The following is a 203,491-nucleotide window of genomic DNA, read 5'->3' on the forward strand; positions in this document are numbered from 1 at the left end:
GAGATACCTCATAAACCTAATTTCCTGAAACGAGACGTTTGCAATAAAAAAGCATTTTAGAGTCTGAGTCACGCAAAAAATACATTCGCAACACTGTGCACCTCCCTTTACATTCACCCCACGGTTGGGCACCCCTGCCCTGTAGCTACAATTACTCATCGCTCGCGCTCTTAATCAAAAGCTTAAACTCTGCCAGTTCTAAACAAAGCGAGATATCTCGCGACGTGTCCTTGCTGTGTACACCGCGCGGACCGCCTCAGTTCTTTCCCTTCACACCGCTAGCCGTGCGAGATTCCCCCCGCCCCGCTGTCCTCTGCCTACCAACCTCTTATATACTGCTCTTTACAAAAAAAAAAATACCAATTTCCCAAATTCCCGAACGCGCGCTCTCGCTCGCAAACTAAGATGGCCGACCGCTTCCATTTTGATTGCAGATTACAGTCGCGCGTCCCTCCGCCGCTCAAAGCCTAAGCTGTACCGCGACCCGCGGCCACGGAACGTTTTATAATCGTATTGCACACGTATTTAGGCTAATTTTTCCCGTTCTGTACGACGGTTCGGCCATCAGACGTCTCTCGGCGCTCGTTTAGGATTTTAACGCGGTTTGAAATGGTGGTTGTCATTCAGACCGGTTATTGTATTGATTTGAAGAAAGTCCACGGTGTTATAGTATGCTTTGTCTCACTCTGCTTACCTGGACACGCCAGCCTCGGCCGTTGCGTTAACATTGACGTCTATCAAATAATACGGTTTGGTAGGACTTTACTATTCATACGTAACAATATCCGATCCTGTTTTAGCGACAAAACGGGTTCGGACTGGACTTAAAGGCGTTGAATAGTCTCTACCAAGCAACCTGTTAGATTATTAGCATAATAATAACAAGATTGGTCAAGTGTAGTGTATGTTTGTAAAGAAGTCCAGCTTTTAAGAATGTAGAGCGCTTTATAAGATTTGTTACCAGCGATTTAATGTCCAATTTTTGATGGCACTGTAACCTACTGTAACCGGCAACGCCGCCATTGTCTTTTCATTAATTCATGATTGGTGGGGGTCGCCTCTTGTGTCATAATCATTATGACGGTTATCTCTACATTCCATTTCAATGAGTGATAATCAAAGCTATATGGTAGGTATTAGGTAATATGGATTTTATTGGTTTGCAGCTTATCACAGAGGTTTTGGCTCTACAGTTTTAGGATTTACAGCTTTTCACGGTTCTGGGTTCAATAAAACTTATTTAACTCTGAAATAGAGCAGTTTTTCAGTCATTGATGACTTTTTCAGGTCTTATTAATTTACAGTGAAAACTTCCAAGTTCCATCGAATATCCACCAAAGTCTAAATAACTTTGTTTGACAATACATATTCACGAAAACACTAAAATATGATAACCAATTGCAGGAACTTTACAAAGAAGAGACCGTAACAAAAAGAGGTATGAAAATATAGAGTCAGTAACCTATTGTATAATTTGTGTGCCTTTCTACCATAAAAAGGGCAAAAGATAAAGTAGAGTCAATAAATGTTTGTTTTGGAATGGTACAAATAAAGTACAAAATAAATACGTCGTCAGAAGCACGTGATTATAAATTTTATTATATTATATAGTCCATGCAACCTTTTAAATATTACTTTAATCACAAAAATAAGAGTTGATGAAAATGTAGAGCCTGGAAGCTAAGCTATTTTGCGCCTTTATATTCTAGAGTAAAAAGCCCAAAGAAAAAGTAGAGGCACCATACCTCTTTTGGGATGCTATTTAAATACAAATGACATACGTCATCAGTCACGTGATTTATCTAAGGTCAATAACCTTTACCTGTTATTATTAAATACTTAACAAGTTTTATAGTTAACGATAATAATCGTTAATTGTCTGCGTTTGCTTAGACAACTAATTATTATATTTACCAAACATGATTACGGGCAATCTTTAATTAATTTGTCTTTACAAAATACATTTTAGTTGAATGATGTCAATTAAGAATGTCATGGATTCGAATTTCCTTGCCCCAGATATTATGGTTGCAAACACGATAATGAGTCATAGAGCAAAAATAGATTATTTGACTTGACTCTATCTACCACTTAGGTAGTTCTTTCAGTAATGTTAGTGAACTATGAGATTTATCTATACATTTGTACGTATTTAAATCGCTATAGATTTCTAATCGAAAGCAAAAATACTTACTTCATTGTTCGTAATTTGGGGGCGTAGCAAAGAAATTACAATCTTAAATGGACATATTTTAAAGTGTGTGGTATTTAGCCTTTACAAAAAATAAAAGGTGTTTAACTGCTTATTTGTTTTGTGGTTTAACGTAGGTCAAAGTTTACGCGTTGTTCTGAAACAGTTATATTTTATTCCAATCTTTTTTGGAAAACATTTTGGCAAGTGCTAAGAATCAGTCAGACATAGCATTATTTAAAAAGGAAAATACTGGAAAAGAGTTCACAATCGCTAAACGAAAAGAGCGTTTAATTCGAATCAGTAAAATATGTCATTTGACCTGTCACTTTATTCGATTCTTGCTGGCTGAAAATAACTTCTGCTGACAGTTTGATCTGTGGTTTGATATTATTAACAAATAGTTTGATAGCATGGCATCCAAAAATTACAATTTAATTAAACAACTTGAAAAAATCGAACAGCCTAAGGCGGGACGTTTTTTCAAGTTGTTTATTTAAAATTTAGTTTGAGAAGCGACTCTATTCGCTAAGAAATTTTAATACATTAAATAACTGAAAATCTGCATTTTGTGGAAGAAGGTAGGCTACCTATTTACCTAACAATCTAAGATAATATTAACATCAATAAATGAAGGTAGGGTCTAGGGTTCCGCATGTTTAGTACTTAATAACAGAGACACAAGGCATCGTATAAGCCTGAAGAAAGTTTGACTCTCTTAAGGAAAGGAAAGCTCTAGCGAGAAAGCTCTAGCAGGAAGGGTCTAGTCAAAGAAATCAATTCTACAAAGACATAACATAGTTTTCTTCATGTATTCTTTGTTCTAAACCAAAGTGTGGCTTAATTTATTTGATATTATTCGATATTATCGCTAAGAAGCGAACTCTTCCATGTTCCAGACGTTCCGGGATGTAAACAATAGTTTAAAATAAGTAGGAATTATGTAGATTGATAGAATATTTAATTAAATTATATACAGTCATGGACTTGCTCCATTTTGCATTGTCACTATTTCATTCACTCCAATACACTCCAGATATTATTGAAAAACTCACTCCAGATCAAGTATAAAGAGATAATATGCTCATCCTTCAAGTGTAGTTCAAACATGACTCCTCAATGGTACCTTGAGGTCGTTGCACCGAGCAAGGTGACTTGACCAGTCTTGCTGAACCCTACCCCCCCTTTCGGAGTACTGACAACGGGTCTCAACGGGGAGAACTGGTAGGTGGTGGGGGCTCTGACTTGGCTGGTCAGCTGGAAATTGACAGTTTGACATAATATGTGAGGATGGTCGGCGTTTTTGAGTTTTAATGAAGAGGATGTAATGGGTGACTGTTGTTTGTAAAATGAAGATTTTTTTAGCTATGATAGGTATATTATTGGTAGCTATTTATTTATTTTATACTCGTGATAATAGGTAGGTAGTTAACCAAAAGAGTGATATAATACTTACAACATAGTCAATTGTAAGGTTAGTTAAGGTGTAAATGTTAATTAATTATTTATCAGTAAATCATTTGTAATTACCTATAATTATTATGTTTTTTCCTCTGTGTACATAACATTTGTGAAAACTGGCAAAATGTAAGTTTAATTGTTTAATATTTCCTAATAAATAAAATAAAAATGTTTAGTACTTAATAACAGTGGACTTAATAGCAGTGGACGTCTTTCGGCTGAAACGAACGAACGAACGAAAATAAAAAAAACAATACTCGTTAAGATATCAAAAAAAGAGAAATAAAAATAGCTAAGGACTCGTACACTAAATAAAATAATTTTAATTCAATTAAAGGCACAAAACAAAAAGGCAGGAAGAATTTTCTTACATAGGATTGCGGACTTCCAAGTCTTGAAATCTCTTCTAAACTTTCTCTAAACAAAACCTTAGTAGCCAACCCGAAATGCTTAATCTTTGCCGTGTTTTTTGCATGTTATGTGACAATAACTCATTATTGAGGAAGGCATTAGGCTTTATAACATCACCCTACAGCCAATAGGGGCGGAGCAGTAACGGAAAATATTGAAAAAAATGGGAAATACTTATGTCTAGTCGCGCGCGGGCGCAGCTAGTCCTACTAATATTATAAATGCGAAAGTTTGTATGGATGTTAACAAAATATAAATCATACAAGGAAATACTTTTGTATTTGCAATGTAGACTGCTTAGGATTGAAATTACTTCTATAACTTTACAAAACGCTTAGAAACCAAAGTAGGTAGCACCCGAAATGCATTCGAACCGTGCAAATGCAATATGCAGTCACAACGTGCTTTTTGCATGTAACAAGATATAAATCTTGCAGCTGTCGTGTCGGGTGCCGCATCGGAGGCTAGGGCGGCCATGGTTTGTGAGAAAGTGGGACATTTTGAGGAATTTTTGGGAATATATTTTTTATGGCCGATGGAGAGTCAGGAATGAAGACACAACTCAGCTTAAGCTGTTAAAAGTTAACAGAATGTAGATGTGCTTTTTGCATGTAACAAGATATAATAAAGTACACAACTCAGTCATTAAGCTGGTAAAAATTAATAGAATGTAGATGTGCTTTTTGTATACAAGATATAAATGCCACCAGTCCACCACGGGGGCTAGGTGAGGTAGAAATTGACGAAAGAGTGAGACTTTTTAAGGGTTTTTTTGAGAATATATCCTCAATTCATTAAGTTGTGTTACTTGTGTAAGACCGGTCGTTGTGGAAACCCTTAGGGGGAGCCTTTGTCAAGCAGTGGACGTCATTTGGACGACATCAAAATTAAGAAAGAACCATTTCAGCAAGGAATTTTTGGTATAAAGTTCAATGAAAATGTAGATTATATTTTATACCTAGGTAAAACCACACTTGGATTAGGTTAAACCCAAACTAGAATTGAGCAAATATGTGGATTTATTTCCTTGTACGTTGTGTGCTAATAGATAATAAGTAATACCTAGTAGATTACATAATTTGAATGTTGCAAATCGTCATTCATTTATTATTAAATAATTTTTAAATCCGTTCTCTGTTTCATTTTAATTTAATTTGAATCATCTCACATAGGGGATTATTATCCTACATAAACGTAACTGATTGTCCCCCTATCTGTTGACACAAGCCAAACGGGAATTCGTACGTTGTGATTTGGCGATCGAAAAAATGTTATTAACCGACGGGAACGTGCACATTAAGGTAAACATTGTGGCGTTTTATGCAGTGGTAATAGGTATTATATTGCCACAAAATGTGTAGTCTGATGTGCTGTCAGCTGTACAACACAAAGGTAATGAAATCAGGGCCGGACCGTGAATTAAGGGGGCCCTGGGCTAATTTAGGGGCCCACCTACTATACCCTCGTAAGCCCGGATGTGCCTCAGAAGGAACTGAAACTTTGTAGTCAGTAACGCCGAGACATTTTCGGAGGTGATTTCGAAATATCGCCGGATGTGCCATCAGAGGAACTAAAACTTTAGCGATAAATTTAAGTTCAAAAATTCGCGCCTATCGAAAGAAAAGAGTGATAGTCTATGGCTTAAAGTATTCAAAATCAGGTATCCGAACTTATTAATATAAAAAAACAAAATGTCACTGTCAAATTATCATTTTTCTTTGACAAGGTGGTTCGTCCAAGAAGACATGATGTGCGATTAATTTTTTTTCTTCACGTAAACGTAGTTTAATTGCAAAACTGACCAGTATAATTTAAGTTAAAATACTGCTAAACAAGCAAAAAAATTATTTTTCCCAATTTGAAGTAGTTTTGTAAGATTTTTTTTCGTTTGAAAATAAAAGTTCTTTGCAAGGAACATTCGGTCTTGATGGTGAAAGTTTTATTTTTGTATATTTTTTCTATTGAGATGGGATTGAGTATTGGACTTTTAAAATTATGTTATGATTGAGAAAATTTACCATGAGAACGTTCTGATTTTTAGTTTAGTAAATATTATAATTAACATGAATATTCACTTTACTTCTTGTACATTTTAACCTATCATTAGTGTATGTTATAAAACCGATAGTACTTTTAAAAGTACTAATTATGAAACATTAAATAAAATTAAAACCGTTGTTCCTTTTCAGTTACATTTATTAATATCGTTATTGTATCTTTATGTAGTATTAATTTATTAAGAAGGTTACATTTATGTTTTACTTTAAAGTATAAAATACAATTTATTTACTTTTCCTTTTTAAAGTCTGTAATACCGAATGTTCTTTTAAGAGAAAACATTTTTTTATTATTTTTCACCTAAAATAAGCTCTATGCACTATTATATAGGGCCCCTGAAAATATGAATGCAAAAGAAAATCTCTAACATAGAATTTTTTTTACTCGAAGTGCTCGGCGTTTACTACTTCAAATTATTCGTTCTTCTGAAAGCACATTCGGCGATACTTAGAAGTCGACACAATTTACTCTTCGGTCTTACGAGGATACTCTTTCGCATTATCTTCTATTTTATTAGTGTATTCCGGAATCCCACAGTTCCTTCCCACTTAAGGCGAATGACTGAGCACCGAGGTCTTTTTAGTGGGTATGCCTTGTCCTTCTGACTGTGTGAACCCCACATAATAATATGTTAATTATATGTATGTGTTTTGGACCTGTCTGTAAACATACATTTTCTGATAATAAATCAATAAATAACCTTAGATTAATAAAACCTAGATGGATAGTCTTCATACAAACGCTTCGTCAAGAGTGAGGCAAAAATCTTATGTCATTAGTGTCAATTTTGTTGGGGAGTGTAGTAGACAGTGAAGGCGATTTTCCCGAAAGTAGGGAAATTTTTAATACGTTTTAAATTATTTTATAATTAACAAAAACAAAACGCATCATGTACCTACTTACTTATTTATTGAATTCAAAGTACCTACCTAACAAGTCGATAAATCGACTTAAAAGTCTCAATTTCATAAAAAGGAAGTGTATTTGTACGGCGAACAATTGGGAAAAAAAATTCTTGTAACTGGTATCATTCCCGTATTTAATTTTTGAAAGCCAAATTTAAGCAAAATACGCGTTGAATTGTAGAACTTCCTTATATGAAATGTAACACTGGTCACTTTCTTTCGTTTTTCTGATGTATTTAAAACACCCTTTCACAGCACAAACCGTTTTAATTAATTAAAATTCGTCGGACGTGTTTACCAATTTTTCACTTTGACAGTTCATGTGACGTTTACGGGTGAGCCGTGCCGGCTCCCTAAAAACTGCCTCACCTTTCGTGCACTGACTATCTATCTAGGTTTTATTAATCTAAGTAAATAACCTACCCTGTCCCCGTAGGGTAGGTATGCAGTTCAATGCATTTTTTCCCCGATAAAAAAAGGTGGGGGCCCTTTTAATCCACGGGGCCCTGGGCTGAAGCCCAAAAAGCCATATGGTAGATCCGGCCCTGGATGGAATACGATGGAGACGATGTACTTTGCTATACATTTCGATATTGGCTTGAATCTATTTCTTACTAGCGGCCATCCCGCGACTTCGAACGCGTGGATCCCGTTTTACCCCCTTAGGGGTTGAGTTTTGCAAAATCCCGTCTTAGTGAGCACCTACGTTCTAAAAGGAACTCCCATGCAAAATTTGAGACTCCTAGCATTTGTAGTTTCTGAGATTTCGTGATGAGTGAGTGATGATTTAATCACAGTCAGAGATAGGGATTTTAGAAATTTTTGCAAAAAAACATAATCCTCCTTCTGGCGCAGTCGGGTAAAAAAGGGCGCGTGTTGAACGCTTTGAAAGACAAAGGGTTATTTTTCGACTTGTTAGAAGTCCCTGATATTCTATTAGGAACTCCCTAGATAGGATGGCTTAACAATGGAGTGCAGGTGCGGTTTTGTTCCCCAGTCGATGAAGCACCTGATGTCATGCCCTGAGTGCCCAAGCAACTGCACTCAGGATTTGATAAGTGCTACTGACAACGCCACTCTCGTGGCGGAGTTTTGGGCTGACACTGTGTAGGTTTGTTGTCGACACGAAAAGAAGAAGAAGTAGGAACTCTTTAATAGAATATCTGTTTCTAAACTTTTGTGGAACTTGTATGGATCCGGTTATTTTTGTGTTAAGATATCCGAGTAAACAAATAGACCTTCTATTGTTTCCGGATTCAAGATGTTATGTAAAGTTTTAATAGTGAATAGTTTTCGTCAAGCTCTATTATTACACAAGCTTTTCAAAATAAGCTGTTTTTTACTAAAATCTGGTAAAACCTGTTAGATAAAGATAGTAGGTAACTTTTTTACATTTTCACTGAAGATATTTTTAAGAATTTTGGTAGAGACAATGTCATAACCTCATAAGAAAACTTTAAAGTGGTGCAAAAGAAGAAAATTGTGCTATTTTATTACAAGTCAATTCACGCTTATTTTTATGCTCGAAAAAAATACGCTCGTTTAATTTTATTTTGACTCTACATTTACCTCGAGGCGTTTTTATTAAAAGTCAATCCACCAGTCCATTTAACACTCTTATATCTATTAAATAACAACAAAACTAAAGATTAAGCACACCTACTTACTACACTGCCTGAAACACCTAGTTTTTTACCTCTTTTCTGTCATGTTTTCGTTTGTTTTAACGGAGGTTATCCTCCAACAGTAAAACATAACCAAACTCCTTCGCGTTGTTAACAGCATTAAGAGCAGGTGATCGATATCTGGGAGACAGAGGCAGAGGTGAAATATATCGGGCTCTATAAATATTGATTTTATGCGAGCGAGTCGGCCGGACGGCAGGGTTGCCCCCTTGAGTCGGCTGTCCACAGAATAAAAAGTAAAATACGTTTTTTTAATAAATGAACTGTACAATTATTTTAATCAACTTATGGTAGAAGGAAGGCGCTGGATGCAAGCCGCTACCAACCGTGCGATGTGGAAGTCATTGGGGAAGGCCATTATATGTTCAGCAGTGGACGTCCTGTGGCTGAAATGATGATGAATGATAAAAAATACTCAAATTAACTCGTGGAACTTTGTGGTCGCGTGAGACCGCGGTATCAATTTGATTTCTATCGCTGGCGCTTGAATGGTTAGAAGTCATCATCATCATCCGGCATCGATGGGCGTACCCAGAGGAGGGGCAGGAGAGGGCGAGCAGCTGCCCCCCCTGGAAAGGCGTTAAAGGAGCTAAGTCAAACGATCTGACCTAAAAAAATCTGACTAGCCTGCCCCTAGATCAGAAGCTGTGTACACCCATATCAGGTCATAAATCAACTTCACTGCAGGATCAAGACTTTCTCCAATTTGTCAGAGGCAAATGGAGGACTAGTCCTACACTCTAAAAAGTGAGGCACAAAATATATTTAAGAAATATCTGACTCTACAACTACAAAAGGGTTTCATACCTTTACAGTTTTGCAACGGAGGGAAGTCGATATTTCGAACTCCTTTTTTTATCCACAACGAGGAAGCTCTTGGCCTAGGCCGCGCGGCCGTATCTCACCTGATGGTAAGTGATAATCAGACCCATGGTGGAAGCGAGCTTCACCCGGAATCCTCAACCACAGAGGGACTGGAAAAATGCTGACAGACTTAGGTAAGATGGTGGTATACATAATTATTCTTTAGATTAAATTCGTTGTGGGTTCCAAGACCTAGGTTACCCATCCCCCGGGACTACTCAATCTTCACTAGTTGGGTTTCATTGCAGGCCAAGCTGTAGATCCTGGCTATACAAGAGTTGCAATGGTGAGAAAGTGTGCTAGTTAAAGAGCCATTTACGAAATTATTTTACAAACATTTTCTTACCCGACTGCAAAGATGGAGTTAATGTTTTCAATCATAAATATCCTCAAACTCTTTAGCACAACCCTAAACCACAGAGTTAAGCCTGCGGGGATGTCACACGTCTGAGGGGCAGTGAGATGTGAGAAAGAGACGGCAACAGCCCGCCGTACGAGCGACAGAGACGAGCGTATATCGTCTGTTTACCCTACCGTACTTAGATCTTTTTTATTTATTCGTTTGGTTACATTTTGTTCCCTTTGTGTAAATTTGGATGGTTTTTAATTATAATGCTGTTCTGTATTGAGTTACGGGCTCCGGCGTTGTTGCAAAGATAACGTGTGTTTGAGGTATGATAAGAATTTGGCGCATTATTTATTGTAGGAGCAATAGGGTTAGGAGTTTGCCCGATTGGGAATGGTCATTCTCAGACTTTAGTAGAAAATGAGCACGCTCTAACTAAAAATATCAATTAAGAAACCGGGGGGTAAGTAATCTATTTATGTCATTTGAACTAGATTTAAGTAAATATTGTTCGAATTATTGACGAAAAATATCACAGAAACAACTGGGTGACTCATACCCGTTTTAGCCACCAATCCCTAATTTTTAAGTGACCCATATGAAACCAAGATTTATAATAAGACTACCAATAGGGGTCACTTAAAAATTAGGGATAGATGGTGAAAACGGGCGTCAGTCTTCCAGCGACTTGGCGCACTTGTAGCTTGGTCCACGAGCCAGTTCGCCGGATTGTATTGTACAAATATTTTTTCTTCCGGCAACTAGACCTTTAATATTTTTATTAATAGGTAAACACCAAAATCAACAAATATGTACTCTAGAATCTTAATGGGCCCAGTTGTCGCTACAAGTCGCTGGAAGGCTCGTTCGTTCGTTTCAGCCGAAAGACGTCCACTGCTGGACAAAGGCCTCCCCCAAGGATTTCCACAAAGACCGGTCCTGCGCCGCTCGCATCCAGGCACCTCCCGCGACCTTCACCAGATCGTCGGTCCACCTAGTGGGAGGCCTGCCCACGCTACGTCTTCCGGCTGGAAGGCTCGCTCGACTCAAATACACTACTCGCTTCGACGTCGACGGTCTTCGAGGAAGCCAAAGAAAACGCGGTTAAAATTTACACATTTATTAAAAATAATCAACAAGAATATTTATTCTAATTAGTCAGTAATCAGTGGCAAAAAGGCCTCCCCAAGCGTCCCGCGACCTTTCTCCTATCGTCGGTCACCATAGCACCATTGATCCTACAATATTTCTTCCGATTCCTGGACCACAACAACGTGGTCTTGGTCCATAGACCGATCGTAATGTGATCTTCGGAATAAGGCGTGGATATCACACATCAAATCCTCTCTCTCATGCTCAGGCAACTTTCTCAGTTTTTTGGCAATAAATTTCCCGAAAACGTCGTACTCGTCTTCAGTCGTCGCAGGGTCAGTTTTTCCTTGTGTACTTTTTATGATTTTATTCAGATTGTTAAACGCTTCAGTCATTTGTCTGCTAGCGATTTGGAAATCGGGGTTAGGTGTAGATGATACAGATGCAGATGGTTTAAGATGGATAATTGGACGCTTGATGATTTTCCTAATTCGTAATGGATCGGTTCTCGGAGGTGGACTGTTTTCTCTTTCTTCTGCTATTTCTTCTATACTTTTTTCGGTTTCATCACGTTGATCCTGAAATAAAAATCAAATAAAATGTGAATATTTTTGTTTTTAGATACATGTTGCTGGGCAAATAACAGCAGTGGTTAGAAGTTGAAAACGGATTCGAGTATTTATTTAAAACTTTAATGCACATAAACTAAGGCACATAAGGCGAACTTAATAATGTCGTTCGGCATTCTCTTCCAGTTAACCTTATGGCCAAACAGAGAATGTAGGTACAAAATTATTGATAAAAAATTTATTATAGTTAAAATTATATTTTCTTTTATCCTCAAAAAAGTCATTAATTCATCTCTGCATCCTTTTTGATATACCTTATGTATTTTTAAATATTTTTTATTGATTTCTGTCTTTTATACAGTTGTCATGTCAATTTTCTCTCAATGCTTTTATGTTCCCTGAATTCCCGGGATAGTTACCCGATAAAAACTCAGGTATCCTGTAGTATTAATTTGCATATTTATGCCTCCCAGAACTATCTTATTATGATGGCCGCGAAACTTTACTTCATCAGAGAACTTGGCGGCAAAACATGGACATTAACCCTGCTTTGAGTAAAGCAGTTAAAAATACTAAAATACCACACACTAGTATTAATCTAATACCACGCAGATAAAAGCCATACTGTACTGAAGTAGGTACTGTAGGTAATAACACAAGCAATAAATAATAGTCAGGTTTTATAATTATCATAACCTAAAAATATGACAATAATTTTGCATTATTATTTTTAATAGAAATCCTACCTAATTCGTTTTTAATGTTACGTCATACCTACCTAGTTATTTACGATTTGCCGCCGTTACACTATGTGCGAAATTAATCGAAATTAGTAGTGTAAATCAGAGATCTCTGGTGTACACACGAAGGGAAGCATGGCAACGAAACGGCGAAACGAAATGAAGTTGTGTGTTTACCAAGCGACAGAAAAAACAGTGCTTACACTATCTGTTGATTAATTTCGCGTGTTGTGTAACGACGGTATTTATTTAGTACTAGCTGACCCGGCGAACTTCGTACCGCCTTAGCGATTAACGATCCTTAGAGATTTTCTTAATATTTTTTTCCGTAAGAACCATCCTTGGACTTCCACAAACATTTAAAAAAAAAGAATTATCGAAATCGGTTCAGCCGTTCACACGTGATGCCGTGACAACGCGAAACGGGTTTCATTTTTATATATATAGATAGTAACCACATCAAGCTGCTTCTGCAATCTATTTATTATCATGTACAGCATACTACATCAGACTTTACAGTTTTGTTGCAAAACAGCCCGTATTGCAACGAAATAAGAGGTCAATGTGTTTTTGGCTTGGTGTGCTGTCGTTCGAACAACAAAACGGCGCGTGACTTGATGAGTCGCTTAGTAAGTTAGCGATTGAATGTTGATAATTTTAAAATAAACTTACCGTTTTGATTTGCTTATTGTACACCTGCCCCAAAAAGCTGTCCATATACTCGTAAGCGAACCATGTTGGACGGTAAACAAAGTCGTCGTTGTCACCAGATTTCATTGATGATTCCACCTTCCTGCGGTAGGCCCGGTAAGTCGCATTGAGCGACTCCTTCTTTCTCTTTAACAAAGGTACCGAAACTCCAAAAGTGTCTGAAATGCGCGCCCAAGCATCATTCAATGACTTTCTATCCTTATGTCCCCTGTTGCTTGGGTCCCAGATAACCGGCTCTGACTGTAGTGTTTCTAGGAACAGAAGTATTTGGTCCTGTGACCATTGTAAACCAAGAGACATAGTTTAAAACTGCGCAAGGCCAAGCACACACACACTACCACGTAAAATGACTCGCCGCGGCGAACTGGCTGAAGTGAGCCGAGTAGTGCAGCGAGACATCGTGTTCATACTTCGGAACGCTTCAATCGGGTACAATCGACAACGATCGGCAACCATCGCGGCGAGGCGCGCGGCGAGGTTGCACCGAGCAAAGTTTAACCCGGGTTAAACCTCGATCAACTTACTTACTTAGTTTTTACGTTTCACCTGCTTTCATTTTCTAAGGCAAAAGATATGTTATCATGAGGTAAAAATAGTAACTTACGGTCTACTCATGCAATTTGAATCGTTTTGATTGAGATCTTATTCAATCTGGGGTCAAAAATGTTTGGGTAAGAAAAGGTAAAATTAATCCAGAATGACGTTTATTTTGTTATCATCCATATCTTAGGAAATTGACTGACCGAGTCAACCTCAAAAGAATTGCGCTAAATTCAATGCATAAGTTTTCGTTCGGAACATAATTTTTTTTTTTTACCTAATATGCATAAGTAGGTAATGTCTTAATTAACAACTTGAACAGTTATTTAAGCGATAGCCTATTGGCAATTAGACAAATAGGATGCTAGCTAGGTTGCATAAAAATATCTAATTGCTGTCTGTCTGACATGTATTCGCACTTGCGAATTTTAAATGAGACCGGTTTTGTTTACACGTTTAAGTAGGTATTTATGTATAACCCTAATAACCTACCTATCATAATTACCTAATAATGACTGATATTATAAGTTTTATTTAAACTTCTGAACTGCCCAACTTATTTATTAACAACATTGTATTTCTTTTCTAACGAGAACACAACGTACTTTTGTTTATGTAGGATTTAACAACATCTATTCGTATATTTCATGAAAAAGAACATGATAAAACTTACCTTTTCCGGTCCACAGGAACTTATTTGAAGATAATAACAATAACAAACACGAAAACACAGGTTTAATTCAGTTTATTTTACTTCATTTGTGAACAAAAACAAAACTGACACAAAATGATGTGATGAAAGACCTTGTAAAGTCACCATCCATGAATCGTGAATACATTTAAATACAGCTAACGCCATCTAGTTGAGTTGCAGTGACAATATGATGGATGTGTCCATCTGCTTTTTTGACAGAGTAAAATTATATTTTTAGTTCTACTACTCCCCGCTAGATGTCGTTACTTACTACTTATCGACTTTCATTAAAATATACTTACAAGGTTCAATGTTTATAAAAAAAATAATGTTCAATTTTTAAAAACAAGAAAAACAAAAAAATGTCTGCAAAATGATTTAAGTATTAACAATTCGTTGTTGCCTGCCACCTATGGACGAATAGCGTAAGCTACTGTGACTAGAGATGGGTTTCCACCCGGGTAAAAACCCACATGAGGGTAAAAACCCAATAAAAACCCGTTTCATTCCACCCGTGGGTGTTTACACCGGGTGAAAACAAATAATTTTATAATTATTTCAATTGGTATCTTTTCTTTATTTTTATTAAATTTTTCTCATTTAAGTTTATTGATTAATAAGTAATAAGTCAAATTTAACACTAATGCATTTATATCGTGGCCAAATCGTAAAATTGATCACGTTATGATGTTGTGACCAATTATTTTATAAAATGGTGTTATTTCAAGAATCGTTGAACCGATTTAAAAGAAATATAGTAGGAACACAATAATTTGTGATCATGGCAAGGACATGGAGGGGGGGATGCCAAAGATGCCAAACTCTCTCTTTGATGACATTACGGTATAACGTTACAAATAACAACACCAACTACAAAATACTTCTGCTTGAAAACTTGAAATCGACCGCCCTTCCGCCACTGTAACGCATTGTAACGTTTTTCAAGACCTCCTCTCCCCCCAGATTGCATTACGTAACACTAGAGGGTATTTCGCCAAAAATGGTCAATTTTGCCTAATTTCCTTGGTACGAAATATATTTTTGTTTTTAACTATTTTTAGTTTCCCATTGTATTAAGTAACAAAAACTGAGCTAATGTATCTAAAAGGGGTGTCATAATTCGTTTTAGAAACAAAGTTATAAGGTCATGAATTTTTGGTAGCCAAGGAAATTATTATGAATATTTTTTTCTCTAAGTTTTCTTCTGTGGTTTGCTTTTTTTTTGTTCGACCCATTTTTGTGTGCCTTCGCAAGCAAACATACAAATAAATTTGTATCATTACGACCTTTTTACACAACTAAAGAAGATAAATTCAGTAAATTGAGTTAAGAGTTAAAAACAAGTTGTTCTGTATCTATTCTGATACCCATTTCTTAAAATGTAAATTTTAAACTTATTCCAATAAAGAAATACTCAAAATTTGACTTTACGCCGAATTAAAAATGGTATTTTATAATTTCCTAGGCCTTTTTATGCCACGGAAAACAAGGAAATTAGAGCCAAAGAAATTAAATTTATGCCTAAAAGACACCACAGACAAAAACCTATTTACCCTATGCATTTACTATTTAAATCATGGGTTTACCCCTACAGACACAACATCTGTGTAAATAAACAATAAAATTAATCCATTGTTTAGCTGCAAAAAACCGTCCAAAGAAATTGACTTTTTAGTAAACAAAAACCCAAGGAGGGACTTACTTATGCGATTTGTCGCGAAACTGTTCAACGAAGTACTGTCTTGCCTCGACGGCCTCTTGGGACGAAATGGCCGAGTGTAACGGTGCAGTGCATTACATTCTAAGTTATTTCGTTTCGTTACTACAATGGTCGAAAAGAAGACCCAGGGAAATTATACTTTTGACTCGGACAAGAACTTAACTTCACTTTATTTCCTTCCTTTAAGTATTTGACATTAAAAGTTTTTATTTTCCGATAGCCAAACGTTTCTCAAATGTAAAGAGAGTGCTATTAGAATGAAATTACGCTTAAATTTGTTATAATGTGCCTTCATTTTGGCAAACAACAGTAATGGACATAACAAGGAAATTAGAAAAACGACTTTTGATTAAGTTTTTCTACGGTATAATTTGTAGTTTCTGCTATTGTAATAGCAAAAACAAATAAAACTTTTGATTAACTTTCCCATAAAAATAGTTTTATACGTGAACCACTTTTCTTTCACGACTATAAAAATATTTTAGCAATTTAATTCACAAAATCAATTGCACACATTTAAAATAAAGTTTGTTTACACTTTGACAACAATAGACTGACATGCAAGGTGACATGTCAATGAAGTTTTCAGTTACTGTTGCCATTAAAAGAAATTAGTACCATTAGTTTTCCGCAACATGGCGAGGGTTTTTATGTTCCTGGTCAGGCTATACATATAAATATAAAAAAACATGTGTTCGCCTGCCCGGACACAGAAAATTTACTGTTTCGGCGAAATACCCTAGAACGCCCCCTTAGCAACAAATACCACTTCTCACTTTAAAAAAACGCTATTTTTGTTTTCACCCACCAGAATGGGTGATAATGGGTAAAAACCCGGTTTTTACCCATTATCACCCAGTTTAAACCCAATCGGGTGAAATGGGTTTTTACCCACTACCCATCTCTAACTGTGACGTCACAACAACGTTGTCTGACTGGTTTGGTCAAGTTACCCGGAGTACCGTTGAGTTCAATGACCCGCTGTGTGTTTTGTTTACGCGGCAATTCGACAGGCGGAAGGTTCAAAATTCGAATTTGTGTGATCCATTCCGTTTCACACGAACTTTAAAGTTGTGAAAATAAAAAATAGCGGATTATAGTTATAAAATGATCTTAGTTAGCGTGTTGTAGGTACGTAGGTGACTAATAAATTCAATGATGCCCATTGTGGAAGCTGTAAACCGCATAACGGTTGATACACAGATTATAATGAATTATAGCTGTTTAGTTTGGGCACCACATGAATTTTGTATGAGAAATTGCATTTTATAATTGGGCGTTTCTGCCTCAGGGTATAAACTCAATTCAGAAATGTTTGAAATATTATATTTTCTGAAATAGGTATTTTTTGCCTGATTTTTTTTTTTCCTTAATTTTTGCCTTTGGCGAAATTTTTTGCTGTAAGTGTAGTATATAAACATAAAAACAACTTATCTAAATATTAAAAGAAACCAAAAAATCTAGGCTTAATCATTTTAAAATATTGTTAACTTATGTATAAACTATTTATTTAATATTTATTATGGACTCAAAGAAATTATTGCAATTAAAAAAAAATGGTTTAAAAATTCATGATAGTCTTAATGAGTCTATGATCTAAGCTATTATCAGTGAACGTGTTCCTATTGTGTTGTGACACAGATGCAATGTCCGCAAAAGTCAAAAACCCTGTCGTGGCTAAATGCAATCCGCGAGAGCCTCAAAGAAGAAAAAAAATTACAGATTAAAATACTGTGTTTTCAGAAGATACTGCTACTTTGATTTTACGCGAGCGAGTAACGTCTTAGGATTTACTTTAGGCCATTTTCTGTTGCAATCAATGCATCAAACTACTTCTTGTTTTCTTTCCTTTAATGAATAAATTGTATTTTCTTATCATCTGCCATATATCCATACTTTTGTCAATCTGCAAGTATTTCGACATCTCATCCGCAACAACAGGGTTGCAGGACTTTCAGGATACTTGTTGTTTATATGCTTGGAAAAGTTTACAGCTTATTTGGCAATACGTGTTGCAATGAGGATCAGTACTGTTGTAGAAAATTCAATAAAACTAGTATCTACGTTAATCTTTAAGACATAAGAAAGATATATCTTTTTGAATTATCCAAATCGGACCATTACTTACGAAGATATTAAGTAATAAACATAGGCCGTTTTTGCCGCTAAAAGTCAACGTACGCAAGGCCGCGTGACGTCATTATATCCGAATCGAGCGCAGCCGGCGTACTATTGGGATGGAAAATATTTTTTTCCGGCTAAACTATCAGTTTTAGAAAAAAACTTTTAATAACATTTATTCTTCAAAATAAAGTAACCTATCGACCAGTAATTTTTAAAAATAAAAATTGTGAAAAATAAGTATTGCTATGTCCAAAAACCACATTTTCATAGGATTCGATGCAATGCGGAGACGCGGTTGGGGTGAGTGTAACTTAATGATTGTTTGTATTGAACATAATAATACATAATATGATGCTAATACCCAGTTTCTGGCCTTTTATTTGAATAAATCGCCAAATATACCACCGCGGAGACCCCAATCGCGTCTCTGCGTGCCATTGAATCGTATGAGCGTATGGATTTTTTGCGTTATTTTTCACAATTTCCATTTTTAAAAATTACCTATCGATAGCTTACTTTATTCTGATGAATAAATGTCATTACAAGTTTTTCTCTAAAACTGATAATTTGGCTAGAAAAAAATATTTTCTATCCACGCAGTACGCCGGCAGCGTTCGGATCGGATATAATGACGTCATCGTCCCCGCGCCGGGCGGTCAGTGAACTTTTTTAGTAATTTGGCCATAACTTCGTCAATTTTTGTCGTAGAACAAAAATTTTTGCACTGTGTATTAAGGATTTCTTAGCCCTATAAATCTGCATTCACAGCTAAAAATCGAAATGATCCTCATTGTTCATGGTCTCATGGATAACGACTACAATTTTACACTTTTGCAGGAGGATCATTCGTTCCTTTGCCTTTTTCAAAAATGATGCTTTTTGTATAAGCTTGAAAAAGTTGACAGCTTATTTGGCAATAAGTACGTACTGCAAATGTTTTGTTTTGCAGGTTGATCATTAGCTCCTTTGCCTTTTTCAAATGATGCTTTTTTGTGTGATAAGACTTTTTCCCATAAACAGGATCTTGATTTACAAAACCAGGGTAGAGTGGCTGAGTTGTAATAATAATATGATCTTACAGTAACGTCTCATGATGAGGCGTGTAAATGCTTTCTGAAAACTAACCTAAAACCAATCGAAACAATCAATCGCCACCGACCGTAAACTTATTAGACGTTCATCGGCTCCACCGATGCTGTGGAAGATCCACCATTGGAACCGGCCGCGGCCTCACCGTTACCACTCTGTTCGCATCACGAAAAAAAATACAGTTACTTGCAGCCGCGGTCGCGCGCGCCGGCGAAAAAAGCACAAGCCTCCGCCACAGCACGTCACTAGCACGCATCCAGCGGCGCGGGAACGCGGGAAAATTGACATTGACAGTTCTGTTGGCGCCAAAAGTTTTTCTTTTAATTTTGTGTGGTGCCAGTGGTGTTAATTGTGTTTCTCATGTGAACATGTCTGAGGTTGGATAATACTTGTGTGTTGACAGTGACATTCATGGATTGTTGTTTATATTGCGCTTGTTAAGGATTTTGACAAAATGCCCAGTACTATAAGAGGTGAGTTGACAAAATAAAAGATTTTTAAAATTTTAACTCAATATTTTATAGTTTTCTTAGCTGTATATTCGTGTTTAATAAGACTTGAAGGGATTAGATAGCATGCTCGCAATAAAGTTCGTTACCACTGTTTATCCAAGTGTAAGAAGTTTTGATTTTAATTGAATATGTTTGAGATCAAATTAAATCTTCTAGTGAAGTGTGTTAAGTATATCGATAGAAAATGCAGCTGTAATTGCGTGCACGTGAATGGTAGTAGCCTAAAGTGATTAAAACGGTATATTTGGATGCATTTGTATTAATTTTTTGGCTTTTCGACTTAAGATAAATAATATGCTACACTAAACAGTTTATCATAGATTATAGTTGTAAGTATCTTTTATTACGTTATGTAACTTAAATTATAATTGCCAAGGGTTGACTTGATCATAGCAGAAGCATCGGAAAACTTTAACCACTCCATTTAAACTCTATCATCAGATCCATACGTGCACTGGCTTTAATATTGGAGCTTTATTTAGGATAAAAAAATCACAACTAAGATAAATAAAAAAGTTTGTATAAATATACAAACTGCAAATACTGGAAATCCAGAAAACTCCTTTGGTATCAAAGGTGATCGCACTTCTCAGTGTTGACGGAAACGTGAGACTTACAAAAGCAACATTTAAATTTCATAGCCCAGCTGAACATTTACAATTTCAAATTTAGTTTCTGTCACTTTCAACATTGTTTACATCAGTCGATGCGTTTCATTTGAATATCTCTTTTTTCTTTTGCTTATTTTTTAATGTTTAAAAAAAAGGAAGCCAGCCTCATCTCAAGTTTGTAAATTACGTCATATTATTGGATTGTAACTCAAGATATATCTCTTGATGCAACTGCTCTGGCATTCTCATTAACGCACGTGGGTATGCATGCATGTAGACTAGAAATTACAGACTGTAACAGGTGCGTAATATGAAAATGAGGCTGTCAACTTCTGTAAATTTTACTTTTTGAAATCAAAAATATGTTTTACGTACCGCAAAAAATCAATTTTATCTTTAAAAAAATTTAATTATTTCAATAGACCAAAATAATATAGTAATTTAAACTTTCAGTACGTAATACTAGCATTAAATAAAGCTCAAATTCGTCCGATGAGTCAGTCAATTCATGGGAGATTACTACCTCGCATAAAAAAAGTAAACCGATAGGCCAACGACCGGAGATGAAGTTGCATACTTAGTTGTTTGACCTCATCGTTTTACTACGTCATTTTGGTTTGGTATGATGCTGCAATGGCTAGGCAGAACATTTATTTAGATACCATTTTTTTTGGCAATACAGCGTGGAAAATCAGCCAATTTTTAGTCTGTTGCGATATTTGACAGTGATTTGGGACACCATTATATTTTTTTGTAATAATGCTTTATGATTTTCTTGAATAATTTTTGGTGGGCGGGAAAAAGCTTTAAAATTATAAGGGCAATGTATTAAAAAAACAGTCGTCTATTTATGTTGAGCCTTAACTATGGAAGATATTAAATTACATAAAATATCTGGCTAATAGCAAAATTTTCAGTATATTACTGAAAAGCAATGAAAAACAATTTATTACGCAATGTTATAGCAGTCTTGTCATTGACATTGTAAAAGAATTTTAGGCGGTTAAGACCTAATTTTAGGCACATGAGTATCTTACTCGTTTAAGCATTTACTTAACTGAAAGTATCCTCTGTAAGTTTTCTTCTTTATAGTTCTCTGAAAGGCTCCACTGCATGTTTTCTTTTTCGTAATTTGTACCTTTTAACTGTACCTACTCAGAAATAGGTTCATTCACCGACTTAGTATAATGACACCTAATTCAGTCCCCTTGTCGTAGTAGCCTTGACATTTTCCTGTTATATTTATAGCATTGAAATATACTTATTCTTAGCACATAGCACATTTCTTTTTACTACCGGTTACATAAGTCTGAATAACCAAAGTTTTCATTTTTCTTTTTGACTCTAAAAGCTTCAAACATTTTTTTTATTATCTGTACATATTTTCGTCAGCGTTTTTTTGGTACAAAAGTGTATATTATTATTATTTTGTTTCCTTTTTTGTGTTAGAAAATCTAAAAACTATTTTAGTGTTATCTTTCTCATTTAGATTTTCGTGAGCTGTTGTACCAAAGTCCAAATTTTTCTTATTTGGGTTCGAAAGGCTCAAAACATTTTTGATTATGTATTTTTCAATAGATTTTCGTCACCACCTCACCAGCCCTTTTCAAAGAGCGATAAGTCGAAACTCCGCATGACTCGAGGAATGCCTGTAAAAAGATACGTTATCCCGTTGCGTCGGATAACGACGGAAAAGCGACAGTTCCGCGGCGATACGACAAGGCCCTCAGAGTACAGTTACCGCGATCCCTTTCTTCGCTCGTGACGTAGCGTACGGTACTCTTGGCTAGTGATGTTGTACGATTTGAAGTTTGAACATGCCTTGACGATTCTGACCCCAATGGTAGCTTTGGTTCTGTGGGAGGTTGCAAGCTTATTGACGTTGAAAAGTCTTTTATCAAAAAGAAATTAACTGGATATGATTTTCAGTTTACTGGTGTTAATTGACACCTCTTTGAGAAATACCTGTGCCAAAGAAAAAGGAGCCTTTATTTTGATATCAAGCAGGCAATATAACGTTATGTAGGTCAGTTACAGTTGAGGCCACGCAGTTCAATGGATACCTCAATCATTAGATAACGTCAACCATTTTGCGTATCTCAGAAATGTAATCTGTTTGTTGTCAACTTGTCAGTATCAAAGCTCAGGGTCGAAATATTGCTTGCGCAATTATCACGCCAATTTAAAAATCTGATTGATACATCGATATCGATATCATCACCTCACTACACTAGTGACGTGACGTTGCTAACGGTGCCGGCAGTTAGCCCCGGCTCACCCACATACTGGGTAACTGTACGCTCCGTCCGTTACATGCTCGCGATCCGTGCGCGCGCGTGGGACCGGCTCCGAGGCTGTACCTGTTTGATGCCTTTGCTTGGAAATTTTGAATAAAAAAGCATAGGTTGCAGCTGTCAAGAAGGCTGCATGAGGTGGTTGCAAGCGCGATTCTCAGAAATCGCGTTGAAAAATTAAGACTTTTCGCGGTAGACTTAAAAATGTTGTAGAGGAGACCAAACTTAATATGGGTAGACTACGTAAACTTTTTGTAAATTTCTGAATGCAGTATGAGTATCTACACGTGTGATTCCCTTTACATTAAAATAATATTTTGCTAGGATTTATGAGTTTCGCAAAGTCAGCTAAGCTATAGCTTAAACACAAATGTTTTTATCCCTGTATCTAACATGCAAATCTAGCAATCCGAACAACACAACCAGAAAAAGGTAAATTCGATTCTCAAAGAAGAAACTTCAAGGATATCAAATATAACATTTATCACAATAAAAAAACCGCTGCACATTCTCATCGCATGATGCAAAATGCAAACGGATGTGCCGAAATTACAAAAGCTTTTATTACAATACAAAAAAAACAATGCTTGCTCAGTTACGGGAATTTGAAGAACATCTTTTAAAAAGTACTTAATGGATCATAAACATAATGTTTGGCCACTTGCAACTTGCGATATTGAGCGGTGCGTAAGTGACAGGTTTTTGTTCCAAAATTACGAAAAATTTAGTCATTTTGATTGCTTTTAAAGCTCTTCGAGGTGGCAAGAACGTCGATATTTTACTTGACATTATTTTTTACATCTTTGTGTGTGAGATTTTTTTTTATATTTGAATGTTCTAAGTTTTTATTTCTTTCTGCTATTCCATGAGTATCAGCTGAAAAAACAAACATGTTTTACCAAAATTCTGGAAAATCTACGGCAATAAAAATAAATAGACGATAATCCTGATAAGGCTGATGTTGTTTAATTAAAATTACATATTAATTCTGGCAGGTGTCGTGCACGGTTATCAGCTGCTTAAGTTACCAAAAATATCTTTATTTTCATCGGCCAGCCTTTATAACCTGTCTAGACGGAATCTTAGATCTACTTGACCACCTGGATTTTTGGCTAAAAGTTCAATGCACTTTTAAGTTCACATAGGATTTTAATTCAGCTTTAAGTTGAAAAGATATGCAAATTTTATTGCGTTGCTATATAAAAATCATTGAAATCAAACCCATTATCCGTTTAATTGCACTTGTTAGGTGGTAAAGAAATAGATTTATTGATTGTCTGTTTCTTATCTGATTGAAAAAGGATGGGTATCTTTTTAAAGCTCTGACTAAAATTAACTTTTCTGGCTACAATAATAATTTATAAATAAAGCAAATGCCAAAAAAATAAACGATTCTCTGCTTTTGAGGGATTCATGTCTCAGATGCCAAAAGTAGTTCCTAATAAGGTAAGTAATTAATTATGTAAACCCTGATAAAAAGGTTGTTAGGTTCACAAAAATTAAAATAACAATATTTAGCTGAGATTATTTCTCATACTATTAAATAAATTACTTAAGACAATACTAGCAATGAAAGAATTCCAATATGACATTTGACCCCATTCTCCTCTTGTTTTATACCGAATTACGGATACTGACTCTACTATGGGAAATATTGGGAGTTTTGAGCTGACACCATAGGTTTGTTGTCGACACGACAGGAAGAGAAAAAGATGGGAATCATTTATCAAAAACAAAACAAATTCTGAAAACTTTTAGAAAAAATCTTCGTTCTTCAACGTATTCAATCAAATAGCTTCTATATTTTGATAGAAACAACTATGTACTACTTGTGTTGTGAAACAGAATGTAATGCTTGATAAATCTGTATCAGCTTTTTTTACAACAGTTAATCAATAAAAGCTATCTTAACTTATGCTAAGCCCAATTTGGAATGTCATTAGCGCAGTTAAAATACAATTTACGACAAAATTCTGAGAGATTGTTTTAAATATGTCAGTATTAATTAACAATATTAAATAATTTATTCCAATCTTCGTGATTTGCATAGATAGGGCAATTATTCTTGAAACACCTATCTATAATAAAATACAACTATCTAAAAATATTCTGTCGTTACCCAATATGTTTTTTTATGAATGCGCCATACAATTCGGCCTAAAGTTTGTTGACTCCTACCGGTTTAAGTTTACTAGGTGTACAGTTAAAAAACTCGTATAAAAGTACTATGGGCGATGGTATAATAAATTATGGGGCTTGTACTCACGAAGAAGGGAATTTGTCAAACATATTTACTAACACTTTTATGGGCTATGCCTGAAATAAATACCTTTTATTTTATTTTTTATTTTTTTATTTATATTTCAACAATTTATTTTATGGTAGAAACGAATTCTTCTCATTTTAGGTGACGTAAAAAAATGCAGAATGGACCTGACACAATTTTTGATGAAGATGCCAAAAAAATAAACAAAAAAAAAAGACTGTTTTTATTTTTATGTAATTTAATTTTTATTTATTTTTTTAATATGTAGAAATATGAACTTTAAATCAATTTTATAATTACACAACGCACTTGCATAGTAATATACAACGGAAATAAAACAAAATATGTATCTTAGATGTAAGTAAGCATTTAACACACGTCCTTGCGAGGTGACTAAACTGTTTAGGCATTACGAAAAAACCTCTCGTTCACAATGCCTTCGTCCATTTTAATCGCGACCTATATTAATAACTAGCTTTCCGCCCGCGGCTTCGCGCGCGTGGACTACATTATCTACATATTTTACGGAACCCTGTTTTTTTCTAAAATAAAATTAGCCTATGTTACTCGTGGATAATGTAGCTCTCGAATGGTGAAAGAATTTTTAAAAACGGTCTAGTAGTTTTTGAGCCTATTTATTACAACCAAACAAACAAACAAAGTTTTCCTCTTTATAATATTAGTGTAGAAAACACCGTTCCATTTTCAAAATTCGCGCCACACTCGCCGTACGTGACAGCAAAGCACCGTAAGAACTTGAAAGTTGCGCAACGGAACGTCGAGGTATTATCTGTGGTCGCGGGTTCAATGAACGCAGTTCGGCGGTTTCCCGTTAGGGGCGCACGTGAGAGCAGGTGCTTTTACTTTTACATCTGCAATGTAGTACCGCTACCAAGCAATAGATTGCGCTAGGCACGTCCATGACCGCAGCTCGCGAAGTTTGAATTTTCATGAAAATTTCATAAAAAATGTTTTAAAAAAATTCAAGACTACAACAAGCCTTTAGGATGCGTTATTTAGGGACAATCTTTTGTTCCTATTTGTCATTAAGTACAGATAGTTCAGTAGCACAAAATGTGACAGACTTTGAGGTTCTGGGATTCGATTCTCAGATTGATCATGAAAAAAAAGTTTGTTTTTGTTCTCAGTTCAGGATTAGCTAGCCAGCAGGACAGATAATTCAGTAAGCTTGAATCGACCTGTTATTAAATAATTAACTGGCTGGTCCAAAAAACTAACTTAAAATCAAATTGTTGTTGCTGCCAGTCAACCTTTGACAATATTTTAAGACCAGAGGATAAATAAGATAAGTTTTTCTTAACTTCATAATATACTTTTCATAAAACAAACAATTTTTCCGTATTTCAACAATGATACTGTATTTTGTATGTTGTACAACTTAGCCACCCATGTTATAGGTACGTAATCTATAGAATAGTAAAGTGAATCTTTAGTGAAGTGACTGCACGAGTTTTCAGGAGCTACTTTCATCCATTAAAAGGTAGGACTGTAAATAACCATTGCCTGAATTAAAAGAACTGGAACATGACTGTCTATTCTATTTTTCGCTAAGAAAAACTTTTTCAGGGTTCGTAGAGCTCCTTTCACCAAGTATCTACATTCTAAAACCTTCGCGTGCGTGGTCAATATTGACAGGACCTATTCTTAAGCATAGCTTGTCTTTTAGAAATAGAATTTAAGTAAGTATGTTCTTAGTTGTTGGCTAACTGAAGCGTCCGTTTGCTGACATAAAGGTTTTTTCCTCTATAATGGCATAAACGACTGCCATTAAAAGAAAGAAGACAGTTTTTTTCTATCTTACTTTGTACACTTCTTCCTTTCATACATATTCAAGTTTTCACATTGTCGATTTAGCTCTTTTAAACACTGACGAGCTAGCTCACCGCTAACTCGCGAGCTTTCAGCACATCCCTAGCAACAGGAGTGTGGGTATTACGCTATGCGGATACTGCCAAGGACGCGCGGATTGGGAGGGGGTGTCCCTCCATCTACCCTCCCACTAAGCCCTGAGTCTGTTTTAAATCTAAAAATGGCGATGTAACGGGATATTTTAAGCATGATACTATGAGCTTTCATAGGCTTTGGGGGTTTGCTTTTTGAATATTTTTATGAGGTAAAAATGATAGCATTTTTGTCGTAACGAGCAGATTTTATTCGTTTAAATGAAGCTTGTGCTCATGGCTTTACTACGGCTTATTATTAAACCACGATAGCGTTAATATGCTGATATTCTTATGTATTCGTTGTGCTATAATAAACATTGAAAGTTTCTCAAAATCGGTTCAGTAGTATTAGCTAACAAACATTAAAAAAAAAAGTATTAGTAACAAATTTCCATCCATTCATCAATAAAAACTTTCACGCTTCTGTTACTAGCTTTTTCTCGAAGCTTTAGCCGCGTGAGCTTTGGTAATTGGTACCTAATCGTATGTCACTGAAAGACTATTAACCAAACTATTTGGCTAATTTACTTATTTGGCTTTTCAACAACGAGTTTTCGAACGAAGACGAACGAAATTAATCTAAAAAAAAATCTTTAAGTGACACATCACATAAAGAAAGGTACTGCATGTGCTTATCATGGCTCTATGGTGACTATAATCCATAAGCTTCGTCTCGTTCAAACTCAAACAATAACGATACAAAATACCACAGTTTTTGCTTGATGCACTGTCTTCTTTACCTAAATATAAAAATATTATACATAAGATTTAAAAGATTTTCAAGTTGTTTATTTAAAATATTATAATATAAGTACTTTAATAAAAACCAAAACATTAATAAAATAAAATACAAATGCTGCTGCTTCTTCTCAGCACTGGCCCATTTATTGTCCCGAAGCAGTGGTAGGGTTTTTACTGGGACGTGTAAAAGTGCTTTTTAAAAGCCTACTTGCACAAATAAATGAGTTTTTTAAATCAATACATACAGGTCAAAAATACGCAGTGCTCATGTCCTTCGTATGACACCTATTCGTATCTTCAAGATATTCGGGTTCGAGGTATGCATGCGAACAAGCCTTCGAAGAAATTTCCTCTCCACTGGAATTGTTATGAAAGATATCTCAGATATCTTGAGAGAGACATTTTCAATGAAATTTTCCATGATTCTAGAATCTTTCTAGTTAAGAGTACAATTTAGCCTTAAAAATTCACACAAGAATAGAATAGAATATTCTTTAATTGGTACACAAAAAAAAACAAAAGCACAAGCAATGAGTTACAAAAGATTTAAGATAAAAATCAACTGTATTTCACGGTTAATTTTATCATGGATTTTGACGTAATATTGTTCTAAGAAATTATTTAAATTGTACAAATTATATTAAATGGTTTACAGAAAAAATATTCGAAGTAACTAGCCAATCTGAATAAAGGTTTATTAAAACTTTCAATCACTTTTTAGACTCCTGAAAGTTAAATTTTGAATTCTAATCAAGTGTTTTCAATTTCGTTCATTCATTCGCTTTGCGTTCATTTCGTTAACTCTCAAACAATCTATATTTGTTGCATCTGGCTTAGATTAATATAGCCTAGATCTATAGTCTTCATACAAAAGCTTCGTTTAATATGTCATTACCATTACTGTCAAAATGTTGTGAAAATTGTAACATTACCGGCGATTTTTTCAAAAGTGGGAGAGTTTTATCGTCAGAAAGCTTTGTTATTTGAGATTATTAAAGACCTTTAATTAAAATTAAATGAGTTTGTTGCGACGCTTCTTCTTAGCACTTGCCAAATGTTGGTCTCGAAGCGCTGGTAGGGTAAAAAGATTATGAGACATGTAGAGGCTCCTTAAGTGCAAAATTTTTGACGATTTGTAAGAACTATTTAATAGTCTATACAAATAAAGAAATTTTGACTTTGACAAAACAATAAAAGTCGAATTTTTTACTTGTGACTTTTCAAGTGGACCAGAATGGTACTTACACTAAAAGATGCGTCACTTTTCTTGCGCTTACTCTATCAAGGCTTTATTTAAAGTTTAGACATGAGATCTACTGTTTACTAACGAAACTCTGGGCGACCTAACACTTACATACTTCTTGAAATGTAAAATGGAACAGCATAGTTTAGTACACAATCATGTAAAGTATTATTTGCCTTGCCACGATCGACTGGACTAATACTTATTCGCGATCGACCGGTTGGCCACCCCTGATCTATGGTATCTAGCATTTGTGTCTAGTTGTATGTTACAGAATTAACTGATACACGAAAGTCTAGCTAAAATATTTGTTTACATGGGTGGTGTTTTCGGCTGTCGTCACAAGTTATATAACGACGGCGGAGAGTGTAGCGACAGAAGAAAAATATTTTTTGTAAACAGCACTTTTACCGCACATTTACACGGAAAAATGTTTCGTCACTGGATCGGGAATTACGGGAAATTAATCTATTTTTGTCACTGGAAATGCGGAGAGTAGGTAGTACCTAATTAATTATTGGTTCACAACGTATTTCGTATTATTTTAGAACATGCAAAATGTTATTTATTTATTAATTTTTTAGGAATTACAAACAAATGTGTTACAAAAATTAATTTATCTACTAGACTTATGTATTATACACGGCTTGCTACTGTTCGTTTTCAAAAGTTTTCATAAACATTACATGACATTACACTTTCGTTATGTGCATCGCACAAACCCCTGAAATCGCATTTCCAATCCAAGATGGCGGCGTGGCCATTTTGTTTTTCATGTGGTAACACATCCCACTACGTATCTTTCGTTGTATTTCTTGAATACTGAATCTTAGCATACTTTATCATAAACTCTAGGTCAATTTCCTTCATGCTTTTAATAAGAAAATGGGTGGAGAAAATTTTAACTGAACAATTTCACTTGAATATTGAGCAAAGTATTATTAACAAAAAACACGGTAAAGTTTTGTAAGAGAGATTGTTCAAAATCCTATTTTTGTACAAGGAAGGAAAAATGCTTCATTCGTTAATTCTAATTTGCTAATCTTCAAAGACATTTGAGTGTAATCCGTAAAAACGTTTTAAGTCAATGCTATTTAATTATTACAGAATTCCAGGCTTAGTTGAATTTTTAGAGACCAAAGTTAAACTTGTATTTACTCTGTGGTGAAGCCTCAATGTTGTCAGACACTTTCGTTAGTTCCGGTTCCCACCACGCCGAGTCCTGAGCGCTAGCATTGCATTTTTAATCTACAATACTCTCATAAGTATGTATACAGGGCGTATCCCATCAAGTTAAAGTCAAATGCATTTGATTTCAATAGTTCAAAGTACCCAAAAGGCCGAACTGGCACATTATATGGAAAATAGCTCAAGGCCGCGTTGGACCCAATTCCGCTGCAGACCGTACTACCCCGGTACACCGACATAAATTCGATTATAATGCTTTTCGTCATTCTACGACGATCGAAGGGGGGTGAGAGGGATGGACGTAGCGGGGGAGAGCGAGATAGGTGATAGAATCGCAGCTACGCATGCGCGGGCACGTGTCGCCAAAAGTGAGCCGGGACACACGAGGGGTCGGTCTGAAGATAAGCCGTGAGATAGGTTGTGCGGTAACTTTAAAGGGAAGAACGTAGAAGGCAATATTTTGTGATTTGTGAGTGAAAATTGTAAATGTTTCGTGTTAGGGCTAAATAATAAAGTGTCTTTATAAATACAGCTGCAGGATAATCGTGTGCTATGTAAAATTATACCGTGTATTAAGCAATACATAAAATTGATTTGTAATAAAAGAAAATAAGCATTTAATCTCACTATAGTAACAGTCAGCCTTTTTTTTAGGAGCTTGTAACATCGTTGATCTTACAAAAATTAAAAACAAATGAAATTCTAAAACAGTTTACCTCACAATTTAGTAGAAATCAGTGGATTACAATTTCAATCTCAATAAAACCTTGAAAAACACTACAATAAATAAATAAATACGCGATATCTCGGGACAGATCCGGGGATACCAATCACGGAAGCGTTCGATCGGACTACGGAACGCGCCGTAGCGCTACGCCGTAGGCCGCAGTGCTACGGAGCTGGCGGGCAATCGGCCCGCGCCATCACCATGCCCCGGTGATCACCTGACCAAACAATCACTGCCAAAACGCACAATGACATCACCCAAGTTTGTTCACCTCTAAATCCTGCAGCTGAGTTGCATACCGTGTGATACATGTGTTCATTAGTCTAAAATACGCAATAATTTTTCGACTGACTTTAGAGTCTGGTTAGTATAAGTGAAAATGGCTGGGAACAGGGAGAGCGAGCAGTTGACGAATGTCATCCATCATATGGCGCCGGCAGAGGCGCAGGTCAGCGTGCATCAGGTGCAGAACGCTTCGGGGACGAAGCGTCATCAGATCATCATCGATATAAAGCAGGACATCGATATCGACGAGATGTCGACCAGGTCTCTAGCAGAGAGCGTGATGGAGACGCTCGGAGCGCGTTCCGCTGCTGTGTACATCGACAACTCCCAGATATCAGGAGAGAACTCGGATCTGGAATCGTTGACGACTGTGAACGTGATAGTGGCGAACGACCTCAGTCAGACGGGTACACAGATGGAGGAGGACCCTCCCGAGCCTGCTGAGAGCTCAGGACTGTCCAATAGGGCTGTGGACAAACCTGTCGATATAACATCCGCGAGCACCGAGACGACGACGTCTACAACGATATCGATCTCGACTGCCGCCACCACTACCGCGTCAGGTAAGTGACAAATGCAGTGATAAATCGATAATCTTTTACCATCTTCAAAAAGCACCTCCGTTTCGATGTATATTTAAAGAGGAGCCCAGTGTCAATATTTAATACGCAGCCCGTGTTTCCTATCTCTTTCTGTCATACGCAATTCCGCGCTCGGTAGAAGAAAACAAAACACAATTTAGCTTCAATTGTACTAAAATAAAACCTAACAGAAAAGGTCGGACTAATAAAAATAAATAAACGAAAATAGAAATGGGTTAACCTAAATGAATATTTAGAATTCGGAAAAGCATTTTTTGCTTCCAATTCAATAAGTTCATTTCACTGCAATGGCGGAATGCCATTGAAGCTTCCTTTGTTCTTCAGCTAAACATTATAACGTAAAACAGTATGTACTAATGTTTGTATATGTTCTAATACAAGCAAAACATAATAAAAGTGTCGTTTGACTATTAAAAGATAGTTTACAGAATCAAGTTGAAGTGGGTTTCAGCATCGAACGGGAGCGAAAGAGCCAACACGAGTTAATATTTAAAGCCTTCCTATTGATTTTATGTAACTTTCACACGATTGGGAAATAAAAAAAATCATTTAGATTTTAGATTACAAAAGATTTCTGTGAATACATGTCGCTAAATTGTGAAATGGCAGTAAAATTCTTCCTGAAACATGTTTTTTTGACCAAATCATAATTACTTGCATTTTTTATGTTATTTTGTTATTTTGACACAAAGACTTTTCGTGTCAAAAAAGTTTTTTTAATAGTAATGCTAAAAATAACCGTCCCAAAAACAAAAATAAATAACAATATCCAAAGTCATTCGGTCACTCGTAATCATTCGTTCAAAGGCGGCGAGTGAATGAGGAAATAGGTCTTTAGGTCGGTGGGGCGCGGGGTATTTGACCGGCACGTTACATCACAGACTTGGAATAAGTTTGGAACAATTATTAGGGAAATGGAGGTAGATTTAGTTTATTTAGGTGTTTTGGGGGTTGGTGGTTACTTGGGACGGACGTTATTTTTGAAGAAGTGACTAATTTTCAGGAATAAACTAACTTTTACATGCGGCTTCGCTCACGGACAGTTCTTGGCTGCAAAAACCGATTAAGGGCTTATTCCCACTGAGATATCCCGTTTTCAGGAACAGTTTTTTGCAGGATCTCCTTTAGTAGTATACGTGTTTTAATAATAACGTACAAACTAACATCCCTTTTGCAGTGTCCCGTAAAAAGCCGATCCGTTCAAATTTGCAATTCAATTTCGAATTTATGTTATGTGTCTTGACACGACAGTCCAGTTTTACGGGATTCTGCATACTGGCTCCTGCAAAATGAATGAGTCCTTAGTCCTTACTTGACACTTATCATTGAAACTAGCGGCCGCCCGCGACTTCGTACGCGTGGATCCAGTTTTACCCCCTTAGGGGTAGAGTTTCGTAAAATCCTTTTCAGCGGATACTACGTCATAACATCTACCTGCTTGCCAAATTTCAGCCCGATCCGTCCAGTGGTTTGGGCTGTGCGTTGATAGATCACTATCAGTCAATCAGTCAACTTTGAGTTACCTATATTATATTTAGATGTTATTCTGAAGTATATTCAAATGTAAACGTTATTAGTATTTCGGCCTTTTTCAGGGCCCTTATCTATAGTACACAATAAACAATCATAAAAGTTCAGTAGGTTTCGTAAACTCACAAGTAAGTCAATAAAGTTGTTTATGAAAGGTATTACTTAATATTCAGGCATAAAACCTTCCCAGATGTTTAGGGTGGCTTCACTACCTAATAGTAAGGTGGGATATCTTTCCACCCCCAAAACCACCCATTTACCCCACAGTGGGGTGAGTTACCGTTAGACTTACACTTAATATTAATGTTGTACCGAAGGTCGTAAATGATTTGTGTGAATCGATAGATATTAAGGAAAATTTTAGCAATAAAGCTGTTAAAGACTAGCCAGTGCCCGTGGCTTCGTCTGCGTATTCACAAACATTACTATGAGGTCTCACAGTGTGTGGGCGCACAGGGTGACACACGAACCAATCACAAAGCTCTATTCAACGCTGTGCGTTTGATTTGCTGCTTCATTAAAGCAATATCGTTTGTGAATACGGGCGATTATGTCTTAAATTATTTATCAATACTCTATTGATTCCAGTAAAAACTAGAAAATAATGTACCATACTCGTATATTACCATTTTGAATTTGCAGAAAGACTGTAGTGGCTTTTCCTTCTTTCCTTTCTGCATATTACACAAATTTTCATAAAAATCTATTCAGCTTTGTAGAAGAAGAAATGTGTGAAATACAGTGACAGTAAAATGATACTCTATCGTACCACTTTCAGTAACTATTACAGTATGGTTAAAAAAGAGTTATCACCAAAAGTTTATTTATAACTTTGAATTTCAGTATCCCTTATTAGAAAAATGTTGGTTACTCCAAAAAACCTTCTATTTCACAAGTTTGAAATTCTCTTTTGTGAAAGGTAATTTTCTGAAACCCATTTTCTCTAACAAAAATAATTCATCCATTAGATATAAAAATAAAAACTAACCTCAAATGAACATAAATAAGTAACCTACAGATTATTTGCTTGAAGACGCCATCCTCCAAGCAAATTGTACAAGTATGATCATCATTTGCAACTCCACCTTTTTTAATTTTAAAGCTAAATAACATTGGAAATAATTGTTTACAAAGGTATCTCTTATTATTTTCAAACGTTCTTCTCTAATAAGAAGTTTATTTTGCAATTGAAATAAAGCACTTGAAAGTAACTTGTACGTAACGTAACTTGAAGTAACACCCAGCACCTACAAATATATGGCCCTCCAAAACATGTTTATGTTGCTGATTCTCTGTCCCCAAAACTGAAACGACTGTTTTATCTGACACGTGAATTCGCTAAGGCAAATGACTTTAAATTCTGTTGGACATCTAGTGGAAGCATTTTTTCTTCGCAAGAAGGAAGGGTCATCTCATATTCGCGTATCTACGGAAGCAGACCTGGAGAAACTCAAAGAAAAAATATGACTAGAGCATTCACTCATATCACTTACTTTTTCTAGCATACTATTATTTTCATTACTTCTACTAATTATTATACAAATTACTGCAACTTGCTGTATTATCAGCTTCACACAAATACTACACACTCATATAACACTACTGTCATACACAACAACACACATACATACCGGCTTAAATGGAAAGAACCCTCTATACCACTCTAATACTGCATCTCGTACTATGTATCGTATCGTACAACATTATCAAATGAATGTAACTGTACTATCAATTGGACTCTCGCCATTCCTGTCTTAGGTAATATTTGTCACTTTCTGTAAAAAAAAATATAAATTAATTATACACTATTTATTTTATTTGTATTGTATTCTTTTTATTTATTTTTTTTTCTTTTTTTTTCTATTTGCAATGAATAATAATTGTACCTTCGCTGATGATATTGACAATTTCAATGTCTCTAAATCGTTCAACTGTTCACCAGAACAATGTGAAACATTCCTAAGAAACATTAGCAAGTCACTTAAAATTTTTCATGTAAATATTAGAAGCATAGGCAACACCCCCAACTTCAACAATCTTCTTGTCTTATTGGACAGAGTCAAAGTTCAACTAGACATAATAGTTTTGTCCGAGTGCTGGCTAAGTAAGTGTCCTTTCATCCCAAATATACCGGACTTCGAATATTTTAAATCAGATTTTTCCAATCAAAATGATGGTGTAGTGGTCTATATTCGACGCAACTTAAATTGTACTGTGGAGTCTCCGGTTATGGTGGATGCCAATTGTCTTTTGCTTAAAATCCACAACGAACTTGCACTACTAGCAATATATCGCTCCCCGTCGCAACGTAAAATTGATAACTTTGTGAACGCACTAGACAGTACGTTAAGCTCACTTAAATCATTTAAAACTATCATCATAACCGGTGATATTAATATCGACATTTCGCATGGCAGCACGGACCTGAACTCTGATACATACCTCACCACAGTTGCGTCCCACGCAATGCTACCAGGTCACCTCTTGCCAACACGTGGTAATAGTTGTTTGGATCACGCTATCATCAAATCCAATAAACCGGCTGTTACACTTATCCTTGACTCATTTATAACTGACCACGCTCCAATGCTCATGGCTTGTAATATTGAATCAGTAACCTCAAGGACCCAAAGAGTTGCTACGCGTACTGACATCCCTGCATGTGTAACAGACCTCGAAACAACTGATTTCTCACCAGTCCTAGCCACCAACACTGCAACTGAAGCAGCTACTCTTTTGGTTGGTATTTTATCCGAAGTGGTCAGAAATAACACTCGTACACATAGGACTTCAAGTAGAAACCTTATCATCAAACCCTGGATTACGCCGGGACTGTTACGTTGTATACGAAATCGAGATAGACTTCACCATCAATCTAAGAGGGACCCCTATAACGACAACCTGAAAATCACCTACAGACGATATAGAAACTTTTGCAACAATTTACTTAAAAAAATTAAACGAGAGTTTGAAAGTGCAGAATTCAAGAAATACAGCAAAAATCCCAAAGCCACTTGGAATCTAATTAAATCAATCGCCAATTTGAAACAGACATCGTCAACTGCCACTAAACTGTTATCCGTAAACGAAAGTCCATCTCGCTCGGTAGATTTTGTAAACTCCTTTTTCGCTAATGTGGGAAAAAACCTGGCGTCCAGAATCGTGGCCACCAGACGTTGCCCTACTGTACCTGAACCGTCTTCACTAGCCTCACCCTCTGACTCCATGGCTGTTTTCACAACGGATAATAACGAAATTGAGTGTTTGATTCTTGGACTTAACCTAGATTGTGCTACGGGGTGGGACGGGATCCCTTCTAAACTCATCAGGGCCGCTAGACACATCCTGGTGCCTGTTATATGCCATGTTTTTAATCTTTGCCTCTTGACCGGTACTTTTCCTTCAGTTTTTAAAAAAGCACTTGTACATCCGATACACAAAAGTGGAGATGCGTCATGTGTTAATAATTACAGACCCATATCTGTGCTTACTATTTTGTCTAAACTTTTAGAGAAAATCATCAACAAAAGACTCGTTGCTTTTCTAACTTCACATAATATCCTAGCAGATAATCAATTTGGTTTCAGGTCCGGCAAAAGTACTGAAGACGCAGTACTGGCGTTAGTTGACGATGTGGCATCAAATTTAAATAAAAAATTAAAGACTATTGCTATCTTCCTTGACCTGTCAAAAGCTTTTGACACTGTTTCGGTCCCGATTTTGATTCAAAAGCTGGAGAGGATAGGTGTTAGAGGTTTGGCTCTTGACATCTTCGTGAGTTATCTAAGTGAACGCTCTCAGGTAGTAAAAATTGATAACTTTACCAGTCAAGATGTATGTATCACTTATGGTGTTCCTCAGGGTAGTGTTCTTGGCCCTACTCTGTTTTTAATTTACATTAACGACCTTTGTATGATGTCACTGGATCACTCCAGAATCATTACGTATGCTGACGATACTGCGATTTTGGTTCAGGGATCTAATTGGTCAGAAACGCGTACTCGTGCGGAATCTGCTTTGAAGACAGTCATGGAATGGTTATCAGTAAATTTGCTTACCCTCAATACTGACAAAACCAAATTTATAACCTTTGCTCCTAGACTTGCTTCCCAACCTGATTCTTTGTTTGATATAACTGCACACAAGTGTGGAATATCTGCTGTAAATGCGAGCTGCAACTGTGTAAGTATCTCCAGAACTAATAGCATTAAATACCTAGGCGTAATGATAGATAGTACGTTGTCCTGGAACTGTCAGATCACATCACTAGTTGCAAGGGTTCGAAAGCTGATTTTTGTTTTTAGAAACTTACGAACCTCAGCCAACTTCACCACCCTCAGGACTGTTTACTATGCTCTTGCCCACTCAGTACTGACCTACTGTATCACAGCATGGGGTAACGCTTGTAAGACCTCTTTCCTACGTCTGGAAAGGGCACAAAGAGCTGTCTTAAAAGTCATGACTCACAACCCCATTCGTTTTCCAACCGACGAACTATATGCTTTGTGTAGGTTACCAAGAGTAAGACACTCTTTTATCATGCAAACTGTACTCCGCAAACACGCTGGTCTGGTATTCGAACCTAACCGGGAAGAAAAGACCCGAAGACATGACAAAGTGTGCAGATTGGAGTCCTGCGTACTTGGAGTGGCTAGTCGACAATATCGGTTCCTGAGTCCTAAATTATATAATAAAATTAATAGACTTCTCAACATCTACAAACTTACCTTGCGTGAATGTAAAATTGTGATTGATAAATGGCTTCATACGCTCACTTATCAGGAGATTGAAAATTTCTTAAACGGGTAACTTGGGTTCCTTCTATTCTATATTATTAAAGCCAACACACTCTTACAACACACAAATACACACACCACACACATACACACACCACACACATACACACACCACACACATACACACATCACACACATACATACAGCACGCCTAAAGTAGTATGTTTATGGAATATTTTTTACGGAAGTGGGCGTTAGTAGTCGCACCACAGTTCTCTGAAACTATTGCGGCTATTATCGTACACGCTTTTTCATGTACAAATTTTCTTGTTTCCAATAAATAAATTTTGAAATTTTTTGAAAAAAAAAAAAGGCTTAGCATCTCGAGAGCTTTTGAACCAACAAAGTACAATAACTGGAGCTTATAGAAAGTCCTTATTTTTATAAATAGAAGAAGGTTGTTTTTGCTTCAATGATAAAATTATTACAAAGAGATATTTTAGTCCACTCTCTATCTAATTATTCTTATAACTTTCTGTGAAAAAAAAAACTTATTGGATCGTAAACGTAGCGTGGGCAGGCCTCCCACTAGGTGGACCGACGATCTGGTGAAGGCTGCGGGAAGAGAGATCCTTGGGGGAGGCCTTTGTCCAGCAGTGGACGTCATTTGGCTGAAACGAACGAATGTACTTATTGGATCACTGTTGTCACCTCAGATCATAGTATAATCTGAGGTTGTCCCCGTCTAGAAAGTATACTTCACTGCAATATAGCAATAAGTTTAATCACGCCCGTGTTCACTAACATTACTATGAGGTCTCACAGTGCGCGTGGACGCTCAGGGTGACACACGAACCAATCACAGAGCTCTATTCAACGCTGTACGTTCGATTTGCTGCTTCACTTAAGCAAGCATCGTTTCTGAATTCGGGCGTCAGTACCATTTTGTTTCAGCCGAAAGACGTCCACTGCTGGACAAAGGCCTCCCCCAAAGATTTCCACAAAGACCGGTCCTGCGCCGCTCGCATCAAGGCACCTCCCGCGACCCTCACCAGATCGTCGGTCCACCTAGTGGGAGGCCTGCCCACGCTACGTCTTCCGGAAACTAGGGTGTAACTTATATTAATAAGGCCCCTAGAGCTACGAGATGTTTGTTGAATGTCCAATTTTAAATTTCACTCTGAATCAACTCCGTAAATCTAAAGAGAATGTTAACCATGATAAATTTTCCATTAACATGTAAGATTTTCTTCGCAAAATGTTTTAAGTGTATACTGAAGATAACGTCAAACCCATGTCAAGTAGTTGAATTGGCCCCTCAGTTAAACTTAGTGGTATTTATAGTAACCGAAGGGTGATAGGAGTAATTGAATTGGTTGATAATGGTGATAAATGTTGAACGTTTGGTTGAAATAACCAAAAAGATGCTTTCATGAGTTCCATGATTTCAGATTCGTGCATGTGGGTGTGGGCATACAAATGTATTTTGATTTCGTAAATGAATATTGACAATTTCAGTATTTTTTTAAAGCTACAACTATTTATGTGTTTATATCCTATCCATAGAGTAAGTAAGTTCTCGAATGGAGACCACATCTGGGTATGTGTGCCTACCATGAGTTTACGTTAGGTGTGCTCGCTAGCGACTAGGTAAAAAAATGACATTTAAATGTATGACATATTGTGCAGCGCCCCTAGCGGCTACTTTCAAGAAATAAAATCTTCATAGAATTTTTTGACGTATTCGCTAGCGAGCTCACCTAACGTAAACTCATGGTAGCTGGTCTGGTCAAACTTAGGCTGGGTTGCACCATCTTACTTTAACTTTGACAAACGTCAAAAATCTATCAAATTCCATACAAAAAGCACCGGTTATCGTCATAGTTACCGTTAAAGATAGGTGGTGCAACCCACCCCTAGTGTAGGACTGACGATGGAGATAACTCGATGTAGTTAAATGGTTTAAGACATTTATTTCTCTAAAAGAATTACATTCACTTACAAGGGAAATACAAAATTAACCTTAAAACTATAGATTATTTAAAGTTTATACAATTTTAATTGTTTACATTTTTTTTTTATTTGATGTAGCTGGATGAAAAATTGCCCGAAATGATGATAATGATGATCTTTGAATTAAAAGATGTCTGCGTAATATACTGCTAAAGCAAAAGCTAGCATGCGACATGCAAATCATATTATTTAGAACCTGTTATACAAACATGTTTTGGGAAAAAAAACCTGAAAAAAAAGCAGAAAAACCTGAAAAAACACAAACAAATGAACAGTTTTGAGATTATTAAATTATAATACGAATATTATTCTTAATATTTATCAAAGACAGAAATGAGATTTGAGAAACAAAATTATGTATCTACTTTCTCATGAGCTATTTAAATTCCATTTTCAGACACTTCAGTATAAGGCACTTCGGCCTTCTGTCGTTCTAATCCATAAGCCATCTTCTTAATCTTGTTATCGTATAGGCAGTATTTAACAGTTTGGTTACTTTTTGAGCCGGCATTGGTCTCTAAGATGACTCAGTCAAGTTCATTGGACATTTAATAAATTTTGTAAGGTCTCGGTTTTCAGTGTTTTCTTTCAATCCCCACGCTGCGCGCTGGCCAGACCATTGGCGTATCATCTTCAAATTAGTAGCCCAACATCCTTTGGGCATCTCGGGCTATCCTATCTTTAACTGTTGGAACAACAGTGCTGTTATGGCGACAGACTTAGGTAATTAGTTTTTTTTTATACTTGACAGAATTAGGTTATGATGCATGTAGAGAAACAGAAATAATTTAATATAAAAAACCAAATACTTAGGTACCTACATAATTGAATCTTATTTCACCCTACAGTTATCAAACCTGTCAAAAGCAGATATTACGTTGTTCGAAGATACAGCTGGGAAAGCTAGAATACAAATACACAGGATGTATATTTTTATACGTACCTATCTACTTCTCTTCTCAACTGTATCATAAAAGTATTTTTTACAAAAGACACCACATCCCAATACCACTACTGCTTCAGGACAATAATGTGAGCTAGTGTTAAAAAAAGTAGAGTAAGAAACTTGAAAATAACATTAACCTATTACCAATAGAAACTTGTTAGTTTTCAAACAAACAGCCGAAAACCTTTAGCACCTAACCTAATACTCAATTGATTTTTCATTCAATCAATTAACATTCTATCTGATTCTAATTTAATTAGGCAGTGAACTGAAAACAATAGGTTTAAGGACTTCGTTGGAAGTGCCATTTCAGAGAATGTGTTTCGATTTCTATGTTCATTTTTGTGTAAACAAACTCAAAGTCAAGTCAAACTCAAAATTCCTTTATTTGCATAGATTAAAAATAATTCTTACAAATCGTCAAATAATAAAATAAAAGAGTAATTAAAAAATACTTTCAAAGCTTTGCCCTTATGGAGCCTTCACATGTCCCATAATCTTTTTGCCCTACCAGCCAGGGATGTTATGGATATGAAGTTTCGGTTATGGTTAAACTTTTAAACAATGTAGTAGTGATGATGTCATAATTATCTGGTGTTACAACTCATCTCGGTCTCCCTTACACCCTGTATAGCAGTCAATACAAGTAGTAGTACCTATACCAAGCTGTAGTTATGTGTAAAACGAATTGTCCGTACCGCCCGTATCGATCCGCAGTTAACTGTGTGCGGATGCTTATGTAGTTAAGGCCTTCGGGGGTTTGTTGCTCTGTGGCGAGGTCGGGTATTCGGTTCGGTTCCTGGGGTAGGCAGGATAATTAGTTGCACGTAGCTTTAATACGTTATAACGAAACTATGTAGAAGAAAATTCTAGTAATTTTTCCAATCTGTTTTTCTCAAATTAAGCGTCTGATGCCCATTTTCACCATCAATCCCTTTTTAAGTGACATCTATGAAAACAAAATTCCTGTTATGTTACCATAAGTATGGGTCACTTAAAAATTAGGGATTGATGGTGAAAACGTGTAAAAACCTGCATTTTAAGTAACCAGAACTGGCTGTACATACATTCTATATTTTGATAGCTATATTTGAATGTGACTTTTATACTGTTTGTTTATATCTGTCACTTCACTTCTCTCTCTAAAAATAAACGGTATATCTCTCATCACTCTCTTCTTTTTCTTTAAATCTTAATTCTATCAGCACTGCACTTCTACTAGTGATTCTAGTTCCTTAGAGTTCCTAGAAAACGAGTATGAATAGTTTCAGTATTTCTTTGATTCGCAATTCGTGTCATAGGAACAGACAACAGCTTAACACTATGGCATGTAAGTTATCGTAAGTTCTTTTGATATCATGTTTAGAAATGTATTCGACCAAACTCCAAAGAATCCCAGAAATATGTAACCTGAAAGAATCATAGAGTCAACTAAAGCTGTCACCTAATGGCCGAATAATTATCCATATTAAATTGTGATAGGCATATAAAAGCAGTCTAATGATAAAAGGTCTACTTTTTAGCGATGAAAAGACCTCTAGGTCTAGATCTAAACGTAATTACCTAGTTGGTTGTTTATTATAAGACATGCCTATTTATCTGCAAACACTGCGAAACAAACATCTATCTAGTTATCTAAAATCGATTACCTACCTGTTTATGTGTAAAGCCAATCCAATTAATCAAGTCTTATTAACTTAATAAATTGTTTTCAATGAAACCGTTACTTCCCGCCATCTATCGGGGAGAAGCAGTACCGTCTGACACATTTAAGAACCTGCTTTAACGGTACGCACGTCTGTAAGAACCTTTCTCAGCAGCCATAATATGATAATAGGTGCAAGGTATTTTAATTATTTGTACAGTCTTTAGTAATTAAGTACGTCTAAGCTACTTGACATCTTACGGTAAAATTTTTGCCTCACCCAGTATTGGATACAGGTAGGTTTCGAACTTAAGTGGATACTTGGTAGGTAGGTACTCAACTACTTACTTACTCAAGGCGATTTGTAAGTGGCTAGGTTAGTTAATGTGTGAGTCATCTGCCTAGAGAAGTACCTAGATGTAGCTAGTGGGGCATCGACCTTGGTTTGTCTGTTTACCTACACTTTGAGCCCTAATAATGATTAGCATTTTAAATGCACTAGTCAACCTTCATGTAATTCTATCGGTTAAATGTACGTGCGTTCGCTAAAAGTTTTGCCAAGTTATTTCTCAAATACTTACTGTAATTTAACTACCTAATAACTTAAAAGGATTATTATAAGATTGATCATTAATAATGAGAATAATCATACACCTGTCTTATTATCAACTGTTTAATTGCACAGATTTCTGATTTATAAAACCAATAATTATTGTATTATAAATAAAAATAAACAGCCACTTATTTTTCATTAATAACTTATTTTAAAAAACGTATAACATGACGTATTTTTTACGTCATTGGTCATACATTTTAGTTCTCCAAAATATCGCAACTTAAAGATTCAGTCATATTTTGGAACTCTACTTAGTGGTATTTATTCCGTACCTATGTATAATATCTGTTTATAACATAATAATAATAATAATATCATTCTCTAAACTAGTCTTACAAACTCAAATTCACCCTATAAAATATCTATTTGTCATCAATCCAAAAGAAAACTCCCAAAAAAGTGCACACCACGCAATGTTTATAACAGCGAACGCCATCTATCGCCGAGCGGCTGAACCGAGCAACGGGACTACTGACACAGTTTCGCCAGCTGACTCCAAGTCCGGGATGCGCCGTTAGACGCGAAACCTGTCGGCGGCCATTTGTTGCCTTTTGTTAGGTCTTTGACTGTTAACGGTTGGCTTTTTAGTTTCACTTGTTTGGATTACGAATCTCATTAATTTAGTTTTTATTTACGTAGTTATTTTAATGGTATTTTTTTAAGGTTATTGTCACTGAAAAACTTTTGACTGAAAATGTTACTAAAGCAATCTTTTTTCCATTTTGTTTACTAACTATCAAGTAGAAAGTTCTGTTGTGTACATTAAGTAGGTATTTCTGATGGTTTGGCATTTAACACATCGAAAATTAAGAAAGTTTTCGGCGAAGTTTTTATCCGACTATTAAAAATGAGGTTTAAATATACTATTCTTAAAGATATTCTAAATGCAAGCTAAAGAAATAAATGGAAAGGCTGAAATCCATGCTTAAGTAAGTCATTACTGTTGGATGCAAAAGGTTGACTGGAAGAGAATACCATACGGCATTAAGTCAGCTTTTTATACCACAAAAATTCTGTTTGACCCAAAACTGGAAGAGACTGTCATGTCTTTAGCATTAAATTCGCCTTTTGTACCCTAAATAGCGTGTTTAGACTAAAGTTTTAAATAAATACTTTTATGTTCTGGGTACCTACTACCCTAGAGTGCTGTGACAAGTGAACCAAATTGGCAACGTTTTGGTTCGAAAAAACTAATTCAAAGTGTGCTTTTTATAAACAATTTTTCTTTCAAATGATGAAAAAAAAGTAGTATTGATTCTGACCTCATGTAAAGCTTTAAAAAACTTTAAATACTTGAAAGCTCACTTAGTAACTGAACTTTAAAACACAATAAAATTAAGCTCCAATTAGGCACATTGTAAGAACCGATCCATTCAGCTGAGCTTTCCAATTTGGGGGCTTTGAAAGTTCTGGCGACGTCATATCAAGCTGCACAGTATGGCTTCTTATTTGGTTGGATTAAGGTTGAATTTTGAAGGGAAATGTACAGTTTGAAGTGGTCGAACTTTCACGCATTGCTCATGCCAGTGATAGTGAGCTTAAAGCTTTTACATATGGGCTGAGGTGCAAATAATGTGATTTAAATTGGTTACTTTATTAGCAACTAGCGACCCGCCCTTGCTTCGCACGGGTATGTATCTAAATTGTGTATAACTCAAAGGTGACTGACTGACTGACTGACTGACATAGTGATCTATCAACGCACAGCCCAAACCACTAGACGGATCGGGCTGAAATTTGGCATGCAGGTAAATGTTATGACGTAGGCATCCGCTAAGAAAGGATTTTACGAAACTTAAGGGGGTAAAACAGGATCCACGCGTAAAAAGTCTCGGGCGGCTCTATCTATTAAAAAGTCGCATCAAAATCCGTTGCGTAGTTTTAATGATCTAAGCATACATAGGGACAGACAGGAAAACGACTTTGTTTTATAAGTAGTGATAGTGATTAGTATACTTCTTTGCTTTTACAGGACAAAATCGAAAAACTTCAACTGTTTACTAACTATACTAGCTTTTTCCCCTTTTCCGGCGAGGAACTTGCATTTTTGCATAGGTACTATATTAAGTGTGCATGGATTACCTATGTTTAAAAATATAATTAACGATATCTTTTTATTTTTTCAGGTAAGCAACGAAATACTCGCGGAAGGTAAATAACGTATAAAACCTTTAATGAAATTAATAAGAAAAAAATACAGACGACATCAAAAAAGACGATCATTCTGCTTTTTCATAGCACAGGTAAATAATTTTTATTGCCTTACATCGGAACTGTGTAATTATGATTTATTTATGAAATAAACATTAGATAAAACATTTTATTTAAGTTACAATGATTGGGCAACTAACAGGCGTTACTTGTAAGTAGTTGTAAGTAAACAATACAAGACCAATTACAAGTTTAATTTTATTAAACAAACAGAAGAACTATTCTTTTATTGTCTTTGGTCTTAATATTTCATTTTAATTGATTTATCAATCGCTCTATTGATACTATTTGAAATAAATCCAGTGTAAGGTTGTATTAGATTCAACAAAACTGTTCCCACTGGAAAAACATTTTAATAAATTAAATACAAACTAAATTATTTTTAACCTCATTTATTTGACGAAAAACTCAGTGAATTATTTTTTAGATTTTTTTCGATGGTCGAAATCGATGGCCAGTTCCATTTTGGAGTATTTTTTTAATCTTTGAAGAAAAAAGATATGAAGTAGGTGTTTCTATATCCAATTTCATCTAAATCCGTTCAGAGTTCAAACTTGAAAATGTAACAAATAAACTGAGTAACTTTCGCATTTATAATAGTGAGATTAGCGTAGATTTCAATGTTAAATTATTTCAACTTATAATCATTTTCGTTAAATTTTCTTGGTAATAATACACCTGAATAGGGCAATGTTGAACACTATACTTCCGGACGAAGAATTCGGGGTTTTAATTACATACAATACCTACATCCTTTATAATAATATTAATAATACCTATTGCTCATATTACCGAGTTCATAATCTTGGATGCGTTGTAAGCATTTGATTTGTAGTCTAGCTGTGCCCGCAACTTTGTACCTAAGCGTGAAAATCTATATAATATTGGCTGTAGGGTGATGTTATAATATGGCCTAACTAAGCCTTCCTTGATGAAGGGGCTATCCAACACAAAAATATATTTATAAATAACCAGTAGTTTCTGAGATTAGTTTGAATAATATTTTCCGTTTTTGCAACATTTTTCTTTACGGGTGAAGCTCGCTTCCACCTTCGGCCAGCATCACTTTGGTCACACTCAGGTGAGATGCAGGCCAAGAGCTTCCTCGTTGTGAATAAAAAAAAAAGAAACAAATTGATGAATGAAAAATCATAGGCCCTTAATTTTAATAAATTTAGTTTTTGCAATATTGCACTTGCATTCGCCACGTGCATAAAACTGTGTACTATGCATTTTTTCAATGGCATTAATAAATGATTTTGTATCAAATTACTCGTCTACTTCAATTTGTTAACTCTCCTTTTGAAAGAAATAATATTAAATTTCTTCAAAGGTATAAAGTTTAACTAAACTAAACGAAGTACCTACGTAAATGAAAATTTGGTCATTAATATGCTGAATCATAATTAAAAGCTAACTAAGTAATGTCAATTTAAACTCCCTTTTGAGGCTCTATTCATTACAAAGTATTGGGAAAAGTCAAAAAGTCCGTCAAAGGTCCGTAAGAATCTTTTCTTATAAATTACTAAACCTTTGTTTGTCACCTGTCATCCATTTTGCACCGGAGGGAAGTCGAACCTTAACATCGAACTCCTTCTATGTTCTTCTGATTAATTTCGTTGCGGGTCCAATGACAGTTTAACTTTTCCCCGGGACAAACTTGGCCTTCACTGGTTGGGTTGTAGGCGGTCAAGCTGTAGATCCTGGCTACACAGGAGTTGCAGCGGTGGGAACGAGTGGTGGGAATAGTCTTGTTGACCCTACGGGAACCGAACCTGTGTCCTGCAATACGTCATGAACTAATTTTACCAATACGTCATCGGACCGAGTACATTCAATGTTTTCGAGCTAGTTTATTACACCACTTCCCCCCTAAAAATGGCCGCATATTAAGCTTCACTTTGTAGCTCTTATGCAATTGCAATAAGTCTTATTTTGGTATAAAACTTTACAGCTTGATACCTCGCCGTCTGTATACGACCGTCAGTCATACTGTCAATTCAACAAAGTATTCTATTACGTTGAAAATTGAACCTTATTCCCTGTCAATAGAGTTTAAAGTTAAATAAACTCGCGCGCACTGAACACCAGTACACAGTAACCTAATTTCGTTGATAGTACCTGATAAGGATAGCATATCTCGGTCAACGACCGATAACAGGAATCTGACGACTTGACTCTATCAATCTGGGTACTATTGTCTTGTGTCCCAGTGCTGGGCAAGCGTTTTTGGGCTCCGGACCCAAAGGGTAAAAACGGGACCCTACTACTTATGCTGGACAAAAGTTTTTAGGGTCCCGTATTAGCAACTACTACTGAAAACAGAATAAAATGAATAATATTTAATACAATCAACATCATCATTTTTGAACACTGTTCTATTTAGTTAAAAACGGCTCAACCAATTTTCATCAAACAAAGCTAAGAACAAACTTAAAAGAAGTGTTTAAAATTGAAAAATAGACCTGATTTTTAAATCGTCAGATATCTTTCAACTGAACTATACTTAACTATTTCCCATAGTGAAACTGTTAGACTGACTTTAACAAACGTCAAACATCTGTCAAACTCCATACAAAAAGCACCGGTTATTGTCAAAGTATGTTGGTGCAATTCAGCTTTAATGTGCCAAACTAATTCTTCAGTTAAAAGTTTTATGACGATTGAAAAATCAGCCCCATACAGACATGTTGAATTTATAACAGCCCTCTTTCGGGGGTCAAAAATTCGAACATATTATGTTCTGCTATTAACTAAATTCATTTATTTATTTAAATAATGAGCATTATGTTCTACTTATGTATAAGCTGTCCCTTTTTTAATTTTCGTAGCTCAACCCTCTCGCATCGGTTGGCCGATGGCTTTTACGTGTTCCGCGCGTTTGACATGTTTGGTCCTCTGGGGTGACCACGGGGGTGAAGTGTGGAAGATTGGGATGTAGGTATATTACACTATACTATACATTGCCTTTGTAATATAGAAAATACTTACAGGGCAGATATGTACCATCCTAGACTGCATCTCACTTAACACCAGGTGCGATTGCGGTCAAATATCTGCCTTGTCTAGCATAAAAAGAAAAAAAAAGCTTTTGCCCGCGGCTTCACCCGCGTGAAATGCCACAGATCGTCATAAATTGTTATTTTGGATTATAAACTCTAATACTGCAAAGTTTCACCAAAATCCGTTCAGTAGTTTTTGCGTGAAAGAGTAACAAACATGTTAACATCCAGACATCCATACAAACTTTCACATTTACAATATTAGTAGGATATACATAAGCATATATAGCAACATGCTATAGTATTTAAGTCGATGTGCTTTCAGTGCCTTTTTAAAACCTCAAGTATGGTTAGAAACCAGAATTAGTTTTAGGTTAAAATCCAAACGTTATTGGATGGTCAATATTCAGTCTGAAATAATCCATATTGTATACTGATGTTTAAGCAATAACTTTGTTAAGTTTCATCAAAATCTGTTCAGCAGTTTTAGCGTGAAGGAGTAACAAACAAAATTCTTTACTCTACTCTGTATGAAGTTTGCTCTCGTAGATAAAAGTCTATGAAATCTCATAGTTTTAAGTAAACTTAAATGTTTCATAACCATTGATCATGAAAGTTTATGAACCCTGAGTCCTCCTAACAAAGTAAATAAATAATCTAAACATTAAGCTGTAAAATTAACTTAGTTTTAAGCTACATGTAAATAAGGCTGGTTCTTTCTTTAATAAAGATAAATATAAAAAAAAATATGGCATTAAACATGGCGTTTCAAAATGACAAAAACAAATTCAAATGTTCTTTCACAACATCCCATGGGATAACTCGTCAACCTACACCATAAAGGGTTAAATTCGACCCCCTCGAAGGGCTGATTATGAAAGACACGCCGATTTTACAAAAGTAGGTCAAAAATATCGATTTAAAAAACCCGTTAGAAAATGATGTGCGTATTTTTGCAACTCGGACTTCTATTGTTAGATGTGCTTGGACAATATTCAAAATTCAATTTAACACTGGCCAGTTATTACAATTGTTTTTTGAGGTCTTGTCAATTTTGAATACTTTTTTTGCAGTTTAGGTTGTTCGTTTTGGATACTGGCCAGTTAGATAAATTAAAAACCTGCTGAAAAAAATATAAAATATTTGCTTTTTTTTAATGTGCCAGTGTCTTGTTTAATTATTTCTAGCTTATGTTATTCTAGCTTAGGTTTTTAATTAGGCTTTATTAAATAAATCAATAATTGTTTGAACGCAGTATTTACAAATATTAAAATTATTGCGTATTATTTTAGATTTTGGTTATCGTTCTTAATTTAAGTTACAGTTTTCCGTAAACTACTAACAAATGATATTATAAATCAAAAGTTAGGATAAAATGTATGACACGAAGTACATTATTATTCTGTGGTGTGACTGAAAAGTGATCTACTAACTAAACTTTACCTTATTTCTAACCAGAGCATTGTGTTGTTTACTTATTTATCAATTTATTTAGAGCTGCCCACTTTCCTTGACAGTCTGTGTATGTGTGACTCATTTAAATGAGTATGACAATAGATTAGAAGAAAAACATTATGAGGAAAATGCTTTTTTAACAGTGATTGATTAGCCCTTATTATTTAAAAAAAGAACCAGTATTTTTCTAAATTAACGGTTTTCGTTGTGACATAATTGAATGTGCCTAGTTCGTTTTGTGTTTAATTTTAAATTTTATTTACTAAGTTTTTACGATAATTTTGTATGAGGTAGTGAGTATCATTAATTTTATTTTACATGTATTTACTTACAAAATAATAAAACAAATATTTATCTTAGTCTTTTGCATGTTACCATGTTACCTCATTTGAGTAATGTTTTTTTTTTGTATTTTTTTTAACCAAAAAATTTTTTTTTATCTTTTATAACTTAAAATAATTGTCGACTTGTCGTCCATATGGAATTCAAAAGTTCGCCAATCAAAACGTGTCGATTCGGCTAGAACAACTCTTCGGCCGAGCGGTACCTTCACAGTCCTTGCGGCCAAACCGCGGATTGCGCCTACAAAATTCAGTTTGTGTCGTAGAACGCAGGCGCGCGGCCGCTGCGTCGAAACTTTCGAATTTGGAAGCTTCGCACACGCGAAATTTGAATTAAGAACTCCGTTTTGACTGTTGCCGCCAATTCTTTTTTGAGACTGTTTTTTTTTTAACAAACTGCCAGTGTTTTTTTTTCGGTGATTCCATTTTGTGAATGTTTGGATTGTAACAAATGCATTGCGGTGGACGTGAGTAGTTTTATATATAAGTTTTAAGATTGTTCGCTCGTCGTACTTTGGTCGCAGATGTTGCAAAACATTTTGGGTATTTTTTGACGAAACTTTTTGACATCATTTCATTATATTTTTTTAACATAAACATCATTTATTATCTATTAAAAATGACTCTTTCAGCGCATGACATACTTTTGCAATTAAAAAATAAATTAAACAACTTTTTTTCATGCGAAATGTCATTAACGAAAAAATGTTGTTTTTTATTATTTCATACTTGAAAACGCCCGTATAATAGTGACCCGTATACCAATTATCTATCACGAAACTCGCATTTTATCAAGGTCTCAGTTGCATGAGATTTAACGTTGCATACCGTGCGAGAAGGACGGCGAACGCGGCTTTTGCGAAAGAACGAGACAGAGGATGTTGGGAAACCATTTGGAAATATAATTTTTCTCTTTCGGGTGTCGAAGGGCAGTTTTTTATATGCTTGTTTTTGTGACTTGTTATCTGTTTTAAAGTTTATTTGCTCCGTTACTAGGTCGATGTTAAAGGGATTACAAGATGTTTGCCTTTGATTGTGGGTAGTCATTTATTTATTCAATTTTCTGTAGACAAAAAAGGGAAATCTATGAGTTACGCTCATTTACGCATAGCTCTTCAAAAATTTTAAAAATCTTTTTATGAAAAGTTTTGTTTCGAATTTCAAAAAAGGCGTTCCAATTTTAAATTGCTCATTTCACATGATCGCAAACTTTGTTATAACTTCTACTCAACTTCTCTTCATCCCACAGAATTCGATTGGCTTCTGTTTTTAATTGAGATGAAGAACAAAAGACTCGAATTCGCTATATTAATGAACAATTAACACGAGGGCCTGTCTGTCCTTGCATCACGCGATCCTGCAAAACTTCATACGAATTATGCGATTTATAAATTGCATTATCATAGGTAAAGACAATATTAGTCTTGAAGAAGCAATTACTTAGGGAGAAAAAAGATTGTAAGTGACGTTGGCTACTTGACATAGCTTATAGAGTAGGCTTTATGTTACTACTAGCTTTCCGCCCGCGGCTTCGTCCGCGTGGAATTTTGTCTGTCACAGAAAAATTTATCGCGCGCGTCCCTGTTTCAAAAACCGAGATAAAACTATCCTATGTCCTTTCCCGGGACTCTATCTCTATGCCAAATTTCATCGAAATCGGTTCAGTGGTTTAGGCGTGAAAGCAAGACAGACAGAGTTACTTTCGCATTTATATTAATAGTATAGATACTTATCAAAAGTATATAGGTACTTCGTGAATGTTGTTTGTTAAAGAAATAGTTACATTAAGTTGCTTAATGAAACACATAGTGATTCAATAGCATGTAATCTAAACAATTACATTTTTATAGTTCTGAAAATAGATTTAAGAAAACAAAAGGGAATTCAAAAATAGAATACAAATCTCATTACAAGAAAAGACAATTTGAATGAGAACTTTCGAACACGATTTCAAAAAAGGAACGCCTTTCTTCTGCATCCTGCAAAAAGGCCCACCTCATTTTTTCAACAAAAGAGGTCCTGCATCGCAAAAATAAACGGACAATATCCAAAATGGCCCCTCCACCGATAACATCCGGGTCTGCTTTTAGCGTATCTCTTATAATGGTTAATAATAATTATGGAGTCGATCAGCTCTCGCCACTTTCTCGAGAGAATTCGGCAGTTCTTACTTTCACTTAAAAACTGCGGTCCAAGTCATAAGCTTACCTTTCTCTTATGATATGTAACTTGCAACATTGTTCAACTGAACGACATTGTATGCGTTTTGTTTGAATAATTTTTAAATAGTGCTGTTCCAAATCAGTGTATTTTACAGTTCACTGATATAAAATATATAGATTGTTTTTTAAACTTTTGCGTTTAATTAGTTTAATAAAATATGGGAATTATTTTAAAAGACTTATGAGTAATTATTTAAATATGAGAGTTTAATGCAATCTTTGATAATTATTACGTATACTTATCGTGTTACAGTTATACAGTTGAAATTATAATTAGTTCTAGACTTCTTTTAAAACTCTTAAATATTAAAATTCTTGAGATGACCTTTTATTACATATTTTAGGAAAAAAATCCTTACCAAGAGTAATATTTCATTAAATTTTTTATGTATTTTAGGCAACAATTAATATTTTAAATTCTAAAGCATCTTTTTTTGACACCCCGCACACCATAGACTTTTATTCGGCCGATAGTTAGGTCGGGCTGTTAATCAGAACATTAAGCACGCACATTATACCAATTTGGTTTCGGCCGATTTCGATATAAGTCTGTAGTCTAAGGGTATCTAAGATAACACGATATTCAATCTCAGATAAGACTCCCTTTAGTTGAAGCCCTTCCGACCTACAGAGGGTCCAGAATCATCATCATCAATAGTCATAGTCGTTGGTAGACTAAATAGTTGTCAAGTTTTTTGATATTTGAGACTTTTATATAAGAATGTTTTAATATATTTGAATAATTCACGATTAGGAATTATGGTGTTAAAGGTTGAAATGAGGGCCTTTTAATATCATTAAATTGATTTCGTATAAAATAAGTTTTAGACTGCGACCTTTGCACAAAAGTAAGATCTATCTTTCGTCAGTGTTTCAATTAGTTTTCTTTTATAGTTGCCAACACATCAGTCTATATTATTACAAATTCGTACTTAAATTACCTCTACATACTTTTAAAATACTCGACACATACTGTGTTCATCTTTGTGTCATCCATATACCTACATAATCTTTTGATAGCATTGAAAATACATTCCTTCCTCATCGCACGCCTTAAAAGCATCCATTTCACAAAAAAAACCACCATTTTATTTTTAAATCAAATTTATCTTTTGCTTAAAAAATGGTTATACCGCGATTCGAATCCGCTACCGCTCGTGCCTCGATCGCACCCGCTACGTGCGCGTAACATTGCGTAACTCAGCGACGCGAGCGCAGCGTTTCGGCCCCGTCGCGCTTTTTGTTCGCATGCGAGTTGTCTGTGGACATGGGAGTTATGTATTGCGTTTACTGCTGTTCTTTTTTCGAATGAATGTTCTTTTTTAATTGATTCTATTTTTCAATTATGGCCTGTAGTAATAGCCTATGTATTGCATTATTGACTGATGTTCGTATTTCTCTGATTCCTTTTTTAAATTTTCCTCGAACCCTATTTTTAAAATTTTATTGATGTTCTTTTTTCTTCGATTCTATTTTTAAATTAAGGTTTTGTAACCGTGTTCCGTCAGAGTAGAATAGAACCACTTAACTTTTATCGTAGATGTGGTAAGAGGCTACTAAGGGATAAACTGCATCTACAGTTACACTCAAAGAAAACTTGTAGGTAGAGTCAGTAATCAAGCATCAAAAGCTGCATTTCTTAACCAGAACGGGGAAGCTCTTGGTCTGCATCTCACCTGATGGAAAGTGATGATCAGGCCGAGGGTTAAAGGCACCTTCAGCCGGAATTCTCAACCACAGAGGAACTGGCTATCTTCCATCCAAATGCTAAAACACAACTCTATGCTGTTAAACATTATTGTTATGGTGACAGATTTAAGTGGGTAGAGTATCAGCAAAAGCTTCAGAAATTCATGTATGTAAACTTATTTTATATCAAAGAAAAATTTATTAATGTCCAATGCAATTTAATTTAACAAATCTTTAGTGTTAACTAACTATCGTAACAAACACATTAACGTTTCTAAAAGTTAATTTAAATTCAACATTACATAGTTGTTTATTTGTATTTGGAATTGGCTGATGGAAATCGCTTATTGAACGAATGATTGAATGACGAAACACAAAACGTGTTGTAATTTATGACTAATCGTAGAAATTAGCTGTTTGTGTGTAAAGAAAGAAGGTTCACGTTGCTTTAAAAAACTTTCCATTTTAATATGAAACTGGCTATAAATAAGCGCAAGCCGTAAAAAAATAAGCAATTCCAAATTTAAAAAATATGTTTTCTGTGATTTCGGAATTTTAAATTCGAATTTCAAAACTTAAAATTATGTAATTTTTAATTTTATTTGAATAATTCTGTTTATTACACTTTTTTGTCCTTTGATCTCTCTATTTCTATTTATTATTCCTATTTATTGTCGAACATTTCAATATATCTTCAGTGAAATGCTCATCAGTTAGATTATGTAAAATAGATGCAAAAATCGTCCTTTGTACGCAAATACAAAATACGTTCAAAGAATACCTTAAAGCTCAATCTTTCCTAGTTATTTTAATATAAATTCTATTCATTTATTAGTGCAATAAATACCTACTTTGGACTAGCAGAATGGATTTTGGTTTTTAATTTTTAAACAAACTTTCAATTATTTCAATATACCTACTTAATATACGTTTTTTCACTTTGAAAACTTAACAAAACCATTTAACTAACCGTATGTAGAGAAACCGGGACAAACTTGACCTTCATTGGTTGGGTTTTTATGGCGGTCAAGCTGTAGATCCTGGCTACACAGGAGTTGCAGTGGTGGGAACGAGAGGTGGGAATAGTCCCGTAACCGTATTTAGAGGCCATTTTTTATGGATGTCAAAAATTAGGTTGATTTAATAATTTACAATAAAGACAAATTATACAAACCGCACGACGACGCCCTATCCAAAAGAAAAAAAATGTGACAGCACTAGAAACACTTTTTTAATGGCTTGAGACCTCTTGCCTGCCAGTGTCAACTCAATTAAAAATAACTTTACAAACTGCAACAAATAACAATATCAATACACTGTGACACTGGCTATGTACAGTCACGGAATGAAAAGGTTCGTCAGTTTTCAAATTGATTCCTTCATCGAATCGCGAGCACATTTACCTTTTGAAACTATGTTACAGAATAATCTCGAGTTAGAGAAAATAACCTTTAACTGTTCGTCGGTAAAGTTCAAAATTATTCAGATCAAAGTTGTTTGACGATTTATCTTGTCAAGAAGATTATTATGATTGAGAAACTAAAACCTTCTTGTTGGTTCAACCTGCCATTATTATTTCTATTAAATAAAAAAATCTATTGTCAATTGGTCAATGTCATCATTGCATTGCACTGTGATGGGATAGAAAAATAAACAAGCAAAACCTTATTCGTTAACAAACGTCATATTTATTTAAATGTTAGCAGCACTGTTTCTTGCACTGTTATGTTGGCAGGTTTGACTCTTACAGTACCTAGTGCAAGCGAAAACCGACACTAAGGTGACGAACCTTTTCATTCTGCGACTGTACATAAATATCATGAAGCCATAACAAGCAAAAAATAAATGAAACAATAAAAATACTTTTTCAAAAACTTTTCAGTACTTGCCTGCCAGTTACTCAATTAAAAATAGCTTTTCAACCTGCAACAAATAACAATACCGTTACAACGATAACGTTATTCTCGGTAACGAAACGTTATTTCGCTTTCGCTCTCACCACCCAAGGTCGCCGTTTAAACTTTCATACTGAAAGAATGAGAGAAGTAAAGAAGTTACTGAGCTGACGTTATACAAGTTTCTTGGAACTGAAATAGGTTTTTTAGCTGAAGTTTTAAATGAATGTAAAGAAAATGTGTTTTCTTTGCTAATTAATTTGTTTTTCGTCTCCCTTAGCCCGGCAAGCGAAGGTCGTGGATTCGGTTCCCAAGTTCCCAACACACTTAGGCAATTCGATTTTTTCAAGTTGTTAGAAATTCTCATAATGCTAAAAAAACCTAACTACTTATTTATAATCATGATCCTGATCATGATCATATCATGACACTACATCTGATCCCAGCGGGAATCGAACCCGCAACCACACTCTTGAATTTTAGTACGTCATAAAATTCTAAAAGAAAGCAAAATAAACTTATATCAATATGCAGAACGTTCTTATCAAAACGAAATTAGAGTCACTCCTATCGTACATAGACCTATTTTCTGCTATCACTAATATTATCTAAAAAGAGTTCTTAACACGGTCTAAGTATTGGTACTTAATATACAGGGTTAGTATGAAATCTTATAAATCAGAGTAGACAAAGCTTACACAGTAAACTTTTTTTCATTAAATTTTAATGCGAGTAGGTACGACAAAGGTTGTGTATTTAAGTAAAAACAGCTTTGTAACCACGATGTACACACGACGACACGTTAGAGCCTTCCAGTGACTTGACCCACTTTTAGCTTGGTCCACGGGCCAAGTCACTGGATTGTATTTTTAAATAGTTTTCCTTCCAGCAACGAGGCGCACTCTAATATTCTAGAGTAGATTTTTGTTGATTTGGTCTTTAATTTATTATGAAAACATTGAAGGTGGGCCCAGTTACTTGACCCGTGGACCAAACTAAAAGTGGGCCAAGTCACTGGAAGACTACGTTTAGCTGAACATTGTAGGATCGTATGTATAGTTGTAATATGAATGAATTCGTAATAAAAATGTATATTCTGGTTATATTGTCCACTGTACATAGACAAACGCATTTCAAACTTAAGCTTAACTAACACTGTGGTGTCTGAAATCATTGTCATAGGAACTATATTACAAACAGGCTGTGGAAACAAAATCCTGTTAACTAAGACCACTAAAGATCAATATGTAGACTGGCGTTCATTGGAAGATTCTAGCAGTATCGTAAGTCGCCAGATATTAATAACCATCCTGTATATCCAAAGTTTGAGTACTTTGACCCTCTACTTTCAATAAGCTAAAAATATCGACTGTATCTAAAAACCAATTTACTCGAAATTAAACCGAGCGAAATAAGTCTCACATTACAACACTGGTCAACAATGGCGGCGAACAGCTATACCAGCTATACTACAACATCAAAGTGAATGACATAATAGAAGCGACGACATACGTATACAGCATACACAACAAGAAAAGTAGTGTTGAGACACAGTTGGCCATGCGAGATCGATGTCGGGCATGCGCAGTCCACGCTGCCACTTCCTCCCCCCCTCTAAACCCCCCACCTCTCACCGCTGCAACTGCATTTCAGTGCATGCTAGAACGCCACCACCATAAAAACGAAAAACGCGTTCCAAATCCAAAAAGAAACATGGTTACCGCGAGTGTGTTCCAAAATCAAATCTGAACCTGGCCACTCAAGAACAAAAAAAACGTTAACGAACTATGAAGAAGAAAAAAAGACTGTATGGATCGTTCAAACCGAAAAAACTTCAGGTTCCACACCAAATATTTTGTATGAAGACACAGTGACAATATCTCTAAGTTTTCCGAAAATTTAATCACGGTTTATCAATTTACACGGCAATATTTAATCGCAAAACAAATAGTTTTTATTAAATACAATAATTAAATAAGATTCACAAATTACTTGTAGCCACGGTAATCTTCCCGAGCAACTACCCAACCTTACGAACGAAATTTTAGACTGATATTTAAAATCCGAATAATCTAGTTGAATTACAAATTATAGCGTATTTACATTAGTTGAGAATTTGAGAAAGTTTATATGATATTGTAGTATGAAATATTTATAATTGATGGCAATATATAAAATACAAATTTAATTGGGGATCAGTGAGTAGCCTTAAGAATTTTGTACGACGTTCGAACAATCTTGAGACATGAAGTATCTCGTATTTTTAGTGCGGAACTAAGATGCGTTATTCGTGGTGAGTTGTGTTATGGATGCGTAGTCCGTGGGCCTTCGGGCCAAGATGTTGAACATGTTTGATATGTGGAACTCTGTGACGACGAAGCTGGAGTCGCAGAGCAACGTCCAACAGAGTCAACAGCCACACACTTCAGGTGGGAGCATTAAAGGTAATTTCCACTTTCGGTGCTGACCTTATACCCGGTGGTTTCAAGTATCAAGATTTTTCAAAACTTCTAGAAATCTAGACCCCACACTGATACTCGTAGTTTTGAAATCAATCGATTAGTATCTTCTTCTTCTAAATAGTAAGCTCTCAATTCTAGTGTTAAGACTTTAAAGCTGCCATATGCGTTTGACACGGCCATGTCCATCTATGTCACATGGTTCAATTGACCTGACGGCTTAACATGCCTTCCGAAATTCAATTAACACAAAAGTTTTGAACCGAAATAGCTATGCAATTTGTAAAGCCACTGTCAATTACTAAAGTCGGACATTTTATCAGTCAATCTCAGTTGCAAGTTACTTAGAAACCAAGGGTATAAAATAGGTCTAGATATAGGAAAAACCGTATAGAAAACTCCCATGTAAATGATATTAGTGTAGCACTGTAGTTTATAGCTCCTTTACATCCTTTTGGGTTTCTTTTAATGAAAAGTTAGATAAACTTATCACTCTATTTTTTGCCAAATAACCTAAAACTAGCACAATAAACTCCCATAATCTGCACCTTTTGTAGTATATCCCATTTGCTTAGTACTTCTTTAAGAATCCTGAACATTGTTAATACACACATGTTCCAAAAATCTAATAAATTGTTCACAGAATTGAAGTAAGTCTTGAGATGAAATTTCAGGGAATGCTTTACAATTTAATTCGGAATATTATTATTTCTTTGTTTGTCGTACATTTTACAGGACATTTTAAAGGAAAGTACCTAATCCACCACATCTGTGTATATTAACTTAAGTACTTGAGTCAAAAACATTATTCGGAGAAAATCTTTATTAATACAATCACTAGCTTCTGCTCATGTCTTTGCCTGAATCAGTATATCACTGAAAACTTTATTGCACTGGAATTTTCAGTTCCCTGGCTTGAAAAATGATTGGTTTCTCAACCCTCATTTAATGTTTAAAAAAATATCTGCCCTTCTTCCTTACAGGCTTCGTCAAAATCATTACATAGGTACTTCAGCTAATTGACATTATTTTATTAGCATGTAGGCCCTTTCCAGGGCACTTATACACGTCCCAAATATAGCTTCCCCTACCATCACTTCGGAACAACATTTATGGGCAGGTGCTGAGAAGAAGTGGCGGAAGAAACTCTTTGCCATCTTCTCTATACCGAATTTTTTCAAAGATTCTACTTTTTTGTTCTGAAAACATAAAAGATAGAGTCGCTTTATTTTATACTAGATTTCCGCCCGCGGCTTCGCCCTCGTAGAATTTTGTCTGTCACAGAAAAACTTTATCGCGCGCGTCCCTGTTTCAAAAACCGGGATAAAAACTATCCTATGTCCTTTCCCGGGACTCAAACTATCTCTATTTCAAATTTCATCAAAATCGGTTCAGTGGTTTAGGCGTGAAAGCAAGACAGACAGACAGAGTTACTTTCGCATTTATAATATTAGTATAGATGTACTAAAATTTTAGATTGGCACTGTTCATGACTGCCTGCTACTAACCCAAAGACTGAAAATTATGTCTATAGTTTAGCAGGATCAGTTCAGTGGGTTAAACGAGCAGTGGGTGGAAAAATCGTTAGAATGCGACAACTATAAAAGCTAGACTTTATGTCTGCGATTGTCTGCGACAAAACGATCAAATCTTGTAGAATACCATATAATAATAAACTCTTCAAGGAATTAACAAAATATTCGCAAAATGGCAATGCCAGATTTTGTATGGAAGGTGGCGTCTTTTTTTTTCGCGCGGCCATCGACCAGACCTTGGTTTTTGATTACAAAATCCCAACTAATATTATAAATGCGAAAGTAACTCTGTCTGTCTGTCTGTCTGTCTGTCTGTCTGTCTGTCTGTTACGCTTTCCCGCTTAAACCTCGCAACCGATTTTGATGAAATTTGGCATAGTGATAGTTTGAGTCCCGGGAAAGAACATAGGATAGTTTTTATCCCGGTTTTTGAAACAGGAACGCGCGCGATAAAGTTTTTCTGTGACAGACAAAATTCCACGCGGGCGAAGCCGCGGGCGGAAAGCTAGTAGTGTAATAAACCAAACTTACTATGACATGTATACCTCTAAACTCAGTCTGAAATGAGTTACGAGCATCAGAAGTTTGATGATTTTCATACTAGATTTGCTGTTTGCGCGCGTAACAAAAAAAAAAGACGCCAATTTCCGGCATTGTCTTTTTGGAGCTTAAGCGTGGGGAGTGTAGGCCAAATCCTCCATTTGCCTCTGGTAAATTAGAGGGTCGTGCTCCTGGAGTGGAGACTAAATGACCTGGTGATGATGAAGAGCAAATCTCAAGATCGGCTGGACCAATAACGTATCAAATAAAAGACCAAGGAAGATTCTTGTGAGGAGAAAAATTTGAAAAGAATATCGAAAAATCGGGAAAAACTGAACGATCTTTTTTTTGATGGGATTTTTATGGGGTATTAAAAATCCTTCTTTCTACATTATCTATATATATAAAAGAAAGTCGTGTTAGTTACTTCGCTTATAACTCAAGAAGGGCTGAACCGATTTAGCTGAAAATTGTCAGGGAGGTAGTTTAGAGCCAGGAGAAGGACATAGGATACTTTTTATCCCGTTCGAAATTAAAAAAAAGTCTGCTTATTTATTGCCATTACGGCAGAACAAAGTTCGCCGGGTCAGCTAGTTTTCAATAAATTATCGTACACACAAACTGAGAGATTAAATCCTAAATTCTGCACATGGGCAATGGATACCAATTTAAAAATGTATAAAGCCTTGAATTTTTAAAAGGAAAGACTTGCTGTTTTTAGAGGCGTGTTGCGTAAGTTAAAAATTATATTGTCTAAAACGTTATATTTCTTAATTATTTAAAGCCATGGATACTGCAGCTTCAGGGTTCGTTCTTAGAGCAATCCAGTTTCGCCGGATCCAGTAATGCAGGATCCTGCAAACTGGACTGTCGTGTGAACACAGTAATTATATTGTATGTTACAAATTCTAACGGATCGGTTTTTTGCGAGACACTCCAAACGGAATTTTCATGTGAACGTTAATATAAAAATAAGTATATTGCTAAACGGGATCCTGCAAAAAACGGGATTTCTCCGTAGGAACAAGCCCTTAGATTTAACACAATTTATCAGAATCGTCAGTCCACCAATCGAAGATTGTATTTATCTTCCAAATACTGTTCAAATACTGCTCTAGCCACGAGACAGTCTGTTAAAATAACATTGTGATCAAGATTTCAAGTTAGCTAAGATCTTATCAACTAGAATTGGTATAACTAGTGTATATTTAGCATCCAATAAACAGTTGTGTAACCGTTCTTTCGAATTATGTAACAGTTGGTATCCTTCTGTTCCTGTTACATTTGCGAGTGTTACAACTTTCATTGTAACACAACTGGCTGTGTTTGCAATATTTTTTGGTTAGATTCTTTCCTTTTGCAGGATTAGGCAAAGACATACGCTATACAGCCGACGCTTCACGCTTCAGTTTCAACAGCTTTCGTTTTGAAAATAGAAAAAAAAGTGCAAGGACTCATGTAATGTTTCTTTTTTTTCTTGATTTTGTTCTTTTCTTTTGCAGGAAAAGGCAAAAGCATACGATATTGAAGCCAAGTCTTCGATTTTTTAAAAGTCAAAAAAACCCACAATCTTTTTGGGTGCTGCGATTGTGAAAATATTTTTTTTCATTACTTTTTTTACATTAAAAGGTGAAAACATACTTCTTTTTTTACACATAGACATTAACGAAGCAGCAAATCGAACGCACAGCGTTGAAGAGCTCAGTGATTGGTTCGTCGTGTGTAATCCTGTGCGTCCACGCGCACTGCGAGACCTCATAGTCATGTTTGTGAATACGGACGTAACTTTTTGCACAGTGTGACTAGATGCGTGAGATATCACGCTTAAAAACCGTGATAGGCCCAAAAATGGCGTGAATTGAAACTAGAAAGTCCAAAAATCTTTTCCGGTGTATTAATATACATAATTGTTTCTTATTTCGTTGCGCAACAGAAAGCGTTAAGAAAGTGGCCAATTAAAATTCGGTAAATGTTGCTGTCTTTGTCGTGTAGCACTGTCTTTTTCCATGACATAACGTCTTTTGAATGTTTAAATTTGGAATCACGATGCATGTTTTGTTTTATTTTTTTTTATCCACAACGAGGAAGCTCTTGGACTGTATCTCACCTGACGGTAAGTGATGATCAGGCCGAAGGTGGAAGCGAGCTTCACCCGGAATCCTCAACCACGGAGGAACTGGCTATCTTACCTCTAACTGCTGGAACACAACAATGCTGTTAACATTGTTGTTATGGCGACAGACTTAGGCAAGATGGTGGTAGCTAGCCAGGCGGACTTAAAACAAGCCCTACCACCAACCACACCGAACAGAAAAATCTGCCCCCACTGGGAATCGAACCCGGGACCTCTGCGTCTGAAGCAGGTGGTCTTACCACTAGACCACAGAGGCGGTTACTAGACCACAGAGGCGGTTACTAGACCACAGAGGCGGTATCAAGGAGTGTTGAGCTAAGTTTCATAATCGTTGTTCTAGAGATATTATCATCATCATTTCATCATTTTCCACATCCAGTATGTGTTACCAGTGATGATATACGGCTCGGAAACGTGGCCTCTCAATATAGGCCTTATAAATAAGCTCAAAATTGCACAACGTGCTATGGAGAGGGCTATGATCGGTGTTTCTTTACGAGATCGAATCAGAAATGAGGAGATCCGTAAACGAACTAAAGTCGCTGTTCTAGAGTAGGGTAGGCACAATTTCTTCAAACTCGTAACTATGGATCCAATAGAATTGAAAACTAAAACTATGACAAATAAGGACAATCTCATCATCATTTCAGCCACAGGATGTCCACTGCTGAAAATAGGCCTCCCCCAATCACTTCCACATCGCCCGGTTGGTAGCGGCCTGCATCCAGCGCCAGCCTGCTACCTCTATGAGGTCGTCGGTTCACCTTGTGGGTGGACGTCCCGTTACGTTTTCCGATACAACCGTGTGTAACATCATAAAATACTGTAATAGATTTTGTTTTGTTAAAAATGTATAGTTTAATGTGCTGGCGACTTAAAGATAGAATAGATAGACCTCCATTAAATGTCATTACATTTGCGGTATTCGACTCTATGTCTGTTAGCTTTACGCCCGTATTCACAAACATGACTATGAGGTCTCACAGTGCGCGTGGACGCACAGAGTGACACACAAACCAATCACAGAGCTCTATTCAACGCTGTGCGTTCGATTTGCTGCTTAACTCAAGCAAGCATCGTTTGTGAATACTGGCGTTATTATCAAAGTGCCTTGCACTTACTTATGTAGGTAAGTATTTTTTTCGGATTATCAGATTTCAATTAAACCCGAAAGACTGTTCTGAAGATATTAATAAGTACGGGAATAAATGTATTTTATTCCGTGCCTTCGAACGGCAATTAAAAAAAGCCGAATTTGGAAAATCGGAATATCAAATGACCGAGCCCCGAGCCCTCCATTTTAATCATAATTGACATTTCGTACTTTCACGCGACATTAAAAACGCGTTCGAAATTTAAAATAATAAAGGACATGTAACTGGCCACAAGAAAGCACCGCTACAAAATCGGGTTTCTTTTTTAATTCGCGTTCGTTGCGTAACGTTGCCAAGAACGGGTTCCATAGCTATTTATTATCTGTTTTATTGTGCCTGTGTGAATGGAACTGGACCGCTCCCTTTTTGAATTTAAAAAGATATTCGCGGTATGCGAACTTTTTCGAATTTGAATTTGGAACTTGCGAAACGGGTATGGTCAGCATCCCCTATTTTTGTGGACAATGAGCGAAATCGCGAAACATCTTTGCATTTAGAATAAATGAAGTTTTAATACGAACGAATAGATATTTTTAAAGCAAGACAACGGCTATTTCGATGTGGTAGAAGCGATAAGGGTCTAAAAGGGCCACGTTAAGCAATATTTAAAAAGTAGCAATTCATCTTGTCATTGAATCTCTATAGAAATGCGTAGATCGAGAGCAAATTAATTTGCAGCTGCGGAGAATTGATTTGAATTCAAAATAATATTGATATTCAATTAGAATTCAGAACATTAGGGTCTCATCTAGTCAAATACCAAGTGTATTTAGTAACAAAAAAATTACGTTAATTTTAGAATAAAAAATTACTGTATTCCTAAGGCCCTTTCCCACGGTAATCCAGTAATGCAGGATCCCGCAAAACTGGACTATCGCGACTATGAACTCGCAGGACTTTGAAATCCGAATTCCAAATTCAAACGGATCGGTTTTTTGTGGGACACTGCAAACGGTTTGATTTTTATGATGTGACTGGTACTTAGGTAGGTTTACTACTAAACGGGATCCTGAAAAAAACGGGATGACTCCGTTACAAGGAGCCTTTACTTCCAACATCATTTCTCTTCTTGTTAAATACAATTTAGATCTCAATATTTAGTTTTGATTTTAAACAACTTAATGACAAACATCCGTAACATTATTTGTTCTTTTGCATGAAATCAACTAATAAATTACAATTACAAGCCGCGGCTCTAATAATAACCGATAGCGAAATACATTTACAGACTTGAGTACATTATGTAAGCTAGATTTATTATGTGGTCCATTGTGTAGACTACCCTTAACAATGTAAAAAACAAAACAAACTATCGCAATCTATCACGTCATTGTCATTGAATCAAAAATGGAATGCAATTTATAAACAATTTCAAAATAATTTAGAATAAAGAAAACCCGCCCATGTCTGGCACTTTCACGTTTCAGCGACTAAAGAGAATTTAATAGAGTTTTTTTTAGAAAGTAAATAGTTTTTTTTTCAAGAAACACGTCTTGTATTTCTAGTTTGGTTTGCCAATCACATCTTTGGTATACACGTGGTTACGGTTGGCAAGTTTAAAAGTTGAAGAACGACTTCAAAATTAAAATGTTTCACGCGAACCGTTATTTTTTCAATCATTTTGAAATAAAGCAAAGCAATAAACACTAAAATGCTTCAAACATTGATGCATTCTAAAATTGAAAAAGGATCAAAAATATTTTTTTTGCCTATTTTCTTCGAGCTATTAGAGCTGGCCAGTGGTTTGTCACCTCTTTTCTTAGTTACAAAAGTTTGATTCTGCTTTTAATTCAAAATTTGAATTCGTTATGCTTTTTCAGGCAAACAATGTCGTGATATTGTTTTCGCTCAAAACTATTTTACCGATACATCCAAAATTACCTAAAACGCAATATGCAATACTATTTCACTGATTTAGATTGCTAAATCAGTGAAATAGTATTGCATATTGCGTTTTAGGTAATTTATTGAAGTTTAGTGTGTACACAATGTGCGTTGTTTGGAATATAAGTGGTAACAATAGTAAAATACTTTCTTGTGTCTGTATCAAATAATTGTAAAACCGATAAAATAAAACACTTACTGTAAGATACCTACGTAATTAGAGCTTTTTGAGGTAATTGTATAATTGCCATGTAAATTCTTTCGTACCTATTTAAGTTGATTGAATTTCGATTAGTTAGGCATAAAAAAATGTATGCATGTGACTAATAAATTGAAATTGATAAAGAATTTTAAACTACCTCTCTATTAGTAGCACTAATACTTATGACATTTGGAAAGGTTATTGTTATAAAGACTGTAAGTACCTACATATTTTGTACAAGTAAACACGCAGAACTAAGCTAGTTAACATCTCGCATTCCGAGTTTAAAGTACGCAGTAGGTGTCGCATTACAATTGTTACGAACGTCCCTAATATTCTGTCTATTCACTTGTTTCAGTTTTGCGCACAAAATCAGCAATATTTTTGAATTTCGAATCGAACGTCGCTAAAATTCGTCCGTCATTTGTTTTTTGAATTCAAACTGCATTCGATAACACTTTTAATCGTCTCTACATTAAGGCCGGGTTGCACCGGCTTACTTTAAACGTAACTTTAAACCATAATCTGTTTTTTTTTTGTATAGATTTTGACTGACTTTTGACGATTGTCATAGTAAATCTAAGATGGTGCAACCCAGCCTTAATATCTTAGGTCATCTGCTGCCTTGTCACGCAACTTTCGCCCTTATTATTTTTGCGCATTGCATATTTCTACGCATATTTTTGCCCTACCAAAAGGTGAAGGTTAGTTTCGGACATTCGGGGTGATTTAAGCTCTCAATTTGTAACCGAAATGGTACATTTACGCAAAATGTTCTTTTAACGTGTTTGTTTACATCTCTCATAGTTGAGATTCGATTCTCAATCGAGAGAGTTCAAATACAGACTAGGTATAGTTGTTGCAATTCACGAAGGCGAGTGAGCTTTACATGTGTGGTGGCTCGCTACTGTTCGTTTTTCAAAAGTTTTGACCTCAGATCATAGAAAGAGAATAGATATGAAGTCGCGCGTAACTACAACGAGAACCAGTGTCCCCACATTTCCCCCACCACAGCTCCCACACACACATTCAACTGTGTAAAAACAAAGCGACTGAGAGTCTACGACAACATGTGCAACCGGCTTAAAAGTGCTGTGATTGGCCAGAAGGCGTGCCTTATGGCCAATCAATGGCCGCGTGACGTGACGCACACTTTGAAAAAAGCAATTAGAGAGAAGAAAGATAAAATGGAGTCGATAAGATATCGATACTTTAAATCCTGGGGGCAAGGCTCGAAATTGGTTTAAAAAATGCTTGTATGAAAACCTTTTTATTATTATACGTTATTATGGCGAAATTCGTACCGCCTATGTTTATCAAAAATAATGCCTATATTAGGCTTTCAACTAGCTCTTATAGTAATTACATAGTTGACAGTTACTAATCCCTTCTACTATTGTTATTGTTTTTGTAAAAACTTAAAAATCGCAAGCAACTCATGATTTTTTCATTCAAAATTAGAAAATAGAAAATAATAATTTACTTCTATTTATCGATAATAGGAAACCGTATTAGAACACGAGCCCTGCACTATGTTACGACCGGCACATGCGGCCGTACTGTGTATTTTCACGCGTCAGTGGATATCGGAAGAAATAAAATACATTGCGCAGTAGTTACGCATGACATAAAGTGGTTGCTAACTAAATCGTCAATGTACAACGTGTTTGAATTTTTATCACCACTAATTTCGATATCGCAGTAAATGTCACGGCACTGAATTCGTTCGTAAAAATGTTTAGTTTTTTTTATTTATAAGCAAAATACCAATGGATTTGCAATACCTACATGTGGTAAATGACTTCATTGTTCCTGTAGTTCTTCGTTTCACTTATGTTATTGCACGTTACGACGCATTATCCAACAATATCGGAGAACATTTCCTCAGTACGACTGAATCGCGACTAACCTGGCGTCGCGGCCGATGTTCGTTTCTGGGCATATCGCGGAGACACGCGCCACGCCCCCGTTTCACATCTATTCCCTTCTATGATCTGAGGTTTTGACAGACATTACGCTATCGTTATGTGCATGTACGTACACACACAAGTAAAGCTCACTCGCCTTCGTGAGTTGCAAGAACTATACATAATAGGGATCAAAACCGCGCCCTCTAGCGATGTTAACATCTCTGTCACCAAACCAAAGGTACCAATTAAACCATAAAACTATCATTAAATCCGCATCAACACCTGTGGTGACATCACTCCGACCTTAAGGTCCACATTACAGGCCCCAACTAAGGGCTCGGTCCCACTGCCATCCAATTTTACGGGATACAGTAATGTAGGATCGCGAAAAACTGTGTCAACAAATAAGGACTCGATTCCACAAAGACATTTCGTTTTTTTGCAGGATTCCGTTTAGTAGTATAGGTACTTGTTTTAATATTAACGTTCACACGAATGAACATTTCGTTTGCATTGTCAAATGTTAATCATTTTTAATTAAATTATACAGGGTGTTAGGTAAATGGGTATATGAGCCGACACTAGCCCATGTTAACATGGTCATATAAATGGTATGGTGAAGTCAGAAAATTGATATCTTCATTTTCATTATTTTAATTTTCATACAAATCGGATGTAATAAAATTTATTTTGTATGAAAATTAAAAAAATTAAAATGATGATATCAAATTTCTGACTTCACCATACCATTTTTATGACCATGTTAACATGGGCTAGTGTCGGCTCATATACCCATTTACCTAACACCCTGTATAGCAAAGGAATAAATGCTGAATCATCAATGTCTGCTTTTAACTGCATTCGAAAATGGAAAATTTAGGTAATATTTTTTTCTTTTTCGTCCATTTGTTTGTGCTATTAGTACTGGCCAGTCACACTTTTCTTTGGTTTCTTAAAACGTTTATTCAAATTCAAAATTCGAATTCCCTTACATGCTTAGGCTGGGTTGCACGATCTTACTTTAACTGTAACAAACTTCAAAAGTCTGTCAAACTCTATATTGTTGACATTCCACCAGCTCGCACTAAGCGTTCCGATGACTCTTTTATAATGCGAACAGCTAGGGACTGGAATTCGTTGCCTGCTGCTGTCTTTCCCGAAAACTATAATCCGGGCCTCTTCAAGGCGAGAGTGAATAAGCACTTACAGGGCAGATATGTACCATCCTAGACTGCATCCCACTTAACATCAGGTGCGATTGTGGTCAAATACCTGCCTTGTTATGCATAAAAAATAATAATACAAAAAACACCGGTTATCGTCAAAGTTACAGTCAATGGTAGGTGGTGCAATAAGGCTTAACAACTCGATACAAAGACAAAAGTATATAGTTACGGTTAAATTAAGGCAATTAACTCGTGCTTAACCTATCAACACCTGTGCTGACATCACACCGACCTTATGGTCCACATGGAAACCCAGGAGACACGACAGGCTTAGCTCAAGAAAAAGTTGCTCGGCCAAGACCCATATAGCGCGTTTAGCGCGCGATGTAACAGTTTTGATACTTGCATGTGTGCCTTTAGACGGTAAAATATTCGTTAATTTAATAGGACGGTAAAATATGAATTTTATTTTTTGGCAGTTTCAAAAAAGAATGCAGATGGAATAAGCTCTTGGCTGTATAGGATTATGCCTTTGCCTTTTTCTAAAAGAAAAAAAAAAGTAATATGCAGCTAAATTGATACAAATTAATGTACGAAGCGTGAATCTACTTTTAAATCCCTTTTTTTAATAAAACTAAAATCTGTATCTGTATCTTTTTTCAATATTTCAAGCAATCAGTTTCAAATTAAATTAAATTCAAGACTATCATTTTTAATCCACTCAAAAAAATGGAGGAGTTTCTTAATTCGACTGTATTTTTAACCGACTTCAACAAAAGGAGGAGGTTCTCATTAGAATCGAGTTTTGACCAACGTTCATGATGTAAACTTAGGATAACACACATTGAATTAAGTTAACCTTTACTTTAACTACACGATTGAATACTCAGTTTAGTGTTTATTATTCCATATTTTGCGGTGATTAAGGATAAATTCGTAATATTTATGGTAATTTATTTAAATTAAACTCATAATCATTTTTGTTTGTTAGAACTACACATACACAGGTGTAAATGTATTTTATTTATTCTTTAATGCCACATTAATCGGTACATAGGCAAATTTAAAGCCATAGGGCATTATGTGCCAAGCAACCTTTGTGCTAAACAGGTAATTTTTATTAAGAAAATTTAAGTTTTAAAGACAATGACTAATAAAAAGACTAATCCTTTGTCTGCTACTCATAATTACAATAATGGTAGTTAGTCAAATAGTTTCCGACATCCAAAGTAGCCAAAAAGTTCGCAACACGTCTTTGTTATTGGTAAAAAGTTGTGGTGTCAAATTGGCCACTTTGGTACTTTTTAAGCATGCATTACGCACAAGATGTGGCAGTGTAAGATCAAGGATATTAATTTTCCGAAGGGGTATTTTTAAATGAGCAGATACCTGACGATTGAAAAAATCAGCTCAAAACTACGTGATCTATAAAATATTCCACCGATCGAATGCATCAAGTATCAATTGCATACGTCGCGGTACATACGCGTGCTCATGTGTGTTATGTTAATGTTCTATACACTGTGCTACGTTGTAAAGCCTGCACGTGCAAGCTTCTAGAAGTCTATCGAAGCATTTTGGTTGGTTATTACCATAATAATTACTTATTAACTGGAAGAGAATGCTCAATGGCATTAAATTCGCCTTATGCACCAACATTGTGGCATTTTTTTTCTTTTTTCTGCAAATAGGCTTTCAAAAAGCACTTTTACACGTCCCAGTATTAACCCTACCACTGCTTCAGGACAATAAACGGGCCAGTGCTGAGAAGAAGCAGCGCAAGAAACTCAGTCACTATTGTCAGCCATTAAAGTATGAAGAAATGAATATTACTAGCGGCCCGCCCGGTTTCGCATCGCACGTGTATAGGTATTTAACAAAAAGCAAATATAAAAATCATGCCTATGTTCATCAGAAAAAAAAATTCTAATGGTGAAAGAATTTTTCAAATCGGTCCAGTAGTTTTTGAGTTTATTCGTTCCAAACATACAAAAAAAAATCTTTTCTCTTTACAATATTAAGTAAATAAGTAAGAGATTTTTTTTTTATCCACAACGAGGAAGCTCTTGGAAATTTATATCCGCGCGGTTTTGGTAGAGAAGAATAGAAGTTCCCCCAGCTCTTCCCGTGGATGTCGTAAGAGGCGACTAAGGGACAAATATGCGAACATCAGGCCTCCGCAACCCGTCTGGCCAGCGTGGGGGGTGTAGGCCAAATCCTCCATTTGCCTCTGGTAAATGGGAGAGTCGTGCTCCTGTAGTGGGAACTAAATGATTAAATGACATAGAGAAGCCATCTTGAATTCAAATAACACAATGTCAGAGTAATTTATAGAAAAATATAAATAAATACAATAAAATAAGTTCTAATAAGAAGATGGCTACGATTCCTCTACGACCTTACTACGACGCTACGACGCGGCTACGACTCTGCTACGATTTTGTACAAAATTCCGTAACACAAAAATAATTCGAGACTTTTCTGTTTTGACTATGAATAGTTTTTTAAACAGTAGGTACCTACTTTGTCTGTTTTTGTATCACTTTAAGTTTTAACTAGAGGTCAATGGAATGGAAAATCTATAATATACTAGTAATATTATAAAGCTGAAGAGTTTGTTTGTTTGGTTGAACACGCCAATCTCATTAACTACTACTGGTCCGATTTGAAAAAATATTTTTGTGTTGGATAGCCCATTTATCAAGGAAGGCTTTGGCTATAACATCACCCTACAGCCAATAGGGGCGGAACAGTAAAGAAAAATGTTGGAAAAACGGGAAATATTATTCAAACTATTTTCACACGTACGAAGTCGCGGGCACAGCTGGTAAATAAATAAAATCTAGAGGTCAATGGAATGGAAAATAACTAAAATAAGTTGTCAAGTAACTTGAACGGTGCACCGTTTTAGCTATGTCGTGCGTGCTGTATGAGCTATGACGTCACGAGTTGTACTAAAATTCACGTTGATATGTTACGGTCATTAGCGTAGGGCAGTGCAGTCAAATTATACTAACAATTTATAAGGGCTCGTTCACACGAAAATCCAGTTTGCGGGATCCAGTATTGCAGGATTTCCCAAAACTAGACTGTCGTATGAACACATAATATTTTGTGTGTTTAGAATACGAATTAGAACGGATTGGTTTTTTTTTTTAATGTATCACTTATTCTTAACTCCCGTGTAGCCAGGATCTACAGCTTGACCGCCAACAAAAACCCAACCAGTGAACGTCAAGTTTGTCACGGGGGAAAGTTAAACTGTCGTTGGACTCGCAACGAAATTAACCAGAAGAACATAGGAGGAGTACGAAATTAAGAATTGACAATCGACATGCCTTCAGTGCAAAGCGGATGACAGATCATTTAACACTAACCGAAGCCTAACTTGTGTATGCGAGTTGCCACATTAAACATCAGCTCGCAACTGGCTGGCAACAATAAAAAATGGCAACATAATAGACAATACTAATGCCACAATAGTAGACAATTACTTTGGCTAAAAGTGAAAATCAGCCTCCGACTTGCGACACCCGCTTTTTAGTTTTGCAAGACTTTATTGGCATTGATTAAGTTTTTGTGGCTGATAGCCGAAACCGTGTCAGCTGGTCCTTGTGGGAAGAAAATGTGAAAAGCTTACCAAGGTTTAGTTTATTTAATTAAGTATTGCTACGGTAATATTAAGTTTTGTAAGAGAAGTAAGGCCAAAGGGCTATATACTTTACGTGGTAATCAGAAATGAGGAGATCCGTAAACGAATTCAAGTCGCTGACATAGCCCGGCGGATTAGCAAGCTGAAGTGGCAATGGGCAGCGCACATAGTACGAACTGACGGCCGATGTGGCAGCAAGGTTCTGGAGTGGAGGCCGCGTACCGGAAAACACAGCGTGGGACGTCCACCCATAAGGTGGACCGTCGGCTTTATAAAGATAGCAGGAAGGCGCTGGAAGCAGGCCGCTACCAACCGGGCGATGTGGAAATCATTGGGGGAGGCCTATGTTCAGCAGTGGACGTCCTGTGGCTGAATTGATGATGATGATGAAGAGAAGGGAAAATAAGGGACGGGAGCTGAACGGTGAAGGTTTTGGTGCCGACTCGAGATCCGAGGAACGCTGGTTAGTGGCTAGAGCAGGACTATACAGGGTGGAAACGTTAAGTGATCTCACTTGATTATTTCTAAACTATACAACATATTGAAAAACTGGTTACTGATCCTGAAAGTGCTTCATGAGCTCTTTCAAACGGTACTAATAATAGGTTACAGAATAAACTGGATCTATCTGAAAATTCAATGTTTCCAGCTTCCATACTAAATGTATGCCAGACCACAGCCAGACACACAATATTAGAAGTGTAATTTTTTTCATTTAATAATAAACTCTTAAAATAAACTCGTAAATTGTATTCTTATTTAAAATTATTCATGGAAAACATTGGTTTTAGGCTTTACTTGCTATAATATTGTCAAGAGATGTGTGTCATGACTGTGGTAGTACTAAATGTATCGAAGAAGGAAACATTGAATTTTTTGATAGATCCAGTTTATTCTGTAACCTATTATGATACTATTGGATAGAGCTTGTGAAGCACTTTTAGAATCAGTAATCAGTTTTACGATATCATGTGTACTTTTTAAAATAATGTGACTTTACCAAATGTATGGAAGCTGGAAACATTGAATTTTCGGATAGGTCCAGTATATTCTGTAACCTATTATTAATACCGTTTGATAGAGCTCATAAAGCACTTTCAGGATCAGTAACTAATTTTTTGATATCTTGTGTAGTTTAGAAATAATCGAGTGAGATCACTTATCGTTTCCACCCTGTATATTGTGGTGAACCCGTAACACAAGTTTGGCGTACCAGGAGGGGTTAAATACTTCTTTTCTTTAGAAAAAAGCGAATTTCAGGCCTCCCCAACCCGTCTGGCCAGCGTGGGGAGTGTAGGTCAAATCCTCCATTTGCCTCTGGTAAATTAGAGGGTCGTGCTCCTGCAGTGGAGACTAAATGACCTGATGATGCTATAATAAAAGATTACGGGACTATTCCGACCTATCGTTCCCACTTCTGCAACTCCTGTGTAGCCAGGATCTACAGCTTGACCGCCACCGCTTCTTGGCCTTTTGGCTAAGATCAAAGTGTAGTAGGTATCTGTTCTTTTCAGCTAATAAAAGATAAGTCAATAAGTAAAAGCTTGGATTGTAGGTTAGTATAGTACGTATTTTTACTACGCATTTACTGCATCATAATTTAGAACACAAAATAGATAGAAATTGATTTAATAGCTCAAATAGAACAATGAGGAATATTATTACTGACCTATTTCAAATCAAAGTCCATATTTAGTTATTAAATCATCCATTATCAAAGTTAGCTGTTATCAAGAAATGTTTGAGCAATTTAGTGCCTAACTACATTATAGATAGATGCTATATTTGGCTGTTATTTTTAGAAACAAATGACGTTCGCAAATAAAAACAAAAATAGGCCTTTACTTATTTAGGCTGAGTTTCACCACCTTCATTTAAACATAACCGGTGATTTTTGTATGAAGTTTGACAGACTTCTGACGTTTGTTATAGTTAAGATGGTGCAACCCAGCTTTAAAAATAGGCGATTCCAATTTCAAAATTACAGGCAAAGGCAATAACGAGCGTCGAGCCTATGCACAACGCATAATCGTTTGAAAACCGCGAAATTCGAATTTTAAATTTCGACATTTCGCGATAGGACGCGCGTTGTCTCAATTAAAACTTCACCTGCGCCCTTCATTTAAAATTCGTCCTTATTTTTATTCCGTACAAAGTTGTCATTTGTTTGAAATCTGTCACATCGTTTCAATTTATAGCAAAATAATCGTTGTTTGTATCGAAATAAGGTGCGTTTTCGTTTGCAACTAAATGCGGCGTGCAGCCAATCCAAAAGTGTGTCAGAAGTTGAACACGCTAACACAAGGTCGGTCTATCTATGAATGCGCGTGCAAAAGCGCGGATGTGCGTTGTATGATAGCTTGTACTATGACGGTAATGCATTGTCTAGCCATACAAATATTGTATGGATTCCGCGATTCATGACTCCAGTTGGATGACTATCGTCTGGGAGTGTTAATGTTTTTATTGGTACCAAAATACAAGGAATGCGAGGCCTACATAAATTTTTGTGACTCTACTAACGAGAAGTCCTATCTAAAAGCAGATTTAGACTCGTTCCAGTCCAGTTTTGCGGGATCCTGCATTACTGAATCCTGTCCTGATTTATCCGTGGAAACGAGAATTATAATAGCACTTTGTGTGTCCCCTCTGGGAATCAAACCAAGGAACTCTGTCTGAGCCTCAATCTCTATCAGCACAAAACTCGTTGAAGCAAAACCATTAAAATTATTTGTATGTTAAAGGCAAATTAATTTAGGTAACTTAATTCTTACTCATATTGAAGTAAACTAAAACATCACTAACTTTGTACCATCTGAGATTTGAACCCAGGAGCCATATGCCCGTTTTCCACCATCAATCCCTAATTTTTTAAGTAAGTACCCTAACACATTACGGGCATTTTTTTTCATAGGGGTCACTTAAAAATTAGGGATTGATGGTGAAAACGGGCATTAATCTGTCACAACTACTCGTTGAAGGTAAAAAGCTAAAGGCGTAGTGATAAGCAAGCGCGCCGAACGCAAACAACGCATGCGCTACTCTTGCGCAACGAACGTTCGCGAGGCGTCAGCAGAACAGTTTGGAATAATTTTAAAGTGTGCGTAACCAGAAGTCAAATTCCAAAATTAGTATTGTTAAAGTCTAATTTCATAAACAAAACACTGGATACTTACGAGTAACTTGCACTAATTTGCTTAATTTTAAACTCAAATTAATCACATAATATCAAGTGATCCGTTTGCTTATTTACCTCCTGTCACATAAAAAAAAGTATAAAAAAATACCTGCCTTGACCTGCATAAAAAAAATCGGGCGTCCCGCTAATCTGACGGTTGCCATGTAATTAAAATAAAAAAAAGCTCAAACTCATCAATCCAGCCAGTCTGCCCAGGGTGGAGAGTGTAGGCCGGACGGATGTAACTACGGATTTTACGAAACTCCACCCCAAAGGGGGTAAAACGGGGGTTGGAAGAAGTATGTAGTAAATATTTATGTACTAGCTTTCCGCCCGCGGCTTCGCCCGCGTGGAATTTTGTCTGTCACAGAAAAACTTTATCGCGCGCGTCCCTGTTTCAAAAACCGGGATAAAAACTATCCTATGTTCTTTCCCGGGACTCAAACTATCTCTATGCCAAATTTCATCAAAATCGGTTGCGAGGTTTAAGCGGGAAAGCGTAACAGACAGACAGACAGACAGACAGACAGACAGACAGACAGACAGACAGAGTTACTTTCGCATTTATAATATTAGTTGGGATTTATGTATAGTTGTTGCAATTCATGAAGGCGAGTGAGCTTTACATTGTGTGGTGGCTCGCTACTGTTCGTTTTTCAAAAGTTTTGACAGACATTACATTATCGTTATGTGCATGTACACGTACAAACACAAGTAGAGCTCACTCGCCTTCGTGAGTTGCAAGAACTATAGTTGCAAAAATAGTTTTTGTGAATAAATAAGTACAAACCATCTTTGGCCCTTAGCATCAGTCTAACAAAACCTGCATAATACCACTACGCAGCCATAACTAAGTCTGTGATAACCGTGACGTAAGCAAGTGTAAGCAAACAAACACTGCGTTTGCGCAACACCGTCAGCAGACAACTCGATGGCCCGATGACTTTCTATTCCACTGTTTTGATGGACAGACAGGTATTTATTTAAATTTTGATGAATGGACACGGATACCGGATTTGGTGATTAATAGGTGTTTAATTTTGTTGTTTTGAAGATATTTTGGTGTCTTTTAAAAACTTATACAAATGTCCCAGGATTTTTCTATTAATATTTTTAGGGGTAGGTCAGAGGTCAAGCTATTTTCTATAGCAGTTTGATTCACCCATTCTGGGACATCCTAAATATGCTTATTTTAAATACATAATAAAAAGGCAACCTCTTGGAATCGCAGACCAAATTGAAAAATTTCAAACAGAGGGCGGTTGCTGCTCTTTCTTATTCTGAATTCGATTCCTAGTGAGACAGAGAGCGTAAAATAATGTTTCTTTACCAGTTTAGCTGACTGAAAAGGAATTTTCTTTTCCTTGACAACATTTAAACATTAGAAATTGACTGAGAAAAGTATTTTAATATACGGCAAAATGTTGACTGACGACTTCACTAAACTCTACTATGCGGAGGCACAGAGGGCTCTGTGACCTACAGAGGCAATACATATATGCAATTAGCATTCTACTAAAAATTAGTTGTACCTACTTACTGCCTACCTCGAAAAACAAGTGCCCATTTACCAGATTTACTTATTTATTTATTTATGTAAATGTTCTGGCCTGGGCCATAATTCAGCTCTAATGTCATGTCAGTTATAATATAACATGTGTTATTCGGTATTCTTACATAGTTTAAGGACGAATGTTCTACTCGAAGTGACATCACGCACGATCGTAGTACCTAATTGAACTTCGTTGTTAAGACTTTAGTATTAAATATTAAACAGCTAGGGACTGGAATTCGCTGCCTGCTGCTGTCTTTCCCGAAGACTATAATCCGGGCCTTTTCAAGGCGAGAGTGAATAGGCACTTACAGGGCAGATTTATGTACCATCCTAGACAGCATCCCACTTAACATCAGGTGCGATTGTGGTCAAATACCTGCCTTGTTATGCATAAAAAAAAATATTATAAGCAGATTATGAACTGACTAATAAGGTATTTGACATAACCAATCAAATAATACGTACTTTTATGAATTGTCAAAACGTGACTCTACCATAGATTTTGTAGGGACAAACCTATGACGTCACTATTTCGCCAACTCAATTGACTTACTTTTATCAATTACAAAGCAACCAAAAATCTTAATGTACAGTTGATTTAAAATTAACTGAGTTTTTATGAACAGAATGAAGTGCGTTTTTAAAAAGCTGCGCTTTAGTTAATTTTGAATTGTTTATGTGTGAACAATTGTTTATCATTAAATATTATTGTTTTAAATAAAGAACTGTTAATGTTCTATTTACGAAAATTGGAGGTAGGATAGCCAATTTCTCTGTGGTTGAGGATTACGGGTGAAGCTCGCTTATCATCACTTTCCATCAGGCCAGATGAAGGGCAAGAGCTTCTTCGTTGTGGATAAAAAAATGTTCTGTTCAAAGATAGGAAGGCGAACATTTTTCACACATCTGCGTCATGCATCATCTTAATAGTGATTCTCTCAAAAAAGAAATCTGAGAAAAAACATTCCAAAAATTTTTTTTTGTTTTACATTAAAAATCACAAAATTAACGATAACTTCTAACCAACGAAAATTCGAAGAACATACATGGGGGTGAAATGGATAGGTCTAGTCCTCTCCTACCACCTGCCTTCGGCTTGACACCTTACACGAAACATCCTGTATAATATTTGTAATATGACAAAGTGCTATTAAAAGCTTTTGAACGTGTGTATACTTTACCTTTTACCTTTATAGCATGCGTTTCGTTATTTGCTGACGGTACCGCTAACGGTTTTCCTCGTTGCGACACCGTATGGCCATTTTTCAAGGGAAAGTAGTGACGAACGCGTGCGCCCATTTTGCGATCCTTTGGAATGCGTTTGTTTGACGTTTGCAAAAAAGTTTTAAACACCAAATGAAATTATTAAAATTTTCCAGCGAATAAGTCACCTCTCGATTAAATTTTTTCAATAACTTGCAATATTGCAATAGGTAGCTGCCTTGTCTTACATTAAAAAAAATCGAATTGCCTAAGGTGGGAATCGAACCCACGACTTTTCGCTTTTTGGGCCACTGCACTCACCATCTTTTCAAGTTATTTACAAAAACCAAAACCAATTTTTTTAACTCTGCTTATTTTTGGAAAGAGTAGGTATAATAAAAGAGCGTAACTTTATTTTTTGGTGTACCATAAATGGTTTGAAAATTGCTGAATTACATTCCATTTATAACAGTAATTACCAACTACACAAAATTAAAATTAAATACCAATCGTACAAAATGGAAAAACATAGAGACAACATTCGAACAAAATCCAAACGTTTTATCTAAAACAGGCAAAGGAATTAGAAGTACACAGCCTTGACTAGCAAATGTGTAAATTCAAATTCAGAAGCCCTACGCGTGACGTCACCTAGGTTCGCGTGCACAGCCAACCTTGGCGGCATAATGAGGCTGCATGAAGCTGGTATCATTGACACATTACGATGTTTTAAGAAAAAAATTGAGAGGCAACATTCCCATGATTATTTTGTTAGGATTTGAATTTAGAAGCGCAGAATTCTATTTTTAAACTTATGAATTGTGCAATGTTTTTAAGTTTTTCTTTTTTTGATCACGTTCCATGTGGCCTGTAAAATTCTAAAAGTGTTCGGATTTGGTAAACTGTCAAATGCAAAATATTCATTCTAAAAGAATGTATAAATTTTTATGATTTTCTCTTACTTTTGATAGGTTTTCATGAAATATTTGAGCAACTAATAAAAGGACCTGTTTGTCAAAACCCCGATATACATCATATCAAGCGATCAATATTTGGAAGGGAAAGTGAAACGCTGTCGTGACCGGCCACGTTTGTTTTTTACACTGCCTACTCACGACTTGGGTTTCTATAATATACAATGCTACAATCACAATTTACTTTTGACAGACGTATTTTTCTTGACTACAATAAGGGTAATCATGTTTATGTCAAAGTTATCGAATATTCTCTAAGGGATTGTAGACGTACGTCGTAGGTATATCATACCACGTAGACATTCCGTTTTTTGCAGGAACTGTTTATTGCAGGATTCCGTTTAGTAGTCCTACTAATTCCTATTCCTACTAATATTATAAATGCGAAAGTCTGGATGTCTGGATGTTTGTTACTCTTTCACGCAAAAACTAGTGAACGGATTTTTTTTGAAACTTTATTATTGTTTGTAACCCAGATTAACATAATAGGCTATAATTTATGCCGATCTGTGACACTAAATTTCACGCGGGTAAAGTCGCGGGAAAAAGCTAGTCTAGTACATTATACATGTTTTAATACTAAAGTTCACACGAACATCTTGTTTGCAGTGTCCCGCAAAAAACCGATCCGTTCGAATTTGGATTTCGAATTTCAAACACAAAACTTGTGAGTTCACAGTCACACGACAGTCCAGTTTTCTGGGTCCTGCATTACTGGATCCAGCAAAACTGGATTGCCTTAGGAAAAGGCTAATCAATAAGCAATCTTTATTTGTTAATTACGCCCGTATTCACAAACGATGCTTGTTTAAGTGAAGCAGCAAATCGAACACACAGCGTTGAATAGAGCTCTGTGATTGGTTCGTGTGTCACCCTGTGCATCCACGCGCACTGTGAGACCTCATAGAAATGTTTGTGAATACATTAAACTCTTTTTTATGCAGAAATTCCATTACATAATTATTACGAGACATTTCACAAATTTTAAGCATTTTCCGAACAAAATGACGCCAACTTAGTATTCTAGACCATTCTAGGGCAGATCTAGAATAAGAAATAGTATTCTAGTATTACGTAAATCAATTTCTAGGCACGTTTCTCTCCACGTAGTTTCAGTCTAGCTGGATTCATACATAAAACATAGAATGTAAATTGGAATATGCCATTTTATTATGTCATATGAAATGGACTATGAGAATACCGTGACTTTTTTCTTTAATAGTTTCAAACTGATGAAGTTAAAGATCAGAGGTTAAACGCGCGTTGAACACTTGTTTAAATTGACGCTTAGATTGGGTTGCACCATCTCATTTTAACATTTTAATTCCATACAAAAAGCATCGGTTATCGTCATAATAATAGTTGTTGCAATTCACGAAGGCGAGTAAGCTTTACAGTGTGTCAATGTGTGGTGGCTCGCTACTGTTCGTTTTTCAAAAGTTTTGACAGACATTACACTATCGTTATGTGCATGTACACGTACACACACAAGTGAAGCTCACTCGCCTTCGTGAGTTGCAAGAAAATTTATTCTCAACTTCAGGAGCACATCCTGTTAAAAGCAGAGGAATATAAAAAAGTTGTTGTTTTGGAATGAATATACTGTATTCATTTTTGTTCCTACAGATTTTCTTACTTCAGTCATCATCACGTTTATTCTAACATTGCTAATAAGAAGAAGCGCAAGAAGCTCCGCTCCACTTTTGACTGCATTAACGAGATTCATTAATTAATTTATTAATTTTGGGATCAGTCTTTATTTTTCGGGCCGTACCTACAGTTTTTTTCCTTTTACGTAGCTTATTCATTCCAGTCATCATCACGTTTATTCTAACATTACGAGGCGCTATGCCCCAGGTCGCGTGCGCGCACGGCCTCGTATAAATGTATGCGCGCGGGCAACAAACGTGAGCTGTCGGGAGACTATTCACTAGCTCGTACTGTACCTTAACTTCGAACTCCTATGTTCTTCTGATTAATTTCGTTGCCGGTCCAATGACAGTATAACTTTCCCCTGGGACTAACTTGACCTTTACTAGCTCGTACTGACTGCGGCTAAATTTGTATGAGATTTTGCTAGAATTTTTAAAAATCCGACTTGCCTTATGTCCCCTACATGGGGCAGAGGGCATCCACAACAGTCCTCCATCGCGTTAGGTCTTGAGCTTCGCGTTTGATCTCGCTCCAAGTCTTGCCGATCTTCTTCGCCTCATCTGCTACAGTTTGCTTGGGGCGACCACGTTTGCGTTTTCCTTGGGGGTTCCAATCTAGAGCCTGCTTGGGGGTGTAATAGGGGTTTCTTAAGAGAGTGTGGCCGATCCAGTTCCACTTGCGGCGCCTGATCTGTAGTTGAGAGTAGAGATAATCTGGGTTAAGATTGACCTACCTACATATACGACTCTAGGGGAACAATTTTTCGCACAAGAAATGTACAGAGAATGGCACATTAAGTGTTAAGGTGTTGAGATGCAGTCTAGAATGGTCATATCTGCCCTGTAAATGTATTCACTCTCGCCTTGAAAAGGCCGGGATCATTCGTATTCGTGTTCGCATTCCTACCCTAGCTGTTCAATTCCGAAATCTTCTCGCTCTGGCTTTTTTTAAATGTAGTTACTTCGCTCCGTCAAGCGATTTCGATATTGAAACCATCGCGGTGTTAATTTTCTGGCAGTATTAACCAGTGCTTATACATAACGTGATATTCCTAATAACCTGTTCAACACTAATAATTATTTTCTTCTTTCCAGGTAAGAAATGGACGTGTTTAAATTCAGCACTCTATTATCACCACCAGTCTCGCCTATTTCCAAGTCTGGTAAGTATACGGGACATTTGACGTCCCGATCAAGGGTAAATCGGGACGTCCCAGCTGAAATCGGGACTGCAGACAATGCTATCCATACTGCCGCGCCGTGCTAACGATATCAGCAGTTGATAACTCTAATATTTTGCTTTTCATAAACTCCTGTCAGCCCATCTGAAATAGAGCTCATTTCAGCCATTTTTTTGCCAAAGTTACTGCGGATATCGCTAGTACGGCAGCATACCAGTTGACATATTTGGTATCCCAATCAAGGGTACCCAGCTAAAATCGGACATCAGGCAGTCCTTCGCGCTCCCAAGTCCCATCCATTTAGTTCGCAGAACTGCTGTACCATCACTGGTTGGGTTTTATTGGAGACCAGACTGTAGATCCTGGCTATACAGGAGTTGCAGTGGTGGCAACGAGAGGTAGAATCAGTCCCGAATCCAATGAAAATCCCCAAGTAGTTCCAAATTTAAAATTAAAAAAACCATTTTAAGTTTAAATTAGGAACTTTTAAAAAAAATGTATTACATCTATTTCTACATCTCTGGTAAGCTAAAAAGACAAAACCAAAAAACAATTGGTTTGAATTACGAATGCTTTTTAAAAAAAGAACGATCAGAATAGGTTTGAATTAAGAACATTTAAAAAAGACTTATGCCCGTTTTCACCATCATTCCCTCATTTTTAAGTGACCCCTATGGTAACACATAACAGGAATTTTGTTTTCATAGGAGGCACTTAAAGTTAGGGATTGATGGTGAAAACGGGCATTATTATTATCTATTTATAGTTTCTACAACTTTTGCTGACCGAAAAAAAAATTGAATTAAGAATGTTTTTTGGAAAAAAAAAGAACATGCATTTAAAAAAAAGAATGATAGATAGATGATTAATACATCTGCGTATAAACATTAGATAAGACTTTTAACGCGCCTCAGACTTTAGAGAGTGCCGAAAATAACTTTCTCCTTAGATAACCGACCGGTTAGTTTAACCGTTTGTGTAACTGTCATGACTGTGTGACGGGGAATGGCTGTAACGGTGTTTGAGTTTAGAGGCTCTGTTACTATGCGTTTGTTCCTGGTTTATTTATTTATTTACTAGCTTTCCGCCCGCGGCTTCGCCTGGAATTTTGTCTGTCTCAGAAAGACTATATCGCGCGCGTCCCTGTTTCAAAAACCGGGATAAAAACAATCCTTTGTCCTTTTCCGGGACTCAAACTATCTCTGTGCCTTTCATCAAAATCGGTTCAGTAGTTTAGGCGTGAAATCAAGACAGACAGACAGACATACAGACAGAGTTACTTTCGCATTTATAATATTAGTATAGATTTATTTTTTGGTAAACATACAGTTACAATATAATTTAACTTAGGTACGGTCCGCTTTGCACGATGAAGTCGAACTTTAACTTCGAACTCCTATGTTCTTCTGATTAATTTCGTTGCGGGTCCAATGACAGTTTTACTTTCCTCGGGACAAACTTGACCGTCACTGGTTGGGTTATTGGCGGTCAAGCTGTAGATCCTGGCTACACAGGAGTTGCGGCGGTGGGAACGAGGAGGGAATAGTCTTGTTAGTTTGAGGTATGGAAGCGGCACGGTATTTTTGAAACGTCAAACGTCAGACTTCAGTGTGCCTACCATGAGTTTACGTTAGGTGAGCTCGCTAGCGAATACGTCAAAAAATTCTATGAAGATTTTATTTCTTGAAAGTAGCCACTAGGGGCGCTGCACAATATGTCATACATTTAAATGTCATTTTTTTACGCAGTCGCTAGCGAGCACACCTAACGTAAACTCATGGTAGGCACACAGATTTGTATGGTCTGGCACGTCATAATTATGTCAATGTCACCCATCCCCTGCCGCTCCCATACCTCAAGCGCTGACTGGTTAAGCACTAGCAATAAAGTATTTAGTATTGACTTGTAGATCAGGGTTTCCCAATTTTTTTTTGCCAAGGAACCCTAATTGATTATACTTTTTCTAGCGGAACCCCCGTACTACTCCGCCCGCACGCCCTGCCCCTCCCTTGTGCGTAAACAAGTCGGTGCGAGCGAACAACGTCGGTCACGAAACGTGGGATAATATTTTTACGGAACCCTTGCGGCCTTTCCACGGAACCCCAGGGTTCCACGGACCACCATTCGGGAACCGCTGTTGTAGATGATTAACAAAAAAAAACAATTTATGATACTGTGCCCTGTTACTGGAAGAAAAAATATTTAAAAATTCAATCCAGCGTCTTGGCCCGTGGACCAAGCTAAAAGTGGGCCAAGTCACTGGAAGAATCACGGGTCCCAGATTCGAGTTCCGATTGTGTCAATTTACGAAAATAATCTTATTTCCCTGCTTCGTTGGGAGAAGACAAGGATTCATTGCGTGACACTTTGCACGTAATACAGAAATGTAGAGTCTGCAATGAACCCACTTCAAAAATTAGCAATTGACATTAAACCCATTGGAGAAAATCCATAATTATGTGCTACCTAATTATAGCTTTATTGTGACATAAATGATTTATGTTGTTTGACAGTTCTTTACATTTATTTATAAACTTACTGACTTGATAAACACCTTATTCATAACATTTTTATCTAAAGATCCGAATAAAATAACTGTTAAAATACATTAAGATACAAGAATACTTAATTAAATGGGAGTGTTACATTAAATAACTTTAGTTATATCACACTATGAGAAATGAAAGTAAAATTGCTCGCAAGAGTTACGAAATGTCTATTTAATGTTTTAATTAGTTATTATTTAGATAATAACATCGTCTCAAGAAATAAGTTCCAATTGTAACGTTTTTAAAATGTTAATCATCATCATCATCTCAGCCATCCACTGCTGAACATAGGCCTCCCCCAATGCTTTCCATGTTGCCCGGTTGGTAGCGGCCTGCATCCAGCGCCTTCCTGCTACCTTTATGATGTCGTCGGTCCGAAAGTTCAATTCAAATCGATTCAGCAATTTGTAAAAATGGCAACAAATTATCTCTATGTCATAATTTTGAAATTGTCGATTGGGAGTACTTTTGATTATTGATCCAGCGCCTATAATAATCGAATTAAATCCTATTATTTGACTACATACTAGCTGACCCGGCGAATTTCGTACCGTCTATGTTCATCAGAAATAATGTGGGATTCTAAGGTGAAAGAATTTGTCAAATCTGTCAAGTGATTAAAATCAAATAAACAATGAAATCGATAAAATATAGGTATAGCCTGACCAGGAACATAAAAACCCTCGCCATGTTGCGGAAAATTAATGGTACTAATTTCTTTTAATGGCAACAGTAACTGAAAACTTCATTGACATGTCACCTTGCATGTCAGTCTATTGCTGTCAAAGTGTAAACAAACTTTATTTTAAATGTGCGCAATTGATTTTGTGAATTAAATTGCTAAAATCTTTATATAGTCGTGAAAGAAAAGTGGTTCACAATGTGTTAAAGTATCTGTCGAAGAGAAATACTAAGGGTTCGGACAATATTTTCATTGAATAATGTTTCCGACAAAGGTTGTCAAATTGACTGACATGTTTATCGTATAGTACAGTCAACTATGGAAATTAGCTGTGGTTTGTTTCAACTACCTATTTTAAAGTTTTTTGTCACTTTGTAAGTATTGAATTTTATGGAATTGGGAAAGAAGTACCGAGCTTGAAGCGTTCATGAGCAGACATTGTAGTTGAATATTCAAGTTCAGAATTTGATTATTGATGAATAATAATAAAATCCTACTTGCTCGATTGATGGTTTCATTTAATTTATTTAAACCAGTTTACCTATAATATAATACGTTTTTGTTAATTTATGAAAATATTAAATAAGCCTATAATCCTGAATCCTGATACATAAAGTTAGCCTATTAATTTAATACAGGTACGACTGTACTCAGTGTTGCACTATCAAATGCAATTGAAGCGCCTCTATGCTAGGGTTTTTATGTTCCTGGTCAGGCTATACAATAAAAACTTCCAATGGAGATAATAAACCCCGCGAAAATCAAATTTGGAATGTCACCAACTTTCCTTGTCATCAAATCAAACTTTTTATTCCTTATTCAAAATTTAAAATAGCAGAAATTACGAAATACCGCGTTACAAAACGTTATAAAACCTCTTAGAAGCATGGGAACTGGCCGAAAACATCTAAGAATCAACTTTCGTTTTTTTTCTACACGGTGAAAGTCGCCAGTATTATAACAATTTTGCGTATGTGTGTGTATGAGACGAAAAATTGAAATTCGAATGCGGAAGTCCGTAAGTGTTATGTTATATTATGCTTTTTTATTAGCTGTCGTAATAATTTCTTTATTATTTAGAAGATGAAGAGAAGATAAAATATGACGGACATTTTGGACGACCACATTCTTGAATTTGAATATGGAAGTGATTAATTACTATACATAAATATGATTTGATTTGATTGGATGCAGTAAATAATATTAATAAATAGATACATACATTGATAGTGATACTTTACAGAAAAAAAATATAATAAAAGTATTGTTGAATCAAAAGAACTGACAGATTATTTACTATGTACCTATTCGTAAACGGCCCAGTTAGGGTAAGAGACCCCGTTTGCATCCTTATGAGTATAAAAAAAAATACTGTAATATTAAAAATAATATTCATTAATAGTCTCTATGTCTCTCTCTACCTACATAGAGAAAAATATTAAAATATGCCCTGGATGTATTTGAAATGAACTAATACCAACTTTCGTGGTTTTAGTTTAAAACCAGTGCTACACATTTTTTTAAAAGGAACGTAGAGTCCACAATTTAAGCCAACATAGTTTAATGCGATTTAGTAAGGAAGTTGTGATAAAAATCTATTGTAACACAAATTTACTGACTCAGTTATCTTGGAATTAAATAAATCATATAAAATGTTTGTGCTATAATGCCTTTGCTTGGTTTAGACAAAAAAAAAAGTTTTATGTCTTTGCTTTTGACGTAAGCAGTATGAAAAGGTTTGCCTTCGCTTTTAAAACTCTTTAAAAAAATTCAAACTTTAAACCTTTGCTTTCGACATAAGCAGTATGAAAAGTATGCCTTCGCTTAAACCTTTAAAAATAAATTCAAAAAGTTACACATCACCGAGTCTGGCATCAATTTCATAACACTTAATTATTGTCAGCTGACTCATTCAAGGAAAAAATGTAAGGATGAGAGTTGATTCATTAAACTCTTTATCGGAATTAGTATTTAAACAGACTTAACAGTTAACCTTTATTTATAAAGACAAAAACATCGGTTTACTCAAAAGTTAAAAGACTGACTGATAGATTTTATATTGCTTAATACCTAACCTAAAATTCATTGAGCTATCACTTACTAAAATAACTTTCAATCAACTAAGTAACTACTACGTTAGGAAGTATTATCAACACTGATACGCGCATTTTACGTAATAAACACCGCCCAAAACACATTGAGCCGCGTTGCATTTCTTCGTCACACAATTTATTTTGACGTTCCCCTAGAGAGGGGTCAACGTTTTCTGGTCGGCGAGTCATAAGGAAAGATGGTTGCCACCAGACACACGCCGAGTGCGCCCGATGTTGGCCGAACGCGCTCGTAAGTAGGTCACACGGATGCACTCACACATTTATAAGCTCGACACGAGACGTACGCACTCGTGATTATCAATGTTGTGGATTTTTTGTTTCGTTTTTTTTACGCGTTTACACCGCGCGTTTTTTCGCAGGTTAGGCTTAGGTTAGGTTTCGCGCCAATTTTCTGTGTTTACGTTTTGACAGTTGCATCAATTGGGTATTTTACACTGTTGACAACATAAAACTCTTTATTTTGGCCCTGAAAACTGGTTATATTTAAGTCACCCGTTCTGAAATCAGTTACATAATAATCAATTGGGTAGTTAGTTGACACTTGACACCATTAATAATAATTTTTAATTTGACTTTATTGATAGAAAATCCATGACAAAACTTCTTTAAAAACCCAAGCCCTAGCAGAGCCTTGAAAAACGGGTAACTTTTCAGTTTTCTGTAAAATTACATTTTTAGTAGCTTTTAAATAAATTATTGTCAATCGAATTCGCAAACTACAGTGACGTCATAATACTCCTTGCCATACAAAATCTATGAGTCGCCTTTGACACTCAATAAAAAGTATGTCAATTGACTACTGGTGTTAATATCCTATTGAGTTGACAAGTAAGTGACTAGGCTATAATAAAATATACATGATAATAAATAAGATAAAAAATAAGTGGCGTCATAATATTGCTATTTTTAGAAAAAATACAGGGAAATCGACATTTTGACAGCTCATTAAAGGCAATAGATCTGTGGTATTACAATCCAATTTTATTTTCAGTCTAAACTACACATCATTTATCAACTGGGCCTATATTACTTTCTCATTATTATCAAGGAAATCCCAACATACGATGCTCGATCCCGGATTTGACCCAACGACCTAAAACCGGTCTAAACCGCTAAGCCTTCGATGAGTTTAATTATTTTTACTTCTGCATAAATTAACGACTTCAAAAAATTGTAGGAAGACCTCCTACAATTTGAGTAACTTTGCCCAAAAGTGTAACATTAGCTTTTTGGCTTCGATTTTTTATATTTCAAACAAGCTTTTTGAACGAGTCAAAGATTACAAAATAAATGAAAAAAGAACTACCAAAATCCACAATATTTTGAACTAATGTTTATTACTGACTTTTTTATGTATAACAAGTCAATGTTACCTAAATGCTGCACCTTTACCTTATGATACTTTCAAAAAACGAAAAAGTTAAGAAGAAAAAGAAAGTTTTCGAATTTCGAATGACTCATAAGCAAAGGCATTTCTCCATGAAGGATATTATCTTTCACTGGTTTGTCCTGACAGTTGAGAGTGACATTTAAATGAAAGATTGGCCATTTATGTATCTTTTTCTTTGTAACTTTGATTTTTATTAGGTTTTTATTATAATCTAGCAGTGGTTTATTTAAAATAGCAGAAATCTTTTGGCGATTATAAGATGGTTAAACATAAGCACTTAATAGACTTTTTATTTATTTTAAGGCTGAGTTACATCACCTAACTTTAACCGTAACTAACTAACTACTTATACGACAGTAAACAAATACCGGTTGATGTTGTTTATTCAGAGTTTGACAGATTTTTGACGTTTGTTAAGTAATATGGTGCAATTATTTTACCTTCTTTCAGGCAGGGAGTGTCTCACATAACCCATTGGCTACCCCGCGGTTTTATTTTTATTATGTATTTTATTTATTTAAAACTTATATGCACATAAAACATTACATAAGGCGAACTTTGAACCTCGGACTTTGTAGACTTTTCTTCTCTCTCTTTCTGCTACTTATCCTTCAAATAATTAAAATTTGATTATGCGAAATTTGATTACGAAAATGTGCAATTTGCATCCAATTACTGCAAAAACAGGTATTCAAATACATTATGATATAACTGGAAAATTATATAACGCACTATGTATCAATTAACGTTAATGTAAGGGCATAAATTTAATCACATTATATACTAAAAATAAACCTTGACCGGTATTATAGTTAACAACTTTTAGTTAAGAATCAATTAATTTAAAACGTTATTATTATTGTTTTTAAACAATATTTCTGACGAATTTCAAGGGGATACATTTGTAGACTTTAATTATAGTTTTTTAATTATTTATTCAATATTCAATTGTATTTATTGCTTCCATATAAGAAAAAGCGAAACATTTTTTATAAATAAGGTAAATTACACCACTAGTCAATAAAATTTTTAGAAACTGTCAAAACATGGTTTTTCCATAGATTTTTGACATATCTGTGAGAGCACGGCTTTTCTATAGATTTTTTGACATAGTGGGATACACATATACATAGGACCTATGACGTCACAGTTCGAGTAATTAAATGTCATTGGTAGAAAAGCAAATTTTACAGCAAATTGAAAACCGACTTTTTCAGGGCTAACGGGACTATTCCCACCTCTCGTTCCCACCGCTGCAACTCCTGTGTAGCCAGGATCTACAGCTTGACCGCCAATAAAATCCGAAGCAATCATTTAGGGATAGAACGATTTTTTTGTTATTGTGACTTGGTTTGTAATTGTAAAAGGTGTGTACCAAATTCACCTTAAAAATAAAAAGGTGGAACCATTTAGCGGACTAAAACATTATTAAATCACCAAGATTAGTAATCGAATGATACCAGTTCGGCTGGTTTGCCGTCATGGACGCCAAGGGCCGCTGCTATGTTGTATTTGTCACTAACCGAGCATATGTGCTCTAAGGACGAATGTACTTTCAAAAGATATAGCAACTTATATGTATACTATCGTAGCTTATGTCGCGGCTTCACCCACAAAGACTCTATCTCGCGCACAAAACGGGCAAAATGATCCCATGTTTTTACAATTAACAGCACTATTCCCACCTCTCGTTCCCACCGCTGCAACTCCTGTGTAGCCAGGATCTACAGCTTGACCGCCAACAACCCAACCAGTGCAGGTCAAGTTTGTCCCGGGGGAAAGTTAAACTATCATTGGACCCGCAACGAAATTTATCAGAAGAACATAGGAGGAGTTCGAAAATAAGGTTCGACTGCCCTCCAGTGCAAAGCGGATGACAGGTGACAAAACAAAGGTTTTAGTAACCTTTAAGAAAAGATACGGTTAGTACTGGGTGGCGCAAAAGTACTGGCACTAAAGAAAATACTTTTTTTTTTTATATGACATTTTCTGTCATTTTGTTGTTGAAAATTGTGTAGTGAACAAATGTAAAATACACTGAAAATAAACATGGACCGTTTTACTCCCCAAGAACGTGGAATAATTGTGTCAATGTTCTTACGGAATAATTCATCAGTGATAAGAACACAACGTGAATTTCGTCGACGATTTCCCCACCGTCCGGCAAGATCACCCGATCTGACCAGTCCAGACTTCTTTCTTTGGGGTTTTTTGAAATCTCGGGTGTATGTGAACAAGCCACAGACTCTCGCAGTTCTAAAAGAAAACATTCGTCAAGAAATAACGAACATATCGCAGGAATTGTTACGGCAAGTTATGCAAAATGTCATAAATAGGGCTCAAATGTGTATCAACTCTGGAGGTCACCATTTAAAAGACATCATCTTTAAATCCTAATGGTACGAAATTTAATGGCACAAATATACATTTAAAAAAACCTAAATCTAGTTTTCTAATTTAGAAAAAATGTTATAGCTGAACCAAATAGGGTCTTTACTTTTGCGCCACCCAGTAGTTATGGCATAACTTCAATGTAGTATAATTAGTATAATTTCGTCATGACTGTCATCAATCACTCCGTCAAAGTGTCTCAAAAGTCTTCAGTTTTGTTGATATTCTTAAAACTGTCATTATTCTGTTCACATTTACTAAACTATAGTTTTATTTCAAGGACGGTTTGTTTGTATTTTTGTCTATTTTATACCACACCAACTGCACCGTGTAAAGTAGGGGTGGCCAACTTGATTAGACATAAGATCTGCTGTTTACTAACGAAACCCTGGGCGATCTACCACTTACATACTTCTTGAAATCTTAAATGAAACATCATGGCCACCCCTGGTGTAGAGCATTATAAAAATTCATCATCAGGTCATTCAGTCTCTATTGCAGGAGCACGACCCTCTAATTTACCAGAGGCAAATGGAGGATTTGTCCTACACTCCCCACGCTGGCCAGACGGGTTGGGGCGGCCTGATGTTCGCATGTTTGTCCCTTAGTCGCCTCTTATGACATCCGAGGGAAGAACATTTTGTAATTCAGTTTAAAAATATTTTAATAAAGGTAGGTACCTATCATACTAATATTAAAAAGGCGAAAGTTTGTTACTTCTTCACGTATGTTACGGCTGGAGCGATTTTAATAAAATTTGATATGGAGTTAGCTGACACCCTGGACACATAGGCTGCGTTTTAACACGGCCGCGCGGGTAGCACCACGGGGCACAGCTAGTATTTCCAAAGTGATCTTTATCATTAGACATGTAATGACAGCATCAGAATATACATTTTTGATTGCAAAAACTCCCCTATTACCTACAAAATAATATTCCACTGTTTAACTTGACATGCTTGTCTCTACATAGAATTCCACGTAAGTGACATTGTGGTATGTTAATGCAGTGTTATTGTAGTGTCCTTTTGTCGTTTTCCTTTTAATGATTTGCAGATAAACTAACTATGGTATGGGAAATTCAAGTATCTTCTACATAGTCGTCAGATAGAGTTATTGAAGAGAAATAAAAAACGGGACTATTCCCACCTCTCGTTCCCACCGCTGCAACTCCTGTGTAGCCAGGATCTACAGCTTGACCGCCAATAAAAACCGAACCACAAAAGCCGGACTTTGTGCTTCATTTGGCCGGACATTTTACCCTAAATGAAAGCGCCTAAGCGAAATTAGTGTCAGCTCATGAGTGAGTACTATCATCATCGGTTGCTAACATCTTGATGCGTGCGCTTCATATGATTCTGTGGCTCGACTTTTGCCTGGCGCGGCAACCAAATAAAAAGCCTAACAAAAGCCGGACAGGCCGGACAAGGCAATATTTGGCCGAACAAGTCCCTAAACAGCCAAACATGTCCGACTAAAGCCGGACGCCTGGCAACCCTATCCCGGGGGAAAGTTAAACTGTCATTGGACCCGCAACGAAACTAATCAGAAGAACATAGGAGGAGTTTGACTTTGAAGTTAAGGTTCGAAGAGAAATAAAGCCATTGGTCATCAATATTCGCTCGCGAGCCGAACGTTGCCGCAGAAATTCGCCGCTCGCTTCTCCCGTGCGTATCATAATCCTCTTCAACATCGATAAAACGTTAACCGAGTCGACTAATCGATTAATCAAATCGAGTGACTACAATTTGTTACAATAAGAAAACTGAAAACTTTATAATTTTAAAGTAAACATATTTAATATTTACGAGTGATTCCTTATCGAATAAGTGAGTAAATGCTCTTAAAATGGTTAATAACCTTAAAATAATTACATCCAAACAAAGAAACTAAGTAGAAATATCAGTATTTATATTTTTTTGTAATTATATTTGATGTTAACACGCGATTGATACAATTTATGTGTCGTTTCTTAAAGAGACAGTATTTAGCCGCCATTTAAATTCAATTGATTTGATTTGTTTTTAAAATGGGTCCGATTCTAGCTGCAATAATGTCAATGTTACTAAAATAAATACTTTAGTCCAGTTGGCCTATTGATCGCTTTAAAATAGCCAGTGGTCAGTGTTACAGAACAAATCTAACGCCCGTATTCACAAACATTACTATGAGGTCTCACAGTGCGCGTGGACGCACAGGGTCACACACGAACCAATCACAGAGCTTTATTCAACGCTGTGCGTTCGATTTGCTGCTTCTCTTATGCAAGCATCGTTAGTGAATACGGGCGTAAAACTCGTTTCAGTCTCAAAGATTTTGTCTGTTGATCTAAATACTGATATTTATCTAGGATTTTCCATTTGTAATGTTATATTTCACAATCTCTTATACTAAGTAATTTTATAAAGTTATAGAGTATTTTTTGTGTTAGATAGGCCATTAATTTATTGAGAAAGGCTATATCAAGCTACGACCAATAGGAGCGGAGCATCAATGAAAAAATCTGCGAAAAAGTTATTATAGTTCTTGCAACTCACGAAGGCGAGTGAGCTTTACTTGTGTGTGTACGTGTACATGCACATAACGATAGTGTAATGTCTGTCAAAACTTTGAAAAACGAACAGTAGCGAGCCACCACACATGTAAAGCTCACTCGCCTTCGTGAATTGCTACAACTATAACTATTTTCACGCATACGAAGTCACGGGCACAGTCAAGCCTTAATAAAACATGAAAAAAATCTTAGCAACGGGAAGGCGATAAAGAGAATCTTGCTAAATTAATTTTAAAAAATTACAGAATTGGGTCCTATTAAAATTCAATAGATTTGACGCCAAATTACCAGTGTAATATCTAAACAAACTGAGTTATATTACATCAAAATAAATAATTTTCCACAAACATTTTTCCTGAAAAAGAAGATTTAGTGATATTGCATTACATTTTCTGCCTATTAAGCTGTCGCATAAATTGGAGACAAAATAAAGATTTTGTTAAGATAAACATAAATAATTTTCCAATGCTTGTCTTTTGGGAATTATGTATCATTCAAAAAATGTATTTTTTTTTTCTTTGCCAGTTACTTATTCTGTGCCAGTGCTTCAATTCTGCCAACTGTAAAAAAAACGTTACCATTAATTGAAGTGATCACAGATCACAGTCGAAACAATTCAGTTCCTTATTCCAAATTCAAATCTTCGAAAACAGAACGCCGAAATAAAGATTCAAACTTTTGTTTCTTTTTTTATTACAGGACATGATTCATAAAATGCGCTTGCACGTGACTCAGTTTTAATTTTGGCACAATAAAAATGATCGTGGAATCAGTGTAATTGAATATCGAACGCTTTTGTTTTTAAATGTTTACGAAGGAGTTTAACATGCTGGCTGGTTGGAACTTTTTCTTCCTCTTGTTCCCGCCGCTACAACTCCTGTGTAGCCAGGATCTACAGATTGACCGCTAAAACCCAAGCACCATACAGGCTGGTTATAATTTTTTATTAAATATTCAAATTGGTCCAGCACTTTCGGAGCCTATTCAATACAAACAATCAAATCTTTCCCCTTTGTAATATTAGTAAAATAAAAGTCATAAGTAATTTTATTTTTGCTAATAGGCTTTTAAAAAGCAGCTTTTACACGTCTCTCTATTAACCCTACTACTGCTTCGGGACAATGAATGGGTCAGTGCTGAGAAGAAGCAGCGCAAGAAACTCAGTCACTACAAAAAAAACATACTATGGTACATAGAACCTCTTTTTTGAAGTTGGTTAAAAAGATACGCTCGATTCGCGTATACAATCGCGAATAGTATTGCACTAGGTCAGTTTTAGCTCACTACATAAATCATACATACATACAGATAGTAATATACTATGTTCTCAGTAATGGACACTCGTTGCTAGGGTATTATTAGATGGGAAGTGTCGTGTTCACATATCTAAGTTCGTTTACAATGTGTTTGACTGCAATTTTATTTATAGGAGTCCGTCTAAAATTATATTTTTGTGGATTATTACATTATAATATTTTTATTTATAATGGTTTCTTTTTTATGAGCTGTCAAAGTGCTAATAAAGAGGATTTAAGACACTATTTAGTCAATGATTTAACGGTAAAACGGTATTAAACAAAAAATAGCTTTTACCAACTCATAATATTGCTCTGTTATATGTTTTCACACATTTTTATGTAAATATCTTTATGATTATTTTTAGATAGAAATAGGAACTAAGTACACAAAATATATTGGCAAAACTTTACAGTCAAAAATGAAAATTTAGTTTACAGGGTTTAAAACTTTAAAGCTGAAATGTTTTAAGATATTTAAAGGTTTTGCCTTGAACTTGTTGGTTAATGGTGTCAAATACTCAGTTATTCCCATGTTTAGTGATTTCCAAAGTAGGTAGATACTTAATACTAGTAATTAATAAAGACAATTAACATTCAAATTCATAGAGTTGCAGTTATCGCGACTAAATTATATGACTTTAATAAATTAATGTATTTACGCTGTATTTTATTAATAACATTGACTGTATTTGAATTTACAAAATTACTGTTTATTATTACTTAAATATAAATAAAATTGTGTATTTATTAAATCGAAAATGCATACGTTCTAAGAGTTTAACGATTGCTGCAATATTAACAGTAAAACTTAAAAAAAACTCATTTATAAAAAATCTTTTTTCTTTACTGAAATTTAAGCAGAAAGCTACTAACTCTAGAAGCTGAAATTGCGTATTTTTAATTCGCTAAAAACCATTAAATTTTTGGTAATTTTTTGAATTTGGTAATTTAGAAAGGGGGCAACGGAGCAAAAATAAAGTAAAATCAATATCTCTGTTTTGCTCAAGGTCAGCTGGTAGAGAATGACTTATGGCATTAAGCTCGCCTTTTTGTACTGAACATTGATGTGTGTGCAATAAAGTCTTTAAATAAATAAATAAAACGGGCAGCAAACTTTAAATAAACAGTTTTTACTTTTATTTGAAAGCCAGTGTAGAGTTGCAATTTTATTCTTTTTTCGAAAGAGTTTTAAAGTGTGTAGTCCACATACACAAATATAAAAACAAACGAAGCGTAGTTTTACTTTTTATTTAGAAGTAGCCAGTGTAGAGTTGCAAATTTTATTCTTTTTTCGAAAGAGTTTTAAAGTACTTGTGTAGCCTTCAAAAGTTTTAAAGTATGTAGTCCAAATACACAAGCAAAAAACAAAAGACTCAAAGGCACACGCCTATTCACAGAAACCGACTTCACTACCCAGAACTTCAAATGTAGAGTGCATTTAATAACTCTAATTGACCTACAGCTCGAATAATTTACACCTCACGATCCAAACTAAACTTAGCTTCAAAACAAGCGAATAATTAAGAAAAAACCCGCCACGGAGAAAAACCTTTGCGCTTCAAAAGCTAGAATTTCCCTTTTCAGCGCTTTTAAAAGGTACCTACTCATTAAGGTAGTGTGGCGCATTCCGCTAAAGATTAGGCCTGTGCATGTGTGAGTGGCTACGAGTGTGTGACGTTTGCGTCAACGTGTGGGTGTGCCGCACACATGCGCAAGTTGTGATGTAATACGCGTTGACGCCGTGCAGACATTTTTTATGGGCTCTGACGCAACTTTTTTATAGCCGTAGCGGTGTAAGGTTCCGTTCATATTACATCTTGTTACGTACTGTGAAAAGTGGCCACTTTTCGTTAATTAAATTTATTTTAGAAATAAAAATAGCCTATTTTATTTAAAAAAAATACCGCCTTCTTTGAGACCAATCAGATATTTCATTTACAAGGTTTTTTTGTTCTTTTATTAAATAAAAAAATGTTGACTGCTGTGTAAATCAAACTAGGTTTAAGTTTTTTCTAATATTTTTAAATAGGTATTTATTTATGTAATCTAAAAAATGTCTTTCATTTTTTACAGGTAAGGAGACAGCTGAGTTTTTAAACAATGCTGCAGCTGTTGTTAATGATATTAATTATCATTCAGTATCATCGAAAGGTTTGTAATGACAATTATTGATAATTACTAAAATGACCAAATCGACAAATTACACTTCAAAATCAAAACTTTCAAGCGAAACCGTAAATATTACAATAGGTCTAATTTATTGACACAAAAACTCATAAAACGCATTTATTTTTTGCAATTAGGCTTTTAAAAAGCGCTTTTACATGTTTTACACAGATTTATTCAAATATTTTCATCCTGACACTTTTAGAAACAAACCAACAAACTGTTTGGTTGTAACTGCGATATTTGATTGAATAACTCAGGGTAGAGTCTAGCAATTAACAGAAAAACTTAACGAGGAAAAACTACGCCCAGTGATAATAGTAGTTCTCGGAAAACACACAAATTCATTCATGATATTCCGTGCTAACGATCGGCCTTCGTTTGTGTTCGACCGAGCCTTTACAATAGGCTAGTGTCCTAAAAAATCTTTTAGTCCGTCAATTACATTATCAAAAATATTGGACACGTATTTTTTTATTTGTCATTCAAACAAGTCATTACGAAGTCATGACGTCACAAAGTGCTACACTTTTAAGCACGCCTTTCCGTCACGGGCTTCTTCTATTGAACTTTAACGCACTATTTCTTTCAATTTTCATTACATAGTTTGAAAAAGTAAAAAATATGTGTCGGATATTTTTTGATAAGTTAACCGACGGACTAATTCAAACTCTTGCTTTTTTACCCAGGAAACATCCCTATTTACTAAGACTCTTTTAAATACAGCATATTACATCAGTGAACTTAGTAATTAATTTTTTTTATTAGTATTTTTGGTTTTATTTTCAAGCTTATTCTAAAAAGGCAGAACAGAATAAACCACCACTCAGAAGAATAGACTGTTTGTAAACATTTAGGTGGCAAATAAAATACTTTACTTTTTACTTTTTTACTCTTCCCGTGGATGTTGTAAGGGGCGACTAAAAAATATGCGAACATCAAGCCTCCCCAACCCGTCTGGCCAGCGTGGGGAGTGTAGGCCAAATCCTTTTTTTTGCCTCTGGTTACTTTGAGAGAGAGACACTACTAAAAAGAGACAAAGGTTTTTTCGTAGCTCCCGCTGATCTCTGAAAATTGCCTCATTATTTATTATATTTTTATTTATTTCTAGAATCACAATTCATAATGAACCTAACTGAAAACAACAATCTCCCGACAACTAAAATTACTTAACAAAATTACGTATAATTACGCGATTATTAAATCAAGCTATTATCATGCAAGCTTAATTGAATATAAATTTAAGTATTCAATAATTTCAACACTGTTATTAGAATATAAATTTGATTTATTTCTTTTTAATAATTTTTATTTAAATTGCCGCCAATCCGTCCTACATTCTACATTGCAATTTCAACTTCATTGAACAAAAAATGTTTATAGTAATTAAAAGAAAAACCATGCCGTGTGTAAAGACCCTAATGATGCACGATCAGTACACGCATACAAACATAACAGTAAAGCAAGGCTGCACACATATAAAACAAGGACAGGTCAACGCACTGCGTTACCTTGCATGAGCGAGAGAGACACATACCAACCGTTACTGACAGAAACGAGATAAATATACGTCCCGCGTTTCCGCTTCAGCTATAAGCGAACTAACGAGTGCGACGGGGATGACGCGCTACCGGTAGAAAGAGATGGCTGTATAAATATTATGACTGTTATTTCATTTCCTTCGCGCTGTGATGCAATGGCGATTCACTGTAATATATCTATTCTAAGACAAAGATACCTTAATTTCGAGTGGTTTATTAATTAAAACGTAGTTATGTCACAGAAATACAATTCATGATCAGCTGTTCACTTAATTTCATGACTGGGTGAAACGCCGCTGGCTGTTTGCTTAAAATGCGATACAAAATGTATTTTTAGTTTTTGGCGTCCATTATTAAAATTGATATTCTGTTTTATTAATTAATAAAGGATGTCCGCAATAAATCTTATGAAATTAATTAAATAAATTCAATAAAAAAAACATTTTCTACGCAATATCCATCACTGTCGCAAATATGTAGTTAACGCCATCTGTCGCCGAGTAGCGGTACCGCATTGCTGATTTATAGCCTATCATGTTTGTCCCCATTTTCGGCGTCTCATTACTCGACAAACAACGATACATTAGGTACAAAAAAGCAACTCCGAGAAAACACTGGCGTCAAATAGGGTTTTGTCCTCGTGTTTCAAGGAAAATCGATTAAAAACTCCGGCTACGCATGCCCTAGTTTTACTTCTGCGAAAATACCATCTTTTGTGGACATTTTCAGCGTGGCCCATAAAATGTCGGAAAAAATCGGTAGGCAGTGCGCGCCAAACCACGTGTCATTGAACCCTGTCAAAAAGCAGCCCAGCTGCCAACGGCTCTCGGAAAAATAAACTTTAACGCCAGCCATTAACGTCCAAGTTTCGCCCTAGCAATCTTTCAAAAGAGTCCTATTTCGAAAACCACTCCTGCACACTTACGATCTTTCGTTCGTAATTCAAAAAATGTAAAGACGCGCACACATGAACACCTCGACTCAAAGAAGTGGTGGCTATGTACAAAGAAAGTACGGGCTTTCCCTGTGTTGCGTTACACAATCTTAGTTACCGTTCGCTCGTCCCTTTCCAACGCATACAACATACTATCCCCCTCTCCCTCCCCTAGACTGTTATGTAATAACGGTTGTTGTGATTTAGCCGCGTAACATTTTTCTCTTGGAACCGCTACATAGCCCACGAGATTTTTAATCTGCAATTTTAGATCGTCAGAGTTCTGATTAAAAATTTTAATTGTCAGTCCGTTGGCTTTTGCGGTACTGAATTCTTGGTAGTTTTTCTTTTTTTTTGGAAAATTCGAAAAAAGAATAAAATGCACACAGTCACGTGTGTTGGAGTCAGTGTATGCCTATAAATAAACACAGCATGTGTCTGTCAAAGCGTATGCACCTCAACGCCGACATACGTGCATGAACAGGCGGCGGGGATGTGTGCGTAGGCTCGCTGGTGTGCCTGAGCCTGCTCATTTCCTAGTTGCTCCCCCGATGGCCCGCTTGCAACATCACGATGTGAGCGGGTCCTTACGTTTCGGCGCGCATTTTCAAAATTAGAATTACGTTTAAAAATTCTGTGTTGTGCTGTGTTGAGTGTCGATTGTTTTGTGTTCTATATGTATTTAAACATGGATTTATTTTTGGAATGCCAGGTTTGATGTTTAATAAACTACTTTTTTAAATGGGCTTGGCACTACTCGGCTATTGCGTTAAGTTACGCGTGTGACGTAACGTTATAACATTACCGTTATTTAACAAGAGCGATACTTTCTTCGGGTTGAAAACTTTACGTATAATTTTTATAGTGTTTCTTAATTGCTCAATTAGTGATGCGGAGTCGTTTCGCATGTGAAATTCGCCTCATTTGCATCGTTAACTGTGAATGTAGCTGTATTCGGATGTGAGCGGCGAGAATTACCGGTAATTCCAACTAGATATGTCATAATTGATGCTGCTTTTTTATAACCGCAGTAAAGTTTATGATTTTCGCAATTAGCTGTGTGCAAATATTAATTTACGTGACTTTCAGCGCGTTAAACTCCTGTGCTTATTTAATCTGAAATAATTGGGATACTTAGTATTTTTGAAATTGTACTACATACCTTTAAATTAGGTAAAGAGGTTTTAATTAGGATAGTTTACAGTAGTTAATACACTTACTTGATTGGTGAATAGAATATTAAAATCTTTAAATAATAAACAATACCAATGAATGTGTATTTTTTCATTATTGAAGTTAAAAACCTTATAGTAACAACGAATTCCGGTATTTATTGTTTAAATAGTAAATCATCAACTGCACATGACACGCCCATTCCAACGAAGGCATTTTGAAATGCATTAATGCAAGAGCTTTTACGAAAATTTCCTTTTAAAGTAATACTTTGAATTCTCTGTTACAAGACTATTTCTTACTATTTATTAGAAAATACTCTATTAGTCTTAAAAGTTAGATAACGTGGCTTATTGATTAATAAACTATACTAGGTTCCGACTCCTAGTTCATAATAATAAATACTTTCCTGATGATATCGACTGTTGCCACCTATTTTTTTTTGACAAAGTCATAAATAATGCTTTCTACAATTTTCAAATAGCCTTATCAATATTATGGAGTTTCTGATAGAGTTATTATTAAACAAACAAGACTGGCGTCACCTAACCGCATACCTTTTAAGTTTTACCACATTTTATTGAACGAAATAGATAAAAACTGACACAACAAAATAGGATTTCTTTTGAAAAGATATCGGTGCAGGAAGATATCGGTATTTGGCGAGAAGTCCATAAAAGCAATGTGTTTGCTCATGAAAAATGGAATTATTTGACTTTAAATTTGTCATAGATAAGTATCGATGTGGTCACTAGTATGTTCAATTGGTGTGTCCTGATTCCCCGTATTTTCTGAATATAACCAAGGATGTCTAGTGCAGAGAAAATAAATAAATATCTAGTCTTTTTCGTTACATTTTACATTGACTGCTAAATTACTGGCAACTCAGAATAAAAGCTAGTGAAAACCAGCAGACCAAAGCATAAAATTTCAATATCATTAAACATACACTCCCCTTTTCTTGCTTGAAGCTTTAGAGCAAGTTTTCAATGCGTTCACAGCCCCTTCAAAACCCAACAATGCCATAGAGAAAATACATGTTTCCAGCCACGTGGCTCATGAAAAATAGGTCAGCCTTTTGTGACAGGACAATTCAAATAACGCCGTCCCTCTCCCACTGTACGTTTTCAGCGATGGGGTGAGGGGGATGGGTAACAGATAGGGATGTCCCCCTAGTGTAGATAATGAACGTTTTCAAATTGGTCATTCTGATTAGACGGTTTTGGGCGTGAAAATAATAGTGGAAAATGCATAGAACCACAATTTATACGAATTGGTGTCAGTAATTACAGCAATAGTCTTAAAAAAGAGACAATTTATCACTGCATTCTAGCATTATTTGTGATTCCTAAATTGAAGGATTCACAAAAGCCCGAGACTTAAAAATGATACAATTTATCACTGTATCCTAGCATAATTTTGTGAATTTCTAATTTTTTTTATGCAAAACAAGGCAGGTATTTGACCACAATCGCACCTGATGTTAAATGGGATGCAGTCTAGGATGGTATATTGTAGGAGAACATCTTGAACTTTTGCTCGAAGCAAACGACTCATCAATCAGTCTTTATTATTTGGAAATACAAGAACAAGAGGTACTTCTACCTACCATTTCTAGAATCCAACGAACACTTATAGGGCTTTCCCAGATACCTAGATAGTTTGCGATGACCCACGCTGGCACAGTCGCCAGCATCGGTTGGCGGGACGCCAAACCTCTTGTCATAGTTGTTTGAATCGTATGACATGGTTTAACGACCTCCAACGATCTAATATCATAGAAACATGCTTGCTGAGACCTGATTTTTATTAGACTCTATAATAATTATAATACTCCCAAGCCGCTTTCGGCTACGGTAACCACGACAAAATTCCTTTAGTCCGCAATAAGAGGGCTACGCTGGGCTGCCCTATCATATATGTTATAGACTCTAATAACCGATAGCTAAAAACACTTCACAACACCAAAAAAGGCTTCAATGTACTGATGATAGCACATCTAGCTATGCACTGTGATATAGTTATGTCGTTGTAATACAGGCTATTTTGCAAACTGTACCAAATTTTTAGAAAATACACGATTTTTATTAGATTAGAAATTGCTCGAAAATCATTTGTTGGGTAGCTTACTTTCAGTCTAGATTGTCATTGTTTCATCTGTATTTCATGGCTCAACCATGCATCCATGTTCTGAATCGATTTGAATTTGGCAACAGTTTGAGACTTTTTTCTTCCCACATCTATTTTTTTCTTACTACAGGTACAGAATGACATGAATGTAACACTTGAACTAAAATTCTCAAAGTTTTCTCTGACTCTCTCAGACCTCAGGTAAAGTTAAGATTACTTTACAAATAGATTCAACTGCTGAATCTGAAAGAAGCGGTTGCAAATTGAACTATGTAAATCCGTCTTAGAGCATCTTCGGGGTCAGACCTATTCACCGGCGTTGAAATCGCGCGTGCTGCCTCCAAAATATGTAATTGGTCCAAAACCGAATTGACCCCAAACTTGAACGCAATGTAGGTGACCCAGCTAGGTGGCTGGGGTCTCGTCTGACCTCTGCGACCTTGCTCTTTCGAGGCCAGAGTTGATAATTTTGTTTCTGGAGGTCCCTTCTGTTTACTGACTTGTCATGTTACTCCTGAGAAGTTTTCAACTTTTGTGGCATTAACCTTAATTTTTGAGTTCCCAACACTAATAACGCTGCTTTATAGAAAAACTTTGGGTTGGACATCTTAATTTTATCACAGAAACGTCAAGTTTTGTTCATCAAACTTCAAGATCTTTTTAAAACAGCGAATTCAACTAATTTATTGTGGTGCACAAAATCAGAGACAGATAGAATATTCCATTATGTGCACTACACGTCACAAAACTTTGCTAAAGAAGGGCACAATGTAATATAATATTATGAAAATATTCATCACTTTTAATCTGAAATGTCTTCGATGTATTCGTCCAAATAAGCATCGTAGCTGTAGGTAGACAATTTCAACCCATTTCAATACTATAAAGGTACGTCTAAAGATTATTTTGCAAGGCGAATGCTTAAGCTTAAGCCCCCTCAAACTGAGGGTCCGGTGACCTTGGGGCTTTTAAGGGGTTCTGCAAACAACAGATGTACTCTCAGAGATAATATTTCGAGCTCTCAACGGCGTTTAGGGAGTCTTGAAAATTCTCAAAAATGTAAAAATCATGTTGTTAAGCCGAAAGAAAAGGAAGCTTACGTTACTTTCCGAAATATACCTTTTATTACATCCTACTTGAAAGTAGGTAGGTAGGTACCTAGTTTTTTACATAAATCGGTGGTGTATTTGTGTATGCAAACTACAAAATTTGTACCAATATTATTATCAAAATACAAAAACTTAATAATTTTCATTAGTTTAAAATCTTATTTAAAAGTTAAAAAAATAATTCAAAGACAATCACAATCCTTTTATGCAAGCTTTACAATTTCTGCCGCACAAACAAAGCGCCACCTAGTAGCTGGTAGCCGAACTAGCGAGCGGCGACAACCTTCCCGCGTTTTGTAACAAGCAGCTATTTCGTAACATGTCAATGTTATTTTATGTAAACTACAAACTGGTATGTTTATGTAAGTTAAGTAACTAACATTTAGCAGGTTTTGAAGCACTTTACTTGGCGATCATTAGATATTATTCTAAGCAGCTAGTATTATTCAATATTAGATAATAATCTGTGCACACAAGCTTGGTAAAGATATTAAACTTGATTTATACATGTTTATAAATCCATTAATAGCTTCTGTGACCTTTAAATTTTAGTTAATGTTAATTAAAACCAAAAGAACCCGAAAAATCAAGCACTTGTTTTCACTGGGTTGTTAGTGTAAAAACTCGTCAAGAGATGGCGCTAAACGCTATCCACCGACTGGGCCACTGACCGGAGTTATTATGTCATACATTTTTATCACTATTTTATTTATGTGGAACTAATCGTTCAACGACCGATTGCATTATTTTTCCTGCGTTACTTATTACACTGTTTGTTTCAATACTTACGATATAAAACACCGTAATCATGTTTACAAATCAAAAGAGTTGTTTTTTCTATAAAAACTTTTATTTTTCTTAGCCACTCATTGAGCAGTAGGTATTGCGTCATTTTGCTGATATTTTAAAAGAACTCATAACATTGTAGAGAGTTCAACTCATATGATCAGGAAGTCCTGGATTGGATTTCCTGATAGACCCGAATTGAAATAACTGTAACTTTGGGCGATTGCTCTGAGTTTAGGTAGTTGACATTGCAGGCTTGAAATAATTAATTTTATTTAACTGTCGGTTTATTTAAGCCATGTCAGTGGTGCCCGGGGTGACTTATAAAGTCTAATACAAATTCTGAACTCAGATATTTCAGGTGTAATAGAAATTAGTAACAGTTAGGATGATAGCAATTTTAACAAATCCAAATCTATTATATTTTGACGTGTCATAAATTTCACAAAGGTAGCAGGAAGGCGCTGGATGCATGCCGCTACCACCCGGGCGATGTGGAAATCATTGGGGGAGGCCTATGTTCAGCAGTGGACGTCCTGTGGCTGAAATGATGATGATGATTGTATTTGAAAGCTGCTAGAATCTAAAGAAATTGTTCTTCTTTGAAGTAAAAGATCAAGCTCCTTTTACTTAAAAGACACAATATAGGAGTTCTTTATATTTGTATTATGCAAAATATGAAACAAAAGCCTGGCTGTCTGTTACTTGTCTGGCCGTTATCTGGACTAGGCGTGACGTCATTGACAAAAACAACCGATAAAGATTCGGCTTTGTGACCGATTGTTAGGTATAGGCACACCAAGCTATGCAGTATGTAGGCAGGCACACAGGTGTAAACTGCTTGGCACTAAGTAGTCTTTATCCAGTACTGTATAAGGAGATAATATAATACAACAAAAATGTCTGTCAACTGTACACAGTCTGATGACGTTATCAAATAAATGAATCATCATCATCATCATTTCAGCCACAGGACGTCCACTGCTGAACATAGGCCTCCCCAATGATTTCCATATTGCGCGGTTGGTAGCGGCCATCATCCAGCGCCTTCCTGATACCTTTATGAGGTCGTCGGTCCACCTTAAGGGTGGACCTTGTTTGTCGCCTGTACAGTCTGATGATTTTATGAAATTAATGAAGATACGTTAGATGGTTGTGGTCTGAAAGTGGTCAATACGTCCTTTATAATTTAAATACACTCTGGCTTTTCGAGGGTTTTAAGAAGCCTTTAAACCCAGAAATCAATAGGAATCTGTTGAACTTGGGAACTTCTGAGTTTTAGGCAATTCATTAATTAACTGACTGACTTTTGGATTAATTAAAAAGGTTATAATATTCTATACTGAAACTGAAAACTGAACAGTGCAGTGGATGCAGGCCGGAAAAACACAGGTTCTTTCTATATCATTAAATTATCTCCAATACTATTACTAAGCCTATGTGGTCTCACAGTGCGCGTGGACGCACAGGGTGACACAGGAACCAATCACGATCTCTATTCAACGCTATGCGTTCGATTTTCTGCTTCACTTAAGCAAGCATCGTTTGTGAATACGGGCGTAAGTGCTTACTCATTATAAACATGTCACAACATGAAATAAGAATTCTTTCATCATAACCGCAAATTCTAGAAGTAAAAAAAAAGTATGACATAGCAAAACATCAATGCGTCACGCGTTTATAGTAAGTAAGATAAGGTCGCGCGGGTCGTTCAACCCGATTTGGGAGCTGCTTGAACTTTAGTTCCTCTACTCCACAACAGATGGCGGTAAAAAGAAATTTAATTCGCAATTTGCTATTTTTCGTTACTTTTTTTTAGAAAAAAAGTAAAAAGAACAGGCATTTGATAACATTCAAAGTTATTATAAGTTATTAATATAAACTAAGCAGAAACTTGAAAATTTAGGATGGTTACAATAAAGTTACAAATAATTATTTGTGTTAAGGTCTTAATGTTAAGGCTAAATAAATAAGTAACAATAAAATTCACTAAAATAAAGTATTTTACCACTTATAAATGTTAATGTAAAGTCACTAACCTTATTTTATTTAGGCAACAATGAAATTACTCAACTTAAAATTAAATTACTGTTAAAAAACTTTGCCAAAATTTAGTAATTCTACTCGCCAACAGATGGCGTTGTTCTTGTAAAGTTTCTAGGTGTCACCGGAGGACGTTCACCTTTCTGACTGAGTATCAAAATGCTACAGAAAGAGTCATTTCATGACTTATTACATTTCAGACGTGTTTGCATTTTTTGTTATAATAATAAAATATTTCGTAATCTCATTTTGCATGGAGGCAGAATTTAAAAATTTAATATTACATTTTTGGAGCAGTTGGCAACAAGTAATAATTGTAGTTACTTCAAGTACCTACCTACCTATGTAAATTACTCTATAAACTTTTGTATAGTTTGTTTTGGTGGATTGTTTTGTAGTAGGTATTACAATACAATACAAGTTTTAGTACCTACAATGAAAGAATAAAGCAAAAGCTAAAGTTTCTAAAAAATAGCGTTCAGACAAGCTTATTGCTAAATGCATTCTCTACCAGTCACCTTTGGTCAATTTTTCATAGCTGTAAATAGTGCAACAATAATGTATAGTCTGAAGGCAAACTAATTAGTTTTGGGTTTCATTGTTATAATGATAGAAATAAATTAATTCATTATCTCTCATCATTTTTCAGCCACAGGACGTCCACTGCTGAACATAGGCCTCCCCCAATGACTTCCACATCGCCCGGTTGGTAGCGGCCTCCATCCTACCTTTATAAATTAATTATTGTAAATATGCTATTAATTATTTAGGCATAATAAAGCAGGACTTTGACCTAGAAAGATTCCAGTATTTCTCTGAAACCAAACACTAAATACCAGGAAGTAAATACAGGAAAATATGAGATTCTCAACCAATGTTTCAGTTTGTTAAATATTTAAACGTCGGGAGGGAAAACCACAGCTTTTTAAAAACATTTTTAAGGCAAAAGTAAGTAATTTATTAAATATTGATTTGGATTCTTTACAGACAATGTAGCTAGGTTAACTTAGAGAATGCCAAGCGGCAATAAGTTCGCCTTTTGTGCTTCATTTCTTAAATTAATAAAGTAGGTATGTAAGTAAATAAATAAATATCATTCATATCATTTTCTATAAAAAGTTATACTAATAAACGGGATCCTGCAAGAAATAGTTCCTGCAGAAAACGTGATATCTCCATGTGAAAAAACCCTTACATATAGTAACTTTGTTTGTGTCTCATCTGAGAATCGAACCCTTGACCTGCGTATCATGAAATACGAAATATCTAACCACAAGCCCATGAACTAACTCTATTATTTCGATTTAAATTAAAATTTATTACAATTACAAGGAAACAACAACATTTATCGAATTCTCTGTTTATTCAATTACACTAGATAGTCTATTATCGTCCAGACATTGTCAATATTAATCGATTAATTAACTAAAATCACAACAAATGTGCCTAATCAGCAGATATCACGAATGCAAGTGCGTGTATCTGTCATTTATTACAATTGACAAATTACATCGTGTTATTTTATTATTTTACCTGTAAAATTAATTAAAAAGCAAATATTTGTACATTTTCAGTTCTGCGTACTATGTGCCCTGCCCATTGCCACTTCAGCTTGCTAATCCGTCGGGCTATGTCAGCGACTTTAGTTCGTTTACGGATCTCCTCATTTCTGATTCGATCTCGTAAAGAACCACCGAGCATAGCCCTCTCCATAGCATATCAAGTCTTAGGAACTCTATTATATGGATTTTTGCGGTAAAAGCATACTAAATCATATCAAATAAATTTTTTTAGAACACTAGCTGAACCGGCGAACGTCGTATCGCCTATGTTCATCAGAAATAATGTAGGATTCAAATGGTGAAAGATTTTATTAATCAGTTCAGTAGTTTCGGAGCCTATTTGTTACAAACAAACAATCAAATCTTTCCTCTTTGTAATTGGAGCGTGGAATTTTGTCTGTCACAGAAAAACTTTATCGCGCGCGTCCCTGTTTCTAAAAACCGGGACAAAAACTATTCTATGTCCTTTCCCGGGACTCAAACTATCTCTATGCCAAATTTCATCAAAATTGGTTCATTGGTTTAGGCGTGAAAGCAAGACAGACAGACAGAGTTACTTTCGCATTTATAATATTAGTTAGATAGGTTTACCGCTTAACTCAGTGCCTGAGGTATGGTCTCGAAGCGCTGAATGTTGGTCTCGATGCGCTGGTAGGGTAAAAGATTATGAGACATGTAGAGGCTCCTTAAGAGCAAAATGACGATTTGTAAGAACTATTTATTAGTCTAAACAAATAAAGAAATTTTGACTTTGACTTTGACTTTGACTATGGGAGCGGTGATTTTGACATATTATGACATGACAGAGCACACAAATCTGCAGTCTCGCTGACATTTTTGACGTAACAAATCCACCCTTCCGCTTCCATACCTTAGGATGAATTAAGCACAACAAGACCTATAGTGTAGATACAATGATACCATTTGCACACAAAGCTACGTGCTATGAAACTGATACTCTTAATAGGTACGAATCAGATTAAAAATATATTATTAAGTCATACATCTTATATTCGTGTGTATGACTCACAGATCTCGGAGATAAACTACAAGTATGAAAGTTCATTATAACCACAGATCTTTACATAAAAAATGCTATTGGTAAGTCATAGACGAAAATTCACATTATCTGTGTCTGCAAAATATCACGCGTATGTCCCCCTCTCGCTCACAATATGCCCCCGTCTCGCTCTAACGCAACAAAAATACCGGCCGCCGACCCGGGCGTTGACCCCGAGAATTTCGGCAGGTCAACGAACGACCGCGCGGAGTTGAACGGACGCCCCGATGTTACGTTATGTTCTGCCGAAAACCGCTCGCGCACTCTTTTTTCGCCATTTTCCGCAATCGGCCGCCACTTTCCGTTCTTTTTTCGAATTCCAAACGATGGCGTTTTGTTTTTATCGACCGATAATCCGCGATTCGATCGTCATTTGTCGATTTATGTCATTTTAATCGAATCCAACAGCGATTTATCAATGTTTTTGTCAGAAATTAGTACATTTTTATAAAAACAACAGCAAAATTAAACTAACAATTAAATTAGACACATGTTACTAGTTTTATGAGTCGGCTGTCACAATCAATCGAGAAAATCGTCAACTAATAGTTTGCAATGCGTAAAATTTCAGATGTAGCAACAGAAATACATTGTTTTCATACACCGAGGTTGTTCACCGACATATTTTTAACACGTGAACCATCACATACACAAATGCGAAAATTTCGTAACCAAGACCAATTGAGAGAAAAAAACAGCTGTACAAAATTTGCTGTAACTTCTTAATTATTCATCCGATTTTATTGAAATTTATATTTTCAGAAAGTCCGTTTAATGGACAACACGCATAAGTTGTAATATTAAGTTAAATTATGACTTAATTTAAAGTTTAGATCACACACATTACACTAGTTTTTATTTCACCTCAATCCATCCAGTATTACCGAAGATAGAGCCTCGAGAAGTTTACGGACTTTTTAAAATTTTCAAAAATTTCCAATATTCGCGCGTGACGTCACAACATGATTTTGCAGCCCCCGCACGTTAACCCATTTACCACTTTTTGTCTTTTTCCAACTAAAATAAAATTTTACCTAACTGACAACTGTTGTTAGTTGTCATCGTTCAATCACATTTCAAACTAAAATTAGTTACATAAAGTAATATACGATTTACTTATTTTTCAAGACATTTTCCTATTATATTACTGACGGGATTGCTACCATGTACCTTAGTTTTGAGTTTCCAATATTTCGGCACTGTTGCAAGCGCCATGGTCACGGAGTAACTGAAGAAATTAAAACCAGACATCGTTCAGATGAGCGTTCAAAAGACCTGAGATTCAAAAAATCCCACGTTTTGTTTAAACAGTAAGCGAAAAAAAGTGACTTGAAAATGGAATACAAAATGATAAGGTATGGTAAATGTTAAGTCTTTATGAATGAAGAAGCAGAAGTTCAATTTCATGTGACCTCCATCTAGGCTAGTTTCCATCGTCACTCAAAGTTTGGCTGCGGTCTCAAATTTGGGCTTAATTGAGGTATTTTTTGGGTGAGAGGCATAAGAACTAATGCCGTTTTATATCAAAAATTCATACTTAGAGGTAATCAACCAGGTACAAAGTATTTCCTTGTATGTTAGTCTGCCACTCTTTAGTAAGTCCCGAAATCCCCGCTTCGGCTCCCCTACTAACCATTCTAACCATTGTACACAGATAATATCTTGCATGCTGCTTTTCATGTTACTACGTCACATTTTCAAAATCCGCGCGGAAAATCGCTCCGAGCGGAAGAGCGCACTTTGAGCTTGAATATTTCAGTCATTTTTAAAGATATCAAAAAAATAAAAATACAGTATTCATTCTAATTTTTTGTAGTTTTTTTTGGCATCTTCAACAAAAATTGTGCGCCATGTCCATTGGCTTTCGATGTATGTATAATTATTTAAATTATATTATACAGAAGATAAGTTATACAGCAATGTATAAACATGAGCAAGCGAATCCGTGGGGTCATTTACTCCTTACGAAGTTTGCCTCGGATCGACGACCCCCAATATTTGGGTGAAACAGTTCAATAACTCCACTAGACTCCATTGGCGTAATGCAAACGATTCATTTTATAATAGCAATGTACGGAAGTTTTAGAAAGATCCTGAAAATATCTAAAAATAGGCCATTTTTCGGTTTAAGGGAGAAAAAAATCAGATTTTTGTGTAAATTGAAAGAAAATGGATTTCCATTTAGAAATATTGCATTTTCGTATTACAAAAATGTCTTTAATATTGTATTATTGGTTAGAAAAGTTTATTTTCCATAATATCTTACATAATTTCTCAGTTATTAACGAAAATATTGACTAAAACCTTTTTCTTAATGACATAACAATGTTTTGACATAAAAAGGCATTTTTCAGTCCGTATTACTAATCTACTCTACATTCAAAGTGACAGTTATGTCAAAATTTAGGTGAAACGCAACGTCAAACGTCACTTGCCTAACCGGGTTGTGAACTGGCCTAGAAGCAACCAACAATCTATACCGGGTCAAGGTCTAGGGCGTGCATGACCTAATTTTCATTTCGAAACGGGTCAAAATTGAACCAAAAACTTACTTTTTAGTTACAGATTATGGTGAAATGGTGACGTCATTGCTTTTAGGTTAATAACCTGTCATGTACACTATTAAGGCTGAGTTGCACCACCTTATTTTAACCTTAACCGGTGTATTTTGTATGGAGTTTGACATATTTTTGGCGTTTGTTAAAGCTAAAGTGAAGGTGCAATCCAGAAGTATTATAAAAAGGAAAGATTTGATTGTTTATATTGAATAGGCTTGAAACTGCTGGACCGATTGAGAAAATTCTTTCACCATTAGAATACTGATGAACATTGATAACTTTTTATTGGTGGTACGAAATTCGCGGGTCAGCTAGTTTAGTTAAGGCTTAAGGATTTTTGCTTTTATTTAATCACTTTCCATAGACAATTTGGTCGTTTTAACTAAACACAAAAAAACCTTTAGGCGTGACAAGCACACATACTTTCGCATTAAAATAACAATAATATCCTTATTATGATAATGCAAGGGCCTATCACAGCTATCATGTCGAATCATATCAAGAGAGTTCGATGGCCTTTCAAAGGTGAATGTGCCAAAATATACCCCGACCAGTGTATCTTGAGCCGTGCGTACTTCCTTAACATGTTGTCATAGGTTATTCTAGTAGAGAACTTGCTAGAACAATTTTCTTTTACGTATAGTATTTTTTGTTTACATAATTTATACCTACGTACATCGTACTTTAGTCTTTAGTAGGAGATTTTGTTGTGGAGTTATTTTTGTAACGATTTGTACATTAATGATCGAAGAGGAAAGAAAACAAAAATATACAGTCGAATAAGAAAGATTACGTCATAGTCGAACATAGAACCTCTTCGTTTTTTAAATCGGTTAAATAGATTTGGTTTTTGTTAGTGAGTGGGTTTGAGAAGGTATATTAGGTATCAAGGAAGATATTATAAATATCGACAGAAATGTATTTTAATTTTTCATTCAACAAAATTTGGAAAGAACATGAAAATACACAGATTTCAATCTTTAAATTACGTTTGAATTGAAATATTACGTTCTCCTTGTCATTAATTACAGTTAAAATATTAATAAGAAAAGAAACTTAACCATTTTCGTCACAATAATTATTGCTATTAACAATCGAAATTATGTCCAGATTCTATTTTTCCAGGAAAATCACTCCTGAAAAATTTCCTTTTCCACAAATTTCAGTTAACACCTGTATCTGCGCATACGCACGTAATTAGAAACGTCACTAATATACTTAGTGATTCATCAAAATAATCGGGAAACCATTTTCACAACGTTATGAAATCTTCAAACTAGTTAAAATGACAATATTTTTTGTAGGAAATCGACCAAAATAGGCTTGAAAATCTTTCAGGTCCATTTTTTCAAAAAATTTTGGAGGTTTTAATACAGGTAACGCTATTGTCCTTTAAAATACTTTTTAATGACGTCACACATAGGCTCTCAATGTTTTGGGTGTCAACGCTCCCCGCGGGGTGAATGACCGCCTTCGTCGAGCCTTATCTATGAAATTTCGCATAGAAAAGGTACAAAATATAAAATAACTTGTGAAAAATATTCTACCCTTATCAGTAAATAAAATATCAAATTTTTATGACACTTTTTAAAGAGTTTTTATGCAAGTTCGAAAATTTTACACAGATACTGGCACAACTTTTATTTTTTGTTTTTAACGAAAATAAGGAACTCTTGGCCTGCATCTTAACATGAAAAGTGATGATCAGGCCGAAGGTGGAAGCGAGCTTCACCCGGAACCCTAAACCAAAGAGGAACTGGCTATCTTACCTCCAACTGCCAAAACAACCGCACACACCTAAATTTGGCGGGTCAGAATAACTTTAATCGTTTTTCTAGTCAAAATCGCAGTTCTCAAATGGGTCAAATTAATAGAAAACTGTTTCTACTTAAAATCGAAGTTAAAATACAGGTCAAAATCCTGACTTGACACATTGGCCTCGCCCCAACGTTGGGCCAAATGTTGGTGCGTTGGCCCGGTCATCCAACTTAAGGGCATCCACCCTTGTAGGGGGTGAGGACCCATACACCTGTATCGCAAATTACGCATATTTTTCATTTGGATCCCCTTGTTTTTGCGTAAACAAGTATTTCTCGCGAAATTATATTTTATTGCTTTGTTTGTTGCTCAAAATTAATCTAGGTTTGATTTAAACACAATTACATAAGTGTTCCTTAAAAAGTGATATCTTAGCTCTAGGCTGACAAAGGTGATTGAGTTTCTTCCGCCACTACTCAGCATCAGCCCATATGTTGTCCCGAAGTGGTGTTAGGGCCAGCTATACAGTGTGAGTCACGTTAAAGTGTACATATGAAAAAAGATAAAACTAGACCTATTTTTATCGACAAAAAAGAGGTCAAAATTTTTTTGTGATTTTTTTAAAAAAAATTATAGATATTTTTTTCGTCCAATTACTTATTGTAAAGAAAACGTAATAACTTTTAAACTAAGCGGTATATCCTGATAAAATAAAAACAGTAATAATGCTAAATAACAGCCGATACTAAAAAAATACATAAAATACACAAAAAAGGCCAACAAATAATTAATAATGATACTTTTTGAAAAAAGAAACTGTTTTTTAATTCGTGTTTTTTTGGTTATTTGATAAATTTCTCCAAAAAATGCCCCTATAACCGGTGGTTTTTATTACTTTGTATTATTCTCTATCGTATTACCTTCGTAAAACCAAAAATCGCATGTCTCTATCCCTATCACAACGTTTGCAATGATCGTTTGAACTAAGCCTCTCCGGGCGCGCCAATCAACGCTTTGTTAACTTTATTAAAATGGCTCTAGATTTGTAATTTTGATAAGGACAAGTTAGATTTCAAATAAAAACAAAAGATTTCGAAGTAAAATAAGCATTTTAGTTAAAATTAAAATTGTCTCTACCTGTAGCGGAGAATAATGTTGGGGCAGGCCTTTGTTCAAACGATCATAGCATATGTTGTGATAGGGATAGAGACATGCGATTTTTGGTTTTACAAAGATAATACGATAGAGAATAATACAAAGTAGTAAAAACCACCTATTATAGGGGCATTTTTTGGAGAAATTAATCAAATAACCAAAAAAAAACACGAATTTAAAAGCAGATTTTTTTAAAAAAGTATATTTTTTTATTATTTGTTGGCATTTTTTGTGTATTTAATGTACTTTTTTAGTATCGCATGTTATTAAGCATTATTACTGTTTTTATTTTATCAGGATATACCGCTTAGTTTAAAAGTTATTACGTTTTCTTTACAATAAGTAATTGGAAGAAAAAAAATTCTATAAAAAAAATAAAAAAAAATCTTAAAAAAATTTTGACCTCTTTTTTGTCGATAAAAATAGGTCTAGTTTCATCTATTTTCATATGCACACTTTAACGTGACTCACACTGTATTTGGGACGTGTATAAGCGCCCTGGAAAGGGCCTAAGTACTGAATAAAAAAAATTATTTGATTTGACTGGCATAAGACTTCATGGGCCACCATATAGGTGACTGACAGCTCAATCGAACCAATAGATTATACCATGTCCTCTATCCCGTTTTACCCCCTTCATCTATCTTACGCGGTTTAGATTTTTTCATACAAATGTTTTTTCGCGCTAATTCCCGTTCCCATGGGAATTTTGCAATGTCCTGTTGTAATTAAGCTTTAAGTTCACTAAGGTACCTGCATGCCAAATTTCAAGCGTCTAACTTAAGTGGTTTAGATTTTTCATACAATAGGATTTTCGCGCTAATTCCCGTTCCCGTGAGAATTTCGTGAATTCCTTTCTTAGTACACATCTACGGTACCTTTAAGCTACGTCCCTTTCAAATGGCAATGCCAGATTTTGTATGGAAGGTGGCGTCTTTTTTTTTTCGCGCGGTCATCGACCAAACTTTGTTTTTTGATTACAAAATAGTGTAATAAACCAAACTTACTATGGCATGTATACCTCTAATCTCAGTCTGAACTGAGTTACGAGCATTAGAAGTTTAATGATTTTCATACTAGATTTGCTTTTTGCGCGCAAGTTTTGTAAGAAATTGCAACAAAATATTGCGCTATTTTTTTATTGCGCTGATTCTGCTGCATACTGATGTCTGGAGCCTTTTATGGATGGTATTGTTTGTTTACACATACAATGTCATTATTTTGTTGCAATTTCTTACAAAACTTGCGCGCTAAACAGCAAATCTAGTATGAAAATCATCAAACTTCTGATGCTCGTAACTCAGTTCAGACTGAGTTTAGAGGTATACATGCCATAGTAAGTTTGGTTTATTACACTATTTTGTAATCAAAAAACAAGGTTTGGTCGATGGCCGCGCGAAAAAAAAAGACGCCAATTTCCGGCATTGTCTTTTCAAGTGCCTACGTTTAGCCGTTTAGGCTGTGCGTTGATATGTCACTAAGTCAGTCAGTTTCTCCTTTTATATTATATTTATAGATTTAATTTCATCACAAAAAGTACTACAAAAAGGTACGGTAATATTATTGCAAATACATTTGGCAAAGTAAACTGGTATTAACGAAAATGTAAGGGCTAGGTGTCACAGGGTGGAATGGCCTGTAGGTCGATGTTCGACCCCTACCGGGATGAATGGGAATTTGAAACACGTTGGGGTTACGTTTGAAATAATTTGATTAAGAAGGTCTTTGTGATGATTCACGAGAATTCCTTTTCAAATCAAATCAAATTAAGTTTGTATTTAACAAGTGTCATTATTTTAAGTTGTTTTGTGAACGCTATAATGTAACCTTGTTGGTGATCAAATAAATAAATAAATAAATGTTCTTGGTGGTACAAGAGTTCTTTGGAAGACTTTTGTATGAGCCTTGTAAGAAAATGGGCTACTATAGGATCTGTTTTAGCTTGATAAGTGGCTGAAATGATGGTAAAGGGCTCTAATAAAGGGATCATGGCTAGTACTTACCTGGAAGTCTTTAAATAGACTTTGGACGCAGGTCGGCCGTAGTAAGGACAATCTGTTCAAGTGGGGAGTCTTGGATGGCTCAAACTTGGAGTGCAAGTGTGGTTTTGTTCCCCAGTCGACGAAGCACATGATGTGCCCTGTGTGCCCAAACAACTGCCCGCAGGAAGATTTAATGAAGGCCACTTACGCACGTATTCACAAATATTACTATGAGGTCTCACAGTGTGACACACGAACCAATCGCAGAGCTCTATCCAACGCTGTGCGTAAGATTTGCTGCTTCACTTAAGCAAGCATCGTTTGTGAATACGGGTGATAGTTTACCACAAGGGCTATTAGTAGTTCTTTACAAATTAGTAAATTCTGTGGAAAAAGAGTTGGCAAGTTTCGCTGGTAGGGCCCAAAAGATAAAGAGACATGTAAAGTGCCCCATAAGGGCTACCTTTTCTTTTTTTATTATTTAATATATTTTGACGTTCAAGTGCCACTTGTGGTCTAAACTGATTTTTTTTTTATTTTGGTTTGATTTGATTTTCTCTTGGCGTAGATTTTACTATTAGTATACTTTGTGAAATTAGACCACTCCCAGTCTTCCCGTGGATGTCGTAAGAGGCGACTAAGGGACAAATACGCGAACATCAGGCCTCCCCAACCCGTCTGGCCAGCGTGGGGAGTGTAGGCCAAATCCTCCATTTGCCTCTGGTAAATTAAAGAGTCGTGCTCCTGCATTGGAGACTGGATGACCTGATGATGAAGTTATATTAAGCTGTAGTGTATTAATATCGGAATATTAAAGGTGAATGCCCTCTCAAGCAGACTGCCTTACAATTTATTACTCATTATTGTCTCAAATGCAAAAAGGACGCAATTTTATGACACTTGTGTCAATAAATGATACTTTACATATTTTGGTTACTACGAAACACCTTGTGGTATATTCTTGATTTATGTTATATCTATTTACTTCAATACTCAATAATTTATTTCTTCCATAATGTTAAAAAGGTGGTATTGGTAAGGTTATGGACCCTGTCGGGCACTGCACTTCGTACGCGTGGATCCCGTTGTACTCCCGTTGTATTTTGCAAAATCCCGTCTTAGTGATCACCTACGTTCTAAAAGGAACCCCCATGCAAAATTTGAGACTCCTAGCACTTGTAGTTTCTGAGAGTGATGAGCGAGTCAGTCAGTGACGTTTCGCTTTTATATGTATAGATTTATACTATTATCATTCATTTGATGAGAGTATTTTAACACGCTTACTAACACCTATTTTGTAGACAAACCACCGTGTTCCAAATGTTGAATACTTAAACACAGTAAAATTTCAACAAAATCCGTCCAGTTTTTGCACTATAGAGCACAAAATGGACTCCAAGCTGACCAAGGTGATCAAAGTGGCCTTCTTATCCATGGGTGATTAAAGGACACCAAAGTGTTGCCTGGAGTCCACTTTGATCACCTGGGTGATCAAATCCAGGTGATCAAAGTGGAATAGATCAATATTGTCTCATCTCCGCTTTAACGGAAACTGGCCCTAACACCCGTATTCACAAACGATGCTTGCTTAAGTGAAGCAGCAAATCGAACGCACAGCGTTGAATAGAGCTCTGCGATTGGTTCGTGTGTCACCCTGTGCGTCCACGCGCACTGTGAGACCTCATAGTAATGTTTGTGAATACGGGCGTAATAGTGTAGGCTGCTTATAAGGAGGGCATATCAAGCTTCCCATTGTACCTTCTTATGTAGTCGTAACAAGTACTATTTTCCAACAAAAAACTGTACTGAACTTTGTACTCTAATATGTATTAGATATACGAGTTAGTGAATTGATCCATCATCATTATTTTGTCATTAAATGACTCGGACATTAATGATGTCATGACAAAAAAGTTTTGAATGTTTTTTTTTTTTGTAAATTGTCTCTGCCTTATCGTCCTTATACGAGTACATTAGGATCTATAGAAAAAAAGTTTTGAATGTTTTTTTTTTGTAAATTGTCTCTGCCTTATCGTCCTTATACGAGTACATTAGGATCTATAGAACGTCAAGTCTGAGTGGTCGTGTATTTGATGCCAAGCTGGTTCACTGAGCTTTTTCCACTTTTACGAGTAATTAATTTAATAAGTAATTTTTGTGATGAATCTAGCATGAAAATTACATTTTCCGTTATTCATCACCATAATAATCAGCCCAATGCGTATTCTGTTAAAGCTTCTTAATTTATGATTAGTAGTTTTAATAAAAAGAGAGGTTTTCTTTTAAAACAATGATTTTTACATTTTATACCTTTTCACGATTACAGTAAAAACAAAACAAGGTTTGTAGACTTTTCGTTGCTTGATCCTCTTTGACGAGTCAAAAACTTTAGAACCTGGCCACATGTTTTGTAAAGTTCTATTAAAAATAGTCATTCGTTCTTTTTTTAACAAAACCAGGCAGTTCGAAATTCAAAAATAATATCCGTAGAGTTGCGATTCAAACTTTCAAATTAAAAAAAGTTCCAACCGAATTCGAAATTCAAAAAATTCCAAACATAAATTAACACATTATGACATGACATCACTAAGCCATACATTTTCAAGCCGCTCAACAAAAAAGGCATGAAAAAAGAACACAACCATACAATTACTCACCTGTGCGGTACGCCCCTGCCCATACGTGATCATACAAATAACACATACAAAATGTATGTGTGAGTATAGCAGTTTAATAATATCTTGCGAATTACAAGTATTTTTGTCTTTTTATTTTTGGGATTTTCTTTTGTTTTAGTGTAAGTTTAAGGAAGAATTTTTTTTTCGCTGAAAATTTTCCTCCTTTAAAGAAAGTTATTTTTTTATTACTCATTTTGTAAGAATGCTATCGAATTCATCTTAAAATCAATTAAAACGTACCAATTTATGCTGGGTTGCTATAAAAAACGTCAAAAATCTATCAAACTCCATACAAAATACACCGGTTAAGGTTATGTTTATGGTTTAAGTCTTAGATAAGTCAAGTCTGTAAAACAAAACGTCTCACACTGGCCATTTAACGCACTTGTCTACTCATTAAAAATAAAAGACGTTCCATTTTCGAATTCAAACGCCATGAGGAACAGGCTACGCAAGTACCGGCATTACACAGCGGTGTGTGCGTGCCGGCCGCTGTGTGCGTGGTTCGCTGAACCCAGCGTTCGCAGTGGGGCAGACGTTGACCCACCACGTGGGCTGGGCTGGAACCGGCCGCTTATCGGCTTCCCGATTCCATTTTTGAAATTTCAAACCTTCGATCGCGGAATTCCTATTTTTGAATTTTCGAATTTCGATTCGCCAATGTTTTCTTTTTAATTTTTAAATCAAAAAGTTTGTAATTTAAATTATTTTGCATTGAAAATGGAATGTGTTCTGAAACTAAAAATAGGTGAGGATCATTACAAAATTAGCCAACTGCTATTTTAAACTTTAGTGTAGCGACTCTAACAACCGGTTCGATGCGTCTACTAGGAATGCTCTAACAAGATATTTCTACATCTACAGAAGATATAAATACACCATCCATAGCGGTAGAATCAGGAAGACGGATAGCCGTATAAAATTATACAACAACAATTTAAACGTGCTATTTTCGTCTCTCAATTAAGAGGCATAGAGTTTATAAAATATAAAGTTTTTGGGGTTTTCACCAAAATGGCTAACATCGAACGAAAGGAAAACGTTGCCTAAACCGTGCGAGTAGACTGCGAGACCTAGATCCAAAACCAGGCTATGTTTACTTTCAGACTAAAGTGAGAAATGCCGTCGTGTGACCGCATAAAGTTTTATTTAACCCAATACTGGTTTTGTGGTAACAATCGACTTTTTTAACAAGAAAATACAAAAAAGTTGAAGAACTTAGGAAAATCAAAAATTTATGAATAAATCATACATCTATGTACTGTATTAAAAAAGAAGTTTTATTGACTCTACCATAGTTGTCTGAAAAGAGGGATACCCTCTGAAAATAAGGCAATTCTCTCAGTATTCCCTCAATGCGAACGAAATGCGGTTTGACTTCGAATAATTCTCAATTTGAAAATTCGAATTGAACCTTATAATGGCTAGTAATTTCAAAATTTCAAACTAAGAACACCAAAGGAGAGGCACGTGTATTCTTAATTTGAAAAATAATAATGGCCAGTTATGTATATTTCTAAAAACCAAAAAAGGAACACCCAAAGAAAGTATTCCTAATTTGAAAATAATTTCAAAAGTTCAAAAAAGGAACACCCACAGAAAAGACCTAAAGCGAAAATAACCGATTTTAGGCGTGTTCCCGCGACTCATCTACGTTGCGATAGATCTTTGAACCCGCGGTTCGGGGTTCGATGCCCGCGTGGTATCGATTGCCATTTGATGGATGTTTGCGGAAGCAGAGTTGAGGGAGGAAAAACTGTCTCTTTTTAATTAGATAGCTTGAGAGAGATGGGATGATACGGGTTTCGCTGAAAGAAAAAACATGAACCGTATTTCCTTAGGTAACTCACCTTAGTAGCCCTTAGGCTCTATGTCTAAAAAAAAGGATTTGATTTTCACCTCTTCATAGCAATGTCGCTAAACGACATAGTTCGAGGGCAATGTTGCGTATATATTTTTGGTTGGTTGCAAGATAGTTTGCTCAATTTCAATACTTTTTTGTAGAGTCAAAGTTGCTTCCTTACGGCTAAAGTTACCCTCAACTGAATTCGTTTTTTACACAGAATAAGGCATAAAAAAACTCATTAAACTAATTTATTTTTGCAAATAGGCTTTTAAAAAGCAATATTAGGCAGATATTTGACCTCTGATGTTAATTAAGTGAGATGCAGTATAGTGAATTCTATTTTATTATACTTTAAATTGTATTTGTTTGAATTGCATGAGGCGTGAAGTAAACGAACAATTAAATTATAATTGCAACAAATTGAAAATGATTTTTACAATCATAAAAGTCTCAATTAAATAAACACAACAATAATTCCTAGATTTATTGAAAGAGTAAATAAATAAAAACAAAGTTTTAATAAAAAAAATGCGGTTAGAAAAGAAAAGAAATATATAAAGATTTTTAAGATGATTGTGAAATAAAACACATTCTTGATTAAATCTGAATGACTTAAAATTAACCCAATTAGAAGTTCACACAAAAATAATGTCAACAATTGATAATAAAAGTGAATAAAACCCGGAAATAAAAACCAAACCGTTGTTTTAATCTGTACAGTTGACAGCACAGACTGTACAATTTCGTTGCAAAATAACACCTATTACAAATACAACACGGCTCAATGTTTAATTTGACGATTTGACAGCGCAAAGGGTCACGAAGTTCACGCTGACAGTTCATAGTTCGACGGACTCGATTGGCGCCAAATTTGAAATTCGAATTCGCTTTTAAATTTCGAATGTTGAACGCTTCCCGGTCGATTTGCATGTGGAATAGGGTTGACAGTTATTTAAGCGGTTGGGCAGTTCTTTAGAATAAGAGGTCGGATTTGAGGAAAACCACAGAATATTTTAACTGGCCAGCTTTATAAACACCTCTATTTACCATCTTTCAGCCAGTACACTATCTATGTATAATAACATAATTATAAAAGTATTTTTATACTGTGAATTCTTCACTATTGTTTGTAAATTTTGCAACCTACGTACAAAATACCATATTTGTAGAAGTATTTTTAAACTGTGAACTCTTCACCAGTTGTTATTTGCCAATATTTTGCTAGAACTGAAAATGCTTTTGTAATTTAAAACCCAATAGGAAAAATACATCTAAAATGACATTAAACAGTGTAGTTGAAGATAACAGTTTTGTAAGCACACTATTTACGAATTTCGTTAAAACAAAGGCACAAATCACAATGCACCGTTGAAAAATGACACGTCATTCTTTTCGTTTTAAAAATACAATTGTGCAATGCAATAATGTACATATTACTAACGAGGGTCAATGACACTCGATAAGTCGTTGTCATCGGTCTGTCATTTTACGCGGGAAAATGACGTTGACAGTTCGGTACAGATTACGTTCGTCGCGTGATTGTTCTATTATTGTCTCTGGTTCATGAAATTCGGGTACAAGTCGTTATAACCCCTGGGATCTGTAATTTTACTATAATGTAGCCTGTTCTAGGTCATGATCTCTCTGTCTTATCAGAGGGAAGGGCATAGTGGTTTGGTTGGCCAGCTGCGGTCGTGGGTTCGATTCTTGCGGGTAACAAATGAAAAATAACCAGTTCTAGAGTGGAAATTGCGACGCGTAGTTTTAACTTCTTAAGTTCTCTTAAATCGGGAATAATCGTTTTATGAATATTTTGAAAAAATCAAACAATTTACTTAGTTAGTTATTTTTACAACTGGTGTCTCCCTTGGTTGTCTGGAAGAGATTGTTCCATAGCGAAAGACTGCCTGAATCGTCACTTTTGTGTATTTCTTTATTTTTTTTGTGTCGTTTACATTAAAGTCTTTAAAATATCTATCTAATTTAAGTAATACACAAATACATAAAATTGCTTATTATTTATTTATTTTTCGTAGAACATTGTATTTCGGCTGTAATATTGGTGGAAAACTAATAAATTATTATACGAAAATGTACGATGAATTTCTTGTGAACTCATTTATTGCAAATAACACGTTATATTAATAATAAACCTGTCATTGTTTGTTAAATCTATAATTTGAAAATAATAATAATGTAATACTTCTACTTTAGAATACATACTTTACTTTATCGAATACTTTAAAATAATAAGGCTTTTTGATATCAATACTTATCAAAAATATTATTGTGTGAGCTTTAAAGAATTTTATTTACGTTACTGTTCATTTAGTAAATTGTGTATTTTTTTATTTATTTACACTTATTGCACATAACACAGTACAGTGGCGCACTTAATGCCAGGTGGCATTCTCTGCCAGTCAATCACAGGTCAAGAAAACACAAATTATTAAATTTCATCTTTTTACATTAAAATATAGTTTCCGGAATAATAATGTCTATTTTTAGGCAGCCCTAAAGACATGAATGAAAGATACAAAATAAAAGAACAAAAATCTGAATAACTTTGATTCTACCTAAACTAATATACTTAAATGCATAATGCTTCATATTAAATTACCAATTTCTGTATCATTTCGGTCCTTTAAATGTCAATGACCATCAATGATTCAGTGATAAAAATCATGTAAATTATAATCTACTAGGTACTTGTAAAAATATTTTGATAACAGGGCGCGGTAGGCTGACTATAAATTTTTGTGCGTGCCAGTTTAACATTCGAAAAAGTCCAATTTTAATTCAAGTGAGTACTTACGTATTAAAAAAACAGAAAGAAAGCGCAAAATAAGTGAATAAAATTATTGTGACATTAATACTGGCCATCAATAAAAAAAAGCATCAGAATTTGAAATTCAAAATTCGAATTTTCGAATCCTGCCAGGATTCTCGTGTTGTAGATTGTAGAGTTTAAAAACCTTCTTATCAGTTATCAGTGAATCTTGTTCCGTAGCAACAAGGAGGTGGGTGTGGCTTCTTGGAAAATACAAATAACATTTGCAATAATCTTAGGTCAGTGACTTTGCTCATATCTTGGGAGCTAAGCTACTGAAAGTACGGTCAGATTTTGGATGGGTGACCGTTTTTTTTTCAGTTTACAAACGATAAGGCCAGTAACCTAAACAGTTTGTGGCCTTCAGAGTTCATTTTGGCAAAGTACGGAGGGCAGTGCCCTAGCTATGAGGTCATAATACAAAATTATAGAAGTATTCATGTCTCAAAAGTACTTATAACGTTAATATTTAACGGGAAAAACTATGTATTTGCAAAGGAAGACGGTTGAATATGAACTCGCCTCATTGTCATGACCTCTCGCCCCGTATTCACGACTCATCAAATGACAAGCATGACGAAAGTACGCCTTTGCCTCCGGAATCCTCCGAAAAAAAAAACAAAAGTAAATAACCTACGGAGCCGGCGACCTTGCACGGTGACGTCACACGGTCATCCCTCTCTCTCTAACGTCGACGACCTATCGATTCGGTACCACGTGTGTATCATTCAATGGGATCTGTTAATGATGCAGTAATGACGGTGGAATGTCATTTTAATGACCAAATTGGACGAATGCCGGAAGGTTCGAAAATTTGAATTTGGATTCAAACTTTTTGCAGCCATTCAAAATTCGAACGCATTTTGAAATTGGAATGCGCTTGGTTTAGATTTCAAAATCGTATTCTTTATTCAAAATCAATAAGAACGCATTGCAGAAAATGGTGACATAAGCTATAGAAGGTCCAGTGACCTTGTGGCGTAGCGTTCTTGAGTAGAATAGAATAGGGATTACTAGAGTTTGAACAGCTTAGATAATAAGTTCAAACGGGTTCAGATACCCCAATTTTACTGAAGGTTTTGCTTCTTAAAATATAATAATACGTCAAAGTAAGAACTATGAATAGGCTCCAAGAATGGTTATGTGTATGACCCTCGTCGGATAGTAAGAAAAAACTTACAAGTAAATGAACTATGGGTAGAGTTCAATAACTTATTTACCTCGTTCCTTTGCATTTCTGTCTATAATTGTATTGTTTTTATTAAAACCATTATTTGATATACATACCTAGCTATTACTATTATGTGTAATAGGTATTTAGTAACAATTATTAGTACAAAAAGATATGTACCTAATTACTAATTATGCGAATAATTTTATATAATTTTTTCCCGCATCCAAGGAAAACGATTGAATGGGCACAGGTCATTTAATGTCAACGTACAAATAAACAATAACTATTCGCGGTTGACAACATTTTCCGGGGTCAACGACACATTGACACAGCGACTCCGCAGTAATTGAGCGTTAAAAACTTTTTGGTATCTTCAAACTCGTCTAAGAAGACGTTATAAAAAATAAAAAGTTCGAATTTCAAAATTCGGAAGTCGAAAATTCGCGCGCCACGAACCTTGTGAGTATCGTTCGCCGATCCGAAACTAGAGTTCAACAGCATTTCACCGAAATCTACTTTGTTTGGGTCCCGGGGTCATTGACCTGGCTTGACGCCGCGGCGTCTGTGTGCGGAGCGGCCGTGTCGGACGCTCTGTTACGCACACACGCACAGCTAACGGACAATTTTGTTTCTTAATTACTCTATTCCTGTAAACAAATTTGACCATTTGAACCCTGCATCTTGTGATTAATGTGTATAATTAGCGTTTGCGGTGAGAATTTCGTGTTAATCATTGATTTTGGGGGATATTTGCTGGGCCCCGGGGCGCTGAACTATCACTATGAGCGGTGTTGATGGAAAAAATATATAATTTTTTCGGCGCTCCAAGATTCTCGCGTCAGTCACGACCGGGCCGCCGCAGCGTCGACACCCCGACCAGTCGACCTCGCTCTGCCGAGTAGTGAACAACCCATAGTACAAAACATTGACGTACAAATTTTTCTTCCGCAGTGAGGTGATACCGTTACATCGTACAGTGACAGTGCCTTTAGTGAAGTGACACAACCAAACGTTTACATCTACGTAAATTTTTGATTTTAGACTTATCGAACGCGAGTTCGGCAAGCTAAAATCGACTCTATCCATTGGCATTCTCTCTTATCAAACTTTTTACATCGACTCTTCTTTCTGCTCTCGTTTTCTCTTTACAGATTTTTGTTTTCAATATCTCCTATGAAATAGTTACGGGAACAAGTGGAATACAATACAAATAGTGCCTTAATAGTTTTTTACGAGCGAAAGGGATTTAAAACAACAACCACGGAGACAAAATGCCAAAAAACTCGTTGCTCTTCAAAAAGATAATACCTGAAATTAACTTTGCCAAACGAAATCTCACGTCACCTCTGGGCCGGAACATATACATTAGTTAAAACTGGTGCTTGAATCAACAAAGTTGACAAACTGTTGGGTGCCATAGCATTTCAAAAAATCAAAAAAAAGTTGCCTTAAAGTACCGACCAAGTCGAAAAAACTGCAGTGATACTAGTGCTAACGGTAAGCGATGCGAATCCAATTCGCACTGCTGGTAAATCATTGGCCGAAAGTCACTTAAAAATTAAAAATTGAAAAACTTTTCGACGTTCGAAAATTTGAATTTGGAACGATGAACAATAATCAGTTCCACGAGTTGTTCGGGTCGCAATGGCCGCCGGACCAGCATGGAGGCCACTCGTCGGCCTCGACGATGCTGCATCAGACCCAGGGGCTGCCTCAAGGGATGCAGCTGAAGAGAGAACCCCATACCGAGGTCCAGGGGGTGATGCACAACCAGATGGGAATGGACATCACCTCGGGGTCTGTCGCTGACAGCACCTCCCCGCCCCCTGGCAGCAGTGAGGGGATGTTCGGATCGTCCATTTCTGGAATGTTCATGGATAAGAAAGCCGCCAATTCCATTAGAGGTATTTTTCTATGCTTTTCATTTTTTTAATTTCAGCTGTCAGCGAGCGCAAACTTTTTGGTTGCCTAACATTACGTACTGGCTGATAATTTTACAATTCGAATTTGGAACAAACTTTGAATCTAAACTCTTTTTATGGCTTGCGTTACATAACCAGTGTCAAAAAGTTCTTCCATTCAAGAACGAGTTCGATCTTTGAAAATTTAAAAGTCGTTACCTGCCAGTATTTTTCAGTAACTTAAAAGAACGTAATTTTTGCAAGCTTCGTAGTCGAACCCCGTAGTATAGACAGCCCCGAATTTTGCTACGAACATTGATCTTTATCTACGGATTCGCTACGAAACGCTACGAATTTTTATGTAAGTTTTAGCGCAAAATTGCTGTTACTTTTGCAAGCTGTTTTTCCTTTTGATATTATTGAGTAATAAATTAACAAAACACATTATAAAAAGTTTTTTTTTTAAATATTTTTAGCATAATTTAGTGGTAAATGCACATTGTAGTTTATCAAAAACTAATTCATATAAACTTTCTGATTCGTTTTACGTTTGATGTTCTCATACAACAATATTCATTAGTAGCTCGTAATAATTTTAAATACATACATAACAATATAATGGGTACGACTACGTGACAACACGCACACTATCATTTTTTGTATATTAATGACAAGTAATAACATTTAGCCCGAAGCTTAACTGGCAAAGAATGCCTTATGGCTTTAAGTTTGCCTTATGTACCTGTTTATGTGGTACTAAAGAATAAATAAATAATATAGAGTTCATATTTACCCAATATTTTTATGATAAGAAAAAAATACAGGGTTAAATTCGGGTAAATTACAAAAAGAACTTAAAGTTTTGCCCTTAAGGGAGTCTTTACATTTTACATGTCTCATAATCTTTTTGTCCTACCAGAGAGAGGTTTACCCACATAGTGTAGACTAAAATTTAGTCATTTAATGACCTAATGAATCCGTTTTTTACCCAAAAATTGGGCAAAATCAGAGACGTCATCTACCAAAAACTGTGACGGTCAGCAAAATGTAAGGCTGAGCACCCCCTAAGTTTAACCGTAACTATAACGATAACCGTTGCTTTTTATATGCACTTTGAAAGATTTTTGACATTTGTCAAAGTTAAAGTAAGATTGTGCAACCCAACCTAAGTGTTACTACCAAAGTGGGGCAAAACCGTGTACCCACAGTTATATGGGGCAAATCATGGTGGTAACTGTCAGCAAACGGTTATTCGTGTAGTATGTATAACGGTATACTATATTGTGCAGTTAATGGTGGTTTCACATGGTTTTTATGGTGTTACTGTCGACCTGGTTGTTCTGATGGGATCGTGAGTGTACGGGGTTTTTAAGGGTTAAATACAAATTCAAATTCAAATAGTTTATTCAGTACATAGACCCTTTCTAGGGCAATTATACATGTCCCAAATATAGCTTGCCCTACCACCACTTCGGGACAACATATGGGCTGGTGCTGAGAAGAAGTGGCGGAAGAAACTCAGTCAGATAATACAGAATATTGTGGTGACTGAGTTTGTTGCGGCGCTTTTTACTGGGTATATTCATCATCATCATCATCATCATTTCAGCCACAGAACGTCCACTGCTGAACATAGGCCTCCCCCAATGATTATAATATTAGCACTTGTCAAATGTTTGTCTCGAAGCCCTGGTACTGGTAGTGCAAAAAAATAATGAGACATGTAAAGACTCCATTCACGATTACTAAGAACTAACTTGTCTAAACACAAGATATTTTTTATTTTGAATAGATAGACACTTTCGCATCTTGATAAGAAGACAGTCATAATACAAAATTATGCGTTTTTTTGGTTATAGAATTTAACACATGTGCAAAAAACTGAACTTAAAAGCCCCTGGAAAAAGTTCAATTTTGTTTTGTGACAGTCTTCTAATCGAAGTGAATATGTATTTTCATTGTTAATATTTGTTAATGTTATGTTACAAGAATTTAAATCAAGTTTCAATAAGTCATAAAAGTAATGGTGTTCCTGCAAATATTCGTAAGCTTTTATAAAGCGCTTTTACACGTTTTAGTAAACCACTTTAGTACAAATTACAATTTAGCAACTTTTTGGTGATAAAGTCATCATCATCATCTCAGCCATAGGACGTCCACTGCTGAACATAGGCCTCCCCCAATGCTTTCCATGTTACCCGGTTGGTAGCGGCCTGCGTCCGCTAAAATAAAACTGCTGTGATAAAGTAAAACTTTATTTTGCCCAAAAACGATTGAAATATAGACAAATCAGAGTCATTGTCTATAATCCTCTAAACAAAAATACAAAATTAATTTTCCTTAATAACTTTGATAACAGCGGCAACAATGAAATAGATATTTATATTTACTCAAGACCTGCATGATTAATAATTTAATTAATTAGTTGTATCAATTAAACAAATATTTGTATCAAATCGCTGTTTGAACATCCAAAGTTCTTGTTATTTTTAACACTAGTTGACTTGTGACTGTGAATATTGAAGAAGAAGCCTTTCAATTCAAATCAAATCAAATAATTTATTTGCATTCTAACATCCGTATTCACAAACGATGCTTGCTTCAGTGAAGCAGCAAATCGAACGCACAGCGTTGAAGAGGTTTGTGATGGCTCGTGTGTGATCCTGTGCGCGCGCACTGTGAGACCTCATAGTAATGTTTGTGAATACGGGCGTTAATGTAAAAGTAAAATATAGCTTTTTAACCCCTTATTCAAAACACATTATTTACTACTAGCTTTTGTACGCGTGAAATTTTATCTTTAAAAGAAAACTTTATCGCGCGCGTCTGTTTAAAAAACCGGATAAAAACTATCCTATGTCCTTTCCATGGACTCAAACTAATCAAATAAATCTCTATGCGAGTAAAGAGTTAGTTTCGAATTTATAGTGGCTGAGTTTCTTCTGCTGCTTCTTCTCAGCACTGGCCCATTTATTGTCCCAAAGTAGTGGTAGGGTTAATATTGGGACGTGTAAAGTGTTTTTAAAAGCCTGTTTGCAAAAATAAATGAGTCTTTTTTAATATTAGCAGGGTTTTTATTTCATAGTGAATTTTGTGATTGGGGCCGTGCCCAAAATATTGTGGCGTGTGCCAGAAATGGCACACGGATTATTGGTTCGCCATCCCTAATCTATGCCTACCTGCAAGTAGGTACATGATAATGTTTTGTATGTATGCTGTCTATGTATGCCAAATTTTATCAAAATCGGTTTAGTTTTAGTGGTTTAGGCGTGAAAGTGTGACAGACAGAGTTACTTTCGCATTTATAATATTAGTAGGGATTTGTGACTGGTGGTGAGCTCAAAATATTGTGGCGTGTGCCAGAAATGGCACATGTCATTGGTTCGCCATCCTTGATCTTTGCCTACCTGCAAGTAGGTACATGATAGATAATGTTGTATATGATTCACATTTGCGTCATGTGCCCTAGAAACGATCTATTTACTTACAATTAGTGAATTATCTTCGCTCCCAATTGGAAACGAATGTTTGTGCCCCAAATTAACAAATAATTTTCCGACATTAGTTTTATTTTTCTTTGTCTTTAATTGTTTAAAATTTGGGTTAAACACTTAATGCTGAATGCGTTTTAGTTAAAATTAACTAGATAAGTATTGGAAAACACGTGCAAATTGTTGCACAGTGATTTTAAGACTCCAGTGACTGAGTTTCTTGCGCTGCTTCTTCTCAGCACTGGCCCATTTATTGTCCTGAAGCAGTGGTAGGGTTAATACTGGGACGTGTAAAAGTGCTTTTTTAAAGCCTATTTGCAGAAATAAATGAGTTTTATGTTTTTATGAGTTTTTTAGTGACTTGGACCACTTTAGCTTGGTCTACGAGCCAAGTCGCTGGTTTGAATTTTTAAATAGTTTTTCTTCCAGCGGCTGAGCATTACCAATTCTTGGTATTACCAATTCAATTAAAATTAGAATAACTGGAATATTGCTTCGGCCAGACGTATCTATGACCTACCAAAGTAATTATTGATGAAAAAAAAAACACTTTGATCTACTATCAGAACTGCTTATTCTTATCACACTTAAAGCTTCCTGCTGCATAATAACGATAGAACAAATTTTATAACCGAAACCAATTACTGTTAAACAATTCAATCAAAAATAAAACTAACTCATCACTTTTAAAGTCGATTCTCAAATGCATATGCATCCACCTGTAACGCTCTCAATCGAAAATAAAACTTTTACACCAGTTTTAAAGTCGATTTTTAACTGCAGTTGCATCCACATGTGACGTTTAGGCGTGCGCCCGCGCTACACGTGTTGCTCGAAAGGTCATTGAACCCGCCTTGTTGTGGATTTTGACAGTGCAGGTTGCATTGTGAAATAGTGCATAATAAAGTCACTTGAAGAAAAGATTTTTGATTTTTATGACCCCTTTTTTTAAAGAATAGCTAAATTTGACCCATTGTAATTTTTGGGGTCATATTAGCCCCAATGAATAAAACTTCGATGTCTATAGTGATTTAGATTTGCATAAAAATAAATTGTGCTATTGTACTCTAAAATGTAAGTTAGAAGTTGTGATTTAAGCTTCTTTTTAGGTATTTTTAATCGTTCTTTGTCTTCAATTCACATTTTTCATGCTTTTACAAGAATAACTGGTGGCAGTGGTAGCCTATTTAAAAAAAAATTAACAATAATAATAAAATAACTTTATTAACACACATTATGACATACAATACAATGGTTAAAATAAAAAAAGAAAATTACTTTTGTCTTTTTATGACTGATCCGTGTCTTTTGGGCTCTACCAGCTCTTTGAGACAAACATAATAATATGCTCATTTGAGCAATACCCGCGCTTCAAGACATGGCAAATGTTTTTTCTCTATCAGCGCTTCGAGACATAATAAAAGTGCCTTTAGGCTCTGTCAGCGCCTCGAGACACATAGCTAGTGTATTTTAGGCTCTATCAACGCTTTCAGACTCGTAGAAGTGTTTTTTAGGCTCTATCAGCGCTTTCAGACACGTAGCTAGTATCTTGTAGGCTCTACCAGCGCTTTCAGATACATTGTAAGTATCTTTTAGGCTCTATCAGCGCTTAGGACTTTATATCAAGTGTTTTAGGCCTTACCAGCGCTTAAAGACATTTATCTAGTGTCTATTAAGCCCTACCAGCGCTTTGACACACGTAGCTATTAGCTGCCAGCGCTTCTAGACATCCATGGAAAATAATGTTTGGCTTTACCAGCGCTTTGAGACATTACAGAGTGTTTTTAGACTCTACCAGCGCTTCGAGACACATAGCTATAAGTGTCAGGCCCTACCAGCGTTTCGAGACAAATACTCAATAAGAAGGCGCTGGAAAATAACTCGGTTACATCTGGTTGCCACTTAAACTAAATACTTACAAAGTAGAAAAACCAGCAAGAAGAGCTACGCCCGTATTCACAAACGATGCTTGCTTAAGTGAAGCAGCAAATTGACCGAACAGCGTTGAATAGAGCTCTGTGATTGGTTCGTGTGTCACCCTGTGCGTCCACGCGCACTGTGAGACCTCATAGTAATGTTTGTAAATACGGGCGCTAGTCTCGCCAGGGTCAATGGCATCTCCGTAGTTATTTTTTCAAATGCTAAGTAACTGTCGTATAAATTTTCGGTAGTCATCCGTTAGTTAATGAGTAAATTGGTCCGGGTTCAAGGCTGGGCTTAATTTGATGATGCGTTCACCTCGGAGATTTAGAATCAGACATATTCTAGACGTGTTTTTAGACATAGTAAATAGAGTCTAGACCGAATTTTTTTGAAGTTTTGTAGTCATTTTTAGACGTATTCTAGACATCTTTTCTGGAGATAGACCTAAATAGAATCTAGGCAAAAAAATATTTGATATTTTTGTGTGATTTTTGCTGCGTAATGTAAAAATATACTAATTTTGTTGACATGGGACGCAACAGAAATGGAATTATTGTTATTTTTGCTTAGTTTTCAACCGACTTCAAAAAAAAGGAGGAGGTTCTCAATTCGACCCGTATGTTTTTTTTTTTTTTTTTTTTCTATGTTTGTTACGCGATAACTCCGCCAATTATGAACCGATTTGAACAAATCTTTTTTCTGCGTATAGGTAATACCTCAAGGGTGGTCCCATTTAAATTTAATAATAGAAAAAACAACCCCCAAGGGTGGAAAATTGGGGATGAACTTTTTTATACGCAATATCTCCGCCGATTATAAATCAATTTGAACGATTATTTTTTTGTTGAATAGGTATTATCAAAAGGGTGGTTTCATGCGAATTTGAAGAAAATATTTCACCCCCAAGGGTGGAAAATTGGAGATGAACTTTTTTATACGCAATATTTTCAATTTTTAGTTTTTTTTGTGTTCACGCATTTGAAGTCGGTTTTATTTTTTTTAAAAGTTATGTTTATAGTATTCAAAAACCTTTCAAGCCAAACATTGGACCAAACATTTGCCTTAAAAGCCAACTCTATCGCAAATATTCCTCTCAACTTCCCACGGCTCGCGTCACCGCTCGTCATTTGTCATCGCTACCGTGGTCCGCAATTGAAAAAAAAATTGAAAATCGAACGTAACACGAGTAGGTTGCGGGTCGCTGACCCCGACGTCATGAGGTGTGACGTCACGCGGCTGTCACTTTTATTTTAGGGCGCGCTCCAAATGAGCCGACGATTGATGATGGGCGATTTTAAGTGGCCTTTTTAAGTTTCACACCAAGCGTTTCTACTTAAATAAACGCTTCAAGCGTTTTAACAGAGCTCTTTGACTTTTTCAAACTAACAAAAACACTTTTGACAGCACATTTTAGAACTTTACCACTCAAAAAGTACACATAAATAGTAAAAGATACACTAATTGAGGTTTCCTTATCTAATTAATGTACTATTTATAAAAAACAATGCAAAAAATACCTAAACAACGATTCTCACAAAGAAAAAACCAATAAAAGGACGCAAACATCAACCGCGTTTGTTATCGGTCACATGTTATCAGTGGACAATGACCGCGTGACGTCACGCGCGTCACAGATCTTACGCGATCAGTGATAACGATATGACGAGAGTGTGATATCATAGGTCTAACCTTGGGAAGTGACTTTGGCAAAATAGTTCTTCAATATATTACTTATAAAACTCATTTATTTTTGCAAGTAGGCTTTTAAAAAGCACTTTTACACGTCCCAGTATTAACCCTACCACTGCTTGGGGACAAAATGTTTCCTTCCAATTTTCCGCATATCGTTTGAAGGCCGCCATTTTCCGCAATTGATATTTGACACACATTGACTCGGCTATAGAAGATTTGTTTGCATAAAATGCCTTTATTTGAAAAAGCCCTGTGATTCTGTCTGAAAAACTTAAACTTGTTCTTTAAAATTAAATAAATCTTATCACAGAAAGATGACAGTTAAAAATAACCGTTTTAGAAGGTGTAAACCGTTCATTTGTTTCAGTTATACCGAAAAGTATCTTCGCATAGCGGTGCGATCGGTCTCGGTCATTTATTGAAACTAGTCACGAAAACGTCACTAAGAAATGCTCTGACCTTTAAAAACTTCTTGCTTGACACTGGCAAGTGACATAAAAAGATATTGAAAAAAAAAAGTTTTCTAAGGCTGGTTGCACCACCTAACTTTGACCGCAACTATAACGATAACCGATGCTTTTTGTATGGAGTTTGACAGATATTCGCGTTTGTCAAAGTTAAAGTAAGATTGTGCAACTCAACCCAGCCTAAGTTTTTTTTAGCGTCTTAGTTGCTGGCCAGTTTTCTTCAACCTAAGATATTGCGAAAAAGAAAAAAAAAAGATTTCCGCGCTATTATTTTCATTTTTTTTTGTGTCTAAGTTACTGGCCAGTCTTTATAAACAAACGATTTTGATTTAATTTACGATTGTTTTGTTTAATCAAATCTAGCAATACATTACAGGGATCTTCGTAGAGTATTTTACTTCAAAGTTTACCTTACATTATTTATTTTATCATTCATATCATCTTTCCTTTTGTACAATAATACTTATTCATTCATAAAAGTTAACGATAAGATAGGTTCAAAATTATTAAATCCAAGTTATCTAACGTATCTTTCCATTATTTAAAGCTAATAAAAGCTGAACTTATCTAAAAAGCTTTCGGTTGCTTAATTGACTAACATGAGCATAAAATAAAAGATGATTCAATTCTACAAGTACAGGAGGCTACTGCACCTCAAACTATATTTTTTTGTAGCAAACTCAACCCTATGACAAAGACTTAAGAAACCTCAGTGTAACGCTTGATGTGCTGCCGTACATGCTAAGTCAAGAATGTAGGCCCGGCCTTGCTGTCGTCGGTCGCGAGTTGCGACATCGTAAAATACCCACGTCGCGTATAACTTAGTGTGCTTAGTGCCTTAGTAAAGTATCTTGCGTTCGAAATTTGAAATACGAATAGGTTATTCAATAGAACTCTTGTTTTTTTTTCATAATCACAATAAGGTCGCAATACAAAATGCTGGAAAAGTAGTGACACTGGCAAGTATCAGCTTATGTAATTAAGTAGGTACAAGAAAATATCTTTTTTCTCTATTCTCGGTTTTAAATTTGAATTTATTTAGAATGTTGCGTTCGATATTTGAAATACGAATATTCTTCTTCTTCTTTTTTGTTCTTGGCAATACTCGTCGAGGCCGACATACGAATATTCAGTAGGATAGGAAAAATATTTTCTTAAATTCATAAATAATAAGTTCGCAATTCAAAATATCTGGCAACTAAAGTGACCCTGGCGTAACAAATTATGTAAATAAATACAAGAAAAACTATTTTTTCTCTGTTCTTTGTTTTAATTTGAATTTAGAATCGTATTGAGCGAAAACAAGAGAACTCTTAAGATATTTTTTAATGTCACAAGGAAAACATGACAGCTAGTTACATAATTAAAATAAATCCTTCTTAATATTATAAATGCGAAAGTTTGAATGTCTGGACGTCTGGATGTCTGGATGTTTGTTACTCTTTTACGCAAAAATTACTGAACGGATTTTGATGAAACTTTACAGTAATAATATTCCCGTTTTTGCAACATTTTTCTTTACTGCTCCGCCGCTATTGGCTGTAGGGTGATGTTGTATAACCCAAAGCCTTCCTCGATAAACGGGCTATCCAACACAAAAATAACTTTTCAAATCGAACCAGTAGTTCCTGAGATTAGCGCGTTCAATCAAACAAAACTCTTCAGCTTTATAATCATTTTGAAATTGAGAAAAGAGGTTCTGTTAATTAATAAATGACAATCAATTTAATCGTTTTGAATTTAGAAACAATGGAATTCGAAGCGAAGACATAAATTATTCGAGTTCCCTTTAATTGATTCCATATTTGAAGATCTAAGGTAATTAATTTCAAAGGATTCCTATTGAGAAATTGTGTGTCTAATTTTGTAATAGATTTATTGTTTTCGCAATTCTGGTATGTATCTCGAATAGACAGTTTTATGTAAGTAACTTATAATTATAATTAAATCAACGATTTTGTGGTTAAATATTTCAACTTTTTAGACGTCAAATAGCGACATTTTTGTCTCTATAATGTAGGCATAGTATGAACTAAATTGAAAGTTCATACTTATGAAGAAGATGAGCACAAAATATAAATTCAGAAATTGGGATTCAGAAATCTTTTGTTTTAAATAACAATTGAATGTTGCAACTGGCAGCCAAGAAACACTCAAGATAGTTTAAAAAAGTAGTTTTCATTTGTTTTAGTTAATCTGTGAAATAATTCACAGTTCATCGAACTCCCATTCTGATTAAAGCTGAAAATAAATCGTATCATATCGATGGAACCTCTCGTATTCGATTTTTAAATCGATTGATCGATTTATTTTGAACACTGGCCACAATAGATTTTCTGACATTCAACAATAGATTTTTTTTTTAGATGTTATATTTTTAGCTTTTTATTTTCGTGGTGCCAGTCTAGAATAAAATCTATAATGATTTGCTGTTTGTATTGATTTTAAATGTGGAATGAATTTATTACTTATTGAATTGGAATAATGTTTTGTATACTTAACTTAGAATGATGTTTAGGCATTTTGAAGTTTATAATACCACAATTTTTAATTAAATGTTTGTAGTTATAAATGAGTTAGGAAATGATAAATAAAATTACATAGATTATTGTCAAATACGTACATAATTAAATGACAATTAAAAATAATCTAGCCATTTAATTATTTAACAGTATAAATTAGTATTATAAGTCAGTTGCATAAATAAAAAGTTATTTATGTTATTAAAAATGAAGTATTTTCATGTTAGTTTAGTTTATCAAAGGCGGTTTATTTAATTAATAGTTACAGATGCAAAATAATTAATGTTTTTTTTTTAATAGAGTAGGTTGAGCCAATTTTTGCAAAAAAATAAATACAAATAAAAAAGGCATACATACTGAGGTTGAGTAGAGAAGACATTTGTAATTTTTTTGATTCCAAAATAATGCAAAGAATTCGCACTTTTTTGAGCAACCATCGACTCTCCATTGTTTTTCTAAATTCGAATTCACTTTATTAACGGGTTCCAATTTCGAATTTTAATCTAACGGCCAGCTGACGTCACGGGTGAACGACCGCGATTGTCCGAATAGCGTTACCAACATAAACATACCACCGACGGTATGGGATCTAGCATCTGTTGCTATAAAAATACGATCTAATTTCATCTAGCAATTAATTTGGGAGATGCATCCAGGTTGGCAGTAGATAATTGTATGAGATACGTTCTTGAAATAGTTTTATATTCTGTTGAGTAATATATTTTAAGAGACTAATGCCCGTTTTTACCATCAATCCCTAATTTTTAAGTGACCCCTATGGCAACATTTAACAGGAATTTAGTTTTCATAGGGGTCACTTAAAAATTAGGGATTCATGGTGAAAACGGCTATAAAAGATTTTAAGAGACATCAATACACGTCTTTTTAATAAAAGCTTTTGTATCAAAGTTAAGCTTTAATAGTCTAAGCAGAAAACATAATCTTCTTGCATCTATAAGTGCATTTATAGATAAGTTAACCTAAGAATCGAATTATAGACTAAAAAACAACGTTTTACCATTGATCCATCAAGCTCACCAGACCATAGACCAGCAAAAAAGATTCTTTAGCAAAATAAACCTCTGCTTGAACGGTTGATTGAGTTCATTGCCCCTATGACGTAAGGTGGGTGTGTATTCTCAGTACGTTTAAAACAGTTTTTGTTAACCTTTTTTTCACTTTCTGCATACATTTCTACTATTAATAGTGCTATTTGTCGATTATGTTAATAAAAAAGTATTTTCCAAATTGAAATACACCAAAAAACCGTTAAATTTGTCAAAAATAATTCACAAAGCTGTACAATGTTATGCCTTTGCGTTCCACCGAACGATTTAAAAAAACAAAAGCTCTAATCTCACGCACACAGACGCAACGTTACATAACGGTGCACTCGAAAACCGCCCGAATTCCAAATTCGAACAGTTCACCGTGTTCGGTGACGTCACCGGGCGTGATTGCCGCGCTCCCCGAGTGTTGGCCGGTCGTCGGCCTGTGACGTCATGATCAGCTGGCGAGACCCTTCTGTGATACCTTGATGCAGCTTATGCACTTTACCGCGGTGTAAAAATAACTTGCGAACCTTTTTCATTGCTGCAATGACTTCGACCTTTTTTTATACTCACGTGTTAACTTTTTTTTTGACCAAAAAGGCGCCGTTTTCGTTTTTATGTAGAGTTTGAAAACCGTAGAGCCGTATGTGATCTTATTTGGCTAATTTAAACTACTTATATTGCCACAAAATGACAATATGACAAAATTACTCTAAACATTAGTACCTACGTAGCAATAATTTTAACAACACAGTACAGAAGGAAGTTGCTAAACATCTGACAATGCCGTTTGCAACATGGTTGCATCACTGACTGCTATATTGTTTTAAGCATGCTCATTTTAGCATCGATTGTCACAAAATCGAAATGTCCTGTCATTTGATAGATACTAGCGTAGTTCCTTACAAATGAAGAAAATTGAATAGGAATTCATATTTCGACAGCATTTGTTTTTGTTTCGAAAGATTTTTTGATGCTGGCACATAGCAAAACTATTAAAAACAAAAAGTAGTTCTTGCAACTCACGAAGGCTAGTGAGCTTTACTTGTGTGTGTACGTGTACATGCAATAACGATAGTGTAATGTCTGTCAAAACTTTTGAAAAACGAACAGTAGCGAGCCACCACACATGTAAAGCTCACTCGCCTTCGTGAATTGCAACAACTATACATATTTTTAATTTGCTTAATCTTTGAGTATGTATAATGTTGACTGTTTTTTAACTAAGGGATATTCCTACACGAGTCTTTCATTAAGGCAAAGATGGTTTAAGTGATTAAGAATTAATTGTTAACTAATGACAGCTATTTGATGTTTATTCGGGTTAAAATGGCGTAATAATTAATTAGTCATTGATAAAAATATGCTCTAAATTCAATAGTTTAAGCAATTTTAAATCTTTTTTTAGAATAAAGATTATTTTATAATAGAATAGAGATGATAGATACAGTCATGTTTTCATATCGAAAAATATGTTCAAAATTGATCACAATTTTCTTGTAAGTCCAATATGAGTGGAAAGTTTCACGTACCTACCTATAGCGTAAGTTTTTCAAAATACCTAAAAACCAACACTTTTTTGTGTCAGAAAACTTGAAAATGGCCGTATTTCCTCATTTTTCACAATCATGGAGATTCCAACTTACTGTTTTGCGCGCTCTGTCGGTTAAAAGGAGATCCCGTTCGTATCCCGTTGTCAATGTGGTGGTGTCTTCCACGCACACACACACAGCTCGCAGTCAACGGCCGCGCTCCGACCTTGCCTCCAGGTCGATGAACTCGCCGAAACGATGCTCGAACTTCGAATTTGGAATGTAATCGACTCCATCTTTGTAGTGTCCGCCAAAAACGCGCGGTTCGGGTGCGGTTGTAACCGATAAGGTCACGTTTTGGGGTCATGTTTGCTGTCAATTCGCGGTTTTTTGACGTTTCATTTGTTTTTGTGACGTTTTTGAGCACTATACTGCTTGTCAATCAAATTAAACCTATTAAAGATGGCAAAAAAACACCCTACGTTACAAATAAAAACGTATTTTACATACACAACAATGCGATTTTCAGCATAAATTTAAGTAATATTACCTAATTAACACAAGAAAACTGTAGGCTTAGATAATTTACAAGCTTTTCCTCCAAAGCTGTTGTAATACATATTTTATAAGAAAGTTTGTCGATCGAAAACCCATATTCATTCAAAACTTTGGTCATTTTCGTAACTACAATGCGAAGTTTGTACTAAAAACAAAAACCTTCGCTGCAAATAATGAACGAGGTCACCTTTAAAACGTTTGTACCTACGTCGAAACATAACCCATAATTATTAGTAACCAAGTTCACTTTGTGCATCTTTATATTTAGGCTAAAAAAAAGATTCTGACAGAGTTATAAAAGATAGGTAGAGAAGCTATTGTAACTATTGTAAGCAAAATTCTTGCTCAGTTGAAGCTGCAGCCTTAAAACATTAGTCCTGTCGTCTAACTAAAACAACATACAGCGCTAGATCGCTTACTTGTCAAATGTAGAATGTCAAAGTCGCCAAAAAGTAAAGTCCAACACTGAACCAAAACCGTCCCAGCCATGACATTGTCAGGAGAGTTTCAGTTCTAAAATTAGTTCAAATTGCCATGTTGGACATCCATATAATTATGACATTTAAAGGAGAGCGCTACTATCAATATTGGGATAATAAAGTCCCACGATTCTGAAACGTCAAGTTGCAAAAATCAAAAACTAACAACCCATTTTTGCTTCTGGACGTTTCAGAATCGTTAAGTGTTCGGAACGCCGACGAGTACATAATATTTCAATGGTTTTTAACCTGGTTTTTCTTTTGTTCCAGCCCAAATCGAGATCATACCATGCAAAGTGTGCGGAGACAAGTCATCCGGGGTCCACTACGGGGTGATCACCTGCGAAGGATGCAAGGGTTTCTTCAGGCGGTCACAGAGCACAGGTCGGCGTCATACATCTATCTTGTATAACCTTTCCTACTAATATGTTTAGGGTTCAAAATCCCATGTTTTTAATTGTCCTGATTTGGGAATTATTAACTTATTTCCTGAATTTTTGACGAGGCAAAAATCCCAATAGTTAAAAATTAGTATCAAATTCCCTCTCTAATAACTTTTGTGAAAGCTAAAAATTTCCCATAATCAAAATTAGTGTCATATTCCCCTGCCTCTGTCTTTAGGTTGTTCATTAAACGTTTGAAACTAAAACTTGAAAGTTCTGGGTTCGAATCCCAGATGGTACGCATGAAACTTCTTTGAACTTGTCTGAAAAGCGAAAAAGTATGTTCAGGTTAAATTACCTCAGATTATTTAAATGTTCAAACTCTTTACTAGGTACTACGTACATAGGTATGTACGCACTTTTCAGGGAAAGTATATAGGCCCCAAATATAGCTTGCACTACCATAATTTTTGTGAGAGCATATAGTTTTACATTTAAAAAAATACACCCTTTCGATGGTTTCTACATAATCTTAGATCTATTTTATATGCTCCAGTCAAATACTAACTATCAGTCAGCGTCAAATAGTTCGTGTCACCCAAAGTAGCCAAAAAGTTCGCAACGCGTCTTTGTTTTAGCGCTCACCAGTTAGCGCCACTGTAGAGTAAGGTCCTGGCACTTGCTAGAGCGAAGACAGTGGCACCAACTGGTGAGCGCTAAAGTGGTAGGAAGACTATCGCATTTTCACTCATCAAGATGGCGCCACTGTAGAGTAAGGTCCTGGCAATCGCCAGGGGTGCCAACTGTTAAGTATAAAAATGATAGCCCTCATTGGAATAAGGTTGTGTTGTCAATTTTTTGGTTACTTTGGGTGTCACGAATTATTTGATACTGACTGTAATGAGTTTATGAAAAAACTGTAGATATAGATGACCCACGCTGAACTGTCCCACCAAACTCAATGACAGGGGGGCGCTACCATCGTTCAACTATATGGTTTCCAACATGGCAAAAATCGGAACCAGCGATCCGGTATTGACGGTCGCCCCACTGTCAATGTCATGGATAGGACAGTTCAGTATAATGGAACTATAAGTTTATGAAAAACGTAGTTAGGTATTATGTATTCCCAATCACATAGCAACAGTTTAAACCACGATAAATAGGCGCGTGGATTTCTAAGAAACTAAAATCAATGATCAAAGGACATTTTCAGCAATTTCTCTTAGTAAGATATTATTAATGTTTTTAGGAAATTATAGAGAAAGATATTTCCTTCATGAATTAAATTATGAGAACAAACTTCCATGGAATTTTTGGTATTCAATTTAAAAATATTGGCAGTGCCAAATAAATATTAGAACACTAGCTTTCCGCCCGCGGCTTCGCCCGCGTGGAATTTTGTCTGTCACAGAAAAACTTTATCGCGCGCGTCCCTGTTTCAAAAACCGGGATAAAAACTATCCTATGTTCTTTCCCGGGACTCAAACTATCTCTATGCCAAATTTCATCAAAATCGGTTGCGAGGTTTAAGCGGGAAAGCGTAACAGACAGACAGACAGACAGAGTTACTTTCGCATTTATAATATTAGTTGGGATTAGTTGGGATAATAAAACTAGTTTTTGCTCGCGTGTTCACACGCTTTGATATTTTGAACTGTAACAGAAAATAGTTTCACAAAAGTTTCCATATGCATAAAAATTTAATTGACATTAATTCAATCGAAGGTTTGTATTTTAGCTGTAGATTTCAAATTACAGTCCTATTTATTTCCTTGAAAACCTTCATTTATTTGCTTTTTCTTTATTTCTTTCTTTGCTTCTTTATTAACTTTATAGTTTTCTTTATTAACTTTAATTACATAGCTATTTAGATTTTCCTTTAAATTTCTGAATATTTCGTTGCGGATACAATAAGTCTAACTTTTCCAGCCAATTTGACCTTCACTGGTTGAGTTTTAGCGGTCAACCTGTAGATCCTGGCTACACAGGAGTTGCAGCGGTCAGAACGAGTGATTAGGGACCCTATGGTCGTTCTGTCCTTGCCCCTTGCAAAAGTATAGTTTAGTATAGTCATTATTTCGTATTTTTTCTTCAAGCATGGACTTGTAACAAACCGTGAAGCGTGTATCATTTCTTACCAGATGACCCCATGATCGTTCTGACCTTGCCCCATAGCAAAGGCATCTCTAGTAACCAAAGTCTAGTAGCAAAAGTATCACTGTTTTTACTTACACTGTCTATTGATTAATTTCGTTGCGGGTCCAATGACAGTTAACTTTCCCCGGGACAAACTTGACCTTCACTGGTTGGGTTTTTATTGGCGGTCAAGCTGTAGATCCTGGCTACACAGGAGTTGCAGCGGTGTCAACGAGTGGGAATAGTCCCATCACACTGTTTACCAGATGACCCCATGGGCGTTCTGGTTTTGCCCTATAGCAAAGTCATCTAGTAGCAAAAGTATCACTGTTTTTACTCGCACTGTCTGTCAGATGACCCCATGGACGTTCTGACCTTGCCCCATAACAAAAAGGTGCCAAAATGGTCATATACTTTAGATTATTCAACCGTGTATCGTGTATCATTGCGTACCAAATGACCCCATAGTCGTTCTGGTCTGGCCCCATAACAAAAAGCTACCAAAATGGTCACATAGTTTCGTATTATTCAACCCTGTACCGTATCGTTGCTTACCAAATGACCATAGGGTCATTTCGTTTTGACTTTGCCCCATAGCAAAGACATCACTGTTTTTTATTAACACAGCCTATGTTTCCAGTGGTGAACTACCAGTGCCCGCGGAATAAGGCGTGCGTGGTGGATCGGGTCAACCGGAATCGGTGCCAGTACTGCCGGCTGCAGAAGTGCCTGAAGCTTGGGATGAGCCGTGATGGTGAGTTTTCTGCCTATTCTACCATTTAGATCTAGTAGGGTAAAGTTCCCTGTCCACTTTAACATTTCCGTTTTACACGTGAATCTAGTCTCTTTTTCGAATACTGATCTGGGCCTCTCAAGGCGATAGTGAATAGGAATTTATTGGGCAGCTATATGCAAAATCCTAGACAGCATGTATACATCAATATCAGTCCAATAATTTTGTATATTATTGAGGACGTGTTTCAAAACACGTAAAGACTATTTAAAGATGTCAGACGCCAGTATTACTCATGAAGTCTGACATACCTACTTGTAAAAGTTCATATTTCATTGTTTATTTATGTATGTTAAATAATTGTGTGAAGCGATAGAGAAGAAACTATATCATTTATCTTACTAGTTATATTAAGTAATGGGTCATTCCATGACAAATGTTACCGAGGGTGAAAAACTAAATATGTTCTTTTCGCATTAAATCTGATGAATTTTGAAAGTAAACATTCCAAATTATAATGAGCAACAAAAAAAATCTGAAAGAAACAAGTAATTTTTAAGTTATTAGTCTTCAAAGTCTATACTTAAGTCAATTGTCTGAATGATCATTTTCTCTCTAATTATTGGTAATACGATTTAAAAAAAAACTATAAATCTGTGAAACGTTTTGCCACTATATGAATTGAGGGTATTTATCATAGTATTGGTAGATAGCGTCATAGTCCCAAAAAATGGATAATCATCAAGTTTTAAGTGTGTTTTCTTGTTACTTCGGCGATGTAACACCCGAAACAGAAAAACAGGTATTTGTTTTATTATTGTACCTTACACATGGATTAAGGTAACAATATTTGGTAAAAGTAAGGTCATGGTAGTAATGATTTCAAATACTAACTAATATCTGAGCATGATACTAATTTAGTATGTTTCTTTCTTGATTGAAAACTGTAACACCCGAAACGTTTCGGGTATTACATTTTTATTTCTATGTCGATAATGTGTGTATATTGCTTGGAGAAGTGAAAAAGTATTACTGTGAGGGTCCTTTGACCTCCCACTAGCGCTGGCATCGGAAAAGGCGTCATATTTCTCAATTTAAGACTTTTTTGAAATGTCGACTTAACACTAAAATTAAGGTATTGCTAAAAAGTGTCGATGTTTGACATTTCCAATAAATATCGTAATTAGAAATTAAAGTAATGCTATTTCAAGCCAAAAACAATAGAAAAAGCTATATTCTGAGGAAAAATTAAACTTGAACTTTGTATATTTAATAAAAAAAGCTGCTTCGTAATTTCAAACCAGAATTCGCTCTATTTGTGTTTATTTGTTGTACTCCTTATTTTGTAGTACCTAGAGACTAATAAAACACCGATTTTATCGATAAAACGAGTTGAATTTTCGTACTCGTAACACCCGAAACAGAACCATTGTAACACCCGAAACAAAGAAAAAATTTATAAAAAAATATTAAAACGTTTTATTTAACAGTGATTGTATGTTACATGGTTTGTAAATGTCATACTTTAGAAGTCCTGTAAGTTTTAGGTATGATTCCTTAAGAAAATTCGCTAAATTTCGAGTAAATGCAGCAACAGTCAGAACATAGAGGCAAAATCTCGTAACGCCCGAAACGCACACTTTTCGACTCATATTTTTGTTATCCTACATTCTAAGCTGTATAAACTTTATTATTAAGATAAAACAACTAAAAACGGACAGATTAAGGCACTAACATTATTAAAATACTATTTCAAAATACATGAAATTGTTGAATATGTGTGTACGAACGTAACACCCGAAACGATGGAATGACCCTAATACTACTATATTAAAAAGTGGGCTCAACCGTTCGTTGCAGAAATTCCAAAATTATTATAAGACGTTTTGGACTTTGGTATAATGCTTATGAGATTGCGCGAATCTTTTCGCAATTTTCATTTTGATTGGATTAAAAATACTTACGTCATTTGTTCCTTTCAAAAAATTAAAATAAAAAAAAAAATAAAAAAATATTTAATTGTAAAGAAACCAATACACCAAAGGAACCAATACAATACAATGGTCACATTGTTTCATATTTTTTCAAGCAAAGGCTAGTAACAACCGTGTAGCGTATAAACATTGCTTATCAGCGCTGATAACCGGGCGACGACCCCGCTCGCTTCCTCATACCACTCACCACGTGGTAATCTTGAGGCGTTTATAAATCCAGATTGAGGGTATGCGAATAAAATTTTTTTTCTTGAGACTGAAATCGGTAGCTTACGTAAATAAATATAAAAATACATAGACTGATTAATAAATACTAATAGTCAGGTAAAAAGAATGAAATGTTCCAAAATTTATTGAGAGATTTTTTTGAGGAAACATTTTTTATTGTTTTGTTTTTCAGTTTACAAAGTAAAAAAGAAATGTTCCACTATAACTTTTTTTCTCTTGGATAGTCATATTTTTACGTTTTTATTAAGGAATTAAAAACGACAAAAACACATTCCTAAAGTAAGGGATCGTTGTATTTTTCACTCTTTTTTCTGCGAGTATTATTAGTTTTATAGCAGCATCTTTTTTATTTATATTATTTGTTTTTTAATGGCTCGGGTAATACACAATGTGACAATATCACGGTTCACAAATAGACCTGTGTCTAACAGACGGACAAATTAACATCTTTTAGTAAATGGCGCTACGGCAGAACTTTAAAATAAAATACGTTTTATTATTGAGTTATCGAAGCAATTGAAAAAAATATTTTAGTTCATGTACAATACCGTTTTGATATTTGAAATTTTAACATCAGCCGTTGTAATTGTTATTTATTATATTTATTTGTTGACATTCATCAATTAAACCGACATCAAGTTATATTATTTTTGTTATTATTTGACTTTTATTGGTAATAATGATTAATTGCCGCGTCATAATAAATTTACTTTAATTGATAGATTTAATTTATTTCAAAATAAAATCGTGTACGTTTAAAATAATAATAAATCAGACTATACCAACACTAGACAATATAAAGGTGAGTATTGACTAGAGCATTTACTTGTAACAGAACAAAGAGCCGCTCTATGAAATGTTCTAGTGTCAGTGTCACCCTTTTACGAACCAAATGACGTTTTTTTTACCTGTATTGTACAGTTAACGTCAAATACACTCGCGAGAAAAAATATGGAATCAACCCATTCGTTTCGAGTGATGTTTGGAACTAAATGACTATGAATATTAAATAAAAAATGGTACCAGTTTAAAGGTTACATTATTAAGTTTAACTTGATACCATACGTACATAGATAATCATCGAGTTCTTCAGATCGCTGGGAACAAAACACAAGAGGGTGATTCCATACTTTTGCTCGTAAGTATAGTTCGTGACACCCAAAGTGGCCAAAAAGTTGACAACACAACCTTATTCCAATTGTAACAAAGACGTGTTGCGAACTTATTGGCTACTTTGGGTGTCACGATCTATTTGACGCTGACTGTAACTGTACTATTCGTAAGAACGTTAAATATAAATTCTCTAGTCCAGTGTTTTTTAACCTTTTTTATGACACGACCCCCCTAGTATGAAAAATATTTAGCGACCCCCCGACCACAACTCCGACCTTTCGCTTTTTTTATGCATTTTATAATTTTACAAAGATGTTGTAGGGACCGAATACTTCAATCCATACAACATTTACGCATTTGCATAATTAGATTTCGGACAAATTTATCTTAAAACTTTATTGTTTATTTTCCTAAGGTAGTTTTTCGACCTCTCGCGACCCCCCTATAGAGACTTTGTAAAACACTCTAGTCTATGCTTACCTTAATAGGATAATAAAATATGAAATATTAAGAAAAGCAACACTGATATCTATGAAGTTTGTAATAAGTGCTATATTACAACGAAAAATCGGATTATTCGCCTATGCTATGTTTGATGAAAAATGATGAAATATGACACTTTAGAATTATTATTTGACTTTCTATGTATGAAAGATTATAATGTATAATTTGCGTCACATTTTAATTTTGTGGAAATTCTCTCTTATTTCTGTTTTAAAAGTCATAAAGAGTTATCTATTTTCTGAAAATAGGCATTTAAAAAGCGCTTTCGCAAATCCCACTGTTAAAAAAACCCTACCACTGCGCACTGCTTCGGGCAATAAATAAATGAGCCAGTGCGTAATATTCACGATTTTCTCATTTCTGGCGAAATAAGGTTCCATGGTTAAAATTTTGTTAATTTGTCTATCATCATCATTTTAGTCCTCATCAAATCATTATGACAGCTTACAGTGTAAAAGAAACTTGAAATTTCTGCAGGTTCACTAAATTATTTTACGTCACATGTATTTTTAAAACAGACATCTATACTTATAATAAATCTGTAGAGAGGTCAATTCTGTACATGAAATATATTTTCAAAATAACTATCAGAGGGTGATTAGTGATCGATACTGATGCCAAAAATGCAATCAGTAAAATTTTTGTCTGTCTGTCTGTCTGTCTGTCTGTCTGTATGTTCCTTATAGAAACAAAAACTACTTGACGGATTTTAACGAAACTTGGTACAATTATTCTTCATACTCCTGGGCAGGTTATAGGATACTTAGGAATTCCCACGGGAACGGGCATTAGCGAGAAAATCCTTTTGTATGAAAAATCTAAACCGCTTAAGTTAGACGCTTGAAATTTGGCATGTAGGTACCTTATTAAACTTAGAGCTTAGTTACAACAAGGAATTCCCGAAATTCTCACGGAAACGGGAACAAGAGGGAATATTCTTTTGTATGAAAAATCTAAACCGCTTAAGTTAGACGCTTGAAATTTAGCAAGCAGGTGCCTTAGTAAACTTAAAGCTTAGTTATAACAGGATATTGCAAAATTCTTACGGGAACGGGAGTTAGCGGGAAAAAACATTTGTATGAAAAAATCTAAGCCACTTAAGATAGACGCTTGAAATTTGGCATGCAGGTACCTTAGTAAACTTAAAGCTTAGTTACAACAGGATATTGCGAAATTCCCACGGGAACGGGAGTTAGCAGGAAAAAACATTAGTATGAAAAAATCTAAACCGCGTAAGATAGATGAAGGGAGTAAAACGGGTTCCACGCGTACGAAGTCGCGGGCGGCCGCTAGTTTCCAATAAAACCAGATTTCCAAGTTTGCCTGCAACACACGCCAAATCAGACGTTTCGCTTAACGCTCCATTTCACACATTGTCCGCGACGAAGACGAGTCGCGTGTCGTGTGACTGATTGTACAAGTATGACGCAACTGATGTAACAGATAGGGATGTGGTGTGTGATCGATAAAAATGTCGACAATGAACATAATGCACGCAAAAAACGTAAAAATAGATTTTAATCACACAATATCGATGCTCCAACGTTCACGCACAGTTTTGAAAGTGTCATGGATTCCTATCTCCATAAAGTAATTGTGTACCAAAACTCTATGTTGAAATCGGAAATCTCATGCCTTTTATACATGATAGAATACGACTTCTAATGTTCGAATAATGGCAGTTTCATGCCGACACTTTTAAGTTAGTTAAAATCCACTTAATAGAAGACAATAATTTAAAAGTGTCACCTTAAAGCTTAGCTAATTCGGAGACAGAATAAAGTTTTAACGAATAAAACCAGATCGTCTAACTAACGAGAAAACATTTCATTTCACGACACATCTAGCACAAATCATGACATTTCTATTAAACACTTGTAACACGCTGCGAAATCTACTTCTAATTAATTATTAATACCTAAAATCAAAATAAACACGCAACGCGTCAGATTAGAAGTGGGACGTAATATATCGCAGGATATTTATTCTCCTGTCAACTTAAATGTTTAATTTCCACGCACACGTTAATCTTTTGTGACTATGAAAAATATGTGACATAATTACAAGGAGTGAGAAGCGTTTAGTTCCACTTTCGTTGTAATAGCCATTGTATTTCAGGAAGACATTATTAACTTTTTGAAGTTATTTTCAGAAGTCTTCTAAAAATAGAGATTGTATTAATAGCGTTAAATAATTCAGAAACTATTATTATTATCAGCAATAATGCTGAAAGTATTCATGACATTGGAACTAATAGTAATTTTAATGATGACATTCCCAACTCAATCAGTGAACGACTTGTGGCTGAAATGATGATGAGTATTCCCACCTCAACATCAGAGATTTTTAAGCTCATAATAAATAAATTAAGATCATTGTTTCTCTGTTGTTACGAAGATTGACATGACATCAGACTTTTAAGCTCGTAAGAAAATATAAATAAAAAATTACTTTGTCTATCGTCTCGACCAATTATCGACATTTTTACCGACACCACCCCATCCCTACGATTGTGCAATCGCAGGCAAGCGTAACTGCACGCGAGCACACATAACACGAGCACTTTTTACGAGCCGAACTATTCCTGCATTGGTGACCTAGATTTTAGTAAATTGTCTAGCTAGTTTCGGTGATTGGGGCAAGTTAAAAAAGTTTATTTTAGTGCTTATTTAACTTTGAAACTATGGTCTTTGCAGTAACAACTTAAAAACAAAATTACAAGTTTTTTTTGTAAGTGGAAGAATCAGAAAAAATAGGAAGTATTCATTTATCCCAAAACAGGTCAAATTACCTTATTATGTCGAAGTGTTATTTTTTCTACAGAAATACAATAAAATAAATACAATTTTATAATAGGTAATTTGGAAAATCGTACATAATATCAATAAAATAAAATAAAAATATAAATATTTTCCTAAAGTATATATATTGGCCTAAAGGCCAATTTTCTTTTGAGTAAAAAACTTATGAAACGTTTATCTGTAGACTGTGTAGCTAGTTTTCTTTTCTATTCATTGTCATTGACAGACTGTAAAAAATTGTGTTTTGACCTTATTTTGAACTAGAGGGGACCAAAAATTTTGGTATCTTTTTTATAGGAAAAGTGGCCCCCCTTGATCCTTGAATGCCCGCAGGGCCTTTAATTTAAAAACGGCCCTGGAAGTTAGTGCGATGAACAATCAGTAAATTCATAGCAAAATCACCCATAATCAAACTCAAAGGATACATATTGATCTAAGTTCTCCTACTGAAAGAAATGTAGGTAGGTAATTTGAAACTATAGAAACCGTAAAATATTGAGAACAACGAACTTTTCTTCGAATGAACGCCCGTTGTTATTCTCAAAGAGTATAATATTATTATTGTTACCACAAAAACATGAATTGTAGCGCGTGACCCCTAGGTAGGGCACAGAATAACGAACTCTTAGACCAGACGCCCCATAAAAATAAATTCCATTATAATTTATTGCCTACAAACATTAGCTTTGTTTCCGCGTACAATATGTTCATACATCTTCGAATGTAGGCCGTTAACACGGGGTCATCGGCCAAAATCTGTAATAAAAACCTCCCAATTTACAAAGACATAACTCCAAAACTAAACGTTCGAACGCACAGCTCAATTCAAACTGGCCATCTAAAGTTCGCCCAACTTATAGATTCGACAATTTAAAAAGTGTACTCCTTTTTCGAATCGCAGAATAAGTTGTGGCTTTTTAATTTTGCCGCGAGAATAACAACGGTATCGCGGCTTACGTAGCCTATACGTCACACACACAACGTATGTATAACGTCAGCCGAGTTCGTTGTTCCAGTAGGCAGTATGCCAACGAACGCACGCACACCGAGAAAACTCACACAGCGACGCGGCACACTTCGATCGCACTCACACTAGCACACAAGAATGTGGTAGTGTTGAGTAACAGCTATGTCATTGAGAACATACTAATTGCATTGTAACGAAGAAGCTTACCGATTTTAATGTTTTTTATTCGATGATAATGCGCATATGGGAATGACGCGAAAATTGCGTTCCCTTGTAAATTTCGTTATGTCATACCGATCGCAGCGCCGATGCGGGGAGTAGCGGTAACTAATTATTGATTGACTTTTTCGTGATTTTCACGCTAGTTTATTTTTAAAAGGTTAGGATACTGTACCTCTAGTAGGAAAATTTTGTATGAAAAATTAAACAGCGCCCCCTAGGGCGGCTATAATATAGGGGGCGCTGTTTAATTTTTCATACAAAATTTTTCGATGACACTTTGAATACGCAACGAAACGAACTCGAAAGTTTTTCCTACTAGAGGTACTGACTGCAAAAACTAAATTTTAAACTAAATTTGACATTTGGAAAAAGGTTTATTTTCATATTTTTGTTATGAAAAAAAATGCGGAACCTACATTAAAAAATTCATCAATGATTTATTAAATTACCTCCTAGATTAGTTAAATCAGAATATTGAAACAATAATGTGACTAAAATGTGACGAATACAGAAATAACCTTAAAAATCTTAAAAAATTCAACTGATTTTATTTCAACAACGCGTTGGGCACCACTTTTAGGCAAATACCTACCTCTCATATTAATTTATCAACAGCTAAGCAAGCTTTCTAATGGGAAGCAGCTTACCTCTGCCTTAAGTACGTAAAATCGATCCCTTTTTCATTGTTTTACAACTTGATTGTTCTTTTCAGCGGTGAAATTCGGCCGTATGTCCAAGAAGCAACGGGAGAAGGTGGAAGACGAGGTGCGGTTTCACAGAGCCCAGATGAGAGCTCAGACTGACGCGGCGCCGGACTCTGTGTACGATGCACAGCAACAAACGCCGAGCTCAAGCGACCAATTCCACGGCCATTACAATGGGTAAGTACCGCCATCTGTTATTGAGTAGATGAACTAAATTAAGGGCGTATTCTGACGTGTTTATTTTATTCTTATGCTGCTTTTACACTATGCGGAAATTAGCCGAGTCAAGTCAAAAAAACAGAGTGGGGATGAAATTCATTCATTTTTCATCCCCACCCCACTGTTTTTTGACTTGACTTGGCTAATTTCCGCGCAGTGTAAACGCAGCATTAAATTCCACGGCCATTAGAATGGGTGAGTAACGCCATCTATTATTGGGAAGCTGAACTAATTTTAAATTAAGAGGGCGTGTTCTGACGCGCCTTCTTAATAGTGTCATCTGTTACTAAGTAGATGAACTAATTTTGAATAAGAAGGTGTGTCCTCTGACCCGAGTGACCCGACAAGTCTCAATTTCGTGAACATTGTGGTACCTACTTATCAAAATAAGACATTATTTGGTAAAAAAATCAATCTTGGAGTAAACTCAGCACTGATGCCAGTATTACTAGCTAAACCCTTTGGTAGAGTACGGTTTGAAATGTATTGTTAAATACCTATTAGGTATTTGTTAAGAAAACAACAAGTTTCAAATAGGTCCCTACCTACTTTATAATACCTAAGTAGGAAGTACCTACTTACTTTAGAACAAGTAGGTACTTATTCATTTGAGTAAAGCACCACAGTTGGATTAAAGCATTGTATTACTCTTTAGTAGTCAGACGCAAATATCTGCAAAGATCATTACACGAACAAAAACATCTACAGTAGGCCAATGAACGTTGAAACAATGGAACGCTCAGCGCCATCTATTGACGGGTAGAAGAACTAGCACCGTTGCTATGTGACCCAGCTTCAGAATTTCCGTGTATTTGTATAAACAGCTGTTGATTGGCCCATTTTACACGCTAACAAAAACGAGTATAATGTTTAACTTGTATGTATTGTTGGTTTTTATCGATGATATCGAGTAGCGGTGTTTAAAATGTTTGTCAGATTAAAATATAGATGACCCACGCTGAACTGTCCCGCCAAACTCAATGACAGGGGGGCGCTACCATCGTTCAACTATATGGTTTCCAACATGGCAAAAATCTGAACCAGCGATCCGGTATTGACGGTGGCGCCCCACTGTCAATGTCACCGACAGGACAGTCCAGTATTTTGGAACTATAGATGACCCACGCTGAACTGTCCCGCCAAACTCAATGACAGGGGGGCGCTACCATCGTTCAACTATATGGTTTCCAACATGGCAAAAATCTGAACCAGCGATCCGGTATTGACGGTGGCGCCCCACTATCAATGTCATCGACAGGACAGTCCAGTATTTTGGAACTATATACGTGTGAAGATTCGAAAAAATACGTTTGACAATTATGAATGGAAGAAAATTGCAAGAAGTAGCAAAGATATTGAAGAATACAGCTTTGTTTTATTAATATACAAGCTTTTTCCGCTTGTGTGCTTTTTGGGCTGAATAATTATGTCTGTACTTTTTTCTATAAATTGAGCATAATATGACCTAATCATAGCAACAGAGTTGCAAAATTTCAACGGTCATATCGCGAGTGGCGATTTCTTCCAGACAACTAACAGATTGAGGAAAATGGCTAAGAACATAACCCTCCTTCTGCCCTAGTCGGGTAAATACAGTCAAGTAGGTCATGCGTTCTGCAAGACTATACAAAATAATTTATTAATTTCAGGCAAAGGAACAAAAACTATACAGCCTAGAGCCTTTTTTTTTCAATTATGGCAAAGAAGACATAAAACTTACAGCCTACAGAAATTTTTTGCTCAAAGTAAGGCAAAGAACATAAAACTAATGCCTAGGAATTAGTGTCTGCGCCTGAGTTACCGCTAGGTGCAGTTTGTCACCGATGTGTGTCAACCGTCATTATGGGAACGGTACGTTCTGACTGTTACTGTTAGACCGGCTGCATTTTATACGTTTATGTTTACTTAGCGCTTAGGATTTTAAATTGGCAGCCTCCATTTCAGAAATGTAGTTGAGTGTGTGAAAACAATTAAGTAGGTAATTCTTATTATACGTGATTAAAATATTAGGAGCAAACCTAAATAAGTCCATTATTTCTAATCTTTTATACCTATGTATGTACCTATTATGTCTCAGTCAATAATTAGGTAAGATGGGAGGTAAAAAAAGTAAGCACATGTTACGAGCTTCAAGGATATGGCGATAATTTTTTAATTGCAGTAAATAACTTGATAAAAAAGAAAGGTTTATAGACGAAACTGTGACATTCTAATAAATCGGCGATAAGCCATTTTATTTTTCAATTAATTTATATTATTCACAAGTGCATAATCGACTGGTTGGTCGTTTGAGTAATCTCAAGCAAATAATCGTATCTAGTAAAACTAATCAGAAACTAGCATCCTTATCACTTAGCATCAAATGGCATTAACGGTAAAGTTAAGTAGCGCCACCTAGTATCGAGTAGCGGTACCACGTGCTACAGAGTTTCTTGCGCGCGTTGATAGATAGCGCCATTGAGTCGACAGGTTTTAATTGTACATAATGACCTTTTTGTTCGGTTAGCGGCAAAGTAAGTTAGATGTATATGCCATAAGTTTGAGGCGTGAGACATACCTACCTAGTTGTTTTTATGGACATTAACTAGGTACCCATAGCTTTGACAGAGAATCCGGGATTTTAGAGAAATATGCTGAAACTGATAACGTCTATTGTTTTATTTCAAAATTGTAGGTAACTAACTAGCTACTGTAGTAGCAGTACCTATAGTCTATCCAATATAGCTTGATTAGAATGACGGCTGTCAAACGAATGTGACTAGTGCTGAGTATGTTTCGTACGGTTCACATAGATGTATCGATAAGTTTTCGAAAAAATGATATAAAAAAATGCACCCAATTTTTCTTCATAACTTTATTCATAAAAATGACAATTATGATTTAAATTTAAAGACAGTAAAATTTAAAATTCATGTCAAGGGTGTACAACCTAAGTCGTAGTCATTATCATCAGTTTTCTTCAGTGGTTTTTTCCTCTCGCTAGAGGGCGGTGGGCATCTCTTCTAGAGCAACGGTGCTATGAATACCCAAAAAATTACCGGTGATTGATTTCCGATGTTTGATTATTTAAGAATGAAATGTTTTTTGGTTTTTAATAGTGAACATTTAGAAAAACGTATAACTTGACTTAAATATGTAAAAAAATTAGTTAGAAATTTTTTTTGTTAAATATGTTAAAAAAATAGTTTTAATTTAATATGACATTTGTCGATATGTCCCAACACTAACATTTTTGTAACTCGAGATAACCTTGTAGAGACGTCGTTAATACTCTAGCTTGATTTTTATAATTTCGAATTACTACTTATAGGTGTAATTTAACGCTGCATATACACGAAATTATCATTTTTATTGGAAGCACTGTCGTCGAAAATATTGTTTGTAGGTCCGACGTGAATTATTTCTTGTCCGCCAATATTTAGCTCTCATTGATCGCTACTACAAAGTTATGTCGTTACTTTTGATGGCAGCTGTCATTCTAATCAAGCTATATTGGATAGACTATAGTAGGCGTTAGTTATTTGTGAGTAGGTCAGAGATTGAGCTCTCTTCTCAACTTCTCCGTGCTTTCTTATAAGTAAATGCTTAAGTTATTATTATTGACTAGCTTTCCGCCCGCGGCTTCGCCCGCGTGGAATTTTGTCTGTCACAGAAAAACTTTATCGCGCGCGTCCCTGTTTCAAAAACCGGGATAAAAACTATCCTATGTTCTTTCCCAGGACTCAAACTATATCTATGCCAAATTTCATCAAAATCGGTTGCGAGGTTTAAGCGGGAAAGCGTAACAGACAGACAGACAGACAGACAGACAGACAGAGTTACTTTCGCATTTATAATATTAGTTGGGATTGAGGTTGACCACCGAACTTTCTCTGAGCATGGAGAACTATGACTTTGACCACCTGAAAACAGGGGTAGTTGATGAAACTGACACACCCAGTGGCGGATTTACAGTTTTGCCGCTCGTAGGCTAGGGTGGGGTTGGATCTTTATTTAACTTTTATCTTCTGAAAATTAAATCGAGTAAGATCAGGTCATTTAGTTTCCACTGCAGGACATTCCAATTTACCAGCAAATTGAGGGTTTGCCACCCACGCTGGCCAGACGGGTTGGGGAGTCCAAGGATATTTATTATTATTTATCTCACATCTGCTAACCTTCCTTTTCGTCCCCAGCTACCCGGCCTACGGCTCGCCTCTGTCGTCATACGGTTACAACAACGCGGGCCCAGCGCTGCCTTCAAACATGAGTGGGATGCAGCCAGCGCCGCCGCAGCCTCAGTCGTACGACGTGTCAGCCGACTACGCGGTCGATTCGACCACGTACGAGCCGAAGCAGACCGGCTTTTTGGACACAGACTTCATTGGCAACGGTGAGTAAGGCTTTAAACAGGGTGTGGTTTTGTGAAACAAACCAAAACCTTTATGAGGTCGTCGGTCCACCTTGTTCAGTGCCCGATTAAACAATGCCTGATACCAGTTCTGCTTCATATAACCCTCTAACATTAAAATAAGTCACTAACAACCCCATACTAACCTTCCAAACTCCACTAGACGATCAACAAAAGGGGACGACCATCGTCCGACCATCTGGCTCCACCAGCACCAATACCCAGACTACGGCGTCCACCACCATCCGTCAGTCAGCCATCAACGAGCTGCCCAGAACTAGAATACAGGAGTTCGACAGATATGACCGTATCCACTCGCCAACTGGCAGTGGAGTCATAAATATCAAGCAAGAAATCAAGCCAGAGACTTCAATGGGAGTTGACAATTTGGTCGCCAGTTACGTGGACTCCACCACCTTCCTGCATAGTCCATCGAACATCCAACACAGTCCTATGGACATCCAGAATTCTGTTCTCGTCACTGGTCAGAGCTCAGTCTCTTTGACAAGCGAGGAGTTGAGCCCTGACGACCTGACGTCCAGCAGTGGGCATGGGAGACTGATGGATCCATTGAACATGAATATGAGTGGGATGGGAATGGTGAACCCCAATGCCGTGACAAACAGAAGGCATCAGGGATCAAGCCAAAGTGGATCGTCGACGAGCGAAGAGTTGCCTTGTAAGTCTACGTTTAGACGCTGCATTTTCGTTTCAGCTATGTTTTTTGGTAGTCAATAAGCTATTTTGTTTGTTATGTTTTATTTAAAATAGATTTTTTACACAGTAGAATTTCTCCTCCTTTTCTTTAGGAAAAAACCGCTTGGCGTCATCTCTAAGTAGTATACTTGGTCGTTCACCTGAAATCATACAAATTTATTATGTTAGGTAACTTTTAAAGATTTGCCGCACTGGATGTGTTTTGCGGTCTGCGGTCAGGTCAAAGTGATCGCAGCCCGTATTTTGTACGAACAACATGGGCAATCGGTCAGCAGTTTGAGCAAGACAACAGCTGTCAGCGGTCGTGAAAAGGCAATCTGTCAACGGTTGCGTTCTTTGCACGTGCCTGCACGGTCTGATCGCTTCAATACAAAATAAGACCGACAATGTTTTTAATTTTTTATAAAATGCCAGCTGCATTCTATTTGACTTGATCGCTGACCGCAAGAAATCCTGTTTGGCAAATCCTTTAGTATCGAAGATGTTGTACTTATATAAACTTGTGGTCTTACCGAAATAGGTTGGTATGGTCTCTGACCATCTCTTTCTTTCTTCGGGTCGTGTATTATTAGAAATGGGTACGGTACGAATGGCAAAAACAGACAGCATGGGAGGTAGCATGCTAAAAAGAGAAATATTTTTTTTGTTGATTATTAATTCTTCAATAATTTCTACCTACCTTCGAAGTACACAGAGCAAGAGAACTATTCCCACCTCTCGTTCCCACCACTGCAACTCCTGTGTAGCCAGGACCTACAGCTTGACCGCCAATAAAAACCCAATCAGTGAAGGTCAAGTTTGTCCCGGGGGAAAGTTACCATTCCTGACCAGTGGGACTATTCCCACCTCTAGTTCCCATTATAGTAATTATTAGTACTTGTCATTTATTATGGGATTCTATTACCTACTTGAGTTGAATACTGTATGTCTGTTTTTAAAGAAAGAGAAAGAAAGAATAATAATATGGTGAAAGAATAATGGTATAAGACCTTGTAGATTTAACTGAAGTTCTCCTAAGAAATGGTGGAGGTTTAAATTAATGATTTATACTTTGACATAATAATAATATTTTTTTATACTTACGCCAACAAGCGAATAAGCAGGAACCGAGCACGAATGCTGACATAGGATCGATCATAATATATTTTAATAAAAAATCATCACGAAATTTTAGTTTATGTTGACATGATCCTGTCGGAAACCTGTCAACCTGTCAATCTGTCAATCTGTCATTGTGACTGTAACATTTTTTATTTTAATTTACAGCCGTAGATAGATGTGTTTTTATTATTGTATACAGCTTTTTTATATTTTTATAATTATTTATTTAATTTCTTTTGTTTATTTTTAGCATGTAAATAGTTTTTTTTTTAATTTATTGTTATTTTCATGTATTTTTGTATACAGTAGGTTAAATTGTAATAAACATCTTTTAATACAGTACCTCTAGTACGAAAAACTTTCGAGTTCGTTTCGTTTGCGTATTCAAAGTGTCATCGAAAAAGTTTGTATGAAAAATTAAACAGCGCCCCCTAGGGCGGCTATAATATAGGGGGCGCTGTTTAATTTTTCATACAAAATTTTTCGATGACACTTTGAATACGCAAACGAAACGCTCGAAAGTTTTTCGTACTAGAGGTACAGTAATGTGATCAATTTGGAAGTTATTTTAAGCGTTTGGTGTGCTATAAGAGAAGGCGCACACCATTGATTTTTAGTTGGCTGATAGTTGGGCCCGATTTTATTTTGTATGAAGAATCGGCCAAATCGAATCGGCGTAGTGTGCGCACTCCCATACATGCCCATACTGATCAACTGCCCGACTAAACTATCGGCCGACGAAAAATCAACGATGTGCGACTACTCTAAGTCTGTTATCTCAACTATCAAATCAAATTTATAATTCCCCCTCAATTATTAGTCATCACCAACATCATCATCAGGGTCCTTTTATTCTCCAATGCAGGAGCACGACTCTCTCTGATTTAACAGAGGAAAACATAATGTTTGAGAGGCGTACTTACCTAGCTAATATAACAATTCAATCATCTAACAAAATCATCATCATCAGGGTTATTTTATTCTCCACTGCACGAGCACAACTCTCTCTTTACCAGAGGCAAATAGATAGTAGGCGTACTTACCTAGGTGTATTATTTCATCATCTAACGTCATCATCATCTTTCCAGCCGAAGGTGACATCAGCAAGGTCCTGGTGAAGAGCCTGGCTGAAGCCCACGCGAACACCAACCCCAAGCTGGAGTTCATCCACGAGATGTTCAGGAAACCACCAGATGTGTCTAAGTGAGTGTTTTATCATTATTTTACGAATTAATGATGTATCATTAAATTGTAAAATGGTCATTTTTTGTACTTAGTTTATGACTGAGGTTTGTATTGTCAAACAACGTCAATAGATTGATGTTTTATGAACTCTCATTAAACTCTACAATTTTATTTTACCTTATTCTTATCATATGACTGATACTGTACCTAATGTTGACTCTGTTGGTTCTATGTATTTTTATGTGGCAGCAAAATTAACGTTTTCTACTTAACCCTGTATAATTGAAAAAAATATACATTTATGAATTAAACTAAGTGCCTATACACAAAAAGTAGACTTCATTTATATGAGTTCAATCTAATAGACGCATTTTATGTTTAAAATCGGTTGTCAATAATGCTATTTAATAAGAAGAAGAAGGTGTACAAATAAGTCTACAATATGCCCAAATGAATTTGTTCCAGACTTTTATTTTACAACTCGATGACTTATGAAGAGATGTGGCTGGACTGCGCCGACAAGCTCACCGGGATGATTCAGAATATCATTGAGTTCGCAAAACTCATACCTGGGTTCATGAAACTCACCCAGGACGACCAAATACTGCTTTTAAAGTCAGGTGAGTATCATCGTTCCAATCATTTTACTGTTTTTTCTTTTTTCGGTCTTAATGACACGGAAAAACTGGGGTTGCATAAAGATTCGACTGTAGTTAGTGGTGACGGTTAAGTGTAAGTAATGATAATGATAAAATGAACTAATTATTTATTTTATATTTTAATGATGAAGCCAATTTAACACGTAAATAATTCTTTCTCTAACTTGCCTTTAAACACGAAGAAAAATGTTATGAATATTTTCAGATAAATGAAGAAACGTAGGGAATATACATAATATATACAAAACTTTTATTTATTTACATTTATTTGTATATTAGGTTCGTTCGAGTTGGCCATCGTGCGCCTTTCGAGACTGATTGACGTGAACCGTGACCAAGTGTTGTACGGCGATGTCGTTCTGCCGATCAGAGAATGCGTCCACGCGCGGTGAGTTACATTTAATCGTATATTAAGTTACATTTATTTTGTTTGAGGCGTCTTAAGTCTTTATGCAAAATGGCAACGCATAAAAGTTCAGAAACGTAATAAGCTAGAAGCTTAAAACCTAACAAATTATAAAAGTTCTGAAATTTTCCAATCCTCAATAACTTTAGAAAATTAGTAAACTAGAATCCAAGGGTATAACGTAAACTTGAAGATAAATTAAGAAGTAGGTACACTCAAGCCAAGTCCTCAATGTAAACATTTTAAAATCTTTAATCGTCCTATTAGACAACACTTTACCAAAGTATAAGGATGGTTTTTGTCGTCCTATCAAACAACCTTATTTACTAAAATATAAGGATGATTTTTAAGCCATTTTTCTGCATTTTCAGTGATCCCCGTGACATGGCTCTGGTGGTGGGAATATTCGACGCCGCGAAGACAATAGCGCGACTCAAGCTGACTGAGACTGAGCTCGCGCTGTACCAGAGCCTCGTGCTTCTCTGGCCAGGTAAGAAAAAATTATATTTAATTTTAATATTCCTCTAAATGTAGTTTTTTCTACAACTATGAAGAATGAGATATCAAAATCCTATAATAAATACAAAGAAAAAAAGAAAGATATTTTAATGATTACATTATATTATCTTCTTTCTTTTGCTGAATTATTTTTAATCAAGCTACACAGATATTATATAAAATACGAAAAAAGATATCCAATTTTATATTCTAATATGAATTCGATTAGTTCCCTTTAGATTATCACTTAAAATTATTTCCTTCAAGCAGGGTTCGAACCCACGTTCCTCGGATCTCGATTCGATTTTGTATTATTTATTTTTATTATTTGGCCAGTCCGAAACCGATATTATTGGGTTATTGCCACATATTTTTATTGTCACCAGTTGTTAATGATATTACCTTAACTTTCCAGAACGACACGGCGTCCGAGGCAACCCTGAGATCCAGTGCCTCTTCAACATGTCAATGGCTGCTATGAGGCACGAGATTGAGACCAACCATGCGCCCTTGAAGGGAGACGTGACTGTGCTGGACACTCTGCTTACGAAGATACCAACATATCGGTACGTATTTAACATTTTTATCATACACTAGCGGTCGCACGCGACATCGTACGCGTGTATCCCATTTTACCACCTTAGGGGTGGAGTTTCGTAAAATCCTTTCTTAGCGGATGCCTACGTCATAACATCTACCTGCATGCCAAATTTCAGGCCGATCCGTCCAGTGGTTTGGGCTGTGCGTTGATAGATCACTATGTCAGTTAGATAAAATAAATCATCGTTAGGTTTAGTGTCCACTGCAGGAGCGCGACTTTCTAATTTAGCAGAGGCAAATTGAGGATTTAGTTTATACTCCCAACTGGCCAGACGTTTTGAAACTCAGTGTATTAAATATTTAACTATTATAAAAAAGTATTTTAGAACAACTGAAGCTTATTTATTATTATATTGCTTATTTTTTTACAAAATTTTAGACTAGACTTAAAATATTTACACTTGTATGCAAAAAATATTAAAATTTGAATGTTGAACTTAAACTCTTATGAATGTCTGGTTTCGATTCATGACACAGAAATTCGACGGTCATTATCTAAAGCACCTCTATCGATTTATTTACTTTAGGATACCTAGGTACTTTGAAAATTATAAATAGGTATTCGTAACTTGAAAAAATTGAACTGCCTAAGGCGGGATTCGAACCCACGATTTGGGTTACCTTTCTACCTTGCTAAATAGGTATAAAGGTATAATATTTTTCAGTTTTATTGTAAATATATTGAGTTGTGCAATGTTTTCAGCTGTGATCATTTGGATATTATGTTATGTTAGGTCAATAACTAAAACAACAATTGATAGATAAAACAAATTTTTATTCGCAACATGGTTCCAAATTCTAGCCATGACAATTTTTGACATAGAAATTGGTAATAAAATAATGCACATAAATCTAATAATGAAAGATTTTCTTCCCTAATACACACAATGTGGTTAAAATACTAAAAGTACATAAGTTATGGACAACATTAGTTTGACAGTAAAACTAGTACTGTTTATTATTCTGTGGTAAAACTTTTGATTGCCATTTTATTTGTTTTCTACGGAACCATGATACTGTAAAATATGTAGTAACAGTTGAAACCCATTAAAACATCCTTTTGTATACAATTTTAGTCTTACGTCCGTATTTACAAACGATGCTTGCTTAAATGAAGCAGCAAATCGAACGCACGGCGTTGAATAGAGCTCTGTGATTGGTTCGTGTGCCACCCTGTGCGTCCACGCGCACTGAGAGACCTCATAGTAATGTTTGTGAATACGGGCGTAAAACATTAAAACTTAGTAATAACGGCTGGAGAGCATTTGATTTTCGTATTAATATAAATTATATTTTTCCTAAGAACTTCGTGAAATATGTGGTAGTAACAGCTGAACCCATTGAATATGTTACTGTACACAATTTTAGTCTTAAACAGTAAAACTTAGTAATAACAGTTGACAAAAGACTATTGAAAATGAAATGAAAAATAAAGAAAAATAGATGTTTATAGACACCACTGAACAATAGGTAATTGATATCCAAAAATCAATAAAATTGGTCTTAAACAGTAAAACTTAGTAGTAATAGCCATGCCCATTATTATGTTTTTTTCAGTCGATACAATAATGAAATGGTATCCGAATATAAACAGTAGATATAGATTTATTTATTATACTATTATTGTGGACAATGTTGGTCTCCAATAGTTACAACTTAGTAATAAGTATTATCAATTGATGGTACAAAACAGTTCATGAATTCCCTGAAAACCTTGATGTTCTGCACGCCCGAAGAATACGCTAGTAACAGATGAAACCCATAATAAGATCTATCTGTATACAATTTTAGTATTAAACAATACAATCTAAAATATTGAGAACCATAGAAATATTTTCTTCCCAATTTTAGGAAAAAGGATAAAAAGAAATAGATTAATTTATATAAACTGCTAAACTATTCTTGATATACAAAAAATCAATAACATACATTTTGTACGTTATACTATTGTTGACACTTGTTTTAAGGACAGAGGACTTAATTTAAAAGTTTAGGCCCACTTGAAAATAGTTATAATACTACGAGTACGAATGGAATTCCTAAAAACTTAGTCATAACAGCTGAAAATAGTTATAATCGTATAACTCATAATTTATACGAAAACAAAGATATTTCCTAAGAACTTAGTTATAGCCACTGTAAAAAGTAGTTTAATAGGCTAATTATTATAACAAAAATTAGAAGAATTGAAAACTAGACATATTCCCAAAAAACTTAGTAATAAATGCTGAAAATACAAGACGTTATAATCGTGTACCTTACTCGAAAACAAAAAGGCGAGAACTGACAATATTTTATAAAGAACTTAGTTATAACAGCTGAAAATAGTTATATTCGTATAATCATCATAACGAAAATACGAAGAATAGAAAAATAGCCAGATTCCCTAAAAACTTAGTCCTAACAGCTGAAAATATTATAATCGTATAACTAATGAACACTAAAAAACAAAAAGCAAAATCTGGACAAAATATGTCCAGTAAATAGTAAAAATCGTCTAATAATTATAACAAAAGTAAGAAGAATTGAAAACTAGACAGATTCCCAAAAAACTTAGTAATAAAAGCTGAAAATAGTTATAATCGTGTACCTTACTCGAAAACAAAAGGACGAGAACTGGGCAGGACATATTTAGAAAGAACATCATCAATGAGACACGCTGACAAAAGTGAAAAGTAACTCACCAAATTCCCAAAAAACTTAGTAAGAAAACCTAAAAATAGTTATTTACTTGAAAAAAATCAGACCATTCTTAAAGAACTTAGACATAGCAGCTGAAACCCATGAATTAAGACATTTTCCCCAACTTTAGGCTCTTTAAAACATTTCACATTTATGTATTTAAAAATGCGTGAGCAAACGCTATTTCTAGCGCTTAATTCTCTCGCTTTAAAATAGTGCGTTTACGTGCAGACAAAAAGGAGTCTAGCAAAAATCGCGCGGGTTGTATAAAACGCGCGTGAACCGACATTTTTTACGAGAAATAAGAATGTGATTTAAATACTGATTTTTTTTCTTTACAGAGAGCTGTCCCTGATGCACCTTGAGGCGTTATGTCGCTTCAAGGCTGCACACCCACACCACGTTTTCCCGGCTCTGTACAAGGAGCTATTCTCCCTTGACAGTGTACTGGACTATACCCACGGTTAAGTCCCACGTACGCTGTCCACGGAAAAGGGCTCCAGGATCGACAAAACGATCCGCTACTGTCGTTTAGACTGCACGACAGTCCCAACAAAACCTCGGATGTCCGCAACAAAACATTGTTAACCTATTTATAATTGTATGTATGTACTTTGAGACTGTTACAAGATATTTACGTATAGGTACGTACGTACAATATTAATATTTAAAGTTTATTTAACCTTCATGAATATAATTAGATTCGTTGCGGCTGTTCGGGGTTTTGGAATTTCAGAATTATATTTTTTGTTACGGTTTTATTTCTTAACAAAATGAAACCTGTTTTCTGGATCTTCGCATGAGTATACAAGAACCAAGGTTGTTGTATGCTCATATGAAAATAACGTAATTAATTATCATAAATTGTATGTAACTTTGATGAAGAAATAATAATTATTATATAAAGATATAATAATAGAAATAGAGTTTTTATTAAGAAATAAATAAAGGAGTTATAACGATTGTAGCGAGGTAATATCACACTTTGTTTTAAGCGATTCGTTATAATAAGTCTTTATTTTTAACAGTTTTTTTAAAAAGAGAATTGTAACTTGTTATTTATTTCAAATGATTATATTATTGATGTTTTTTTCCTTTTCAATGTAGATTTTGTATAAGTTGTAAATTAAGAGTAAACGATACTGCCCATTTATGTATTTCGTTAGCTTTTTGTTTTTTTATATTAATATAAACGATTTTTAGTTCAAAATCAATTTAATGAATTGCGAACCGTTTTCGCGGTTCGCTAAGTCAGCCATTTGAAGAAGAATGCAGAACAAAATTTAGTCGTAAAATCATCATTAAGACAAATTCTGTGAGGTATTTTTAAACTTAAATGTGAATTTGGCTTGAGACACAAATCAATAACACTATCAGTCCGACTCTAGTACTCCCGGATTGATTTGTTATTGGTTTTGGTTCTTTAGCAGTTAAACTGCCAATTTCAGGTAACACGACTCTAATAAAACAATCTATTCTTATCATATCCCTGGGCTGTGAAAGAGATTGAGTTTTATAGTCAAATTCACATTTGAGTTTAAATCTTCCAGAATTTTCATGGACATTTTAAAAATAAATAACATTACGGACAAATTTCGTTGTACTGAAAGCAGGCAATTTTATTTACTTTTTATAGAAATGTAAATTGATCTCATTTTTTGCACATTTCTTCGCTTGGGTGCCATTTTTGGATGATATCTCACATTTTTTGCATAATATGAGAAAACACAAGACTAAAAGCATAATAATTGCATTGTTGTATTTTTTTATTTCTATAAAACAAAACAGTATACGTAATATACCTTATAACAGCTTAACGCGTCTTATTTTGTACGTACCACGAATAAATGTATTTTTAGTTATTTTTTTATATTTTTTTGTTAGTTTTTATTAGAAATTGCCTGCTTATTAATTAGAAATATTAATAACCATCATTTTTCTAACACTACGCTAAGTTTTGTCAAATAGCCTTTTACATATAGACTGGTTTATATTTAATGTTAAAAAGTATAAATCTTAACTCGTATTTGTAAATAGCTATTAATCATATGTATTTTATATTAAATATTATTATAAGGTTTAATGGGTTATTTTTAATTTTACATTCTTTTTATGGAAACTATATTTAGCACTGGCCAATACAAGAATCTCTATTCTTGTATTGTCGAGTGAGATATATAGTTTCCTTTATATATATTATATATATTTATAATTTTTTGTTAATAAATCTGTTATTGTCTATAATTTTTTTGTTTTATTTTTTCTTTGATCGCTTTTTTTTACCTTATTTTGCGTTATATAATAGATTGCACTATTATTTTACATGAAATTATATTAACATAGGATTAATCAGTCATAAATAGTGAGAAACATAATAGAGATAAAAATATACGGGTGGTTCAAAATATTATTTTAAAATATAATATCATAAACTATATTTCTCATTTGTTTTGACTACTGTTAATATTTTCGAAAAGAATTAAACATATTAACAAGTGATTTAAAGAATTAAACACAAAATTGTTCAGAAAATATGCATACATGCATTTTTTTAAATAATTATAATAAAATTTAGGCGCACGTTTTAGTAAAATAGAATCATTCGAATTTGGATGGGCGATGCCTAACTCAGCTACCAGTTTTAAACTTTATTTAAAAAGCTTATAAATTATTTTAAATTCTAATTTTCTCAAAAGAAGAATTTGTCATAATTTGAATAATATTATCTCTCACTTCAACATTTCAAAAATACATTAACGCTATTGTATTTATGATATTTGTAAGGAAAGTGAAGATACAAAACTTTTATGTACCTAAAGTAAAGATTCAGAAATCGAATCTGAAATCACTTTTGTGTCTTTGGAAATAATCTGGTTTTACATAATTTTAAAGACTTTTATTTGTGTAACTTATATTTAAGTTATACTTAGTTTTTTTCTAATAGAGTTAAGATTTGGGCATTTCCCATTGGGTATTAATTTAAAACAATAACGTTTAGAGCACTAAGACTGAAATTCGGCTGAATATCCAAAATTACTAAATTAATGCCTCGAGTGAATGATAAAAAGTAATTTCCATGAAAACCACTATTTATTTTCTTTACCCTGTTTCTCTGAAAATATCAACGAACAGTTAAAACGTAATGTATGTCTTTTGTTTCATTCAATTCCAGATGAATATGAAAATAAATGTAACATCTAAGAAAAACTCGAGGCCTGCCCTAAATAAATGAAACTAAAGCAGTGCTGACTTCATTTGTTTAAAAAGCCGTGTCCATTCTATTAGAGAATTTTAATATGTAGACTTCTATTGGTGCAGAAGTATGGAGAGTGAATAACAAGATGCGTATTTTGTCCCTTTCGCACGCGTACGAAGAGTATAGTACGATAGAGATAGAAATAGGGTACGTTTTAACGCTGGGTAGTATTTGTAGGTATTTCTAAACTTTTGTACTATGTTTTGCTAAATTTTCACTAAAATTTAAATATAGATTTGGACACGTAACGTTTAGTATATTAAAAATTAAATAAAAATGTATTTTGGAAGTGCAAGAGTGATAAACACGGGAATAATCGGTAAAAAATGAAAGTTTGTGTGTTGTAGATTACTTGTACAAATTGTTTTCTTTAGCAATCTATCGTTTTTTTTATTAAAAAAATGATTTGAGAAGAGCTTCTATTTTTTACGATGCCGGATTTACGGGTATCTTACTTAAAACATAGTGAAATATAATAAAAAACAATTTTTGTATATTGTTTTTCTATAAGATGATTTATATTATAATGATATTGATTTGTTATTGAAAAGTATTAAGTATTTTTACACATTACCTGAACATATTGTGAAGATGAACAAATATAAAACATAATATATATGTAAAGAAATTCAATATATGAGAACATACATATTTATGTGTGTGGGTCGATCGAAAGTTGTATTGTAATGCAGACAAACCTTTTTATCTTTGATTTTATTATACATTTTGGTTCTCAAATATATAAATCCTGGATTTGGCAACCTTCGATCGTTCTATGCATAAGCTTTGTTGATTTATGAACACAATACAAAACCTTGTACCTAAGTATAGTTAACGTGGAGTTTGATAACCAATAGTAAATAAATGTTATTGTTTTTATTATTATTCTCGAATCACTTGCAAGGAGACGTGTTTTATTTGTACACACCCCATTTTTATACACCTTTAACATTAAGTAAACGATAATGGAGAAAGAAATCGTCCGATCCCAGAAAAAGTATAACAATAGATAAATATTTTTAAAGAAATACAAAGACAATTGGAGCTAAATTATATAAATGTTTTACAAAGAACCATTACAAAACTTTGGAGTGCCATTTGGTTCAGGAACAAGGTTAACGATTCTTATCTAATTTTTTTGGTAGGAAATGCGAAAAACTTCTACCAAGCGTTGCCTATCTCAGCCACCTGAAGACAGCTCAGAGGCGTGACGAAAAAAGAAAGGAAAATCGCACAAAAGGAATAAATAAATGTGGAAGTCCCCACAGCCGAGTAGCAACTCTTAAAAATATTTTTTTTTATGCTATATAAATTTTTGTTAATAAACCTGTTATTGTCTAATTTCTTTTGTTTTTCACGAAAGAAAGAAATATTGAAACCAAATTACATAATTAACTGGCAAAAATGTGACGTTCTTAGCTTCACTACTGGACACCGGGCTTCCAAAGAAAAGGATTCTACATCGACAGGGCTGCGCTGCCAGCATCCATTTATTAATATAACCTGTAACAATACACACACACAAGGTCCTAGAATAGTACTACCCTATCTCTTCCCGAGAATGTCGTAAGACGCGACAGAGGGATACAGATCCCAGAGATGACTCGTGCAACCGAGTTGAAACGTTGGCAAGGTATACCTTTTTAATAGTGTTTGTGTGTTGCCAAATACCATACTATTGACTTCAGATCTCAGAGGACCGACAACAGCATCCCATTTGATATCATGATATACTGCGATCGCCAAACCGTGTTATTATTATCCTCCAAGATAACCTATCTTGTGGTCCTAGAATAGCACCACACTTTGTCCTTATCAACTTAAAACCGATGTGAAACTCGCCGAACTAGAGGAAGAATTGATCAGGTTTTGGAAGAACTATGAACGAACCCAAAAATATTACAAATAAAAAAACAGGTAATCTATCTTGTGGTCCTAGAATAGCAACGCCCCATATCTTCCTAAGGGTGTCATAAGAGGCGACAAAGGGATCCCGACACCGGAGGATTATGATAGGCATGATCCTACCGCATCATACATACTACATAAAACTATCGCTCAATATATTTATTTAATTTTAGGTAGGTACGTGCGCTGTTTCTAGAAGAAACTTAGTGAAACTCCTTATGAAGTCATAAGCCTATCAAAGGAACCTGTGCCGAAAACCTCTACGTATAGATCGAGTGCTGTAAGTTTTTCCGAAATGGATTCAGATTGTATTATTTTATTATACATTATTTATTTTCTGCTAACCCTTCCATACTGCGTAAAACACTGTGTATAGTTAAAATTATCTTCCAAGTTTGCATAGCAAGAAATTCATTGTTGGTCCTAAACGAAAAACCAGTGGTAAAAAATTACAACTACACATAAACAAGCGTGGCAAATATTTAAGGTAACAGTTACCCCGAGAAAAAGAATTGAGCAGGTTTCGGAAGGATTGTGAACGATAGCGGCAGAAAAATATTAAAACACAAACATACTAGCAGTAGAACTAGACCAGGCAACCTGACTGCTGTCCTAGAATAGTAATGCCCCATCTCTTCCTGAGGGTTTCGTAAGAGGCGACTAAGGCATCCGATTCAAGAGGATATTTTATATTGGATTCATGTCATTTATTGCGATCGCCGACTCGCCTTCCAAGCATGCCGATTAAGGTAAAAACCCCTCAAGGGAATGAAATCCAAAAAACGACATGTAGTCCCCGGCAGCCCTACTATCCTGGACTACTCAGTCACGGTAACGGTAAGGGTGCGAAGAATCATTGGCAGATGCCAGGGTATCAACCCCGATGATCGTTGGCCTTGGCAACTTATAACATGCGCACATTGTTGACTGACGTGAAACTCACTGAACTGGAGGCACATCTAAGGAAACGAAAAAATGGAGCAGGTTTCGGAGAACTGAACGACAGCGGCAGAAAAATATTCAAACGCAATCAATCCAGCTGTGGTGCTGGAGTAGCAAAACCCTATCTTTTCCAAGGTGTCGTGGGAGGCGACAAAGGCATCTATCTATTATCAGATTATGAAGAACAGCCTACCGCCATGCGTCATACTGCATATACATACTACATAAACCTGTAGATAAAATTGTTTTTCAAGTTTGCCTTTAGTACATAGCGATAAACTCATTGTTTGTCCTAAACGAACGAACAAAACGAATCGAACGTTTAGGAAGAACTGGACGTAGTTATGCTACAACGTTCCAACCCACAAGGTGGTCAAAATTGAGTTTTCGAGCCCAAGCTAGGTATTTTGGGTCACCCTATCTAGTGCTGAAGACACTGACTCTCTTACGACACTAATTAATGAAATAATTAAGCGGTCCCAATGATAAAACGATCCAAAAGATCTAAATAAAATCTTATAATGTGACATTCCATTTGGAACGTTATGTTTTGATTCGTTTTGGACTGAATACAATGAAAATAATGATCCAATCATTTTGGAACGTTTTACAAATAACTAATTTTAAATGTTAAAAAAACCGGCCAAGTGCGAGTCGGGCTCGCGCACAAAGGGTTCCGTAGCAGCAAATATAATAAACTTATTATGTCAATTTAATCAACCTATCTCAAAAACTATAAGAGATACTTTGATCAAACCAAAAATCGTTGAAAGAGTTAATTAGCATGCATCACCTCTATTTTTTTTAGAATTTTATACCCCGTAGTTATAAAAATAGAGGGGGGGGGACATACTTTTTACGACTTTGAGAGCTGATATCTCAAAAACCGTTCACTTTAAGAAAAATGTTTTTTAGAAAACTTTATATCATTTTAAAAGACCTTTCCATTGATACCCCACACGGGTATGTACATCGAAAAAAAATTTTCATCCCTCAGTTACATGTATGGGGGGCCCCACCCCCAATTCTTTTTTTTACTATTTAGTGTCATAATTTTGTAGCGGTTCATACAACACATATTCCCATCAAATTTCATCACTGTAGTACTTATAGTTTCCGAGTAAATCGGCTGTGACAGACGGACAGACGGACAGACGGACAGACGGACAGACGGACAGACGGACAGACGGACATGACGAAACTATAAGGGTTCCGTTTTTGCCATTTTGGCTACGGAACCCTAAAAAAGTGACATTCCATTTGGATCGTATGGTTTTAATTCGTTTTGGACTGAATAAAATAAAAATAATGTTCCAATGTACCTGGAACGTTTTTAAAAAGGCTTTTTGTTTGAAAGTGGTTTGATAGAATGTTTATGTCCGAATTTACAATGGCATACTTTTAAAATAGCAGAATTTCTTTTGGAAAAATTTCATTCTGCATAGGTATATTAAAGTGGGGTCCCGTTGCAGTGGGCATCTTGTTGGTGAATGGGTGGCACTGCTCAGTTTACTCTCTTGTTTTTATTTATTTTTTTCTTCTTCCATTATTATGTGCCACTGTCATGAGTCTATGTAATTGCCTGTATTTGTGTGATGTCCATTGTAATAAATGTATCTTTCTTTCTATCAATGATGTTTTCAGTTACAGTACACTTAGTACAATTAGTTTTCCGCAACATTCCTGGACAGGATATACTAAATAAACGTCATGCAATCGATATTATGCAGAATATTTTCAATATTGCAGAAATTCTGCCATCTGCATAGTATGCCAAGTGGAATGGTACCAAATAATCGTGGTACTAAATAAAAGTTATTCTAATCGATATTATGCAGAATATTTTAAATATTTCAAACTAAATTCTGCCATCTGCATAGTATGCCAAGTGGAATGGTACCAAATAATCGTGCTACTAATTAAACGTTATGCTAATCGATATTATTCAGAATGAAATTTTGCCAAAAGAAATTCTGCTAGTTTAAAAGTATGCCATTGTAAATCTAAATAATGTAAAAGGAGAAACTGACTGACTGACTGACATATCAACGTACAGCCTAAACGGTTAAACGTAGGCACTTGAAATTTGGAAGGGACGTAGCTTAGGTACCGTAGAGGTGCACTAAGAAAGGGAATTTCTCCGAAATTCCCACGGGAATGGGAATTAGCGGGAAAATCCTTTTGTATGAAAAATCTAAACCGCTTAAGTTAGACGCTTGAAATTTGGCATGCAAGTACCTTAGTAAACTTAAAGCTTAGTTACAACAGGATATTGCAAAATTCCGACGGGAACGGGAGTTAGCGGGAAAAAGCGTACCACTAGTTAGCGGGAAAAAAAGTGGTACGCTTTTTTTTGGTAGCGAGTAGAACTGAGTAGTATGTGGGTCGTTCAACTTTTTAACCGACCCTGACGACTTTTGGCCTTGCCAACTTATAACATGCGCACATTGGTGACTGACGTGAAACTCACTGAACTGGAGGTAAATCTAAGGAAATGCAAGAATGGAGCAGGTTTCGGAAGAACTGAACGACAGCGGTAGAAAAATATTCAAACGCAATCAATCCAGCTGTGGTGCTGGAGTAGCAAAACCCTATCTTTTCCAGGGTGTCGTGAGAGGCGACAAAGGCATCTATATATATCAGATTATGGAGAACAGCCTACCGCCATGCATCATACTGCATAATATACATACTACATAAACCGTTTGGTGTAGTGGTTCAGAACGGACTACTATGCCGAGAGGTCCCGAGTTCGATTCCCGGCCGGGCAGAAATTGAAATGATGAATTTTAATTTCTGTGACGGGTCTGGGTGTGACTATGTATAATATTTATGTATTTAAAAAAAAAAGTATATAAGTAGTATATCCGTTAAGCTAGCACCCATAACACAAGCATTAAGTTGCTTACTTTGGGGCTAGCTGGCGCTGTGTGAAATTGTCCAAAGATTTATTAAAAAAAAAAAACCTATAGATAAAATTATCTTTCAAGTTTCTCCTAAACGAACGAACGAAACGAAACGAACGGTTTCGGAAGAACTGTGAACGATAGCGACTGAAAAACATTCAAACGCTAATCCAGCTGTGGTGCTGGAGTAGCAAAACCCTATCTCTTCCTGAGTGTTTCGTAAGAGGCGACAGAGGCATTGAGATCGCAGATTATGGACAAAAACCTATCGCCTTGATAGGTGGTAATGCCATCACACTATGATCGGGAACTCGTCTTCCAATCGTGGTGATTAAGATAAAACCCCCCTTGATGGAATAAAACCAAAACATGGCCTGTAGTCACCGTCAGCCCCTCTATCCCGTACTACGCTGTCACGATAATAGTAAGGCAGGGGATGCCAAGAATCCCCGGGGAGCCAAGGATCCCCAGGGTACCAAGTACCAACCCTGACGACTTTTGGCCTTGGCAACTCATGACATGCGCACACCGGGGACTGACGTGAAACTCGCTGAACTGGAGAAAGAATTGAGCAGGTTTCGGAAGGATTGTGAACGACAGCGGCAGAAAAATATTGAAATACTAGCTGTAGTACCAGACCACGTGGCTTCTAGAATAGCAATACCCCACCTGAGGGTAGTAAGAGGCGACTAAGGCATTATACTAGATCTATAGATCTCAGATTATGGCCTATCATGCCATGAATATATTCATTGATTTTTGGATATCACAAGCATACTATGCTAGGATACTTAGGATACTTACTATGTATCCTTACAAAAGTTTACAATGATGCAATAAAAAGTTAGTCTTCTTTCAGAGTCTCACTAGAAGTTTTTTTAGTACCAACCACACGATTTGTTTGATACACAAATTTTTTTGGTACACACCACACATTGTTACAAAGTCTGATATTATATATAAGACAAAAAAAATTTTAGACAATAACAGATTTATTAACAAAAAAATATAAATAAAGTAAACTTTTGAAGTTATTGTCTATATTTTTTTGTTTTATAACAACGATAGAAATATTGGGACCAAATCACATAATAAATCATTATAACAATAGTGTTTCCAAAAACTTTCAGCGCCATTTTGTAGCACTGAGGCAGGAATCTATCTTAGCCACCTGATGTCAGTCATGACGGAAAAAGAAAGGAAAAAGGAAGAAAAAAAAAGAAAATAAATACAGGTCGAGGAAAAACCTGCATATAGATTTGTCCCAAGGCAATTTTTGTTCTAGGTGAAAACTCACGAAGGACTTACCAGTCATGAGAAAGGTTGAACTAAGTGCCCCATTTCTTTTGCAAAAAGCTTAACCTAATTTAATGATAAACATTCATAATCAAACATAGTACAATATAAACAGCACAAGAATAACTACATTAAAAAAAGTATTTTTATACGTTAACATACATGTAACAATAATAGTTGAAAAATATATAAAAAAATAAAAGCAGTCAAGTTTGTGATGTTCATATTAAAATTACTACATTCAGCATAAATTATTCTTGTAAAAAATACACCTACTGTTTTGTATTGTAGTAAATGTTACAAAAAACCCCTTGACTAAAATCAGGGGGTTACGTTGTAGTAACGTATTTTTTATCTATTCGTCTCTCTCTATCATAATAATATTAAGATTCTAGAAAGAGCGATAGTAAAACATAATATAACTAACTAGTGTCAGAAAAAAGTGACCATGTAACTAAGTATATTATATTACCTACTTAAATTATGTTTATTACTATAATGTTTATTTAATATATTATTAATAGTTTATTATAACTATAAAACTATTCTATGAAGACTTCATAATATCTACATATCCCCATATGAACCTGGTGATTTTCCACTGTAGGTAGTAATGTCCGTATAACATTAAGTATGCCAAAATGAATAAAATGGGGAAGAATATTGTACCTTGAATCTTCTCCAGAATTGGATAAGGCCATAGTCCATGGTTTGCGTTCACGTGGAATATCCTGGAATGAAAAAAAGTAGTAAAATAAAATGCAGACAACCAATCCCTACTTATCTTACTAATATTATAAATGTGAAAGTTTGGATGTCTGGATGTCTGGATGTTTGTTACTGTTTCACGCAAAAACTACTGACCGGATTTTGATGAAACTTTACAGTATTAGGTATTGTTTATAACCCAGAATAACATAGGCTATAATTTACGACGATCTGTGACAAACTGAATTTCACGCGGGTGAAGCCGCGGGCAACAGCTAGTAAGTAATAATGGTTAATGTTAAAATTTATGCAAACAAGCATTCTGTGTTTATAAAATATGTTTTTTCCATGCTTTCTATGCTGTCGACAGCTCTAACGACATGGGTAGCCAGTCGAAACTCGCTAATCTCAGGAACTACATACTAGTTCGATTTGAAAAATTATTTTTGTGTTGATAGCCCATTTACCGAGGAAGGCTTTAGGCTATTTAACATCACCCTACAGCCAATAGGGGCGGAGCTTTAAAGAAAAATGTTGCAAAAACGGGAAATATTATTCAAACAAGTTGCGTGCACAGCTAGTTATTATTGTCCTTGGAAAAGTTATCTAACAAATTAAAACACTTACCTCAACAAATAAGCTACATATACCATGCTGAAGAACACTATATACTTCCTATGTGAGATAGGAATCTTCCTTGGTAAAAAGATTAACTCCCAAAGTACTACAGGCAGTATGGCTATATGCATGATGTAGTTGCTTTCGTCAGGGAAGGCTCGGTCTATGTACTCGGGGTAGATCAGGTTCCGATCGTAGAGGAATATTGGCCAGAATATGTTGACAATGAACTGGAATAAAAAAAAAAACAAATGTACCTATTTGTCTTCGAAACTTATTATTACAATGACATTTGTTCCAATGGCGGCATCCCGTTGTTTGCGGGATCCCATTTAGTTTATTATTTTTTAATGGTACTAACATTAACAGATATCCCATACGATTCATTCGAGTTTCCAACACTGACCTGTGTGTTCACACGACCAGTCAAGTTTTGCGGATCCTGTATTACTGGACCATGCAAAACTGAATTACCGTGGAGGAAAAGGGCCCTTATGCTCGTTTTCACCATCAATTCCTAATTTTTAATTGACTCCTTATGAAAAAAATCCTGTTATGTAATACCATTAGGGGTCACTTAAACATTAGGGATTGAGAGTGAATACTCCTGTATAGAGCACGATCTAATTTACTAGAAGTTAGTGGAGGATTCTACACTCCCCTCCCTAGTTATGATGTACTATATTTTAACTTAAACTATCATTATAAAGTTACATCATCATTATAAGGTTAGGTTCAGAATCCTTGCAAGAACGCAAGTGTACCTATGTAATATTAATTTTGTTATTAATTTATTTTCTTAGTTACTTTGTTTTAAGTTATAATGATGAAACTTACCATTGATGAAGGGCATAAAAGAGCTCCAAACACGTATTGTCTATATTTCATATATTTTGTCAGTTTTCCATGGTCAGCATCATCCTTCAAACTCTTCAGGTCACAGTAAATACCAAAAGCTGCGTACATGACTTGAAACACCTGAAAACACATGAGAAAATTCAAATTAGTTTATTCAGTACATAATACCCTTTCCACGGCGCTTATACACGTCCCAAATATAGCTTGCCCTACCACCACTTCGGGACAACATTATGGGCTGGTGCTGAGAAGAAGCGGCGGAAGAAACACAGTCACCTTTGTCAGCATTAAGGGGCAGAACCAAATCTAAATATTATTTGATTTAAAATATAGGGTAAAAAGTTTAAGGCTTCCCCACTCGTCATGCCTAGGCGTGGGCCTCCCACTAGGTGGACCGACGATCTGGTGAAGGTAGCGGGAAGTACCTGGATGCGGGCAGCGCAGGACCGGTCTTTGTGGAAATCCTTGGGGGAGGCCTTTGTCCAGCAGTGGACGTCCTATGGCTGAAAATGTGATGATGATGATGATACCTGATGGTAAATCAGATGCTGCCTCCGGTTTATCAATCTGTGGCCTGCATCCAGCGCTTTTCTGCTAACTTATGAGGGCGTCGATCCACCTTGTGGGTGGACGTCCCACGCTGCCCATCCTGGTACGTAGCATCAAATCCAGAACTTTGCTGCCCCATCGGCCGTCAGTTCTGCGTACTATGTGCCCTGCTCATTGCCACTTCAGCTAGCTAATCCGTCGGGATATATCAGCGACTTTAGGATCTCATCATTTTTGATTTCGAAAATAAACTTACAACGTTCCAAATGGTGTAAAAGCAGTCTTCCAAAAACGCCAAGGTCCTGATCTCAGGGTCATCGGAGCGGCTCTTCAGCGCAGTTTTGATGACTATAGTGTTCCCAATATGGAGGACCAGGGTGACTGCGTACCCAATGATCCTGTAGTGAGCCAGCTGAGCCATGTTTCTGTTGAAGAAAATATTGGTTAAAATAATACACTCGACCGCTAACCAAGCTAAAAGAAGGCCAAGTCGCCGGATTGAATTTTAAATAGTCAAAGTCAAAGTCAAAATTTCTTTATTTGTATAGACTATTAAATAGTTCTTACAAATCGTCAAATATTTTGCTTTTAAGGAGCCTCTACATGTCTCATAATCTTTTTACCCTACCAGCGCTTCGAGACCAACATTTGGCAAGTGCTGAGAAGAAGCGCCGCAACAAACTCAGTCACCACTGTCTGCCGGTTAATATAAATAAATAGAAAAAGCAGTAGTAGGTACATTTGATTCAGGAGAAGTTCACTGAATTTACCACGCATTCTTGTATGGTGTATCTTATAAGAATGGGTATACAAAATTGCGTGGTATATTAAACAAGGTAGTAACGTGCTAATATCTAGACTTACAGATTAAGATACTTAAATAGTAGTAGAAATGACTCACATTAATTTTGAATAACTAATATTTTTTCTTTCTGCAGCTGGGCTCACTCAAGATTCTAAAGTAGATTTATTTGACTTGGTGTGTAATTTATTAATAAAACATTGAAGGAGGGCCCAGTTGCCGGAAAAAATATCTAAAAACTCAAACAGACGACTTGGCCTGTGGACCAAGTTAAAGAGGGCCAAGTCGCTGGAAGACTCAAAAAAAGGATCGGACATAAAAATCTGCTATCTTCAAAAGTACGTACCTGACCTAGCTTTATGAAACAAAACATACTGGAAAAACTGGCATTGTTATTTATTTTAAAATTAAAAATATACCTTAAATTAATTTAGTCTTATTTCGTAAAGCTAGCTCAGATACTTTTTAAGATATTAAAGATTTTCTAAAGGATCCTTTTTCTTTGCTGCCCAGTGTATAATGTACCAGCAAAAGCTGTCAGAAGGTATATTGCATTAATTAATTGCATTTACGAGTATGTTATTATCATAAATCGATTAATTAAAAGAACAATAGATCGATTAAAAGATTCCGATGACACAGTTAACTGTTGCCTAGTTGAGTAAAAACACGTCTCATTGAACAAAATACTCCTATTATCTACAGTTATGTCCTTGATCTCTGTACATTACAAAAAACTAATTCAAATGATGTTTCATAGACAGAAAAACCATAGAATGTCTCGCATACCTATTGGAAAAATTATATTCAAGATTAATATATCTAATTTGTAGATAAAGTACGTCATAAGACTGTCAATGAATATATTTATTTATTTATACAGTTTTACCCAAAACGTCCATCAGCGACAGATGTATCAATGCACAATTTACATAAATAGGTGTTTAAATACTATAATATTTAAATATACATAATTATATCCTGTAAATAGTAATAAATTGAATTACACTGTATTCATTAGGTACCTACATCTTCATCTAAACCTATGTTTCTATTCTAATATTATAAAGCTGAAGAGTTTGTTTAAACAAAATAAAAATATGTATAAACTTATTTTACTCAAAAATAAAAGTGTGTCCGTGAGGCAAAGAGGCAAGGATGCTGGCTGCATTTCCTCGCTGAATGGCAATACTAAGCCTTTGTGCAAGGAAAGAGCCAGCATTTAGATTTTCCGAAATTTTAATTAATTTAGGGGAAATGGTCCTAAACAGTAATTTAGCATTCGGTCCCCAAGGTCCGAAGGTCTCGACACCAAAAGGCGCAAATATCATTAGAAAGTGACTATTATTCAAATTCAAATTCAAATTATTTATTGCATGTCACATGGGTAAGGGTTGACAGGAACATAATATTGAACATGTGACGCCCAGTGAAGGCGTTGCAAAAACTTAAAAATAACATTAAATAAAATAGAAAATTATTTGTCAAACTTAAATAAACAAATAAAATTAAATAAACATTAAAATTATAAAATCAAATAAACATTAAAATTAGAAAAATAAATACTATTAAATTATACAATTACATTATTATTTAGTTATTAAAATATTATTATTATTATATAAACAAAGACAGACCATTGCAAATAAACAATTATTCTATTCTATTCTATTCTACATAATATTTTCATTAATTGTAATTATAATTATACTCATATATTGTTTGGTTGAACGCGCTAATCTCAGGAACTACTGCTCCAATTTGAAAAAATCTTTTTGTTTTAGATAGTCCATTTACCGAGGAAGGCTATAGGTTGTCATACCATCAGGCTACGATTATTAGGAGCAGAGCGTCAATGAAAAATGTTGCGAAAACGGGAAAAAAAATTGGGCTATACAACAGAAAAAAAATGTTAAGGCCCGATTCGACCAAACTTTTTCCGGGAATAACTGCTGGTATAACTGGCACATTGACAGTTTCAGTATGGGAAACTCTTCAGCTCAAAGGTGACTGACTGACTGACATAGTAATCTATCAACGCACAGCCCAAACCACTGGACGGATCGGGCTGAAATTTGGCATGCAGGTAGATGTATGATGTAGGCAATAGGCATCCGCTAAGAAAGGATTTTACGAAACTTCACCTCTAAGGGGGTAAAACGGGATCCACGCGTACGAAGACGCGGGCGGCCGCTGGTAAGTAATAAAAATAATATAATCGTTCGTTCGTTCGTTCGTTTCAGCCAAATGACGTCCACGGCTGGACAAAGGCCTCCTCCAAGGTTTTCCACAATGCACGGTCCTGCGCTGCCCGCATCCAGGCTCTTCCCGCGACCTTTACCAGATCGTCGGTCCACCTAGTAGGAGGCCTGCCCACGCTACGTCTTCCAGCCCAAAAATAATATAATATTTTAAGTATAGAAGATGTAGGTACATACATTGATCATGTTTTCCATTTTGTGTGCATGTAAGCAAGTCCTTGAATTTCAAATTAACAATGTGAAGTTTAATAACATTGTATTTAATAAATAAAATGTTATTAAATTACAATCGATGACGTGAGAGACTTCCGAAAATACATAATTAATAATAACTATCTTCTCAGATCTCAGGGCGAAGTTCGTTTGCTGATCATCACTTTCCATCAGGTGAATGCAAACTTGGAGTGCAGGTGTGGTTTTGTTCCCCAGTCGACGAAGCACACGATGTCGTGCCCTGCGTGCCCAAACAACTGCACGCAGGAAGATTTAATGAAGGCTACTGACAACGCCATTCTTGTGGCGGAGTTTTGGGCCGACGCTGTGTAGGTTTGTTGTCGACACGACAAGAAGAAGAGGTGAATGCAGGCCATAAGGTAGGCAAGGTGTGTAGATAAAGCCCGCTCAATACTTTTTGTCATTATTATTGTTGAAGGTACCTTTATAAATAACTTGAAAAAACTGCCTAAGGTGGGAATCGAAGCTACGACCTTTCGCTTGCCGGGCGACTGCTCTTCCATCTGAGCTACTTAGACACTGAATGAACCAGTTGAAATTTTCAAGTGTAATACGTTGTTGCGGCCGTATTTGTTCAAGCATTTGTTTCATCAACGTTGGGTAGTATTACCCACCCATACCTTGAAACACCACAATATTAACGGTACTATTCCCACCTCTCGTTTCCACCGCTGCAACTCCTGTGTAGCCAGGATCTACAGCTCGACCGCCATAAAAACCCAACCAATGAAGGTCAAGTTTATCCCGGGGGAAAGTTAAACTGTCATTGGACCCGCAACGAAATTACACTACAATATTGATCAAAACTCACAGTTGAATGCTGGAACTCCTGATCCGAAGGCAGGCCAAAGAATGAGCCTGGTTATTCTTGACAATGTGGCTAGCCTTCTGTGCACCTTCCCCCAAAGCAGAACCTGAATCAAACGTTTTATTTCATATGGTTTTATTTTAAAACTAGCGGCCGCCCGCGACTTCGTACGCGTGGATCCCGTTTTACCCCCTTCATCTATCTTACGCGGTTTAGATTTTTTGATACAAATGTTTTTTCCCGCTAACTCCCGTTCCCGTGAGAATTTTGCAATATCCTGTTGTAACTAAGCTTTGAGTTTACTAAGGTACCTGCATGCCAAATTTCAAGCGTCTAACTTAAGCGGTTTAGATTTTTTATACAAATGTTTTTTCCCGCTAACTCCCGTTCCTGTGGGAATTTTGTAATATCCTGTTGTAACTAAGCTTTAAGTTTACTAAGGTACCTGCATGCCAAATTTCAAGCGTCTAACTTAAGCAGTTTAGATTTTTCATACAAAAGGATTTTCCCGCTAATTCCCGTGCCCGTGGGAATTCCTAAGTATCCTATAACCTGCCCAGGAGTACGAAGAATAATTGTACCAAGTTTCGTTAAAATCCGTCAAGTAGTTTCTGTTTCTATAAGGAACATACAGACAGACAGACAGACAGACAGACAGACAGACAGACAGACAGACAAAAATTTTACTGATTGCATTTTTGGCATCAGTATCGATCACTAATCACCCCCTGATAGTTATTTTGAAAATATATTTCATGTACAGAATTGACCTCTCTACAGATTTATTATAAGTATAGATATTGTAAAGTTTCATCATCATCATCTCAGCCATCGGACGTCCGCTGCTGAACATAGGCCTCCGATGCTTTCCATGCTGCCCGGTTTGCCTGCGTCCAGCGCCTTCCTGCTACCTTTACGATGTCGTCACAATTTTATTTAAATGTTAAGTAAGTACCTAGTATAATCATAGCTAGTTTAATATAAAATATGAGTAAAAGTTTTTTATTATAGAACATTTATTTATAATCATATATCATAGCATAAGTCATGCGATTATTCCCTAATTATGTAGATAATAGTTTTTAAATTAATGTGAATAAACATCAAATTACAGCTAATGATAACTTTACCAAATTCACTTTAACCGTTACGAAAATTTTCTAAAACTACCCTCTTTTAAAAAATCCTCAAGGAAAGGAGAAAATGATCAAGGAACAAAACATAACATTTAGGAATTAGAAAAAAATGTGCTAGACTTTGATTATCGATTTTTTCTTACAGATCCAAGAATAGGTTATCAGTCTGACATAAATCTTCATTTATCGATTGTTCATAGGATGTTTATAGGTTTATAGTCTACACTTATTAAAACTAGTATTATTAATACGCTTTCAAAGCATATTAAAATAAAATTTCAATAAAAAATAGCTCATTGTCTGTCGCAAGAAAAAATCTAATTATCATAATTTAATCAATTTTTTTTTTTAAAACAATAATTTTTTTCAACTTTTCATTCATCATTCCTAAAGAAAAGCCTAAAAAATATGAATTTCCCTGAAATTCTAAAAAAGGCTTTTCTGTACGAAAAAATCAGACGTAACTACCCTATTTTACTAAAAAAAAATAGGCACTCATTTACGCACTATGCCGTAGAAAATGATTCTTTTACTCAAATTAATTCAATGAACTGCTTAGTAATACTAAGTGCATAATCAAAAAATGAACTTACCCCTTTTTTCTTCGTAAATCTATTTATTCACCATGGCATGCGACTGCAACTGGAGTTCAAAAACGACTGGCTTGTGTGGTCGGTTCTGGCCATTTTGTTAAAGTGATGCCCTGCAGTGTTTACGGATTTTTTTTGGCCGAAATTTTTAGCCGAAACATTTTTTTATGCAAGGCAAGGCAGGTATTTTATTTTATTTATTTATTTATTAATAAGTACAGTTACAGTACATAGAATACCACTTAAGAAAAATACAGCTACAAATCACCTACAAATCTATGAACCAGTCACAACTGCACACAACTATTCATTATTATTATTATTTATTTTATTTTATTAAAATCACTTTAAATTATACGACAGAACAGCATTTAGGCATAAAAGCTATATTGCCTCTAAGGTAAATTAACATACGCAACATTTAATATCTAACATTTTAACTTTTCTGAATTTCAGCTAATACAAAACATGCATGCATAATTTAATTCTGAATTCACTCGCTTCGTTTTGTAAACGTAGTTACTTCGCTCCGTGAAGAGATTTCGAAATAAACTCTGTCACCAACGTTAGTTAATTGTCTGAGGTCTACTGAAATATTATTCGATTATCTGGACTGTTCTTATAGCCTAAAATTTATCAGTGTGAAGTTTTCATCAAAATCCGCCCAGTAGTTTTTGCGTGAAAGATTAAAACATCCATAAATCTTCACAAACTGTTTGTCACATATTAGGCATTTTTTTAATGTTTTAAGTAAGAGTTACCTATGTCTATACTTGCCAAAATTAAGCCTAGGTGCAGACCACCGATTTTAAGTTGGCCGATAGTTGGACCCGATCGGTGTAATGTCACAGAATAAGTAATAGTACAGGTACAGAAGGATTACTCCGCAAGACGATTTAAATAAATGCGAGTCTTGTTACGACGCGATACAGTGGAATTCAGCTCGCACAGCACTACGTACCTACAATTTTATTCACCTACAAGTTTTGTCTCTTTCTATCGCGTGCCTCTGAACTCTTCTTACGCTGTTAGGGTTGCTGTCTAGTAAAAAAATAATTAATCTACTTATTTGTAATGAGGTACGTATGTAGGTAAGTATGCATTCATCATGGAAAACCTTGGGAGAGGCCTTTATAGCAGTGGACGTCATTTGGCTGAAACGAACGAACAAATTCTGAACAGTTGTCATGGTAGGTTAGGTTCCTATATTATCCTAAGAATTATTGATTATTACCTACATGGCCAACATACCTTTCAGCATCTTTGGGAAGCGAAAAAAAAAGAAGATAAATCCGGTAGATTTCTTTTCGAATTTAAACACCCGAACGCCGCACAATATTTCTTTCTCTTTATGTCCATTTTTAAATAATACTTCGATCATAGAATTATAATCATACTACAACGCACGCCAGCGTCCTGACGGGCGCGCGCGTGACACTCGACTGATATAATACCCGCCGGCGGGGCGCTTCGCTGTAGGTAATTATCGGATGTACCGCGCGGAGTGAGCCAGGCCTGGTAATGTGCGCAATTTCATACATTTCATACATCTCCATACTGATCAACAGCCTTCCCAACTATCGGCCAACGAAAAGTCGGTGATATGCGCCTAGGCTTAGCTTTGCCGATTTGGTATCGGCCGATTCTTCATACAAATTAGAATCGAGCCCAACTATCGGCCGACTCTGTAGTCGGCGGGAAGGCCGGGAAGTCAATTCTAAAATCCTTTTTATGTCTTTATTTTACCTCGTTGTCAAAATATAGTACAAATATGGCCGATGCACGTTTTAAAAAAGCCGATCGCCGAAATCGGCCGAAATTGAAAGTTGCCTTGACATACCGATACAAGATCAGCTGGTAATCGTGCGCATAATATTTTTTGAATCTACGACGTGTTTTAAAAAAATACTTGTAAGAATGATAATAATATTATTTAAGACCTAAATAATTTTATAATAGGCTAGTTTCTGTCCTGACTTTGCTCGGTTTTTCGGCTACGGGAACCAAATAAACCGCTTTCGGCTGCAGTTACATTCCTATGTTTTTAATAATCTCAAACTACCTCTTTAATATAGTAGGCCTTATACAGAAGCTCAAACTAGCAATGCGTGCTATGGAGAAGGCTATGTTCGGTGTTTCTTTACGAGATCGAATCAGAAATGAGGAGATCTGTAAACGAACTAAAGTCGCTGACATAGCCCGACGGATTATCAAGCTGAAGTGGCAATGGGCAGTCCACATAGTACGCAGAACTGACGGCCGATGGGGCAGCAAGGTTCTGGAGTGGAGGCCGCTTACCGGAAAACGCAGCGTGGGACGTCCACCTACAAGGTGGACCGACGACATCATAAAGGTAGCAGGAAAGCGCTGGACGCAAGCCGCTTCCAACCGGGCAGCATGGAAAGCATTGGGGAGGCCTATGTTCAGCAGTGAACGTCCTATGGCTGAGATGATGATGATGATGATGATGATGATGACCTCTTTAACGAAATGTAAATCGGTTTAGCGATTATGAGCTTGTTAATACAACAACCCAGTTTTGCGGGGTCCAGTAATGCAGGATCAGGATATTAAAAGTGCGAAAGTTTGTTTGGATGTTAAAACATGTTTGTTACTCTTTCACACCAAAAACTTCTGAATGGATTTTGATGAAATTTTACTTACAGTATTAGATATTGTTTATAACCAAGAATAACATAATGGGTTAATAAGCTATAATTTATGACGATCTGTGGCAAACTAAATTTAACGCAGGTGAAGCCCAGGGCAAAAGCTTATGAAATACTTTCTGCTGTTAGATAATACTTAAAAAGAAGATAGCTTTGGTTTTTTAAACAAAACCTTTAGAATAATGTCGCGAAAATAAAGATACCTGTATTTTAAAGTTAACACTGGCCAAAAGCCGGAAGTTTTCATGCAAAATGAAATGGTAATTGAGTTTAAAATTAATGTAAAACATGAGACTAAAACTCAAAATAGATAGTAGGTAACAGAAAAATAATGTCTAGTGGTCTTGATATCTTACACTAATACATCTAAAGAAAATAATTGGGCATGGCTGAAAACCAGTGTTGCAAGGATCTCTCCTTACAACGTAGACTGAGCCAGGTCCAATTGCCTTCGGTGTACCTACTTCATATTATTATAGTTGTACGTCTAACTACCTGTACCTGTCTAATGGTTCGAAGGCAATAAATACATTTTTTATTTTTTATTTTATTTTTATTTTATCTTTTGTTACTTTGTTCTAAATCTGTTTGCATCTTTATAACAGTAACTAAGGCCCGGTTTTTTGATTCGTAGTTAAAATATCTAATGGTCAAATTTGATAGATGTCAAATGACAAGTGGTTATAATATCAGAAAAAAATGTTTTTCGAACAATGGTTAGCTTGACTTTTAGTAAATTTTTTAACTATTAGTTTACATTTTGTTAATATTTAACCATTAGTAGCAAAATTTAACAATTAGTTATTTTAACTATGAAACAAAAAAATGGGCCTAAGTGCATGAAATTTATATCAAAAAGCGAAAAGTCACTGACTGAGTGAGTCACACTCATCCCGAAATCTCACTAGGTGCCCGCGACTTCGTACGCGTGGATCCCGTTTTACCCCCTTAGGGGTGGAGTTTCGTAAAATCCTTTCTTAGCGGATGCTTACATCATAACATCTACCTGCATGCCAAATTTCAGCCCGATCCGTCCAGTGGTTTGGGCTGTGCGTTGATAGATCACTATGTCCGTCAGTCACCTTTGAGTTTGTATAATTTAGATCTTTCGTCACTAAGTAGCACTGCTTTAGCTTAGCTGAAAATAAGCATACAGCTTAACTAAATTCGACAATAGCCCAAAGGTGTTGGACTGGCCGAATCAAGATCCAAGGAACGCGGGTTCGAACCCCGCCCCTGGACTATTGTGGTGAACTTTCTCATAACATAAGCATATTTAGCTTACCACGAGGCACACTGTATTATGAAGACCATTTTTTGGACATGGCTTTTTTATTGAAAAGCGGTTAGTTAAGTCGATTTAAATGATAGCTACGAAATCCCCATTTAGCTAGCATGTCTAGTTTTTACAAAATAAATTCTTGAAAATTGACTATTTTCAAACCGGAAATATTTAGAAAACTGTTTTCTGTTAAACTAAGCATGTTAACCAATTACAATGTTAAGTACAGTCGCGGAATGAAAAGGTTCGTCACCTTAGTGTCGGTTTTCGCTTGCACTAGGCACTGTAAGAGTCAAACCTGCCAACATAGCAGTGCAAGAAACAGTGCTGCTAACATTTAAATAAATATGACGTTTGCTAACGAATAAGGTTTTGCTTGTTTATTTTTCTATCTCATCAGTGCAATGCAATGATGACATTGACCAATTGACAATAGTTTTTTTTTATTTAATAGAAATAATAATGGCAGGTTGAATCAATAAGAAGGTTTTAGTTTATCAATCATAACAATCTTCTTGACAAGATAAATCGTCAAACAACTTTGATCTGAATAATTTTGAACTTTACTGACGAACAGTTAAAGATTATTTTCTCTAACTCGAGATTATTCTGTAACATAGTTTCAAAAGGTAATATGTGCTCGCGATTCGTTGAAGGAATCAATTTGAAAACTGACGAACCTTTTCATTCCGTGACTGTACATAGATGGAGTACCTATCTTATTCTATATATTTAAAAGCTTAAAAGAATCTCGTAGCTTTCTCAGACCCAAAATATTTATACCCGTTTTTAGATTTTTCGATTTTTTTTTCTCAAAAATTACGCCATATTGGGAAAAGTTATTTATACTGAAATAATTCTCTTTACTACCCGAACATGACACAAAAATATTACGTCCCTAAATTGCCTTCACTAGCCGCTTATTAAATAAAAAGGCCATGTCCGAAAAATGGTCTTCATAAAACACTGCGCGAGGGGTTAACGGCACTTTTTGAAAAATAATTATAAGTAAAATCAAATGCACATATTTCTGCCTCTCAGTCAAGTAGTTTTAGAAAAAAATATGTGAGATGTGACGAACAAAAACAAAACAGTAACATAAAAATAACTTTTAAAACTAACCGAACACATTGATAAAATCAAGGAGCTTGTTCAGTGACGTTTTGTGTCTTACACGGTGAGTGTATGTGTGATATTTTTTAACCGTTTGTATGCTTGAGGATACCTACATCATTAAGGTTGTCGGTCTCTGGGTCTATCAGACCGACGTTACAAAACCTACTTCAGTCTCACATGTAGGCACGTAGAGAGTTATTTACTTAGATGATTATCTTTTTTTAGCATCATCATCATCAGGTCAGTTAGTGATGATGATGACTCATTCTACCGATTTCGGCCAAGGCTACCACTTACTCCTAACTGTCTTGGCGGCGCTGTTGGGCGCGAAGATGGCTTATGTAGCCGATCTTCGCGGCAAACCCCCTTGCACAGAAGGCATTTGAGCACACCGTCAACAGTATAATATTATGTATCATTGTTATTTAGTATTCATTACAGGAGCACGACCCTAAGGCAAATGGAGGATTTGGCCTATACTCCTCGCGCTGGCCAGACGGGTTGGGGAGCCTTCACATTTACCCCTTTTTAAGTCATCAGCGGCCGTGTGGTGACGGCAGAGTAGAATACATTTGTCACCAACCCCTACTCTTCCCGCGGGTGTCGTAAGAGGCGACTTAGGGACTACACATCAAACAGAGAACGGGCAGCAGCGCTCTCTGACAAACATAAATCTTTTAAACTGCGATCTCCAACCCGCCTGCCAAGCGTGGGGATTATGGCAAAACCCTCTACTATAGTGGAGGAGGCTCATAGTCCAGCAGTGGACTGTAAAGGGCTGTTGATGATGTCATCAGCATCATTTTAGCCATAGGACACCCACTGCTGAACATAGGCCTCCCCCAACGACTTCCATGATGACCGGTTGGTAGCTGCCTGCGTCCCCTTTTTGTGTGAAAGAGATATTTAATTACTTTTCTTACACACTTTTTTACATTAATTTATAGCTTTTATTTGTATTTAAGGCATCACCTTAACTTTAACCGTAACTGTAACTTTAACCGGTGTATAAAGTAAGACAGACTTTTGACGTTTTTTTATTGTTTTAAGATGGTGCAACTCAGGGTTAGTCTTGACTTTAGACACTAACTGAAGGTCATTTTTTAAAATTAATTTCTTAAAGGTCTATTGAACCATTGCGCGTACGCAGGTTAATTTGAAATTTGTTTACAAAAGTGACTTTGTCCTTAGGTAGCAATTCGTAAAGTAGTTACGTGGTGTTCGTATACGTATATATCGATTTTTAGTGGCAATTAATAATTTAAAAAAGTTACAATACCTTGAAAGCTGCTGAAATATTAAAAACAAACGTGATATTGAAAGGAAAAGCAGTATTGTTCTGACACGCTACGGATTGTACAATTTTTTCAGAAAGGAAAAGTGGTGTGTTCAAAGTTGGATTCTAGGATTCTTTGTTTTTGGACCTTAAGTGAAAAAACAGGGTAACAAGGTAAGGGTCTGGCAATACTGCTACCCCTATCTTTTGTTTTACTGCAACTCCTGACTCTGGATCTACAGTTTCATTCGTTCCTTTTAGTCAAAAAAGATCTGCAAGGATTTCCACGATAACAGATGCGTCCCGCCATGGGCGTACCCAGAGCAAAAACCAGCTGGAAATCACGCAGCCGCGTTGAAGGTGTTAAGTCAAACGACAGGATCCCTCCTAGGCCAGAAGCTGGGTACGAGTGGGAGGGAGGACTTTTCTGCCCTAACCGTCTTCAGTTCTACGAGCTACTTATGTATTTGCCTACTGCCCCACTCCAGAACCTTGCTGCCCCTTAACGTAGACTTTCGTCTTTAGGCACTGAGGTATTTTGGACGAATGTATACGCAACATTCGAACATTTCCCGAACCCTGCCGCTTTATGACCAATGACTTAAGGTCCTATGTCCCCTAGATGGGGCAGAGGGCGTACACAACAGTCCTCCATCGCGTTCGGTCTTGAGCTTCGCGCTTGATCTCGCTCCAGGTCTTGCCGATTTTCTTCGCCTGGTCTGCTGCAGTGCATCGCCAAGTTTGCTTAGGGCGACCACGTTTGCGTTTTCCTTGGGGGTTCCAATCCAGAGCCTGCTTAGGGATTATAGGCTTTATCACCAATAAAACTTGTTAATAATAAACACCAAATTATTCTGTGAAAATTGTTAATTGCAGGACTTGCAGACTTGAGTGAAAAAGAAGATACCTTCAACCTTCTAATTGGTCGAATTACCTTGATTCTGGGAAACCAAGGACGTTTTCAATGTAACAATGAAGTAAAATACGAGAAAATGCATTTAGCAAGTTTAGACACAGACGTGAGCAGAACAGTGGGCTATGTGGAACACGCGTCTCCAGTGATTCGGTAAGTACCAGTGTGGTACCAGTACCTCTAGCATGAACAATTTTTGTCTTCGAATCGTTTGCGTATTCGACAAAATTCGATACTCAACCTTCGAATTAAACGATAACGTGACAATTTTGATCCTCAAAATAAGTTTCGTGCAACCATTTCTCATACTAAGTTCATTTTACGACGAACTCGCGTCTTCTTTATTTTTTAGCTGTAAAAATACATATTTTTTACAGACCAAAGTCTAAACCAAAACCTTGCTTATATTATCGTATTTGAGTGGCTTACCGCGACACAAAGCGTCAAATTAAGGCCGTAGCACATTTATCAACCCGAAAAGGGATCGTAGCTGTACTAGGGCACTATTTAAGTTGTGAGCCTCGACAACATAACGTGTTGTTAGACGACATCTGATACTTTTAATGAAAAGTTTGTAATTTTTTACTACAACCTTATTCAAAACTTTTTATCATTTGAGCACGTTTTGTATTATTAACATTGAATTGAAAATTATCTTGACTACAAAAACATGGAATTGACTTGCGGAAATTTTCGCGCGAAGATTTATTATGACTTTTGACGTGGCTAATCAATACAAAACTGAAGCGGTCAGCTAAATTTCACTTTTGGTGATAAAGATCTGTCCTTTACCATTGTAAAACGCTAGTTTAAGAAGTATAATATTGTATGTCATTGGCTCACCAGTGAACTTTGCGAAAGTCGTTCAAAATGACTAATAGTGGCGGAAAACATTGAAGTTGTCAGAAAAATGGAAGAGAAACCTCGTCATGTGATGTATCGTAGGATTGAGATAATCCTAGGCATTAATTTCACTAGCGGTAATAAAATATTGTATGACCATATTATGGTTAATACGTTTTTTTCTCGCTGGATGTCAAAAAAATTTTTCAAACGCTCAATAGGACACTTGTGTCGTTTAGTCCTTGGAAATGTTTGATAAATACGTTTAAAAAGCTTTAAAAGCCGTTTTTAAAATTGTGACAGTTGACGAATTAAAATTCTATGCATAATGATCCTGAAAATAAACAGCTATCGACTATGGAGGTGTTTTAAGATGAACCAATTAAAACAAAAGTCCCATGCGCTCGGAACATTTTGAAATTTACGGTCGCCTATTTTTCCGAAATATCCGATTATATGACACAAACATCACTAGAGAAATTTAGAATGGTTAATTCTTAATAGTAAACAGCCACTTTTTTCCAAAAGTCTTCAGTTTAATAAGGGAAACGGACCAGCATAGTCGAATCGCCATTCGTGACGAAAATGTGAGCTTTTACACGTTTCGTCAAACAACTGACTATTTGAACACTCAAAATATGAAATAAACCGGTCCAACGCTACAAAATTCTTGCTTGGAATCTAAACACTTCTTTTGGTACCCATATATTAAAATTAAATGCGTTAACAGCGATTTATGTAGCCAGAAGCAACTGTCGGTGCGGTTAAAAACCATGCTTTGGAGGTGCCTCAAGCTGAGTGGAAAAAATGCTATGAAAAGTGTTTCGGACACATTAAAAAGTACATAAATCATGAAAGACAATACCAATAAACGCAATCAATACCATTTTAATAATAAACTACATTGTTTTCATAGTTAGGCTCACAACTTAAATAGTGTCCCACGTATCAACTCGAGGCGGTCAGTATTCTTTGTATGAAACTCCATACATCAACGCATATAATTTATACGCACCGTAACGTAAACGCCTCGCCTTGCGATTGACAACGCGCGAAAGGCGATGACAGCTCGCAAAATACAGTGTCGATCCCTTTCCGAGTTGATATGTCTGCTATGACCTTTATTCTTTCAGTCATGTTGTATGGAGTAGATATATTACATTATGGTGGCGCTGCAATGAGCGTCACTGCGCGTCGCAGCACAGTTGCTTACAAGACAATATTTTGACGCGCAGTGCAGTGCCGTGTAGCGCCGCACTAATGCGGGCCTACCTTTATATCCGATGTCTCCATGTCTATCTTCTAAATATATAACTTAAAGGTGACTGACTGACTGACATAGTGACCTATCAACGCACAGCCCAATCCACTGGACGAATCGGGCTGAAATTTGATATGCAGGCATCCGCTAAGAAAGGATTTTACGAAATTCCACCCCTAAGGGGATAAAACGGGATCCACACGTACGAAGTCGCGGGCGGCCGCTAGTTTAAATTTATTTTTTAAAATTTTCCTAAAATATTAAGGAATCCTTTTGCGATGTTTTTCCAGATCTATGGACAAATACATCTACCGCCGGATAGGGGGGAACGCCACAATATTCCTATTGCTAGCGTTCAATGGCTTAGTGACACTAATTTCTATGTTGACCTATATTCCTCGACATCCTGAGCTGGCAATACTTCGCGTCCTATTCTTCAGATATGCTACCATTTGGAACGTGGTAAGAACTAAGATATCTATAAGAATTACTCAAAAATACACAAATAGGAAAGCATTTTTAAAACCCTCTAAGAGGGTGAAACGAGGGTTCAAAGTTTGTATGGGCAAAAAAACATCGTTGGACCGTTTTATTCCAAATTTCATCCATTTTTTCTGAATTCATGCCCAAAAAGGGAGAAATCCACCCCATTTCCCCATTTTTCAAGTCTCAAAATCAACATGGGTATATTTCTTTTACAGAGTCGCTAATTACGAAAAAAATTTACGATAAAGACTGTGTCAGAACGAAACTCACGCGGTTGAAGCCGCGGGCAAAAGCTAGTTGTTTTTCATTTCATTTCAATGTTTTTCAGTCACAGAAACAGAAAAAGTACACTTTATTTTTATTTCTTCAAGGATCTTACAAGTCTTCATGAGTCCTCTTTAATTTATTTACATCAGTACCAAATTGACCTTTCCTCTATATCCATCGGTTGAATATAAACAATTACTTTCCAGATAATCCTGCTCATGTACAGCGCTCTAGGGTTTGTGTGCGACTTCTCCATAGTCCAGAGGGAAGAAAATAAGGTCCCTTCGAAGATCAGGGAGCTGAGATACAAAGTATTCCACCAGCTCGTGTTTCCGTGTTGTGTGGTAAGTTACTTACCGTAAGTATGTAAAGCCCGGTCTGTGAGCACGTAGAATTTTATCCTATGACCCCAAGCTACCCATCCTTATCGCTCGCGCGTAATTATGTTGCTGTCGCGACTGTGCGACGGGCGCCTGCAGTGAGTGTGCGAGCGCGTTCGTTTCAGCCAAATGACGTCCACTGCTGGACAAAGGCCTCCCCCAAGGTCATCCAGGCTCTTCCCGCGACTTATACCAGATCGTCGGTCCACCTAGTAGGAGGCCTGCCCACGCTACGTCTTCCAGCCGTGCGAGCGCGACAGCAACATAATTACGCGCGAGCGATAAGGGCTATAGCTTGGGGTCATTGGACAAAATTCTACATGCTCACGGACCCGGCTTTAGATATAATTTTTCTTTCATTCGTTTCAGCTAAATGACGTTCACTGCTGCCTCCCAGGGTTTTCACAACGACCAGTTAGGTTGCCCTGCAGCCAGGTACCACCAGTTCGTCAGTCCACCTAGTGCTTGGGGGCCTGCTCACACTACGACTTTCGGACCTTGGTCGCCACTCGAGAACTTTACAGCCCCAACGGCCAACAGTCTCACGAGCTATGTGCCCCGACGTAGTCCAGTTAGAGCACCCGTCGATATAGCACCTAGCCTGGTCAACGAACAGCACCTACAACACAGCAACTGTTTCATCTTTTAAAAAGTTACGACGTCACTTATTTGCGCACTCATTGTGACTGATGAATAATTTTACAGTTCATTGAAGTCCAATAGAGTTTTAGGGCAAGATTGAAGTATTTTTTTACAGTAGTTAGTTAAATGGTTGACCATCTTTTGTGTTATGTTTCAGGGAATATTTTTCACATTTTGGCCTCTATACTGCTTTGATAGAGAGCTCATTTTCCCATCCATTAACGACACCATAATATCGAAGCTGCAGAACATCATAGTCCATGGGTTTACTCTGCTATACGTTTGCTGGGAAATGGCGTTTTTACCCAACATTCTACGGAAAAGAGAGGTTAATGTTTTGCCTATTATAATGGTGAATACGGCGTACTTTATGAAGTAAGTTTTTTAACTGTCTGTTAAATCCTGACCAGATATTGTACATTCAATATCAAATAAATCGCACCTTCCGCGACGCGAACTTTAAAGATTTTCTTCTGACACAATCATGGTGCCCCAACAATATAGTGTTATTAATTTGAAAGCCCAATATTAACTTGAAAAACACTTTTTTTTATAAACAATTAACAGGTACCATAAATGTGACTTGAATAAAGGTCTCACTTGGGGCTCACCTCTGGGACCAAGTAGACCAATTTTTGTGGTTATAAAACCAATTAATGATCTCACGTGTCCTCTTTAACAGATGGATAGCGATTAATCCCAAAATAACACTTTTATAGCCATAAAAGTTGGTTCAAGCGTAACCTGTCGCTTTAAGAAGAGACTCTGGATCCTTCTAAAGACACATTTTTTGGGTAAAAACCTTTCCTTTAATGAAATGAAGTTTAGAACTAGGCTTTCAAATGGTTCCAATATTGGTGGGAAGTGGGGATGCATACGTTTGAAAAATGTTTGTCGCGGGAGGTGCGATTTATTTGACGCCGAGTGTAGATGACCTCGTAAAGGTTACAGGAAAGCACTGGATGCAAGTCGTTGACAACCGGCCAATCTGGGGAGGCCTAGTTCAGCAGGGGACATCATCATCATCATCATCATCATCGTTTCAGCCACAGGACGTCCACTGCTGAACTTAGGGGAGGTCCTAATGATTTCCACATCGCCCGGTTGGTAGCGACCTGTATTCAGTGCCTTCTTGCTACATTTATGAGAAAAGAAGAGAAGAGAGACATCCTGTGGCTGAAATGATGATGACGATGAATTCTCGACACCTCGGCTTTGTGAACTACAGTCTCTTGTTTCTCTCTATACAAACTTTGGACGCCCGTTTCAACCCCCTATCACCTCCTAAGGGGATGAAATTAGGGTCCAAAGATTTTTAATTTTAACTGTTACTTTATTGATTAACTATGAATCGACGTTTCATCCCTTTATGTATATTTTATGCACTATAGGTTAGTGTCCGTGACTCCCACTCGGCATGGGGCACACTGAAAACCAGCGTCGTGGCCTCCCTCACCGGGGGCCACGGCATTTGCTGAGTGGGGTCCTATTGCGATGGGCATAGCTGTGCGACAGGGTGGCACTGTTCGTTCAGTTTACTTTCTCTTCAATTGTACCTATGTTTTATGTGTTACCTCTGCCTATGTCTTGTTTGCTTTTTTTATTTACCTCTTTTGTCTTTTGTGATGTCCATGGCAATAAATGTATCTTTCTTTCTTTCCTTTTCCTTTAGTACCTTCTAAGTGGATGAAACGGGGAAGAAACTTTCACCCCCTTATCACATCCTAAGGGATGAAACGGGCGGGGGTCCAATTTTTTTTAAAGTAGTTATTTTTTGTTTATTTTCAGCGTCCTGTACACAAAGTACGTGGAGCCTGGCATTTGGTTGTATGCAATATTAGAACACATTGAAGGCGGTATTCCCATACTACTGCTGTTTTTCTTCTGGATAGTTCTGCCTATTGTGACGTTTCATGCTCAATGGACTGTGAAAAATGTTTTGTATAGGATCAGGGACTATTATTTGGAAGTTTGATGACTTTTCAATCAGTAATGAATATTTTAATTCATAATAAATATTTTTTAATGAATTGTTAACTTTAATTCGTATTCCCGTATTCACAAACATTACTATGAGGTCTCGAACTCGCACAGGGTGATACGAACCAATTTCAGAGCTCATTCAACGCGGTGCGTTCCATTTGCTAAGCAAGCATCGTTTGTGAATACGGGCGTATGTATTTTACTGTATACTAATAAAGTCAAGCAATTTTGTGAATAAGATACGGTGAAGAATAATAAAACGACTGAAACTGAACCAATTGATTTCAAGATTATTTTACTTTAGAATATTATAAAAGTTGGTTATTCCACATTTTTTGTGTTTTCTTTATTTGACAACTAAAATGTAATGTACAGTCGCAGAATGAAAAGGTTCGTCACCTTAGTGTCGATTTTCGCTTGCACTAGGTACTGTAAGAGTCAAAGCTGCCAACATAACAGTGCAAGAAACAGTGCTGCTAACATTTAAATAAATATGACGTTTGCTAACAAATAAGGTTTTGCTTGTTTATTTTTCTATCCCATCAGTGCAAAGCAATGATGACATTGACAAATTGACAATAGTTTTTTTATATTTAATAGAAATAATAATGGCAGGTTGAACCAACGAGAAGGTTTTAGTTTATCAATCATATTAATCTTCTTGACAAACAACTTTGATCTGAATAATTTTGAACTTTACTGGCGAACAGTTAAAGATTATTTTCTCTAACTCGAGATTATTCTGTAACATAGTTTCAAAAGGTAATATGTGCTCGCGATTCGTTGAAGGAATCAATTTGAAAACTGACGAACCTTTTCATTCCGTGACTGTACCTAATCACTAATCACAAGAGCAAATACGTTTAAAAACCACAGTTTTAAAACAATGTCGAAATGCGGTGTGTTATAAAATAAATAAATAATAATTAACAAATACATAAATGTTACACAAGGAATGTTGACATAATTTACTAACTTAAAAATTAGAGGAAAGGAGAACGAAAATAACGATTGTTTTTGAAATACATTGTACTTACTGTATTTTATCATAATACAGTTTTTAAGTTATTTTTATTAAATATAATATTATTAATTATGTACAGTCACGGAATGAAAAGGTTCGTCAGTTTTCAAATTGATTCCTTCAACGAATCGCGAGCACATGTTACCTTTTGAAACTATGTTACAGAATAATCTCGAGTTAGAGAAAATAATCTTTAACTGTTCGTCAGTAAAGTTCAAAATTATTCAGATCAAAGTTGTTTGACGATTTATCTTGTCAAGAAGATTATTATGATTGTAAACTAAAACCTTCTTGTTGGTTCAACCTGCCATTATTGTTTCTATTAAATAAAAAAAAAATATTGTCAATTGGTCAATGTCATCATTGCATTGTTTTTTTGGCGGGAAGCTCTCGAGGCGGGAGGTTCAACTTTTTCTTTGCGAGTTTAATAAAATTTAATTAAATAGTTAATCTAACAGTAAATTAGCGGCTATAGTGGCGAGATGAGTTCTGACAGTGGGGGTAAAGACCTCAAGCATAATACTAAGAAGAGAAAAGTAGATGAAGTACAAGATGATGAGTCTATACATGCACCATACTACAAGAAGAACCATATACGTTGTTATCCTGATAATTCTCCAGGTTGTATATTTCCTGTATACATACAAAGCACAAATGACACTGTAAAGTTTGGAAACAAGGACCCTATCTACCTAAATAGCATTTTTAGTCGGTACAACAAGGGAGTCAAAGAAATAAAACGAGTGAATGCAATGCGGTATGCTGTTATTTTTGATAATGCAAAGAATGCTAATGCGTTACTGTTTAACTCAACATTCTTGTCTTCTCATGACATCAAAGCCTTCATCCCTGCGGCAACATCAGAATGCATAGGAGTTATACGATACATTCCCACAGATCTTAGCTGCAAACATCTATTTGACAAACTTCTCAGTTCACAGGAGATCCTGGCAGTCAGAAGGTTCACGAAGCGCACTCCTGAAGGTATCATCCCATTGCAAACTGTATCTCTGACCTTTGCAGGTAATGTACTCCCCGAGCATGTTAACTATGGTCTAAGCATTGTACCTGTAACTGAATACATTAAGCCTGTAATGCAGTGTTATAAATGTATGGCATTTGGTCATACTACTAAATTTTGTAAAAGGAACATCGTATGCTCTATATGTTCACAATCTCACTCATACAAAGAATGTACAAATGCAAACAAACCTCTATGTGTCAATTGTAAAGGCGAGCATATTGCTGTGGCAAGGATTTGTCCAGTTAAACAACAGAAAATTGAAGAAAACAAATATAAAATAATGAACAAAACTACTTTGGGTTCTTTCTTCCCAACTTTAAACAAATCCTTTGCCAAAGCAATAGGTTCCCGACCCCAACAACAAAATGTCAAAGACACTAAAGAGATTAAAAATAAAAACTTGTTGACTGATGTTATCAATAATGATCTAATTATTAAAGCTATTGTTGATACTTTATTAACTTTTTGTGACAAAGAAAACAGCTTGCCAATTAATTCCTCTAATATCAAAGAAATGTTTTTAAAGAAAGTTTCTCAAAATGGATAGTAAGTCTTTAGTTATTGTTCAACACAATATTCAGAGTCTTAAGCCTAAGACTCCCTTCGTAAGTGAGCTTTTAATTACACTTAATATTGATATTTTAATTCTCAATGAAACTTGGTTAAAATCATCAGATTCAGTAAAATTTAGAGGTTATAAAATATTTAGAAATGACAGTGACAATGGTTACGGTGGTGTTGCTATTATTTGCAAAAACTCTCTTTTAACATCAGAAATTGTTACAGCAAGTATTGATAGAATCCAAACTTTAGCCATTAGTGTAAAAGTAAATCGTAATAGCTCAATAACAGTTTTTGGTGCGTATTGTCCTCCACGTCCTGGCCGATTTCCAGTAACTAATTTAAAAAATATTATTAGCTCTTTACCTTCTCCAGTTCTAGTAATGGGTGACTTCAATGCCCACCATACAGCATTTGGGTCCTCTACTAACAAGCCAAGAGGTATCCAGATTTATGACATGCTGGATGAAATTAATATGTGTATATTAAATGATGGTCAGCCTACCACGCTAAATCGTCCCAATCAATCGGCATCAGCAATTGATATTGCATTCGTATCTCCTTCATTAGCAGCTTCAGCAGAGTGGTCGGTTTATACAGAGGATACCTTAGGAAGCTATCATTTTCCTACTTTAGTCAACTTATATTATGATTGTGAAATATATCAAGATTCCTGTGGTTTTGAAAAGTTTATTTACAAAAAAGCTGACTGGTTAGGTTATACAATCAAGTCTAGAACGTTTTTTAATCATCTTCTTGATTATCCAGACCCACTCTTTGCTTATGCAGAATTTTGTGATTTATTAAATACTTTGAGAAAAGATTTTATACCGATACACACTTATGATAGCAATAATAGACGCAAAGTTTATAAACCTATGCCATGNAAATCTAGAACGATTTTTAATCATCTTCTTGATTATCCAGACCCGCTCTTTGCTTATGCAGAATTTTGTGACTTATTAAATGCTTTGAGAAAAGATTTTATACCGATACACACTTATGATAGTAATAATAGACGCAAAGTTTATAAGCCTATGCCATGGTGGAATGAAACTTGTTCCAATGCAGTTAAGGAAACTAAATTAGCTCTTCATATGTATAGACGTCATCCAACAATAGAAAATTACATTATTTATAAAAAACTTGAAGCATCTAAAAGATTGATTATTAAAGAACAAAAGATAATCAGTTGGAAAAAATTGTGTTCTAGCTTTGATCGTTGTACACCAATCAGCAAAATATGGAAGTTCATTAAAGTTTTTAATAGAAAAGCTTCAAAGCCTGATAGCAAAGATGAAGAATTTTTACAAGATTTTTTTGATAAAATAGCTCCTAATCATGATTCTGTAGATACTGACCACCTCAACAATTTATTTGTTTTTAATGATTTTAATATACATTTGAATTCACTTTTTACTGAAACAGAGTTTAATTTTTCTTTAAATTCTAAAAAAGACACTTCTCCAGGACTTGATGATATTCCGTATATTTTGATTAAACGCTTAGACCCTTCAGCTAAATTAATTTTGCTTAATATTTTCAACAATTTGTGGTCCGCTGGCTTAATACCAAAGTCATGGAAAACTATCGCTGTAGTTCCTATTCTCAAACCGGATAAGGATCCTAAATATGCTGATTCTTACAGACCTATTTCTTTATCTTCTTGTGTAGGGAAAATTTTTGAAAATATGTTAAAGACTAGATTAGAACTTTTTGTGGAATCTAGATTAATTATCCCTCACGATCAATTTGGGTTTCGTAAAGGCCGTTCTACATTAGATAGTCTTGTAAAGTTCACAGGTGATATTCAAGAATCTTTTTGTGATCACAGCTATTTATTATGTACCTTCTTAGATGTGAGTGGAGCGTTTGATAACGTCAATCTTTTAACCCTTGTTGAGATTCTACATAGCTTCAATATCCCAGGTAAAGTGTGCAAATGGATTTTTGATTTTTTTTATTCGCGTACCGTTTATTTAAAGTTCAACAATGTCCTTCATGGTCCAAAATTAGTTTATAAAGGGGTTCCTCAGGGGGCCACCTTATCACCCTTGATTTACTTGCTGTACACATCTCAAATACATAGGTTTATTTCAGTTCCTAGATTATCGGTTTTGCAATATGCAGATGATATTGTGTTGTACACTACTAATAGAAATTTATCACTTGCCGAATTTACTATTAATGAAGCTTTACGTCAATTATATTTGTATTATAATGTTAAGTTGAAACTAGATGTAAATCCCACTAAAAGCTCGGGCATGATTTTCACTAAGAAAAATGATTCTCAGTCTCGTGATCATGTAAATATTGTATATGTTACAGGAAATATATGAAATCCGTCATTGTATACAATTCCTAGGAATTGTGTATAAGTCCTAAAATCATCCGGAAATGTGTGATGTAAATTATATTAGACACATTTCCTAGGAAATTTACACATTTCCTAAACAGCAATCGGAAATGTAATTAAGATTTCAATGAATACGCGTGGACATACGGTGCGAGGGGAGGATATTGCATCATCCGATTACGCGGGGTCTCTATCGAATCGTACAATTTTTGGCACGCCTAGTTGTCTCTGGCACACAAATTTTAAGCCTAAAATTTTTTTACACAACATTATTTTTATTACGCCACTTTTTCTTTTTTTCTCCAAAACTTAAATGGCGCTACCGCGCCGCGGCAGCTGTGTATGTGTAAGGTCGCAAGCCTAACCTAACATAACCGAGACTTTGTTATCCAGCTACAGAAGTATTAAAACTTTCATGCCAATAAGGTTAATAAAAGAGATGTTAAAATTAGGGATTTCCAATACTTCAGCGTAATATGCGTGATGCCAAAAGAAAGGATGCCAATAGGCAAATATTTTTTTCGGCCAAAGTATAATAGTGCGAAAACAACTGTCAGGCTAAACAATAATAATTGTGAGTTAAAAGTACCTATCGGCCAATGTGGTTTGGCCAAATGAAATTTTAGGCGTACCGAGGAGCACCCGATCACGCGACCACGCTTGTGCCGCTTAGTTTTATACATTTCCTAATACAATATTGGAATTCTATAAAATTCCTAGGAAAAGTATACATTTCCTAGGATATGTGCGTATTAAAAAATCTCTGAAGCAATATTTTATACATTTCCTAAATAGCTTCGGAATTGTATACATTTCCTAGGAATAGTATACAATTCCTAGAATTCATACATTTCCTGTAACATATATAATTCTGTAAATATTCAATTAGTGGAAGAAA

The 203,491-nt window shown here is 35.7% G+C and overlaps 4 protein-coding genes and 1 pseudogene across 7 annotated transcripts; 3 read left to right on the top strand and 2 right to left on the bottom strand.

Moving 5' to 3' along the window:
• Positions 1-11,025: 11,025 nt before the first annotated feature.
• LOC114365429 (uncharacterized) lies at positions 11,026-13,400 on the bottom strand. Its single transcript, XM_028322007.1, has 2 exons — positions 12,995-13,400; positions 11,026-11,591 (listed from the first exon to the last, which is right to left on the bottom strand). The coding sequence occupies exons 1-2, from the start codon at positions 13,331-13,333 to the stop codon at positions 11,160-11,162; spliced, it is 771 nt and encodes a 256-aa protein (XP_028177808.1). The 5' UTR covers positions 13,334-13,400; the 3' UTR covers positions 11,026-11,159.
• Positions 13,401-30,986: 17,586 nt separating this feature from the next.
• Hr3 (nuclear hormone receptor 3 ROR-beta) lies at positions 30,987-166,908 on the top strand. 4 transcript variants are annotated; one of them, XM_028321997.1, is made up of 13 exons: positions 50,398-50,595; positions 58,202-58,378; positions 141,664-141,777; positions 144,556-144,669; positions 153,190-153,358; positions 157,576-157,772; positions 157,954-158,469; positions 160,697-160,811; positions 161,259-161,413; positions 161,732-161,840; positions 162,230-162,348; positions 162,772-162,922; positions 165,980-166,908. In XM_028321997.1, exons 2-13 carry the CDS (start codon positions 58,273-58,275, stop codon positions 166,104-166,106), a joined length of 1,992 nt encoding a protein of 663 aa, XP_028177798.1. In that variant the 5' UTR covers positions 50,398-50,595; positions 58,202-58,272; the 3' UTR covers positions 166,107-166,908. The 4 variants fall into 4 exon arrangements, with proteins under 4 accessions (XP_028177797.1, XP_028177798.1, XP_028177800.1 ...); XM_028321996.1 differs by lacking the exons at positions 50,398-50,595; positions 58,202-58,378 and adding an exon at positions 30,987-31,594; XM_028321999.1 differs by lacking the exon at positions 157,954-158,469.
• Positions 74,028-74,156, top strand: LOC114365454 (uncharacterized; annotated as a pseudogene).
• Positions 166,909-176,463: 9,555 nt separating the features above from the next.
• On the bottom strand, positions 176,464-184,596 carry LOC114365428 (androgen-dependent TFPI-regulating protein). Its single transcript, XM_028322006.1, has 6 exons — positions 184,514-184,596; positions 182,788-182,890; positions 178,936-179,104; positions 178,110-178,250; positions 177,282-177,502; positions 176,464-176,677 (listed from the first exon to the last, which is right to left on the bottom strand). The coding sequence occupies exons 3-6, from the start codon at positions 179,098-179,100 to the stop codon at positions 176,494-176,496; spliced, it is 711 nt and encodes a 236-aa protein (XP_028177807.1). The 5' UTR covers positions 179,101-179,104; positions 182,788-182,890; positions 184,514-184,596; the 3' UTR covers positions 176,464-176,493.
• Positions 184,597-186,840: 2,244 nt separating this feature from the next.
• Positions 186,841-195,652, top strand: LOC114365433 (uncharacterized). Its single transcript, XM_028322011.1, has 6 exons — positions 186,841-186,863; positions 190,949-191,027; positions 191,730-191,919; positions 194,161-194,332; positions 194,830-194,967; positions 195,401-195,652. Exons 3-6 carry the CDS (start codon positions 191,846-191,848, stop codon positions 195,650-195,652), a joined length of 636 nt encoding a protein of 211 aa, XP_028177812.1. The 5' UTR covers positions 186,841-186,863; positions 190,949-191,027; positions 191,730-191,845.
• Positions 195,653-203,491: the final 7,839 nt, after the last annotated feature.

This window comes from Ostrinia furnacalis, unplaced genomic scaffold (assembly GCF_004193835.3).
Source record: "Ostrinia furnacalis isolate ACB-3 unplaced genomic scaffold, ASM419383v2 OfSCF7590, whole genome shotgun sequence".
Classification (NCBI taxonomy): domain Eukaryota; kingdom Metazoa; phylum Arthropoda; class Insecta; order Lepidoptera; family Crambidae; genus Ostrinia; species Ostrinia furnacalis.

Excerpts from the sequence above, each read along its gene's own strand:
- LOC114365429 (XM_028322007.1), bottom strand. The coding sequence starts at position 13,333 with ATGTCTCTTGGTTTACAATGGTCACAGGACCAAATACTTCTGTTCCTA. Across the intron at positions 11,592-12,994 it reads ACAATAAGCAAATCAAAACG|GATCAACGTGATGAAACCGA; the intron begins GTAAGTTTATTT and ends TTTTTATTTCAG.
- Hr3 (XM_028321996.1), top strand. The coding sequence starts at position 31,126 with ATGGCTGGGAACAGGGAGAGCGAGCAGTTGACGAATGTCATCCATCAT. Across the intron at positions 144,670-153,189 it reads GCTTGGGATGAGCCGTGATG|CGGTGAAATTCGGCCGTATG; the intron begins GTGAGTTTTCTG and ends TGTTCTTTTCAG. Across the intron at positions 162,349-162,771 it reads CCTCGTGCTTCTCTGGCCAG|AACGACACGGCGTCCGAGGC; the intron begins GTAAGAAAAAAT and ends TTAACTTTCCAG.
- LOC114365428 (XM_028322006.1), bottom strand. The coding sequence starts at position 179,100 with ATGGCTCAGCTGGCTCACTACAGGATCATTGGGTACGCAGTCACCCTG. Across the intron at positions 178,251-178,935 it reads TTTACACCATTTGGAACGTT|GTGTTTCAAGTCATGTACGC; the intron begins GTAAGTTTATTT and ends ATGTGTTTTCAG. Across the intron at positions 176,678-177,281 it reads TATGTAGCTTATTTGTTGAG|GATATTCCACGTGAACGCAA; the intron begins GTAAGTGTTTTA and ends TTTTCATTCCAG.
- LOC114365433 (XM_028322011.1), top strand. The coding sequence starts at position 191,846 with ATGCATTTAGCAAGTTTAGACACAGACGTGAGCAGAACAGTGGGCTAT. Across the intron at positions 191,920-194,160 it reads CACGCGTCTCCAGTGATTCG|ATCTATGGACAAATACATCT; the intron begins GTAAGTACCAGT and ends ATGTTTTTCCAG. Across the intron at positions 194,968-195,400 it reads TCGTGTTTCCGTGTTGTGTG|GGTTTTCACAACGACCAGTT; the intron begins GTAAGTTACTTA and ends GCTGCCTCCCAG.